This window comes from Accipiter gentilis, chromosome Z (genome assembly GCF_929443795.1).
Source record: "Accipiter gentilis chromosome Z, bAccGen1.1, whole genome shotgun sequence".
In the NCBI taxonomy this organism is placed as follows: Eukaryota; Metazoa; Chordata; class Aves; order Accipitriformes; family Accipitridae; genus Astur; species Astur gentilis.
This window is the reverse complement of record NC_064919.1, coordinates 53,158,465-53,366,853: the sequence shown is the minus strand read 5'-3', so window position 1 is coordinate 53,366,853 and position 208,389 is coordinate 53,158,465. Positions and strand designations below refer to the sequence as shown.

Sequence of the window (208,389 nt, the reverse complement as noted above, 5' to 3'; positions counted from 1 at the left end):
AGAGTCTATTTTTTAAAGCTTGTTTCTGAAAGGCCTTCATATAATAATGTAGTTCAACTCATCTATGCAACTTATAATTCTAAGGACATATTAGACAAATTGAATGAATCACTTCAATCACCTAGTCAGCCCCTCTGGGTGATAATAATCAAAACAAGTTATTTAGTTAAAAATACAGATTCTTACCTTCAAATGCCCATTGGCCTTTGTGAAATAACTACACAAAATGTATGGATAGAGACAGCATATCCTGCAGAGACCTCACTAAACTAGTAGACCTGCAGTTCCTGTCCTCACAAACTAATTTTCCAGTGCTTTTTTGCATCTATTTTACATGATAATAGAAATAAATGTTCTGCAATGATGCACTTTGTTCTTTCTTACATACTACAGGGAAGCGTACAAGAACCAACATCAGATTTTGGTCATATATTTGCCCCCAGTTGAAGTGTATAGTCAGAATTCTTGTTTCAAGCACCAAAATCAAAATGAGATGGCCAAGACACTTCACATTTTGAAATCTCTCTTTGGCAATTCTTAGGATTTAGGCAGGTAATTTCAAGCAATTCTGTTACAATGGATTGAACATTTACTACTTTCTTCCTGACCTGCTGCAGTGGACTGTGATCCTCCTAATCGAGCCGTTGTGTGACAAAATGACATTCCTGATTTTGGACATCTCAACATCTTTATGGTTATTCTTAATTTTAAATACACACTGATTTCCTCATACAAACACATTTCTTACCTGAATAGTATTATATTATCTCCCTTTCCATTTGACTGATTAGAGATAAAATGTTACTCCTTTCATAAATCAATGGATCATTTAAAAGGTTAGTGGATACTGATGCATTATTTTCAATTTCTTTCTTCCTTACAAATAACTGAGTGAATATGATTATTTTTCTTCACCAAAAAATGCTAGTACTTGAAAAGGAAGATTAGTGACAAAAAGATGACTGTTTTTACCTATGAATAGTTTCTACACATCAAGAATTTTTACAAATTTCATTGTGGCCTGCTGTTAACATGACAAGCCTATCCCATGGCAGTAATTATTGACTTTCATGTCCCATGCAATATCAGCACTAATAAACAGACAAGGAGCATTAGTGATAGTGAGGATAGAGGCTTACTGAAATTACACAAGCATGGTTGCAGTGCAGTTGAAAATAATTGATTTTGGCAACTTGAGGTCTGTGGGCTGCAAAAACGTCATTTCAGAACTGCTTTGCCAACAGCAGAACTGTGTGTCTAATGCGATTTCAAAAAATACTGAGCAGGAAGTCACTTGGAGTGAGAAAATGGAGTGAAATGTCATTGATTCAAAAATGTGAAAAGCATTGTGTTGAAAAATTCTTCAAACCCAAACATTTTCTGCAAAAAAAGTCCAAGGGTCACAGAGCCACACTGCCACTTACAGACTCCTCCGGAGCCCCGTCCCTGCCTGGTGTACTGTGGCCGACAGTGCTGTAACTTCCGCTACCTGAAAACAACACTGGGTTAAAAACCCCATGCTTTATGCCTCAGATGAGGCTCCTGACTCTTCAGGATGCAAAACAAAGAACACTTGGACTGGTGGAAAATGTATTGCATCTCCTTTCCCAGTCCATACGTGTTGCTGTGGCTTCTCCCTACCCAAGGATATGATGGTAGCACCTGTTGTATTTACCTCTGTAAGACTATTTTTCCAGAGTTATCAGGGTGCAAGATCATTTGGCTAGTCTAACCAAAAAAATTCTTGGCTATTGTATTCTGGGAGTGTTAAGGTAGGATGACAGGGAAACCATAAGCTGATTTTTCAGTGCCAGGAAGTAAAGCTTTACCTTGAAGTAAAGCTGAACAGCTGATCCTTAAAGGCTTGCCCAGAAGAATTCTTACTCTCTCTGTTTGCTGAAGATGTTGTACTACTGGTAAGTGAAGAGACAACTAAAATTTGCAGTCCTGGCTGTTAGCGAAGAATAACCAGAATTCTTCCCCACCCATACAAAGCTGCATGTATGGGTTTTTGTAGAAATATGCCCTGAATATGAAACTGTCTAGAGTAGCCAGATTGGATGCAGAAAGGTATTTTCAATTTCCCTACCAGTAGTTTCTATATTAAGGCTCTATAAATAAAACTCCAATATTTGAAAACAAAATAAACTTAAATCTCAACATGATCACCTCAGGCATGCTCATCTGTTATTCTTTTCTTATTTTAATCCAAATTCAGAGGCAGAAAATTAAATACAGTTTCCTATTGGTCCAGATGTGCATCCTTCTCCTAGGTCCAGATGTGTATCATCAGTGTATCCAAAAAGTTTATCAGCGTGAGGTGAAAAATACATCTACTTCAAATTCTAGTCGCTATGCACTTCTGGATGTTAGGAAGCCCAAATTCTTTATCTGACCTGTGGGATATGTCTGTTTCTTCTGAAGGGGATTATCCAGGCTTCTGTGAGCTGGATAGTACACTATAAGGGAAGAAACAGTATTTGAAAAGCATGCAGTAACTCAGTAAGATTAACCATAAAGAGTGCTCAAAGCAAATACCGCATATTGTCTGTCAGGGGCCTTGATGACAGAGTTTGCATCCATTTCTGAGACATGCTGGGACTGCACAGCCAATACAGGTGTTACCCTCAGCCAGAGGAGGAATGGGAGTGTAGAGGAGTGATGCCGGTATCTTAACATCTGTCATTTTAGGTGCTCTCACTACCCTGCCTCACTTTCAGCTGCTGATCCAGAAGAGGTGTGGTATCCCATAAATGCTGCATTGAACTTGCTGGCCCCATGCTGTTGTCCCAGCTACCCTAAGGCATCTGTAATAGCAAAAAGTACTGTCATCACTCTTCACTTTTCCCTGCTTCTAGGCAATCTGGTGCTGGGCCTCCAAAATCTGCTGTCCCTTGGGACTGACCCCAAGGACTGACCATCGGGATAAAGAGCAGAGGGTTTATCAGTAACTAAGATAAATGCTAATACCTAATGCTACCATGCTAAATAATTTTCAATCAAAAGTCTGCAGAAAGTTGCCTGATGATTTTGCTGGCCTGCTGATCCTCAGCAGCAACACAGAGCCAGGAAACCTGAAGAGTGACAGTATTAAAGAGCAATGGTAGAGTGATCCTGGGTGGTCACAGGCTGACTTTAATACCAAGAAAAATAAGAGGAAAAGGTGATTCAATTACGAATGAAAGGATTCACTATAGCACTTGTTCTAATCTAAATGGGAACATAAATACAAATATTTACAGACCTAATTTCACTCTCAGATGAGACTAAAAGATTTGTAACAAAGATTATTGCACAGTTCTAATCAGCTTGTATTTTGGGAGATAATCTGCATTGCCTTTGCCCAATAGTTTCTCAGCGTCAGTACTAGTTTAAAGCCAGGCTAACATCACAAAAAGTAGCTGTTCGTAAGGAATCATAACTGAATGGGGATTGTGCTAATGTGGCCGCATGAGAAGCAGGATTTGGATCCGTATCATCAAACACATGAACCAACGCACTCTAAAAAAAATAATTTCCTGGTAAAATTTGCTGAGCACAGTGATAAAGACAAGGCTGATACAGTTAATAAGCTGGACCTAATTCAAAAGAATTTGCCTTGTTAAAGCTAAATAGAAAAGTTGCACGTGGGAACAAAGCAGCAGCAAAGTCTGGGTAACCAGACCTTGAATTTAGAAATATAGTGAGCAAAATCCCAGAATGATGTTGCAGCAAAAAAAAGACTAAAACAATTGTTGAGTGAATAATTGGCACATCAAACTTAAGTAGGAAGAGGATTTTCCTTCTGTGGGTGGCACTGGCCACAAAGAGCTGATGAGTGCCTTCAGGTGATACTGTTTACTCCTCAGTGTTGTAGGCTGCTGCACTTGAGCACACACTCTACTGCCTCAGAGTTCCCTCCTTCCCAACAGTTTATCTTTCTGCCAGTGGGATGTGTGTACCTGCCCGCCAGACCCTTCCAAACCTACCAGTAAACTTCCCATTCGCTGCCCACACAAATTGTTATTTTCTCTTACACAGACTCTCCCTGCCTCCTTAGAACTAGTCTAGTCTAGTCTAGTCTAGTCTATTCTTTACCTATGGTAAGCATGAGAGTTGCCAGTAAGGCTGGGCATACAAGGCTTCCACTGTTGCGTGCTTTAGATAAAAGCTCTGCCTTTTTCTTCAAAGCAAGTTTTATCTCCCCTAACAGTCCTCTCCCCTTTTTACTTAGCAATCAGAACAGACATCAAATGTGTTTTACAGAACATTCTTTTTTAAATCACTCCAATAATTTCCAATTTTACTATCTGAGAACAATAATGACATTATATGAAGTGAATAAATTGGGAAAACTTACTCAAAATATCTTCTGCAATTACAACTTTTTCTAGGCTTCAAAAGTTTTGTTTTAATCACAGCAAAATATAAAAAGATTATTTAAAGATATCTGTACAGTTATTCAGGCATTTGTCAATTCTAAAAAGAAAACAAGACATGAATAATGAAGAATGACAGAAGTGTAGGAGCTGGAAGCTTGACAGCTATTATTTGCACATTAAAATAAATTTTCAGGAAATAAAATATAAAAAAAAAATATGTACCTGTCTTCATCAACATTTCCCTTTCTACAGTCACACCTCAAGAAGTGTGCCTCAGAAGATAAAGCCATTCCAGAAATACAGGAGATCTTTTTCTCTGGAGTAGGGTTATTTTTGTTTATTAGCAGCATTTCCAAAGTGACTTAAAAAAATGGTATTCCATCTTCCCAGAACATAATTTTGCAATTTTATGCTTCTGTACAGAAGCCCCAGATTAGGTAAAAAATATTTTTTTAAAAAAGCAAAGAGCCACAAGACAGAAATACTTCTGGGACTAGCTTAGTTGATGAAATCTGTCACATGTGGCTTCCCTTGTAGCTTACCAGAGGTAAGTAAAGGTACACTTGGGTTGCTATTGTCCTTCAGTTATGATACTTATAAAACTGTACACCTGGCTACTTATTTTCACAGATATTGTGGAAAATTATTCTCTAAGATATTTACACATCCTTCCGATTATTGCGTACCAACTCAGAGCCTGGAGAAATCCTGGTCTTTAGGGAGCCCAGCCAAAATGAGTGTTAAGACTTCCCAGTCAGACTCCTCAATCCTGAATTTTGTAGCAAAACAGTCTGATTTAGAGATGTGATCAACATCAGTATAGTAAGTTGAATCTACTTATCCACAGTATGTAGAAAGTTAACATATGTGCAATGGGACTTGCAGATATTACTTGCATTTAATATTTAACTCAAGGCAAAGAGCAAAATATTTGTATTTTTACTTAAAGTCCATGGCACCGAGGAGTACTTTTTTTTGATTGGTTCTCCCTTGTTCATTTAAATCAGATGCTGCTGCCAGAGAGCTACAGTGTAAAATTTTCTGAGAAGTGTACAACTCATTGTCTTGTTAAAAACACTCAAATCCACTTCCTCTTCATTACTTATTTAATAAAGTGGGAGAAAGGAGGAAATTTATGTTCTGATTTTCCTAACTTCCTTTTAGCAGTACGAGGGTAGAAAGTAAAATTATTTTATCATTAGCGGACACTTGGTGGCCTGTCTTTAACTGGAAATAACGTTAGAAAAAGAAAGTCAGTTAAACAGATCAGCTTCTTGAATTCTCTGCTTCTCCCTCTCTGGCCTCACTGCCGAAGCATTATTACATGACAAGGCCTCATCAACCATAAACATATGTGACAATACATCTCTTTTTCTTTTTTTCATCATGTCATTTCATTCACTCTAAAGCTGGAAAGTCTTTATTACACAGCTACATATTTCTCCTCCCACTGTAATGATGCCATTGCAGACCTTAAATTTCTTTTGTATTTATCACAATATTACAAACGATAGCAAGTATCAAGTTTGCAACCTTATACGACAAAGTTATCATCTTCAACACTTGTGATTTTCAGCACCATTCAAAAAACTTTGCATCTCGTTTGTCAGAATATTTTGTGGAAATAAAAAACCCGACAGCACAGAACCTCTCATCACCTTTAACGATGTTATCCTTAGCACAACTCTGAGGCAGAAAGCACTTGTAGTCCTACTCTGCATCACCCACGTAGGCAAAAAGAAATGGAGGCAGGGCGCGATAAAAACCTGCTACCTGGTCCCTAGAAAAGCATGTTACAGCAGTGAATTCTAGAGTTTCGACCTCCGGTGAAGACACCGGGGGGAGTCGGGGACTTTGTGAACAGCAATCGTGAGCACCCAAGATGTGCTGGAACTACTCAGAGCTGGCAGGAGCACTGAATACCGCGGGGCACTGCTCTAACTGCAATTCTCTGCTCAAAGATGTGCACCATCACTGGCTGTAGCCATAATCTAGCGATAGCTGCTGCTGTCGTTGGCGAATCCTGCCCACGCAGCCCAGATGTGTTTAGGCTGCATCCTTCGAAGGCTTCAGGGAAGGATCCCGGGTGTCCTGCAGGAGGGAAGGAAGGATGCAGCTCCTCAGGCAGAGGCAGCCTGGGGCAGCGGGAGCACATTGCCCTGGACGTCCTGGGAGCTCTGGGAACCCAAGATGGGCTTAGGGCCTCGGCTGCTGTGTCACAGGATGCAGCAGAAGGCACAGCAGCGCTCGCTCGAGCAGGGGATCGCGGCTTTCAGAGCAGGGGACCGTGGCTTCCACCTTCGGCACTGCAGCTCCACCCAGCTCCTACGTCGGGCACCCAGCCGTCTTCACCAAGACAACCGGAGGTCACGCAGAGAACCGAAGGCAGATCATCCGAGTCCCAGACTTGTGGTCTAACCCAGTGGGTTAGCATCCAGTAGCTATTTTAACAAACTGCCAAATTTCACCTTTGTAGGCCTCGAATTACTGCATTGTCTGCACTTACACCACCTGGGGAAAAAAAAAAAAAAAAAAAAAAGAGAAGCCTATTGCCCAAATGGCAGTCAGAAGACTGCGGAAGCAGGGATTTTGGCTGCAGCTACAGCAAAGCCCTAGCTTCATGGAATAAAAAAGTAAGGGTTGTGAAGCATATCCTAAACAGCAGGATCGTGTTATATTTGGGGATAAGTTATTACTTAGGCTTGAAAGAGTCGTTATTCCTCAGCAGCACCTGTGCAGTTCATTTTATGTTCAGCTCTGTGTGACTGAAATACAGCTTTTTGGCTTTCTGCATATAACGCCTATTGCTGCATGTGTCTGATCCTTCAGCAAAGGGACTGTTTTTGAGAGGGGAAGTCTAATGAGAAAAATATTGTGAAACTAGAGGACGTACAAAGAATGTGCTGTGACCAATACAAATTCTGGCCTGTTTTTCTTCAAATTACCTTAGCTGTATTTTATTCAGACTAACACATCCTCCATCCTTTCCCAAGCCTGTTTACTCAGCTGGATGTCCACAGGGTACAATTTTCCCTCCAATTGCCCTTGCACGCTAATATAACTGCAGCTCATATGGGTAATTGGTCAGCCTACAGCAGTGTTTGCACGCATTTGTTCATCTGCCCTACCTGGCAGCCTCTTAAATGAATTTATAGACTCAAAGTACTGTTGAATACTTTGTTTCATTCAGTTTATAAAGGACAAAACATGTCAATAAATACTTCCAGGAGCTTTAGGCATTAAAAATACTGCAGTGTACACAGTAAAATTATTTTATTTGGCAAGTGGGAATAGATCTGTTTCCACACATCAAAAAGAAGGCACACACTCACACAAGTCAGTTGTATCTAATTCGTAAATACTAAACTAAATAAATTTCAAAGTAGAGATCAACCAGGTTTGAAATTATTATGTGGGGGAAAGAGGCCCATTGAAATTTCAGACAAGAGAAACCGAAATTGTTGGCAGCAGGCAAGAACAGCTTTTTCTGGAATACACACAGAACACAGAATTTTACAGGTTGGTTTTACACTGTTGTGGGAGGATCAGTATGGAAGTGATTTTTATTACTGTTATTACCAGAATCCGGTTCTTGGGTTGAAACAGAAGATGCAAGTCCTGTGCCACAAGCTGTCATCATGTAGTTTGTGCTCCCTTATTCATGAAGTGCTACAATTCAGCTATTTTAATCATTTCCTTGCAGGCATAACCACTGGCTTTCTTCGTTGGCTCACTATTCTTGCAGTGGATCTTCCCAGGTGTCTAAAATCTTCCCTTTACTTCTACAGCTGAGACTACTGCTCACACCCATACCCAGCAGCTTCTGTTTTATTCCTCTACTACATTTTTCTGTGGTCACTAACACTTCTGCACTTCTTTTTACATGTCTAAATCCAGTATCTCATTTGAAAGAGACCAAAATCTGTGAAACCTCTCTGCATCGAAATCTGACATAAATTCACATGTACTCAAACCAGAAAAGTTGCTGATTCAGATCCATTTAACTCTCTCAAAAAGTGTTCAAAGAATGATTATGAGTGTCTCAATACATTGTATAAAAACATACCAGCCAAAGATTAAAAAAAAAAACACTCTATTTTTGCAATTTGAAAAATGGTGATTTATATAACTTATCAGAGACTCCCACTCTGGTATGGGTTACAGAGAACTGTGAACTCTATCTTGGCATAAATATGCTAGAAGATGCCTGGGTCTCCTGTGCTTGTACCCGCTGACCAGCACAGTTTAGAGATTTGATTGTTTTTACCTTACATAACAAGAGCAGAAAGGAAAAAAAAAAAAAAGGGGGGGGGGTGGTGGTGGTGGAGGGTGGCAGGGTTAATGTATCAGTATAGCTGCCTACACATAATTTAATTATTTAGGCAAGAAATTGAACTAATATTGTAACTAGTGTTGTTATACCAATAGATACTCCTAACAGAGAAACTTTTTACTGCTTCCACCAACACTCAATTGTTCTCTTAAAAACAAACAACAAAGCTCAGATAATAAGTACCTCACTAACTATTCAGTGATTTTTCACAGTTCAGTTTTCCAAAACAATAATTTAAGATTATAGTTTAGGCTTGTCACAATAAAAAAAAAATATTGAGTCATGAGAGTAATTTATAAAAGAACAAGGAAAATCTAAAAACAGATTTGGAAAACATTAGCAAAGTAATTACACAACTTTAAACCAATGTAAATGAAAACCAGAGGAGGAAAAGAAACTTTGATTATTTTTATTTAAAAATAAGATTTCTAAAATATATGGTACGTAAGAAATCTCAGTAAGAATGAAAAAATAATCTATAACTTAAATCAATCCGAAAAGAAAAACCAGAAATATTACATGAATAAAATAAAGAAAGAGAAATAAAAGACAATACGTTGTTTCTCAGCTGGACATACTCTTGCACTTTTAGATTTGATTAAAAGAATACCAGATTAAGTTTCCCTGTTTTGATATTATTCAGCCATTCACCATATACATTACTTATTCAGGCACAACCAGTGTTGGACTTCGTAATTTTCAAGAAGTCCAGTATAAACATTATTCAGCATCGTTTGAAAACAGTCAAGATCAAACAGAGAACAAATTAGTAAAACTCAATCACATGCCCATGTGTAAACTACAAAAATCAGAATGCTAATTTACAAAAAGCAGTATTATTTTGCTGCCTGGCACTTAAATTGAAGCTGTTAAGGAGACAGAGTGATCATTTCCTATCTATAACTACTATTGTGATCTATAGGGTATCAATCTTGGGAATGTGCATGGAAATACTTGTTCACCCAGAAACGGACATAAATTACAATTTAAGTTTGTATTTTCTAACTCAAAAAGCATGTGTTCTACTGCAAATCTGAATTATTCTTACAGTTATACAGCCAATACTTAGATGACCCTTTCTGCAACAACTGACCTCAATCACTCCACCATAGTTTGGCAAGACACAAGATGCTATTAAGCAATTTCAGCAGAACTGAAGCCCTAGGCCTAACACAGCTCACAGATAAGAGTACTTCTGTGAATCGAATTTCAAATGCTCGGCCACTGGTAAAGTAGTACAAAAATCTTTTGAAGAACAATGCTTTCTGAAGTATTCAGTCACGCAGTATGTTGTGTAAGTACAGATGCTTTATTTAGAAGTACTGATTCTTCCCAAAAGCAATCCGCAGCATCACTGAGACAGTTTTGAAGTCCTGATATTTTGACTAATTTAGAATTAGATTCAACTTATTAGTGTAAGAGAAATAATTAAATTTATCTTTGCTAATGCAGGAGACAACTCCCAGGGTATTTTCTGTACTTTTTAACTATTAAAACTATTAACCTTAAAAACCACATATATAAAACAGTCAACAAGAAAACTGAGTGCCTGACACACTGTGTAGTAGTAACAATGGTAATTATATTTTGATAGAAACAGCACACCATACCATAGACAAATATTTCTAGCACTATATTTTACATGTATCATTTCCTAATGACCCTAAAGCAAAAGACTGCATCTCTATCTCAATTGCCATGTCATATCATTAAGTTGTTTTATCCTGAACATGATAATGTGAATGTGAATCCCGGATTATCCTGAATGTGAATGACAATGTGATTTGTCATGACACTCCACTCGGTCTTTTATTAACCATGTGTTTAGAAAGTAATGAGTAAAATAAATTAACAGAAATATCTGAAGAAAAGCTCAGAACATACATATTAAAACAGTTATGTCTGTTAATAAAGACTGATCCATTGGATATTAGATTTATTCACAAAATTCCAAGTATGTGAGAATTCAAGTCTCAAAACTGGACCAATTTAAAAACTTATTTTTTGACACAAGAGCCGTGGACCTCCAGCTGCTAAACATACCTGTGGCAGCACCAGAACATTGCATGTACTGGCTTAGGTCAGGAGATACTGACTCAAGCAACAAGGTAAAACCAACTTGAATTATATAAAAAATAATGCTTAAGGTTACAAAAAGCTCCAGTTGTGCTTTAGTACAGAAAAAAAAGGCAGCACTTGTTCAAAACCCATAATGAGGTGTGACAACTTCTTTCCGCGTATTTCAGTGTACAGAATCCAAAGCAGATTTCAAATCTCTTAAGCAATTGACTGCTTGCTCTCAACTCAAACCCAAATGGAACCAGAGAATTTGCATATCGAAAAGTATTTTTTATTTTTTTTTAATCAAAACAATACTCTGTATCTCCACAGCTTTCCAGGCTAATCTACCACAGCGTCTATTCTGGCCAAGACGATATAAACATGACTGCAGGTAGGACTATGCTATGCTGCTGTGTGCTCAGTGAGAAGACAGGAAAAGAGCCATCAAAGCTGAAAGTAAACAGGAATGAACAGAACTCATTCAAGGTACTAACTTTGCCATGGTGGAGAATCCATGACAACGGAAGTAACTTTGTTTGGGTAAATGAGACTCAAGTACAGCCATGAAAAGTCTGATCTCTTACATAAATCACAATGGTAATTGCTCACAAGCAGAATTTCTTCCTATGTCAAGGAAATGCTTCTTGAAAACATTCTCATTTATACCCTGTATTGACCCTTCCTACTTGTCGTGGTTTAACTCCAGCCAGCAACTAAGTACCACGCAGTGGCTGCTCACTCACTTCCCCCATCCAGTGGGATGGGGGAGGAAATCGGGAAAAAAGGTAAAACTTCTGGGTTGAGATAAGAACGGTTTAATAGAGCAGAAAAGAAGAAACTATAATGATAATGGTAACACTAATAAAATGACAACAGTAGTAATAAAAGGATTGGAACGTACAAATGATGCACAGGGCAATAGCTCACCACCCGCCGACCGACACCCAGCCAGTCCCCGAGCAGCGATTCCCTGCCCCCCCCCCCCACTTCCCAGTTCCTAAACTAGATGGGACGTCACATGGTATGGAATACACCATTGGCCAGTTTGGGTCAGTGGCCCTGGTTGTGTCCTGTGCCAACTTCTTGTGCCCTGGCTGGGCATGAGAAGCTGAAAAATCCTTGACTATAGTCTAAACAATGCTGAGCAACAACTGAAAACATCAGTGTTATCAACATTCTTCGCGTGCTGAACTCAAAACATAGCACTGTATCAGCTACTAGGAAGACAGTTAACTCTATCCCAGCTGAAACCAGGACAGTATCCACCCCTTATTCTATACCATTGACGTCATGCTCAGTTCCCATACCTTTAGTTACATCCTGATTAATCATCACCACCTTTCCAGTCCTTTGAGACATATGAACAATGATATATATATATATACACACACAGAGATATTATTCCTTTAGTTCATGAGTTATGTTCATAAAACATTTGTTGAGTCCAATTAGTTTCCGACTCCGGGCTCCATCTGCCATACCAGTCTGTCTGGGCAGGAGGAATGGTGCAAAGTCCTCTCAGTAGGTAGAGCAGAATTGGGCTTCAGTGCGGTGTGACGAGCAGCTGACATTTGACGTAGCAGGAGGATGGTGTGCACCGTTGGATTGTTGCATGCTGGAGTCAGTTCTGGTTCCATCACTATTGCGTTTTGCTCAGTTTTATCGCAGTTCTTTCTTGCTTGATCCAAGTGATTCTTACTATAGTACTATGGATATAGCATATAACAATTATAATAATGATAACATACAGTAGCAGGGTTATATAGCAACTAATATCATACAGTTTAATTTTGGATATTGTCACCTAAAATCAAATCCCCTTGAGGCACACATCGGACTTCATCTTTTCACATCACCCACCAAGTGCACCCAGGCCCTTGAGCAAAAGCAATCCCACGAATGGGTTTACCATTGCCTGAGGCAGGAGTAACCCAGACTGTTTTCCCTAACATATTTTTCATGTGCACTACAGGGACTTTATCCCCTTCTACAGTATGTAAAAATTCTGATTGGGCAGGGGCACTCCGATTGGCAGATCCTCTGGTGTTGACTAACCAGGTGGCTTTTGCTAAATGTGTATCCCAATGTTTGAAAGTTCCACCCCCCATTGCTTTCAATGTAGTCTTTAACAGTCCATTGTATCGCTCGATTTTCCCAGAGGCTGGTGCATGACAGGGAATATGATACACCCACTCAATGCCATGCTCTTTGGCCCAGGTGTCTATGAGGTTGTTTCGGAAATGAGTCCCGTTGTCTGACTCGATTCTTTCTGGGGTGCCATGTCGCCACAAGACCTGCTTCTCAAGGCCCAGGATAGTGTTCCGGGCAGTGGCACGGGGCACAGAATATGTTTCCAGCCATCCGGTGGTTGCTTCCACCATTGTCAGCACATAGCGCTTGCCTTGGTGAGTTTGTGGGAGGGTGATATAGTCAATCTGCCAGGCTTCCCCAAATTTATATTTCAGCCATCGCCCTCCATACCACAGGGGCTTTAACCGCTTGGCTTGCTTAATTGCAGCACGTTTCACATTCATGGATAACCTGCACGATAGCGTCCATGGTCAAGTCCACCCCTCGATCTTGAGCCCATCTATATGTTGCATCTCTTCCCTGATGGCCTGAAGTATCATGGGCCCACCGAGCCATAAATAGCTCACCCTTATGTTGCCAGTCCAGGTCCACCTGAGCCACTTCAATCTTGGCAGTCTGATCCACCTGTTCGCTGTTTCGATGTTCCTCAGTGGCCCGACCCTTGGGTACGTGAGCATCTACATGACGTACTTTTACAACCAGATTCTCTAGCCGGGACGCAATATCTTGCCAGAGTGTGGCAGCCCAAATGGGTTTACCTCTGTGCTGCCAGTTGCCCTTCTTCCATTGCTGTAGCCACCCTCATAGGGCATTTGCCACCATCCATGAGTCAGTATAGAGATAGAGCACCGGCCACTTTTCTCTTTCAGCAATGTCTAATGCTAGCTGGATGGCTTTCACCTCTGCAAACTGACTCGATTCACCTTCTCCTTCAGCAGTTTCTGCGACTTGTCATGTAGGACTCCATACAGCAGCCTTCCACCTTCGATGCTTTCCCACAATGCGACAGGACCCATCAGTGAACAGGGCATATTGCCTCTCATTTTCTGACAGTTTATTATACAGCAGGGCTTCTTCAGCACGCGCCACCTCCTCCTCTGGTGACATTCTGAAATCTTTGCCTTCTGGCCAGTCCGTGATCACTTCCAAAATTCCTGGGCGACTGGGGTTTCCTATGCGAGCCCGTTGTGTGATCAGTGCGATCCACTTACTCCACGTGGCGTCAGTCGCGTGATGTGTAGAGGAGACCCTCCCTTTGAACATCCAGCCCAGCACTGGCAGTCGGGGTGCTAAGAGGAGCTGTGTCTCAGTACCAACCACTTCTGAGGCGGCTCAAACTCCTTCATACGCTGCCAGTATTTCTTTTTCAGTTGGAGTATAGCGAGCCTCGGATCCTCGATACCCTCAACTCCAAAACCCCAGGGGTCGGCCTCGGGTTTCCCCAGGTGCTTTCTGCCAGAGGCTCCAGGTAGGGCCATTCACCCCAGCTGCAGTGTAGAGCACATTTTTAACATCTTGTCCTGTCCGGACTGGTCCAAGAGCTACGGCATGAACAATCTCCCGTTTAATTTGTTCGAAGGCTTGTTGTTGTTCAGGGCCCCATTTAAAATCATTCTTCTTCCTGGTCACTTGATAGAGAGGGCTTACAATTGAACTGTAATTTGGAATATGCATTCTCCAAAACCCCACGACACCTAAGAAGGCCTATGTGTCCTTTTTATTAGCTGGGGGAGACAGAGCTGCTATTTTGTTAATTACGTCCATTGGGATCTGACGACGTCCATCTTGCCATTTTATTCCCAAAAACTGGATCTCCTGTGCAGGTCCCTTGACCTTGCTTTCCTTTATGGCAAAACCGGCTTTCAGAAGGATTTGGATTATTTTCTTCCCTTTCTCAAAGACTTCTTCTGCTGTGTTGCCCCATACAATGATGTCATCAATGTATTGCAGGTGTTCCGGAGCTTCACCTTTTTCCAGTGCAGTCTGGATTAGTCCATGGCAAATGGTGGGGCTGTGTTTCCACCCCTGGGGCAATCAATTCTAAGTGTACTAGACACCCCTCCAAGTAAAGGCAAATTGTGGACGACACTCTGCTGCCAGAGGGATTGAGAAAAATGCATTAGCAATGCCAATTGTGGCATACCAGTTGGCTGCCTTTGACTCTAGCTCGTATTGAAGTTCTAGCATATCTGGAACGGCAGCACTCAGCGGTGGGGTAACTTCATTCAGGCCACGATAGTCAACGGTTAATCTCCATTCCCCATTAGACTTCCGCACTGGCCATATGGGACTATTAAAGGGTGAGCGAGTTTTGCTGATCACTCCTTGGCTCTCCAGTTGGCGAATCAATTTGTGGATGGGAATCAGAGAGTCTCGGTTGGTGTGATATTGCCGCCGCTGCACCGTCGTGGTAGCAATTGGCACTTGTTGTTCTTCAACCTTCAGCAACCCCACAGTCGAAGGGTCTTGAGAAAGACCAGGCAGGGTAGACAACTGTTCAGTGCCCTCCGTCTCCAAGGCAGCTATACTGAAAGCCTATCGATACCCCTTCGGGTCCTTAAAATACCCCCTCCTGAGATAGTCTATGCCAAGGATACACGGAGCCTCTGGACCAGTCACAATGGCGTGTTTCTGCCCTTCATTTCCAGTCAAGCTTACTTCAGCTTCCAATACAGTTAACTCTTGAGATCCCCCTGTCACACCAGAAATACAGATGGGTTCTGTCCCTTTATAACTTGATGCCATTGGAGTGCACTGTGCACTGGTGTCTACTAGAGCCTTGTACTCCTGTGGGTCTGACGTACCAGGCCATCGAATCCACACAGTCCAATAGACCCAGTTATCCCTTTCCTCCACCTGGCTGGAGGCAGGGCCCCTCTAATTCTGGTTAGAGTATTCAGTATTCACTTCTTGTAGAATTGGCTCAGAAGTCCCTTCAAGAGGATCGGAAATAAAGTCAGCCCTTCTACTCTGTTTAGAAACTGGAGCGGCACTTTTCCTGGTAGAATCCCCTTTTGTGGTGGTTTTTCCTCGCAGTTCACGTACCCGTGCATTTAGGACCGAGGTAGGTTTTCCGTCCCATTTCCTCATGTCCTCTCCCTGATCACATAGGTAAAACCACAGGGCACCTCGCTGTGTGTACCTTCTATATTCTCTCTCTTGGGCAGAAGACCGCTCACTCCTAATAGCTGAGACATTAGTCCTTACAGGTGGGGAATAGGACATATCCTTTTTGAATTGCTGGAAATCCTCGGACAGCTTCTCCACAGCTGAAATGCAGGCTTGTAGGGAGGAGGAGAGATTTTCTTCGTATTGACGCAGCTGGCGAGCCACTTCCTCCACTGTTGGTGCTTCTTCATCCTTCCAGGACATTACTGCCAATGCATTGGCATAGGACGATGGTGCGCTCCGTACAAACTTCCGCCACATGGGTCGTGTGCATTGGACTTCGTCTGGGTCTTTAGGTAACTGTTGGTTGTCCGGGTCATGATGAATCGCCTCTAGCACGGCTAATTCCCTCAGATACTGAATACCTTTTTCCATGGTGGTCCACTTGCTTGATTGACATATAACATCTTCCTTAAAGGGGTACCTTTCCTTCACACTTGACAGGAGTCGCCTCCAGAGGCTGACGGCTTGTGTCCCCCTTCCAAGTGCCTTGTCAATGCCACCTTCCCTGGCAAGTGATCCCAGCTGCTTGGCTTCCCTACCTTCTAATTCCAAGCTATTGGCCCCATTGTCCCAGCATCGGAGGAGCCAGGTGATAATATGCTCACCTACACGGCGGCCAAAATCTTTTCGCAAATCCCGCAACTCACTCAAGGATAGGGACCGGGTTATTACCTCTGGTTCTGCCTCTTCCTCCGGTTCCCGTGATGACCCTGCTTCACCATTATCCTTTGCTAAGCGAACTGATTTTTTTGTATATTTCCTTTTCTGTACAGGGGCAACCGATACTGGTCCAGGTTGGTCCTCTGGTTCAGTTGCAGTATCGCTCGCCAGGTTCTGGATAACCGCAGTGTCTGTCGCTGAGGTTTGGGTAGCAGCAGTGCTCCTTGCTAGGCCTGGAGGGGCCGCAGCGCCCATTGTTGAGGTTTGGGTGGCCGCAGTGGTCATCGTTTCGTTGTTAGGTCTAGAGACTTTCTCTTCCCTTTGAGGGTACTGAGTGGTGTCGAACAGGGCTCGATAGGCATGGGCCAGGCCCCAGCATGTTGCAGTGATTTGTATCTCTCTGGAGCTGCCGGGGTGACAGCATACCTTTTCCAAATATTTTACTAGTTCTTCTGGATCCCGCACTTGTTCAGGGGTGAATTTCCAAAACATTGGAGGTGCCCACTTTTCTAGGTACTTGCCCATACTACCCCACACACCCTGCCACTCATAATTATCTAGCCTTGGAGCACATCTCTGGGTGATCTTCTTAAATAGCTGTTTAACCTTAAACGAGAGCTGAACCACATTCAGAAGTATGCTAATTCCTAGCAGTAGGGCTCGGACTGTGCTAGTCCCAACACCCCAGAAGTATTCAAATTTTCCAAAATTCTCCAACACCATTGTAACTGGACTAAAGGAGAAAGGAGAGGGGAAGAAAGATACCCCACCCATAGACTGGTTTTCCATGGAGGAAAGGTAAATGGTATAATTATCAGTAATTTCCCACAGGTGGCTCCTGCCGTATAAAGGTGACAATGCTAAGTGCAAATACCGGATTAATCCCACAGCCGATGACTTTATCATACCATAAACCAGTGTTATACCACACATCAAAGCAAAAATCCACCTCCCATGGATGATAAGCAGTAGAAGAGGAACTATATACAGCAAGGGAGGTGATACATAACAGAGCTTTAAAAGCCAGAGCAACAACTCTAAGAACTCATAAATCAACATAATGAACTCTTGGAACAAATTTGTTTTAACAAGCTCTGGTCAGGTTTGTCGTTATCTCAACCCCTCGAGCCCCACGTTGGGCGCCAAAATGGACTGTCGTGGTTTAACTCCAGCCAGCAACTAAGTACCACGCAGCCGCTCACTCACTTCCCCCATCCAGTGGGATGGGGGAGGAAATCGGGAAAAAAGGTAAAACTTCTGGGTTGAGATAAGAACGGTTTAATAGAGCAGAAAAGAAGAAACTATAATGATAATGATAACACTAATAAAATGACAACAGTAGTAATAAAAGGATTGGAATGTACAAATGATGCACAGGGCAATAGCTCACCACCCGCCGACCGACACCCCGCCAGTCCCTGAGCAGCGATTCCCTGCCCCCCCACTTCCCAGTTCCTAAACTAGATGGGACATCACATGGTATGGAATACACCATTGGCCAGTTTGGGTCAGTGGCCCTGGTTGTGTCCTGTGCCAACTTCTTGTGCCCTGGCTGGGCATGAGAAGCTGAAAAACTGAAAACATCAGTGTTATCAACATTCTTCGCATGCTGAACTCAAAACATAGCACTGTACCAGCTACTAGGAAGACAGTTAGCTCTATCCCAGCTGAAACCAGGACACTACTACACAGACATATAACTGAAATACTGAGTGTCAAACAGCAAATACTTTGGATAAAAGATCCAGAGCTGAATGAGAAGTCATTATCACCCCGATTTTATTGGCAACACTATCTGCGGCTTCAACCTCTGAGTCATCAACTGAGGTTATTTTTAAATCTAACTCCCTTTTTCAAACACAAAAAATCCATCATGTCATTCATGCCAAGAATCAACTACCCAGCAGAAAAACTAAGGTAGCCAAACATAAGCAAGTCACCTGCTTTAAAAAAAGTGCAAAGTAAGCTTCTAGGGATCTGGGACCTCTTGTTTCAAACATCCTTCAAGGATTCACACTAGGTAGCACACCACAAAATATAAGGGCCATCAATGGATAATCTCAAAGGGTGATAAAATGAGCCTCTACCTCCCACCTGACCACTAACCTGATGCAGTTGGAAGGTAAGTTGAGGCCTACCAGGACTTGAAAAAAAGCACACCATGTGTCCACTACTCATTCAACCTAGTGAAGATCTAACAGAGAGCTACAAAGTGGCTATCAGGTACGACTAGCAGCAACTTATACTGAGGACAGAAAAGAAAGATCCTTTCAGAGGGAAATGGTCTGAGTGAGAAGAGACAGGTCCTGAGAAGTGTACACATTGGACTTGTGCTGTGTATACAGAAACCTGCCTAAGATTATTTTTATTAGCGCTGCTGGACAGTTACAATGCTCAGTCAGATCACTTCATCAGATTCAAACCTTTGTCCACAGACTTTAACATCAGATATGAGATTTTGCAGCTAAACAAAAGCTAGTGTTTTCTTGAAGTGCAAAAACCAGAACAGCTTCATCTGTTCAGAAACCTTCATCTTCTGACAGTTAACTTTCAATTGGTTACAAGACTATGAATAAGAAGTCTATTTCTTATATGCAATGAGAAAAAAATCAATTTATTATGCTTCCACACATAACACAATTGTAGAAGTACAGGATTGAATGAGAAGTGTACACTTCGTTTTTATTTTAGGAATAGTTTAGAAGTGCTAATACAGTATTATTGATGGGAGTATATGTAAAATAAGCCACAATTTTTGTCCAGAAAGATCAAGACTCCACCATAAAAAGAAAACACTTCTAAGGAATGCAATGATATTTCAAGTTGGGATATTGACAAGAGCCAGGCAGTAGTATTTGTCTGTGTGATATGGTTGTAGCAACAAAGCTACATTGGCTTCTTATTTGTGAGCTGCATCAAAATTAAGTGCGTCGTGAAGATGAAGGGTGGAGATAGACAAGTTAAATAATACATCTAAGTGACAGCATCCTCAAATATGTGACAGACACTCTGCTGTAAGTGATGTGCTGCTGGCAGGAAGGCTGGCCAAATACAGTAAATAATGCATTACAAAAAAAAGTGGTTTATGTTAACTAACAAGTTCAGGTTACCAGAAAACTCATCTTATCAACATAAGTTTCATCTGAACTCAAAGTTGACTTGAAAAAGATTCTTTTTCGCAGTACTGCAGAAAGCCTGTCTTTGCCACCTACATTTCTTACATTGGCATATAATGACCTGTTATAGCACAAAACAAAGGATGAATTAATAATTTCTGAAAAGTATAATTTACTGAATAAAACTATACAACTGTAAAATGAACATTGAAAGACATCATATAATGACGGCATGTGTATTTAACTACGTAACTCCCACGCTTTGCAATCTCACTTCATTTTGTAAACTTTGGTAATGGATCAAAACAATTCTTTTGGCCCCACCTCCATTGTCTCTGTGCTTTTATGAAATCTTCCCTTCACGTTAGCCCACTTTAGATTCAAAACAAGGAGGAAGCTGCCATGTTCAAAATCTATCCTACCACTCCATTCTTAGACAGTTTGTTACTCACGAATCCTGCAGAAGACTGAAAATCATTGCGTATCTCAACTACTCTACCAGCTGTTCAATGGAACCTGTCCTTCAAACCAACAGACCAGAGGATAGGTTGGCAAACATTACTTAATGTAGAATCTTTTATTTTAGATGTCAAGATTTTTCAAATGAAATCTCAAATCTCTGATATTATGAGAAGATAGCAAGGTAGCAGTGTTTGGTCTTATCAGGAGCTACCCCATACTGCAAATAAACCAGTTATTTTCAAATGTTTTCAGGTTGCTTTTCATTAGTGCTTTGACTTCTTTTTGTACCCCTCGGGAAATCAAATATTGTTAAGTTCATAGCCAATATCCACTGTGCTCAATTAAGCATGTGTAGTTCTGATGTTATATTAAGATGAAATTCATTAATACCATCTATAAGATTTTTTTAAATGGATAACAATGACAGTACTAATTAGTCTTAAGAATGCAGTTTCTACTAAAATAAAAAATTGTGAAGGAGAGCTGGAGGGAAAATAGTGGGATTTCAAAGTAAAGGTTCAAAGGATTTCAGGGATTTCAAGGTTTAAAGGATTTCAAATTAGATCATAAAAGTCTACCTGATCTTTTCCTGCTGGAATAACTTTCCGAGGATCAGTTTCAGAAACATTAGTCTAATAAACTAGTAATGTGATAGGGTCCTTGGCTAAAATTTTAACAAATATTTTGATTACTTTTACACTTTTAGAGGCCTGTCATTCAAAGAAAAAAGCTCAGTGCCTCCTAAAAAAGAAGCCTCTCCAAATTCTCCCTTCTCTCCTCCACATACTCAGAAATGGGATAAAAAATAAAGTAGCTGCATTGATCATATTGTTGAAGATTAACCTAAAAATGTGAAATGATCTGTTTCATTCTATGTAAGATGTTCTTTGTATGTATATTAAGCTGACAGTCTAAGGACACTTAATTTGTAATCAGAAAAGAAAACAGCTAGCATTCTTTAACCAAGCACATCCTGGAATAATTGGGCCTTGAGGAACCTTGAAGAAGAATTAAAAGACCAATAAGAAGGGAACATCCTGCCCTAGAAGGCACTGAAAGTTGAGTAGTTAGTGATGGGCATGAAGTCAGTGCACATCTGTGGTAACTGGGGGAAAGGTCAAGGCAGCAGGGGGAGATCACAACCACCAACTCAATTCAAGACCTAAAAGACTTACACTCGCTGCCTTTGAGCATGCGCTGTAGAATAAAAGAACACTGTACGTTTAATTCAAAGCGGAGAAAACCTTTGCCCAATAGAAATGGTGGCAGATAATCGATCGACTGCCAATAATGATTTGGGGAAAGGACTTTGGAAACTAAGTGAGTGAATCTGAAATTGTATGAATTGCTTGCTTGTTTAACTGCAGGGTGTGCTAGCTTTGTGGACTCGCCGCCTAGCACCCATCTTAGCACAGACAACGAAAAAGTCTCTCCCGAGTGTGTGATTATTGGCTTGATGCACACCGGGTGATGAATCCGCTTTTTGGACAACACTACTACATCTTGATTCCTAATGTTAAGGATGAATGGGAGAGTTGAGAAAAAGTAAGTTTATCAAAAAAATCCAGCAATACAAAAACAGTCGCCAAATTGTGAATCTGTGCAATTGCCACTTTCGTTTGAGAATCAGGCAAGACTTTCACGTACATCACTTACTTAAATGCATACCAGGAGGCTGTGCTTTTGGTCCTTTAAGTAAGGGCCTTAGAATTTACATTTTTTTCAATTTTTCATTTATAATTGATGGCTTGAAAGGGAAGTCGAGTGGTTCTCAAGGTTTTCTAGGTAAGCTTGGCAAGCTGGACTCCCGCCGGCGGCAGGCCCAAGGCAGGCCCTGCTCACCCAAGGCGCTCTCCGGTCCCGAGCAGCAAGCCCCACCACCGGCCGGGCCGCACGCCCAACCCACGCCACCCTTGCTGCCGACACCCACGGCATCACAGCGATGCGGGCAGGCGGGCGCCGCCCCTGCTCCCGGCCGAACAGCCGGCTGCCGTTGCGCAAGATGGCCGACAGAGGGGGCGGGGAGAGCGAGGGAGGCTGGGAGGCCGCGTGGCACCCACGCTGCAGTGTCCCTCCGCACCGGGGACCCGCCAGCCCCACGAGTGACAAGACCCGCGGTCGCCAGTACATTCAGCCCGTGTTTAACCCCAATCTGTGCCCTACCGGCATTGGCTTCTTAGGTTCGGTACCTTCTTTTTTTTGAGAACGCTGCAATACAGCACATGATACCACGTTCGGGGTGCTTGTGGATTTTTACCCCCGCAAAGCAGGCAGAATTTAATGGTCCCGTGACTTCACCGAATATCATGTACAAACACTAAATACGCTGTTTGTAACTGAGGCTCCCGCTGTTGAGCAGGTTCTGTGTTACAGATCTGGTTCTCCATGCACGGTTAAACTAACTGAAACAATGATACTAGAAAACAGAAAGAATAATTATATGCCCCCACAGTGAATGTACCCAGAAGAGCTAGATTCTGGATCCTCTTTCTTAGTAAGCTTCAGAACTGTATGATCTGCCAACTGTGATAATCGATTAGCATGAAAAAAACCTTTTAAAAACTACTATGTTTTGCTCATAAAACTGATTTAAACATTGGCACGTAAAACAAAACTGCTATTATTCCCCTATGTGTTTCACAGAGACTATAGCAGTGGAATTCCTTAAAAAAAAAGAGACATTACTGCCATTACTTTATAATGTGTACGCACATTCTTTTTAACGTCAAGCACTGCTCCAGCCTTTCCATCCACTTTCCTCAAGCTCGCTTTTGTTTAAATATCCCTGCCAATACCATCTAAAAGTCTAAACTCGCATCTAAAGATCCCGTGAAAAAAACAGTTGAACATTCAAATGAAGAAAATATTGCATCTATTTTTAAAAGGAGAGGGAAAGTAAAGTTGGTTCAAATGTTAGAAGCTTACAAAAGTTTAAAATTCAAGCAATTTTTGAGATGCACCTTTTGGAGCTTTCAAGGTATCATCAAAATCTGTTAATTCAATAAAGGGACACCCAGCATTGGCAGAGACTGTTATAATTTTAAAAGAGCTGATCTAAAAACTAATTACGAATACCACTTATGACAACTCTGGCCATTCTTTTTGAATGAACTGTTCGCAAATGCACTACTAGTCTCCCTAAACACAACCTAAGTATATTATATCCTCCTTTTGTTCCTTTTATTACCCTGTTGCATGGCTGTCTTTTAAGGTGGATCCTAGTCCTGTTAGACTAGGCAACAAACACAGTAAGCAGCATAACTGAAAACATTGAAGCTATGAATTTCTCATAAATAATTCACTGCACTTTCAAAAATCATGTCATGCTGATCTTTGTATAGCTACAGAGGGCTACAATGAATTACGTGACTTTTCCAGATACAGCAAAGCTGAGCCAGTACTTTGGACATCATTGTCATTTTACCAGATGTAATCTTAAGGATGCTTTCTTTGGTTAACTACTTCCATACTTAAAGGACCCACAACAGGCTATCGTACATCAACATAGAACCCTATTAAATCGGTTAATATACTTCAGTATACTATGTTAGTACCAAATATGTTAGTAGCAAATATCTGTATTTATGTATAAATATTTTAAAATATTTTCACATATATTCCACATATATACAAACACTTAGATCAATTCCAGCTACTAAGCAAAAGTAAATATAAAATTTAAAACTTTATTGACAATATACTCTTCACTATGGTACATTATGCTAACTAATTCAGTCTGCTTTTTTAAAAAGTAATCATTCTAGTATTTGCACCATACAACTTCTTTGTTGAATTATTGCAAAGAAAGCTTGGGACATAGGGAAAACATGCTTTCTATCTGCATATTTTACCCTGGAATGTTTATTTTGTTGACATAAAGGCATGAATATTTTTCACTTGGATCATACCTATGCAGAAAGGTAACTGTAAGATGTAAGATTTCTCTATATAAACACATACATTTATGTGTATTTATAAAAACCTCTCTGAGAAAGGCTTAGGAAGAAGTCTGCCTCAGTTTTAAATGTTACCTTTTATGGTACAGTGCTGCAGGATTACTATTGCATTATCATAAATAAACGGCAGCATCAGGGAATTTTAAACAGATGTAGCAGAAAAAAGACATGAATATTATCTAGACAGACCTAGTGATAAAAACACACAAAAAAATTCAAGGCAGAATAAGACACTTAGTGCGAAAGCTGACATTCAACGCAAAATTCAGTGTTTCCTACCAAAAAAAAATAATTAAAACAGCCAGTATCAAACAAATAGAGTAAGACTGCATTCCAGTCACTTGGTTTTGGTATTAACAAAAGATGAAATAAATCCCTTTGGAAAGCTAATTTGAAAGTAAATATGCCTAAAATTAAACATACAACTTGTATTAATCTAAGAACAGAATCAAGACTACTATTATAATAAAGCCTGGGGCACATTGTGATGCCTACAATTGGTGGGTGTATTTTAATTGACTTGAAGACTGTCATAGTCCTATTATCATAAAACCTGTAACGCACTTCCAGCATGGAGGACCCATCTGTGCCCACCATCCATCTGTTTAGACGTGATTGGCAAAGTGGTAGGGAACTCGCAGTGGTTGCCTCTGCCTGAAAGGAATAAACCACAGGATCTTCCAGTGAGTGCCAAAAACTTCTGAGAAGGTCTGCTGCCATGGCTTTCGGGGCCTCGATCTACAGAAGACAGCATTATTAGTGAAAGACAGCACGCCCACGGTGCGCTTCAGTCAGCTAGAACAATGCAGGTTGGCTGGGGATCCATTACTGGACTCTGATGAATTGTGTCCCAGCATCACAAATACAGCTTTTCTTTCATTACAGCACGCAGCTGAGACTTAACTTTGGAGAACAGAAACTATCTGTGTCGTCAATCAACCAAAGGCAACTTTTGAAGCAGAGGAGAACCTCAGAATCAATGAATGTATGTCAAGACACAGCAGAAAGTGTCTTTTGATCTGTACTTTTGAAAGAAAATATAGTTCCACTGGCTTTGGGTAGAGAAGGAATGGGAATAACGTGAGGCTACTTTATGCACAACCAATACTAAAAGATTAGTGAGCTAGGAAGTACAGGGCACAGTACCATGCTAAATAATCTTAATAAAGTGCCTTCAGTTCCTTTTCTCTCTCACACAGTTAAAAACCCCAAGCTAGTCTTTCGGCTTTTCAGCAAAAAAATGTAGAAATTTTACAGCACTTACAGGTCTTCACAACAGTTTGACATTTTTTCTATACTTGTAGTATCCTGTTGAAAAAAACAAAACACAATAAAAAAGTATTTATTTACATTCCTAACCTAAAATGTCATTATGAAAGCAACTAAATGAAGTAGGGAATCAATTCTTAGGGTACACTGCTTTGGCATTAGTCCAGTAGGTTACATATTACTCACACACCATATTAGTTTCAAAGGGCTGTGAGATTATATGCACAAATTTACTCAGTCTGTTAAATGATTTTTACAAACATGATGTGAAACTATACTGTGTAGTTTTATTATGATAGCCCATACCACAGAACGTCAACAAAAATTTACAGCATTATTACCGCTAAAATTAATTCAGCTATTACAATTAATTCATGGGACATTTAGAAGTAATGTGTGCAGGGTTCACTCTTGCCATGCTTTTCACAAGCATCCATTCCAGACTTCGAGCTGTCCGCTGAGATAACCATATGAAAATTTAGTAAAATGCAACTATTAACAGATGTAGTATTTTGAAAAGCAGGAGCTATCAAGAAGTTTTAAAATAGTTATCTTCATGACTATCATAATGCACACGGCACCACTATCAGTTTCCGTAGTCTCTACAGGTAAATACAAACATAAAAATTATTCTCTTGAAATGTAACAAAAACTAAATGATGTGCAGAGTGAAACCACCCCGGCAGCTAACAGTAAATTAAATTCATACTTTATTTTTCTGAACACGATTAATTTAATGAGTCACAAAGTTTTATAATTAACAAATTGATTTAAGCTTAGATCATCCCCAAATAAAGTTTTTTAAAACTGCCTACAACAGCACTTTTTTCTCACTTTCACTCTCTATATTTAACAAAAAAAGCTTGCTTTGCAAGTATCATTTCAATTTTAACTCCAGCAGTATTAAGTGTTTTCAATGCACACTCATAGTTCGTTATGTCCCCGAATCACTCATGAGGTCCAAAATACAGTAACTGAAATATTTCTCATGGTTCCATCTCCTTTTCGTGGCAGCTTGGTATTTCCCTTTGCTGTTCATTGATTTAGGCACGCACATAATGCACCTGTCAGATTACACTAATGTTTGAATGAAACCGAGAGCTAGCCTTTATTGTCCCGGCCATACAGAGACGCAAGGGCTGTGGTTTAATTAGGCTGCGACTTCATTGTCATCTGGAAACACTACCTAGCAATAAAACCACACTGTGTTCCTTGATTGTTCCTGCCATCAGTGCATCCAATTCAGTGCAGGCACTGCTGGGATTCTGCCATCTATCTTTCATAAAGCTTTGAAGGGGAAGGGTGAAATGTGAGTGGGAAATAATGTACAGGAAGCTGCTTCCCGGCTTCAGCAGACATGGGTGGCCGCAACTCCCCTTGCCAAATTTTGTCCTCCTAAATCCGCCTCCCAGCTCTGACGACTTTTGGAACAGGACCCCTTACCGCACGCTGAACAGCAAAAATCTTAATTCTGCCCACGGCCTACCCAGCTGAATTCCAGACGCACTAATCAAAGGAGAGAAGTCCCCTCTTCTCCCGCCAGCCCACCGGGATGCACAAGTTGGTGCAGAAAAGGCATGCCCACAGCAGACTACATAAACCATTCTGGCCCCATCACGAGGTGGATTTGAACAACTGCTCAGTAGCGAGAGAGGACGGGACTGGAGGCAGCAGGCTGTAAATACCATCTGTTTCTTCCACGCCCCATAGGCACACTGCTTCTCCTCGCCACCTGAGGGGTCTGTCTAGCGTACTCCCCCTCACCTGCCACAGGTGGCCAGAAAGCATCACAAGACACAAGCCGTTCTCCCTGCTCCGGCAGGACCCGCCTGCACAGCCAAGGGATATTCGGCTTCCCTGGGCGGGCTGTTTGTCCAGCTCTTGTCAGAACAGTCACCACCTTTTCTGGCCACAGAAAATCACACACGGCTTTCTGAATAAAAAGGACTAAGTCAACACAGATATTCCTTCCACGACATTTCAGTGAGGTTGTAACAGTGTTTTCATGAGATGCTGTAGCTCCTTCTGTAACTGCAAAAATACCCTCAGCTCTACGAATTATCCTCTGGTCAACTCAAAGGTGTCTGCCTGATAGTACAAAATAATACTGGTATGTTTGAAAGCAATGATTGTTAATGACTTTTTGTACAACAGTAGCATGCTAGTCCAGACTATAATTGAGTTCTGGCTCTCCAAAGAGTTAAGCTATCATTTCACGAAAGGAGCCTCAAACCAGCTTTGGGTGCAGACATGACATAACAAAATAATACCTTAAATATGGCTTTTTGCTATGTTTCTCCACATTGTTTATTCATTAATACATTTCCACTGCTCCCTAAAATACTGCATTTGAGATTTTTAGAGGAATTCCCAGGTTGGGAACTGGGGGGTTTATTTCTTTTTAATTGTTATCATGGCATGTTATCAAGACCTGAAAGATGCTCAGTCAGGGTCTGCTCCCCTCAAAAATGTAACCCATTAAATTAAAGAACTAAGTGAAAACACCAAAACAGGAATTGCAGAAAATGACTGTAAGAGAAGACTATCGAGCTTCCACACCTTTAAAACACACTAAGAATTTCAGTTGGATAGGAAGTCAAAGGAAATCCTTCCTTACTTTCTTTCCTTCCTTCCTCTTTCACTAAAATGCCAACATCTACTTTAGAATACTTTTGCTTTACAGTAAAGGAATTGGGACTGAGCAGTGAATCCTTTGCTTCTGGGATACTTTTTCAGAATTAAAAAAACTTTATAGCCACATTTTAAAAGCTGTGAACTAGGGCTGGAGGGAATGGCAGAAAACATCTCTCTGAAGTTTAGCTGCTTAACAAGTGCTGGTGACTGAACTTAAAAAAACAAATTCCCCTCACAGCTTCCCTCCCCCAACACTGCTGCCAAACAGCTGGGCTCATTTGAAATGGACTTTCTTTTGAGAGTGAACCAATTTACCTTATCAAATGAAAGTGAAAATTCACAGCACCCCAGGAAACTCAGTAGCCCCTGTGAAGACAGGAGAGGAAGGAAAGGAAGAGGGCCATAGCTGAGTTTTGGCCTGTTATTTAAGGCTTTCTTAGACACATTAATTTCTCTTCTTTTGGAGATGGGAGGACCAGAATAACCACTATTCTTCTGAATGACAAGGTGTTCTGTTCATTAACACATCTCACAAATGGCTTTCAACCAGAGTATCATCTCTCTTAATTATGCATTTGATGTATACCAAGGTTTTGCTACAACATCAGTATTACTGTGTTCAGCCTAAGAGGCTTTGGCTGTCTGCATCTACTATCAGCTTGGATTACTATTAATACAAATAGAACTCTGCTAAGATTCCGCCCCCCACCCCCCTTCCCCGACTCACAGCTAATGCCGATGTTAAAATCTTTTGGAGAATTGGCACTCATCCAAAAGTTGAAAATAACTTGGTATGAGCAAACATGGCACAGCTATTGAGCCCTAGTAATCTCCGTCTCCAAAAATCCCATAAAATTTACAACTGCATACAAGACAAGGTTGACTAACCCACAACTGATTACCTGATGGGTCATCTGGACCCCCAAAGTCATCATCCAGATTGGAAACAACTGTTGTTCCTGCACCTGGTTATTCAGAGATACATACCCACTGATAAGTGTCTTAAAGCAACTAGGAAAAAAATTGTACCTTAGTGAGAAAGGCAAAAGAAATTCAACGATATAAACAGAGCATTCATTAACAATATATCACTTTAAATCAAGAGGAAAAGGGCAAAGGATTCAGATTCTGCTGAGGGGATAAGTAATGTTTTTTTGCTTTGAGGACTTACTACAAGTCTGTAAAGCAGCTTGTCTACTCTAAGTGAAGTAAGCTACTGCCACAGCTAAGACTGTTACGAGAGGAATGGAGAGACATATGTAAGAACACCAACCGAATTCTGCAGGCTAACTTAAGATTCATTTGCAAATGAATGCACCTGCATTAGCTACTAAGAGGAATATATCTTTCACATCTATATTTTTAATTAGCATAACCAACTGCCTGAAAAAAACAGTTTTTTTAAAAAGATCACACGCACTGTTTAAGAAACTGTGCTTTACGGATGGGATTCATCATGAACTAATTTACCACGGAAGAAGCACATGGAAAGAGCATTTTCCTCTTACTGATTCATGTTTTCCAAAGCAGAAGCTGTAATTTGTAACTCACAGGACTAACTCCAAAGCACGCAGCCACAATCTCTAGTTCAATTTTTCTTCTGTGTTTGCTTAAAGTGACATGTACTCAATACAGCTCTATTTAATACTTGCAATAGAAGAATGTAACCATTTTGCAATGCTATCTTAATATAGTATTTTCAAATATTTGGTATATAAAGATCATCAGGAAAGTATGCTAAAACAGAAAGAACAAAACCAAAACTTGTAAGGCTTCCCGGATTTGCAGCCGTTGCTTTTATCTGAAAGTGCAAGACAATGTTATCTTCTATCTGAACAATACATTTTTTCATTCCTTCTACCTAACGTGCTTTCATTGTGTGTAAATGACAGGTGAGCAACTGAGGAATATAGAATACTGAACACCTCATAGAAAGAATACTTCATATTTCAGAAATTTTCCTTTTTGGCATTAATTACATTTTGGGTTTACATTGGGCTACTTTTTAGCATTGTTTTCTTAATCTAGACTTCTCATATAACATAATATGATTAATTTTATCAATTACAATTAAGTTCAGCCTGAAAATTACTAGTTCAGTTTTAACTTTAAATCCCTAAATCAGAGAATTGCGTGCAAAATTAAAAATGAGCTACACTATGTTATATCTAGGGACTATTCCTACACTCCCCTATGCTCTGATGAATTTAGTTAAATAGATTTCCAATGAATTTGTCAGATATTAGAAAATGATTCAATGAAATGAAAACGTCTGATAACAAATTAGGAACACATCTACAAAGCAGATGATACAAACAGGTCTCTTCAGTCTATTTCAAATCCACGGTGTGTTAGGTGCAGACAGCTGCACGACAGCAAGACAGATAACAAAGCACATTATTTTTCTTGATACTTACAAATACCTTCTCAAGACAAAAATATTAAGAAAAAAATGCTTAGGAAACCTATCTATTGACTTTCCTCACACAGAAGCCATTTTAATGGTCTGATGCCTAAATGTGACAAGCAACATTTAAACACAAAGTACCCAGCTCCCAGAACACTTAAACATCATTATTATAGTTACTTATTTTCAATTGGTTAAAGGTACTCCATGTATTATTTAGAAAAATAACTGAGTTTTAAAAGGAATTCCTCCTTGAGTGATGAACAGGGGATATTTTTGGCATGATATTTTTGACTCCTTGCACAGTAAAAAATCTCTTTGATTGAATTTTTTAACTTATGCTCTTCCTTAATAATATTGTAAATAATTAATTTCAATAAAAGTATTCCCACTTTACTTAAAACCATGTGGTGACCTAAATAAAATAGATGAGATCTTTTGCTACTTAGTGTGTCTTGCGCTTGAATTTATTCTTACATTAAATAGCTCATGAAAGACAGTTTTTAAATAAAATTTTATTTTGATGGTAAATAGCTGTTTAAGACTGTCAGGATACATTCATTAAAAATGTTAAACAAATTGCTAGTCTATTCGAGAAAAATAAGGTAAAGATAAAAAAGACTTTACACAGTTAACAAAATCCCACTCAAAGACCAGGACATCACTTTCCTGACAATTTAATTTGTAGGACTTTATGCAGTCTTCTAATAGGAGATTTACCTATAGGTGGATTAAAGGTAGAGACAGGAAAAGGAGGGGGGGTAAGAATAACCGGGAAGATACAGACAGACAACTTTAACATGAACTTATTTTCTGTTACATCTCTAATTTCAAATTACTATTTGATAGTTTATAGTTTATATAGCTTTTGCTCTCCCTCTACAGATACTTTATATCTTACACTTCACTATAGCCAGGTAAAGAATATGTTTGCCTGGAAATCCTAATTTCCCCTTCCAATCCTAATTTCTTTTGCGCTAGACTTAATTATGAGGATTAATAGTTCCTTGATTACATTCCAGCCATGTTTGAAAAAACAGGAAAAGCCCCTAGTACTTCACTAATCAAAATAGTATTTAATAGATTATCTGATTAGAGATATTATTACAAATATTTTAAATGATAAGATACTTATTTTTGAAGACAAAAAGCATTTTAGCACTAGATCACTTGTGCGCTCTGTATATTAACACAGCAATAGATCAACACTATGAAATATGCCAAGAATTAAAATGTCTTTGGTTTTATTAATAGAATAACTGCAGTTACATTTTCATTATTTTGCACTTCAACCTTTGTAAAATTTTGTCTGACTTACTGATTACATGAAGGATTTTAAATTTTTCACTGGCATTTTTATTGTTTGCACTTCAGTTTTGCATTATACTATTAAATGAAATGATACTCCTAAAGAAAACTGCTTGAAAATAATCCTTCGGGGAAAAATATATCAGAAAATTAATTTGTAAAATTTCCACCTTTTTCAAATTTCCTTAAAAGGAAGTTTTTGTCCTTTCAACAAGAAAAGAAGCCCTGAGCAAAATGAATAATGTTCCTTACTGCATGCTCACTGTAAGTATCAGTCACAGTAAGCAAAATAGTTAAAATATATGAATTAGTAAATTCAAGACATTAACATGGAGGTGGATCTGTTTACAAGAACAACAAAAAATAGCTAGTGAAATATGTTTACTACTTGTAGGTGAAAAGGAGAAACACTGCAACAGTAATAAAACACAGCACTTAACAAATATCAATATTTTTAAAAGTTTCTAAGGGGAAAAAATGTATGTAGTAAGCATCATATTGTGCACCAGACAGACTGTTGAACACCGACTGTTAAACTATTTTCCCTTCCATCCTCCCCGAAGCAAATAAAGGGAAATTTCTCTCTACCACATCCACACAGTACTGATGCACAAGGATACTGAAATATCACTGTACACATTTGAACAGTTAATTAACAGGAAACCCTGGTAGCATTAATTAAATTAATAAAGTCACTGTCCACTTAGTTTATGATAATACATCCACTACCTTGCACAAATACCACATGGTATCTATTAAATTTATAAAAGCCCATCCATTACATGGTTCTGCCACTGAGACACAAGTTAATTACTAAATAATTTTAGTGAAAAGTTTTTCTCCGCAATATTAAGACATAAAAATCACATAAAGTCCTATTTGATGGACTATAGTGGAAAAATGAAGATAATTTCTTTAATTCCATATAAATACTTTGTTTGAACATATGGAAAAATGAAAACACAAACTGTTTAGTGTTTGAAATAAAAAACAATCAAAGGTAATCCTTTAAAATTAGGGTTCAGATTAATCTCTGCAAAGGATGCTGTTTAACTGAAACATCTGGTAGTGTTACGTTGAGAGACAGGCCTTTTTTAACTTTGAAAATGAGATTAGTAGATCAGTTATTTGTAAGTGTCCGAGTAATTTCTAATTATTTTATCTGGGTCACAGATAATCCGCTTTTACAGGGCTCCCACAATGACATCAGAGGATCACTGCTGAACTGATTATCCTGTTACCTTCCACCATCCATAGGAAGACAGGATTTTCTTTTTGTACAGAGGAAGAGAAAGAAGTGGCTGATTGCTTCAGACAGGTGGCAGCCAACAAAATAAAGAACAACACAGATATTGAGAGGAAGAAAACCTCACATATGCAAAAGGTACCAGCCTTAAAAAAGATCAGCAAATTGAATACTTCTTAGTAGTGTCTGGTGCAATTTAAAACCACACTAGACATAAATATCAAAATAGTTAGACAAGCCATTGTTTACAAAAAGCATTCCGTATTATTTATTACTTGTTCTACAGTAATGCCTTGTAGATCAAACATAACCGATGTCAGAATCTTACTGCATAAATAGAAAAACTGGGTTTTAACATCATTTAAGTGTTGAAGTGACATGAAAAGATATACAGAAGTACTTTCTTAAAGCAAAAATTGAACATGAGCAGGAGAAATGCAAATGCCAGGGCTAGTCTTGTACTAATATACACACAAGCATCCTGACAGTTCCACCTTTTTTAAAAGACCCTGAATTGCAGCTCTTTACCTCCTACAATCATAAATCAGAAGCAACCTGTAGTTGATAAAAAGAGACTTCTTTTTTTTTTTTAGGTAATTTATGCCTTTTCCTATGAATAAATGAATGAATAGGCTAGTTATGCATTTTTTAGGAAAACAAGTGTCTGTTACATATAAAAATATCAAATAAGAGAGGACTTCCGAAAAAAACCTGTGTCAAGAAAATATGTCTTGAGAAAGCAAGCAAGTTTCTGGATACCATTTGATTTAGCTTCCAGTTAAATTTTATTATTTCATATGAGGATAAACACAGAGAAAAAGTAATTGGAAATACAATTCCGTAACATAGGTATGTCCTTCTCAAGATTTTCTTCTAGGTTAAGTGCAAAATATTCTTTACTATATAAACTTTACATTCACCATTGTAGTATAGTGAACAGGTATAGGCAGTAGTTGCACAAGACAGTGGATGTCTGGGGGTTTTTTTTGTGGAAAATTTAAAAACTTTCTGAAATGGAACTATCTCAACCAAAATGATAATTCATCTATAAATAGTATTTTTACTATTTATGACAAATCACAAAATAAAAAAACACCTCTCTACCTTTATGGAGTTTGAAAGTGTCTATGCTAGAGCTATCTTGTTATCCTGTAGCAGTTGAGGCAAAAGAGGAGTAATTGCTTGCGGGAGTACAAGCAGCTAGAAGTAGTCTGAAGTAAGTGTATCAACAATATTTTTTAAAAAAAAGTTATTCTCAGTAGGAGAACATTTAGTTTTTCTAGGGTGTAACTGACAAATCTTTTTTTGTTGTTTTTTTTTTTACTTACTGCTTTGTGCTAAGCTTGCTTTTACTTCTCAAGCAGTCTCATTAAAAAATATCACACTGCCTGGGAATGTAAGAATACAGGGTCATTTCCAATTGAGGAATATAAAATTCAAATTTGTACTACAAGCAATGACAGGGAATAGAGGACTGCAAAGCAAGCACCATGCATGGAAGATAAGCAGACCTTCAATATAAATGCGTGGTCATTTTGGGAATTACATCAGACAGTGCTTTCTTCATGGGTGAAACTGATTTCTTCCACCCAGTCCTCTAGAAACACAAAAATTATAAGTAAGAAGAATAATTTTTATGCTGAGATTTTAAGAAGAGTATCTTCTTAGGATCCTAGAGTTCCTAAATTAGGATCTTAAATTTCTCCCTGTTTCAGAGACTTCTGAATTAGAGAGAACTTAGATACCTCTATCTCCAAAGTATCCAAATAAAAGTTCCCCAAGAGCAATCTCAGCTACCCACTGGAAGAAGTGTTAAAATTCAGGATGATGAGAGTAAAGGTAAATAGAGCTTGGGGAAAGCAATTGGAGAATGAGGATAAAAAGACCCATGTGCCCCGTCTGCTAGAAGTGTGTTTCACATATGCTAGTTTCTAGGGAGAAAGCACTAATCTTGTATACAGAGGCCACCTCAGCTGCTCCCCTCTTCATCAGAACAATTCATGTCAAAAGTTCCTCTAAGGACAGTTTTTGCCAACCAGCTGTTCTCCTCTCATTGTAAGAAGTCACCTCCCTTGCTCTCTGGCTTCCTGGACCTCCAGATGAGATATGAATAGCCTTGTGCTAATGATACCCTAACAGTGATACCACAATAAGAGAGGTGGTAAACATACTCAGAGAAACTCCTGTGTGTTAGTTAACTTGGTCTATTAATCACCATCTCACGCAGTACAGCCTTAAGAACATTCTCTGTGCAAGAGCCACATCTGACTACACACGTTACAAAGTTTTCATTTTTACCAAAGAGCACATTTTTTCCAAGCATCTTAGTATCTGTTGAACACGCATGAAACAGGGTAACAGCAGATTACATGCATGTTTTTCTTAAAGAACTGTTACATAATGGATCTACTGTTACAACCAATGAGAGTTATGCAATGATAGGCATAAAAGATCAGTCAACTGCGCAAAACTGAATTTTGGAAAGTGCCAGCACACACAGCAGAATATTTCACCTGCACTTCATAATGTGCTGCTTTGCTTTCCCATTTTAGCTACTGTCCTGTTCCAGAAAAACATGCTGGAGTATATCAGATATATTCTTTCCACTACATGTTCAGCTGGACAACTTTTTTGACTTCTGAAAAAATTTATCAAAGAGGAGAAAACGGCAGTATTTCCCCTTAAAATCCTAGGAAAAAATTCTGCTTGTTCTTTCAGCTTTTCAAGCTATCACTTAGCTCAATTGTAGTAAAGACCAACTCTGTTTATAAAAATGCCATATACAAAGGTCACTTAATGCAAATTAATTCTATACATTAAACTTTATCTGTCTTGCTGCAGTGGCAAAAGGATAGACTTCTGTAAATGTGAAGAATCAGCACAAGTGCTATGACCTGGGGTACATACCATGCTTCATAATGCATGCTACATTCCAATCATTTACATCTGAGCAGAGCAGTCAGACTGCGGAAATCAACCATAAACAATGAAGCATGAAGTTGCCATTTCAGGTGCTAGTTCCTTATTACTGATGGTGCTAAAGGAGGATGAACAAGTCTGCAGTTTCATTATCCCCAGCTGCTTCTGTAAGACGGACAGTAAGCAGACCACATTCTGTCTACGTAGAAGATACTGAAAGACTGAGAACTTGGGATTTTTTTAATAAGCACATCCAATATTCCTGGAAAAAGTTAGCCTTAGCTTTATATTACTTAGACAAAACAGAGACTATTGCCTTGGCTTCTGGAAAATTATATAGTGACAGTCAAGCAACTTTACCTTATGGAGAATCACGAAGTTTTGCTACAAAAGGGTCATAATTTGATAAATCTTGAGTTTATTTTTCTTTCCAAAAATAAAATTTTGGCAGCATTTGAAATATAGGTAAATAATGTTAAACCCCAACAAACCTGAACTTGCTGGACTTTAGATCACAGAGCTGCAATGCTGATTGTCCCTATTACTTAAAATAACTTTTATCCAGGAGCTGTGGAACTAATCTTGCCTTGATGTTAAAGTGCAAACACAGGCATGGAGCATGAACTAGGAAAATATTTATTATCTGTTTTCCTGTACAAGCACAAGTAAAAGCTGCTCTGCTTCACCTTTTTCAAAAGGCCTATGCTCTTGTCCACCTCTTTTGCACACATCTCTGGGCAGCTTCTGCAATCACTGAAATTAATGCTCTCAGGAACTGCTAGGGAGCAATTAATATAACATGAATGCTTTAACTGTGCATATCTATGCCTTCAAGTGTTTGAGCTTCTTTTAAATTAACCTCAAGTCTGCACTATTACACTTCAGTGATTGTGTTCTACTGTTAAATAAATTTTGATCTGTACCTTACACTAAGTTAAGCTTAATTTCATCACTAATTAATTATTTTAAATAGAGTTCATTTTAGATACAGTTTGCTTAGTTTATACAGGAAGGCTAGATGCTGAACAGCAACGGCAGCACACTACACGGTAGGAACATGGCTGTCTCTCAGTGATCACAGTTCATTGCTTCTACAGGACTTCAATTTCTTCCTGGTGTGCACTCAGCACTGTGGGTGGGTATACCCAGTTTCTTTGTTCCCTATTCTATGCATCACAGGCATGTCTCTGGGGAGCCTGCAGAGAAACTACTCGCTCACCTGCTGCCCTCTCCTCTGCCTTTGCCATTGGCTAGCCAAAGCTGTTAGTAAGTGCTTATGGAGGAAGCAAATTCCCACACTACAATGCTGACAATCAAACACCATTTGTACAGAAAGATTTTCTGACACAACTTGCAGACTAAGCACAACCTCACCAAACAGATTTGGCTTTGTTCGTTTGAAGTCTGACTAGTTGCTCCCAAGCAGATTTCCTCAAAATGACTGTATTGTTTATTCTTGCCAATTCTATACTCGTGAAGAAACGAATGAAAAGGAAGAATACAATTGTGCTGCTTGTATGGAAATTCTTTGCGCGGGGGATGGACTAGATGACCTACGTTAATGAGTCAATGCAACAGCATCCACAGGGTGTGAATGAATTAAGAGTCTGGAGATCTCAGTAATGGATTTCTACTTCCCCAGCAATCCTAACCCAATAATCCCAAACCTAAAAACTTGTCCATATGAGGCAAGCACAATAGCCCCTCTGCTATAGGTGCAGTGAGAGGCCCTAATGCAGAAGATCTGTACTTTCCAGCATCTGCCTCTCATAGTCCATCCATATCCGCAAGTACTGTGGTGCAATTGTTTCACAAAGTTTGGCAAAGAGGACAAAAGAGGGCATCTAGGCATACTGCAGCTCAGCGATCCACAGAATTATGATTTGAGCACATAAAAGGAGGTTGGACTTGAAAATGCTATTAGTATGCATCTGTTCCAGGGTAGTGGCCAGCTCAGTAAGTGCAATGGGATGTACTTCACAGTATATTATACAATTGACATAGGATAAAAGGGCTTTACAGCACTTCATAAGAGTTTGCAGTGGTGATAGCAGCCTGACAGTGTTAAGGCTCAGAACGGCAAAAGAACATACTGGGAATTCATGCCTGTTGCAGAGGCAGCACAGTTGATAATCCTGTGTCAGAACAGAAATGTCCCAAGTTTCAGGTGTATCTGACAGAATCAGGTTCAGTCTGAGAGTTTTTATTTCATGTATAGTAACAGTATCTGAATGGATGCTGATGGCCATTGCCAAAATTTAGTCCAGTTTCTGGCAACACACGGAACAGAACTGTAGACTTAGGTTTTGTTGCTTGTTTTCTTCTGTATCATTTCTGTCTTTTAGAGTAGTACCAATCACATGGCTTTTTGTTCCTTCTCAAATATCCATTTTAACAGAGACTAAAAAGACATCTGAACTCAAAGGCTCCCTGAGTTTCTGTCTGTCCCACTACTGGGAGTGAGGGTGAACAGAATTCAGATGTCTGCACCACTTCACCTAGATACCCAGCAAGGCATGGTATCAGATTAGAAAAAGACCCTAACTCAAGAGGATGCAGACACAAAGGTTGTGTGCCAGCATTTAAACAGGGAGGTGAGAGAACCTATCACCAAGACCCTGGAACAGAGATCAGGCACACAATAAAAGGGCACAAAGGTAAACCTGTAGACCTGAGGGGTTGACAGAAAGTGCAGAAAGCAGTCTGGTAGAGCAGCTGGAGGATGGCAAAACCAATATACAGCATAGCTACAAAGAACAGAAGGCAGTAAACTTATGTAAAGGTACTACAATAAAAACAATAAGCAATATTATTGTTTTATGTAACAGAAGGAAAAACTATACAGTCATTTTTGTCCTTTATTCTATACAAAGGAATTACATAACACAGTTAGGAGGGTTTCCATTATGCATCTACCTACAAAGGTTAATACTGTGTAAACCCTCATAATCCCAAAATGAAATCTCAGGCAGATCTCAGTCAGTTGTAGTCACAAAGATGCTGTCACCTTGTATGTTATTGCCTTTAAAAAAAAGTTTTGCAGGCCAGATCATACATCCTTTCAGACATGTACAGATCCAACTAATGTACTCTCTCTGTTCAACACTGCAGTACTGCAAACACTTCTATGGGTTCTCGAGATAACTTTAAAGAATTCACTGGCAGTGATTAAATTCTAATGTACAGAACAGGATATTATTGTTTCTTGTAGATATTTATTACATTACCAAATTCATTTACCTGGAAAATCTTTCAATGCAGAGGATTTTTTTCTGTACCTTTAAATACAGAATATGCATTTGAACTGTAAATTGTAAAATATTCCATTCCACAGTTTAGTAACTGGAGAAATATGAACATAAGCTTATTTATTAAAAAACTTAACAAAAAGTCTGTGTTCTCAGAATGTGTGATTTATCAGTGGGCCTCACTGTCACAAAGTATAATTGAGACCAGGGCACATACGAGTTTAAAATCAAAACAAAAATCAAACCCCACAAATATGTACATTGTACACTGCACAATTCCAGGAGAATGTATGGTTTTATTTCACTAATACAAATCAGGAAATTACCTCGATAGGTGAATTATTAGACACTTGTTTGTTAGAAGGCTTCTTAAGTCTTCCTTGGAGACAAGAGTCTTGACAAAGCATATACCAAATAGGTACCTCATAGCGCAAGTGTTTCTCTATTTTTCCCTTAAATGCAACTGCTTTTCTGCTTTTATTAATTTTTTTGAAAATAAAACTAATATATATACTTCTCAAATTAGATACTTACAGTGAAAATACCCATTAGCTGAGTGTAAAAGAGTCCACTTATTCCACCTAATATTATTAGACCCATGAAGGCAGATATTCTTAGGAGAGCAAGTTCATGTCTAAATACAAAAACATCCTAGAACAAGACAGAAAGAAGAGAGAGACTTTAGCACTTACAAATTTATTTAAGTCTTTGAACCGAATGAAAATATTAGACAAGAGCTCCTACCGAATACTTATACCTAAAGGCAAATATGGAATTTTTGAGCTACATTGCAAATCATTGATACATTTATGTGCTAAAATTATAAACCAGTAATCTTTTATTTATACATGTAAACAGTTGGAGCTTTTTTGCCAGACTGCTAAAAAACCTCATTCAGGTATTTAAGGTTTGGGAATAGATTGAGCTGAACGGGTTATTCTCGATTCTGTCACCTCGCGCTGTGCCAGATTGCTACACAGAAGCCCCAAAACATAAGAAAACCACTCCATTAAACAGTCTGATTTATGAGACTCCTCTATCTCAGCTCCCAGCCACAGTAAATTTCTTTGTAATAAAAGTAACAACATTCCTAGCTTGACTCTGGCAGATGGTACCTACAAAATCCAAGTATCTGTATTGGATTGGTCTCATTGTAATGCTGTCTGTTATCCAACATAAAGTTATCTTCATCTTTTAAATTTTGGCCTTAAGTGGATTATTGTAACTTTGGATATGGATGCACAACCAAGTTGCCTCAGGGTGCAGGAGAATATGAATTTACTGTATCAGCTGCTCTGGAAAGCCTGCTCTCACCCAGCAGAAAATATGAAAAGTGTAAGAGAGTTGTATAGATCTTTTTCAAAGGATAAAACACCTTATTTTTATCACAGGAAAACATTTGTACATGGCAGTTACTGTAGATGTACTGCAAGTTCACAACCCATCTTACCCTTTGATAATGATTTAACCCACCCCTTCTCTTATTTATAAGTTACGATTATGTTCTCAAGGCTGTCTTTTGAATGTACACATCTGTTTTTCCACTTAGAAAAGCCAGATCACAGCAGGAAACTATTAAAACCTTTCAAGTAAACTTTAAATTACAACCAGAACATAAAAGTGAACTGAATGGGGAAAAAAAAAAAAAAAAAAGAAAAACACTGCTTTTGAACTTTACTTCTTTACATTCAACCAGTAGGACTTAAGGAAAAGGAATTTTTAGATTCAGGAATACTGGGTTTTAATTAAACAGAGAATAGTTAGAGCAAATTATATTTAGTAAAGAGGTCTGGGTTTAGGTTTAAATTATTTCCATGAAGGTTCAAAATATAAACCCAGGAAAATAGTTTATACTGGCTACCGAAGCTGTGAAGAAAGTCAGTATTTAATGAACAAATAGAAACCACTAGTTAATCAGCTAAAACAAAAAGCAAACATCACCAGTCTTTTCTGAACTGGTAAGCCAGCTCTTCTTAGTATTGGCCTTTCTTGCTGCTGTAGAATATATATGCTTAATTTCTTCTTTTTTTTTTTAAAGTCTTCTTACTCAGTTAATGACTTAATTCAAAGTTAAATCAAATAAAAATAAAAGCATTCATACGAATCTTTATTCCCCTTTCCATGAGCCCACCAAAGCTTTAAAGAAAACCAAGGTAAGACACCAGTTCTAGCTGTAAAATAGCTTCCCTTCCTATCTTCATAGGTGTATTTAACAATATCAGAAATGTTTTAATGTATTCAAACTCAACTTGACAGAAGACAGTGAAATATAAGAGAAGAGTGCCAACAGTGAAGTCACATTCTGGATCTAGCATCACACTCCCCCATTAAAAAAGAGTTTGTGACACAGCTCTTAGCATTCCCCCAACATTCTAATTAGAAGAGTTCTCTTGAGCATCATCTTCAGCAGGAAAAACAGACCACTCAACACATGACAACAGAAAACCCTAGTGTAAAGATGGCAGTTTGCTTTTTGCATTTGGCCTTTCTAACCCACGTTAAAACTAGAGGTACAGAAAAGGAAAGACTTTTCATACTGAAGTGAAGAACAAGGAATACTACTCTGTGTTTCTTTTCTTCCTTCCTTAAGATGAAGCATCTACTGCAAAAGACTGGGGGTTGCTGAATTACTAGTGAGAAGAGGTGACATCACCAATGTTTGTTCCAGCCATTACAGAACGGTAGGGGAATCAAAGTCTCTGAGGCAACAGTGACCTGGAAATCAATACTGGGGGCTCACCTAGCCATCTGTAGACAGAACAGCATTTTTCTATAGAAAACCAAAGTATATGCAGGAATAGAGTCTTCTGGTAATCAGACCTTTAATAACAGAGCTACTTTCACAATTCTATATTCAAACAGAAACATGTGACTCCACAAAAATAGGAAAAAAAAGACCATTTTAAAAAATCCATTTAAATCACAGTAATAGTAATAATTATACATTTAGGATGTTGCTGCTTTACGTAACAGCTCAACTCAATTCATTTGTATTTTTCCTTCTCGGAACAGACAAAAACATTTTTCCCAGCTAAGAAAACCAATCAACTATAATAAATCAATCCCCAGGACTAGTCAATAATTAATCAATCCCTCCTTCAATGTATTTTGAACAGATCCTCTTTTTCAAACACCATTTAGGACTCACCAATCTCAGTGCAGTGCAAGGACTGAGACAGCCTGCCCCCCACCTCCAAAATCACACTATCTGTGCTAAGAGAAAGAACTACATAGACTGAGCCACAAAGCATAAGCACACATAAGCTAACATCACCAATGCATGAACCCTCTCTCATGGCACAATAGGGTTTTGTCCCATAGCAGCTTTTTTCCACATTGGGCCAGGCTGACGTATGTGGCCTTGGAACAGATATTAAATGCACAGTTTTAACAATGTGAAAGCTGCCCTTCAGGTAGCCCCTTTCTCCTCTCCTTTTTGTCAACATCACAACCTAACTGCTCTGTCAAAACTTCAGTTCACATGGGTTGCTGCCATCCTCTTTCTTCTTAGCATTTCCTAGGCAGCTCAGATGTGCCCTCCCCCAGGCTGTTGCGTGTTCTAAAGGTTTTTAAGGTCTCTTTAGCCACTACTTCATCCAGTCAAACTGCAAGGATTCTTGGCCACTTACAAAAATGGATAGAAATGTGCAAAATAGAAACTTGTCACGAAATAAGAAACAAAGTGTAGCTCTGTAGGATTATGTTGAGGAATGGATTACAAACCGTGAGATCTGGCATCTTTATCTTACCAGGCAATACCAAAACATTCCACAGAAAGCCAGTCTCCATGACACATTCACACGAGACTTCCTCAACGCTGTAGCAAACACATGCCATGTCTTCATTTGTGAGCATCAACTGTTACGGATGATCCCTACAATGAATGCTACGATTGACTAGGAAAACAGCTATTATAGCTTTATGCTATCATACAGGAGAGAGGTCAACAACAACGATGGGTCGAACTCAAGATCATAATCAATTATATGACCACTGCTTCCAAATTCAACTTTCTTTTTACCCTACTAACACCACCACACAAAAAAAAAAAAAAAAGGCATGAAAACATTTAACAGGTCTCTGTCATTTGCAGTACTGGGTCGTTATTTCTAAGGGTTTACAATATTCGTTTAAAAACAGCATACTCTGTACAGAAGACAGAGGTTTCAGCAGGACCAACACAGGACTATTGTATCTGTTCCAGAAGAGACAAAGTGAAAAACAACCTTCATAAATTCTCATTTACAGTGTAAGATTCATTTATTCAGTTTTGATTCTTTACTCAAATAGGATATACACAGAAATTTATATACTAACAAAATATACTAGGATACTCCATCTTTCTCTTGGGGAAGGGATACTTCATGTAACACATGCTAACGTGCTTGTCTGTTCTCAGTTGCAAATGCCCGGGATGTCTGTCCCAGTCTGGTAATTAAGTCAGTCTATCAACTCTGCTACCATAAAAACAGTGTAGAATACAGAACAAAGCCAGGATGTTGGATTCAAAAAAACAAAACAAAAAATACAGACTGTAGGTTTTGCAGGAAGAAAGAGGAAGGAGAGGTACAAGGGAGAAAATTTCCTTGTTAAGAAAAAAAAAAAAGAAGAAAATTAATTCACAGAACACGAGCTGCATTCTATTAAGCACTTTTGTAGAGATATTTATTATTAATAACAACTGATGTTTATGTAAAGCACTTTTTGATTGAGGACTATTTCAGGTTTGCTAAATGAGTAATTTTCCAGTCTGATTCATGACTGATTTGGTTTAAAGAGAAAATGGGAATAGCACTCTGATTCCGAAACCAGTTGCCTACACACAGTTCAATCCAAAGTGATAATTTTGAAATCATTTCAGACCAGAACAAACTTTAAGAAAAGGCCATACAATCTTTGCATAAAAATGACAATACCAGTATATTAAGTTATAACAAAATTTTATCCTCTCAGTTGCTCCTATCTTTTCTCTACAGACAATGTATTAACTTTCTAAGCCTAATTCAATATTCATATGATGTCCTTATAATTACACAGGAGGAGAGCAGAGTTAGGTTGGTTTTGTAGAACACTGAGAAGGAAAATTTTGATGTATTTTTATTTTTTTAAAAACTCACATCCTGTAGGTCATTTCATAACCCTAAAAGAAAGTTTCCTTTAGATTGTCTTTACAGTATAAATGGACTTTGCATGACACATATTTCCAGATTTTAATTAATGTTAATATATAATATTGAAATAAATATTACTGTAAAGAATCTTCTCACAAAGTCTAGTGAATATTTCCCAACACCTTTTATTTGGAATTGGGAAAGCTGAGTGTCAGACAGAGCAGGCTGATATTGCCACAATGCCTCTTCCATGATGCTTCCTTCCCCCTCTACCAATAGAGCTCAGAACAGTTTAAAAATTAGTTAAATAACAAAACTTTCATAATATACAATGGATAACTGCAGAACCAGGAACAAAATAAAACTAAACCAGACAAAGGTGGTTAGGTTTTTTTATGTCAGTGTTTTTTGCTATGACAATCATTCTAGCAATATTTCTAGCAAACAGAATGTATCACCAAAACTTCTTTCGCTGAAAAGATTAAAAGCCTTCTATGAATCAGGTAAAATGTACTGCCAAAGCATATATTTTTGCTTCTACTTGACCAGCTGTGTCTAGAATCTGTGCCAGCACAGCCATGTAGAGAGCAACTGTAGTCATGAGAAGACTAGTATTTATTCTTCTCATCTCGCTATCCACAGATTGAATACTTCCTAAAAGATGCAGACTTCCTGACCTTGATGTTTTTTAATGAAGATGCAAAATTAAGAACGTTCCAGTCTTAGCCTCTGAAAATCACCAAAGCTAGCAGAGGAACTCATATGCTGTTTTATTTGAATTATATATTTTTCTTCTGCTAAGATCTCACATAGACAATTTAATTACCATTTCCTTCATTTCCAGCAGTAATTGTACTCCTCCTGCTGGACAAACAGATGTAATAACCACAATCCATCTTTCTGACTGCATCAATTACACACACCAAGAATACTATGAAGCGATTTTCTGCTATAAGACCTGAAGCTGAAAGATGGTATCTTTATTGAAATGGCTTTCTCCATTAGCTACAAAGTTTTCACCCTTACTTTAGCATACTTAATTAAAAGTGTTTGGGTTTTTCTTCCCTAATCCTAAAATTAAAAGCACAAGCTTTCATTCAAAGGAAATACTAACATGCATACAGTGATCATATTTTCATAATGCATTAATCAGTATTGTGATAAATTTATTATTTCACAACAGCATTAAGAGCAATTTTAATTCTACAGCTTCTGTGTCATGTACTATTTTATATCCAAAGAATATAAATTAAGATGAAGGCACACTGCCAAAAAATTCACAAGTATTTTTAATCAGCAGAAATAAGGTAATTCCAGATGGCTGTTTAGAAAAAACTATCCATTTTTTTGATTGTGTGCTAAACACTAGCCCCTGTTGGTTCAGAAAATGCAAGCTCTTGGTTACAGCCAAAATTTCGACAAAGAATATCACTTCCATGAAAGGTAGAAGGTACTGTGGGCTCTGGAATGCTGTGGTACTTCAGCTTTAATTTATATACAAAGACTAAAAGAATGTTGCAGGATGTTTGCCTAAAAACCTAACTAATATTAGGCAAACCTTCTCAGTGGTCCTATTCATTTGATGTCAAAATTAGGTAATTCTGACAATTTATTCTGTGGCACAAAGTTATACAGTATCATATCCTTAGCAACACTTTTAAAAAAATCAGCTTAATGGGACTCTGATGTCATCTTCCAGGAAGATATATAGACTAGACAGCCAAACAAATTATTCTTATTTTCTGTTCTTCAGTGTGGGTCCCCCAATCCTGCAACTGAAAAAACGAGAAAGCTAAATACTATTCAGTGTAATACTAGACTTAATAAAGGTCTGAACAGACCAGATCTGCTATGTCTACTAAGTTTTGCTATACAGTGTAATCATAGTTATCTCTCTGGCGCGCAGAATGTTAGATACTGTAACACAGATCCAGTTTTTCAAAAGGAAGAGTGTCATTTGAAGTATCCATATATGCAGATTGATAAAGGCAAAAACCTCACAGCTAAAACTAAACAAAACTAAACAGAACAAAGTACTCCATTTTTTCCATGACTCTGTGTAAATTTAGGCAGCCAAGCATGGGAACCTGATCCACTCTTCAGGCAACTACATTAAACCGGGTTAAAATAATGATTGCGTTAGGCATCTTCTAAAGGGTAGATATTATAAGTAGGTGTCCCTCCAGAAGACTTGAAGTTAACCCAGTTAAACCATCAAGAACAAAGTTTCATAAGTATTAATTCTTTGAACTGTTGTTATTAATAACTATTTATTATTACCTCTTTAGAGGTTGTAAACTGTCTGAAGTAAACATGAATTCCCTTTTCCTCTCTTGCACAGACCATCTCCAAGCAAATAATTTGGTTCCCTTTCATCTCGCTTTTAAAAAGCAAGGCTAACAGAACTTGGGTTTGTTATCTAAACATGGTGTAGTTACTTAAAGTAAGTTAGAGCATTCAGGGGACTGCCACAATAAAAAGGAAATATTCTACCAGTAAATTACATTATTTGAGAAGCACTGCCAATTTCATACAAAGATTTTATCTTCGGAAAATAACACTCCTTCTAGATGCACTGCAGTACCCAATCCAGCATTCAGATCAGTATTATTGAGAAGCCTTTGTGCTTGAAACCTGCAAACCCTGTGCATGGGAAGCCTTCAGAATACAGAAAGTGTAAGATTAGTCTGACCAGAAACATAGTAAGCTAACTTAGTTTATAAATTAAATATAAGTTTACAAAGCTCCTGAAACTAGAAGCAAAGGCATTTACATTTAGTTACCTTTCAAAAACATTAACTTTCCAAAAACCCAAAACGTAACATATCCATACGAAATTTTATTTAGACAACAGACTTCTTCACTAATACAGAAAGACTGCAATTTCATATCCCTTTTAACTTGAATGCAGCTACGACAAATCAAAATAGCTCCCTCAAATCTCACAATGCCTGTTAAAACAAAGTGAATATGAAAAGCCCATCTGCAACAAACTGGAAAAAAAGTGAAAAATATGAGTACTCCATTTTAAGAGACACATTCTACAGGTCTGTCTCAGTTTACAGGGCAGTGTCTGTGGCAAGATGTTTCAAGCAGACAGCAAATTCTTCCCTCTTCTATATTTCTAGAGCCCCTTAAACCACTTAAATGGAAATATTCATATAGGTGAAAAAACTAAAAAATGAAATTCTTTTAGAATAGAAGTTATTTTAAGAGAGATTTGCAAAAATCCTCAACTTTGGTACATTCCACATAATAAAAAGCCAGTATCTATCAACTTGAATGTAACACTTTTATCAGTTCTAGATGATCCAAGGAGTCCAGTCTTCCTACATTTTCAGCTCTCCTTTGACACATCATCTTCACATACACTTTCTTGGGAATATCACATCCCCTGCAGACTGATATGGGAGCAAACAAGAGGCTTGGAAGGCTATGCCCCATTCTTTTCCAGAAGTAGATTTTTTCAGGAAGTTTAATATTCTTATTTTATGCCATTTAGGATACAAAATAATATAACAAACTTAAGTTGTTCATCAAAATGGAAAACAGGATTTGCCTCACCCACAACCAGTGGCCAGTCTCCAGCAGCCTTGAAAGACAGATATGACATCACCAGCAGAGAGTATACTGGGTTGTCACATCAATATGGAATAAACAAGTCTGCAGCACTTCAGTAACTGGAAAAAATCTCAACAAAATTTAGAGTACACTACCAATTTCAGAGATGGTCTTAGTCTCTTCACTTAGGACATCCTGAATGTTATCTAACTTTGAATATGTTTTAGACTTGTTTTCTAGGGTTTTCTCTTTTGTGCGCTTATATTTGTTATAGTCCAGTACAAATACAAAGTCCATTTTAAATTTGGGGTAGAAGTTTTTATGTTTCTTTATGAGCAAGATCTTGTAACATTTTCTTCAAAAGAAAGAATATCAGCTTTGCTGTTCTAACACTTTCAAGTATTCAGCAACTTTCAAGCAAACCTGTTGAATATTCTGAACAGAACAGATAATAGACATAAATGAGTACCAGACACAGAGACTTTACAACTTCAATACCATAATGGAAGAAATTCCATAATTTTTACTCTATTCAAATCTATTCCAATTGCGTTTTCTCTGTCTGTATGTTCAACTGTGTTTTGCTGATGACAAGATGCTGAAATAAGATAATGGCATAGAGTCCAAGTAAAATAAACCAAACTTAATTCTCCCTTAACCCACATGACCTTTTCAAAGCAACACAAAATATTGCTTCTCAACCAATGTAGATTTTTCTCCTTTCAGAATGATCATATGTTTTTCTCATTTTTCTGGCAATATCGGCATTTTTAAGTAGGGATTTAGGATAGATATATATGCTGCATAAATCTACTTTGGAGAGATTAAAAAGAAATTTAAATATACCTAAAGTAGTTACCTTGCTTCTTCCCAGTATTCACTAATCACTTCTAAAAGAACCTAACTGGTTCTGTCCTCCCTTCCTAGATTTCTAAGAAAACTAATGTTGTGTTTTTAACACACAGAAATCATATACCTTTTTAGAATATTGTGTTACTTACCATAAATCAGTTTTCTCACTTGACAACATACATCTAGTTGAACTCTCTTCACTGTCAACAACTGAGCCAGCATAAACATGTAGTAACTAGATACCAAAATAAATTACATTGCAGTACTAGCTATTTATTCACTTCATAGAGAAAACTAATTCTTACCCGGTTTCCCTTCTTCAGAGGCAAAAAGTAGTAGTAATGGCAGAAATCAAGTATCAGTGTATAAGAACTAAGGATCTGAGTGTAGAAACACAGCTGTAGAAACAGCCAATGATTGTCTTCACCAACACAATTATTAATCCTGTAGAGAAACAAAGAGTATATATAAAGACAGAAATATAAAGATGTTAACACTGCAGTTATGATATTGTGAATAAGATAAGTTATGATTATTTATGGAGCAAACATAAGAACTCCTGACTAATCACTCCATCCTTAATCAAAGTGATGATCTCTATGTTAGAGATGGCAGTTACTGTAAAGCATGGTTTCCTTATACTGCCACTTAAAGTGTAGGTTGCGTTACTGAGATCACTGCTTAGAACAGGAGACATATTTCTCTGTATCTTCATATAACAAAGATACTCCTACGATTTTAAGTAATACTCAAGTAACAATATTTTTTTTTCAAAGTCTGCAAAGTTTTGCAGTAATACCTATTATCTTCTGCAACTCAACACATTTCACTGGTTGTGAACTATGTTGAGTCTGAAAGCTGGAAATACAAATGAATGGCTTGAAATAAACGTGACCACAGCATACTCCAATGAGAAATAAGCATGGCTTAGGAAGGACCCTAAGACACAGAAGACAAAACAAGCATCTCTATTCAGAAACTCCTTCTGCATATAACATAAAGGAGTAAGAGAATCACAAGGATTCTAGAAATATTAAGCACGAGATTCAAAATCTTTGAAATCTACATTTAGTCTGCTTCACAGAAGTTATGCTGATGCAAAAAATGTGATTGGGTTGCAATTTCATATAAGCATTGGCACAGACAGCAGTACCAAGCTAAGCCATAATGACAAAAAGCACTATACTGGCACTATTTTCAGAAGGTAGTTTGAAAAAAAGGTACAAAAAAGGTAGTTTGAAAAATGGCTAAACCAACATAGGAGGATCCTGGTGTCAATTTTGTCCTCTGCAGTTCATCATTGCTGTCTTGCTGGAAATGATACCTCAGAACTACCGACAGAAATGTTTATGTTCATTTTAAGCTACAAACAATCAGTTTAAATAGACAATTTTAGCCAGATTACTTCATTTTGACTGAAACTAGTTAAAGAACACTAAAATAAGCAATTTCACTACAAAATCAGTGAGGCTATGACAAGTGGGGCATGGTATGAGTCAATAACATTTTCTACTTAGCATAGCAATTTGGTAAACTAAAAACCAAAAACTGTCTGAAACCACGATCTGTTTTTATTATTATAAAGAGCATCACCTCTTATGTTGAAATTGTAATCTTTTATTTCAATCCAAGAAACATAAATATTTGTCTATTTCCTACGAAAAAAAAAAATTTTTCCAGCATCAGAAACTAAATTGCAACAAATTAAATAAATATTCAATGTACAAATCAATTATTTTGATCAGTTTTAGGAGTGAAAATTCCAATTCTTTAAACAAAATATGTGAATTTTGCAAAACTATATGGCACATAACAATTTGACAATGCTAACAGGTTATACTGCAACAGTTCTTACTGTCAGTTTTACTTGTAGACATATGAAGTCTCAAAGCTGTTTTTTCCCTGCTCTAAATGCCTAAATGATTAAGCACTACTGAGAAAGAAATATGACAAATAGTCAAGACCATGAACTTTGAAATGATTCACTAAACCAGTAGATTGTTAGAACAAATGTCCTGGTCTTACCATGGACAGTGGTGATCCATCCTCCTCACGCAATGTCCACAACGACTGCAATGGTGTGAACGCTTTGGTCTCATCATATTGCATTTGTTACATAATTCCCAGTATTCTCGTTCTAGGTGAAAATGTAAAGAAAGACACTTTAGTATTGTCATTCTAGGTGAAAATGTAAAGAAAGACACTTTAGAAAGATTTAAACTCAGTACAGCATGCTCATGATGAATCTATACCCTAGTGATTCAAAGAGAATCTTTGTATTACGTTCTTATATGTAAGCAGCATACAAAAAACTTTTTTCCCACTGTCATCTTAATTAAACTGGAAGATATTACTGCCACTCTGTGCCAGTTTTCTTCTCCAAAATCATCTCTCCTCCTATGTCTTTCTAGGGAGTAATTATTACAGCACAAAAGCTGTCACTCAAACAAGGAAGACCGTAATTCAATTATTTTCTTACATGTCTACTGTGAAAAAACCTATCTGCTAGACAGAAGCATCGTACAATCTCCCTGCCATTCCAAAACCTCCTGAGGAAATACTGCTACTCAAATTTGTCAGAGCTAGCTAACAAAAATAAAATACACAATGAACACTTGAAGAGCATCTTCCATCTCAAAGCATTTTAAGACATGCATCTCACATCATGCAATTTTACACATAAGGCAACCAAAGACCAGATAGAGGATAGGCTTGTACTTAAAAAGATACAATATTTTTGGATGCCCAATGTGAGATTCTCTATGCTGATCTCCAGAGATACTGAGTAGCTGAAACTACCAGTACCTACTACTGCTCAGCTTAGCTATTATTTATCTCAAATTGCACCATCCAAATTAGAGGAAGCCTTTGAAAATAAGCATTCAAATTATATATTTAGAAAGTTCATCTTCACATGGGAAACAAATCACACTAACAGTGTAATACTTCCATTCACAAAAGCATATATTTTCTGTCTTTAAGGAAAATAGGTGCATGACTGAGAATCTTAAATATTTTGACTAGTTGTTTCTATGTAAATAGAGCTTTTCTGATGCAGAGAAATTTCTTAAATCCCAGGGGAAAAAAAATAAGCTTAGCTTTTACAGTAGGACATTCTGAAATTTTATATGGTAAAGCATTGTTCCTATGTAAACAAAATAAAGTTAAATTTAGCACTTCTGAGCCACCTGCAGGCAGCTCTAATGTTGTCTTTCTTGCTGCAAAACAACATTTGGACACTGGAAGTAACAAAGCCCAATATCTGAGATCATTAAACTAGTAATAATGCCAGATGGAAACTGATTTACAATCTGTTCCCATAAATACAGTGTCACAAAGGTGTCACTCCCTAATAGGGTAGCTACCAGCAGAGTTCAGAAACACCCCAACCTCATTTTTGAATACAATTTATACCACGCAAAAATGCATCCTCCTGTCAACCTAAAGAATTCCAGCGAACTGAAGGGCTACTTCAGAAGGTAGAAAACCCCTGACATAGCACACACCAAATCATATTAATCAATGTCATAGTCAAGCCTAAGTGTTCCATCTTCAGAAGTATCTATGAAGTATCATTGCCGTATGAAATGAATGGAGCATGAAGAGGTTGGAGAGCTATTCAAAGGGATCCCTTAAAAGAGAAAGAAACATTTGTGCTCAAAGGGAATTTGCACTGGTCCTGGTATTTTGCAAGTAAATGAACATTCAGTCATAAATGCAACTGTCTGTAACTGTACTGAGTATCTTCATTCTCCAGTTCAGGTTGCAGATTCCATGTTGTTCTTCCTGCAGCAAGAACTCTGACTGCAGAACCCAAAGTCTGACCCACCTTCCATTTTACTGAATCAAAGTATCAGTTACCAGGAGCAGAAAGAACACTGACATGAGATTTTCTGATATCAGTGTTTCACTTCTGAATCCCAGGGAGATAAATCTCTTCCAACTATCTGCTGCCTAGTTTGTCCACACCACTGTAACAACAGTGCTGATGCTAAACAAATCATGTTTCCAAACACATCATCCTAGATTCTCACTAACATCAGGAAGAGAGAGCAAAATGTTACTCCCGGCATCCACCACGCTGCAAGACAAGACTGAAGTATTTACACCTCACTGCATTTGATAAGCTTTCTACATTCAGAGTATTTTCTGTTTATGTGACAAAGCTCATACCGTTTAATAGCCTTACTCCATTCTAAACTGCTATGTAAAAGCTCTATGCTTTAGACAAGCACCTAATAGCATCAAACAGTTCACAAAAATATTGGCTTTCTCTGTGGAGAATTATTAAGGTTTTAAATTTCCTCCAGTTTCTGGAGCATCAGATACCATATGGGAATTGTGGGATAGATTCACAGAAAATGGAATTCAGAAACAGAAATGAATTGTCACATTAAGTTGCTACCCTATAGCAAGGCAATATAATTAGCATCACATTTGTTTAGTTAACAGCCCATACAAATATAAGTCACTGAAAAAATTTTTTAAAAAATGCACAAGTAAAATCCAGCATAAGAGTACCTTCTACCATCACTTTCAACGTCTTATAAATTTACTTAGAAAAAAGCTGTAGAATTATAATGACTAATCATCTCTAAACACTTTTCATTAAATATTATCAACTCAGAAGTATATGCAATATGTTTGAAAGCCCAGAATGCAAAAAAGTTCTTCCCATGGAAAAATTTCCTAGCAGAAGTTCCTACATAACTAAACTTCTGACAGAATAGAAGTTTTGAAAGGAAGTTTTGAGTCTACAGAAGGGGAAGTGCTAGAAATGTACAAGATAAAAACAGTAACATACCAATTTTTATTTCATTAACAATATAGGCTTCAGCAGATACAGCTCATGGTTTCCATCAAATCTCATAAAATCAAATTGATTCCTAATTATTTTGAGAACATCAAATTATATTGAAACAACCTTATGTACCTGTAATCGGTATCTTTGGGTTTTCAGGTAGCTTTCCTGGATCAGCTACCGAGGCTCTTAGTAATGAAGCTATACAAAATAATGAGCAGAAGTAATAACCTGAAAAAATAAATAAGCATTTGTTAGTCTTTTTCAGGTGTACAAAATATCTACTGTACACTGCATCAAAAATATAGATGCTCCAGCACCGAGTTGGAAATTACTCAGCCTTGCCATTCAATTCCAGATATATTTTTGGTACCATACAGTCTACAATATTAAGTACTCTCCAGTCTTAAAAAGGGAGAGGGAAAGGAAATGGTAGCAGTGAACACTGTTTTGATAGCACCACCAGGATGCCATTATGACCTTACTACTGTATTTAAGAAGTTCCTCCACTGTCTTATCAAATAAGCACCAGCCATTCTACACCTCGAAGCCTCTATGTGAAAAGACATTTTGAGTAGTCCATCTTTGCTTTAAAGTTGGTTTCAGTTATAATTCAAGCCTTCTCCCCAGCAAAACCTATTAGCATAACTCGTATTAGCTGACAAATTCAAGTTTGTGAACCATCAGAACTACCACCCCAAATTCTGACAAGCACTAAGAGTTGTGGGCCTGAAATTCTGTCAAGTTCTAGCTACAGGATGTGAAAGCCATATCAATGCTTTTCCCCAGTTTCCACACAAACAAGTTTTACCATAACACCTTTAAAATTAATGAAGTGTCTCAACTTCTCAGAGCATAATATCTAGGATGCATCCCAGTACTCTTATACTTTTATCTTTATCCTTCACACTATTCCTTATTTTCTGACCTTTCTCATACATGTTAACTACTGCCCAAAGATACTATTTTCACTAGTAGAGAAAAGGGCTAAATTGACTTACACAAAATTGCCACAACTGAAATATGTCCCTCTTCATAGTGAGGAAAAAGGATGACTTTTGGAATGAAGATTGTATTGTACAGCCAGACAAAGATAATCAGGCCCATGCAGCACCAACCCTGGGGGTCAACCACAAAGTGAATTCGTCGTCCCATTGAACACAAACAGTTAATAACCTCTCACGACCGAGGAAGAAAAGATTATCCTAGAGAGGATAAAAAAAAAAAAGTAAATCAACCAGTATCATGCAACCTACAGGGTTCCACATACATTCAAATAGGAAAAAAACCACCCTGTCAGCTATGGATTTAAGGAATTAAATGAAAACTTAGAGACATTTCACATACCCTGTTCAGGTACCAGGAAGAGAAACATTTTATGATTTCATTAATTAGTTACATCTCGCTAAAAAGTAACATTTATCATCAAGATGGAAGTAAAATAAGTACCTGGAAAAACTATTAAGTAATATGTAAAGCAAGCAACTGTGAGCCAGATGGCAGCAGCAAAGGATATAAACATTACAGAAAAGAAGTCTCCCATCAAAATAAAAAGTTTGCAAAGCAAACAAGAAATACAGGGAATCCTTTACGTTATACAAGGATTCATCCTACCTTCCTATCATAGTCTCCCAACTATATTTGAAGATTTTTTTTTTTAAAAGCTTGTATGCTAAAATAGTCACAGGCTTCCCTAGGAATCTGTAATTCTTCTCTGTTTAAAAAACCTTCTTCATGGCATTTATAGCAAAGCAATAGAGAAAGGAACCACACTACCCTAACATCTTTCATGTAGATCATTAAGACGTATCATACAATAGTAAGTTTTCTCACTATTAATCGCACTTAAAACATCAAGGTTTCCATTCTGATAGTGTGCTGGGCTCTTTTTTAGTTTAGGCTGAAGAAACCCCACCAAGTCCTACAGTATGAACTTCAGAGCTTCATAAACTGATCTTCATAAAAACACAGCATGAAGTCATAAGCACTATTCAGCAGAACCCTCGAGGGAAGGATTACTACTGCTAGTTTTTTTGCCAGGCTGCTTCCATATACGTATCTTAATACTGCAACACACACATAAACCCCAAGCTACTCTCCTACACATTAGTCTCCCTGATTTCTGGGCTTCAGGGAACTTGACAATTTCAGATGGATTTCCTTCCATTCCTTTCAGCTTCTACTTGTTGCATTGAAATTTCATCTTGTTTATCAGACATCTCTGTTTCCAGGGGTTTTGCTCTAATTGTTTCATGTTTGTCTATCCTCACTTGCATTCACCATTTCTCTGCTTAATATTACCCACAAGTTTCATTAGACTTGTTTCCTTCTTTTTCGAGATCTCTAGTTAAAATCAGACCCAAATAAGCTGACATTTTTCCACACTGCTCCTATGCAGTATTTATCATCACCCTTTGCTTGCTATCTTCTAGTAAAACAGCATTCCCATTTGAGTATAGCAGAGTATTAAGTGCTAATTTTTACCCTAAAAAGGCACCAAATTTGCTAACACTTGTTTTATAAACCCATGTTGCATACTGAACACAGCTACTGTGCCCTTAAAACTGTTTTTAAGTTCATAATAATCACAAAAAAACTATTTAGGCCTACATTTACTATTTTTTAAAATTTTATTATACATAGTATTTATGCATCATAGGCTGTTGTATACACGGTATTAATATACTACACACATATGTACAGTCTCTAGACATATAAATGATGTGGTATTATACTCCTGAATCTGCCAGTTCTTCATGTGCCTCTGTTGTAAGTTAGCTTTGGCAACCAGCAGGTTTAGAACTAAAAAACATTTCATATCTTTCTAAGTATGCACTGATGGAGGATGTGTCTCATCAAGCAAAGAAGCTGTGGGAGGCGAGCAGACTGTGTAACATCAGGGATGCTGAAAAGGAGATGGACCAGAACCCCTCCAAGACCCTGCAGCTACATGAAGCCCCACTGCACTGAGGGGAAGCAGGCAGAGCCTTAGCTTGTCAGGCTGGGCATGGACATGCTGCGTCTGGCAAAGCCTGGGAGCTTGTGAGGTCTGGCACCAGGACGATGGTTCCTGCTCTGCTTGCAGCTCTGATCTACACAGCAGGTTCTGAGCCTTGGCAGCTGGCAAAGACAAGGAGCTCTTTCCAGTGAAGCTTCCGAGCTGGCTGTGCCCGAGTCCTGTGGCAGCATGGGCAGGACAGAGCAAGAAACAGCAGCGAGAAACACCTTGCTGCAGGGACAGAGGCACCTCTGCCAGCCCAACCTGTCACCTGGCAAGGTTTGCTGCTTGCCAGGGGCTTGGGTCCTTGTTACCATGGACAGGCTGTTCCTGAGGCTGGTAGCAGTCTGGCCCTCAGACTGTTACCCTCAGCTACTCTTCCACAGGGGCACCACAGACGTAGCCAGGAGCGTATCAGGCATGACTACATGGCTTGGAGTATGAGGGCCAGAGCCCGGGGATGAGGTGGTGTCTCCTTCATCCTGCTGGTGAAGGGGAAGGACTTGAGGAGGAGCAGGCAGATCCCACAGACCAACAAGTGTTTGTGCAGCTTGTGTCAAAAGCTGGGACTCAGCTACTACATCGATAGGACTTTCTCTGAGGATCAAGAACTGGGGAAGAGGTGGAGGGCAGGATCCGCCTGACACTATGTGGACAGAGATCTTACCAACAAAACAGAGGTGAAGCAGGGCTGCATCAAGTGTGTGCGCACACTTGATACAGAAACACCACTTGGGTGTACTGGGATGGGGTTAGGAAAGCCAAAGCCCACCTGGAGTTGAGTCTGGTGAGGGATATGAAGGTCAAAAGGAAAGTTTTGTACAGGTACATGAGCAGCATAAGGAAGGCTGAGGGAAATGTGGGCCCGCTGCTGAATGGGGCAGGGTACCTGGTGAAAGGATACAAAAAAGTCAAAGTGCCTTAGTCACCTTGCTCTTTATGAGTAAGACCTGCTTTCTGGAATCCCAGGCCTCTGAGACCCATAGGAAAGTCTGGAGCAAGAAAGATTTACTCTGAGTGAGGGAGGATCAGATTAAGAAATTTTTAAACAAAACTGGACATAACACCTTCATGGGACCTGATGAGATGGCACCATGAGTGCTGAGAGAGCTGGCCCTGTTATCGTGAAGCTGCTGTCAAATACATTTGAAAGTTTTAGGCTGATGGGTGAGGTTCTGCAGGACTCAGGAAAGCAAGTGTCAACCCAGTTTTCAAAGGGCAAGAAGGAGGATCCAGGCAACTACAGGCCTGTTAGCCTCACCCTGATCCCTGGGAAGGTAGAGAAAATAATCCTGGAAACTTGTTTCCAAACTCGTGAAGGACACAAAGGTGATTGGGAGTAGTCAGCATGGATTTACAAAGGGGAAATCATGCAGACTGACAGAAACACAGAGGCCAAAAAAACCAGAGGCAGCTAGAAACACTGCTGACTGCTGAAGAATCCACCTGTTTTCCATCTTACCAGAGCAGTAGAGATTCCATGACTTCACAGCACTTCCTCAGAAGGGGAAATAACAGCTCGACAAACAAAACAGAGAGATAGAAGTACTGAAATACTTGTTTCCAAGTGACCTACTAAGTATAATGTGCGAGCAATAAGCAGTGAGAGAGATTCTGGAGAAAACAATGCCTATAATGGAAATGTATCCCAAATTTTTACAATTCGATGGCTAAATTTTGCCTGCATGACATTATTCACTTTTATAATCAGAAAAACAACTGCAAACAAAACAAAACCAAACACACACACACAAACCCATACCTTCGATGGCAAGTTCCACAATTAAGTTGGAACTATGCAAAAAAAGGCCCCATTCTCAAGATAGGGAGATTTTTCATCATCATCTTCTATATCGTTTCTGAAAGAGACAGAAAAGAGTGCGATACTCAAACAATCATCATCACTGGTTTGAAAGGCAGCATATAATAGATTACCTTCTGTTCCGTTCTCCACACCCCACCTCACTGAGTACAGCTTCCTCTCAAGCTATTCACAGAGATATCCAGATCTTTTGCCTCTCATGTCTGAACTGACATGCTGATTCTAGCTAGCATTCCTTGAATTTCAGTTCTAGGCCATTTCGCAATTTGAATATACATTCAAAAGGATGGGATTGTTCAGAGAAATATCTATATAAAACCGCACTACTGCCAGTGTATTTCAGTTAAATTATGATATACTTGCTTCCTGCATGCCTACTGTAACGATAAATTAAGTTTTATACTTTTCATTATACTTTTCTCGCAATACTGCATAAACAGTGTTAATATATTGACCTTCTCCAGCAAAGTGAGCTTTTTCCTCTCTCCCTCTTGGTTTATGTACCGTACATAAATAGGTAAGGAGGAAGGGGGTGGGGGGGGTGGGGGGGATAGATGGAATAAAGAAAACCTAACACGTGCACATTCTGATGATTAGGTAGAAAGTACTAGATTCCAAGTTAACTCACAAACCAGGTGAATTTATAATTTTCTCTTTTTAAACATACTTTTAAAATATATGTATTTACTCTTCCAAATACAATGTCAAAAGAAAGGAAGACAGATCTCAAATAATTCTGTTCTCTAGGATACATCATTTCTGATAAGAATAACTACAATATGTAGAGGGAAAAAGTCTATGAGCAGGTTTACAACAAATCAGTTGAAAAGAAGCAATTAAGTGATTTATATCTGTATACACTCAGTATTCACACATGCAATGCCTGAAAAATTTCCAGCGAAATAATTTAGGATAAAATACACAACAGTTGTGTTGGAGGTCTTGTGGTTTTCTTCCCTCTAACCCTAATTTATAGCCATTTTTTCTAAATAAACATCTCAAACACAAAGCATTTGAAAGCAAACAGTAGCTGTGGCTGTGAAAAGCTTCAGCTTTACCAAAACATGACTGAGCCTTTTCTACATAATCGAGAACTGCTCTTGCCTCTCCAAAAAATACTTCCACTGAGGGATGCCTGGACAGTATTTTTTCCTAATCCTTTTATTTCTGCCCAATTCAGTTGATAGTGTCATAAACTCAGTATTTGTTCACTACAATCACCTCCAATATGACTTCTGATGTGACATCCACTGAATAATGAGACCACAGAATGCGGCAGGCAGGCAGGCAGAAAGTCACTTCTGAGAAATAAGAAAGCTTTGCACTAACCATGAATGTTAACATGAAATAAAGACTGTTTTAATAGCCTCATTTGAAGGCAAACTTCAAAAATGTATACTATTTTGCATCAAGACTGTCCGAAAACATACTTAGAAAGTTCTGTTTCATAAATAAACCCAATACAAGCACTACTCCATTTCTTATCTTAGGAAGCATGACAACTAGCTCTGGTGACATCCTGTTTCTTGCACTTTTACGGCTGTTGCATTGATACATAACTAGAAACCAAGATCTTATATATTCTGCCTCATTTTAGCCCTGGATTTCTACTTCAGTAAGAAAAGCATGACTTTGTGAAATCTGAGTTCCAGAACGTTCTTCACAAATGCTTAAACAAGTCCTGAATGACACAGATCAATAATTCATAGTATTGTTCACTATGAAACACAACTTTAAGACCCCATGCAAACTCAACAATACTACTCTCTATAAAATTCACTTCTAGAGTGAGAAGAACACCACTTTCTAAAAAGGCTGTGTTCTAAGCCATTCAGACAGAAAAAGGAGCAGAGAGTACAAACATGAGAGATATACTTGCTGTAATATTTGATAGCCAAGACAAGGCCGTAACAACCAAGAACCTCTGTCAATTTGTGGATATGGCTGTGGTTTTAGATCTGCGACTTTCCTGAAAGTGTAAGAATGACTGACAAAAATTACTGAAGTACACTTCACCAGAAAAAAAAAAAAAAAAAAAAAGTCGACTTAGACCAAACAACTAAATTACTTTCAATAACATTTTAAAGTCACTTAAGTGATGTTATCAAGTGTCAGAATTACCACTATGCCTTTTGTAGCTCTTCCGTTTAACAAAACTAGTATCCAAATAACCAGTTAATACACACAGCAGCATATTTTTGCCATGACAAAACTCCATGTACCTGGCATTGCACATGTTTATACAATAGATGGTTGTTAGTAGAAACCTTGGCACTACACAGTTGTTACGTGGCTGTTGAAGGGCGGGTTAAGCTAGGCAAGACATTCCCACCCAATTCTTTTTTCTAGATGGGATCTTGCAAGGTGTACGTGTAAACACCTAATGCGTTCATGAAAGATGCCACGCAGGCTCGGACTGGGACGTGGCTTGACATTAACGTACGTGCACTATGTCCTCATTGATCACAAATCCATGAAAACTTATCTTCACCTACTGATGACCAAGCAGCCGCTTATAGACAGATAATACACGCTACTTAAGCACATCACTGTTTGAATCCTCAGTGCGATGGGAATGAAGACCTACAATTTCATTTTACTCACTAGTGGAGCTGGAATATGAAAGTGTGAAACTAAGAAAGGTCAGAGGGTGTTGCATTTCCTTGTGCTGCGCTGCTGGAGCCCATAGCTAACAGAGCGCACGCACCCCCTCCATCACCAACTCAAAAGCGGAAAATGCCCTCCTCATCATTTAGCAAAAAAAAAAAAAAAAAGCAGCATTGTGGAGCTTCGTGAAAATGACAACAGTATTTATTTCATAGGTAAGGAGATACTCATCAAGTCTGCTAAGGATTTCCCTCCCCCAGCTCCCTGTACAGAAAATAGCATTCCTGAAGTTAAAGTTAACTCAGGTAAGCAAGCATCCACGAGTGGTAACGCAGACTTAGTACAGGTAACGCTGACGTCCGAGGCCGGCGATGCGGAGACCCGCAACCCACCCTAAAGCAAGCCTCCTCCCAGTCAGAGGTCCGTCAGCCTCCCCCGGGCCCTGCCAAAGGCGCCCCGAGGGGCACCCGGCGCTTTCCATCCCATCGCCGCGGGAGGGGCGGCAGCGGCCTCTCTCTCCCCACCGAGCCCCCGACTCGACAGCCGCGCTCGGGCACGACACCCCCGGAGAGGCCTGGCCTCTCACGGCAGCGACGGAGGGGGGCCGCCCCCGGCGGGGCCTGCGGAGGGATGCCGCTCCCGCACTCCCCCCTCTCCCCCGCACCCCGGCTCGGCTCAGCGGCGCCCCCGACGGCCACCCAGCCCGTCCACCCCCCCCCGCCCCCTCGTCCTCCCTCCCCGGGGCACGAGGCGGAACCAACCGTTGGGCGAGGCCAGGAGGAGAAGGGAGGGGCCGCGGTCACGCGGCCCCCTCTCCCCCGCTCTCCATAGCAACCGCGGGCGCCACCGCGGCCGCTCGCAGCCCGCGCGCCCGCACGCCCCCAATCCCCGCCGCCGCCGCCGCCGCTTCGCCAGCTCGAGCCGCGCGTGCGCGGTTGGGAGCAGAGTGGCGGCGGCGGCGGCGGCGGCGGGGCGGGGCGGGGTGGGGTTCCTCCCTCAGGGCCGGTCGGCGGGCTGCGGCGGGGAGCCGGCGGCCGGGTGAGGGTCGTGCACCTTGGCTCCCCTGGCCGGCGGGAGTCGGTCGGAAGCCTGTGTGCCCGATCCGCCGGTGAGGGTTTCTGCGCGGTTGGAGCTCACTGGCGCAGGCCCGTTCCCGAGCGCAGGTGGTAGTCAGGTTGAGTCCTTCACTCTCTTTCCGTTCTGCGGTGTCCCCTTTGCAATTCCTGACAAAACGTAAGCGCGGCAGACAAGGCCTCTGCCTCGGTCTCCAGGCTCCTGTTAGGAGAATCTCATTCCCAAAGTATTGTACCAATTAGTCTTTACAGTCTGAAATTATATGAACTTTAGTTATAGTTTGAAATCGTATTAGCTTTCTTAAGAAATATATATTTTACCTGGTATACTGCATAATCATGGTTAAGTCGGCATAACCGAAGGGCCCCAGACCACTGCAAGGAGCAGGAGGACGGCCCCCACCTTGAACATAAGGACCTTTTGTTTCTTGGAATCTTAAAGCCACCCACAAAGGAGGAAGGATACTCCTGGACTGCCAAGGCAATGCCAGCATCCCAGCCTCTCCAAGACCTCTGTGAAACCCTCCCATTATCTGGCATCACAGATGAGTCACAAAACCAACTCCAGGGACACCTAGATCAAGAAGGAAGCAGGTGGACGATGGCACCACATTATTATAGTTGTTTTTCAAAATAACGATATGTGTGTGTGTTAAGTGGTGAGTGATCAAACTGTGTTGTATCTGAGCACTTGAAGGGTATAAGAACCATGTGTAAAACCGTTTTTGGTGTGCCCTGGTTTGAATGGGACACCTCATGTCTATGAATAAAGAATTCCTCTTGTAATTCTATACTTTGCATCCTAGCCTTTCTCCTTGGTCAGCACAGGCCAGTTGCAAAATTTCCTGATGCTGGGGTCCCCTGCTGTGCTGTGCCACTTGCTCACAGAGGGCTCTACATGGCCATGGAACCTAATCTTTGTTTTTAAAGGATAATTCTGACCCGCGAGGGATTAACAGCGGCAAAGAGCCGCAGACAGCTTGTAACAGACAGCATTTGCAGTGTTCCCAGCTGGGAATCATGCCTTGAGCACCCATTGCTGATGCATATACATGATCTTTTGGCTACCTAAAGGTATCCCCATCTGTCTGAGTGGCATGGTTCCCACAGTAAATTGATGGGCTCTTACCCTGGAGCATTTTCATGGATGAAATGGCTGAAGAGTAATACGGTGATCACCACCGACAGAGAAAACTCTTCATTATTACTGATAACATTCTTCCTAAAACTTAATCATAGTATGATCATTCTGAAAAGAGAGTACCCAAAAAGTCAGCTCAGTGCTTAAGTGGATTTCAAGCTTTTGTCAAGACTTTTGGACCTTGTCCCGATGTATTTTTCAGTGTCCACAGTCTTCTGTTATACAGGGCAATTGTTAACATTTCAAGCTAAAGTTGCTCTGACCTGTAAATGCATATTCTTAGCAGGAACTGGAGGTTGTCTAGAAAGAGAATGAAGCATGTTCCAGGTAAACCAGAAGACAGTGCTTCCTTAGGGACAACCTACATATGTCCCTAGGAACAGGCAATGCTGTAAATAATAGACATATTAATCAGACTATTACAAAATGTGGGGAAGAGAATCACTGGAAAGGATGTAATAAAAAAACAGGCCTCTGCCTCTTCCATGACAAATTTCACTTACGAATTTATGCCTGTGCGTGAAAGACATAATAAGCTGTGAAAACTTTTCACTGATTTGAAGAATAAATGTAGATGAGAAAAAAACCCCAACAACCAAGGAATGGAAAGGAAACCAAGGACTTGGGAAATAAAATGGAAAGAGGGATAATATAATCGATGAAGGTTTCTTGTAGAATGAAAAAGAATCAGTGAATAATGTCATCTTCCAGTCAAATACCAGGTATTTGCATTTCTGTAGTGGTACACTGGTAATGGCCAGTCATTAGATCTGTAGTCTTGTCAGACAGATTGTATTTTACTCTTTTTGACTCATGGATGTGCAGAGTAAACACAGGTTGTGGAACAAGGGCAGTAGTCTAGTCTGGCTCAGTCATCAGCACAGCAGTTTCCGTTTGTTAATATTTCTTTTGGGGAAGCACAGTGCAGGAAGAAAAGCAGGCAGTCGTGTGCTGGACTTCCCAATTGAACTTGCAATGGCTGGGACTATAGACGTTACCTGACACTTTTGCTAGAGTATCAAATGCAAGTAGATAGATAATGAGTCTTTGTGGTGACTCCATTCTGAAGGAAAAAACATACCTAGGGGAAATACTAACTTTGCGTGATATGGACTTCACGTAAAGTACAATATGGATGTATTACACAAAGATTATTAAAAGTCTGCAAAATCAGAAAAATACTCACATTCTTCAGTGCTGAATATTGCACAATAGCATAGAATTCCTCTTGGAGTTTCTGATGTCTGTGTTGTGTTGTTGTTGCTGTTTATAAATTACCACAGGAGCCACCAGCTGTCATCCTATAAATTTTATTGGCACTCTGTAAATACTAAATCAGCATGCTAAAATCAAGCCATGTGCAGTAACAGCTGATGCTCTGTTATGGAGAGCGCATGCAAGAGAGAGGCATGCACTGTGACTCCCGTGATTCTTACTGCTTACAAGCCCCTTGCGTCATGAAACTGTTTTCCAGGATTCATTCTGAGCCCAACTGTGCCCCTTGATCGATGTGCAGAAGGCGTGCTGTCTGTGCACAGATAGCTCCTGGGTTGAGAAATCGGCTTCCTCAACCGTACGCATCTTCCTGGGTCCTTCTAAATTGTGCAGTTTGTTACTGCCACTTCTTCTCTGCGGCACCATTGCATTGCTCACTTCCTTGTAAACCTCGCTGATGTATATGGGAGACACTTGTTAACTCTAGAATGGGAGCAAAATTCTTCATGTCATGAAGATCCGTGTCACGAAGATGGAGGTCTCTGTTAATGGCATGCTGTGCTGGAACAAAACCTGTCCTGGCCCAAAAGTTTTGTCAGTCACAATGTCACGTACTGAGGATGAGGCAATAGACGTTAAAGTAAAGGCAAATGTCTCTCAGGGTCCATTTTGTCTCCAGGAGTTGCTGTCTGAAGTCCAGGCAGGGCAGCAGACTGCTTGAATGCTTCTGTAGCTGTTCTGGTGTGAGGAGCTTGAACCAGCTTCAGCAGAGGGTTAAGCTGAGATACCGCCTTGTTCAGAAGGGCAGCTTAGGTACACGCCTGCTCTGTTTGAACACCTTGACTGCAGGCTGCAGCCACCAGCAGAACATCAGACTACGTGGCTGGTAATAGCGGTACCCTAAGCCAGCAAAACGGAAATGCCTCAGAAAAGGCCTTAGAGAAACACAAGGCTGGGCCTGACTTTTCTTATTCATTTTAATTTTTGGTCCATTTTTGTTTTTCAAGTTGAAGTGCATTTTGCTGGCGCCATGGAGCACAAGGCACTGCAAACAGTTCTCAGTGTGGACAATTAACAATTTTATCAATGTTCTTGCAGTGGGCCAACTACAGAGTTTTCTCATCCCCATTCCATCAGGGAGAGATTTCAGGGGAGCTGATGTTGGTGGCTGCATACCAGATATTCAAGGAGTTAGGTTTAGCAAAACAGCAAATGCAAAATACTTACAGTTCGCTATCAGTGCTTCCCGTTTCCACTGGCAAGCTGCTTGATGGAGGACCTGAGGTAGCCTCAATCCCACACCTCTTCACATGCGCCATCCCGTGCAGCACGTGCTCCTAGATACGATGTGATTATGCAGGTGTATGGACTGCCGGGGAGCTTCTTTCTGAGTAGGGAATCCCCTCATCTTGCTATTGCAGCAAGGAGCTAGTACATTTGGGAGAAAGTACCGCAAGAGATTTCACCACCTGTCAGTAAAACATGATAAAGCTTGTTAGCTGACAGCCATGAGGTCAGCTGTGAATATTTCATAAATGGTTAACAAAGTACCACACACATTATGAAGTACCGAGGGCAACTTCAGAGACCTTTCCCTGGACTATATGGTTGCACAGAATTTGATACGAATTTGATGTAGTTACAGGCATTAAAGCCGGTTGCATAAAATCCTTATTTAAGGGAATAGCCTGTACTGAAGATTTATTTTGCTTAAGCAATTAGAATAAACATCACTTCTTTTTGATTATTTTCAAGGTAAAGCATACCCATTTGGAAAAGAGGCAGTATGTCAAATAAAATGGCAGAAGGGATTGAGCTGAATTTTCAGAGAGCTCTGCAACTATGGCTTGATCTTGTTCTGTAAGAAAGGTTTACACGAGGAGTGCTCTGAAATAGAAGAGATCACATTAACGGCACTTCCATTGTAAGCATAGTTACACTGGAAAAGCTTTCATTACAGAAAGCATGCACCTCTGAATGGGCACAGCTAAACTGAAGTCATGCAGGTTTGCTGCTGTAACGGCATTACTACTGGAAGCATCCATATAGTGATACAGATAACACCCCTCACCTTTCTGACCCACATCATTACACTAGTAGAGGCCATCATAGTTGTGCCAAGGGAAAGCAAAACCCTGTTAGCCCCCAGGCACAACATTCCTAATACAGAATTTTTAAAGGCTGAGAGATCTGATCCAATTAACACATTCTTGATTTTGCAGAATACTGTGCTAATTACATGCAACCAGTCATTGCTGGGTTAATTAAACATTCATCCAAAAAACCTACAGCACTAATCTAATTAGCAATTACTACAGCTGTCATTACCTCTTTTCACCTACTTTTAAGCTGTGCAAATTCACACTAAGAATCTGGTGCTGCTAACTCCTTACATGAATAGCTTTCTTTGACTGCAATAATGCTTCAGCACACAGAAGGACCTTTAAAAATTAGGCTGAATACTTTACAGTCCACAATACAACTTCAGTTCAGCCATCCTTATGTGCAAAAGTCACAGTTTAGCAGTCAGTCATGTCAAAATCACAAGACTGGAAGATTTTTCTTCTTAATTGACTTGTGATCTTACTGGGAGTGTATGTAGGTCCTAACTTCAAGTGGTTGTCTGCAAGTATCAAACCTAAACCATACCTGCATTTCAGAAAAAAAGCAAATGCAGACAAACATTCTTATATATTCACACAGCTTTAAAACATCAGTGGTTAGAAGCCTCAGAAGATTTAGCTTTTTCAGATTAAAAAATAAAGTTGGAAATAAGGAGAAAAAAGTTGGGAACTTTGATGCTTTGTGTGCTTTTCTTCCTTAGGCTTGATTAAAAAAGAACACTACTCATCATCCACAATAACTCACAAAGGTTTGATAAGGTGCTGGTAAGGCAGCGAGTTGTTTCTTAGCTTTTCCGCTTGCATACAGCATGCTTTAACAAAACACCAATCATTAGGGCTGATTGTGCAATTGGACATGCCCCGTGAAGAGGAATCTCTACTGGAAAAAGCATGAGCCATAAAGAATTACTTTGTTCTCTGAAACTATACGGTTGCTAGCTGGTGCTACTTTGCCTGTTAGAAAACATTTTCTTTCTTTGTTCATAACCTGAGTCCATTCATGCTGAATGCAGCCTAACATGGTGAAGATAAATTTCTGAATCTGGATGCCAGTTCATTGCACTAGCATCCTGAGAATATCGATCAGCATTATAAAGCTAGAATAAATATTAAGTTAAAATAAGTATTTGCTTTATTGCATTCAATACAAGGATGATAAGACCTTGACAGCTTGTTACTTGGAATGACATCATATATCCTGCCATAACATCCAAACAGCCATACACATTTTGCGCATCAGTCCTTAGTGTAAAGGGATAGAGAGGAGGCTTTGTTCAGTTTCAGTAAACAATTTTTATTATTTAAAAACAGGTTCATATATAATGAAAGATAACTATATACTAATCTTCAGTTGGCTCACTGCAAGTGACCTGCAGAAGCACTCAGCTATTGCAGCAGTTCAGATCCAGTATCCGAATACCATTCAGATGCATTTTTCAGTAAATATTAAACATGGGCCTTGCACTCCAAAGCCATGCTGAACATATTTTTTGACAGGGTATTAAGACACTTGGGATCACAGTGCAGTTCAAATACAAGGAATCATTTACCCAACCCTGGAATTGACCAGCTATATCAATACTGATTTCCAATACCCCCCAAAACAGCAGTGGATAGTTTAACAACAAGGGCCCAGGTCTGAGACTTTGGCAATAGCAGCAGAGCAGATTCCTAGAGGACTAAGGAGCTGGGTTAGAAATAGGCTGAAGTCTAGTTGCTGGAAGCTGATGATTATCTGGTGTGCCAGGTCTGCAGAACAAATCCAGGGAGAAGCAGCTGGAGAGAGCAGAGAAGCCAGCAGTTCGGCTAATAGCCACTGGTGCTGTGCTGGCTAGCACTAGACTCAGACCTTTCCTAGCAGAGGGTTTTCTCGGCTGTTCCTATAAAGCTGTACAGGTATTGCCATGCTGATAAAATCCTTCTGCAGATTTTCTGTCATACAAATGCCTTTCTGCTTTAGTTTAGGTGTTGAGAACATTACTTAATCTTGGAGTCACTGACAACCTTAAAATTCATCAAACTGGAAAACATGCATTGTCTTTCCACAGTGAATTTAAATAATAATAATAATCATTCATTTATGATGTTTTTTTGTGGAAGTATGCAATTTTTTCTATTTTTTTTCTCCTTCTACTACGTAAGACTTTCAGTAAAAAAATGTGCAGAGCAAATGCAGGTGTGTAGAAGGAGAGTAAGTGGTTTCTATGGCAAAATATCCTTTGCAACCACAAAGTGTGTAAATTGTGAGGTATGTTAGTTTTCACTGGGAACCGAACTCCAGCTGGGAGCAATCAGAATGACCTTAACTAGTCATAGCTTTCTATCTGCCTTATGTCTATTTATATTTTACACTCTCCAGCTACTATCTTGATGTAAAAGTAGACCTGTTTTTGCAAGGAAGAGACTAAAGCCGCATCTGTGTTGCCAATACAGCTATATTGGCAGTCCCTGCAAGCCAAGGAAATGTAAACCAGCCAATATATTAGGGTTTTGCACAGGTAAATCACACTAGCTCTTCAGCTGTTGTTTACTAACATCCTAGAAACAATGATAGGAAAGGTGGAAAATTTTTTAAAGGTTTCCCTTGTTAAAGTAAGAACTCCACACATAAGTCCAGCATTTCTTTAGCAGTTGCAGGGAAACATCTGCTACATTTTAGGTAAAATTATTGTTGAAGCAGAGAAGCAGTTCAAGTAGAAAGTCTATATCTTTAATATTTTTGTGTACCAGTGTGATGAAAGCTTTACTTGAGTGGGGGTTTTTTCAGTGGCAAATCCTTATGATCAAGCAGTTAAGAGGTACTTTGCACAGGTTAATTGTGCTCATGTACATTTGCATGCAAGTCTGACAGTAGAGATCCAATCGCAGGATCTTTAATCTTCGGAGTCTCACATTTACACTCTTCTACAATCATGACTTCTTTGACCACTAGGACAGAACTGGTGCAGTTGAGATCCAGGCGCTTCATGGAGAACTTGCTGGGCAAGCAATGAGAACAAAAGGTATAAAGACGGTCTTCTGGACCAGGAACATGAAAGGAACTACATTTTCCAAAACACAGATTATTCTGTACCATCACCTTCTCACAGCTCTCATGAGTAACAACCTGAAACAGAAAGCAGTTTGAAGTTTCTGGTACATGAATGGCCCATGGACTTTGCTAGAAGGCATGAAGTCAAAAAAACCCAAACCACCAAAATACTGTATTTTTTCTTCTCAGAACATTGACTTTAAACAAGTTTATTTTTTATGTCAAGCAAGCGGTAAAACATAAGTGCTTTAAAAAGCAAACTTTAGCACTCCTATGGGCAATTCTTAGATTAACAATGAAGGCAAAACTGCTTCAGTCAGAGCCTTTGTGAGCTGAAAATCAAATAGGTGGGTTTGTCATGTTTACCTTTTAATTGCTCTTTCAGTTCTACATTTCTGACATGGTTAAGCAGTCTTACCGACTTAGCAGGACTTAAAAGATCATTTTGGCCTGACATTCTTTTATATAAACCACAAGCTAGGCTCAACTGTAATCTTGAAGATTTGTCTCCATGTGGAAGAGGCATAATGTTCCTTAGAAGGTTTTTTTAATGAAAATCTTAAAAGTACAACAGAAGTTCTGTAATCTCTTGGTTTACAGTTTACAAGAATAACAATTCCTTGTATCAGGAGCACCTGTGTGAACTCCCAAGCCATAAACAGCTAGACTGGACTTAGCACTTTTATATTGGCATAACTGCAGCCATCCTGGAGAAAGCTTGCCATATTACATGGCACAAAAAGTAAAATGATACAAGTTTCTAGGCCACACCTATATTTCCATATGTCTGCCAGTGAAATAAATTTAGTGAGAGGTGTGAAAACACACGGTCCTTGACAGACTGTGGTTACAGAAACACTGAGAATACATGTTACCTTACAAGGAATACAGCACTTTTATCTATACTATTTGCTTGTCTTGATGTTACAACATGACAGAAAGGCTTTATCTGTGCATGGGACAATTTAGCAGCTCTCCGGCATTCTTAGCACAGAATTAGATGTATGCATCAGTCTTCCAATTAGTACAGCAGAAAGGAATTCTTGCTTAGCTGTAAGAAAGCAAGCAGCTTCTCCTGTAAATACTTGCCCTGGGGCTCCTTGTATATGTGCATCTGTGTATATGTATATACATATATATATATATATAAAGGTAATTCATGTATACAAGCTGTTTACATGTATATTCATTGAATAGATGATTACTCACTACTGCCCTGCTTGATCAGGTTAGGTCAGAGCATCTTTACATAAAAAGAATAAATAACTCTCTCAAAATTGAATGTGTGGCTTTCCAGTGCTGCAGTTTAGCAGTTTGCCTCATCAGACTAAAGCTTTTTCAGCCTTTTTAGCTGTGTTTTTCAGCCACATATTGTGTGTGAGTGTTCTGAAGCAGCCCTATGACTTAGCAAATGAAATAACCCATGTGTCTTTAAGCTGCTGATTACAAGAGGCAGGGGAAAATATACATTTATTGATCTTGGGCACCTGTTCTTACCTGGGAAAAAGGCAGGGTTCTGCAGTTTTCCTGGTGCATTTCATTGGTCTTGATTGGCAGGACAACCTCTTCAGAAGCAGAATTTTTCTTTAACATGAAGTGGTCCCAAAATTTCTTGGCATCTTTTCTATAGGGAGGTTCAGCCTCCCTCTTGCTGGAATAGTGGGATGGAGAGAAGTTTTCCACAGGAGAGATCTCTCTGGATGCTGCCCAGGTTCTCAGGTCTTGGTCTGTGTGGAGATCTGCATTGGGAAGGATGAATCTGGACATCTTTTTCTTCTCTTGCTTCTCACTTTCGGATGCCGTCTGAGGAATTGCTACAAAAAAGCTTGGTTCTCCCAGGGTTTCCTCAACACCTACCGGGTTTTCCCCTACCAGCTCATGAAAACTCTGACTTCCAAGCAGATTTTTGTTCAGATAGAAAAGGTGCTGGAATGGCCTTCTGCTTTTTCTTTGCAGTGAATCTCCCTGTGGCTCTGTGGCTCCAAGACATGAGAGCACTAGCAGCTGAAGGAGAAGCAGTGGCATGATCCTGTAAAGTGCAACCCTGTAGACCTGCTGCTACTGCAGTGAACGTAGTGTGCTAGCTTTATATGAGAGCCTGGTGTCAATTTATGGCTGCTGTCCGTGTGCAGAGGAGACGGGGGCTCGGGGGAGACCCTGGTGTGCCTAATTGCATTCATTTACTGTAGATTACAATTATGATAGGGGAGTTTGTGCTAAGGAAACTCTGCTTTCAATCTGGATTATGTGTATTAGAAGTCCCTATCTAAAATCTAGTAACCAAGGATGGTGTGGGGGACAGAAGGAGTCAACAGGAAGAGATGTTTGGATAAGCTGTCTAGTTTAGGCCTAGGAATTAAGGAAACATTTGAGGTTGTGTATTAGCATGTTCGATGTGGTCTTCGTTGTTTATTTTGACTTACCATTCCACAAAGCCAGAGACTGTCAAAACAGGGAGTGTTATTTCATCACAACAGGAAAAGGCAAGCTGATTAAAGTTTGCTAAAACATGAAGCTGGATCTGGAGACATCAAATCAGACCATGTTTTCAAAAGCTGAGCTAATTTTGGTCTTTCAGATTTGGGATATGACCCAAGGTCTGCAGCAGCAACACTGCAAACTGGCAGACTGGTGCTCACACACCTGGAGTAATCTGGCAAGGAGCACTGGCCCTTGATTCACCTCCTTCACAGCAGGTTTGCAGCTGCTGGAGTGCAGACGTATCTCTAGCCCAGAATAAAAGGTCCCAGGGTGAAAAAACTCTGCACCCCATATTCTCAAAGATTAACTAACACTGCTACATCCTGTTCAGGCATCAAAGCTACTACAGACATCCTATAAAGTTGGTAAACAAAACGAGGATTTAAGCAAAACGTGTTAGAGCTGACGTAGTTTATGGTTCTAGACATCAATGTCTCAACAGAAATATCTAAAGACTGCTAGACCCTAAACTGCAGGCATCTTTCGTAAAATTATCACGCCATGCAACATGTGAGAAAAAAATAATCTGATAGAACATCATACAGAGGGAAGTGTTGGGAGAAGGAAAAGATATTTTCAGTAAACATTGCAAACATTGATCCTAATCTGAAAACACCATAAGGAAATTCTGCTTCAGGTAATTTGCCATTTAGGTACTCTAATCTCTAGACACTCCTGTTTCTACCAGAAAGCATGTATTAATAGGCTCTTAAATTTGTAGCTAATCTGTTCACTATTCTTGAAAACGTAGGTGGTCTGTACTAGATGTACAGAGTTATTTGACTTTCATTTCCAGGGAATTACTTTATTGCCTGATAATTGAAGTAAACTAATTGCCTAACAACAGCCTTGTGAGGCACTGACTTACAACTTTAGCACAAAGCTGGTGAAGATCTAGAGCTTTTCCATACTGCATAATTCACATAAGTTAAAATTTGTTGTGATCCTGAGACAGAAGAGGGGGAACTCTAGAAAGAATGGGGTTCACACACCAAAATTAGAGTGTATTTGTGCCTTGTCCTCAGTGGAATGATCTCATTGAGGGAAGCACAGCCATCAAGCACAAGCTTTATTGCTTTGTAATTTCAGCCAAAAGCAATTTAATTCTGCCACTGTTTTCGTGGCTTCCTGAAGTCTCAAGTGTGCCCTGGGAGGGCAGATTCTCCCACAATTACCATGAATGAAATCAGAAAATATTGGCATCTGCAACAAGATCTGCTGTGATGGATGTGTGCAAAAAGTCCTTGCATCATGTTTACACAAGCATGTGCAGCATTAAGGTGGAGCAATAATGAGTCAATTTGATGGTATATAATTAAGTAGCCTAGAAGTGCAGTTTGAATCCTCACATCCTATCTTTATTGGCCAACAAGTTGAACTGAAACAGTTGACCTTTGGAACTAAAACTCCTTGTATCTGGTTCGTGTTGGTAGCAGTCATTCAAAATTATTCAGCAAAGATAAGGGTATTACATTTTGAATTTTCCTTCTTTTTTTTCCTCTTCATTTTAGTTGCTTAGATTGTCATAAGACACGGGTGATACTCAGATCTATGTATTGTATTATACTGACACAGAAGGGTCTGAAAAACATTTGGCAATGTCTTTCAAACATAAGATTGATTGTTTGAAGCAACATACATTTTTGCAGCTCTTTGCTTCAGAATTTAAAAATATAAAGCTAACTAAAACAATGTAAAGATGATTCTGTCTGGATTATAACAACACAACAGAAGTGTTCTTTCTGTTTCCTTTTGTCTGTTTCAGCTATTTTTCAGTTCCTTTGTCAGGAAGTGCCTTTTCTCTAAGTCTAGACCAGTGGTATACCAGCTCTTTCTGTTTAAAAGTTCCAGCTGTGGTCTTGATCCTGTAATTTCTGTATTCAACTTTATCCATATAAGCAAAATAGCATTAAATTACTCAAAAGAATGTTTACAGAATTAAAAACTAAATGCCTGAAAGGCCCAATTTACCTCCCTTCAAAGCCTGCTTAAAAAATCCCACCACCTGCAAGGTAAAAGAAAAAAGGCTTTTAAGTCTCAGTGAAATTTTACCCCAATCTGCCCTGAAAGAAAAAAAAAAAGAAAGTATGTGTATGTGTACAGGTGTATTTTGCCCTTCTTATCTGATGTGGTGGAGGCATGGTTTGGTGCCCAGATAGCATGTGAGTTTCTGCTGGAGGGTTCCTTCCTTTGTAGCAAGAGTATGAGCAAAATCATTTTCTTACTGCTGTTTACAGAGGGTTCTTTCTGCAGTTCTTCATAAAGGATAAATCATGTTGCAAGCAGCAAATATGGTACAAATGATTTAAGGATGTCTCTGTCAATGCACAGATAAAAATGAAGTAAATGGTAGTACTGGAACGATTGGGCTGTCCAGACACTTTCGTCTAAACTAAACCATTCTGGGTTATTGGTGCAGTGCAAATATTAACAAGGAGCGTATAAAAACCTTAGTATTGGCATACATGTATAGATGTTAAGCTGCTAGTGTTACATTTGCAGTGCAGTGGCACTGGAAAAAGAACTGTTCAAGATCAGGATCCATTCATGGTACATACTGTTCTATCCAGCAACATGCAGCAGGACTGGCTTAGAGGGCTTCAGGTGTAAAAGCACAAACTATTATTTACAGAAGTGTAGGAAAGAAGACTGGAGCAAAGCCGTGTCAGCAAGTCACTCCGCAAGCCAATCTGCAACCCAAAGGCAGAAAACAGAGCTGTCTTCTCCTCTAGGTCAAGCCAGTTCTAGTTCATGGGGTTTTTTGGATGGTTTTACCCAAGATCTGCTGAGAGCCAAAAGCAGCATGCCAGCTCTGGTTCTGCGAGGCCAGTCTAATACTGTTCCTTCATGTCTATGACAGTAAGCTGTGGCAGCTTTCCAAGAGACAAAGTTGGTAAGATACAGGACCTGGTACATCGCAGTTCGTTCTGTATTTACATACTGTCTAAACCTGTTCTGGAGTCAGCTGCCTGTATAACCATGCACAGGTAGTAGATCCATCCTCAGCCCCTCAGCTCAGCCAGGAGCCTGCCTGCATTATGGGAAGGCATCCCAGCTCAGACAGCGAGTTTGGAGAATCATTCTGTAGTTAAAAATAGTAAGTATTTATAACTCTTTTTGCAGTGACATCAACTGCATAGGCTAATAATTGACAACAGAGATTGGACCGGGCCCATAATCATTATGTTCCAAATACAGCTAATCTCAGATATCTACAAAAAGCAAAGCTGTATCTTTTATAAAAACTTGTTTTCCTGCCTGATTACCCTTTCATATAAGCATAGCACATGTTTTCACTGTATTTTGGTTGTTAAATCTTGTGGCTAAATGTAGCAGTGTCTTTCAAGCAGGCTTTGATTTGCCTTCATAGTAGCAATTTATTCCGGACATTCTGTTTTCACTAGAAATAGTCACTGTGAATGTTTGCCCATCCTTTTAAAACTGTCAGGTCTATAGATGACAAGTGCTATGCAAATGCAAAGTATTATTCATTTGTTTCAGAGCCGGAGTTTATTCAGTCATTATGGACATAAACTGAGTAATTAGTTACACTGCCAGTTGATGCCTAAAAATAATTCTTAGGCAGTGCTTGAATTACTTGCCTTCTGTTGAGCTAAATAGTGTCATCATAGCATGATTGATGATTAAATCATTAAAATGAATTTTATATATTACAGCCCAATTCAACATCCTGTCATTTTCAAAACACATCCTATGTAGACAAACTTGTATCCAGATATATCTTCTACAGAACCCATATGAAGACCTCAGAACTAATGAAATAGCACTATGCAGTTTATTCTCCAATTATTGTACTTACCAAAGAAAGCCACCTGTGGTCTTTGTTTTACTGAGTTTCGAGGAAACAGATCACATACAGGCCTCATGGGAAAGTTATAATTACAAAGCCAGAAGGCTTTTTACAAGGTATGATAGGAAAGAACAGACAATAAATCTGTTTAGTTTTGTACCTTAAACCTTAGATACTGTACATCATTAATTCCTCCCTTTGCTATTCGGTTTCAAGTCCTCTGTTGCAGTTTTTTTCACTCATTTATTCCTTTCTGTTCACATTTCTCTGTTTCTTTTCTCTGTGTTGTAGCCACAGAACTGAGAACAGTCTTAAGTTTGAAACTGCTGCCAAAATGTAGATGCTCACACTTGAAAATGTTTGCGTGTCTGTCCAGCAGGACTAGGATAGGTGTCCTTTTATGTGTATTGGCAGATGTTCTCATGGCTGTAGGCATGTACACGTGATGCAATGGGTGGCTTTCTCTCTACTATAATTGTCAGGCTGGTAGATTTTGGACAGGTGTCCACCTCCTGAAGCATCTCCTGAATGGTACTGGCACGTATGTACTGCCTACTTGAGAATGTACTCAATTCCGAACCCAGCCTGAGGAGCTATGTTGGGTATGTGCTTGATTGCTGCAGGTTGTTAAGCTGTAGGACAGTGAGCCAGGGCAGAAAGATTCTGGGCAAAGAGACATTTTAGTCTTCAGCAAGACACATCTTTTTCAGATTGCTGTGAATAATTTCAGAGAACAGTGGTGATTCACTGAAGAGTTTGACAACACCAAGAAAATATTTGTAACGTAACCCAAGGAAGAAGATGCAGATAAGGTTTCTTTTATTAAAGTAAAAATATATTTAGACTTACCTGAAAATTTCATCTGCGTGAATAAAATTATATTCTTTCGCTTCTTTTCTTTATATCCAGTACTTCAGATACCAGATTCCTATTCATTAGGACTAATTCTGACTGAAAACAATACATTATCTCAATGCTATAAAAATAAACAAACACTATTGTGTTCTTGTCTTCTAACCTTATACTGCTTATGTACTGATGTAGAGGATAGTAGTTAAGCAATGGAATTAGAGTAGCAGAGTTCTCCATATTACAAGCAGCATATCTTCTTAAAGTGTAATAAGAGAGAACTGACATCTGTATCTTGTCTGTGGAGATGGCTGAGGTTACTGAGGGTCAATGACTGGTTTTTTCACATTCTCCTTTAAATCAAGAATCATATTAAAACTCAGTTTTATGGACTGACAGTCTTTCTTGAATTCATCTTTCCTCTTGTATATTTGCTTGCAGATCTCTAACTTTTCTTAAATTTATTTCTCAAAATAAATAGCATTTTCTCCTTTAAAAATGGTTTGTTCATGATACAGAGGTCCTTATAGTATTAATTCAGGAATAAGCTCATGCAGAAGAAGAAACAGAATTCAGAAACAGCAGGGAGTAAATAGTAGGTATATTATGCTTAACTGTAAGTGCGCTTCTATTATGCTCAACACTATTGTTTTTATCACTAGAAAAAAAAGCTTTTGTGAGATTATGAAACTGAAGAAATACATATTCACCAAAATAAGTTTCAGTTTTGTATTAACACACATTACAAAGTTAAACATAACAATATAGATAGCGTTCTGAATACAAGAATTACAATAGCACCAGTCTTGTGATGAAAATAATGTAGAATCACAGTATTCACTGAATTATATATATAATTATCTCAAAGCTATTTTTATAATTTTAGAATAGGTGAATAAAGACTTGAAGGCATTCAGTAAGTTTCAGTGTGTACAAAAGAGATCTGGAAAACCTTTCTGATTTTTTTCAGATTAAAAACTTGATCTCTGTGAAGTTAATAACAATACAAACATTTTAGAATATTTTGGTTTGGAAGAAGTAATCCTGTTGCCTATCCATTTTTTTCATAACCATTGTCTTTGAGTCTACTTGTCTGTCAAATTTGTTTGAAATTGGTCAACAGATTTAAAGGATACTTGACAAGGACAGAAGGTGGTTAAAAGCGACAGGTACACAACGAGCTCATGTTGCCCATTCCTTTATAGAAATCTAGGCTAACCACTGGGTTCTTTTAACTGAGCTGTTGTGTCTTGCTTCTGTTACTCTTAAAGGGTATATAGATCTGATGAAATAAATCCTTTGTTTATCCAGAAAGTGTGGTATCCATAGGTGAACACCAGAATTTACATGCTCCTTGTTCTTACTTTCAGTGTCTTGAAATTCCCCTGCTGATGCTGATCCTCTGAAGACTGATTTTCCCCTGAGTTTACTCAGAGTCTAATTCAAAAGTATTGAAGACTGAAGAAATTCCCAGGACTTTAGGCCCTTCCTTTACTAAATCTCTTAGAGACAACAACTTCTTATGGCAACAGAAAAACTGATTTATTTGTGTTTTCCCTGATTTGAGTGTGTCATATTTTAAACTCTAGTATTCTAATAAAAGCTGGAAAAATCTATGAAAAAATACTTCATTTTTAAGGACAGAAAAATTAAAATTGATGAATAAACTTTTGGTAGAGTTCATTGTATTGAAAAACAATTAATCAGCCTTTCAGTGCAGAAATATCCTTGCACTGCAATGTAAGAATTTTAGTTTCATTAGTATATTGTACTAGATCTAATGAAACCAGTAAACACATACAGTTTGGACAACAGCCTATTGTGTACTGAAATCCTCATACTCTTCAATCACTTTAAAGTAGTTCAAATGAAATACAGAAAAGGGAAATTCACCCTTCTTCTCACAAAAGCAAACCTCTGAATCACTGTTGTGTCAGACTAGGCATGAGTCATTGATTAGTTACTGATTAATTAACAAGCACCTTGGTCAAAATTCCCTCTCTGTTGATGTCATTAATTTATTAAATAATTAGGAGAGGTATTTAAATAATCTTGACAGGCTTTATCAAGATAGCACCAATAAACTCAGTAGTTTATATAAAAAGAAGGCCCTAAAGAAATAAAAGTTTATGTTTATGTCTAACCAAGCTCTCTGAGTCAATTTTCCCTGGAATTCCAGAACACAAGAGATCCCAAGACTGCTTTTTTAGATCCTAATTTTTTTGCAGTGAGAACTATCAGAAATAAAAACAGGTCTACATAGGTACTCAGGGGTACTAGGTTTGGGCAATTCTTGAAACAATTAGCCTATCTATGTTGCTCTAGTAAACTCCTTAAGCAAAAGTGTTAGCGTCTAGCAAAAGCGTCTAGAAGCTTGGCATAAGGATTACCATGACAAAAAAACAGAAATCCTGGAAATATTTTTGTCTGTATCTGTTGATACCAACAATAAGGGTGAGGAGGTTCTGTCCACAGTAATTTTTCCTCTAATTTTGTAATGTACTTGTGCTTGTTTGCAAAGTTCTTTCAGAAAGGTTCTCTCCTATATACAGACTGTCCAGCTACTCACATGCGTATTCATTTAACATGTCACAGGCAAGGAGGAAGGATAAGTAACCCATGCATGCCAAAGGCATAGAGGAGGTCCAAATAATCCCTGAAACAGTGTCCCTCAGTGCAGAGAGGAGAGGTGATTCTGCTGCATCTGTCCTTGGCAGGACTGCAAAACTGCTGTGAGGAACCCTAGAAGGAGTTTTTGCACCTCTGGTGCAAGTAGTGTACAGGTGCAATTCATCCAGAGGCTGCCTGAATAGACAAGCTGATAGGGGGCAAGGGGAGAATCAACTGCTGGCAGCAGGCAGGCAGATGGGAGGGATGAGAGTTCGTAAAGGTACAGGGCAAATTCACCCTACTCAGTGCTACACCAACTGTCACACACTCATCATGGGCAGAGGGAGGGCTTGAGAGGAGCTTTAATTTTTTTTTATATTTTTTTTAGGAAGCTTATGACTTGTTTCTTCTTTTAATTTTAAGGCAGGCAGTCAGAAGGTCCTAAAGGAAGTTTTTTGACAGGTCAAATATAAATTTGCTATAATGTTATGAAATGATAACACTGAAACTGCATATATTTAAACTAAGTTAAAACTAAGTTATGGGCAGCTGTTTTTCCCTATTAAATGCTGATTTTTAAGCCCTTCTCAGAACTAAATCTGGATTTCTAATTATTATTTTTAAAAACCTCAAATCCCTAATAAGGACTTAGATTAATACTTTTCAAAAGCCATAGCTGCTTTAGTACAAAATACATTTCACGATTACATTGGTTTATACACACATGTAAATCCTATTGATGTTCATGTATCACTGAATATCCCAAGATAATATTCTAGGATTAAGCTTCAGTATTAATTTTTTTGTGTAAATCATCCTTTGATATAGCATCAGATTTACAGAGGTCCCATTATTTAATTACACTAAAAATTACCGTACCATCCTCCAACTCCAAAAAACCATTGAACAATTTTGGTTAGGAATGTGAAACAATAGGCAGCTCTGTGTGATTAGGATCTGAAGCTGGCCTTGGGAGGTAGAAAAAGAAAGAAATACAAGGCTTTGCTCCTGTTGGTACTCTGTCACCAAATCCTGTCATTGGTATTTTTCTAAGATATTGTACTAGGGCATCCATGAAAGAAGCCACACTCTCCTGACATAATGTCCCATCCCTCCCCTCATCACCCAAGAGAACCTGTTTTGAGCCAGCAGAATCTGCCCTCATTGCCTCCCCAAACAGCCTTCCTCTTTTTGTGACTGCAGGGTAAAACTGCAGGTTTTATTGCAACAAATTAAAGCAACAGCCAATTCACAACCCTTCCTTAAGAGTGAAGCAAATCAACTGATGTGCTACTTTCTTTTTGTTAAAAAAAAAAAAAAAGGAAAGTATTTTTACACAGAAATGTGATGACAGCCTTCAGGCCTAGCTCTTTGATGTAAAAATACATATGAGTAAGTGACAGATCAAAGTCTTTGGGGAGAGTTCAAAACCTTGACCTGGACTTAATCTTTGCAACTGACCTGTATTCCTTGGTTAGAGTCCAATGCATCTGCATTTCTGGCAGCATATAAAATAAACATTGCTGATAATTAGGACACTTTTCACACCCTCACATGTCTGCAGATAAATAAAACTGAAACAACATGAATGTCCACATGCTTTCACAGGGATCCTCCATTCCTTACAGCTTTCTTGAACATATATAGCTGTTCCGTTTGACCTTCCTGCAATCAGTTGCTTGCCATTTTCCTCGCTTCTGCACCAATACACAGTTTCTTCCTCTCTTTGGAAAGTGGTAGGAGCCTCTTTTCCAATTCATGTAGGTTACAGGTTCTCCTCCATTCCACTCCCAATGTCCAGGATTGACTTGGTCATTCAAGCCTGTGTGAAATCAGTAAGACCAAATCAGTGATGTTTATCATCTCTGGAGTGTGATGCCAACAGAAGCATGTTGTTCTATACCTTTGTTAAAAAATGCACACAATATTGTGCTGAGAGAAAAAAACCCATCTGGAAGAATACAAGGAAAACACAATTTAATATTTCATAAGGCCATCTGAATCACAATTAGTGCCATCTGAATAAGGGAAAATACACTTTTCCACATTATCGCCTGTTTAAAATATTTTCTCTCTTTCCATCTACTGCACATCTATCACCTCCCAGGTTTCTTTTTTGATACCTAAGATGCCAAGCAGAATGTTGTATTCAAGTCTGGGCAGCCTCAGATGTCTTCAGATTCCTTCTGAAAATAAAATCCTGCAGATCTTTGTAGACCTTGTTTACACTGTTGAAATTAACAGTTGTAAAATTAGGTTGTGTTAATTAATACAGTCAAAAACATGTCTTTTCACTTAGCCTCTGACCAACATGGGTGGCATACTTTCAGATGTGATGTGTCTTCTTAGCTAGAAGAGACCAAGATCAGAAAATTGACACAATGGTCTTGTAGTCTTTATTCTTATCAGAGGAGTTTGTTTCTCTCAGGTTAACAGAAACATGATACCATATAACATGATCCCAAACTGACTGCAGTTTTTAAAGTTAATTTAGTATAGCTAGTAAATCCATCTCAGAAAATTACTAAGCACTGAAAATTGCACTTCGTAATTGGAAAAAAGAACCTAAAATGGGGACAGTATAGCAGAAACAAGAAGGGCTAAAAGAAAACAATAGCACTAGTCTCTGAGCTAAGGCAGTCATTCACATTAAAGGATCAGGAGGTACAGAGAAGGCTCATCTGAGTTCTTTCCATTTCTCATTAAATGAAAGGTGCATAATAAGAAATAGCTAAATCTAAAATGATATGATGAAATCTTTAGCTGATCATCTAATTAATTCATGAGATTTCTGATACAAGATGACACCATTAAATTAGAAGTAACATAAATAATTATTTAAAGTAAAGCTAAAAAAAAGAGACATTGGAGATAAATAAAGTAACAGTCAAAAGAAAGGTGAGATAAACAAAAGAGGAGGAGCTCCACCAGAACTTATCTTACCAGCTTGTATTAAAATGGAAAAGGGTTGAAGGCAAAAGCTATCCAGGAATAGGCAACATGATAAACTCTTCTTTTTGATAAAGACTTATAAAATTAGCCAGGTAAATTATGGCTTTCATTTTAGGCCTTGCTGTGAAATAATAAAGCCAGCAGAAAGTTGAGGACAATGCAATGTATGAAAACTGGGCTGGAACTGCTGCAGCAGTTTCTGCTTTCCAAGGTGCACAAGGACTGTAATCCTCAGAGGGGACAGAGAGCTGATGTACTTGCCTATCCAAAAGGGCTTCCTCCCACTGAAGTCCCACAGCCACTGCATGTGTTGTTCATTAGCCACGCTTGCTAGACTCCCCAGGTATCTAGACTCAAAGAGAGAGGACAGAGTAATTAGGATTCCACAGAGTGACAGACAGCTCCCATCGACTTATCAACGAGGGGCACTGATTCTAGTATAAAGCATATAAATAGCCTTTCACAGGAAAACCACTACTTCCTGGCATGAAGAAGTAATTACATGGAGATAAAGTCTTAAATTGCTGGATTACTTGGAGTGGAAGCAAAGTCTTAGTCTGATTTTTCTAACAGAAAGATTAAATCAGCTGGGCAACTGAAATAAATGTAAACAGGAAATGTGTACCTCATACTCACAGACTGTGTTTTAACCATTAACAAAATCATTGTTACAGTCTTTTCTTTAAAATAATAATCTGCCTGCACTAAAATCTAAGCCACTGAAAGGCACAGCTCACCCACTTAGTAGCAGAGCAGACTACATCTTTTAAAAATTGTGTTCTGACAAAGCTAAAGCTTTGAATAACACAGTTAAAATCTTGGCCATGTTTCAAAACAGATCCAAGTGCATGTAATTTAGGGGTCTGGCTTAAAGTGGTAGTGTGGTTCTGAGAGGTAATGTTGGGTTGTCTGCAATCATGAGGCATTTAGTTCAGATTGGAGAGCAGTTGTGGCGTATTAACCAGACTATTTCAGAATGAATCCAATGCATAAGCTCTGCTCTGTGTTTGTACTTAAAGCATACCAACCCCAAAGGAGGACTTGCAAACCCTAGCCACTGAGGGCCTTGCCACAGGCAAGTCTTCCAACTAGTACCAAGCATGCAAGCAGCAGCAGGCTGCTCTTAAGCCATTTAGAGCTCAGGCTAAATCCTGAAGCATTAAGAGTCAAATGGCATCCTTCACATTTGCCAGGAACTGTCAGCCATCAGTGGCTCCACTTTCTCGTTTATCCGTCTTTTTGCCTGCCTTGATATCCTGTCACCTTTTTACCTGTCACACCTGCTGTTGCCTTCCCTCCAATGCTGAGCCTCTGTCATTTCTCTTGTCCCGTATTTCTGACTGCCAGTCAGCCTAACAGTGATGCCAACCCTTTCAGCCTCCCAGAGGATCCCAGGTGATACTTGATAGGGCCTAAGCAAACAACACTGCTCTTCAAAACATGTTTTAGGAGAGCCAAAAACTTTTCTAGCAGCAGAATAAGTCAGTTTCATGACTGTTGCCAGATAACGGAGACGGGACATCAGTTCTGCTCCAGAGGAGTTAAAGACTGTCTTCCTTTAAAAGCTGGGACAACAACCAGACCTCAAGAGTGGCACAGCAGACTTGAATCCACTATGGAGACCATGAACAGATCCTTGGGTGTGAGCCCACTGCCAAGCCTGCTGCCCAGTTAGAGACCCATGCCTGGAGCTCCATTCCCGTTTGCTGCCTCTTCTAACAGTACTGATCCTGTGGATGCCATATAATGCCACACAAGATAGGGAGGCAGGCAAATTTTACATCAGGAGGAATTCAAAGTAGTAGCCCACGATATTCTGCACAGTCCCTACCGCACAAAATCTGGACCATTCCTTAATCAGGGCACGCAGGGGCATGGTGTGGAACAAATTCATTGTAATGCTGATGGGATGCTTCTGCTGCAAATGCCTCCTCCGTTATGCCTGCAGTCAACCAAAGCAGCAGGGGATTCACCCTCTGCTCGGCTTTGCACGGTGGGTCTGCCAAGGCCTGCAGGACAGCTGAGTGTTAGCCCTCACAGCCTGCGTAATCATGGCTGCCCTAGACCAAGCACCGCACAGTAACATAGGTCCCATCATGGGCCCCCCAGGTTCAGGGTCCGGCAGAGAACAAAGTGTAAAGGATCTCGTTGACACCTGTGTACACTCTCTTCAGGTGGAGGTGTGGCAGGTTGGCCTCAGAACCTTTGATCATGGCTTTAGAAATGGCAGACTCTCGCAGCACAAAGTGGTCGGCAGCTGTCTGGCAGGGGACAGGATTGTGCACCCGCCTATGGCAGAGGCTCCCAAAACTTCGCCCAGTGAAGCTCCCAACAGAGGCTTTGACTGTGCCTCTCATCATGGTAGAGTTTCATGCATGGTGTTGGTGCCTGTATGTCCCAAGGGTGACATGATTCCACACTTCTGGGCCCATCTACCAGGCATGAAATCTCCAGTGAAGTGGGAACAAAGCTGTTAACACTGACAAAAGCTCTTGGAAAATTTTGTACTCTGTCTTCTTCCTCAGACAAAAAGTCCAGGTGAGCAGGCTCAGTTAATTCAGGGTGTCCTTCCAGCGTAATTGATCCAGCAGCAGGATGCCATTCCCCCTCACTGACAGTGGTTGGCCACTGACCAAACTTGGGGCTAAGAAGAGATTTGGGCAGCAGTCTCTGTGGTGTCACTACTAGCTGATCAAGAACAGAAATAGGGTATTTTATCTGGCTTCTGCTCAAGGACAACCAAAGCCCTGGAACTAAGTCATTTACTTTAAGTAAGCATAGCTTACTGCTGTTGTTTCAATTGTTTTAGAAAATGTGAGAGTAAAAAGCATCAATGTGTACCAGTAAATGCTATATCGTTTATGACATACAAGGGTGGTCTGAGCAAGAACAGTTTCAGACAATACCAGGGAGAGGCTTCAGCACTGTGAAAGGAAAGCACTGCAATAATTATAATGTTATCTAATCTTTTCTCCATAGGAGTGCTTTTTAAATACAGCCTGAGAAACACAGGTGACTGAAGAGAGAACAACCATTCTAATTGTTACAACTAGTCAGGGGTTTTGATGTATTGTAGGGAAATGAGTCCTGGAGGAACATACCGCTTATGATAATATTACTAACTGTGCCTCTAGGCAGCAAATTACAAGATAATGTTATTTACAGAGTTATGTAAATCTAACACTCCCTAATTTAAATTACTTTAGAGAAGGGGTCATAATGCCTTATTGGAAGAAAAACAAAAACAAAAACAAAAAAACAATACAAACCACACAGCACTGATTTCTCTGCTAAATAAGTCCATTTGAAAGCATTCTTCTGTGCTTTAAAATTTTTGCTATCAAGTCAAAAGCATATGTCATCTTAGAGAAGCTGCCCAAATTAAGAAAATATTTTGAGTAGCCAGTATTCAATATTTTGAAGTCTTATATGCAAAACACTTAGCACAAAGACTTTGCTGATTTTACATTAAATTATCCAATACATTTAAAGGAGCTTTGTACCATTCTGATAAATTTAACTTCAGCAAAAGCACACTTGACTAGCTATGAAGGTCTCCGCAGCACAGGAGGACATTTAATTTGAACTGCTGTAGTAAATCCATGTCCTATATGGATAGTGAAGTCGGGGGATTGACTGAGACGCTCTGCTTATCCCAGGCTTTTGTTTGATCACCTAGAGAGTAATCCTGGTGCCTTGAAATAGGTGTCTAGTGTTGCTTACAACGCCTTGTGGTATTCAAAACATTCAGATGAAGCTGGCAGACATGATGCAGAGCTTACAGGAGCCCTGCATTTCCAGAGTGGCAGTTGAAAGTCAGACAAGGTACACTGAGCCTTTGAAATGACTGTAGCTAAATCCCTATGCTGGAGTCACTAGAAATAATGTAAGTTAACTCATTCTTTTACAGAACTAGCACAGCATTAGGAGAGGAGGGCAGCAGGGCCCATCCTGCTTTGCAGTACGCAACACTGAGCCATCATGAAGGGTCTAACCTATTACAGATGTGGTTCTGGCTGTGATTCCCAAGGACTGAGGCCACATGCTGCTAATACACAAACACCAAACAAAACAGCCACTGCCTTACAAAGCTGGCAGTAAAAGATCTGAAAGCGGACCATATTTAAGCTCTAACAAAATGTTCAACTTCAAGAAGATGAAGGTATAGTATGACTAACAAAGCAAAAGATGCAACTGTGGGTTTTGTCTATACACTGAAGAGTCCCTTCAACAAAAGCCATGAAACCATCTCACATGTGAGTGAGCCCTGCTGCACTGACCCTTGAGGAGAACATGTTCTTAAGGGATAAACAAGAACTGTAACATAAATCACCAAAATTGCTGCTAAATCAGGCTGCTGTGGGATCACTCAGCCGTAATATCCCCCAGATGCTTCTCTTCGTGTTGCCAAGGGCCTCTTCATGCATAAAAAACAAAGCTAGAGAAAGGAGTTCTTAAACTACCTTTCTCTCCAATGTGTTGGAGAAGGGTTAGATGTGGTGCAAGACTTTCACAGCAATTAGCTGAGATTTTTTGCACCCACATTATCACCGTGGCATACAGCAACTTACGTCAAGACAAGTACATTTTTGTGTCTGCTTCTACCCCTACACATGGAAACTGAAAAAAATGGTTGGTATGCCAACAAATGGATGCAATGTATTTCGAAGCTCATTAGAAGCCCAAATAGGTTTGCATAAGGCCACATGAATATAGTTATGTCCAGACAATAATTGCTTCCGAAGTAAATTGACATCATTGCTTTGATGGAAGAGAATCATAAAATCATAGAATACCAGGGTGGAAGGGACCTCAAAGATCATCTGCTTCAACCCTTCTTAGCAAAAGCACGGTCTAGACAAGATGCCCCAGCAGCCTGTCCAGCTGAATCTTAAAAGTGTCCAATGTTGGGGAATCCAACACTTCCCTGGGGAGATTATTCCAATGGCTGATTGTTCACATTGTGAAAAATTTTCCTCTTGTGCCCAGTCAGAATCTCCCCAGAAGTAACTTGTACCCATTAGACCTCATCTTTTTCATGTGACTCCTTGTAAAAAGGAAGTCTCCATCTTCTTTGTAGCCATCCTTTAAATGCTGGAACATGGTGATAGGGTTTCACCTAAGCCTTCTTTTCTCAAGGCTGAAGAAACCCAGTTCTCCCAGCCTTTCCTTGTATGGCAGGCTTCCCAGTACTTTGACCGTCTTTGTGGCCCTTCTCTGGACCCTCTCCAGCCTGTCCACATCTTTTTTGTACAGCTTGGTCTCAAGTCCATCATCTCAGAATAACAGTGTTTTCTCTAAGAAGCTAGGAGGTTGGTTAGTTGGAGGCTGTTACTGAAATAACTTTAACAATGCTTGTGCTTTTTTCCTGTTCTGTATAACAGAAGAAGTCTAGGAAGAAAATTGAATAGAAGTTTAAAATAATGCTATTTTTGTAGTAATGAAAATTATTCTTATTTTTCAGTGAAATTGGCTGATTTACTGAAAGTCAATTCTAATCTTTTCACTTAATGTCTCATGTTTGTTTGATTTATTAAAAAACTGAGGATTGAGGTCCATGCTAATTTTATCTGCTTGTTGGAAATGTCAGCTATATAAATGTCAACAGTAGGAGTACTAATAACAGAAATACCACAACTGGTGGTGGTGGTGATTGTTGGGGGGGCACCTGGGCAAAAGCACAAAATAAAATGTATTAAGCTATCTTCTTGTACCACTTTTAAGTGTGTGCTTGGGGTTGTACTTTTGTAAATCAGTTCCAGATGGAGGCCAGTAGCACTCCATTTACCAGGATAAAGCTTCTTTATTGTGTGGTAGGCTGACATTAACTGAATCATCACTGCCCTATGATTCATTTGCTTGCTGATTCAGTGATATGCCTTGACTTTTTGTGTAGGTGTTTAACTCTGTCATTAATTTACTGTTATTCAGTTTAACATCTACATTGCACACTATAACCTTCAGCAAGAAGTTACCACCCACAAGTAATATAGGTCACCAGGAGCACACTCTTTTAGGAAATGGGGAACACCTCCCAGCAGAGTGACATACGTTCCCAAGGGATCCGTTGAATGCTGAAGCCTTCAGAAAAAAAATATTAGAATACTCACAACTTACATATTTGTTTGGATAAGTAACAAAATAAAAGCAGGTGATAGAAAACCATTTCAGGAGCTGAAATTTTAAGTAAGGCAATTAACAATGTGAAATTTGTGGTAAGCTCACAAGAGCAGGTAGCATTTACATTCTAGTAAAAAATAACTTCCATCAGCTGGGAGGTATTAGAACCAAGACTTTCCTTTTGCATATTACCAAGACAACATAACCTCACGCAACTGAATGGAATTAATCAAGGTTTATTATGCATGCTTGCACACATTTCATGTTTCCTGCATGACCTTCAACCACTTACGGAATATATTCTCTTTCTTCCACCTCCAACTCTTCCCTGTTTCAATTTTCATTTCATGGAGTAATGGAGAGGTCTGTTAAAGCCCCTTCTATTGCTCAGCTTGGTCTTCAACCTAGTGCTCACATTCAACACAAGGTTCGGAACATGCATAATCCCAGGGCAAGCTCCATGTTACCATGGCTAGCTTTTCTTCCAGTCCTAAGCTATCACTCCTAAAACCAAAATCACAAAGCAGGGCTCCAAAGAGCAAGACTGGCAGTTATTCTATTTGTCTCCTACTTTGAGACAACTATTATTGTTTTTATTTATTAGTTTTTATTTATCCTTAAAACTCAGGAATTTACTGCTAAAGTTTTCAAGCAGTCACAGAATCTGGAGAGCTGCATCTTCAGAAGAATATGGTGAGGCACACAGGAGCTAGCAACAATATACTGCTGCTATATCAAGTGAAAGTGGACCCAAGGAAGTGGTGGGTCAGAGAGGATGAAAGACTGAGTCTTTGCTCTGTTTCTCTTCTCCCAAACTAACTCTCCTATTAGGAAAGCATCCTCACTGCACATGGACTGCTTCAGGAGTTCATGTTGTGAATAAGGTAGCATCACCACCTGAAATGTTATGGGACTAATAATATTTCTATCCTCCACTGGGTCTGAATCCAAGGGCTTGTTCTATTTTGGGGGGAGCTGCTCAGCACAATGAAAGTGGAGCTTATCCAAAGGAACTTGGCCTCGAGAGCAGCATTCAGCTCAGGGCAACAGCAGTGCACAGCAAACACTTTCACTTGGAGAAGTCTCTTACTGTTCTCTGCAAGCCCGAGCAGCAGTGTTCCAGGTGACCTTGTGATTCACTACCAGAAAGTAGCAGCTATCCTTGTGATGACTCCATCCAGAAGGACATTTCTTCCCGCTCACTTCCTAAAATAAAAGAGGAAAAGGCAAAATAGACTCTTGCCCACAGTGATCTAGGTCTGTGCGCTAATAATCAGTGTGACGGCTGGAGGTGCTGCTTATGGCTGCTCCAGAATTAAATTGAACATCAACCTTGGTGTGTATCAATAACGCTGCAGCATTGTTTAAAAGATGTAAAGAAATAAATGCCTACCAGAGGAGCCTACAATTTATGAGTAGCTTTAGAGGTGACATGAGGTTTCAGTTCCAAAAATCCTCTTAAGAGACCACATTAGTTTGGACACCGTTTTCTGTCTCCTGCAGTCTGGGTAGGGAATGCAGTGCAACAAAATTCAGCATGACATTTTACATGGTGGAGGGGATGTATGTTTACAGAATACCTAAGTGAGCTAATTTTACTAATTCCCACTCATTCTCTCACAGACTTCATTCACTGACTGTCTCATGCCCACATGCCCACAAGCACCAAGACATCAGTGCTCATGTGGTTTGTCCAGGAGCACCTGTGGGTGACAGAGAGGAAAGGCAACACCAGCAGTCAAGTCCTTATCATGTCTCTGGGAATCTTTTCTTCTGGTGACAGCAAACCTGACTTTGGACAACTCTTTTATGCCCCGTACAAGTCAGTAGCTGTTACAGGAAGGTCCTATGCTTCAGAGTCTCACTCATGGTAGACTCCATGCTCTGATTTAGGTGCATACTCATCGTGACATTTTTACCTTGCTCTGGGAATTCCAGGATTTCCATATTATTCCATCACACTGAAATAACTTTTGAATGCTTTCTTCATAATGCAAGAGCCCCTTTAAATCTGGTGTACAGGCCTTTGGAAAAGAGTAAAAGTCCTGGAAAAAGAAATGTCATTTGAACATTTTAAGGAAAATAATTACACGAAACAAACAAGCTACATGAAACAGATTAAATAGCTTTTATATTACAAATCTATGCTGTGAAAACTCTTCAAGGGCTGAATTGTTAATTTATCTGTGTATTGGTTAAACTCAGTTTTGGAGTAGGAAGGGTTAGGCTGCGGATCTCAGAGGTGTTAAATCATTTTGGAAACAGCGTGACTGAAAACAGATGGTGAAAATGCCTATGAAACAAAAGGTTTCATACCTGATGTCTTGAGCTTCGTTCAGATGCCAGTTCTGCCTTATCAGCTTGTGGGATTTCTGTCTTCCTAGAGGAGATGACATTTATCTGTGGTTGTGCCTGATTAATTACTGACACTCGAGCCTTCTTGTTTGCTTTAGCTGATGAGGTGTCATCCTCTATTTTAAGTGATACCATCCCGTGATACTTCATTTTACAGTATCACACACACAAGGAGAACAGGAGAGGGAAAAGAGGGTTAGCACATACAAGCAACTCTTAAATAAACTAAATAATAATAATAATAATTTTAAAAAAGAATTATAATACAAATTGTTGCAAATCAAGGGAAAGTGACAAAGAAAAAGAAAAATACATAGAAAAATAACGTATTGGTCATAATGAATTATTAAGACTGATAAAGGCAGGAAAGAACAGAATGAGAAAGAAATCATAGAGATATCTGAGCAATACTCATAATATTCTTACTCTGAAAACCACATCAGTTCCATTTCTAAATACAGATGAAGGATGAACCTGAAAAAGGTAGAATAGCAGAATGAAATGGGCATATTCATGCATTACAGAAACAAAAAATTCTTTCTTTTTCAGAATGGAAGCTGATCACCTCTGAAAACAGCCATTAAAAATCACACATTACAAGTGTGTTTACAAACATATTCCATTAATTTTTAAGATCACTATAGCAGAATTTTACTAAACCACCTAGCTAAACCAGTACAGCTTAAGCAGGAAAATCAATGGGCAAGTTTTAAGTGACAGTTCCCTGTTTAAGTTAACAGTATTTTCAGGTTTAAAATTCAGAACCAGATTCACAGCTTCTATAAATTTGCCTGGCTCCAGTGACTTCTTTCTTCTAACTGACCCATAATTTAGACAAGATTAGAAGCTGCATAGTTGCTGAAGGTGCTTGATGCATGTTTCCTTCCCCAACTTTGTTTTTCTTTTTCTCTTGCATACGTGGATCTTCAAAATCAGGATTATTTTTTTTTCCTTGCAGTATTTTTAAATAGCTCTCAGGTCTGACTCAGAGCAAGCTTAGGTAGTTTATGGTTATCGTATGGTCAATACTCCTACCTGAGCAGGATCACTAGAAGAATATGACAACTAAATGAAGGTATCACATCCCAATAAATTCATAAATCAGTCCATCACTGCACTACGGAAATGTCTTACTATTCTGCCATTTCCAGCCACTCTCAGCCTGGTCCTTGATCGATTCGCCAAGCTGTGTTCCTGCTGTGGGTCCCCTCCATGCTCTCTCATCCCTTCGGAAGGAGGCGGTGGGATCCCTTCCAAAGGAGCATTGCCAGGCCTGGAAGGTGATGAGGAGCCCGAGGAAACTGGAAACAGTGTGCCTCTCCCCCAGAAGTCATGCTTGCTTTGGCCAAAAGAATGGGAATAGCTGCACTGACCTGAAAGGATAAAAAATGGCAGATGGTCAGTTCTAACTGTATGAGCAGATAACTGGCCACGTTGACATGGGCACATAAACAGCTTGTCATTAAAAGTTGGATGATTTTTTCACTTGATGTGGTTGATTTGCTGTCTGCTCAGTCATCCTCATTTGCGAGGTTTGCTATGACTATGATAGCAACTACTACCTGTGTATGTATGTTTTAATATGTAATGCATCTGTCCACCCACAGATCAGAATTTCAGCCAGGCATCTTCTGAAAATACCTGTTTTCATGCATAGTTTGGGATTTGGAGTGTTGCTTTTTAGTCATGGATAGACAGGTATCTTTAACCAGTGTTGGTGATACTTCCATTATGCCCAGACAATTTTCTCTTCAGAAATCCAGGACACTATTGTTCCTACAAACTAATTGTGTCAATTAACTCCTGATTTACATTATGAATGTTAAAGAGAAAACAGATTTGAAATTTTAAACGGAATTTTTGTAAAATGAAACCTAATACATTGCAACACAAATATTTAAAAGACGGTTTCACTAAGCACCAGAAGATAAAACACTCTTCAGCTTTCAGAGGACTCAACTGCTTTGCTAATTATTTCTATTTTTTTACAATTGCTTCTTTATTGGTGTGATTTTAGGCACACCGCATTTGATCACTGAAAACCACAATAATAATGCAGACATAAAAGTCTAAACGCTGTAATGATCACTGCTGTGTGCTGTGATGTTGTGGACTGCATTTGTTAAGCATTAGAAGACGCATTGCTAAGAGCTGGGTTTAGTTATTAGGTTTCTTTTTTGAGATGAAAATAAATCTTTTTCAGAGGTATGCAACAACTGTTGAACAATAACTGGGAAAAAAAATTCTAATGGACATAAAAAACTTTTTTTTTCCACTTTCATAGATGAGAACTGAACTCGTGTTGTTATGAAAAGTGGTTTCTTTCCTTGCACTCTTCTCATTTTGTACTCGTTGCTTTCTCCATGCTGTGTTTCCTAAGAGGATGCTTATGATTGTGTGAGAGAATAAAGGCTCTGCAACTGTCAAACCTGTTTTCTCTAAAAAGAAATTAAGCATTTTGATCTGAAGGTGAGTGTTAGGAAGAACTTGTGCTTGAAAATAAGCAGCTATCCAGCCAAGATTGTCCCACCTTCTTAATGATGAAGATCAAAAGAGAATACCTCCTTTTGAGTCCAAAATTTTCACTACAGCTTTTGTCCGTGTGCCAAGAACAGCATTCACAGGGGAGTTCAAAACTACTTCAAAGACTTCATCATCTTCCTCTAATCCGTCATAGGTAATTGCTATATTCCACATCTTGGTTGACATTCCTAACAGAAATAAACATTTTAATTACTCTTTAACTGCTATTTCAATCAATCGGGATGTCAAAGAAATATATTAATTAACATGTCTGCAGCTAGAATGGAGTAGCTGGTGTATGCTATTGTGCTCCTACCAACTGACTGGACTCCTGCTGTTCTTCCAAATAACATTAAGTTCAAATTTGTTCCTGGGCAATTACGATTCAGTTCAAGTGCACACTCTGTAACAACAAGCTGCTGTAGATGTGCAAAATGACACAATACATAGATTTAGGACTTCCATTGCAGTTTTCAAGAGAAAATATATCATATGCTTTTTACCTTGAAAACTTAATTTTAGAGATGGAATTTAAATACCTGCAAATGGATCAAAGACTACGTTAGATTGAAGTACAACCAGATTTTATATTTGGTTACAAAATTTTTACTTGGTTGCTTTCGTTTACTGGGTAACTTCAGGCTTGCATTATGGGAATGAGAAAAGATCATTCCAAGACAATAAACTAAGCTGGTTATTACCTGAAAGGCTACAAAATTTGTTCAGAAAAAGTCAGAGGCAGCAGGACAGAAACAGATCTTAACATACATGTTGCTGTCAGCAGAACATCTTGGGAACTGCTTCTGCATCACAAAGTCAGTGCTAACATCCAAAATGAGTATCAAAGATACATGTGCAACATTGTCAAAAAAACCTCTACATCCTTATGACACTGCATAACCTCTATTTCCTTGCTCCTTTCCAGTATGAATCATCTAGCTAAGAGAAGCTGTCAGTACAAACAGACCCATAAACTTGGGTAGGGTCTTCTGCTCCTTTCCATGACAATTTATTAATTGCAGTCTAATGTGCCAACCAGTCCAGTCAATTAGCATAGTTGAGGTGTGTTTTTAAAACAAACCTGTCAGCCTTACTAAATAATTAATAAATACTTCTAATTAGTGAATATCAAACATCCTGAATTTAGAACTAAGAAACTGATGCCTTGAATGTAATAGTCTGGAGGGTCCTTCCCTAAAGTTAAGCTTAAGCAAAGGACTTTTGAAGACAGCCACAGAAAAAAGATTGTGTGAGGGAGCACAGCTGGCTTAACTGAGAAACTGGCCAGAAAAGGGGAACAGTGTGCATCTCTCCTGTCCGCATTCACACTTAATTTTCATGTGGCTTACCACCATATGCAGAAGGACAATAACGATAGCTGCAAACTGTCCCATGCTTGGAGAATCTGCATGGACCAGCAGAAAAGGAAAATTCTAGTAAAGGGCCTTGCACTAAGAATCTCTTTGCAACAATCTTGAGCCATTTCAGTCCACAGGCTCGTAAGCTTGACTGTATAGTACATTAGAGGAAAGAGCTGAAATCCTGGGTCAGCACAGTATGAAGGACTTTTTAGACTGATCGCTCAGATCATTTTTCCATCTTCTAATTTAAAACTAAAAAAAAAAAAAAAAAGTAATGCTAGATAAAGGGTCTCAGAGAGTGGCTCTGGTTTCAGAGGTTTCATGTGTGTTCCAGAAACACTGGAAACTAGGACAGATTTCCACCTTTCCACCCAGTTTTGGTTTTCAGCTGTCTGCTGGGTGTCCTCCCTTATCCACCTCTGAAAACTAACAAGCAGTTGCTCATTTTACACCTTTATATAAAATTTGCCTTTCTCAAGACTGGCTGTAGTGGCAGATTTCCAAAGCAATCAGATTTGTGACTACAAGTTTTCCTATGTGATAGGCAAGCAAAGCTGGAATTTATCCATGGGATGCAATGCTACATAATCTCTGTAGCATGCAATGCCTTTTTTTTTTTTTTTTCAAAATAAAAATCTTAAGTCCTAAAGTAAAAATCCCCAGGCTTTGGCTGGAACTGACTTATTGTATTCCCCGTATCTGTTTTTCAAATGCAGGTGAGTACTTAGACTAATTTTTACCATCAAATACATGCCATTTATTTCAGCTTTTCACAGTTGATATACTTTGTCTCCTCTGTAGTCAGGCTTGTGATTTTCTGCTATTGAAATCTTACTGCTGGCAGTCTTGGGATAACCTCTGCTGGCATTGTAGACAACATCATGGCAGGCCTGTGTGGACCCCATTTTCTAAACTCATATAAATCCTGGACTATGCCAACAGGATGTGTTCCAAAAAACCTCAGACTTGCATATGCAAAGGAAGTGATTATGATAGCAAATAGGTTTTCATTCCCAGGTAATCTATTTATATGGGCAAACCCAAGTTTTTCAGGTGAAGCTGAATTTCTGTATGGTAAATTGTGAAACTTGCACCTGGACTGTTTTTTCCCTAGACTCAAGGAGATAACCAAAGCATAATAATAATAAATTGTGCAGAACAGAGGAAGTTTTTTTTCAGTATTTTCACATTCATATTAATTTTTACTATTGATTGTCTCCCAGCCAAAAAAATCAAGCTCATTTTGATAATACAGTTACTATCATTTCTTGCTATTTACAGCCTCAGTCAAGGTCAGACTGCCGTTACGGTTACAGTGCAAGCAGAGATGAGGTCTGACAATTTTCAGGTTCTTTTGCACTTTGCTGGTCTTGGATACCTTGCATAAATTAAGTTTTACTCAGTTTTGTCTAAATTTGACGAGCATCCTGGGCTTTACCTATTATGTCTTAAATCTTTAAAGCATCTCACAGCTCAGCTCAGGTTGAGTCCTCCCCAGCCTAGCTGTAGGGAGATTAGGAGACATAATTTCAGCACTTCTGATACTTTAAGAACTAATGTAAAGGGACTGTATGTCATCTCACCCTAAGTAATAAGGATACTGATTCACAAAGGAAGCCCACCGTACTTCCAGAAAATGAGCCCAAGTGTCTTTAATTCTATTCAGCTGCTCTAGCTACAGATACGTAATAGGTTTCACTCTCCAAAATGAGGTTGCACACTTTCAAAACCAGTGAATTAATTTTATAATTATTCAGTGCAATGGTTCATACCTGGATCAAACTGAACAAGCTTGGAGGGAGTCACTGTAAAGTCCTTTCCCAGCACAGCAGAAATTTCATTGACCTGAGAAGAAATCAAACAGTAAATGCCATGCTGTGACCTTTTTCACCAAACCACTGCATCCTGCTGTGTGCTGAAGCTATCGTGTGCCTCTCCATGGGGTCTCCAAAAGACATGCCTACCCTTACATGTGCTTAGGCTGAAAAAAAAAGATAAGGGCCTAGAGAATAAACCTTGTGATGTGCAACTGTCATTCTGTCCTTGCTCATGGTTTAAAACTCATAATCAAAAAAATTTGCTCATCTTAAAAATTTGCCTCACCCTCTGTCAAACTGCTACTTGGCAGCATCAGATAACACTGCTCTTCACCATGCCAGGCGACCCAGCCATACCTGGGTCCTGGACAGGCACATCCTGGCATCCTGGAAGAGCAGCAGCAGCCTGGCCACGTTTGCCTATTTAGCTGTTTGTGAGGTCTTGGAGGAAGCCTTTGCATGCAGAGCTGTCTGTCAACTCCAAAGACTTTTTGGGATAGGCATGAACACCTACATACATAGGTATGGGGACTCCAGTGATTTTTCATAGGAGACCAGCAAAGGACACCAGCTTCCATACTGCATTCTTGATGCTGGGATCAATTTCACTGGTCTTTTTTAGCTGAGTGACAACCAGAGCAGAGCCACGGAAGTCTGTGAAGGATAGGGCAGGATGGCCCCTGATCAAGTCAGTAGCAAAATTCCCACTGACTTCTGTGGAAGAAAAATCAAAACTATGTTTCCAATTAGGGCTATAATCCTGAGAAACTGTGAGGGAAACTTTTAGTATTTTTCTAGCAAGGGGAGCTGGTAAAATCCTGGAATTTCTGTTTTATGAGCAAAGATAAAATTCGTGAAGGCAAGTTGCACAAACCCTGCTTTACAAAATTATAACCTGCAGCTTTCAGTCTAATTTTTTTGACATAAGACAGAGACTGTTACTGAAGATATGGGGGGTTCCTTGGGCTTTTTCCTAGGCTGATGGCAGTGGGGGGAGAAATGGGGGAGGCTGCCATGATTGTGGAGTTAAAGGTCCCATAGCTCCTGGGTTCTTCCAGCCTAAGCAGGGACATGAGAAGTCCCACGACCCCGGGTTGCCCAAAGCCTGGGTTTTAAAGTGGCAAATCCTGGAAACCCAGCTTCTGAACATAGTCACAGAGGAAACAGCCTGCTCTGTCACAGAAGGTCATCAAAACTGAAATACTGCTCAAAACCTTTGGTTAATCAGCATTTTTACTTAAAGCTCAGAAAGTTGTTTCAGAAACTTTTCAATTATCTGTGCTAGGCACAGGACAATGGTTGAAGGGCAATGCCCTGGTAAGTTTGGTTTGAATTGCATGGCCTCTTTGCCGATTACTGAAATACCTTTTAAATCTGAGGAGGAAATTAACAGGGCCCACTATTTATTTATTATTAAGTTTCCAGTTAGGAGCTTGGCTTTTAGCTTTACCTTCAGAGCAATAAAGGCAGACTCTGCAGAGTGTCCTGCCCTGGTGATTTTCAGAGACACTACTCCCACGCTCTCACACACTTCATATTCAGTCTGTTGCATTTCAATCCGAGACCACCGTAGCTCCAGCCTGTGGGAGAGGAGGGAAAGCCCATGTGAAGCAAAGCCGCCTCCCCTGCTGTCCCCATCCCCTGCTGCTCCAAGCTGCAGTGAGGAGCCATTTCTCTCCGGACTGCTGATTTAGCCAATACACAGACTGAGCCTTTGTTTCCCAATCAACACATTTGTGTGATTTGACTGATTAGAAAGAGGGAGAGGCAGTTAATAAATATTCCGGTCGAGCCCTGGTCTACCCCAAACCAAGCCTGAACCTTGTTTCAGAACCAGAGGGGTTCTGCAGCAACTTTGAGAAGAGCAGAGATTGTCCATAACACTAAATAGGCCAAGGCAAGCTATCACTGTTTCTTCCTGGTTCCCTTTAATCCTGTAGTTTTATTTTACTCTCACTCCCTGGTCTTTTCTCTGCAATACCCTTCTTTCTTCCCACCTTCCTTCACCTATCCTCTAACTGTCCTCTAGTGTACAGGGCACGTTCTAGGATTTCACTGCCTCTGTGTGAGTGGTGTCCCCAAGCCCGTTACTTCAGTACTCTGTGCTTCACTCTTCAGCCATAGAAGTGGCTGAGTCCAGGTGTCTCATACACTGAATTTCAGCAGTGTTTATAGGGGATGTGACTGAACCTCGGGTGATTGCATGCTGCACAGAGTAGCAAACAAAGATCTCACCTTTTTAAAAGATGTGATAAAAATTAGTGAGAGTCAGAGGAATGAAAGAGAGCAGAAAGAAGGAAAATGAGCTGTGCTACTTACAAAACAATTTGAACTTTTCCAAAACTTCTAAACCTTTCAAGGTTGGCTAGCTCTAACACCAGTGAAAGTTTCCTCCTGTCCTCTTATATCCTCCAATACTCATTTTGTGGGCAACCCATTTAGAAGCCAATTTGCTTTATTTTTGCTAAAGAGGATGCATGTACCAGATGTAGTCCAGCAGCATTCAGATAAAAGCTGAGATTCAATTTTAATAATATCAACATGCAAATCAAACTTGTATGTTGAACCAGTGACCATTAGGTGATAAATTGTTTTGTAAAAAAAACCTCTCACAAGCTTTTAAATCCAATATTAAAAATAATATTTTTTCCTTAAAAGCTAAATTCCCCTTTGTTCTGAGATCCAGTGAAGCTAACAGATAAATTCTACTTCTCTGAAACTCCTATTTTCCATACAGAAAGTACTTTCTCTTTGCGTTCTTCATAAAGCTGTGTTATGCATTGCTATTTATATACAAGAAGCCGCACTTCCCCATTAGGAGTGGCAGCATTTTAATGGTAGTTTTAATATCAGTGCATCTGTGAGCCAGCACAGTGCAGCTGGGAAGTGCTCAGGCTGGCTGTGTTCAGATCTGTTTGCGTATGGGGACATCTTTAGGCACAGCATGTAACGGCCAAAACATTGTCCCCAGCTCTGCTCAGTCCCTGTCCTTCCTCTAGCGTGCAGGGAAGTGCTCCGCAGAGGAGCCTGGCCCTTGGAGCCAGCTCTCTGCTCCTTTTCCTGGTTTGTGAGTAGCCAGTTTAGCCCAGGAAAATAGCATTAGTTAATTTTCTCAGTTACTTCTGCTTAAGTAAATTGGTTGAACATTCAGCCCTCTTCTCAGAAATGAAGAGAAACGTTGACCCTGCTGTAGAGCTACTTCTACTTTTGGCCTTTATCATCAAAGCACATTTCAGTCGATACCCCAGTCTCTTAATTTTTGTACATGAGGCTTATATGTCACAAGGAAATTTTGACAATGTGTGTCGTGGTTTAACCCAGGACAATATGCCTAATATAAATTTAGGCAGTGGATGACAAAGAAGGTGCTGTGTGCCCTCCACCTTCTTTCAGAGCTCTTTTGCAGAAGTGTGGCTCTCATAGCTTTTACTGCTTGAGAGCATCCCCTCCACTGTGCTCTCAAGCTTGTGAAAAAAAAATGTTGCCATCAGCACAGGGCAAGAGTGACCTCCAGCTGCAGGAGCATGTACATGAAGCATCAGTCCCGTCCCTCAGCATGCATTATCTCAGATCTCCAAATGGCCAACTGCCACTTAGAGTAAACTCCATTATGTTTTTCTGTGAGGCCCCAAAGGCCCTTGAGAACTGTGCCTCAGTCTAACCTAGAGCTAGCCCTTTGTATTTCACCTCCCTGAGGAGAAGAAAACTTCTTTACTATTCAGCAAAACAAGTGGCAGTTTGAGTCATAGCTATGTTCATCTCTGCATGGCTTCAAGCCCAGCATGGATTCCTTAGCCCAGGGGGGTGGCACACACAGCGTGCCACAGCACACACCACTGAGGGTCGGAGCTACCTTTGGGGCACTGCAGAGTTTCCACTGGCATCTGTGACCTGAAACTCCAAGTTGTCTGAATTCACTTCCTGTGACGGATTGATGACATAAAGTATGGTTTTGCTGTTTAAATCCTTTTGGCTGAACCTTTCCTGAATAAATCCACCTGGGAAAGAAAAGAAACATTCAGGTGAATCAAAAGCCTGTTAATAAGAACCACATAGCTCATATAGACTGCTTTCAACTTTTCTTTTTGTTGAACACTTAGAAAATATGAAATTACAGAAATGTGGTTTTATAGCTAAACAGCAACATCCTAGCTCGTTATAAACCCCAGCCAGTTTCTTCCCATGTGACATGTTTACCAGATGGCCAAGTTCAATATTCCTCTTTTTTTTTTTTTCTTGACACAAACAAAAAATAATTTCTCAGTGGCAGGTATCAAAAATCATCTCTAACTCCTTGAGGATTCATGATGAGCATGAGACTTGGGTTTTCATGCAGAAGCTTTCTTACTACATTCAAACCTTGCCCAAAGTTAGCTAAGAAACTTTGTTTTCTTCTATCAAGCAAACATTAACAGGGTAGATTTTGGAATCTGGTCTGGTATGTCCTAAAATACAGAGTTTATAGAAGACAGCACCTGTTGTTACATTTTCCAGGTAGCCATAATGAGGACCTCGTAAAATCTTAAAAATTATTTTGTCATCTTCTGTATTAGGGTCAGATGCCTTCAGGGACCTGGAAGTAATATAGATCCCGTAATTGCCATTCTTCAGCAGTTCCACTTCAGAAAAGCAATGGAGATGAATAATTTTTGGTGCCATTTTGTCCAAATGATCCACCTAAATCAAAGTTAGACAAATGTTTATTCATTTTACAGCATCAGATTATTCTCTGTCCTACTTTTGCTAAAAGCACAGTAGCCCGCTCAGGGTGGCAATAGCCACTTTGACTTGCAGTCTGCTCCAAAAGAAATCTGATCTCCAGTTACTACTTTCCATGAGAGGTTTCCAAGCCCAGATTACCCAGTAGCTTGCTGCATGCAGCAAGATACAGCACACACTGGGGAGGGCAACACAAATTGTGTACCTCTGCCCTGATGTCCCACACTCCCCATAGTCCTTCTCCTTTTTAATGTAATTTTCTTCATAGCAAATGAAAACTCCAGCAAAGGTTTCTCACCTCTGTTTTACAATAACAAGCATGGAAACCTAAGGATTATGTCATAGTCATAGACCTGGCCAATATGTCTCCTCAAATCTGTGCCACCCTTCACAACTGATGAATCCTCTAGCACTCTGCAATGGTTGTTGCTGTTTCTAGATCTCATCTTCTGCTGAAACGGCACACCTCACTCATCCTATAACTTCAAAATTTGTCATCAGGAAAAGCTACGAGGCTCTTCGTTAGTATCAGTGTTTTGAAACGCACAGAATTTTGACATACAATGCAACCAGGCCTGCTTTGCATACTGAAACATGCCAGATAGATATATACAAGAAGTCATAGCAAAGGTATGTAAGCCTATGAGACAGTGGGAAAAACTTGAAAATGAAGGAAATGGGAACAGTAAGATCCTAGCAAAAGAAGGAAGAATCAGAGCAGGCATCTTACAAAGACTCCCAGAAGCAAGACAGGCTGTTCAGTTGTGGGAGCAAAGTGGCTGTAATTCAAGATTCCTCACATGAAGATCAACAGTCATCCTAGTATCCCTCACATGCAAATCAGGGGGTCAGGGTACCAAGTGGGAAAGCAGAGCAAGAGGAAGTTCATTCCTTGCCATAGCTGGGCTCAACTTTAGGGTTGAGATTTCTGTGTAAAATATTTTAGCAAGTATAAGTATGTACTTGCTTATATCTCTATAAGCAAGATGTCTTTATTCTCTTAAATACAGTCTCTCTCTTTGCACTCTATAAAATTCTTTGCCCGAGTAATGCGTTGTGGCAAGCAGTTAATTCTCCAGGTCAATTATTCATGGAACACAGAAAGCAAACATTTTAGCTGATAAATACCTCATTTAAATCATAGCCTGCAGCAAGTACCAGTTCTCATCAAAATTACTACATTTTTCAACTTATCATGCTATATATCTCTTTTAAGTAGGCCTGTGGCCACACTTGCCTGAATGGTGAATGCCACTGGCTCGATCTGCACCCTCCCATTCACGATGAAGCCTTGATTAGTCCTATCTGTTGCAACAAATGTAAATTTGTCAATGTGGGAATCCCCACCTCGGTGCTTGTATGCAACATCCCTGTTGTCCACATCTTGCTGGGTGAAATTGTACTGCAGTAGCACAGCCCCTCGATAATAAAGATGACCATATTCAGGGAGCTGAGCCAAGAGGAAGGTAAGGTTTTCTTTGGCAGTGTCTGGATCTGAAAGCTGCAGGACATCAGGAGAAAGGAGTGCCATAGCGCCTTCCACTAATCTTAACACCATGTTCCTAGATAGCATGGGCAAAGCTTGGTCGACTGCTTCCAAAGAGATCATGAATGTCCCATGCTTAGTCTTCAATCCATTGCTGATGATGAATCTGGCAAAGAGAGGCAAGGTAGTCTTCAGCATGTGTTCTTGATTCACCAAGTACTGAAATGAAATGATAATACACACCTTTACTACAGGACTTGCCTGTGTTGGTACTGCAGAAGCAGCAGAGCTGGTCTGAGCTCAAACCCAGATTGTGAGTGGGGTGAATATATAACTTAAAAAACATGAAAGCAGATGGCCAGGTATATGGCAAGAGTTACAATGCATCTGCAGAAATCTGAGTAGATGCCAGAGGAATGGCTTTGAGGATGTGCACATCAGTCTCAGCAGTCATAACAGAGCTGATCTAATCTTCTAGCTCAGATACAGATGGAGCAGATCTAAAATGGCGGGCAGGCTGGGGGTCTTATTGTACCCTCTGGCATACCTACTTGTTTGAACATATCCTCAAGTATATCTTCACTTGGCTACCTGGCAGTGGCAACTGCCAGTGGAAGTGCTGGCTTTGTCTACAACTTACAGAAAGAGGTGTGTGAAGTGCATGGTCTGCCTGGACAATGTTGGGTTTTTTTTCACTGTTACAAGCCTTTTGTACCCAATAGCCCCAAAACTACCTAAAAAAGCAAGCTGGAAAAAGATCCATCTTTATCATACTTCACGGGTTTGTTTAGACACTAAATGTATCTGTAAATTTCTGTACATTCAGAGGAACTGATTTATGTTTCTTTACAAAACTCAAATAAGGTTTTGCTGAAATATTAAAATTCTGTGGGAGATACTGGGCAGAACTATACAAGTTGCTAGGATAATTTTAAAAATGTAGATGTCTGTACCATGTGTTTATCAAAGGGTCAGATCTGTAAAGTTCTTATTCCATGCTGGGAATTTCTATTAATAGCAGCATAGTTTCTTACAATTCTCCCTCAAGCAGTAATATTTTTTAGATATACTAAAGATTTGATTATGCTCTACAGTTGAATTTTCTTTCCTAAACATGAGAAAGATAAAGGTGCCCAAGGCTGGAGAGAAAATCTGTTGGAAGCCTACCAGCCGGGTATGGGCTTTTGCCATACAAGTGCAGCATGTTCTGCAGAAAAGTATTATCAAATTTAGTTGTGGATAAAAATAAAGAGAAAACCAATCTTTTAGTCTTCAAAATTCATCCTAGCTTTCATTGTCAAGATTATTACTTAAGTATTTTTTTCTGAAAGCAATTACATCGCACATTGTCATGCCTGTAACAAAAACTTGTATATGAAACTAAAAATTGCTTTGAAAATGTCTCCTGATCCTTTGTGCCCCACCATCATATAGCATGTAAGAGTTACCTTACTACAGAAGTTTCTGTGGTTATGCTGTATAGTACATGCAAAGCATCTTGGAGAGTGGTTTTCACCAAGGTGAGTTCTGACTGAGCCAGAGCAGAGTCTGTTCTGCAAACAAATTTGCTTGTGGTAGACTATTCACATTCCCTGACCTTCCTTTTTCTCCCACCCTCCAATACCCAGTGCTTCAAATGCATATACAATTACATTTATGCAGTTATTGTGTATGGGACAGTGTCATGGGATGGTTGTTTCAGACAATATGAGAGTCAGCCTAGCTGGCAGCTTTCCACCTAGCGTGCTTCCACTATACATAAGTGAAATGGGGACTGGTTGACATTTAGATTATCTGCCTCCTATTGCTTTCTTGACTGCAGACCTCAAAGAAGTATTTAAATAACTACAGGGTCAGAACCTGGCCTATTGTCGTGTGCCTTGAAAGTAAGTGACCTTCAGTAGGTCATGGAGTAGCTTACTGTGTCACACAGACTGTCCATCTAAAACTCCTCACTGACTTCACCAATTCTGGATGATTAGGGCTTGATCAACTTGTAAGCTGGCAGGATGCCATGAAACAGATGGGAATGAGCATAGGCAGACCAGGGACTATATAGCAGTTAGAAATATGTTTACTGAGGATGGTATTCCCAGCTGGGAACCTAGAGACATCTGTCTGCACTGACCTAATGCTGTTGTGCCAATGGTAAAAGTGTTGTGCTATTAGTAATCTAGCTGAAATCAAATACAGAACTGGAACAATCACAATAAATACTATGCTAAGGAAAAAAAAAAAAAAGCAAAACACATTCAGTCAAGACCTTAACCATCTCTCAAAAAGTCTGGAAGACTGCAGCAGAAGTGAGTTCTTTTGATGGCTGTAAAATCATTTGGATGATGTCTCAAACAATATTTAAGGGAAAGACTTAGATAATTAAGTTCATGAAACTGAAAATTTGTCCAGTCTTCTACAGAATACCAAATACAAGCAAACCTCCTGGTTACATACATCAGACTGAAATTTACGATGCAAATGTTGTACACCACTTGATTTCACAGGTGATGAAGCTGCCTGTGTCCAAGATGTCCTTTTTTCTGCACTTTGGGAGATTTTGGTTGTTTATTTCTGGTTTACGGCTGCTTAATCTTTTCCTTAGGAATGGAGAGCAGCCAATATTCTCACTCTGATGAAATTTAGAGGACAACTCTCAGGCACAGTTAGGAGGACATGTTGCATGGTTTGATTTCACCATTACCAACATTTCCTGCTTTCTGCAGTTTGATGGCAACAGAGTTGGCTGTAGGACCTACCATCTGTCATGGCATTTAAAAGATAAAAATGGAATCATAAATAGTGCCAGCTCATTACAAAATCGAGCCAGCGTGTCAAAATGGAGGACATTAACATGTTCTTTTAGTATCCTGCTGCCAGCATCTGATGTCAGGTTGCTAATTACTTGAAGTCATCTGTCCAAACAAGCACTGCCAAATCTTTCTTCCAGGCCAGCAGCACCAAACAATACAGGCAAATTTATGTCTGAAGGAAGTACTTCAGTGGAAAGTAAAAATCTGATCAGTTAATCCCCCCCCCCCCTCAATTACCCATATAATTAATGTAACCATTTCTTGTTTAAATAATAATAATAATATTCTGCCACAATATTTATATGTCTACACAAAGCCAAATTCTTTTCCAAATGATAACATCAAGCAACATCAATTATTGTGATTAAAATAGTTATTGAATATCAATATTTATTAAAGCATCATAACCTTACTTTTATAAGGCTGACTTTCTGGTTTGGTTCTTAGACATTGGCCTAAACAGAAGACATTCGGTTTATCCACATGCACAGTTTCCCTAGAATTGTTTGGTCTGCTTTCATTAGTGTGGTACAGAAGTCATAGTGATGCAAGCCACTCCTATGCTGCCCAACCTAGGGTTGGCATGACTGCAACATTACTGTCTAAGTTAATTCTAATTTTGGTCATAGTGTTTCACAGTTGAGAAACATAAAGCCAGAGAATATCTGTTCACTTTTTCTGTTATGACTACAAGTGGATCAGACAAATCTCCTAACTAGAACTTCCACCACACTGAATTTAGTGGAAGGAATAGTTTAAAATATTTCAACTGAGGAAAGCCCCCAAATTACTTTTGGCTTAACTCTAGATAATGTCTCCTAAGCTGCCTCGGTGTCATAGGGAGGCTTATTTGATGTATCTATGCCCCACTTGCTTGACTTCCCTGCAAAAAAGCTCTCAAACTGGATGATGCAACATGTTCTTGAATCTTTATCATGCATCATGGAAAATACCATTCAGATCAGGAATCTATTCATGAGAGAGTGTAAAAAGGGTTCTCTTCTGAATTGCAGATCTTAGGTGCTAAGTCCTTTGTTTTTCTTAGTCACAAATTGAAAAACAATGAGCTTTTATTTTTGTGGGGAAAAATGGAATTTTACAGAAAGTCCATTTTCTGTCAAAAGCTGTTTTCAGGGGAAATTGCCAATGCTAGCAAGAAGTTAGCATTCTTCCTTTAGAAACATTTTCCTTATTTCTGAGCTTTTTTTTTCCCTGACTTTTCTCTCTTTTACAAAACTGTCCCTGAGACTTTGAGCAACAATACATCTACTCTGTCTTCATCTGATGATAACTCATTACATCATTCCACTCTATAACCAAGAGAGGTTCATTTAAGAACAAAATAAGGAAATATTAACTTCAGGAGTACACGTCTAAGCTGTCTAAGCTGGTCTACGGAGAAGGTTCAGAACCAGGTGAAAGTAAACTTAAATATCACTAGGCTGCTGTACTGGGCCTATAGGTAACCAGGTTTACCCCCAAAATCCAATTGTCTACGTGAATTTTGGAGCTATTGTGGTGTCAGAATGGGTAAGTGGACTGGTTTTCAGTGTGTTCAAGAACGACTTATGGATTCAAAAGGCCTGGAACTGAATGAATATGATAAATAAGAATAGACAAGAAAGCAGTTACTTAATACCTGGATGGACCAGTTTTACTACATCCAGCTATAGCAAGAAACCAAAGGAAAATTCCACAAAGTATGTTCTTAGTCCTTCCTCCCTTCTTAAATCTTAACAGCTGTGCATGTTTGAGTGCTATAATAATATTGAAGCTAGTATCACTGAGTGAATGTGTCTCTGGCTACGGTTTCAGCATCAATTAGAAAATGCATTTATTACCAAAGCAGTCACAACTATGTGTATTATAGTAGAAATATCTTTGCTATATAAATATTGAGAATTCCCACAGAGATACCACCTCTTTTTAATAATTTGTTTAGGGTTTTTGTTTGTTTGTTTTGTGTTGTATGTTTTTTTAAAAAATCCAAGGCAAAAAGTTTGGGGTGTGGGATGTTATGCCTTACCTGAATATATCTTCAGGGACAACTGCATTTGTGTTATGAACATAGCAGACTATCTGTCTTGCTATATCCATTTGACTGAAGCTTGTAATGGGGATGCCAGGGTAGCTGACATACTCTATTTGTCCGTACTGGGGTGGAGAGGTTATCACATAGAGGAGTTCCTCTGGTTTGTCAGTACCGTCCAGTGCAAGGAGGACATCGGTTGTAATGTAGCCCCGATCTCCTTTTGGCACGCGAAGAGGTTTTATGGAAACAGCAATGTCTCCTGCAAGATAGACAAAAAAACACTAAAATAGTTGAATTGTAAGTTGATCTCTTATGCATTATTTAGCCACATACAAGCCATCATCAGTAGAAAAATCATAGAACTGTAGTATTATAGGAAATTTAGGCTGGAAAGGACTTCAGGATATCTCCAGTCCAGCCTTCTGCTCAAAGCAGGATCAGCCACGAGATAAGACATAAACAGGCTGCTCAGGGCTTTATCCCATCAGAGCTTGAAAACTGCCAAGGATGGTGACAGCACAACTTCTCTGAACACTTGTTCCAATCTTGTCAGGTTAACTTGGTCTAATTTAGGTTTCTAATAGGGATGCAATAAAGGAAGAGAGACCATAAGACTAGAGTGCAAACCTGGGAGACAGAGTGGTTTCTGAACAGTGTTTTGCCTACATTATTGCATTCTTGCCATTTTTCTATACTTTGATTTACTCAGGCATAAAGCTAGCTTCAGAAGTATATTTTCAATTCTATTTGAAAAGTAGCTGGGAGTCCTGGGAGGCAAGGTATAACACATTGCCTTAGGCAGAGCCTTTGCAAATCCCAGGATCACTTCTTCACCAGCAGGAACATCAGGGCTCTGGCCAGCAGTGAAATCCAAGCAGGCAGACTTTCAGGATCTGCAGGGAGATTTGCCAAGGGCCTATATAGTGCTCAGGGAAGGATTAGGACATATACTCAGATCATTTTTCTTTCAGAAACAGGTACTGTAAAATGCCAAGTGTGGTAGAGCTTTACCCTTTTCCATGTCCTTTATATTTATGTAGAAGTCCACAGCTGGGGATCTGTTGTACCCATCCCACAGATAAAATGTGAAGCTGTCTTGGTTCTTGGACCCTATGGCTCCTGTATGGACATATCTCACATGGTTCATATCCAGTTCTTCCTGAGTGCACTTCATTCCAGTTTGGAGAGTCATCCAGCCATGGCCTACCTAGAAAAAATAAACATCCTTCATTAAACAGATAGTGTCCCATGCATCCTCCCCAGTTAATTGTATCTCTTTGCAGACTGTTAGTGGCAGCTACCTGGCTTCCCTTCTAAGCAATTGAGTCTTCTGTCATAGTAAGTTTGGAAGAGCATTAAATAGCTGGAGCAGCTATAAGGCTGGAGAAGATACAGTGATCATGAATAAAATGGAGTAAATGGAGTTTAGCCACTTTTACTCCAGGAAATACATTTCTGCACACACCTCAATGAGACACCAACAAGATGAAAATGAAATGGTTCCTGACCCAGCTTGTGTTTTCTATTTCTTAACTTCACAAAACTGCTCTTGGTTCTATCCCAAACCATACCTCAAGGAGTATCAGAAATGAACCTATGGGGAACTTCAGGGAAGCATAGCAATTTAGAGCCCCAGAGGTCCTCTGACAGAAAAATGTGAATTGCCCAATAAAATTTCCTGGTTTTCTGAAGATAGCATAGTACCCTATATGGGACTGACCTGTATATTTGACATTCAGACTAGTAACAGTGTCACTAGCTTTGGAGCAAAGGCTATCAAGGACAGAGAGCTCAAATACATGTTAGTACCCTATCTGTTCAAACTGTCAGACTCCAGCCAGTAGCTGTCTCTCACCCTAGTCTGTGGGACCCCTTTCATTCAAAAGTCTCATGTGATCCACAGGGGTCTTGCAGGCATCCAGCATCAAAATATTTTGCAGGCTCACAGGTCTTAAACACTGATATTTTTTTTCTATTTTCTATTATTTTTCTATTATATAACCATGCAATTAAAAACAGGCATTTTTTCTATCTTTGTTCCTGTGGCTTATCTTTGGTCAAGAGATGGTCATCTCTTTCCTTCCATTTCTAATCTTATTTTCTGCCTTTCCTTTTGCTATATCCTTTCCATCTTCTTCCTTTTTTCCCTTTCTTCCTCCCATACTTTTCTTCTAACTCATGATTTATTACTCAGTCTTTCACACAGATCTCTCTCCATTATTTATGAACCCTGAAGTAACTGAAGTAATGCCTTACTTGTCACTTTTCTTTGATCAAAGACTTCCCCCCTCACCCCCCCACCCCATCCCAGCTTTGATGCTTGGTTTTCCCCCTCCATGGGCTGATTCTCCCAGCTTCTGTCTCCATTGTCACCTCAGATGATCTGCCATGCTTTTCACCCTCCCTCTCCTTCTTTTGAGGATCTGGCCTTTAGTGTCAAAGCCTCTGGGACAGCATCATTTTTTAGTTCAACCACTCTTTCAACAATCAAACTGGACACAGCCATCTACTTCAAAACATGACAGACATTTGGGAGAAAAGGAAGGTGAACTTCATTCTACCCTAAAAAGGGAGAGTTCTTTGCATGCCTGCTTTTTTGTTGAAGTACAAAGACTAACCTTGAGCTGAAGCTGACCGTTTTCTGGAAGTCTTTCAAATAAGTAGTAAATTCTCTCCCTGGGGGTATCTTTATCTTCCGCTGACAGAACAGCACTAGAAATTATTCGAGTTTCACCCATGTTCACCTCTATATCATTTTTCCTGCAAAAATTGAAAGTCATGTATTGATGCAATAAAAGAAAAGTAACCTTTCCAACACATAATTTGTCTGCCAGGAATATGGATTACCAGATACTGACAGAAATGACAACTGCAGAAAGAATGGAAGGAGGGTGCCTATTTCAGTTCAAAATAGAAAAAAAATCAAACAGGGTAGACCGGCTTCTCCTTACACTGGCAAAAAAACAACAAAACAGATACCTACAACAACCTGGGATTTACCATGTCTGTCTTCTTCCCTTGGGCCCTATTCTGCTTACCTTCATACAATTTATAAGAAGAGGACAATGTAAACCAATAGGCTGTATTATACGTTACTGCTACTACAGACCATAGCAATACGGGCTGTAATGAACTGATTGTTCATTAGAGAAAAGACTGTCTTTCAAATGACTAGTCTGTCACTGCTCACCTTAATCTTTAAAGACACTACAGAGACATAACTGACTTCTTCTCTATGCTACCCATTGCAGATTTTTTCCTTGGTTCTTGATTCAGAAAGGTAGGTTAAGGCCACCTGTTCCTTGGCAGAAATGGCTATCACTAGCCACAAATAAAATTTGAGGCATCTCTGGGAAAAAAAAAAAAATCCCACATAGTTTGAAATTCAAGCAGACTCTTGCTCCAGGATGATTCTCAGATCGTGTCTCCTCTGTTTCCATTCTCAGCTAGTAACCATCCTCCAGTTTGCTTCTGCACAGCCTGCTTTATCATTTTGCTGTTAGCTGTCTTATATTTTTGCAGTGTAGCAGTCGAACAGTATTATTAGACTGTATAAAAGTTTCAAGGAGGTTGGAGGGGATTCAGCATATTCACTCACCCCAGGGATGGGATCTGCTTAAGCTAATCTGCCCAGGGGCCATGGAGCAGGTTGGAAAAGGACAGACTCCTTCGGCATTTGGGCAGCTAAGCTCTGGCTGGACACAACTGAGCATGTGCAAGCCATGCTATTTCAAAGGCCAAATACAGACAGATTTTTACAAGAATTGCTAAAGACACAGTCTTCATATGACAGCCCTTGCCTTTGCCAAGCTGCAAGTGCCTGCTCCAAAGCAGAGTGACAGCTGAGATTTCCAAAGAAGAAGTTGTCACAATTATTTACTAATTTTGGAAAACACATTTATTATTCTCAGAAAGAGTGGAAATTTTTTTCCTGAAGTTTCATATTCAAACTGATACAGATATGAGACATAGAAATCTCATGTTTGGCAAAATGAGAAGCAAAGAAAATGGAGTCATATGACAAAGGATAGCAAGTCATAGTAATGACAGATCAAGCAACCTTAATGATTTGCTCATACCAGCAATAAACATGCTGGGACTCTGCAAACAGAAGGACCAGGTGTCTGACCCAAACATTGTATGAGCCAGGAAGAGAAGATTCAAACAAAAAAATAAGTGAAGATAAACACATTTAGCTACACCCTGAATGCTGTCTAATCCCAACTAATTTTTCTGCATAGCAGTTAGTTGTTTAAGTCCTTCTAGCACCCACATGTCTCATCTTGAGAAGAAGCTTCAAGGCAAATGTGTGAGGGCCTTACATTCCCCAAGGGCACTCCTTACTATAGGACAAATCCAAGAGGTGACAGATTGAGTTTTTGGCAATCACTGTGAATAAGACCCGCTGTTTGCCAGCCAAAAACATCCCATCCCAGATTCTTCAGTCTGTTGACCATAGCTAATGGAGATGAGAGCTGAAAATCCCTGGGGGGGGAAAGGTGCCCACAGATCAAAAGGTGAGAAAAAGCTTACAGGTGTTGCCAAATGTTCACCTGTAAAACACTGCAGTGGCATAAGGGAGCCCTTACCCCACAGGAAAGAAGTGTTGGCTGAATGTGGCAGCTAAACCACTTCAATGCCAAACTGAACATGTTTCGTTAAAGCACTACTGCTTAACCGCTGGCAGCATACTACATCTCAGTGGAAGAGTAACAGGCAAGAAGCAGTAATTCATTACAGTGAAATAGCTGTTTTGCAAGTGGATGGCTCACTATGGCTACTGTTCAGCAGAGGAATGGCAAATTATGAGATCTAACATCGCCAGACAAGGCAGCAACAGTTTCTGGATCTAGGTGGGCAAAGCTAAAACCACTTGTCTTCTTGCACTCCATCACCTTCCTTCAGAGAGAAAGGGTAGAAAATGCCATATCAATCTTTATCATGTGATGAACAAATAGGCAATTATCAGTAATTATCACTACATGATGTGAATACATAAACTATACGCTTTATTCTAACTAGAAATGGACTTTCTCTCTTAGCATTATGTGGTGCTTGATAATCTTTCAACTATAAAACCAGCATTTGTTAATGCAGAAAGCTCTACATGGTAAACAAAACATTCAAAATTCACTGCAATGGGAAATTTAGGTCAGATCTGAAGGTAGGCCAAATATCCTGAGGAATCAGAAGTTCCCACTTTTGTGGCAGGCTGCCTAACAGGCTGTGACTCATTTCCAAAATGCAAACTTCAGAGGTTCAGAGCTATACCCCCCAAAGTCTTTGGGCCCCCAGTTCCTCATCTGCCTGCCTGGGGCTGGAAAGCAGCCAGGAGGACAGAGGCCCTGGTACTCTGTGGCAGGTCATCAGCTACAAAATGGGGATCCCAAGGGACAAGTTCCTTGTTAAAATGTCCAGGTTCAGCTCTCTCACAGCCAGCTGCCTATCTGCAAATGGTCTGCCAATTTCTGACCACATCTAATTCATTTATGACTCCTAGTTTTGAACTGTAAGGGAAGTTAGTGTGCACCTTTTCAGAAATTAAATTATGGGTGAGCAATAGTTTTATAATGGAAAAGAAGAGAATCATTAAGCTGAAAATCTTTCCCCCTTGAGGCAAGGAGGCATCAGCTTTGTGGAGTCTCCCATGCCAAAACCCAGAGATGCTTTCAGAGAGGTGTTTCAGACAGGCGGTTGCCTACGGAAAGGGGAAAGCAAAGTAACTGCAGTCAATACCATAGTTGTCAGTGGCCAGCAGAGGTGTGCAAAGATCAGGGCTCTGTGGCAAACATCTTGAAGTAGGTTGTGAAAGACAAAACAAACATGTTCCCCCTACTTTTCTTTTCTCTGTTCTTTTAATATTGAGCAACATTAAAGCATGCCCTTCTTTCACTAAAAATGTTTTTGTTAAACAGGCTGATAGAGACCCACATGGAAACATCTGTATTGACATTTGTCTGTGACTAGTTATGGCATGCTCTCCCCATCAGTCACCAATTTGCTGTTTTGATCACTTTTGGATCATTTTGTCTGAACTTGTCCCTCTGTTAAAGACAGGAACATGTGGCTTACTTGCTCAGCACTGGTTTTTCATCATTAACTGGAATGACCTTTACTGAAATGGTTCTGAGGACTTTATGTTTCCCATCTGATAGCTGGATTTTAAAGCTGTCAGTGAGGTTTTCCGAATTGTCATGCATGTACATCAGCTTCATTCCTATGCAGGGGGCAGGGGAGAGAAAAAAAAAAAGGAGGGGGGGAGGAGAAATGAAAAGAACAAATACATCTGACTCCTGCAAAATCTCTCACATCATTTCACTCTGCTTCCATCACCCATCTTCCATCTCCCCTCCCCACACACCCTGGTCACAGCAAGCTTGTTTCAGCTACCAAAAGATGAGCTTGGGAGCCACTGCTGCTCATTAATCTAACAACTTACTATTGAAACAACCTACTATTGACTCAAAGACACCAACCTGACCTGAGTAAGGAGTGACTCCCTTCACAAAAGAGTGTCTGTCAGTCTGAAAAAGGCACATTTCTTCTCCTCTCCTCATTCCAATTCATTTTAAGAGGGACCACAGAGAGAGTGAGACTATAAGGCAGCACTTTTCCGTGCCTTAAATAATCCTCAGGGAGCTTTAAAGAAGTATTGGGGAGGACAGCTGGCCTTGTGGCTGTGACCATGGACAACCAGAAGAACTCGGCTGGAGGTGGCTTGGCCACCATTGTGGACAGGAAAAAAGAAAAGGCAAGAAATTGGAAGAAAGTAAAGAGGAGGATTTGGGAGAGCTGATGAATATGGGGTGGGGACATGATATTTCTGAAGATTCATATTAGATAGGTAGAGAGAAGGAAAAATCTTTCCTCAGGTTTTGAGGGCTGAACTGCAACCTGCGTGGCAGGATTGAATCCATGTCCCTCTTTATATTGATAGATCCCATATTTCACTGAATGGCCACAGTCTGGAAGAATCCACTATGTTCCTGGCAGCATTAAATACACTTTTTGATTACATGTACTTGAGAGAGCTTTGCTGCTTCAAACCAGGTTAACTGATCATGCTAAGCTATAAAGCCCCAGTTCATACCTTTATAGTTAGGTATATGAAGGTATGATGAAGGTATATATTGCAGCCTTTCAATGTATAAAGGAGGTTTATAGGAAAGATGGAGAGACACTTTTTACGAATACCTGTAGTGACAGTACAAATGGCAAGGGTTTTAAACTGAAAGAGAGTAGGTTTAGATTGGACATAAAGAAAAAATGTTTTACAATAACAATGGTGAGACACCAGAAGAGGTTGCCCAGAGAAGTTGGGGATGCCTCATCACTGGAAGTGTTCAAGGTCATGTTGGATGGGGCTTTGAGCAACCTCGTCTAGTGGAAGGTGTCCCTGCCCATGGCAGGAGGGTTGGACTAGGTGATCCTTGAAGGTCCCTTTCCAAACCAAACCCTTCTGTGATTCTATGATTCTGTGCTCATTTAGAGCAATATTTAACCCCATGATCAGTTAATATGTTTTTAAATTGGTGTCCCTGTCTCTGTTCCAGGTGCTGTCAAACATTTTGAAATCTGTTTGCTGATGTGTTACAATATTCCCCTTATTTTTTTCAGATGGTCTCCCTAGTCATATTACTACCCTTTCTGACATGTAGGCCTCTCAGGGTGATTTTATTGACAGTTCCTAAAATCAGTAGACAATATTAGCATTAAATAGTTTAACTTATATTTCTAAACATTGTCTTGGAAATACACATAAGGCAAGTGAATAAATAAGTGGTGAAGGCACCTTACTGTGCCACCCTGCCTCATTAAAGGAATGAATGACCAATGTCAGAAGAATGCTGCACCTACCATTCCTCAGTAGCTCCATGGAAAAGTCATGAACAAGCAACTCATGCCTGTGGTGGTCATGGTTAATTAGCTGTTTATAGTGTAGAATATCATTGCCATGAACTCCATTAATAAGGAACCCATACCACGGCCTCTGCACAACCCCAAATACCAAACAGTCTTGAGGCACATCCAGATCAACTGCATTGATAACAGAGAGATCCAGCTCTTTCATGTCCCCCTCTTGAACCTGAACATGAAAGAAAAAAATATCCAATTCTTTTACATGAAAAGAAATTATAGGACTTAACATTGTTTCCTAAGTAGGGTATTTGTCGTGGTTTAATCCCAGCCAGCAACTAAGCACCACGCAGCCACTCACTCACTCCCCTCCCCACCCAGTGGGATGTGAGAAGAAATTGGGGAAAGTAAAACTCGTGGCTTGAAATAAGAACTGTTTAATAGAACAGAAAAGAAGAAACTAATAATGATAATGATAACACTAATAAAATGACAACAGTAGTAATAAAAGGATTGGAATGTACAAATGATGCGCAGGGCAATCGCTCACCACCCGCCGACCGACACCCAGCCAGTCCCCGAGCGGCGATTCCCTGCCCCCACTTCCCAGTTCCTGTACTAGATGTGACGTCCCATGGTATGGAATACCCCGTTGGCCAGTTTGGGTCAGGTGCCCTGGCTGTGTCCTGTGCCAACTTCTTGTGCCCCTCCAGCTTTCTCGCAGGCTGGGCATGAGAAGCTGAAAAATCCTTGACTTTAGTCTAAACACTACTGAGCAACAACTGAAAACATCGGTGTGTGATCAGCATTCTTCTCATACTGAACTAAAAAACATAGCACTGTACCAGCTACTAGGAAGACAATTAACTCTATCCCAGCTGAAACCAGGCCAGTATTTTTGCGTATAAGTGTATCTCTTTGTTTCCTCCACCCCTTTCCCAGTAGCCTTTGAACCAGCTACTGATTTCAACCAGTTTAAGAGACATAGAGTAGTAAGTGGTTACAGTGATGAAAGGAGAAGGTGACATAAGGATTTGGTATCAGCCCCAATTAACAAAAAAGTTGTTAGGTAAGTATACTTCATATTCAGTGCTAGGGAATGCACAGAGGAGAAAGCCTTTAAATACATAAATATAGATAAAAATATGGATGCATATAAATTTATGCACATACATGCACTTCCTACTTTACAGTAAGATAAGCTTACACTGCCCTAGCATGGTGGTCACAGAATTATTATTTATATTAAAAGCAGACTTCAGAGAGTGGAGAGTCTATGCCAGGAACATAAAAATCTCTACAAAAAAGTTTATAAAAGCTCCTGAGAAAACAGAAGAAGCATAAAGATATTTCTGCTTTCTAGATGACTTATTTGTTTAAAGAGTTGAGCTTTTTTTTTCACTTAACTGCAAGTTACCAAACAGAGCTGTGCACTGCTCCAATCCCACTGAAGCTCTGTCTTACAGATTTACACGGGATTTATCTGAGCTGTTTCCTGAACTAGGCTGAATTACACAAAGTAAGGGAAAGATGCAGAGGAACAGGTGTCAGAACAATGTTATTATTTATATTAAAGAGTGTTTTCTGGTATAAAATAATTCTATGACAGGCATTTTGATTCTTTCCTTACGGTAATATTCCTTGCTATGAATTCTGGGACTTCATCATTGGTTGGGTTGATCAGCACGAAAAATGGCATCTCTGCTGAGCGATGAAGCCCATCAGTGACATAAAGAACAAAGTGGTCTGCTGTTGGCTCCATTTGCATGTGCCTGGCTTGTACATAGTTTATGTTCAGGGCTTTCAGGTGCTTCAGCTGAAATGAAGCTAGAGATTTCAAAAAGATGATGAGTTAGCACAATCTTTTCTTGCCTTCTGGTCTTACGTATCATTAAAAAATCTGAAACTTTGTCCTTCTTCAAAGGACAAATAACTTCAATTTTGTAAGTTCTTGGTCATTTTGGGGGTGAAAAAGTTACACTGCACATGTTACAGCAGGACACAAGCCCTTCCCCTGAAACACAAATGCATTTTTCTGCTTCTTGTGGGACTGTGCAACTTCATACTCCTCAGTTCAGTCTGCAGAACTGAGCCCAAATAACAGGTGGGAAAAGATCTGAGGTCTAAGCAATTACATTGATTATTATTTGACTGACAGACCAGGAAAATGGGGACCAAAAGGCTCAGCAATTCTGGGTGTCCATCTGGAGACATTGGTAAAAGCTGATTAACGTTACAGAGCATGCCACAATCTGCTCTGCTGAGGATGGAACTGCCTTACAATGTTTGAACGTGGACAAGGGGAAAGACCCAAGTCAACTACCATCTCTACCACTTCTGTAACTTTGCCTTGGAAACTAACATGGGGCCCAGGCTTTTCAAATTCTCAGCTACAGCATTTAATTGACAGAAGTGTAGGTGAAGGGAAGTGCTGGAGCCTTGCCTGGGAGTGTAAAGGGGGAGGCAGAGAGAGCAGATTAATGTCTCATATCGCCACTTCTAATAGACTGCAGCTGGAATGCATAAAACAGGGATTGGCTTGTTTACTTCCAGTGCCAATTCTTCACATTTGCAGAGCTGAGCTGTCCCTTTGAACTCCTCCCATGCAGTCCCACTGCTCTTCATTTGCCAGCACCTGCTTTCCTCAATAAGCCCGTATTAATGCACACACCTGCAGCTACTTCATCGGGGCCCACCACACAGCCTTCCACAAGCCCTCTGTATTTCATCTGATGATTACCCTATGTCGTTAAGACTTACCTATACTTATACCAATGTTACTCTTCTCAAAACCAGGAGAAGGCAGTATATTTTCAATATAACCAAACTGGGGAGGAGAAACCAAGACAAACTCTAAGTCATCTGCAGTGGTGTCAGGGTCAGTAGCAAACAAATGGTTGGTGGTAAGGGCTGCTGAGGAGCCCTCCTCCACCACAAACCTTGCACCTGCACACAAACAATATGATAATCATTATTGCTTATTTATCTCATTTGACTGTTGTTTTTGTTAACAAGAACGGAAATAATAACTAAGGGGGAAAAGACAACAAATAGTGAGTTATTGAGGGGTTTGGGTTTAGGGTTTTTTTCTGCTTACACCATCAACTCTCCTTTTGCCATCATGTAAGTAAAGAGGAAGAGGATCATGAAATTATTTTACTGAAAAGTGAATAGGTATGGTTTATGGGCTGCTCAAAATCAGTTGTTACCTCTGTTTGTCAGAGCATTAATTACATGAAAGCTGTTATGAATTGCTCATAATGAACAATTTTTCATGCATCACTGCTTAATTTGCCTGCTGGGACAATGCTTCATTTCCATAACATTACTTGGGTGAGAGCCTGCAAATTACAAACTACTCATACATATGCTTAAATATTCTCTGAGATACATAACATATATGTGATGCTTACAAACAAATGACATTGAAAAAGACAAGCATACGGAAAGCATACCTTTAATATGTATATTACAGACCTCATCCAAAGCCCAGGAAATCAGTGGAAATTGCTCACAATGTGCTGTTGTTGGACTAAAAGTACACTACCACTATTTCCATTTTAACTGAGAATTTTTGATCCTGAAGAGTAGTGAAAATGTGTCTTCACATCTATTAATTTGATCCACTACATATCTAGCCTAGATTTGTCTTTATTCACCAATAGAGTTAAATACAGGTCATAAAAGATTCTCTCCCTTCATATAAGGGCCAGAGCCTAAATTTCTGTTGTATACCTTACATGCAAAGGTAGATAGATATTTATGTTTTTGCATTGTGTAAACCTGACAATTGTCTGGACCTAAGTGCAGTTCAGGGACAAGATATTGCATACTTTTACTCAGACATAGCTTACATATGCAGCAATGGACATGTATAGATGGAGGGGAGCAGATCTGAGCACTCTCATCTCTAGCCACATGATTTAAACATGCAGCTGAAGAGCCACAAGTAGTTACTCATACTTGCACCTACAGCTGAATTTGGTGGTTGCACTGTACCAGCAAAAGAAAAAAAACATTGATGGAAATTCTGATCCAAAACCTTTGTATGCTGATCTCAGCTGATTCTTTCAGATGCTAAAAATCAAACAAACAAAAACCCTGAGTCTTTAGCCATTATAGTACTGTGTAGCACACATTATAATGCTATAGTGAGAGAAAGCTTTCACCAGTTTCAATCGACGGAGGCTGGTTGTCCACCGGAAGTACAGTGATGTTAAGGTCATATACTGGATAGGGATCGTGAAGCGGAGCTGGAGGAGGAAGAGGTCCATCATAACAGCAGTCTTTCACATCTAGGCCAGCTTCACTGTCAGAGACAATGAAGGTTAAGATCTCAATGGAAGGAGTCAGGCCAATCTCCCCACCTGGAAAAAATGTTGCAGTTCAGAAGAAATATTTTACCAAAGCTTCATGAAGAATAATTTTGTATCCTGCAAGGACAGCCTGCAGTATTTGAAGTCAGAAGAAAACAGCAAAATTACTAGAATTCTTAATTCTGGCTGGTGGGGGTGCTGTTTAGTTAGGGATTTGGTTTGTTGTTTGCAATTAATTTTAACCAGCTTACTTCTATTCTAGAATAAAAGGGTGTAGAAAAGTATATGACTGTTAGTATTACTAATAGTTATAATATTATTATTGCAATGTTATATTATTATATTCTAATAAAATTGCTAATAGCCCTTATGATTCTGTTCTTTGTGCACTAAGGCATACGCAGAATGTATATTTGTGCACAAAGAGAGGGTTTTTCTGCATTCCTTCTCGAAGAATGTAGGAAAAGATCTTTATTTTATACTGTCTCTATGACAAGTGGTAATATCTATGCTTTTCCAGAAGAAAATATTTTTGCATACCAAGAAGTGCATGTATCCCTATATGCCTCTTATCCCTACGAAATGGACTATAACACGGGCTATGCTTTATTACTGTGCTGTATATTATGCCTATATGTAATCACCTTCAAAATGTGGACTGATACAGCATAGAACTGGGAACTGCCACCCCTTGCAAGAAGCATCTGTGGTTGAGTCTACTCCAGTTCTCAGCACTTCTGACAGCCTGTCTCTTGCATTGCTACAAGATATTACTGAAAGGGAAGGCAGTAACTCCCACCCTCTCTTGCAGTATCTACTGGCAGCTCATTTAACATGTAGAAATTTGGGGATGCAAAACACAGGCACTGCACCCTTGAAGGTCCGCTTCTGCCCTTCATTGCCTCTGCAAAACAGTGCCATTGAAATAAAGTTCCTGTTATCTTTAGGATGCTGAAGAAAAGTTTGTTACGGGTGGCCATAATAAAGTATCTCCTCTTCTCCAATACCAGCTGTTCCTTTTAGGCAGTGCCAAGCCTGAAAATATCCCATGTATTCTCCATGCTAGCATAAAATTACAGACTAATTACACAGAAAAACCAGAGCCTTTGAAAAAAAAAGACTGAAGCTGTCATCAGAGGTGTAGAAAAGACAACCCCTTTAATGCTAATGAAAGGATGAAATTAAGTAGGAAAGGGGGTTAAATGGCCCTTGATTTCTGTAACTAAAAAAAAGAAGTATTTTTGGATTTTAAAGATAAAACCACAAAAATAACATATTTTTAGCTCTGTGGTTCTCTTGAAGAAAACCTGAACATCATTTATCTTCTGGTACAGAAATACTATAAACTGTCCAAAGGTGGGTATACATCTAGACTGGAGAGGGAACCAAGAAGTACCTCAGGTTGTTAGCATTTCTCTATTAAAACTTGCCATGGTATTCTTATTTACAGCATTTCATTATTTTATCTAAACATGACTACGGAAAAATGTTAAAGTTGTTTTTAATGTCATGAAACAAATAAAAAGACTATTTGGTATCTAATTGAATAGTAATTTTGCAAAAAAAAAAGCCCAAGATATTTTATCAGCAGCAGTGAAAGAGATCCTCCAGGATTATGATGCATTCATGTACTTGTTCTAATATAATTTTCAGTTCGAACAGGGATTTGGAGAACACATTAATACATTTTGTAGTTGTATAACATTAGCCCTCTTTCAAAGCCAGCTTTTTTTCCCCAGTCAAAACACACGTGGTTTCTGAGCTGTTCCTGCTGAGCTTCTGCAAAGATTATATGGATTCAGGTTTAGATTTTCTGCCAAAAACTCTCTGACCACCTTCCAGTCTAATTCTGTCCTTAACTCACTTACTAGTGTGCTTATATGTGACTAAACCAGAGATGACATCAGCTTGGGAGAAACGATCCACAGCAACGCCAGCTTTCCTCACTATCCCATGGTAGGGCGGGCGAGCCAGCATAAACATCAGTTTCATGTCATCACTGTCTGCGTCTGTGGCATAAATGTACTCCGAGGAGAGGACTACTTCTTCACCCTCCAGACAGTGGAGCACAGGAACAAGGCCTGTGTGCATAACAGGTGGCTCATCATTCACAGGCAACACCTAATCAGAAAAATAATTTAAGATCTTTTATTTTTCATTTCAGTGGAAACATGTTGTTTTAATACATTGCTTTCCAGCCCAAACCAGCAGTATGGTATCAGTGTCAGAGTACATTGAGGTCTCTCTATGAACAAAATGAAAACAGTTGAATTAGGGTCACTCTTCAAAGACAAAAGTAAACTGAGATAGATAATTATAGCTTGAGAAAGAAAACTCACTCCCCATATTTAAGTAGAGAGAATAATTCCAGACAGAAGAACCCAAGCTAGAGCAAGCACGAATGCTTTTCAGCTAGTACAAGCCAAATCTCCTCTCAGATTTGCCATATAAACCTGAAAGCTAGGGTTGAAATGGAAGCCTAACAAATCCATTATCTTCCAGTTTCCAAGGGAATGCAAAGACTTTCAGAAGGCAAGCTTTGCACTGTTCAACACAGGCAATTGCCTTCAGCAATACGCAACACACTGACCTTGACCTGTAGGATGAAGTCTACAAAGTGGATGCCATCTGTGGCTGCAAAGAGGATATCATCAGTGAGAGACTCAGAGCCATCATGCCGATACCTGTGAAAAAAAGAAGGACTACATAGGATTCATACAAAGAAGCTACGCTTTCTGGTCATGCCAGACAATGTGGATCCCTCCCAATATAAAAAGCTGATCCCTGTGCAAGGCTGTCCATCTAAGACTGCTGATTCTGAATCAGAGTGTCTTCAGAGGGCTTGTAGGGTCTCCCAGAAGAAAACCCCCAAGATAAACCAAACATCAACTGGGAAAAAGGTTTCACCTGAGGCTTTGTCATCTGTGTTCTCGCTGCTTGTGAGGTGTCTAGCAAATATGTATGTCCTCACTGCAGTAGGTGCCATTTTCAACGAGCAGATGGTAACAGAGTCAGGGAGCTCTAATTCTGCGTGTGTGTGGAAAGTTGAGTCTTGTTCTTGGCACAAATACAGCAGCAAAATTTTCATCTCTAGGTTAATTAGTGTTAATGCAAATTTTCTTGTAAAGTAACCAAAGTTCAATAAACACACAACTTCCTTAAAAGAAAACAGGTGACAACTATTGCCTTCTTCACAGGAACTACATGGCTGAGTACAGAATTCGCCTCCTCATCTGCATGGGGGAGTGCTTTATAGAGAAACCTACCTACATCAGATATGGTCACTAGCTCCTGCTTCCTGGCCACACAACAGCTCGGTTTCCACAGTGACCATTGTGGTCCCAAGGCTCAGCCAGCAATCTTGGCCTGGAGCAGCTCTGCCAGAGCCATGCAATGGTGAGTATGCCTAGCTGTAGCCTCTGCACCTCACACCACTTCACTGCAGGGCTTTCACTCATCCAACTGAGAGACTCAGCCACCACAAGAGGAAAAGACAGCCACTGTTCTAACCTGACTGCCAGGGTACGCAGGTCCCCGCAGGAAAGACTGTCGCCTTCATTCATGATAGTGCCATCCATCTCCACTGCCCCATGCTGAGGCTGTCTCTGCAGGAGGAGGAGGAGATGCTCCCGTTTTGTGTCCACATCAGAGATGAGAATGTGTCCCTCTGTGACAGGGCTCAGGCCACCCTCTTCCACTCTCAAATGGCTTGTAAAAACCTGCATGGAGGAGAAACGCTGAACTCGCTTTTCTGCTGCACTTCCAAACGTACACCAAACAGGGCAGTTTCATTTGCTCTGGTATGAGGACGTGTGATACCTTAAACGCCAAAAGCTGAACTCTTTTCTGCTGTGCTAGGAAAACCTAAGGAATTTACTAATAGTAGGCCCTCATACATGCAGCCCAGTCCTAATCCCATTCACAGAGGCTCCTGGCCCTCATATGCAATAGGCAACACAAAGAGGAGGGATGCATTTTTGCTAACCAGGGTGTGACAACCGTATTTTTGTACAGCCACTCAGACACTGAAGGTAGCCCTCAGCTTATTTAGCACAAAAAATCACCTTGCACGCTCAACAGACTTCACCTTCCACTTCAGTCTAAATGCAGGCTACATTTAAGACTGAAACCCTGATCCCATGGAAGATTTGTTTTTTAATTAAGTCAGATCAGGACATCTCTCTGCATTTCTGTTTCTACCCAAAGCCATTTCCAAGTCCTTCCTTCTCACCTTCACCACCACCCTACCTCTGGGGCTTGATTGTCCACAGGAAGAATTGTAATATTGAAGCAGATCCCATACAAAGTGCCACCATGCTGATTGCTGACAGAAAAAATAAACTGTACTTGCTGCAGTTCAGGCCCAATGTCCTGCAGTGGTGGCATGTAGGCAACTTTCATATAGTTCACAGCATGCTGCAAAAAAAGAGGGGTGCAAGTAAGAAGAGATAATGGGAGTAGCTGTAATTCAGGACATTAGGGACTTTTCTCATCCCCTGATTAGATGTTATCTGAACTGTCAAAATTAATTCCAGAAAATTTGCATGTACTCTTTAGCTACTGGCAATACCTTCATTAAATCAATCTTTAGGTACAAATCGCGTGAGTACAGGTGCAAATACTCAAACCTGTAGCAAAAAATACACACACGGTTTAAAAGTGATAACAGATGCAATGGCCTTACCTTCTGCAGCCCTTTAAGAATGCTGGTCCCAGAGCCTTTTCTAACTGTGACTTTAAAATAAACAATTCATCAAAGCATAGCTTTTAAAGCAATGTCTCTCATAGCAGCTGAATTTGCCCTCATCATTATTAATAAAATGCACATCCTGCCTGCCCACATGAGGGCAGACCAGTGAAAGAGGCTAAACTAATCATCAAAATCTTGCATCCAGACACTCATATTAGGCATGTGATTAAGGATTTGAAGGCTCAAAGCTCTCATTATGGTACTGCAATGATCACCATTATGCAACCTTAACCATACAGCAGGATATAAACCAGGGCACTTTACTAATATTCGTAAGACATCTGTCCAACTACAGAAGCATGAAAACTGAACAACAAAATCCTGAAAAAGGCCTGTTCCAGCCTGTACCATATCTATTGGTGGAGACACTGAGAAAACACAGCGAACTGTCAAGGGCTCATTTCCACATACTTTTTTTTTCTTTCCTCTTAACAGCATTCTGGAGCCAAATTCAGCCTACCCTAAGCAACTGCAGCCCCTGCTGGTTTCAGGAGAGTTGTGTTTAGATATTGCAGAACTGAAGCATGATGGAAATCTGTTTTAAAAGGTGGAATTCAATTAGCAAAGTTTTGAGCTTCTTAAGCAGAGCACTTGATAGTACCACTCCTCATTTTTCACCTCGTTTTCCTGTCAAAAAGAAGCTGTATGCTTGTAACTTTTCAAAATTGTTTAGAACTAGTTATAGTATCAGGTAACATAACAAACCTGGGTAAATGACCGCAGTGCAAGAGCAGCAGGATCTTTGACCAGCTTGGGGATGGTGTCCACCATAAACAGCTTCCCTGCGTCTGAGTGGCTGTACAAAAACACGTATGTCACATCCTGGTTAGCAATACTGAGGAACAGGGGAAAAACCAGTCACATAGCTCAATCTTGCATTTCAAATTAACTTCCCACTCCCAACTGCACTGAAAGGAAAAATGTTTTTCTTTCTTCTATCCTTTATATTCATTTAAACATTATCACAGAAAACTGACCACAAGAAATATTTTTCAGGCTGGCCATGAAATATCACTGCATACCTTACAAGCAAGCTCTGGGTTTGCTACAAAGATATCTCTGCACACCCCAGATACTATTTTACTATTAACACCACCTGTGAGTCTAGTCCATCGCATTGTTATTACTTACACACCTGCATTTATCTTTATGTAGAAAAATTAATTACTTCTGGATTTTGTGCATCTTATAAACTTCTGAAATGAACCAGTTTCCAGCAAACCAGCTTTCCAACAGCAGTAACCAGCAAACTGGATAACCATGCGGCTATTTGACTGAATAGGGAAACAGCCCAAACGTCCTTCTGCCCCAGCTGCATACTGATCCTCTCTTGCTTAAGGTCAAAATTGAAACTGTTGGTCTTCAGCTTAAACCACACATTGGCTGGATTTTACACTTTTTTATTTAGCAAATTGTTGCTGATGTTATCATGAATTTACCATCATCAGTGACATGTAAATGGCTACTACACCCATTTATGCCATACCCCTATTGCCCCGATAACCTGTTCTGCCTGCATTCTGCTCCACAGCTTCCTGGTCCAGGACCAGGAGTCCTTCACAGTGCCATGTTAATAATACCTATCCCAGAAAAAGCTGTAGCACCTCATCTTCTCAGTCTGGAGCAGGCCCAGGTCAGCCCCACTCTATCAGTTAGGAGAGGTGCTGTGACTTGTGCTCATGGCTGTACAGGATCCCACAGGCCAGTATAAAATGCAAGTCCAGCAAAAGGAAATAAAAGATTTCAGGTGCTTTCATCCTTCTTATTTCTTGCTGGGCTATGCAATTTTTTTTATTACTCTGTGTATTATTTTGTTGCTTTCAGCGACAGGAGATCTGCACCCAGCTATTGTCACCTGCACTTTAAGCAAACAGATGAAGAACCTGAGAGACAAGCATGCCACTGCCCTTGAAGCTGCTCCTCTTACATGGGTCATTGCCCTGTCCCACCTGAAAGGTATGGCAGGTCACACCTACCCATGCGTGCAAGAGAAAAATGGGGAAGTGGTTATGGTGTATATGAGTTCCCTGCCTTGCTCTTCCACATCTATGAAGTGGAGATGTTTCTTAGTTAGGTAAGCAATCTCAGTCTCCTTAACAACCAGGTGACGAGTCACTCCTGAAGCTTCCCTGGGTGGCTGATCGTCCACAGGGATAATGTGCACCATCATCACCTGAAATCAGGAAGACAGTAAAATCAGCAGCCATTCCTCTCAATAAGAGTGTTCAAGCAGCTGTTTATAAACATGCACACACAGAAGTTAAGTGGACCACTGGAATATGAGTTAAAGGATGTGGCTGTCTTGCCATATCATGACCACATGAGTAATGGAGATACACAACAGTTAAATGCAAAGCCTATGAATCTTAACTGTTTCCCTTTAAATTAAAAGTAAAGTTAATGTCAGTATGTTGGACTCCTGAGTGAAATAAATAGTCTTTTCTCAGCTGACTTTAGGAGGGCTGTTTAGTTTGTTTGTGCCATCTCCAAATCTAATCTGTTTTCAACATTTCTTTTTACACTGTAGGAAAAAGTCTTTGCAATGGACTTGTCTCTCTGCAGCCAGGCAGAGAGAATTACCCCATGAAAAGCAAGAACAAGGGCTAGCTCTGAAGAACATTGTTTGTGGTGATAACCGTGGTGATGGCAAACAGAAAAGATCTGTATCAGTTTGACTTGAAAGTCTGTTAGAAGCTGTAAAAGCATCAGGCATTTGAGGGGAAAACGCAAGACTCTGCCAAAGATGCTTCAGTTTCATACCTGTGGCTCTGAGAGATTGGGGGGGTCATGGCTATCACACAGCACAAACTCAAAGGAATCTTCAAACACTTCGCCTCCCAAATGATGATAATAAATTATTCCATTAAATAGATCCCTCTGAAGAAAACTGCTGACAGAATACCCTGTTGAATTGAAGAATATATCTTCTGTTGAGCAGTGCATGATTTTAATAATTCATTAAAATTATCCATTAGCTGTGCAAGTAACTGGTGAAGCATAATGTTGTCTTTCTCACCCTAAGGCAAGCCCTTTGAAATGTTTTCTCATTGTGTTCCATGTTTCCTGAAGATCATCAACTTCTTTTCTATGTCACTTAAAGATCATCCAAAAAATGAAGCAACACAGCAAATGGGCCTAAATCCCAGTTCAGAGGACAAAAGAGAACTTGCAGGACTAGCAGCCTCTGCAGTCTAGCACAGGAATTTCTGAGTTCAGTTAAACGGAAGGAGAGCTTTAGAGTCATCTAAAAGCTTTGAACTTGTCAGGGATCCTTGCAGATAAAATAAGTCCTGAGTAGCCCAACATTTCTGGAGGATAAAAGTACGGTAGGGAAATAGATTCAGAATGGCAGACTTATAGGATAAGTCATGTTCACAGGTATAGTTACTCTGGTGCAGAGGCCAACATTAATTAATGATGCCGATTTATGCTACAATAAAGGAAGTCCAAATTTGCCATGATTTGTCCTGAGACAAAATAAGTTGTCTAATTGTAACATTTAATGTAGTTTAAAAAGGAGGGAACAAAGAAAAGCGTGCTATTGTGGATGTGTTTCATTACCTATCAAGTTTGGTCCTGGATTCTTCATGATTTCTCCAGCCTGTGGTGGCTTGGTAATATTGAATAGTATGTAATCATCACTGGAATCCATGTCAGAAGCATGAAGCATGGACCCCTGAATCAGGATCATCTGTCCCTCATGAACTTCAATGACCACATTGCTGATAAGAAATGGAGGGCTGTCGTCTTTAGGGAGGATATTGATTGGAAACTTATGGCGAATACTGTGGGGGCCATCGAAAATCCTAAATACCACAAAGTCCTTAGTAGAATCACTGTCATCATGATGGTAGTGAACAGCTCCAGCCTGAATGTCAGAGACTGTGAATATGAATCCTTTCCCCCCTGTCAAAACAGAGGAAGAAAATGCATCAAAAAGGTGCAGTTCACCCCAGAAGAGAATCCTTCCACCGATGAGAATGTTGTTAAGGGAGAGAGAAGGAGAATGCATTTCTAACTAGAAAACTCAAATGTAACTTCACGTACTGGAAACAAGTTTGTGGAATTTGGAATAGTTAATTAGAATGCAGAATTTGCAGCTGTTGGTAGCAGACAAAATCCTCCAAATGCCCATTGCACTAAAGATAACTGGAGATATCAAGGATTTTTGGCTGCAACTGTTTCCTCTTTAATTTCAATCTCTATTTTCTTCTCAGAACATTTTACATGTATTTTAAGCATCAAAGAGAATATCCTTTGTAATTTCGGCTCAGCATTTCATTGCAAGTAAATAGTAACATTTGTAGGTCTTGTTTTTTCTGTGTTGTCGTGGCTTAACCCCAGCCAGCAACCAGGCACCACGCAGCTGCTCACTCACTCCCCCACTCCCAGTGGCATGGGGAGGACAATCAGAAAGGAAGTAAAACTCATGGGTTGAAATAAGAACGAATTAATAACTAAAGTAAAATAAAATGTAATACTAACAATAATAATAAAAATATTGTAATAACAATAACACAATAATAATAATTAAAATGAATATAATAAAATATTTTTAAAACAAAAGCAAAACCCAAGAAAATACAAGTCATGTACAATGCAATTGCTTGCCACCAGCTGACCAATGCCTGTGCGGCAATCTGCCCCTCCCAGCCAACTCACCCCAGTTTATATAACTAAGCATGACGTTCTATGATATGGAATATCCCCTTGGCTAGTTAGGGTCAGTTGTCCTGGCCATGTACACCTGCTTGCTTGAGAAATCCTTAACTTAGGAGAAGCACTACTTAGCAACAACTAAAACATCAGTGTGTTATCAACATTATTCTCACACTAAATCCAAAACACACTGTACAAGCTACTAAGAAAAAAAAAATTAACTATCCCAGCTGAAACCAGGAAATGCATATTGAGGTTACTGTCTATAATAAGACAATTTTACATCTCTGCTTCACTAGACACGTTATGCACACACACAAATATTCAGGCAGGTTAAAGGTTTCAAGAACTGCAAGCTGGTGCTGGAAGAGATGGTCTCCCCAGGGCCTCCAAGGAAAATATTTTTTAGCCCTCCATGCTGTGCAACAGCAGAGACACGCACCCACTCCCTTTGCTCCTTACTTGAAGAGAATTATGGGCAAACTTTAGGATGGAAGAATAACTGCCTCACCACCAAATAAAAAACTGTTAAAGGTGACAGAAGGCAGGGAACACCACCATACATACCTCTTTCTTTCAGGGCTTTCCTTTAGCTCTAGGACTGGCATTACCAAACCCAACAAAAGAGCATTCAAAACATTGGGTTGATTTACTGTTCCCTGCAACTAATGGGAATCCCCCCACTGAATCATTGGGCAGTGGCTCAGACCACTTGCCAGCAGCATTGGGATTATGGTGCAGTGGAGGGCTAAACCTGAGCTTTCCTTTAAAGTTTGAATATCATTTGGTGCTTGCTAGACAAAAAAGGCAATTGCCAGAAATTGTGTTGACGTTTTCCTTTGTGTGTGTCTACGCAGACACATAAAAGAGAATAAGGCACAGTCACTGGAGAAGAAATATCTACCTCTGGCTGGCCCACAGGAGGCTGAGAAACCCTGGGGGGGCTGTGTGCAAGGATGGGACGGCCACCACGAGACGGGCCCTGGGCTCTGAGACGGGCCCTGGGCTCTGCGTGCTCCTGCAGGCGCAGCTGGTCTGCTGCTTTATGGCCTGCAGCCTGCAGCCTGCGCCCTGGCTGGCTGCACAGCCGGCCCCTAACACAGCCTCTGGGCCTGAGCCGGTCTAACACTGCTGACACCACAGAGGTCCTGTTTGTAGGGTTACAAGAGGATGATTGTGCAGACGCTGAACTCCTTGGCAGTAGTTTCCCGAGATGAAACATACTTCTGAACAGTTTCTCTTTCCACTGAATTCCAAATACCCTCTTGCCCTTTTCTTTAAATACTTGCTTTATGTCTCTAGGCTGTGCTTTTTACAAGAATACATTAACTATCAAAAAATCCAGCTTCTTTTCCCAATGCTAACAGCGGAGTACCTTTGTTTACCTAACCGTTTTCCCAAAGAGAGCAGCACTCTGCTGACTGACGAGATCGCAGAGCGAAATTAGTAATATTGACAATGCAGAAGGCTAACGAATTAGAAGTCTAATTTAATTACCACTTTTTGAAATAAACTTTGACACTGCCAGTAAATAACAACCATATCCAAATGTTGCCTGTATTTGCCAACAAATCAAAATCACTTGGCATTCCTTAGCATCTTCAAGCAAAAATGTAAGAAGTGAAAATACAGTGACTGTGTTTCACCCAGGTTGTGCCTGCTCAATGAAAGCATACCTGATTTCTTTAAAACTTCAGCTTTGGGGCGTAAACATACACTAAGAAAGTAAAAATTTCAATACTGTGTTTTTTCAGTACTGGGCGGGGAAGCCGGGACAGGCGGCCAGAGCCTGGCTGGCTGGTGGCCCAGCCAGCTTCCCTCGGTGCAGGGCTTGCTCTTCACTCCAGAGGGGAAAGCTGCAGAAGATGCATTCCCATGCCCTGGGTTTTCTTGTTTCCTTTGAGCAACGCAGAGCAATATAAGGCTATGCTGGTGTTTCTCTTTGGTTTTGCAGTGGCGTTGCAGCACTGTCTCTTGGGGAGTTACCCACCCTCACTCAGCCTTGGTGAGACAGGGCAGCATCAGGCCCGCTGCATGCTGTTACAAGCTGCATTAGCTCTCTTGGGCTGAATTCACCTCCAGTGAAGAAGCTAAGAACCAATTTCATTTTCAAATGAAAGTGGTGTCTAGGCAAAATGCCAGACTTACAAGTATCTCCCATTTAAGGATGTGGACAGCATAAATACATGATTTGCAGATGTATCTAAGCTATGCATCTGTCTTTATGAGCTTGCGAATTTTTTAATTTCTTACTGTGCGTCCAGGTATTTCCTTCCACACCTTCATTCCCTTGTAAATCTGGCTCTTATGCTGGCAGACCTCAGCAGGGAGTGACATACAACAGACTCCATGTCTTACTGACTGTTGTCTTATCAGAGCCTGTTGTTACTAGATAACATGTTTCCAGACCCTCAAGTCAAAGTGGTTTACCTCTCACTGTGAGCCGCCCATGCTGTAAGCCATCGACTGTGACCAAGCGAACATTTTGGATGTCATCGTTGTCTACAATTTGGAAGTGTTGCCATGTGATCGGTCGGGATTGCCCTTCCAGGAGATTAAGGCCTGCAAAGAGCCAAGTGTTATTTCACTGAAGCACCTGCAACATTCAAGGCTGTCAGCATCTAACCTTTCTAAAGGTTTTTGCAGTCAGGAAGAAAAGCATGTTTAATTCCACCTACATACCGACCTGTGACAGACATTTCAAGGCCAGCTTAAAAGCTTGATAGCAGCTTTTATTCTGACATATGTTGCCTTAGTCAACTGTCTCTAAGGAACTTTTTTCAGTGAAATAACATATTCTGATTCCCAATGATCTGATAAACAAGCTAGGCCCATTTCTGGACATTTGCACAAACCGGAGCATTGCACTTGCAATCTCACAACTGAAACTGGACACTGAGCTTCCCTAGTGAGTCTGCATTTAAAAACATATATTGATCTTCATGACGGAGGACAGTATCTCTTCTTTCTATGCAGACAGTCATTCCAGATGGGGCTTCTCTGGGACACATGAGGCCTCTCCTTCTCAGCTCCTTCCTTCTTCTACTGTGAGGAGACTGCTCTTTCTCTGGTGTTAACTTCAAGACTTATTTGATCTTATAACTTTGCCTTTTGATGATTAAATATCAATGTACATTTCACTCTAGATGGGAGAGCCTGTCTGCTCTCCAGTGCAGGCATTATAAATCTATTTGAATTACCCTTAAACCTGTAAAGGTTTCCAGCCTTCAAATGGCTGATTGCGTATCATACCCTTTTTTTATAGTTGTTGATTTTTGCAGACTTCCACTTTAAACAATACCAACAAGCCTTGGTCTTTCCCACACACTACCCTACTACTCCTATTCCATCACCTATTTGTCTTTACTATTTATACTTTTTTATGCCCAGTTCGTTCTTGAAGAAAATGCTATACACAGAAATCCCGATTTTCCTGTGCCTCCCTTTTTTCTTTATTTTTCATTCCAGTTAAAACGCAATATTTTTTCAAGTTGTTGTAACATGTTCCCCCCCCAAAATGGATAAAGGGAAAAAAAAGATTCACACTCTCTCACTTTAATGATCCTTAAACTCCAGGTATAAATCTGAATTTTAGAGCTTTGTCAAATGCTTGTGTCAAAGCATTATAAATTCTGTAACAAAATAAACTGAGGAAAAGAGATCTCACCTGTATTCCATGAAACCCGAGGAGCGTTTGTATCTGTTGTTCTAATAGAAAGATGCACGGTGATTGGTGAACTCCTGTCAAAGTAGAAGTCATGAACCTCAAACTCCACCTGGTATGAAAACAGACAAACTCTTTATTTAAAAAAAAAGAGGCTGAAGACAAGTTGTACCTCAAAACACATATAGTGTGTCCTTACCTGAGAGATCTTAAAGTCTTCTGATAATATATCGACAAATGAAACTTGATTTAGCTTCTAAAAAGAGCCTTTGAGGTTCTGCACTAAATTAAGTATCTGCCTTCTGTGCTCTTCACAGTGAATGCTGGGAAAGTTAGTTTGCAATGCATGGAAATTAATATGAAAGATAAGCATTTTCACAGTTGTTTGGGGTACAATTAACTCAGTGATTAACAAAATAATTTTTATAGTAATAGTACCTGGGGTAAGGGGCACTTCCCACTCTTTTAATATATGTAGGGCCAAAAAAATATGAAAGAAAAGATACAGACTAACACAGGAAAAATAAATAAAAATAAAAATAAAAAAAAATAAAAGAAATTCTTGAACTGTCAAATTCTTGAACCTATGATCAAACAATGCTGAAAGCAGAATACAGAAGAGGCACTTAAGGAGCAGCTGGTTTGATAAGATGACTGATCCTCATGCTAAGGAAACAGAAAGAAAAGAGGTTCCTGTGATAGCCAAGGTTAAAAAAAGACAAGCCTTGTCAGCATCAGGTGCTGAATTTACTGTTACTGTTCCTCTGCTTTCCAGTCCACCCTTTCCCCAGCTTACCTGGCTCTGATTTTCTGTCTCTTTGGTTTCATTACTTTAGTACCAACCATTTTATTTTGTTTTGTGTTATTGTTTAACAATCTTATTAGTTATTTTATAACCAATAACTATCAGCATATTTATATACTCCTTTAACTCGTTTGTCTTCCTTTTATATCTCCTTTTTAAGACTGTTTCTCAGAGTGCTGGCACACTGCTGGCACACTACTGAATTACGCAAAATATCTAGCAGTGCTGATTACTGAAAAAATAAAGTAACACTGTACCCAAAGTAGGACACATTCACTGTCAGGATTCTGTTGCAGACCTGGAAGGAGAAACATCACTAGGAGCCAACATGGAAAAGGTAGAAGTGGAGCTTTCTTTGGTCCCATAAAACATAAATGTATTCCTGCAGCCTTGGTCTCATAGATCTGTACTGTTTATTTACTCACTTACTCCAGACCCTGCAGATAGAAGCCTGTTCTCATTATTTGCATTATGTTCTCTATGTTAGTGATGTGCTTTTACTCCTCCCAGTGGGAACTGTTTGGAGTTCCTTTTTGTTATCCCTATACCTCCATTGCAGCAGTAGGGAGGGTGCAAGATCAAATGGCAATCCTGACATAGTTGGTCCATCTTTCATAGCTTTATATATGTCACCTGTCCACAGGTCACAGGGATCAGTACTATTGCACAGGGATAAGAGCTGTGTGGAAAAGGTACCGCTGATCCTTCCAAAGGCTCTTAGTTAGATCTACAAGTAGTGTTATTCCCCTGCTCCCTTCATAAAATAATAAAAAAATAAAAATAAAAACTCCTCTTTAGATACTCTTAGTCAGAGAGGATAAAAATCTTTCAGTGCAAAGAAATTCTTAAGTAGTGAGCAACAAATACCTGATTTGTGTTAAGACAGTTAAGCTGATGAGCCATAGGAGAAAGTGGTACAAGATTTTACCTCTGCTCCTGCATTGCATATGATTAAAGAAACTTTTCTTTTTTTTTTTTCTGAAAAGTATCCATTACAAATGAATGCATTTATCTACAGCTTACTGAATCTTAAGGAGATGAAAAACAAGAAATAGTTATGCATTACACTGTTACCTCATAATTCTTCCTCTCTGTGTGGCTGTTATTTGGAGGCTGATAAGCAATGAGCATGTCACTGAGATCTTTCCATGTGAAGGAGCCAACAGCCTTTGTATGGTCAGATAGGTGAGTGATGAAGCCCCGTGGAGGTGGCTTGGTAATGTTGAATACAAGCAGGGACTTTGGAGTTTCGTTGTCTTCAGCATCAACGGTTGTGGTTGTAATGGGGGTTAAAATAAATTGATCTACTTCCAGGATGAACTTTGCCATTGGGGCTGCTTTGGGTATTTGGTTGGGAAGAGCACCTTTAATCTGAACAGGGAGCCATGCATACTCAGTCTACAACAGGAAAAAAAATAAGACAACTGAAAGGGCAAAGTGAAGCAAACAAAACAAATTCCACTACCTTCACATAGCTAATTGGGGTACATGTTAAAGCAATAATTATTTTGAAAAGAAAAATTGAAACATGTTAATGAGAAATAAAGTAAATATTTAGACCTCATGAAAAGTTCTTCCAGGTTCACTAGTCTTATTTGTGTCCTTAATTTTGGGCTGAAACAAATTGCTTAATTTTATGTGAGTTTAATGAATAACTTTACCTGACAGAAACATGCACAAGCCATTAATTATTATTAACTGAATATGTTCGAACAGCTCTTAACTTATTAATTACTATTTATGTTGAAGTCAGTGCAGCTCATGCTCTATAAAAGAGGTGGAATTATGCTAGAATTAATTTTGCCCTCAGGCTAAACTACTTATGCATGCCAGTAAACAACCAAAGGTGTTTCTATGTAGCCGTAATGGTCTAAGCATAGAAGCACGGAGATAATGTGTTTCATTTGCCCAGCTGGCAACGTTGTTCAGAACTGAAAAACATTTCAGGATCACTATCTCTTTTCAAATGTAAAAAGAAGCAATTAATTTAAATTTTTTGGAAACCAGGAAGACAATCAGACATTGTAAGGTTGTGTAAAAGTCTACCTTGTGCAGGGTTTTGCTTCTGCTGTCTGTGAGATCCAACCTCACAGGAATATAATCAGTGTCAGGTGAAGGAGGGTCAAGGTGCTGATATCGAATCCCCAGCCTTAGAAATTCCTCACAGCTCATTTTCGTGTTGTGAACGACTCCCAGTCCCAGCATGCAGCTCCTCTCTCTGCACTGCTGGCCCAGGCTGTGCTCTGTAACCCAATAGAAGGAATATTAAACAGTTACCAGAGCAGAAATCAACATAGGAAGCCTGTCCATATAGCTGAACTAACCCTGATAAAAAGCCAGTGTCATGAGAATTAGGTAGGACTCCTTTCCTGACTTAACTTTTCCTACAGGAGTTTGTTTTCAGCTGACATCTTCCAACTCCAACCTCCCTTGGTCACCTGGGTAGGTGCTGCCTCCAACAACTCCCTGTGCTGTTTCTCCTGAGTCTTGGCACTCCCAAAGCTGTCACATTGGCCCACATATCTAGGAGCCAAAACCAGACTCCAGCTGGGGGATTACTGACGCTGATCCATGATCTGCATTGTGCCCCACACAAACTTCATGTCCCTTTCAGTTTTCATAATAGCTCAAGCTGTTCATTAAACTTCAAATGACCCACTCTTACCCAGCATGTCTGAAGCAACCCACTGCTGCAGACTTAATCTGCTGGATCTCTTTGAAACTGCTAATACAAACAACTAAAGCACATCGTACTAGGGCCAGGGAAGAAGCTCTGTGGCTGATCTCCACGAAGCTGCTCTCGCTGCACTTCCCCAGTGATGAGCTGGCCGTGAGCAGGCAGGTGGGTTTCCAAAGAGGCTATGGAAATGGTGCAATCCAGATTTATCTTCCTGTCATAGTCAAAAGCGAGGACATTCTTGTCAATCACCCTGGACAGACCATAGTACTCAGGGACCTCCAGGGCATGGGTGCGCATTTTGATGATGTTACAGTCTGGCTCAAGTAACTGCACATGGAGGGTGAATGTTTCTACAAATGTTTCGGTTTCTGTAAACCTGCAGGTGATAGAAGGAAATTTTAATTATGCCTCATCCCATGTGCTGTTGCTCTGTGAGTTTGGCATTGGCCTCACCTTCTAAATTGAATTACTTGAAACCCTTCCTCTCATGTGGTCTCAAACCCCAGATCGCCAGAGACCGTGAGGTACAAGACACTGCTGCCCACCTCCTCATACTTGTACAAAGGGTGTTCGTGTGAAAGAAGGGGCTACTCTCTGTGTATATGCAAGTATCTGTGTCCCTATCAGCAGGACAGCACAAAGCATACAGTGCTCTGAAAGTACTGTTGTCACTTTCAGTAATAAAAAGAAAATCACTCATTTTCTGTAATAAACAAGCAATATATAACACTTACTGATACAAACAAACGCATTATTTGAGCATATCTGACATACATAGTAAAAAATGTTTCTGTAAACAGATGGTCACTTGTTGACTAATGATGCTGCTACTGGATCTAAGTAGTTACTATATGTACAACAGAACATACTTTTACCATGGAAAATGGACTGCTTGCTCTTCCTGATGGCTGCTGTTCTCCTGGTAACAATGAAGTGTGATCTCCCACCACTGCTTACCTGTACAGCCTAAGCATTACCGTGTCTTCATCTAAAATTGGACAGCCATTGTGGGTATATTTGACTTCATTAGGAAGGAAGTGACAGTCAAAAACCTATGAAGAAGAAAGAATAGACAAGTACAACACTGTCAAGAATGTTAACTTCATGGCTTCTGTTCCACTTCTCCCTGACTGTCAGGCATGCATCAGACTAAGGAAATTTTTAATCTGTAGTTTATTGCTATGAACAGGTATTCACCTGTTCTGTGGTCTCCCAGTGAAAGCCAGAGCAACCACTTCAATGTGGGGCTGCTGGCACTCCGCAAGCATATAAATGTGATTGTTTCAGGGTGCCAAGTCCCTCCTCCAGTGCAACAAATAGTTTGAGCCCACACTTCTTTACCAACGCAGCCTGTGGACTTATGGATGCAGTTGTATTCAGGTAAGAACTGCAGTGTATCTGAAAAGCCAGCAGTTCCTGCAGTATAATGTTAGATTTATTAGCTTTTAAAGTTGCTTGTGGCAATAGCTTAATTATACAGTAAATCCTGCTTTATGGCCACTATTATTGGACTACAAAAGTATGATCCTGTGAAATTTTGCTGTTGGAAACTTTGCTAGCTCAGATTTGTTACATGGTTTTGGAACACCGACTTCATACCAGTAGCTTTTTACCAGATGTGCCATACCAACACCCAGCCCCAATGTCAGTGTAATCCCACAGCATAAAAGCAAGCAGAATTCCTATATTGTGCCCACCAGCTAATTCAAAAGAGACTAATTCTTATGACACACCTGATACAGGTCAAATTTGCAGAGATGGCTGGCCACAGTATAACCATCTAAGACAGACACTCATTTCAGGCTGATTGTTCTATTTAATGATTTGTTGACTTGCGAAAGTAAGGCAATGAGAAAAAATGCCTGACCCAAATGGAAAAAAGATTGCTTTGGAGAGTTGTGACACACCCATTCTTTGGAGCAGAAATTTGGATTCTGAGGCATAGGATCTTCATGTCCTCACATATGCCAGTTTCCAAGTCTGGCCAATTACAATTCCCATGTAGCTATATTTCTTCATGGAGTTTTAACAGCTGAAAGCTCCTAGCATTGATAAGACCATGCCTGTGTTATCCTTGTGACAACAGGGAACCCCTACACTGCCCGTGCATAGATGGAGGATACTCATGTTTCATACCTACAGAGAGACAGGGCACATTGTTGTCAGCAAGAAGCCAAAAGCTAATCATTGCATTTCCTGAGTGTCACTGTGAAACTAAATGTGGGTTTGATTCAGTTTTTATGGGCAGTATTCATACATGACTAGTTCTTCTACGTACTAAAGTAAAATCTGTTCAGTATTCACTAATACATCTGATGAGGCCATAACTAATAAGGTTTAATGTACACATGTGGCTGACTGAAACACCACATCTTTTTGCAGAAAGAAGAGGTCATTTCTTACTACCAGCCATTTCTTAAAATACAGCAAAAGAATCATGAAAATGAAATGTCTTGCCCAAATTACCTACATGTCCCCAACCACTTTGGAGGAAAGTGAAATGGAAGGGGGATTTTGGTGAGGTTCTGAAATGTTGACTGGAAGTGCAGTGCGTAGAGAAAGTCTCTGGATGCTCTGACTTTCATTGTAAAAATAAAGTAATACTTTAATTCCTAAATTAGTTCTTAATGCATAGTTAACTGAAGCGCATCATGACCACTTCATGAATTTACACTAAAGGATATAAGAACCAGTGACATTTGCTTCTTTCTAGCCATTACACAGAATTAGAACTTGCATCTTTCTATAATGGAAAAATAATTAGCTTTTATCAGCTGTCATTATTACTGGCAGTGTCCACTTCCACAGAAGTTATTCTCAGATGCTCAAGCTAGGTGGTAATTGTTCTATATTTGTAGTGATTTTAAAATGTATTGCCTGCTTTTAACTGTCATCAAGAAGCACATTGTACAAAGTCTTTTTTTCTTCTTTTTTTTTTTTTTTTTTTTTAAGTAATGAGTTAGTTGATTATCAGCTACACATACATGGACTTAGCACTCTTCCTATTGGCTAAAAATAATCTTGGAATAATCCATAATATATGGTGTTTTGGAAAGTATGATTGATTTTATTTGTTGGACTGCTTAAAAAGGAAGGACAAGAACCATTTGTGAAAAACAAAATTGCTCTCCTATGATGAAGGTTTTGACTATGTTGTGGCTGTTCTGTTGTGTATTGTTTTCAAATGTCACAGAAATATGTGTTTCATTATTTTTCAATATTTAACAAACAACAAATATGTCTTTTTCTTCCTTAATGCCTTTTCTTTCTTAGTACAAACTAATGCAAAGGAAGTTGATTAATTAATCAGATAGTCCTAAGTGATATCCTACAAAAAAGAAAAAAAAATTAAGAGTAGTTGGGTGGTGTGTTACCTTAAAGAAAAAAAAAAAAAAAAGTACAAAAGCCACTCATATTACAGCTTCCAGCAGTTTAATGTTGTACACTGAAGGTGAGATTCTTCACTGATGTAAATCAGTGTACGGTCCTCAAAGTCAGTACAGTTTTTGGTGACATGTAGGTCTGATGTACACCTGACAAGGAGGTACTGCCCAGATGATGCAACCCTGTTCATATCAGAGGGAACTGCCGACAGCAGAGGAGATGGTTTATCATATCAAAGAATTAATTCCTTTCTTTCTAAGACATCATTAGTTCCATCTGTTAATTGATAACAAGGGGATGGAAAATGAAGGACCTTTCCACAAAGGTCTTTACCACTGACTGACAGTCACTTTATATACGTGTAAGACACAATCTGCTTTGCAAAAAGAAACATCTGTTTTATGTTTCCTAATATGTTTTCCTTTTATATGAACAGGCAACTCTAATTGTCTATAAATTCACTGGGTAAGACAAAGGAGATCTAAATCTTTTCCTAATTACTGTCGAGCTTTGCTTTTTTCTACTTCAACTGCTTTTCAATTACAATTTATAATTAAATTGTCATACATTCCTAGGACATTACTCACTTTAATGGCAGCAAAACAGATCAGACCCAGAGACATTTTCTGGCTGCAGAATTTCCTGGTAGAAAGAGCATGAGTGGCAGCGGGAGGACCGGTCTCTGGCACCTTTTTTCAGGAATGGTGAGACCTCAGGCAGCACTTTTCAGCGTCTGGATCAGGATTTTGTCATTTAGAACAGAAGCCCCCAACTTACAAATGCCATCTTGCTCTTTCCCGGCAAGGAAGCATGACTTGAGATAGCCCGACTGCCTATCTTGCCGGCCGTCTCCCGGGGGGACCCCACGTGGTGGTGTGTCTCTGGCACTCCCCCCCCCGCCCCCCGTGTCTGCGGGGTGGAGGAGAAGGCTCCTTTCCCAGCAGGATGGCACTCAGGCCAGGAGCTGTCCACGGGAGGTATCCCGGCCACTGCCAGCGGCCGCAGCCCCTTTCCAGCCTGGTACGCCAGGGCCACCTGGCCAGCAGAGCTCACCCCTCCAGACGAGGTGTGCCCGTGGTCTCCGAGAGCCACCCTTGGCCGCCCGGGCTCACGTCGGGGCCGTGAAAGGACAGGCACTTAACGGAGGCGGGGTCGGGAGTGGGGAAAGTCAAGGACCCTAGACGTTTTGGAAAATAGAGTACGGCGAGTACACATCTTCTGGGGTCTCTGGAAAATTGCCTCTGACCCTGTGCTTGAAGCGTGTCAGGTTACAAAGGATAAAGTGGCTTTCTCAAAATAGCCAGGTCCTACTGCATGTAGAGGCTGAGGCAGGTAATCGAAAGCAAAGTCGTTCCCTCAGCCGGCCAGCTTGCCTACAGGTTTGCCAGCAACAAGACATGTTAAGACATCTCTCTTTTTCTCCTCATGGGCCAAACTAAGCTGGGGAAGCAGAGAGGGGGGACTACAGTCAGGACCCCTGCGCTGACAGAGAGCAAGCCCTGGGGAAGTCTCAGCAGAGCCACTACACCTCTTGGGGCCAGTCTCTGCAGAAGACCACACAGTGCCCTGCTCATCGCCTCAGGTTTGCCCCGGCATACCACTGCTTCTTCTGAGCGCTGGTTCAGCTGAAGTACTTGTCAGTGGTCTGTGAAAATAATGATGATGACCAAGCCAGAAGCTTTGAAAAATCTATTGAGACTGGTGCTCCTGCATCCGCCTTCTCAGAGACCACCAGAAGCCTCAGAGAAGATGTTTAAAACAATATACATAAACAAATATATAGAAGCGCATGCAATGTGGTACAATAAACAAAACTTTTCAAAACAGACAAAACCTGTTTGGTTATGGTTCATTAAAACCATTCTTCTTCTATCTCTACCACTACACCTTCACGTCAGTTTCTTCCAACTCCTTCCTGCTATGACTAAGGTGTGGGGAGATTTGTAAGGCAAATGCGTAGCAGAATGGTGATATGTGAAACACATTTGATTATTCCTACAAGCTTGAAATTTTAACAGAAAACATTTTTTTTTAATGTATTTGCCATCTGCTAGCAATTTAGCTATTGCAGAGCAGAGCAAACAATGGTGTACACAATGTGCTTATTGTATGTGATGATTTTCTTTCTTAATTGCTCCCTAAGTAGTGGCTGCGTGACTAAAATGCAAAATGGTCTAGCAGGCTATGCATTACCCAAGGGACGCTGGTTACCCTCATAGTAGAAAAACAAGCAGCTGAGAGGCTGGAGGATATCTCCTAACTGAAAGTTTTGAAACACCCATTCTCCACTTGTGAAAGGAGACTCTGACAGAACTCACTTTTACTCACTTGTGTTACTGAGCTCAGCTTTTGGATTTCAGGGGTGCACTTCTCTGTCAGCTGGCTACTTTTAGCAAAAGGCTGAATCTCACAGAACATTCAGTTTCATGCCTCTTAGTCAGTACCCAAAGAAAAAAATAAAATCAGTAAAGCAGCTCTTTCTAATTTCTCCCACACCTGCGCATACGTGGACACTCAAAGCAGCACAACAGAGCCCAAATACCTGTGGAGTTAGTTTCCCAACCCTCTGTGTTATTGGCTCATTAGTCACCACTTCTACTTTGCAGACATCCTTCTCTCTGGGGATGGAAAACTTGAGGTCATCTTCTGACAGGAAGACAGACTGTCCCTTCATCACTTTCACCCCAAGGTTGACACTAATATAGGAGGAGTATACAACTCTTAGTGCGGCAGGCAGCAGTAGAAATAACCAGCTTTTCTCAAAGGGCTTCATATTATGAGGGGGTGCCAGCTCTTTTCCACCAGTGAAAATGTTCTCAACAAAAGAAGTCTTCTCTGTCTTTGCCAGCAGATTTTCACCATATAATGAAGGACCAAAATGTTAGTCGCAGGTAACAATGTACCACATGTTTTCTATTAAGATGGGTGCCTTGACTGAAATTTGGACAGAGGCCTTTCAAAATATCCTTGGGTTTTTACAAAATTCATTGGTCAAGCCTGACAAAATGATGAATATGTTCTCGGAGTATTTTTAAGATTCGTCAATCCTGAAAAAAAAGAAAGAAAATTGATATAAGGCATTGAGCAACTACTGGGAAAAAAAAAATAACCACACAAAAAACTTCCCCCATTTCTTACAATTGCAGTTCATTTCAAGCAGCAGCTTAACTTCACCTTTGAATACTATTAAGTGCACACATGCTCAGAAAATTAGCTATGTACCAGCGAGACTTCTCCCTTAACGGATCACCTCTCAATATGAATTCCAGGCACCTTTAATCCGTATGCACATGCAAATACTTGCTGTGTAGGATCCTTTGTTACTGGCTTTTTCTACTGCTGGACCAAGTAGATATTAATAAAAGGATATGAGCATCCAAGTAATTTGAAAGTGCAGGAGTAGGCATTCGTCCAGATCAAATATATCTGAAAGTGGGATAAAGGGAGAGTGGCATTTTGTTAAATCTTTTTTTTGCTTTGCCATTGCATGTGGGGGAAAAAAATTCAACCTTTAGTTGAAAACACCTTGCCAGTGACTCTCTACTCTTCCTGCTCTAGCAAGTAACTATGCCAGGACTTCAACATAGAAACGTGATGTGGCATGATAAAGCTAAGCTGGATTTTTTTGTTTTTCACACATAAAAGAGTAATTATTCTGAGGCAAATTCAGTGGGAACAAAAGGTAATATGGAAAAAAAAATTACACAATCTTCTCATGTCCCCAGAGTTACTCTTCATCTTTCATGTTTATAAACTCATAAGAAAAGCATAGTTCTTCTGACATTGAACAAGCACTATTGGAATCCTTGTAAGACCCTAGTATCTACAGCCCTTCAAAGTAATTGAATCTATGGCCCAAAGAATAGGCAATGATAATGATTTAATTAAATTTGATAAGATAAGGATTTCAAGCTAGTAAAGCACCCACATTCCTTCAAGTTCTTGTAGATTTTTAGTGCCCTGACTACATATTTGCACAGTCTAATATAACCAAAACCCTACCACCAACAGTCAGCTTTCCTGAAAGTGAACAAAAACCCCAGAATCCATGTATCTCTTTATTTTCTCTATTAACAGGTAAGTGTTCACTCTACTGTTTCCAGCAGGTTGACCTTCTAAACAGCCTACAGTTTTATGCACATATCCACCCAGTTTTACATTTCACTGAAAAATGATCAGCAGTTAAGAATTTCTTTAAAATTAATCACTTCCTAAAGTAATACAAGGCATATCCACTCCCTTCAGCTCAGATTCAAACTGAAGACATTGGGACTAACGTATGTTTAAAGTTAGATGAATGTTGACTGTGTAATCTGGGCTGCAAACCTTAACTCTGGTTTTCTAGCTTTTTATCTAAAAACCTTTCCATTTTGGTCTAAAATTATGCAGCCACATCAGTCTGAACAACATCTGAGAGAAAATGTAGAATTCTAGCCAGAGGAAAGGGAATGAAATTGATGGTTGAAAATTTTTTAATGTGTTCCAGAAACAAATAAAAATCTCAATTAATTTCAAAAAAATTTACTTACACAGAGACCTTTTACTAAAACCCACGTATGTAAACATGCCCAAAGTACTTGCAAATTTTTGTTTCTTCCTAGTGGGATAGATATGCATAGCACTTCATTGAAATGAGCACATCTGAGACAGCACTCCACTTCCTAAAATTTACATTTTTGAAACACAGTCTGCAATCCTATAAAGGACAACTTGGAAAGAGAGGGAGGAAAACAGATTACACTTCAGCCTCCAATTGAGAAAGTATGGTTTGCAGCAAGTCCACCCTTTTAACCTGGATATCTGACTGGTATTTATCGCATAATGCATGGACTGCTAGAATTTATCAAATATAATCTGTGTTTCCTTAAAATACCAGCTGCAAAGCATGGAAAGATGTTCCGAGTGAAAGCTTTCTCTATTGCTGTGCCCTCTTCCTACTTCCTGCATCAAACAAAGTGAAGATAGGGCTGAGGGAAGTGAAATAACTTCCTTAGCATATGTCTCAAGAAGATGCTCTGCCTAATGTCTCCTCTGACTTCAGGCATGCCAGGATCCTTGGCCAGCGGGAAGCTGGATTTTAAAATGGATTTTAAGTCCTTGGACTCCAGCCTCTGATGAAGAAATGCATGAGTAGGTCTCAGCTGGTTTCAGAGAAGACCCAGTTTCTTAAGCCATAGAGGGGCTCACATAAGAATAATTAGGAATTTTAGACTCTGACTCAGACCTGGCAAAGTGCTAAGAGGCAGTCAATGACTCTCAAGCTTAGACCAAGCTGCTTACAGCTCATGACAATGCCGATAACTTTGTGGCAAGGGCACTGATTTACAGTGCAAAATACCTTTAGTCACAGGGCACTAGGTACCTTATGAGAAATGATAAAGTTAAAGCCCGGACAGTTTTGACTTTCTCCACTCCCACCTGGATAGCTACCACAAAATCACTTTATAGTTCAGAGGCCACCTAATTACCAGTTCAGGAATGGCACTGGTTGGGAAATGTATTGTTCTCTTTACACCTTTCTTATGTTCTTTCAAGAAGGGAAAGCCAGCTGTGTCTCTCCAACAGGCACTGCCAGAGTAGTTCATGCAGAGACATTTGCACCTTGACTCTGACGAAGCCCACATCAATCTGTTTCTGGTGCCTGCCCCATAAACCCCAGCACTGGGTGCATGTATAAACACCAGGCGCAGGCGGTAGTATCTTTGCTGCTTTTTCTTACCCTGCATTAAACACTAAGAGCAGAAAGGCTCCAAGAGGAGTCAGGAGCATTTTGGCCACTTCCATGATGGATGAGTGAGCCGCTCGCTGCTACAAAATTGGTCCCATGTTGTCACTGTGTATTACAGTCATGCTCTGACTGCTTTTGCTTGCAGGCACTGCTCTTCTATCACTATACGCATTTGCCCCATACGTTCCAGCAATTGGCCTCTACTTGTCAGCTGCAGGGCTGTCTCCTTTTGTGGCCAAGTGAAGAACTTGAGAAGCATAACTTCACTTTCTCAATCACTTAGCAAAATGAAATTACAAGAGATCCTTTCAGTATATAAGGGCAATAAAATGAGAAGGTTTTGGAGTGAATCCCGTGAGAGTCTCCCCTCTGTATGAAGAAGGCCATTGCTCCAGCAAAGCCATGTGTGTGCTGCACAGTACTTGTGCTGATCCACTGTGACAGCGTGTTGCTCTCTGGCATCTCTACAACTGCTGGTGATGCCACTGCCATATTTTGTGGCTGCTTTGGACTTCCTTACAGTCTCCTTACTATTCTGCCCTTAGTATCACAGCTGAGCCTGATTGATCCATGCCATTTCCTTGGCTTGTTACCTGTGTGTGCAGAATGAACAAATGACTGAGGCACTATGTAATTCCGAATGCACCTCAATATTTCATGATATGCTTAGAGGCTTAATGAAATAATGGTGTTCATGAACAACACATTAGGAGAATCAGTATTTTTAAACTAAGCTGTTTCCTCATTGACTTTCTAAGGGTCTGTCTATATGGCAAAACACCTGAACTAGCTCCAGGTGTGCTGCGTGCCTACTAGCTCACAGAAGGCTACCTGCTTCAGTCCCAGAAGTAAAATAGCCATGTCAGTTCAGTGATATATCATGTATCAGTTGTTATTCCTCAGTGGGGATGGAGCACATGTTTTATGAAGAGAGGCCAAGACAGCTGGGTTTGTTCAGCCTGAAGAAGAGTGGGCTAATTGTTGGTTTTAGACATCTAACATAAGAGTGCAGAGAGCCTTAAGGTGCATAGCGGAGGGACAAGATGGAACCCACAAAATTCACAAGGGAAATTCACATTAGATATTAGGAAAAAAAAAGCCACAGTGAGCACGGTCAGCAGAACAGGTTTCCCTGAGGGGTTGTGTAGTCTTCATCCTCAGAGATACTAAGAAAAAAATTAATCAGTGCCTGAGTAGCCTGACATAACTTTGAAGCTGGACTTGCCATAAAAGCTGGCTGTGCTGAGAGCAATGGGCGGGAGCAGTTACCTACAGAAGTCTTTTACACCCTAAATCATGTGATGACTCTAATCTGAAATGACAGACCTGCCTGATTCTCAGGACCCAATTTAATTACCTGGCGTATTTTTCCAAAACACTGTATTGTACCCCTCAAACTGTCCAGTAATTCCCATGAGATCCAATATAAAACCATACTGGTATAAAAAAATGTGGCAACAAAGAAAGAGATCTCCTTTCCTATAATTAGAGTTACAGTGGCCAAGCTGACCCTGAGATAAGGGAGCCTGGAAAAGGAGTCCTGAAGATGTGTCCAAGACATTGTGTGAGACACAGTCAGCAAGGGGAATTCTGAAGATCTCCTCATCTGCTGGCAGACCCCTGTCCTGCTCTGCAGAAGAGCCCAGGGGAGAAAGCACAGGGAGAAGTGACCTCTGAAGAGGTGGTGGATATGACTCTTTAGAGTTAACAGACAGACCAGACTGTGGACAATGTAGGGGAGGATTACTGAGAACTTCAGATGTGGTTTGTTAAAAATTTCCTCCAAATGCCAGAAGAACTAGTTTTCCCTCAGGGCTGCTGGAGCACATGTGAGAAATGATGCAATAGCTAATTACAAACATTAGCATTCTCACCAAATACAACTGGTTTTCAAGATTCTTAAAGAGAAGAAGAAGAAAAAAAAAAAAGACTACTAAAGAAACACTGCAAAAAAGGCACTCAAAGACTGCTGTAGACTTATCATCACACAATATCTGAAAAACACTTCCCAATTTGTCAAGTGTTCATTGGCTTCAGGAAACTGGAGAACTGTGTTAAGTCCCTAAGAGCATCCATGTGTTACTGAAAGCTAGATGTCCCTCCAACAGCAGACTCTGGAGAAAACACATATCTGTGCAGGACCCATCCAGAGGTACACATAGAAACACTCAGCTGTGTGTCTCTAGATCCATGTCAAGTAGATCTGCTATTTTAGATAATTTTTGAAAAAATGTTTGGGTCATTACTACTCCAGCATAAACGAAACTTACTTCAAAGAATGCAAATATGAATACATTGGTGGGAAGGTTTCCAGCACTTCTTCTTTATTTAGAAATTATAAAGGTATAGATTCCTGAGTTTGATTCTGATGAGGGCTAATGTGATGTAAGTAAAGACTAATCCCAAGGATTTAGATAGCTATCCACCAGTGCAAAACAACTGAAAATAAGATCAGAAACAGCACCAATACTTCTCAGTTGTAATACCTGAAAACTGACTGCAAAATCTGTAACTAGTGACTCTGAGCCAAGTCTCAGTGACACCCAAAGTCTTCAATGGGACTTGGATGAGACTTTAAGAGTTTCTCTGTTTGTGATGAAACCTCTGGTTGCCAGGGAGATTTCACTGAACAATTGGATCCAAAATTGCCCTCTTGCAAAGCTTGAAGGGGATTATGGTGTATGATTGTTGTGGGCTGGGAGCTGGACTGATTTATTTTAATGAACACCAGAAAAAGTTTACAGGAAACAGAAAGAACATAGGATTTTTTTTTTTTTTTTTTTTTTTTTTTTGAGGATGGGATTAAAGAAAACAAATAGCAGCCTTCCACTATTTCTAGGAAACAAGATGAATATTAGTACAGCAATTAAAACTTAGCCCAGGGCAATGAAAGGATCCTGAGCTATTAAATTAGGGGGTTGTCACTTCAGAATGTGTAATTAACACATGTGCCCCTTGGACTGTTTGCTTTTTAATGTTTTTGTTCCATGCACTAAAAACAGGGATTATAGGTCACATAGAAACCAAGTATTCAGCAAGGTATTTGCTGAGCTAAGGAATGGTAGATAACAGTTCCCTTCTTTTTTTCCCTCCCTCAGTTTTGGTCTGCAAAAGGAAGTCCTGTGCACTTTTTGACAAATCCTATACACTTTTTAGCAAAGTAAGGAAACAAGAAGTGTTTCATGGCATGGTCAATGAATAGACCTTTCTTCATCAGGGAAAACAGCTGAAGGATGTGAAGCACATCAGATATACCCAGGTTCTTGACATTTCTTTTTTTCATTGTTTCTTGGTTGTATTAAAGCAGAATACTATATGGTAGGGAAAAAACCCCACCTGTTTTTCTTCGGTTTACCCTCTTTCACATTACAGATATTTTAACAGTGATTGTCAGATTAAAACCTAATACAGTTTCAATTTACAGACATTATTTCTGACTTCATACTCAGTGTGATATTGTCACTGCTGTACACCAAGTTACAACTCACCCAAGCTTAGGATATTAGATGGTGGAAACTGAGTGCAGAAGTATCTACATATGCTGATGGGCCAATATAAGACTGAAAGCATATTTGACATTACACAAAGGCAGACAGGTAGTAGAGGAGAAAAAATTGAATATAACACCATAAACATTATTGCACTGTAATGCCAAGTATTGCAGCTTAAGGCAAGGCTGAAAACTGAATTATTCTTTTCCACAGGGTTCCTCTGTAGCCTTTGCTAAATCCTTTTAATTTCCACTCCTCATGAGACCCCCTTCTCCATCAACCAGTAGTTGCAAGGTCAGAGGATTTTCTGTCTAAGGAGCAGTGCTCTTCTCGTTCCCCTTAAACAGAGCTAAGCCGCAGGGGGGCAGGTGCTCAGACAGTGTTGGACAAGAAAATAAAGCGAAAGAGAAACATTGAGAGGAAGACTTTCAATCAATCAAGAGCGGGGATACTTAACAGCTTGGCCTTCAACCATTACACAACATACTTTTAAAAGGGCAGAGCAGGTCAGAGTCCCAGACTGAGACTAACAAAAAGGAGCTATTGATCGTGGTTGCCCCTTAAAGACCATCTTGAAGACAATGCATTGTTCCCTTTTAAGTGTTAAATACATCTGGTTATATTGTTAGAACTACTTTAAAATTTGAGATAGAAATCGAGATCGCATTGTTAGCAGATGCCTATTATAATGAAGACAACCGCAAAAGCAAATAAAATCAGGTCTTGGGCTCTTGTTTTAAGATAAGGGACTAACAGCTAACTGCATTTTCTGAACAGGTAAATATTTTCTCCGCAAAAGGCCAGTGAAAACGTCTTTGCCCTCTACTCTTTTAAGCCCAGAACACTCTCTCGCATAACAGAAGTTCAGAACATAAAGACAAAGTGATTTTGATTTTCTTACTTGCCCCTTATGGGTTTTTAAGATAGTTACACAAATAGGAACTGCCACTTTCTGACAACCCATTCTCTATCAGGCATGAACGTGTATTTGGAACTTGTCATTGTTTTGTAGTTTAATGTTATGCCGGTACTCTCCTAAGACCATGACACAATTGTAAAGATCAGGACCATATTTAATCTCTTCTTTTCTCCTTTTCCTGTACAAGAAGGGAGAAAGGGATCCTGGAGATTCCTAGTTATGGGGGATGGACAGATATAAACTAGGGGGAAACTAGTGAAAACAGTAAAGTAAAAGGCTAGGTTAGCATCCTTTTTATTTCATGTATAATCATACGCACTGCAGAAGGAATAAGACCTACTCTTCATAAGACAAGAGCAGGCTATAATGACATGTGGGTAGTGGAATGGCTTCCCCTAATCCACCCAGATTCCACCAAAAATAAAAATTAAAACTACCCCTAGTAATGGAAAGTGTGGGTGGGTGAAGGGACTGTAGTGGATAGAGAAAATCTCCCACAACCATTGACTTTGAAAAGGCATTTCATTTTAGCAAGTAACCAGCAATGGATAGAAAAGAAAATAGTGAAACACGGCAAACAGCCTAGGATTAGTCAGTGACCATCGTGCTTGTGTTATAAGGACACAATCGTTAACGTCACTGTGATCCGTAACTTTGGTGAGTGAAGACAGAAATGACAGCATTGCATTTGGTACCTAACATGGCAACAAAAGGCTTCTAGCTCTGGAGCCCCATGCTTACCCATGACCTTTGCAAGCTATGGTCAGATCTCATGAGTGAGGTGCTAGATGAGCTTGACTTACTTCAGAGCAGCTCCACCAGAGATTGAACGCGTCTCTGACCCACAATTGTGAGGGTGTCAAAACCCATAGAAAAGGAGCAGAAAAAGCCTCCTGCACAACAAATAGCAAGGTGAGGAAGCAGGGACAAGGAACCTGTGACCAGCTGTCCAACAATGGCACTGTTTCATTACACCATGAACTGCAAGGTCTGATACTTCTGCAAGACAACCATCGGGCAGTGGTGGTGAAATGCAGTAGCACTAACATTGCACCTCTCCATGATGTTATGCATCTGCTCATGCACTAAGTTGTATGTGATAACACCCAACTCTGTTCTACATGGTAGTACAGAGCAATGAAATAGCAGTGGACTTCCATCTCTGGCAGACTTCCTCTTGCAAGTAGAAATCTACCTGAAGCACAGCATGTGGTTTTGGTGTTTTTAGAAAACTTTCTTTATGCACTGCTATTGGTTAGCGGGCTAGCTGAGTGTGGGCTTAACTGAGCTTTCAGCTGATGAGCCTTAAGGGTAATGGCAAAGGTTTTGAATTTTTGAGAAGGAAGACTTTGCAGACTGTTCTTCACAAAAACAAGATCACTGGAGGGTATGCTGCATCTCACAGTGCTAAACAAAAGAAGACTTACAATCTGCTGCACATGCTACACAGAGGACTTTTTTTTCTTATTTTTGAATGCTTACATTTTAACAGCTTGTAGATGGTGTCGTTTACACTTTCCCACAAACACAGTGGCTTGTTTCATCTCTTTGCACCTTAGATATGTGAAACTTAGGTGCTCGTTAGAGCTTTTTTTCCAGGATTACTGCTATATTCTGGGAGCAAAAGATGTGCTTCCAAAGAGCAATTCCCTCCTGTTTATGTAGCTATCTAAGGTAAAGAGGATAGATTTAGCCCAGTCACAAATTTAGGTTTCCAAAGGTATATGAGGGGACTCCACTGGGAATTTGATGTTCCCTACATACAAATCAAAAATTATTTGAGGTTCTTCTGTGAAATCTGTAAGTTACTTAGATGTGGTATGATTTCTTTCAAATTATTTTTTATAAACAAGGAGTATGCACCAGATGAAACAGTTACACAGCACATAAAAATTAATCTAGATCCACTAAAAAAATCAACCCAAACCATAGTTCCTCTTTTGTTAACAATTTTCATTGCTAAAGGTATATCCTTATGCATTCAGGATACCAGCACAGCACAGCTACAACAGGTCAGCTCATGTAGTCCCATAATGGTTTTAGACAACATTTGTCAGAAAATCAAATACAATCCAGCTACAGTTTATCTTCACAGCCAGTTATCAGAGTTCTTTGAAATACTGTTGCAAGCTTCACAATGATAGCAACTAGACACGGAAGTAACACATTCCATTAGAGAATGTTTAACAGCTTCCCAAATGTAGTCTATTCAGGTTTTTTTACCCAACTGCACAAAAGGCAGCTGAATTATCCTGAGGATCTGGTGTTGCAAGCTGTGAAGACATGAAGTGGTGCATGGACACCCTAGCTAGAGTAATTTTAACCCACACAGCCATTAGCATGAGATAAATTAATCTCGCTTCACAAACGACTGCCACAGAATCTCAAAAAAACAAAAGAATCAAAGTTAAAGTGTTGGTGACAAATGATCTGCTCAGTCTCCCTTTACGCTCAACAGGTACAGTCAAGCAGATTGCACTTTTAATATAACATTATTTGACTAGCATGTGCTATTGTACTGATGTTTTTACTACACATACTATTGTTGCCATCAAAATTCACTGTTAGATTGATGAAGTCAGTGATCATTTATTTTCCTCATGAATTAATTAATTCCTCTTGTACTATAACTAATATTATCATAGACACGTATTATCAAGACCAGTTGTAATGTAACCAATATTATCATAGACTAATATTATCAAGACTACTTCAAGGACTGCAGAAAATAACTGTAGTGAATGAACAGGCATGAAGTACTTTAATTTAAAAAATCAAGTCATTGTCCAGGCACTCATTTAATCACTTGTCCTTATACTTGCCTAATTCTTCTCAGAGCAGGGATCTATGCTGGGGAAAATGTTCAAAATCTAAAGGTGCCCAGACCCAAACCAACTCATTCTCTAGGTCAAAACGATCTGCATGCAGTCATGTTGTATGCAAAATAAACCCTAGGGAAGAATCATGAAGAAAGTGCAGGCCCACAGCAGTAACATCCAAGTAAGAGAAAAGAGATGGGACAGCTTCTACTGATATGTGTGCTCTTTTACTGTGAAAGCAACTGGTCATTTACAGTACCAAAGCTTCCCACAGACACCTTGGACACATGTCAACAGCAGAGATGCATTTTGCCTAAGGCAATGTGTAGTCCTGAGTTAGCTAAGATGATGAACTAGTAGAATTCTCTAACTAGCAAAAACGTAACTTGCAAAATCCCCTTTTAATAACCGTTTCAAGAAACTATGTCTTATTATCTACAGGATTTGTTGAAGTGTCTCACCATAACATAAAGTGACAGCATCTGTAAAAGGTGATGGTTTAGAGTTTGGTTCTAGATAAATGCATAGAAATCAGCAGGAAATGTGTAAGCATGAATGTGTCTGTTCAGAAACACACATAAACATTTACACGTACATATGACCAATGAACATCTATCCAATGCAGATGAATTAAGTCAGCTGTCTGAATGTACATGAAAATGTGAAAACTCTCACAGATCCCTACTGCAAAATAAAAGTCTACAATTTTAAAGCGTGCAGTTAAGAAACAAGTTCTCCCAGCTAAATGAAATGTATCTTTTGGAAAGACTTACTAATATTGAAAGTTTTCATGATGTTTTTCAGTGCTTTTTATCACATTTCTCTCTGCCAGTGTGTGTTACTAAAGACAATTTTAAGAAAAGAAATCTTGCTTAGTGCTTCCAAACTTTTATAAAAGATAAAACCAGAAAGTTTTATTAGAGCTGATGGAAGAAAGCCAGCATGATTGAGAAATCTGTTATCAACTTGAACATTAGGATAAACTAAAGTTGCTTGGAATGCTTTACTTCCAAGTTAACTTCTACTAAACTACTGGCAAGACCCAGTGAGTATTTTCCTCCAAAGTTAGAACTGAGCTTTCATCCATCCTGAGTATAAAACTTACTGCTTTGCTGCAACATTCAGCAACAAACTGAGTGTTGCAAGTTATTAAACACTGTTACAGCCACAAACACACAGCATTCGGTGTACACGACAAACTCGAAGCAGATACTTACAGGTAGCAGTGTTTCTCCAGGAGGCTGAACGGGAGATCACACTAGAATAAAAGGAATAATGAATGTCACTGCCCCAGTAATCTCTGGTTTAAAAGGCTGGCAGAAAAAGAAATCCAATGAGTGAGCGACAGAGAGAAAGGGGGGGGGGGGGGGGGGGGGGTAGGGGGTGGGGGAGAGATAGATGAAATTTCAGTCTTTCTGGTCAGCTTGGCTGTAGTTTTCTCCGTGCTAAAAATCCACAATAAACACTCTCTGCTTGCAGGACTGCTCCTGACTGCAGTGTCCCAGAGCACGAACACTTTGGGGCTCCCTATGATAAGGGCATTCTGAGATGCCTTGGAGTGTTTACACTCAGCAATGCTTCTCTGGCAGCCAGCCCCAGATCTTCCTTTCCCCTTCTGCTAGTTAAGTCTGTTGGGACTAAAAACTGAGCTCCTGTTAATAAGGTTTGCTCATTTTTTTCTCCCCACTTCTGCTAGTTTATCTCTTTCAACGCGTGCGTGTGCACACACACACTCATTTATGTATTAAAGATTCATAGACAAAGAGGTGACCTAAAATCAGTTTTCCCCCACAAGAAGGGAGAGTCTTTATTGAAATACAGACATGATTAATTTCCTCCATAAGATAATAGCAAAGCACATTTGATGAAATTAAGATCAAGTGAGTTATCGATTTACCAGTAATGCGTATTGCCTATTTATAAATGTGATATATTTTACAAGATGAAATGTTCTGTTGACTGCTGTTCAAAATCCTGTTGCATGTTAAAGTATTAAGTATTCAAATTAACATATTTCCATTCACTGACTAACTGCGGTTGCAATGAAGGAAAATCCAGGAGTATTCCAATTTTGGGTTGTTTTTTTTGTTGTTTGTTTGGTTTTTTTTGTTTGTTTGGGTTTTTGTTTGTTTGGTTTTCTTTATTCAGGACAGGAGGAGAGAGGAATACTATAGGCCAAATCCCACCAATTATTTAAAAACTTGTAGAATTCAAGATATCTCTCCAGCCTTCTGTCACAAGATTCACATCAGATTTGCGGATTTGTCTGGCTAGTGGGAGTCTAAGTAAAATTTGCTACCCCACAGTGACTTGTTGGTGCATCCTAAGGAGTAAACTTGACAGCTCACATTTTCAGAGCACAGAGGCTGTACTACAAAGTTGTAATACAGGGAGAGAATTACCAGGGACAGACCACCCTACCCCTGTCTCAGCACAAGGACCAAAAGCACTTCTAAGCATAAGGCACAAACAGAATTTCAGCCCGGCCACAGGGCTTTGTTATGAGTGGAAGAGGGACAGCATGGGGAAAAGCTACTGACTCTCAGATTCCCTGTATAAAGAGGGGCCAAATCCAGCATGACTGTAACTCTGTAGCATGTTGTCTCCCCTTGCCCCTTTTTGAAAAAGCAAGCTGATTTTGACCCTCATATGGAAACAAAACTGCACTATAAAAATGCAAAACTGAAGTCAATAGTATGAAAGAAAAGAACCAGCAGATGTTCCTGTGGCATGACTTAAAGGCAGATGAAGAAAACAGATGGCTGTTAAAAATTAAAATGAACTCAAAGCTACACCATGTGTAATATGATACAATCTAGGCTATATTTGTTTATGAAAAAACACCGGGGGGGGGGGGGGGGGGGGGGGGGGGGATTTCCTTGACGTACAATACTAACATCAGAGTGCTATACTGTCCTGAGTTTCAGATCTGTAGTAATCCTCAGATTTTTTCAAGTTTCAGAAAAACTTTGAAAGAGTATTTATCTCCTCTGAGTCATGTAGATGGCTGTGGGTTAGCTTGTGTGTTTGTGTTTGTGCTTGCTGGAACATAGCTTCTAATTCACCATGATGAATGACCTGTTTGTATTGTACAGTGGTCTGGTTAGGATCATCAACATAACTGTACTTACACACTGATTAAAAAGGTGGCGGCTTATTTTAAAGTATAATTTCTCTGACCCATTAATCCATAACATAATTGCAGAAACTCTTTTCAAACCAGTTTGATTACTCCAGCAATGAACTTGGCATCTTATTTCTTATTGTACTCCTTAACTGCAATTAATTTTTGCCATCTATCAAGGTCACATTGTCTGAAGGATAGCCTAAAATTACCAAAGCTTTTCTTGAGAAATGCCAGAGCATTGAAGACAAGACATATCTTTGGTACACATACTCACTCTTCTTATTTCAACATTTGTCCACACAGGAAAGAGAATAGTTCCATTTCCTGTGAATGAAACTTATGCACAGTATATATTCCTTCTTAATTACTAGCTAAAATTGTGCAGCCCAGACTGTTGATATGAAGGTAATGTCAAACTGTTTTCTGTGAGCTTTCTTTAACAAGGTATAGATGTAATCAGTCCCTTTCCTTCCAGACTTTATCTGGAAAAGAAAAAAAAATGTAACTGAGGCACAAAACACACAAGAACACAACCCCTCCCATACACACACACATCCCGCACCCCCTGCACCCCCCTCCCCATCTCTTCTCTTTCATTTTGACTTGCATTGGTAAGCAATGGCCTAAACCACACATTGTCTGTCATCTGCACATTCAGTCAACAGTCTTGTAAGAAGGATGAGGTTCTCAAAGTAAGAAAAGTCCATGTTCATCCCAAACCTGAGCGCTGTACACAGGAACATCTGCTGAACTGTGGGGGGAAAAGGATAAAATTATTTCCCAGGTATTTACTACATGGCAGAAATTTTAATCTGTGAGCTGCAGTACCTGGCTGCAGCAGTCCACTCTTCAGTCTCTAACGCAGGCTGAGGAGAACAGGGTGAAATTTCATGTTTAAAAGGGGAAGCATTAAACCTATTTTCTTCTCCTTCCCCAGCCTATATATATACTCTGTCCATAAAGATTCACTGTTCTCCTGGCTATCGCAAATGTGGGAGGGCCCCTGAGTGCACTAAGTTATGTTCTGCCTAAACATCAAAATGCCAGATCAGCCATGCAAGGACAGATGGTGAACAGGAAAATAAGGGTAGATATGTTGACAGAGAGCTGATCCTGCAAGGTGCTGTCAATCTGCTAGGCTTGCATGGAGACTTGCCTAGTGGCTCCCATGATCAAGTTCATAAGTACAATGATAATCATGTTCATGACGTTAAAGAAACAACACACTTCCTGTAGAAGAAACAAGGATCATCTGGGACTCCTGCATGCTTGTGGCTGGAGTCACTGGCCGGGGTTTCTTTGCAGCACTGTGCACCACCACCACAACTAGGAGGGTAACGCTGCTGCTCCAGCCTGTCGCCTTCATCCACAATAACCCAGAGATTACAAACAAGAATTTAATATTGAAATTCACAATGAAAAGGTCTGCTGGTTATTTCCCCTCTTTATCCAAAGATATTTGCTGGAGCATTACCAAGCAAGTACTATACAAGATATTCCTTTGAGCTCTCCCATAGGAGACTGAGGATCTGTTGGTTATCAGGTACAGCCAAGCAAGAAACATGGTTAGTTTTCATAGTATAAAGCAATTAACATATATAACACAACAGAGGAGATGGTCTTTGCTGCAGGGAGTACATTCATTTCCTCTTCCACTTCTGAGGCACTGAAAAGCCTCATCCAAGACCAAGACACTAGAAAAAGCTTCTCTGTTTGGTTAAACCCTCACTTACCCACAGTCACTGAGTGACAGTGATGCACTGTCAACTGGAAAGGTTGCTGCAGTAGCGAACTGAATAGAGAGAGATGCCTGTGCAGAGACATTACGGTCTGCAGGCTCCTTGTAACACAGGTCCTACATATCTTCGTAGTTTGGAACATAGTCCTGAGCAGTTTTAGTGGCTTTCATAAAGAACCCAATGGTTTGTGGCCTGGCAGTCAGGAGATCTGGATTCAGATGACACTTACCCCCTTACAAGCATGGACATGCAACAAAGCAGCCCTTGAGATTTGGTAGTACAGCTGTGTGAGTGAAGAGCATTGGTTTTGGCTGTATTCCACAAAACCATTCTTGTCCTTGGGAAAGAAAAAGACTGGAAATTACATTTTATCAGTGCTACTGAGTTTTACGTGACACAGATTTAACTCTCCCTTTAATCAACAATAAGAATGTCAAGTGACACTGCGAACAGTGTGGCAAAGGTTTCTATGTTGTGGAGTCCAAAATGATAAAGCATCATACTGTTGACATTTCTTTCCTGATAAGTATCAGAAAACATTCTTTTCAAAGAACCATTGTCACAGAAACTTGCCAGCACTTTAAAAAATCTCTCAGAGGCCTAACATTTAGGGAGATATTTTCAGCTCCAGTGACAAACAATTGACCTCTTAATTTATGAAGCATGACTTTGTGTGTTGTCTGAAAAAAAAGAAGCTGTGACCTAAAGGGAGTTTTAACCTGCATACACTTCCACTAAAGTGATAGAAAGGCAAGCTGTTAATCTTCAGGGAATGAGGGACATTACCCAGATCCCATCCACTGACAACAACCACTTACTGAATACAAGGAAGCCTGTATTTACACTACTGCAAAACTTCAAACCAGCAGAAAAATTACTGTTATTTACTTCAGATTGCATTTAGAGGTTTAGTTTGGGTTAAGTAGCAGGGAGAATCTCTCTGCAAGCACAGCTGCCCTTCAACTTACTTCTAACAGGTAATGAACAGGGCAGAGACATATCAGCACGTCAAAATGCTCACCAGATTGAGCATAACATCTAAAGTTAGAAATTCTGGATACTGGTTTCAGCGCAAAAGCTTCAGTCCCACTTCCTGGAAAGCATTTTGTGTCTCAGTTTTCCTATCAAATGAAAACTCCACTCACCTCAGTCATGTTAAATGACCTGATCCATTGATGCCCAAGTTGTATCAAAGCTATTTGAAGGCATGATTGCTCTTAAGGAGTCAAGGTGTATGCTTGTAAAACACTGAGATTCTCAACTGGAACATATTATAGAGAACAACAATGTTATTTATGTCACATATTACTAAGATTGCTCTCTAAAATAGTGTAGTCTTTTGATTAAAATTGTGTAGTCTTTTGGCAAAGAACAAAAGAGAGAGAGTGAAGGTGCTGTTTTCATTTATGTTACAGCAAATAAAAGGTGGGTTTTTTTATAAGGCTGGAAATATACATGAATGACTCTTTGGGTAAAGCCAGCATTTCTACAAAATCTTATACCTGCAAAGACTTCCTCTCCCAAAATGTCTATAGCTGTGTCCTCAATACCTGAGATTATTACAGGAATTCTGGTACAATTCATCTTTACAGTAAGCCCTGCATGATCAAGTGAGGACACATCGCTTACTTTTGCAGAGTTTATTCTAAAATTATATGCCGTATATTCTGGCACAATTAACATTTCTCATCATTTGGTGTGGATAGGCTCATAGGAGCTCTTTCTGTATTTGTTTAAAATCACAGAATCACAGAACAGCTTGGGGTGGAGGGGAACTTCAAAGATTATCTAGTCCAAACCAATATTCACTGAAATAATGTAATGCTCATCAAGAGTGTTAATTCTCACAGGCAGTCACTGTGTGGTTCCCTTTGCTTCTCCATAAGAAAAATGGAGCACAGCTCTATAATGGTGCCCTGCAGGCAAGAGGGCTGGGAATTGTGATCACTCATTATGTATTCAGATACAAAAGGAAAGGGCATGAGGAATAAAAATCGAATGCATACTGAATCCATAGTCAGTAATTGACATAATTGTTTGAAATCTTCTCTATTTTTAATAATGGCAACTCAATATATGCACTATGTGTTTGTGAAAAAAGGTCATCTGATATTTCAATTAAAAGCAAACAAAGCATTGTGTCACAGATGATAAAGAAAGGAAATAACTATTAATTGAGCCTCATGTAATGTCAAGAAATTAGTCTAAAAATAATCCACTTCAAGTTTGGATAAAGATCCAGGGAGTAAAGACGTGTATTGCAATGCAACAAGTGTTAGCATTATAGTCTTTATTAATCTCACACAACTTTTAAAGAAATTAATGCATTAATGTCTTACATGGAGCACAGCTGACAGGAGATCAAATGCTCTGTGTCACTTTCAACTGCTTCACTGGAAAATACATGCAGAGTTTGTATAATAGCAAAGCCCTTGATCACAAAGACAAAAAATTCAAGTTTTTGACTACAGAAGAGGCACTAAACATAAAGTTATGAATGGCATTCTGGAAAATCAGACAAATAACAAGCCCTACCCAAAGGCAACACACAGACATTTGCTTTGCACCAAGCAGATCCCAAAATCAGAACATTGTCTGAAATGGAAGTTTGAGACAAAGGTGAGTAGCATTTTCAGTAAAATGAGGAGCTTCATTGAAAAATCCATATTTGATGCTATTCTCTCTATTTTTAAACAGTTTTATTTTTCTCAAAATTCTTCATATCTTGGGCTAGACCCTCAGTTGTTGCAGAGGAACAGTGAATGGAGATCTTTAAAGACTTGAACATCTTGGCAGTCCCTGCAGTCCTTGGCCTGGATACACCTAGAGCACATCACCACTTCTAAGGTTTCTTCAAATTATACAGCCATAAGGATCAGCATACATACTGCAAATCAGCAAAACACCACTTCATAGCCATGGCTTTCTTTTCAGAGATGTGAGAGGGATGAGGCACAGCAGGCCACACAGCAGCAGAACCTTCTCTCCATTGCATCCAGGGCAGCCTCACCACGGGGTCCATTCCCAAGGGGGTTATGGGACTATGTGACCATCAGAGGTGGCCTGTCTCTCATTGGATCAGGACAGTAGAGATACATAACAATGCAGTAGGAAGAGAAACTCAGGCTACCACTGTTCTTGCAGAGCATTTTCTGCAGCATTAAAAAGCATGCTTGCATGTTTAAGCTTCACCACAGAATTTCAGTTCTAGAAATTGTAGTTACAAATATTTGTACTTGGGCTTCCAGCATCTATAAAGGTATTGACTCTTCCCATTTCCCTTCCAGGCTGCTGCCATACACTGCTTATCTAGGGTAAAAAGATAGAATTTTGATTTTTCAAATCTTAGGTAGCATAGTATGAAATGGTTGGCAGCAGCTAAGATGACAACCAGCATTTCTAAGTTTTAAGGGTGGGAATGGTCTGGTCTGTCACACAGGTGTCACATACAATGCTCAGGATGAACCCTTTTCCATCCCTTCCTGAGACAACCAGTATGCTCACAGAGGGCACAGAGAGGTCTCGAGGAACACAAAAGTAATGAATTTGGCACGGTTGGAGACAGTAACTTAATGAAGGCACTGGAGGAGCAGTGATGTCCCCATAATTGAGGAAATAATTAGATTCCAGCTTGTGAAGAGTTGCCCTATTCTTTAATATACCTAACAAGGGATAGAAAAAGCAAATTTTTTTCACATCAAGAAGCACAGGAGAGAAAGGGTAAAGACTAAAAGTTCTAAAATGTGGTCAGACACCACAGGCTAAAAACACCCAAACGACATGAAGGACTGTTGCATGCTGGCAGTCTGCCCACTGCTTGTAACAATGCTCACAACTAGGCTTCAAAATGCATGTTCAAAATGCCCATGGTTTTTGTCCTTTTCTTTAAAGTCTGTTGTTCCTGCTGCAATCATTCTACCAAACCCTTGTGGACCACATGGCCCTGTTAATGCAGATGGGGAATTGTTCTCATAGCTAAACTAAAATCCAATTTACTACAAACCAAAAGGCTTTTAGGAATATTACTTTATAGCCATCAAAATAATAACAGTGCACTCAGAAAAGGTTCCTTAGTTGTTTTAATTGAGGTCAAACAAAGTGAACTTAATGAGGCTCTGAACATTTTTACCCAGAGACTTTGAAAACTGAACTTTTGGGGGGGGCAGGGCCTTTATTTTTGCTTGCATGGATTTAGACCACAGCTGGTACAACTGGATTTTCATCTCAGTTAATGCTTCTGAAGTTTCACTGACTTTCCTTGTTTAGCTCACACTGCCACTGACTATCAAATATCTGCAAAGAAAGTTTTCCAAACAATATAATCCATTTTATTTCATTTTCTGCAGAAAGTTGCAAGTTCTGCAAAGGCAGAATGCTCCTTGAAAGCATAATCAGGTAGGACTAACACATAACTAATACCACTTCTGACCTCAACCAGTAGCTCCAGTAAACCCATACATTTTAGAATATTGAAATTATCCTGTGCTTATCCTTACACATGCTACACACAGAATCCAGACTGAAAAACAACAATGCTAATCTTCACAAAGAACTTCCCTTCCCTCTAAAGTCAACATTTTTTTTACTTACAGCAATGCTTTAACAAATGTGACAACAATATTCTGAAACTATCACAACCCTTAACTGTTTGGAAGGTATGCTGAAGTCTTTAAGCACAGGATGGTGCTTTAATCTTATATAATCCTCTAAAAAGATTATTTTCTGAAGAATTTTCATATCTTGGCATTCAGCCAAGGTATTATTAAGATGAGAGTTTAATTAGAGAAAATTGAAGGAGCCTTCTGAGATACAGGAAGAAAAGAAACCCCACTTGTACGCACCTGGAGAGGGCTTGGAGAAATCTAGGAAGGTGTATTACTTTAATTATAGCAGTCCCAGGGCTGATCCTTGCTTGCAATGAATGAAATTATCAACTGGAAAAGTGAGGTTCAGATTTCTCTGGAAAATTCCCACTGCACATGTGGGTATTCCTGTGATCTTTCTACTTTAACACCAAAGCCCAGCTGTGGCCCAAGCAGTATCCACTGTTGTCTGGGCAGATACAGACCTAGGGATGGGAAGTACACAGGAAGGTAGGAGAGAATGGGCTAACTGGGAGGTTTGAAAGATAAAGCCAAAAAGAAAAGGAGTGCAGAACAAAGACTACATTAGAAAAGGAGAGGCTGAAACCCAGGCACCAGGTATGGCCTACAGCTCCATCTCATACAGCCCAAGGCACACCTTTGTTTTGGTATTCTTACTGAATAACATGTTAGTGTTAAGCTATGATCTGCTGAGGCCAAAGAAATACTTCCCTGATACAGATGTACAGATAGATAAAACCCAGCAAGAATTTGATAAGAAATTATGCAAGTAATGCAATTAAGTCAGGTCAGTGGAAGCAAGGAATGATTTTTTCCTCTTTTTTTAATTTTAGAGCAGCACTTAGGGTGACAGTAGATAATATAAGGAAAAAGAGAAAGTTCTCAAGCAAGAACTTCTGAATGCCTGAGAAAGGGTCTTGGGTCTTGAGTAAGTGTTCTGTGTAGCTGGTATCCTTTTTTTTTTTTTTTTTTTTTTTAAATAAAGCTGTCTCATCCTTCTCTTCCCTTTTCAGTGCTTTTTTCAAGTCTTTTTCTAAGTCTTTAAATGACCAGATGTAGCTCCATTTCAGTTTCTCCTGGAAGTGCCTAGTTTTTATTCTTAGTGTCTCTTTCTCACTTGAGCCACTCCTGGGTTTTTACTTTGTAAACTGGTTAGCTAATATCTTGGTTTCCTAAACCTCTGTGCTAAGATTTGGATGCTCACATGCTTTCTTCTTGAATTGGATCAACTTCTACTGCTAGTTCTCATTTCTTTCTTAGTTCCTCTTTTTCAAAATTTCAACTAGAGAAGGAGTCAAAACTCATTCAGCTTTCTCCCTGCACTGGGCAGAGGGTGAGCCCAGTAAAAAAAAATTAAAGGAAATAAATCTACTTCATTTAAAACCTCTTTCCAGCTAAGGTTATTTACAGACTACCAGTGAATGATAGCATGAGATGTCTTTTCACCTGGAAGTTTGTCCAAACAGAATTTGAAATTAGCCAGACTAGGTGTGAATGAAAAAGCACAAAGGAAGTCTCTTGAGGACTGCACAGTGTGTTGGCCAGAAACACTGGTGTTTCCAGAGAGAGCTGGGTGTTGTGGACGAACAGAAATATGAATGAGTGACAAAGAAAATTCTCCCATTTTCTGACCTTCCTCTCCCAAAAAATCAAAGTTAGATCCAAATGGCGAGAGCGCTAGATCACAGAAATTGAGCCAGCTGTGAAATTTCAAGATCACCAACAAACGTCATGGAATCATAGAACCACAGAATGGTTTGGTTTGGAAGGGACCTTTAAAGATCATCTAGCCCAACCCCTATGCCATGGGCAGGGACATCTTTTACTAGATCAGGTTGCTCAAAGTCTCATCCAACCTTGTCTTGGTATGGATTTCACAGGATGGGTTGCAGGCATATCTCAAGTGTCAGTGTTAGACTGAAATATCCAATTACTTTATTCATGCATCCATATAGAAAGAGAGAAGAGGAAGCATCTCCCCCAGAGTCTGGGCAGAGTGATTAGAAACCTATTCAGCCTTCACAGTAGTACAGTGTGCAGGGATGCAGCTATGAAAGTGAAGGATGTATGCACCTAAGTTAATTGCCCATCTCAGTCCTTCACAGCTTTTGCAAATGGCACTTTCCAGACTGAGTTCAGAGTCAAACTGAATGATCTTGTTACAATACAAAAATCAGGTTTGTACTTACGGGTTAAAATTATAAGTATAGGGAACTGGAATTGTGTTAGGTACAATGAATCAGGATGGGTATAACCATAGAAACCTCGTATATTTTCTGCCAAAATTTTGTGTTTAAGAGCTAACATTATGATTGAAACAATAGACAAAAGTGTAGCCAGGGGACTAGCTAATAGAGATAATTACAAGAGTGTAGTTAAGTGATTAACTAGTATTTACTCATAAGTTTTGCAGTTCTTTGCTCTTATGGCTAGATGTTCCTGTACACTAGAGGAGAACAAGGTTGAAATTGATCACATGTGACTGAAATTGCGCTAAGCTTCAAGATCAAAGAACAAGGACAAGAATGAGGACTTCAAGGACAGCCAACAAGAACTTCAAATGGGTCAGTGGTCACAAAAGCAGCCCTTCAACTCAAATGGATCCTTCGTTGTGCATGATTGGATGTAGGCATTACTAGGATAATCAGTTGCAATCATTTTCTGTATATGTATACTAATCTGATTAATATGCAATTAGTCATTCTATATAACATGTTAGTGCTAAAGCTGTGGTATGCACGCTAGGTGGAACTTTGCCCCGTGCATCCAGCACTGCAATAAATGAAGTGCCTGCTTCTTAACTTCACATTGCTCTTAGGGAGTTTTATTCCAGCTTTCGGCAACAATCTCAAAAAAATAACCTACCTAAAGGTCGAGACTGCACAGTTACTTGGAGACATCTGTGTCCACAAGCCCAAAGGAAGCTTTACCTGTGGGGCACCACCGTGCTGAGCAAATACTCCCTGTCTGGTGCTGAATGAGCTCACTGGGCACCCACTGATGAGCAGCCATGTCAACGTGGAGCTTTGCCCTGGAGTATATACACTGCTTTAAGCAGAAATGAGCTGAGGCATTATGCTAACACTCACTGAGAGCTGCAGTGGTATCCAGTTGTCCCCACCTCCCTGTTGCTTCTGACTACCCTTGTCCAGAAGTCACTGGCCCTGAAGCAGGATCAGCAGAAGGAGATGGCCTCAGTACTCCCCAGCAACTTCAGCATAAGAACCAAGATAGCCACCAGGCTATATTCAGGATGCAGATAAAAACAGCTGAGAGTTTAGAACTGAAAACCAGTATGAATTGAGCTTTTATTAAAAGTAGGCAGTTCTACATCAATCCACAAACATCTGACATGATTAAAATCTTTACCAAAAAAACCAAACCAAAACAAGACAAAACAAGTTGTATTGTGAGCATATACAGAGTGTTCCAATGGTAGATTATTGGTTCATTTCCAGAAATATTTGGTCTTTAGACATCCAGACCAAAGACAGTGCCCAGTGAGATGGAAGTTCTGCAAAACTGAGCTTTTTATATGTTTCGAGGAGGGAGAATCCTTTCCTCTCCAGGCATTAGAACTGACAAGTCTTACTTCCTAACAGTTTAGCCTGTCATCACCCATAACAGCATCATGGGATATTTAAGGAGACTTCAAAACCCAAAAAAGACATTTTGTTAAATACCATTTTGATTAAAAAAAAAAAAAAAAAAAAGTTTTAATATCACAGAGGTGTAGGCTGCACTTGAAATTGTTTGGAAAGAGCAGAAATTTATATGTGCACCATAGGATCACCTTTATAAAGTGTACCAAAGTACTCTTTACTAATGTTCCAAGTTTGAACCAAGAAAAGCCAAAAGCCTCACCAGTGGAATTTACTGAACTATTCAGTCTTGCAAGTCTTGCAGCCAGTAGGTTTATTAAAACCAGCCAATGCAGACAACAACAAAAACCCTATTAAGAGCCTAGTCAAAACCTGTAGTTTGATCTTTTTAAATCACAGACTCAGGTCACATATGTAATTACACGGAAGGGAATTACACAGCCAGTATCAAAGGCCTCTTACCTGTGGTGATGGATATGATCTTGGCTCATGGTCTTTACAACATAGCAAATTTCACTACTTCGAGAATTTTGTATTCTGCTAATTGCTCTTTCATCCTAAGAAAAGGTAGAAAGAATGGTTTCTAAAAAAGTAATTGAAGTAAATGAGATTGAAAGCATAACCCAAGAGAAGTTTGCTCTTTCTTCCTTTTTTTTTTTAAATTAAAAAGCACCCTCTTTTCTGTATTTCCATGCATGGAACATGAGAGATTTGAGCCTAGCTACTGTGCTGGGGAGCGGGAGATATGGTCGTAAGTGAGGAGATTCCCCAGTCAGAGCCATTTAAAGAGGAACCATAAGAAAAGCCATCCAAACGTTGCTCAAGCATCCTTTTCTTATTGGCTGTTTAGACCAAATGCATGCGTTTGTAGTGTACATCCCCCTAACATTGACTTCAGATGGAAGTAGCACTGTTGGGTGCTACTGTTGGAAGATACTTTTTGCACTGTGTATATCCTGGGAAGGGCCAGCACTCTGGTCATGCAAACCAGGGTCAGGCAGACCTACTCTCCCAACGTGTGCTGCCTTGGGCCCAGACCGTATGGCCATACAACACCCCAGTGGGAGACTCCATCCGGACCTCGACTTGGGTGTACCAGCTTGGGTGCACAAGGAGCTGAAGCCCTGTGGTTATATATGAGCATGGTAGGACGTCAGGGAGCTCGAGGCTGAGGAGCAGGATGCCAGCAGGAATCCCAGCCTAAGCAGACCTGGCCCCTGCCAGTGCAAACAGCACTCCTTCCTCAGGCACAGCCTGGGCTGGTCTGGCTTCCCAGTATGAGAGGAAACTGGTCTCCTGTGAACTGGTAGGTCTGACTGGGGCAGCGGTGGAGGATGAGGAAACAGCTGACAGTGCATGTTTCTTTGCTTTTAGCAAGCCTGCTCCCTTCATTCACAACCCTGCCATAGCACTTTTACAGAGAATTAAGGTGTCAGCTAAACCTCATCCTTCAAACACTTAGCTCAGACATACAAGCAAGCATATGGCCTTTTGCCTGTGGCTAAAGAAGGCAATGACTTGCATATGGTGTTAGCTTGCTTGTGCATCTGGTCTGAAAAAAAAAATGCAAAGTTTTGTGGCATTTAGAACAGCAAAAAAGCTATCTGAGGCAGAGGAGGGTCATTAGTACACATGAGGGAAGCAGTAATAATCTGGTAATTACTGTACATTAGCAAATTTTGGAGGGGTTCAGTATTTTTAACAAAAATGCATCCTTTACACCCTTGATCTCTCTCCACTGCATCTCCTCAACATAGCTGACTTCCTCCTCAAAAGGGGGCTTGCAGAAGCAGCAAATTGCTTAGCCTTCAGGGAAGTACAGCCAACTACATTTATAAGCCTCATCAAAAGTTTAAGGGCAAGTTCTTAACCAGACCGTGGTGTTCAATGTAAACTAAATGTCAACTTTAGTATTCAAAATAAGCTAGAGTTGGCCAGAAAATCCCCCTCACTTCCCCCCACCTGCTTTTCCCTTTTTTCTCCAGCACTATGAAGGATACTGACCAACCAGATACCAGAAAAAAAGAAATTGTCTACCTGAGTGAAAATGCTTTTTTTTTTTTTTTTCCTCAATACTCTGGCTTTATTTGCAAAGCTGACCTGGACTACACACAGGACAGCTGAGACACTTACCAGGAATGTTATTTATAAACAGGGGTGCAGGCAAGCTACAAAACCACAGACTTCTGGTCAGGTTTGGGGTGGAATACCATCTCCACTAAAGCCAGCAAGAAGCTATGACAATGATATTAGTGACCTTTAGGACACCTTAGGACTTGGATTTACCCCTTAGGATTCATAGATTTTGATAGAATACAGAGGAAACAATCATAGCAAATAGATGAAAGACCCTTTAGCTTAACCACTGTTTTTTAAAAATCTATGTATAAACCAACAGCCTCAGCCAAAACACATTTTAGACTTCTATTTCCAGAGTTTTTATTTTGAGTAGCCCAAACAGGTTGCACAGATAACAGAAAGTTAGTGTGTTTCAAGCAAAAAGGAGAGGGGGGAGGTCTTACTGAAGTTATAATAAAAAAAATTCTTAACACAAACTGATGTCCTGTCTCTTCTGTATTACTGTGTGTCATGAAAGGAAGTGGTTTAGATCACTTAAAGAATCGCCTTCAAAGATATTAGCAAAAGTGATCTTTTAATGTGAATTTGTAGAAGTGCGACTTAACAAAGCTCAATGACAAGGTTCACTCTGTTACAACATGGAAGAAACATACAAAGGAAAATGGAGTTAGAATCAATTTAGAATAATTTACACAGAGAGCGGAGATGCAAAAGGCTAAGGGAGACCCTCCCATTGAGTCAAAAGGTTCAGAGTGGATCCCCTTGCTTTCTAAACTCCTGATGGAGCCTAGGTGCAGCTAGATCCAATCTTAGTTCCAGACTTGGTCTATGGTTTATGTCTAATGGAATTAGTACATGGGTAAGGAAAATGTCCCATTGAGTCACAAGGTTCAGAATGGATCCCTTTGCTTTCTAAACTCCTTCTCGGAGGGAAGTCTAGGTGTGGATGGATGCAAACTTAATCTCAAACTTGTACAACCATTTATGCCTAATGGAAAGGATATAAAGCGTAAGGAAAATCTCCCATTGAATTACTATGCCAATTTGTCAGTGAATGTGTGATTATGGATCCTACATGACTTTGAGGTAGCAGCGATTTAAGATTTATTAGCACTGTTATAGTAAATCACAAAATTAGGTTATATGATTTTTAACAATCATCAGTCAATTATCAGTGTGATTTAATAAAGTTTCCTATCAGCACTACAAAGTTTCATAAATCAAATCACACATACAAACACACACACAGAGATATAGAGGTTAACCTGTGATCAAGATGTTTCTCTCTTTACCAATTGTAACAAGTTATTGGTACCAAATGATGTTTAAAACCTTGCAAAATCTGATTGTAGTGAATTACTCACTTTTCTCCTTTGTCAGTCTTTGACCCCTTCTTCTTTGTCAGCATCTATCAGCCGACAATCTTGGAAATCCTCACAAAATCTATTCTTTGAAATCCTCATGACATCTGCTACTTAAAATCCTCACAAAATCTACCCTGAGAGGTGTTCCAACTCAGGGGAAGATACTGGGTCACAGCCTGCTGTGATTCTGTAGAGCTCAAAGGATCTCACTTAGGATCACTATTTACAGGATCATGAGATGATTGACTTGGGTCACTATATTTCCATTCTGGCCATAATTCTTGTCAGGTGATTCTGGCACCCTCCAAGGTGGGCCATGATCCAGGCAACAGGAGTTTCAGGTATGGTTAGGAAGTGCCTAATCATCCTGACTCACTGTACCATAGCCAGGATAAGAAAGTACCAGATTGTCCCAACTCACTGCACTTGTATCCAAAACAGGAGCACAATGTTGGCTGGTCCTAATATTGCAATGTGGCCCGGGGCATCTGCACCGTGTTCAGCCCACGTTTTCTCTTTCCCAATCTTCATACAAGTCATAGATGTAATCCTCTGCAGTCTCGTTGTTATCAATTCTGAAGCCATCTCCTAACAATTTTTAGCACCTTCCTCTTTGCAGTGGTCTCACACAGTGCATCTCCCTCAGTCTCATCAGTACCAGACAGGGCCATGAAACTCCCATGTATATGGCCATTTGCAGTCCTGCATTTGGATGTCATCATAAGATACTCTGATTTGCAGAGGTGCTGAGCATCTGGCATCTCCAAAGTGTTGGCACAAGGTGTTAAGGGTTCCGGGTGACAATGTTGCACCAACAGAGACTTGACAACAAGATCAGAATCCTGCAATGAATTATCATTGTTTAGGTGGCTCTTTGCACTCACATGGAGCCTCACTGAAATATACCTAGTTCTGCCCACTCAGAGTTTATCAGGGGATCCAAGCCTTGCCATTTATCGACAAGTCAGTAGGAATATTATTAGCAGTACGTTGTTTTGCAAGCAAAGCAGAAATCTACCAGTACCACAAACCCTGCCAAGTGGCTTGTTAATTGCATTTAAAAATTAGGTGCAAATGCACGGTACAGAAATGCCTACTTTCATTTTGCACTGTGTGTTGAGGGATCCTCCCTGTGCTATCTAGCATTCAGCCAGGACCCAGCAACACAACTCTCATTTTGCTAGGCTGAGCTTGGGCAGGCGAGAACTAGAAACCAGAAAGGTCATCCCTTTTTGAGTCTGTTTTACGACAGATGGTTACAATCAGCTTTTACCGGTAAGCACAAATGAACAGTGATGTTTAAATTCTTAGCATCCTCTAGATAATATCTCAAGTAAACAGAAGTAAATTGCATGTAAGAAATGACCACCTCTATTTCAACATTCCTCTCTGAAACTGAGAGCATGACTTCTTGAATATCCACAGTTCAAGGGGCCCCGAGTTTGCATCCTGCTGGATTAACCAAACCAGTTCTTGCTAAGAGCACTGCCAAATACTGGAGATGACAGGATATGGAGCATGTATATCACCCTCCATAAACAAAGTAATTGCCAGAGTAACTATTCATGCTGGCTTTGCACAATATATTTTGATTCTATAATGAGAACAACCTCTCTTCATTCCCTGTAGCAAATATATTTGTAAGGTTAGGAGGCCTGTGTTACCATGCATATGACTAATTAGCATGCCTTTCTCAGCCTTGCTAAAATGAGATACTAGATACTGAAAAGTGTATTTCTGAAAGATGGGGGGGAGGGGGGGGGAGAAGGACAGAAAAGCTCCCTAAAAAAACAAACTGCAAGTGTTAACAGAGTTGACACCTGTTGCATCATTTACAGTTTAACAGCAAAAGAAATTGATTGTTTAGGAAATTAAACTTAACACTACTTATTACAAAGAAACACACTTCTTTTGTTCATGCTGCTTCATAACCCTTTGCTGGTTACACTGCTGAAGCATTTGCTTACTTTGGAAGAGATTTACCTCTTCCCCATGAAAAAAGTGTTTCCCATAATTTTTGCCATGAGCAGAGGGAATTCAGGGGTCAGGTGCCATCCCTGAATATTTTTTGTAGGAATGCCAAAGTAGTGTTTTGTTTGTTAGCTTGCAGTCTTATTTTCCCTGCTTCTTTTTTCTAATCTTTCCCCTCCCATTTCCTTTAGGAGGATGTGGGGAAAAAAAGAAAAAGAATAGGAAGTTCAAATTTTTTAATTTCCTTCAAAGAATTCTGCAAAGATGCAAGTGTACAAGAGAGAGAAACTGGGGGTGAAAGAGGTCTATTGCAGCAGAAACTCTTTTCCTCTTTGGTCAGAACATCAGGTCTTAGCTGCTACAAATTGCTTTATGGTATATAGGGAACTAGCAAAATTATTTTCTCACTAGAGTCAACAAACTGAAAATCCAAGCAAAAGGGATATTAAAACCAGACTTTTGGGAAAATTTCAGCTTTTTTTTAGTCTTTTGTTAACAGCTTTTTATCCTGATTTGTAATAATGGTTTGGCTAACACTTTGCAATGTCTTCCTGTCAATCAAAGAATACATGCTGACAACACACATGTGAGCCCTCTCCTGGGCCAGGAAATCCTTCACCAAAGCAAGCACAGAGCAGAGCAGAGCAGCTACTCTTGATGCTTCTTAGGAAAGAGAACAACCAAAGAGGCTCTTCTTAAAAACAGAGAGGTAGGTTGAGAAGAAGAGGTCAGCTCTTTTTAAAAGCCAGAAAAGCTGAAAAATAGATTAAAAAACCTGATTTGAAAGCTCTTTTATGGGTTATATTTCAGTCCACCACAAAATACTGTAGTAATAATAATAGTATCAAAGCTTTTGTTTCCTATGCAAAACAATTAAATGTTTACTACTCGAATTTCACTGCATAAACTCCTTTCAGCACATGGCTGCTCATGAACATACAAAAATTCATTTGACTGGAAGATGTTTGGTTTGGAGCAAGTAGAACGTATGTTAATAAAGTGACATGTTGATAATGTGGCATGATAAAGTAAACGTGTTTATAGTCCTCCTTCATATTCATGAGCAGTGGATGGATCTCTTCTCCCACAGAATAGGAAGGACAGTTCTGCTAATTCAACACAGAGGCATAGTATTCTCTTGAAGACAAAGCACTTGTTAATAAGATATCCAGTTTAAGTTTCACACAAACTAATCATCCCAACCATATTCTGCCTTTAAAAAACATTCATCAAAGTACTTTCATAGTTTTGTCTCTTTTTTCAAAATCACTAGTAGATTTTTTTTCCAGAGTTGAAGATTCAGTTCATCATTTCTACGGTAGCCCTGGAAGTTAGAGCAAAATAAGCAGGGGGGGCAAACCTAAATGGAGGCAGAAAAACACATACCTTTCTCTTGCAGCAATGTTATCAATCTTTGCATTTTTCTGAATCAATTTCCTGTGACTGGAACATTAGGTTCCTGTTGCACAAAAAAAGTTCTCCCATTTTTTCAATCACACCCAGTTGGTATGATGGCCATAGCTAGTCCTTTCCAGGACTGTGGTCTTCACACATTGTACTGGTTGCAATACCCACCTCTTGTGAGATGTCTTCTTAGAAATGAAGTCTAAACATGTTACATGACTTACCTTGCCAGAAGATCAAACCATGGAAAAGTCACGTTATGTAGCCTGAGCTAATAAAACTACTCTGATTAGTATAGCCAGAGACAGGTAGATTTACACAAACTGCTGAGAGTCCTCGTCTCACCACAGACAGCTAGTAGAGTATAATTACAGTGTGTCCCAGACTATTCTGAAATCACAGATAACCATGAAACACCAGGCACATTTCCCTCAGATCATAACTTAACATACTTTAATTGTTTTAGTGAAAACTAGCAGTTTTCTCAGGATGACCAGCTGTGCAGGTTCTCAAAGCATCTGACTTCCCTCCATCATTTTTACCATGCTGCTCATTCACCATTTTCTGCAGAGGTAGATGCAAAGGCATGTGTTTGGTAACGGTGACAAAGAAGCAGTGTTAGGACCTCTGGTCTAACTCTCAGCATACAGAGGCTTAGGAGAATTAAAAAAAAAAAAAATCCTGTATTTCTTCTGACAGATGCTTAAGACCCCAAGATAGCCAGAAAACATATCAAGTAAAGGCTTCATTAATCATTTCCAGTGCATTACACTTCATTAATTAAAGTTTTGCCTTGGACAAGCATTTAAGTGCTGCAAAAAAAGTCCATGTTCTATAAGGCTTAACAGTATTTACTCTGAGCTTTGTGCACAGAATAAAGTTAAAATAAGGCCCAACAGGTACTAAAGTAAGCCACACTCTGTGCTCTCAGCTAGACATTAAGCAGGCAGCATTAGCTTGGTCTTTAATCCTACATTAATGAAATACTGAAAGGAAGGACAAGCCAACAGTGATTAAAATAACTACAAGTAAATATTTGGCAGACTTACAGAATACAATTAGGGATATGTGTATGTTAATATAGAACTCATACCTGTGTAAACAGTTATTTATTAAAAGTAAGCCACAGGTAACAGACAAAGCTGCAACCTTAGAGTTGCCAGAAGATGCTGTTCAATAGGTACTGAATGCCAATACACATGTTCTTCAATACATGTTGCAATCATATCAGTGCTTAGACACTCTCAGGAAGAGGATCCTTAGACTCCATCAGCCTACATGGATGATTATGTCCCTTCTCAAACCTCTCTCGCATATGGTATATATACCTCTCTGGTACAATGGCTAGTGGGTTTTCTACTAAATTCACTGCTCTCACTTCTGAAATGTTAACATTTTTAGCGTACAGACATAAGGATTATTTTCTTAGTCTTAGGACTTTGCTCCTATGGATATACCAGAAGCTCCTGGCAGTGACAGGTCCAAGTCATGGAGTTTGGATCTGAGTCTGGGCTTGGAGAAATGCACAGTTCCTGGGATGCTCCCCCCCAGCAGTCTCTGACTTACAGGGCACATCTTCAGAAAGGCAGCAAAACAGGGAATTAATTGTCTGGTCTTGTCTCCTTGGGAGCTTCATATCAATTCTAGGGGTGACAGTTGTTTTCCATGCCAATGGAGAAATCCATTCACATGGAAAGATTTGCACTTTACCTCCATGCATCACATTTTCAGCCCACTAAAGCTTTAAAGGGGGAGAAAAGAAATGCAACAGAAGCTTTTCACTCATCACTGGGAAATGTATTGAAGAGACTTCAAAATTTGTAAAATCAGAGTATATCAATACCAGAGATGTGTTTTTAAGTACCTGATATGTTCCTGCCCTGAGGAGGCTGCCATTCAGGAGCAAGCACAAAGGCCATGCTTTTCCATCAAAATCTGCTAAGCTATTTTGCTCATGTGGGGTCTCACTGTACTTAGTGGGTCTCCTGCCCAAGGGTTTTATGTAGTACTACATATAGTCTTTGTCAAATGGTTAGAGAAAGTTTCTGCTTCTACAGAAATGCAATTTTTCTTGAAAAAAAAAATAGGTGGGATGTTGCCAGAGAATTTTAGTAGTCCAGTTCATTCTGACCCAGAATTACCTTCTTCTAAAATGGACAATAACAAATACTATCCATTCTAATACGAAAATTCATCACCATTCAAAAAAAAAATCTGACACGGGCTTCTCATTAATAACAAAAAATCCTGAGTAAGCACCCTACTATATTCTGTGTTTAATGATTCTGAAGGTTGTTAAATAAATCCTGTGAACTGATGCATTTCATTCCTCTTTTTACCGAACTTAGACTAAAGAAAACATTAAGAACACCACAGAGCGAACCCAACCTAGTAGTACTGAACTGTCTTAAAGGGTTGTCTTTTCTTCCCCATTCAGATGAATCTATATATACATACTCAAGAGATTTCAAGCATGGACTGTGCAAGGGCATATCATGTTCACATTGCTGCCCACATCTTGTCTGGTGCAGTGGTAAAGCAATTTGTTCTGTGTCAGTAACACCATTTATGGCATTGTGCTGATAAGGGGGCCTAGGATGAGATTTATTCCTAGAGCAGCTGAAGAAGAAATTCCAGCTGTGTTACATTCTCTTCATTAAACAGCTGTAAGTTACAGCCAGATCCCTGCAAAAGGCAGGGAGATACTGAGAGGATGAAAAAGAAAAACATCTCCGGAGACATGGCACCTCACAGTCTCCAGGGCACTTGGCAGTCAGCTTGGCTTTACTAATGGTCTTCTGTGTGACAAGGAACATATGGCTTTCACAGTTAAAAAAGTTCTTGAAAAAGCGTACCAGAGAAGGGAATATTAAACCTCAGGCAGCTTCATTCAGTGAAGGGCAAAGGGATGCAAAGGCAATATCTTACCTGGCAAGAGCTAAACCAACCCCAAAATGTCTTACTGGATCTGGAAACTGAAAATTACAGCTTATAGGAAAAAATGTTATTGCAGTGAGTCATACGCTCCCATCAGTGGAGAAATTGTTCCAGAGTCACCCAGCTGACAGAAAGAACCCACCTGTGCACCCACCCCCAAATACCCTTTGGTAGGTTTCCACACCTCCCCAACCTGTTGTATCTGGGAAAAAAGGACTCAAGGGCATACAATGATTGTTTAGAAGCAGTACCTAGTCGCATTGTCTTTGGGAGCTGCTAGATATTAGCCTCGAATTCATAGTCATTAATTGTCCACGTACAGCCTGTAAACATCTGGTAGGAACCAGTCTTCACCTCCTATCTGATGTTAAAGAGAGAAGCAGCATAGGCAATAAGAGAGTTTTAGTTTAAATCAACTCTAAGAAAACACACCACTGCGATATAACTCCATAACCAGCATTTAAGCATACTGACAATTGTCCTTTTTAGTGTTTTTTCTCAAAGAAACAGATCAACCAGAGCTCCTAAAAGCAAGAAGCCTTGCTAAAACAATGCACTTGACGTAAACTCATAACAAGAAATGGCTAAGACACAGTGGATGGAGCTCACCACCCTAACAAAACTTTAGTCCAGCTTAGGTAACATTTATCGAAATTTCAAATTCAGTGGCTAAAATCTTTCAAAGTTTTCAGCAAAAGATAACAGGTCCTTTTTTAGGTTTTCCATTCAGTAAATATTGCTAGCAGGTATGTCTATCATATACATATACCCTTTCACAGAAACACAAAATTCAGTTTGATCAATAGTGTTTTACAAGGTGAAATAATGATTCACAAACTGATGCAGATCCTAATAAACCCAGTTTGTTTGAGATGTACATCTGAGAAGAAAGGTCAGTCCCTACCACCTTCAGAAAGAACCAGGAATCAGCAAGTAAAGCTGGCAGGTGGGGGGTTGTGGCAAATCCAGGTAGTTACGCTGCAGAACTCCTCATGGCAGGGCAATATGGACCGTAACATTTCATATGCATTGAAGGGAAGTCCATGCAGGTTAATGGACAAGAAATCCACTGAGCTACAAAGTACACAGAAACCACTTCTGGCTCAGCAAGATGTGACCAAAGGTTTGGACAGCACAGAGGGCAGGAAGGGGAACAAAATGCTGAAATGTTGTGTAGTCATCTCTCTGTTTCCACCTGCTTTCCTCAGCATCCACTTTTGGCACTGTGGGAGGCGGAGCCTGGGATGGAGACCCTGCACAGATTCAATGTAGATTCATTATATTTTTGCAATCTTTTGAAAAATATGGTTTTAAGATGAAAATGAGAAGAAAAAGTAGCTCCCCGTAAAGTCATTAATAACAAGGGTTTAGTTCCTTTTTTTATTAGTGCCAGTGTTTACTCTTTTGTAGAAAGAGCAGCTTTAGCCAGTGCCTTTTCTAAATAAATCTTTTCATTTTTATGTGGACATTTTACATCTGGAGATAGTAAAAAAAAAAAAAAAAAAAAAAAAAAAAAAAAAAGGCAAAGTAACATAAACATATCATTATCCAGTTGCAGTAAATTTCCATCACAGCACTTAGGAACCTTCTCTACTCTCTGAAATTAAAACAACTCAAATAAATTGCAGCTGGATTACTTAAAATAGAAAATATAGCTGTTCTTGCCAGTGTTCATATGATCACCCCCATTTTCAAGTTGCTTTTAGAAAGAAACAACAGTTTCTTCTCTATTTCTTGTTAATCTGCTTGCCTTCATTCTCCAGGTCCTGTTTAGTTTCAAAAGTTATGCACTAAAGGTAATCATAAGCAAAAACAGTTAGACAAAAATCACAGATGAAAAATAACAGGAGAAAATTACGCTTTTGCATACCAACCAGAGAACCATGTCTTTTCTCTGCCCATCATGTAATCTCTCTGAGGGCATGTACATCTGCCAGAGCCATGGACATTGGACTGATGCTTCTTTGAAACAAGAAGGATGCAGGAAGCAAGTGGAAGAGAAGATTCCTGGAATGTCAATGCCACCCCACTCTTGTTGAATGTTTTGTAGGCAGGTCCAGATCTGGCTGTAAATAGAGCTCAGTACTAGTTATGGGTGATATTTTTCCTACAATAGATTCAACAAACCCCTATATTTGTAATAAGTAGAAATGTTATTGCCTTAAATATTTCTGAACTTTTCCAGATGGGTATCACAGGCCAGGCTGTGAATAACAATTAGTGCAAAAATACCTCCAAAAGTCCAATCTCAGCCTTGCTCAGAGACAATGAAGAAATTACCACTGGAAATCTCGTTGTTCTGCATGAAAACTCCAGTTGTCACGTTATCTTCTTAAGTCATTAATGCACAGTGAAAGTATCTGCCATAAAAAGAGCACCCATTTGTGACAGACCTTGACATGTTTTACTTGGGTTATAGATGCTGTGAATTTTGATAGGCCCAGTAACAATTTCTGCAGAAGTATCTCCATTGGAAGGCTAAACTGCACTATACAGCATGGACTTCATCAGCTCAGGATCAAATCCCAACAAGATTACAGTGCAATTGCAGCACTTGCTAGAGGCATGCAATGAACAAAGCTAGAACTCCCACAGAGAGGGCAGCAATTCCCGCCTAACACTGGAATTGGGAAAATGTGTGAAAGAATAACATCTACATGCTCTAATGAAAGAACAATACCAACGAGACCGCCTCCTCCACTCTGCAGAGTAAAAGGTATTTTACTAGCTAACCAGCAAGAACTCCAGACAGTGGGAGCTGAGGGAGTGAAAGCTGCAAGGTGATGTTGCCAGTCTTCCTGGATGACTGAGCTTTGACTGCTTAATAGAAAATGCAATTCTGACAAGAAGAAACCAAGGACTGATGGGTGAACAGGACAAACCCTGGCTAAATACAGGGCTTGTAGGCTGTAAATTTTCTCTTTCATATCAGATCCCAGGAAGCATTAAGGCAACACAATGGCAGGAGGTCAGAAAACTATAAGCAGTCAAACCTTACAAAGTTGTTACCCTGCATTTTAACTGTGGCAACCGGGTGCATGTTTTTTCTCCTTGGCAAATTTAGAGTAAAGTACACTGGCCAAAATCAGGAAGATGAATAATACCAAAACATTTTATGTCACCAGGGTGTGCATGTTAAAAGCTCCAAAAAAGACCTCATATATCAAGTGTTAATTTGTGAAACTGCAATTGTGAAGTTGCTTCTTGCAATAACTTATCAGAACTGAGTGAAGCAAGGTCAGTCAAACAAATACCATAAGGCATCAATACAAGTTTTGTAGTTTGTCCCAGAAAAGGATCTGTACAAGTTTGCCTTTCCAGTAGTGAACCCTAATCTACCTCTAATTATAAAAGTAACATTGACTCTGTTCCTTGGGTGTTTCAATGAATAACTATATATTTTGAAGAATTACTAATTATAAAATAATTATTTCAAATGGTCTAAATAATCCTAAGAAAGGACACAACAACTGATGAAGAGTACTCCCACAAAGGTGAACACCAAAGAATGCCACTCAGCAGTGTAAAGCTGAGGGTTTTTTACAGAATTTGTGTTGAACAAAGCTATTCCAGCGAAATTAAAAACAGTTGCTAGAACACCTCTTCCTGATAGAGAAATTACTGGCATTCATGGGAATATAAACCTATTCAGTGACATTCCTTCCAGACCTATATAGGATTCCTGATTCCTCTACAGATTTTCTGCAAAGCTTCTTTTTCTGGTCTTTGGAGGAGAGAATTCAATAATCAAATCCCTCAGGCAGCTAAAAATGTTGTTTGCTAGTCTTCCAGCTTATAAATGACTGGCCAGGTGCCTTGTGAACAGTTTCATTACCTGAAAGATGCATTTCTGTTACTAATGGATGAAGAGCAGCCAATTGAGCCATGAATAATAACTACAAAGCACAAGAGAAATTACAACCAGACTAGCAATAAGTTGCTTGCAATTGTGCTTTCATTCTTTAAATTCCAACAACATAGCCAGATCAGATATCCAAGTGAGAGAGGGAACAGTATCGTGAAATCCCAGGAATGTCACAGCAAAGGACAGGAGGCGTACTAAATTTTCACAAGGGAAATTGGCAATCAGTTAATTGCTACTCTGAATTTGCAGAGATTGCACAGCTAATAGATAAACTGAAGGATGAGCATTATCCACTAAAAAAAAAAGCACAACAAGCCAAACAAAACATATCAGAGCTTCTGAAAGACATCTAAAATAAGAATGTTACTTTGCCATATATTCAAATGAACAGCACAGCTGGTGAAAGGCAGTCACAGGTGAAGGCTTATGAGAGTACTAACCTCAATTCTCTCTGACAGTAACACATACTGTGGAACAGGAGACTCAAATACCTGGGATATCACTAAGACACATGAAAATACTCAGTATTTGCATCACAGTCAACACTCAGGTAACAGATGGGCCACACCAGAGCAGCTCATTGCAAGTGGCCACTGTCCACCCCCTCCACCCTGACTGTGGGTTTCTAATCCTGCTGCTGCCGCAGGCCTGTCCTCGATGCTGAGACACACTTGGAGCCACACTTGGGTTGCTGATGCAAAAAGTTGACAGCACAGCAGCAAGATGATCTCACTTAGTTTCAAATTTTACATCTGCAAGCAGATGGGGAATTAGGCCCAAGCTGATATCTCTGCCAATTAAGGGCTATCAAGATCTTTTTCTAGCCAGCTTTCATTTCTGAGGCCTCACTGGCTTTTAGGGGGCCCTGATCGCTAAGGGCTTGCCCTTTAAATTGCATTGCTCAGCTCTCTGTGTGGTCTTCTGCTAGAAGCTTGATTAAAAAAATATGGCCAGAATTAACTTTTAAAGAATATGCCTTTGTAAAGTGGTTTTGGTTCATGAAAGCTGTGGAACGTATGAGGGACTCACAGAATAAGACTTTGCAACTTTTTCAGTAAGATTTAAAGTGATAAAGGCCAGATTTTTTCATATTTTTTAATGAATTTGCACTTACATCATGCTGAAAAAAAACAACTTGCAGGCAGTGGAGAAGCTTTGCTAAGGATTTTAGCCAAATACATAGGCTGACTCTCCAGTTTATGGTAGGTACTCCATTCCTCTCACTACAGCTGTGAGACATTACAGCAGTGGTTGAGCTCTGACTGAAGCTGGAAAGCTGTGCTTTTTCTTGGGCATGAATCCAAAAGGTTACAGAGCATGAAAATATGACATTGCATGAAGAAGCTAAAAACCCAAGAGCAGCCTAGCTTTGCTAAGCTGGCTTTGTTCAGTCTGGGCTCCTGAGCTGTCTTTCTTTTCACTGTGACTGCCCTGTACTCTGCTGTGTGGTGCAGGCATGACTAGAAAGCAATCATGTCAGTCCTAACCAGCTTACCTCATTCCTTCTTATACCTGTTTCTCTACCTGTGAAATGAGAAGACTAGTATTTGTCACTGCAGTGCTTCACCAGCTACAGAAGAAAGAGCAAGCTGTGAAAACTAGGACCTTGTATCAGCACGGGTTGTAAAGTTCAGTGGTTATCTTTGTCAATAGTTGTGTATTTTCATTCAAAACTAACCAGAAAATATTTATTGAAACTGAGAACGTGGGAGAAAGGACACCAGATGAGTCAGCAACTCGTTCTTACTTTGCAAGCAAATACATTTGCTTACAACGCTAAAGCTGTTATTTGCCACATTTTCAGCTTATACACAGTTGGCCAGGTGCCTTGCAAATAGTGTCTGCAATTTAGTGAGACACAGTAACTCTTAAGGTGGTCACTTTTTAGAAAACAAGATTGTAGCTCATTGCACATATCCTTTCATATGGCACATTCCTGTCCTTATTGTCTTCCCTTTTAGCCTAAAATATTTATTGGGGAAATAAAAAAGTAAAGTTATCCTCCTTGGACTTCTATGCCAGGCTTTGTACAGCTGTGTTATCACACCTCAGGACACCAAAGACAAAGTTTACAGGTTTTTAGCACTCAGGAGTGGCAGCAGAATCAGTCCCGTGAAAGGCAACCGAAAATGTGTTTCAATACAGCAGCATTTGGGTTCATTTTTGCAGACCCTTACATATTTCCTTGAAAGGTTTGGAGACAAGAAGGTGTTAGAGAGATTTCCTAGATGAAGGGGAAATATCCAGGTCTGAGAGTGGGTGGTGCACATCTCGGATAACCATACAGAAGCAAATGTCAAAACCACAAGAATGTGAAACTGGGGGTTAAAAGCCCATGAAATGGTCACACTGACTGGGGCACCAACCTGAAAGCTGTTCCATGGCCATAACTATCCCTGAAGTGAGGATGAAATTAAAGGCTTTTTCAGGGTCAAGCCCTTAAACACACTCTGGGTACATTAGAGCATTTAGTTCACATGGTTAATTCCACTGAAAGAATGCCAACAGTTTGATGCATGCAAGTACAGAAGTCTTTCTTCTACTGCACTAACATAAAGAATTTAAGACACACTAAAAGTCAGGAAAGAAGATATTGCATATAAATCCACATATTACAAAAATAAAGGAACATAATCTGTTTTTATTAATAAAAAGCCATTAATTTCATGTATGTGCCAAATGAGAAGGATTTAAAGAGTAATGTAGTGATGTAACTCGTTAGTAGTGAAAAGAAAAAGCCATACTCAAGCAGCAAGAAAATATATTTTGAAGAGAAGTCAGAATAATCAGTACCTTGTGGGACTGAAGCCCAAGGAATTATACAAAGTTAAAATCACAGTGATGAACCAAAGAATACAGCAATAGATTTAAAAATGTCTGGAGCCAGACATTCCAGACAAAACGCTCCACAAAAAGGCATCAGACAGTTTTTTATGAGCTCTGCAAAGAGGATATTTGAGCTTTTTTCTACTCCTGAGACTAGGATCCTCTTACAGAGCAGACACATCACTGCTGTTATCAAATATTTTAGCGTCCCCAAAAGCTGAAACAGAATGGTCAGGGGGAAAGGATTAGAAGAGGGCCAAGCAAAAGCTGAAAAAGCCCATAGCAATTCAGTAGTCAAAGCAGAGAAAGACAATCGGGGTTCCCTTAATGTTTTTTACCACATTTCAGTTTGTTAACTAAGGAAGGCAATGATTTGTGATAGTATTCATCAATGAGCTTTTGGAGAATGAAGGGATAATTAAAAATTAAAGTAGGAAGGTGTTCTGTGCATAAGATTGGCATTATTAAGCATGCAGACAAAATTGTGCAAAAAAACATATAAAAGAGGTACTCAGGCAAGCCTGTAGGCTCTGCTCAGGAGCTGATGGCATTAAAAGAAAGCCGATAGCACTGCTGGAGATCCTTAAAATTGAGGGACATGGTTGAATTCAATGCAGTGAAGAGGAAAACTAGTGAAGACGAGGGATAAAAAGTACAGCAATGTAGTTAGGGCGAGAGGGGATAAGAAGGCAACATTTGCAGATGCCAGCATGGCCAAAGACAGCGCTAGAGTGATCATGATGGTGGTGAAGGAGTTATGAATGATGTTTGAGATCCAGTCAGTACTTTGAGATGCCTTGGAGCAAAAAAGAATGTAAAGGACAAAAGAGGATGAAGTCAGAAGCCCTCCCTAGTCTAGCAAGACAAAAGGTCGTAGATCTTGCATTTCTGGAAGCAAAACTGATCTGACAGAGGAAGTAGAGCCCACAATACAATGGCGTATTTACAAGTCTCACTTCACTGACCAACAAGCCACAGGCATGTTGAGCATCATGGCACTGGAAAAGATAGTACTGGTGGCTGCTTTTTCTGCCTTTGAGCCACCAGCTCTTTTACATAGCTACCAGCTTCAGGGGGAGCAAGATAGAGCTATGATTTGCACATACTAGTTCAATTTTAGGGTCAGAAATAGATACCAGAAGATCAAACAGAGCAGACAATAGCTGCAAGGTAAGTTGTCAAAAGGAGCAATTAGATAGGAAGTGTGGGCGGTTTTTCAAAGTACAGTTCAGCAGTTTAGAGAGGAGTTTTCAGCAAAGCAGAGTGAACATGTGCTTTCTGTCTTACCGATGCTGAGAGGTAGAGATGTGATCAGAAGGGGTAAAAGACCCACTTGTTACCACAAGGACAGGAGATTTTTGTGGAGAAAAGACTGATACAATCAAGAATAATTTCAGGAACCTGAGGAGGCATCTGAGTACATAAACAAACCAGGCCATTTTCTACAGATTCCCTTTCTAGTGCACTGAAGTAAGAAAGAAATTATCAGAAAAAAAGATTAATTCTGGAGGTACAACAGGAGAAAAGGTGATGAGTTAAAGGGTGGGAGCCCAAGTTCCTAGAGGTATCTTCTTAAGGCAATCAGGCAATCATTCTGCTTATACTCTTTTACCATTCCAGAAATTGGAATCTGGTCCATCCTAAGACAATTACTTCACAGCACAAGGGCTTTTCTGCATTCTATATTGGGCAACTTTTAATGAAGGATTTATACCATGAAAAGAAGGAGCAGGTTATGTTTCTTTGAAGGGAATCAGTGGCTTCAAATAATATAGTAGTTCACTCTGATTTTACTGATGAGAGCTTAGGACGGGAGTAGATCTCTAGATGTGGGTGTGGTTGACCTAAACCAAGAAAATATCTCTTTAGTTTGTGTAAAATATTTCAACAAGTAACACCACAGATGGATTACATATCTCCCCATTTAGAGACACACGGGAATAGAAAGGTGAGCTCTGACTTGTCCAAGTTCAAACAGGGCATATAGAGAGGTGGAAGACTTCTGTCTCCGATTATCTGTTTTTGAATTTCCAGAATCTTTTATATCTAGGGGTTTTATTCCAGTCCCTAGAATATCTGCACTTTACTGAGCGTTAACCTTTGTTCCTGTAAAACAGCAAGATGGAAAAAATAGTACGCAAGATCTATGGATTGGATGGACAGTATCTAAAAACATCAGTGCACCACTTTTGATCCCTGGAAAAAGATTCTGTGGCTCTTGAGAGAAGCTGCCTTTCACTGTAGAAATGAGATTGTATGTACCAGCATCCTCTGCCTCACTTCCTAGGGACTGACATAAAAATATGCAGATTATCCAGGGAAAGAGCTAGCACAGCTGCTGTTCTACTGATGCACCAGAACAACCAAGGGAAATAGTTCCAAACAGTCATGACAGGCTGAATCCACTCAAGGTGTAACTCCATGGGGCAGAGAAGGTGCAATTATGAAACCAGTCCTCATAGGAATGCCTTAGTGATGCAATAAGCCAAACTGGGCTGTATATCTTCTCATTTTAATCTTCTCTGCATTTCAGACAAATCAGAACAAAGCTCTTTTTCTGTCTTCTCACTTGTTTTCATGCAGGATTTGCTGGTCCTGCCATACCTGCATGTACTGACTGGTGCAACTGAGCGAAACATCACAAGAAGTTATTGAGAGCTTGCCTTCATCTCACAGATAGGCACTCACTAACAGTAAAATTCCCTGCATGACATTGGGATTTCAGTTGTTCAGAACAAAACTTTATGCAACTTCCACTGCACTTTGCACAGCAATGTGAGAGGTGCTTCCTCATGGACAATGCAAACTCAGAATTTGTCCAGACTTCAAATGCATTTGTCAAATACAGCTCCTGGAAATGTCATGATTCTGCACAGAAAAGCAATAAAATGTTTCAGCTTCAGCTAAATTTTGGTCTCAGCTGTGCTGTGCAAAAGAACTGCAGGGACCTGATCCATCTGCCTAGCAGGACAGGTTGCTTTTGTGAAAAGAAGGCTTAGCAAGAGTGACCTTAGCAAGCTGAGTTTTCTTCCTCATTTCTTTGTAAGACTGCAGGAGGAACTAATGTTTTGCCTTCTATTTTCATCTTTTCCATTTAATTCCCCTTATGCTGCACATCAGGAAGAAGGTGAGGGGATAGCTGGACTACTAGGCTATCAACTGCCTCCAAACCAATGCTTTCAAAAAGCCAACAATCAAGTTTCCCTGACAGAACACTAGAAATGTGAAATGCACTCTCCTTGGCTAAGCTACCTTCATTATTTCTGTTCTTAGCTTGACTCTGTTCTTACTTATTTTATCTCGTTTGTTGGTGTTGTGACACCTTAATTGCTCCAAAATTACAGTTTGTATTAGACCTTAATGTTTGGGTTTTTTACATTGCCATGATTAACAATGAATAATCCTGGTATGATAACTGCTACATTTCCACCCACCATCACTCAACTTCAACTCACACGTAATGTCCCCCACAGCACAGCAATCACTATCGGCTGGCCATCCCAAGAAAAGGCAATAGCTGAAGGCAGGGGCTGGAGGCCAGGGAGATTTCACACATACTATCAGGAGAGACTCTTGTCAATCTTGCTTAACTGTTGTATCCTGCAAAGATCCCAGTCCGTAGGGAATTCATACAGCCATTCTGGCAGCAAAGTAAGGTCTTTTTGCAGATGTTGTTTTAATTCACATGGATTGCTGATTCCCAGGAGGAACTGCAAATCCTAGATGTTTTTGAACAATTTGAAGCCAAAGTGACTGGATATGTAAATAAAAAATTACAGAAAATGACAGTTAAAAGAAAAGACAAAGTCTGTTTTCCTATTGCATCTGCTTAAGGTCCTTTTTCTTCTGCAAAGCTATACTGATAAAACAGTGTAGCAGATGCAAGCATGAGGCCAAGCGGCTAGTGAAATGAGGGAAGAATTATTACAGGTTTTACAAATGGTTTCCCTTTTTGTGCCAAAAGATGAATTTGTAAACAATTTGAGTCTTCATAATTCCACTGAAAAGCACTTTAACAGTTTTTTTAACATAAAAGGTTTTAACAGGTTCTTTAACAAAATTCCCTTTAACAGGTTTTGTTTCTAACATTTCTAAGCATACAGGCCAGAAAAGGTGGTCATGGTAGGACTGTAAAGAGTTACAGGTAATGAAAATCACAAATAGCAATTTGGTATGTAGCTTCAGGAAAGGCACAAAGCAGAGTGGTTTTTGCTGGACTTCATGTTTTCTGCACACAGGCTGAGCCACATGTGTCAAACACAACATGTGCTTTTAACCTGACCACCTGTTCTGAAAAAAACGTGTGTGCCAAAATCCAGAAAGATCACAAAGCCTCAATGCGTATTAGAGTATTTTTCAACTGTGTGTGACGTTACATACTGCAAACCACATGTCCACAAAAAGGCAGAGAAAGTCTCCACTGCACTGCTAGTTGCAATTTTTGTCTTCAGCCCCCATGGAGCCCAGGATAAGCTTTTCCTTTCTCCAGCAGGGAGCCTGTCAGGTTGCACAGGACATGGGTAAACACACATCTGTTTCTCCCAAACTTTCTTGCATTTGGTAAACAAGCTGGTTTAGCCAGGGCAGGATGCAAAGGAAGGAGATCCTGACCTATGAGGGCAGTGTGGATTGCTTCAATTTGTTCCACCAACAGGCACAGGCTGTGAAAGTGGAGTAACCACACTACTGATGTTAGCTGTAAAAGTCAACCCAAAGCCTGTGCAACAGGGGATGGGAAGCCCAGCCAAGCCATCCCCTTGTGAAGTTCTTGGTTGTCTTGGCCAGCAGAGCAGATCACGGTCTTTCTTCTTTTCCTTTTCATTGGTACCGTATATCCCTGAGGAATGTACCTCAGTGGGACTTTGCACTTTCCTTAAAAATTCGCCCATGTTGGGTTTTTCTAAACATTTCGTCGTGCAGTTAAAATGAAGCAGGGGGAAAAGTAATCCTTTTGCTCCTGAGATGTTTTTGACACCATGTTGGCCCTTTAGGACTATTTAAAAGCCCCTTTTCTGCAGAAGCACTCATTAATCAGCTACTTCTTAAAAGCACAGGGTATGTGTGCTGCTAGAGATCACAGGTGTCCAGGCTGTGTAACCATGCAAAGACATTTGACCTGCACTGACACCAGCCGTTTGCCTGGTCTCAGGGTAGCAGGTGGAGAAAAATCCATCCTCTCTATAGCAAAGGCAAGAAGAAACTACAACACTTCTAATAAAAATCACCTTCCAAGAGGATTTTTACTTCCTCTCCCCTTTTTCAGACTTCTGAGGTTTCTCCAGCAGCTTTAATGGGAGAGGAGGAGGCAGACCTAAACCCTTGGAGCCTGATGATACTCCGCTATGGCAGGGGGTGAGGAACTCCAGCGCTGGGCCAGCCTGGGAGGGCTGACGCCTCCGGCAGCTTCGGCGCTACGCCATGAGGAGCCGAGGCTGCAGCCTCTGCCCTGCGCACCTCCCCTCGCTCCCGCCCACCGCCCAGCAATAACTGCCTGCCCAGCGCGGGGCAGGCACAGGCGGGGATGGCGGCTACGCTGGGGTAGGCCTCTGTGCGGTAGCCGGTCAGCGTGGCCCTCGGCTCAGCCCTCTCAGAGGGACCCGGGGCCAGGCCTCGGGTGGTGCCAGCAAGGAGCCGAGAGGGAAAGAAACCAAGCACTTTTGGCCGGACATAAATGGACAGGCAAGTCTACATCACCTAAACCCTCAGGAAAGTATTCTGAGCTATGTTCAGTCTCCCTCCCTCCCACTGTCCCCACCATCCCCTTCCACCCTGTAAACCATCCTCTGTTTCCCAAGACACTCACTGCTTGGCTTCCCGAGACACACGCTTCTCCTCAGCACGAGCTACACAATGGATGTGCCTCCTTCCCGGCTTCTTTCCCTGCATTCAGCTCGGCACATGCACCTCAGTCTGCTTCCACCCTTCCCTGCATTTCATCCCCAATATTTCAGCAACTCTCTGGCTTTGATGTCCATTTTCCTCATGCCTTTAAGTATCTGCTTCATTTTGCCTGACAACCTGACTGCATTAGCCAGGTCAGAGCAAGATGGCTGCCCTTCTTCCTTCTTCTTCCACAGCTGGCTGCAAGGGATCACCCTGGAAGGACACAGTCTCCCTTCTGGCTTGTTGTCCCAGATCCTTGCAACAGTTTCAACTGAACTGTCCTCCCAGCTACTGAAGCTGTCCGGTTCTTTTCAAATCTTATATTAAAATTTCTCTCTTGCTCCTTATATTTGTTTCTCCATTTTTCTTCACTTTCTCTTCCTACTGTGAGAAACACTACAGAACAAGCACCTATAAAAAATAATATGCAAATCAAGTGCAAAATGTCTTATACTGTAAATGTGATAACAAATACTTCTAGAGACTCTGATAAGAGTCAGGCCAACCTGCAACAGCCCCTTATTCTTAATGCCCTTGTGCATCAGACATCCATTTTGTTTCCTTCCAAATGCCTCCTGAGACATCAGTTCCTCTGCAAAGCCCACTGATGCTTAGTAGAAATGCCACCGGTCCATGAGTGGAAAGAAAACATTCTGGGATCCAAAGGCAGATCCTGCTCTCTGTACCACTCAGCTACTTACTCAGTGTAACTACTTGAAATTACATTATACGGTTGCAGAAACACAGGACTCACTTTAGTTATATGCTGAAGAGACGTCTTAAGTTTCTTGAAGGTCACCCTTGTTGCTATGGTATGAAGAATACTAAGTGCTCTCCCTGCACTTAATAATGATACTAAACAAAAGGTAGCACCAGAGGATATTTATTATACAGAAATAAATGGCAGTGCTTTTTCTTATTTTAACTAACGATTGTTCTATGGTATCAACAAACCAGGCCTGTGTTCCATAGATGGAATTGATGTGAGGTGCTTCTTTTTTAAATAGCAAAAAAAGGGCATTTTCTCTGTTGTTTACTCAACACTCTCAAAGAACACTACACACAGAAAGTAAATACTCCATTGCAGCAAGTATAGGCTTTTCACAGATCAGCCCAGAAAATAAAATGATTGAATTAGGAGCAATAATGTCTCCTTTTTTGCAAGTGAAAGAAAGCAAATATTATTTGGATGAGGTCCAAGCAAAGCTTTCCCAGCACACGCTATTTTATTTGAGGTATAAAGGCCTGCAAAAAAAATACAGCCAGCTACAGCTTGTGAAGTTTGCCACCTACTGAGGAAAGCACAGCACAGCAAGGCCAGAAAAGGGAAGAAAGAAAAACGATTGTGCTGAAGCTGTTACAGGATAAAGCCATATTCGCTACTGGAGACTATGGCCATAAAGGCTTCTGGAAACCTCTGGACAGCCAACAACGGATCGATTAAACAACAGAAATACTGCTCCTCCTCCTCCTTTATACACAAAGCCTTAGAGACAGTGTTTTATCCTGAATCAGTTCTAGATTTTGTCTTACAAACCTAGAAATGACTGGAAAAAAAAGACTCCCAGCTTCTGCAGGGAACATATAATTTCATAAAGATCCAAGGTGTTGAGATGTCCCAAGTCAGAAACTGCTAGGTTGTAAAAAGTCACACTGTAGCCATTTCTAAAACTATATTGGTCATTTTTATTCACCTCCAAGGCCTATAATAAGTATTATTAAAAAAACTAAAACTCTGTCTTTACAACAGGAGACATATGAGAAATAATACCTGTTAAAGTTTAGAAATATCTGTTATGGTTTAGAAAACCTCTCAGTATGCTTTCATGTGAAATGCGTGGCATTTACACAGCCTCAGAGCAAGGCATACAGTCCTTACACAGGTCATGGAGACATCACTGAACATGAGAGGGTTGCCCTCATTTCAAATTCACATAGGTAAAATACGTATAAAACTGAAAATGCTATTAAAACCTTTAACAGAGCCATGAATAATAAAAATAAATCAGAGTGTAAAACCTTCAGATGACTTAGAGCCCAGCCTGGTGTTACCTCACATCTAGTCATCAGGGTATAAATAAAGCGTCATCAAAATCATACTCCCCTTCTGCAGATGACATTGCTGCCTGCAGCAGCAGAGACCAACAGCTCCACTGCAGAGCTCATCTCCCTCTCTTCAGAGCAGAAATCATCAGCCCTGGCTGCTCCCAGGTGGGTTCCCATTTGAATTTGGAAAGCCTAAAGACCATCAGAGCTACCACATCTTGCACCAAAAGCAATTGCACTACATCTGTAGCAGATGAGTACCTCTGCCCAAGCATACAGCAGTGACCCTGTGGTCATCTGAGGGAAGGGACGCTCAGACTCCAGAGTCAGCTGTACTCCCTTACTGCAATAAATCTCTCTGTGTTAGTGCCTGCACTGCAACTACAGAGCAAGCACTAATGGGGGAGAAGTGTTCTTCAAGCAGCCAGAAATCCACTGTTCTAAGGTTGACATTGTTATATGAAATCATGCCTAAGTGGAAAAATTATTACTTTATTTTAAATAGATGTTTAAATAGCATATATACATACATACATACATGCATATGTATTTATATGTATGTATGTTTCTGCATGAATGTATACATATATACACCACAGCAACTAATACCATATAAATAAATGTTAATAGAGATGTATATGAAATACTTGTACAACAAAGATGCTGAACAACGACCCAAATTCTGCTAACTGGGTAGTGTCATTCAAAAACATCATCTCTGACAGAAGTGGTTCTGCAGTCTATCACCCACATGGATATATATGCCACTCACATGGACATATATGCCACTCACATGGACATATATGCATATATATTGCATCTTGCACAGACATAAGATTGGGGTTTGACTGGCACAACCTAAAACACAGAAATACTTCTTGGCAATAAATCATCATTATCATTGCAAGGCACTGAGAATGGCATACACTACCCAAATTACTGCATGCACAGTATACTTTCAGCTTCACACAAAAGCATAATTCACTACACACTGAACTGGTGTCCACTGCTGTGAACTGCCGTGTCAGTGCTTTCAGATCCCCACAGCAGCACTTATGGAGGCTGTGCAGAAGCTGTGAGGCCAGCAGTGCAAGGTGCCAGGCAGCTCCGACACACAAAGCAAGTGTGCTCCACTTCCCAGAGCAGCAGTGGAAAAGGGCAGTCACTGCTCTTCCAATGTATAGGTTGAGAGAGTGACTGCCTGAGTGAGTACCTTCCTTTTTCAGGAGGTAAACTAAATGCCCTGCTGAGGTACTCCTGGTCAATCAAACTGTAATGCTGCAGCAAAGCTCGTATACTCACTGTGATTAAGAGAGCAGTGGTTTCTAGCAAACTTGTCCTGAGAAAATCCTATAATGTTGGCCCCTAATCTAATAGCAATGACTTTTAAAATTATTGTAGTCAATGCAAGATAATGAAATAGATTTGTACACTCTGCATTTCTTTGGCTTTCTTCCTGGTGGGCTCAATTAAGTTAGGGGAAAACATTTTGTTTCTTGAGTGCATTAACAAACTTCATTTACAATAGGAAGTAATTTGTCTCAGAATGTCCCATAAAATCAGCTGCATACCCATCTGCTCATGGTGCTTTATTATCTAATATTTCGTGAAGGTCTTCTTTATCTCTTCCACATCACATGGCTCTGTTAACTCTCTTGGCTCTCGTGCACAGCAGCAAGCACTGTAAGGCACTGGCAGTCAAGATGTAGCATCTCTGGGTTCTGCTATGCTGCCCTCTGTGATGATAGCATGCAAAGCTATTTTCTCAGTAGCCCCAGTTTTAAATTCCTTTCACATTTTGAGCACATACCTGGAAGCCCCTGGTAGGAAAAAGACAGATTTTCAAAGTTTTCTCTCCTGTGGGTGGACTGGGACGTCAGTGCATCAGGACCCTAAGCCCAGTCCCAGCATCTCGCCCAGCCTCTACATGCCTGCCTCAGTTCTGCTCCTGCTCTGCTCCAAAATGGGCACAGACCCCAAGCATGATTTGCGTTAGCTTCAAATAAGCAATGCACAAGACAGTCTGAGAAGTTTGAAAACAATCTCCATCTGTCTCAACAACCCCCTCTGATGTAATTTCAGATATGTCATTACTTTCACACCCTAGATGTCTGAAGAAGTTTGTCCAGCCCTATATGGCAGCTCTGTGCTTTGGATGTGCCAGATATCATGTCTACAGGGCTACAGACCTCCATGTCAAAGTGCTCTCTCAGCTAGTATTTTGGCTGTCCCCCCTGTCATGCCCTCGTGCATCTGCAGCTAACACAGCCAACAAGGCAATGACCGGTTTACAGCTGTGCAAACACGAACCCATGACACCAATTTTTAAAGATGTTTTATCTTGGTAATAGTGATAGGATTTTTATTATGCCTTTAGTCTCCAGATCTTGCTTTCTGCTTTTGAGACTGCTGTTTCCTCTGTGAATAGCATTTCCCTACAACCTGCAGCTGTCTGCATTCAGTCCTCCAACTGTTTCTCCAACAATCAGAACATTGTCCTCAATAACATTGCACACATTTCTCAACTTCCACTAATCTTGTTAGGACTACAACCATTTCTTTCATATCCAGAGAAATAACTCCCATAGCATCTTGTATTCCCAATTCCAATTAGCTCCTGTAAAGGGCAACCCCCTTTTTCCCTGCAGTTTCAGAGTCCCTTCTTTGTTGTTTGTGTTGATCAGGGCGAGAATAGCTCCTGGCAGCTGTCGCTCTCCCTGTGGAGCAGAGTCTTTCCCTTCTGGGAAGTGCTTACCTGGTCCTTTAGGTTATTTACTCAGGATGAGATAAGGATAGTAGAGGGAATGACCTTAGAAGGGGGAAAGAAAAAGCAAACGTGAGAGGTTGCAAGTCATGTGGTTGGTGTTGTTTCAGGGTCACTACTCAGGAGCTGCTCCCCAACCACTGCAGTTTGGGGCAGCGCAATAAGACTGCACTTTCTGCTGTACTCATGTCAACCTTGCCTCTGCCAGTGTCAGGGAGACTGGGGTGTTTTCCCTGGTATTGGTGAGGGAGCCCAGGCAGCACCCTCCCAGCCCCTGCAGGGGACCAGCTGGTGGGTACCATGTGTCACGGCCTCTCCCCCAGCATCCTGCAGCAGGAGCATCGCTGGTGGCTCTTCCAGGAGCTTGCTCAGATTTTGTCTGACTGGTCGTAAAACTGTCCTAAAGCCCCTCTGGATCAAAATGCTTTTCTTTTAGAAACATATTGTTCATGTGTTTTCTTCTCTCTGACCAATAATGATAGACCACTTTTATAAAGCTTAAAATAAATGATTTAACTGGTTTTGAAGTTGCCTTCCCATGCAAGGCCTAACCTTTGGTAAAGATGCAACCATCCACACCCCCATGTAGGAGACAAATCAGCCTCCCTCACCTCTGATTTCTTTTTGGTGACCGACTGGAAGACAGAGCAGTTTCAAGACTAAGATCAAGCCTAATTACTAATGAGTGCAATTTCAACACTTGCATCTGTCACTGGAAAAGTGACACATCACCCACAAGCCCTACCAGGAATACCCTCTCACATATTAGAAATAGTACTTGCTGTGCAAGTATTTTAAGTAGGAAAGTTTAAAGCTGTCATTTCCTTTAGATCATCTACTGTGTTTAATTTCCCTTTTCAGGAAGGGTAGGCTGGCATCCATACCACCTGCATGAAGAATGCCTGCAGCATGTTGAGAGGTCTGGAAATTTACGGAAGAGAGTCAAGGCCCTGTTTTTACACACATGGTGGGTATGCTTGTTAATTTCACATGAAGGGCAGTAAACATCCTGATCACAACCAGCTCCACCTGCAAAGCTTGATCAGGGAACAGCGGGAAGGAACATCATGTCTTTGCTGGCCCTGGCCACTCTCTGGGACTGGGACAGCCCCGGGCTCTGCTGCTGGGTTTCCCTAGCCTGGACACAGAGGTGGGGGACTGTGACTAGGTTATTCTCACTGGTGGTGGCTTAGCCCACATTTAACAGAAAAGGTGGCTTTCTCTGCTGCACGTGTGGCTGATTCTGGCCATCCTCTCTCTTGCTCTGCAGCTGGGCAGGCTCACAATCTCATTTTTGCTACTGCTGTCTCAGCTCAAATGCTCTGAGTGCATGAGAGATGACTAACGTGATGCCTGCTGGCAGAACACCTCATGTCCAGCCAGGTGCCAACGCTGCATGCAGTTCAAGCCTAGAAATACTGGGGTGCTCTGCTTAGAGGAAAGCCTCAACAGGGAAACCCCTTGGGTAGTTCCTCCACTTCCCCAGTTCCCAGTGTGAGCTCCCTGGCCAGCAGACGTGATCGCGACTGGCCAGCTGTGAGAAGGCTCACTCCATACTACCTGTGTGCAGCAACCTACCTGACAGACCAAGTCCAAGGTCTCATGAGCCAGAGGTCTACTGCAAATGTGTTGCTGCTAAAAGCAGGTCTGGAATAGAGAACATAGGGTTCTTCAGGTTTTTTTCTTTAACAGGGATATCTTCCAGTGTTTGGCATATTCTTTGTTTTGTCACCTGTCCCTGCTCATGCTCACAATGTATCCCTGCGATTAACCAGGGCCACTTCAACACACAGTGGCCCTGGAGGGAATGTGAACCTACAGCAGGCAAAGCTGGGTGCCCAGGACATAGGCTGCTCCCCTTGCTGTACACAGTACCCCTGGTGCTTCTGTCTTCAACGCAGAGTGCTCTTTCCCTGCATTAAGAGTTGCTGGACTGTAGGTACACCATCTGCTCCCTCCACTACACCTAGCAGAGGAGGAGGGCTCGAGTCTTCATGGAGTTGGGAGAAAAGAAAGGCTACCTTGGTCTTGCTGAGGGTGGGCAAAGTATGTAGAGGAGGGGGGCAGGAAATTATCATTCAGCAAGACCACACCTCACCACCACTTCTCCCAGCTTCTTTCTTCCAGATATGAACCGCAGGATGGTCCAGAGCCACAGAAGACATCGGTCCAAGAAGAAGGGTGAAGTCTACTAGTGATGAAGGGCCTCTTGTCTGCTACAGAGGTTGGGGAAGGTGCCTACAGAATAAGACTGAGGAAACAAAACTTTGTTCTGCAACTATTATTTTACTGCCAGATACTTCTGTTCCCTGAGCTTTCTGCTTGGATTGAATTGCATAGCGCTCAAAGCCCTACCTCCAAGCCTCAAAACAAGTGGCACATGTCCAGGGACAGCTGTCACTAGGGTATATTCACTTTGTAATTAAATAAGAAGCAGTGAACACTCTTCCCCACTGCTGGGTGTTTTATCCTACTTTGTTGAAGGAACTAAAATGCATATATCCGAGACTGGAATTTGGCAACTAAAAGGCTCAGACACAGTATTGTGATTGTTAGCAAACAGCTGCTTTCATAACTGTTCTTAAAAAAAAGTCATATGATATAAAATAGAGAAAACAGAAACATTAAAGAGCAAAAGAGGTATACAGAAAAAGCAAGAAAAAGTTAAACGCTCTGGAATCCTAGCTGACCAACAGGTGCAATCTTAAACAAAACAGAAATTAAACACAGGCTAATAGAGTTGGAAATCTTGGTTAAAAAAACTAAAAGCCAAATCTGAGGTGACATGAAAGGCTGCACTGTAAGGCTCAATCAGTAGAAGACTGGACCAGTGAGATCATTAACAGGAAATGCTTTTTATAGCAATGCTAGGTATCATTACAGGCTTAAAATCATATGCGGAATATCTTAGGTGCTTAAAGGACAAACACTTCCCTAAGCAAGTCTGTTATAGACTGAAGTTAAAGTCCACTAAAAAATGCATTTCAATAAATTTTCTTAAATCAAAATCTTATGAATATCCACAGGAATAGGAAGGAAAGAAGAAATGCATCAGGAGAGAGCAGGATTTTTTTTTTTCCTAACTCAAAAAAAAACATTTAAAGCTCCATTTTGTGTTACATTTCTTTTAATTTTGCAGATTCACTAATATGCTGCTCATACTCCTAGCAGTTCTTCCTACTGTTTTGAACTGCTGTGATGAGACAAAGCAGCAAGCAGCCTTGTGTAGGCCAAGCACATGTCAGCTTTTGTCATGGGAACAGGGCCCAGCCTGTTTGTTCTCAGGTGTCCAGCCTCTGGGTTTTGTAATCATGTTCTCCTCATCTAATACTCTCTAATGACATTGCAATTTAATAATATGTAGCTTGTGCAAGCTACTAACAACACGAACTGAAAGGAAGTAATATAGATTAAAATGTCTGAATTTCCAGAACATCAGCAACAAAAAAAACCTCATGCTGCAACAAAACAATCCATTTTCTTTCAAAAATAAGGAGTTCAACGCCCTTCCATCTGGCTTTCTTCAAAGCTTATCCTTTGACAAATCAGCTACTTAGTGAGTTAAGAGATTGAACAGACCTTTCAAAAAGCCTGAAGTACAAACAAATGGGCTCAGGTAATCGGTTTCTGTTTTATTGTCAGCTGGTTTTGTACCATAAAACATTTTCCTGATTATTCTCCAACACCCAGAAACTGGTATTCTGGGGTGACTGTGGCTTCATATTTGTTAACTAGAATTGTCCCACAAGGCCTCCTGAACTTCTGAGAAGACAGCTTCATCTCGGCTCTTTAACAAAAAATGTTCACAGCCCCTTCATGGGCACATTACATGAAGTGGAGACTTTGATAAGAAAATACTTGAAAACATTAAAAAATAATTCACAGTCTTGAACGACCACTAGCTTTTTATGCCTCATAAATTTCAGTCTTTTCTGTGTGAAACTGCCTCTGTTGTCTCTGGTTGCCAGCTCCCCTGGAAGCCCAGGTCACCAGAAAGATTTGAGAGATGTTGGGTTTTTTGTTTTGTTTTTAAAAACAATATTGTTTGAGCTGATCTAAACAAGCTTTTACTGATGGTATATTGTTTTCTAGTGCCTCAGGTACATGGTAGTAGCCAACACCAGGTCCCTCAAAAATGTCAGCACGGTGCTAGTGGGGCTAAGAATAAACTATCCCAAGAAACCCTGCTAATGGCAAGCAGCATGGTGTGAAACTCCAGATGGTGCCACTGCAGCACTGGAAACTCCTAGTTTCTTCACAAGATGTTGCAAGAGACATTTAAAGGCTCTTCAGTAATGTAAACCACAGAAGTGTTTTACAGTGCTACAGTAGCAGCTGGCCATAGGGGGACCAATTAGTACAATCAGTCACATCACACCAAGCACGCTGGAATCTATATGGATGCGCTGGGTGGGTAATGCTGGATTATTTGGCATTTGAATTAGGAGTTACAATGCAAAGTCTTTCTTGTGAGATCCAGCAGGGCTACTGCCCCAGTCTGCTGCTATGCAATTTGGGTGGCAGCTGCCATTATTTAGGCAGAACAGTTTAAAAGTTACTTGAGTGTTCACCCAGAAATACATAGGAGACCAAGCCTACAGCTACATTTATCTAAGCAACTTATTTTCTAAGAAACAATGTTTTTAATCATAATAATTAACAACACATTGGATTCATGTCCAGGAAACTCCTGCATTTGCCTACTGTAAACTATCTAGACATACCAGAAGAGTCCTTGCGCTTTTGCAGTCAGCCCGTTACAACTTTTACCTTGCCTAGCTGTATTGCAGCAGTAAACAGGATTAACAAAGGCTAATACTAATCTCATTAACTTCTCACTCAAAAGTGTATTGGAACATCATCTGTTTTTTTCTTTTTTGTAGCTGTGAAAACTTATTGAACATACTCCTACATATAAACATAGAAAGACACGTTAATCGACCTGTCCCTAGCTAAAAAACTATTTAAGTACTCCATTCATCCAAGATGCCTTAACTGCATGTTTATGACAACCTTAGGCCAGTATGCAAGTTAGTAAATGCAGAATGTGCGTGTGCTGGTGGTAGATCAGGTCTTCCACCTGTCTCTCAGCATTGCTTCTGGTTCTGCAGATACATGGCAGACTCCCTGGCAGAAAGACTACTGGACTAGAAATAGCATAGTCCAACCCCACTCAGTCTTTTAACAGGAATCATCAGCTCCTTCAGTGGTGTCACAGCAACACATGCCAGCTAAATATTTGCCCCCAAGCTGTTATTTCAGTGTTTTAATGGCATGCTTTAAATTGGTCAAAACAATGTTTTTCTATTCCAAATGAAATCCAACTTTAGACTTAAGATTTTGCTCAAAGGTTGTACTGTCTCTCCCTGGAAATAATTCTCTGTTAATGTAACGTACTTATTCAGATCTTGTGACTGAAAGTTGATAAGTCTGAGAGTTAAAAACTGTGCATGTAAACAGACAGTTCATGAAAGTCTAATGGATTTAATCATTGCTAAAAATGTTCACCTATTGGCAGAGCTGGCAGAGCTGTCAGATCCATGCTACAAAAACAATCTTGTAATTTAAGAAGTTTCAGATGAAAGAGCTAGATTCCTTCTGAATATACCACAAGCTACAATTAAAGCTTAGAACAGAATGAGATGAATTTGCATACAACATGTTCTTCATGAAAACCTTCAAACTCACAAGGCAGTATCTTACCACAAGACATCCAGATTTCTTCTTGCCAAGATTACTAGTCAATACTAAGGTTCTCTCACGGGGTACCTCTTCAGGGATACTTTTTTTTACAAACACATTGCATTTTAAAACACTTCTTGAAAGGGCAGGGATTAGGCTCCAAACAATTAAAAGAATTGCACAGAAAAAAATTTTAGTAAGAATATAATTTTTCACATTGCTTCTCAACTGGCAAATACTTCCACTAGCATTTCTCATTCTGCTCCTTATCAGTGTTCTATTTATGGTTTTATTTGAAGAGATCTTGCAACCTAAGACTTTCACATGACCATTGCACTACTACACCTCATTTTTACAGTGACTGTTGTTACATAAATTGATCCATTGAATTGATGCAAGAGGATCTCTTCCTTGAATGATGTACTTTACTATGGAGCTAATTATTTACTGGATTAGAAAATGTATTTCTGAAGTTGAAATTCAGTTAAATTATTCCATACCACAAATTGACTAAAGATAGATGAGCTTTCATTAAATGAATAGCAATGAAGAATGGGGCTTTCCCAGTTATTTCCGAAATTGCATAACATCCCTGCTCATTCTAGGGTCCCTAGTGCAAAGCTACCACTGTGTTTGGTTGGGGGTGGTGGTGGTGGTTTTTTTAAATGTACACCTAGAATAGGTAACAGAGATGATACCTTTCCATCCATCATAACTGTATTACCCAACCCCCCCCCCCCCCCCCCCCAAGAACAAATTACTTAATGGAAAGGAATACACCCAACTCCCCACTCTCCCAGCACACACATGCTGGTCAAACAGAGATTTATCAGGCAAAGTAGAAAGAAAAAATTGTGGTCTGCCTTCCTCTCCATCTCCTTATGCCCCATCTAGAGAAACTAAGCAGGTCCCCCATGGACATACTCATCCCTGCCAGGTGCTGTCTTGGCACAGCAGCATAAGGTATTTGGGGAATTTGAATGCTGAAGAATCCAGTTAGCTTTATGTAGTAGTTCGACATGTAATGTAACCATTATGCTATTTATATTTGTATGATTTTGTCAGAAGTGTTCAGAGATGTTGTTCCCACTCAAAGTTTCACTGATGGTTTAAAATCAAAGAATCTAGTTTGAAAATCATCCAGGTCACAGTAAGCATGTTAGCATAAGCAGCGCACATGAATTCAACTGCTAAAATATAAACATCTTCATAAAAAGAGTTTGAGCTCTTTCTCAGTGGCTTACGGACAGCATCCTAGTGTCCCAAAATTTTGACTTCCTACCCAAGACAGGAAACAAGAGATTAAATCTCCTTCATAGCCTGTAAAACAGACAGTCTCTTTGGTTGGATTGTGTTGGTAAACTACCCCCCCTCAAACTGCCAGACAATCACCTCCGAATAGATAGCACACACTTTTGGACAGAAACAGTTTATTAGGTAGTAAAAAATACATTTGTTGTGGTTGTATTAGCTTGTGTGTCAAAAACCCCCACAAGCCACAGGAGAACTGCTTCAAAATTAGGTGTAAAGGTCCATAAACATTACCAGTTTCACAGGAAATTCAACAACAGCTTGTAGGACCATCAACAACACATTAACTAAAACAGCTGTTCAAAAATTTGGAAAAGACTGTTTTATTAGCACTCTGAAGAAATCTGTAACATCAACTCATTTCAACTTTTTCTACTAGGATGATAGGCTCTATCCTCTACATCCTCTACTCAATTTGTTGCTGCTATTAGTTCACTAAGTGATTTCTTTCTTTTATCCCCTTAAAATGAGTGCAGGTATTAAACTGTGCTATAGTGGAGAACAGACAGTCGCTATGAAGTCTATAGAAACCCTGTTTTAAGAACAGTGCTCCTGGGAAGGCCGCTTATCCTAGGAAAACTTGCATGCTGGCCCTGGCTACAGCTGTCATCTATAACACAACTAGACTAGGCTGAGGAGTGTTCCAGACCGTTAACAACACCCATAGCTGCCAGCAACTCACTGATACTAGGATCCTTACTACAGCTAATGTCAGTGAAGCTGAAGCACCTTAAAAGGGGGGTGGACAGGTGCCCACTGCAACCTCTAATTTTACACTGAAGACAACACAAGTAACAATTCAAGACCAACTATTTTCATATTAGTAGATTTAATTTAATCTAATTTAGCCTTTAAGTCCGATCAGTATTGATCCTCATTTGAGACACCCACCCTAAACTTTTCTCTCTGGAGGTCCCCTGAGGAAACCTACAATAGACGCCCAAAGTTACAATGGATATATTAATCCCAGTTCACACCTGTGTGTGGACAACCAACTAGTTCTAACCCAGAATGAACACAATTAATTTTAAATAAAGTCTTGCCAAGTCAGTCAGCAATTCGTAAGGATAAAAGAAAACTTTCTCAACTTAATTTGGAAAAAAACCTAAACTGATTAAATGTTTAAGATCTGGCATTGCAAAACTCCCATTTTTTTTCCACAGATTAGTATGGGTTTTTTGGATATCTGTCATCCTCAGAAACAGCCATTAGTCATAGCTCTGCAAGGCTTTTACACAGGCACAGAATCCCATTCAGGCTGTACTGATGACACAGAGAGAAAACCTTCATACGGCAACTTGAAACCCCCTTTCTCAGCAGTTGCCAACAGGGAACTTCAACCACATGTAATCAGCAACCACCCAGATTTCAGGAGCTGGAAGGATTTAAGGACTTCAAAGTAACTACTTTGTGTCAACTTGGTTTGCAGTTCGTACCTTGTTTCTTTGAATACAGTCCCTGTAAGAGCAGAATTCACTCTCGGCAGCCCCCTCAGGAGCATAGCTCCTTCTCCCTAAATTGGCCTGATGGGAGGTCTACCCTCATCAGCTCGTCTCTTATGCAGAAAAAACGGTTCTGTTCTGCATTACCTCTGGATCATATTGCCTCCTTTTAGCCAGCAAGTGATTACTCTGCACTATAATTTTTCTTACTTGACACTTTTCCATCACAATCACATTGCTTTACCCATTCACATTATTATTCTGTTTGGTCCCACAGTCTAATGTGACATCAATGGTTTGGGTGCTACGGAAATCCCTAGCCAATATATCCCTACTTCTACCCCACTCCTATCCTTCACACCCAAATTTCCCTTCCATTTTCTCCCTTGACCCTTTCCTAAGGACTGTCCTCTTTGCCATCTGAATGGGGGCAACTGCTACAGCTAGCAAAGACAAGCAGGTATCTTGGTTCTGCACCATTCCAGGGAAGCAGAGAGCACAGGTACTAGTGACAGACAAAACATTTTTATTTGAAGGCTCTGCTACCCATTTCAGACAGGCAGACAGGTAAGAACAGGATTCCAATGCAGCTGTCCTAGGCAAGTAATGAAAAATTCAAGGAAGAAAAAATAAAAGCAAAGTGATGGCTACATTTTTCCTTTTTACCTTCAGAAGTGTCCAGAAGGAAAAGAGCTGCCAACAAACAAACTACACTGTTCCAACAGGGTTTCACACACCAGAAACACTGGGCATACAACAGTACTCAAAGTCCACGTGGACAAAATTTCCAGACAACACAATGGAGGTCGTTCAGACTGGTAGACCTAATCTCATTTAGGTGCATAGGTAAGATTCCTGAAGTTAAAGAAACTTGCTTGTATTAGAAAGCATGAGTGAACTTTCCATTTTTGTCCTGTCAATGTCAGTCAGTAAAATTTAAATTCAGTTTTGCAGTGGACCCAAACCCAATTGTTATCTCTATTGCAACATACTATTTGAGGAGCATATAAAACAAAAAACACAGCAGTTTTAATTCAGTTAACTGAAAAAGATAGAAAACGGAACATTCATAATAAGGTCCACCAATTTACCAAGCAGCACTGCAGACTATCCACTAGAACTGTTTGGATGAGAAAAGATATAATTTGATTTTAATTAGATTGCATAACTCCAGAAATCACACATGTATCAATGCAGTGACTTTTCACTTACAACATGCAACCAGAATGTGAAGCTAGTTTATTTGGCTCTTCTTCAGATTTCCTTAAAAGAGGGTGAATTGTTCAATAAGCAGAACAGTTACTATTGAACAGCATACAGTATTTCAATTGCAGATTCTAGTTTTGAGGCAAGGTTTATTTTCTTCTGCTTAAACTATTAAAATCTTAGTCTGAGGAAAGCCAGCCACAGCATATTCTGTAAGTTGTTTCATATTCACTAGATGCTAAAACTTATGGATTGTCATTGGCCTCCAGAGTATACTGCATTTTACAAAGCATCCTATTTAACTGTTCACCTTCTGTTAATCTTGAACTCCCCACAATGCATTCCACTTTCAGCCCTCTTCCTTTTAAGCTCACAAGAACCTGATTTAAAGCAGCCTCCACTTCAAAGATTCATTATGAAATAGACACAATGATTATCATATTATTTGTATTATTGACTGGAATAAATTAAATAAATTGCTTCCACAGAATATGGACACTAGAGTAAAATTCATGTAAAATACAGGAGGAGCACTTCCCATTTGGGTTGTGAAAAGAAATCAATCTTGAACTTTATTTGTATTACACACAAAACAAGCATAAACTTTTCTTTCAATTCATCTTCTTTCCAAGTGTATAAAACAATGAATAGCAGGTGAAAAACCATCTAACGTTTTCTCATTGTCAACAATGATGGGAAGTTTTGAATGTTCCTATGTAAAAAATAATGCAAATTGATTTGAAGCAATTGTATTAATGTAACTGTAGAGTTTGTAAAGAGATTTAAGGCAAGCATCTTGTCAAAGTAAAGCTTGAGCATGCATATCCTAAACCACATATAAAATTTTGAACTACAGCTGTATTCCTTTTTAGAATATTGTTTAAGTAGGTTCATCAATGCATGCAATACAGAACCTGTCTTAGAAGACAGAGAAATAATCTAATTAAGATGGGTTGGGTGTTTTGGATGGAAGCTTTATACCTATACCTCAGCATATTTAGATGTTTTGTTTTGCCTGGACATAAGCTCTATCCCCTTGAGTAAAACTGTATTAAAAATAAAACCATACTTAAATTCATACTGCCCTCTTTTCTACATCAAGTTTAATTCTGAAGATCTCCTAATGCTCTGAAACAAGTTAAGCCTAACATAAGCTATATAAGTAGCATTAACCTAATTTTACATATCCCTCCACCTGATTTTAGATACTGAAATAAGAGCAGATCATTTAAGCATCTCGAAAAAAGTTACCTTAATATAGTCTTACACCCATTTCATGGTAAGAAAATTAAGCTTTGAGATCCACATTTACATGCTCAAATATATAAGGATTTAACCTCTCAAATGGGATTTCAGTAAAACCTTAACAGTTTTCCCACACAGTGGCATGTCATCAACGCTCAGTATTCTTCATCCTATGGCTTCAGATAAGGTAGGTATTGAATCTGGCCCACTCAGCCTGGATGCTCTAACTACAGTTTTTATTGTACAAAAGCATGGCACAGACAACAGACAGCTCCTACTGCTAAAGCCTTTGAAGAAGTTACCTCTTTAAATGAGTGACTACATTTAAGAAGGTATTTCTTGGTGCGATTACTGGCTGACATGTGCTTCCCCATAGACTGGAACTGCATGCTTATGTTTCTAGAAAAAGCAGAATATTTAATTTTGCATTCATTAAACATTGATTTGCTATGCTAACCACAGGCTCCGATTTTTTTCCAGAGGCTACTCTTCTACAAACTGCAAAGTTCAGAGCCACAATACTTAAATTTCTTTATGAAGCTGTCCTACAGAATTTATTCAAAAATGAGGAAGTGACAAGACCAGATTTAAAAACAACAAACCCCCCCACAACCAACCAAACCGAGCTAAGGTCCCAGCACTGCTGATATCCTTCCCCTGACTGGAATACAGGAAGTCCAAGTGTTGAGCTGATGAGGTAACTATAGCTTAGCCTCAGAAATGTAACACAACTTCTGCCAAATACTTTCAAGAATGCAGATGTAGTTCCTATTTTTGTGCCTGTCTCTTTCTTCAGTGTGTCCTCCTTTTCCTTCTTCTATTCAAAGTACTTCCTTTATTCAATGCTCTGCAAGCCCTCTAATCTAGCTACAAAGGTTTTATTCTGGACTATGGTATGTCTAATGTTGTAATTAGTGTCTTACAGAGCAACAAGCATACAGAGACTACTCCATTCTTTGGCCTTTGTGAGCTACGCTTCCTACCGTCTGTTCTTATGATAACTGTATCATTCAAACCATGGTAATTACGTTGACCTATTTGCTGCGAAGTTATCAGGTAAAATTACATGCAGCTATGAAAACATTTAACCATGCCACATTAAAAAATAACTTTTAGAAAAGTAGGTGTTCAATGTTACTAAAACCAAGCCCTGCACATATGTGAAGAAATAATTTTCTCCCTGTTTTTAATGTTGGGATTTTAAAACAATCTTAGGAGTATATTATGTTTGGTTCTCACTGAATTCAGTGACATACTGAATGAGTTAATGAGTTAATTATTAATCACTCTGGTATTTTATACCATTTAAAGTTATTGTTTGATCTCTGGTGAGACACAAAGACTAAAGTAGTTTATTTTATATTTGCTCTCTGCATTTCCAAAGACCTTTTATTCTCTCCTTGATAGCTTTGTACAACCTCTCAGCCTAGATAGGTTGCACAGAAAGAGCTATATGCCCAAGCTAGTGTGTTTAAACTTGAGACCAGGCCCTTTTTTAAAAATATTTTTTGATAAATCTCAGGTGAAGGTTCTTTATGCATAACTAGAATACAGTGCCAAATTCAGCACTGGGTAGCACAAACATAAAGTGTGATTTATTCCTCTGAAGTAAGAATCATTCCAATGTATCACAATGAACAGTTCTACATGCTCTTAAATCAGAATGTACTTCATCATCCCTCAGTCTTCATTATTCTGACCTTGCTTTTACTCAAGTACCAGATATGAACATGTGCAAACCTCAATAGTTTAGAAGCAAATAATCCGTACCACCAGTGCAAATATAAACATTCTTTGTTGAACTAAGCAGTGTAAGAATATACAGAAACAAAAGGACATTAAACATTAAGATTAGTAATAAAATAATTGCAAAGTATAAGTTGGATTTGTTACAAGAAACTCCTTCTTTTAAATGTTAGTTGGCAAGGTGTTTTGGAAACGTAACAGGATCCGATTATTGTACATTTTTCTGGCCATAAGGTGCTAACTACAGCTCCTACCCATGCATATTAGAACAGACATAAACCAAACTTTAATCAGCTTTCTTTTAACATGTATTTTCTTTCAATTTTTGTTAAAAAGTGGTGAGAGGTAGGACTTAAAAATGATAACACAACAGTCTTTCACCAAAACACTAAACATCTGAATGATATGCACAGACAAGAAGGTTTTTGCAATATTTTCTAAGTAGACAATTCTTAATCAAAGAGAAAGTTTGTCTTATAACCAGGCTACTTTATTATTCCTCACCTTAAAAAAAAATATACATCTATTATCGGAAAGATCAGAATGACCTTTTGTCATAACATAACTCTGTAAGTTTAGCCTTGCTTACTTAAACTAAGGACTTAGCTTTGCTCTTATATATATTATAATTGCTAATATTATCAATGGAGGTTACAGCATTATAGGTAAATGCTCAGCTTAGCTCACAGTTTCAGCACATTATTCGAAACTCCCATGGGACATGAACAAGTGAGGTGAAGATTATAAACAGCAGTAAGACTAAACCAAAGCTGTAATTAAGGCCCAGTACAGTATACAGCAGGTTAAAAAAAAAAGCCATGGACTTTTCATGTGAACTCTCAGCCACAAATCACTTAACTTAGACATAATACTGCAGTACTAAATAATACTGCATCAGTGACATATTGTATCGGGGAGACATGCGCTTCTTCTGCAGCACTGGGAAAACAAAGCATCTCTACAGCTCTACTGAGACCTACAAATCACTCTCACACATTTATATTTCGACCCTTAATAAGCTGGAAAAAAAATTCAGAACAGACCTAAGAAACTTGATCAATTGGGCATTCTGACAAACAAATTTGGAACAGCAGCATAGAAAAGGAGACAAGCTGTAAACAGTACTTACGCTGGGGACCTCAGGGCATCAAAACACTACAGAGGGTATTGCAAGTTTGTGTTGATATGCCTGTTCTCTGCATGAGTGCAAAAAGGCTGATCCCCAAAAGAGACAAAGTGTAACATACACAGGGTATTGACTTTGGAAGGCTGAACTGAAGAAAACAAAGTTCTCTTTTTCCTCTCTGCAGTCAATATCATTATCCATGAAAAAAGTACACTGCTACATGACACTTTGTACTAAACTTTCAAAAAATCAGCTTCTAAGGAAGCTCATTGTTTACTTTCTGTTAGTTTTTATTTGTATCCCAAATCACTCAAAATACTAACTGCAAGACACTCCCCAACAGGAACAAGAGACTACTTCATGCTCCATCCTGAGTCTGTAGTCCCAGTTCTAACTCTTCTGTAGAGTGAATTACTATTTGAAACACAATTTATAGAAGTTTTACTGGCAACTGTTTCCACAATCTTTCATGAGAAAATGAAATAGTCCCATTTAATAGCTACAATACAATAATCAGATTAAACCAAAATAATCCTAAACTGAACATGTAAATACCCACAGAGGTATTGAAAGCATTGTCTGAAAATATAATGTACAGAATTTTATTTTTGCTGCCTACAGCTTATAATCAGATGTGTATAAACAGGCAAGTAATTAGAGAAGTCAGTTGGTGGTATATGCTAATGTCTGTTGACAAAGAGACAAATATCTTTTGTACTTTACAGGAACAGTCAACAATATATTTTCAAATAAGCATCTTGGGTATCGAAGCTTCAAACCTGTATGTGTATAATTTTACAGGATAATTTAGTTATGCATTTACAATAGGCACAAATACAAACTGGTAAAGACAGACTTTAGATCAGGCTTCCACTTTGAAAGACCAGTTATGTTTATTTAGCTAATACTTTTAAACTCTTACTTCACCTGTAAGTATGCCACTGTATTACAGATTTATATGCAATTAAATGACTTAGTTATTTATAAAGTCATAGAAGAAAGCTGCACTCTCAGTCACCTGAGAAGAATAACTATAGCACTTGCATCATATTGACTGTTTAATTAGAAACTTTCAGTAACTCATTTACTGAAGACACATTTTTAGCCTATTTCTTTTGTTCTGTTTTTTTCTTGGATGGGAGTTAAAGGCAGAGAATCACATACAGGAGCATAGTTACTATGAATTTACTATGCAGAAGTAAATATACTGGCATTAATAAAATATGGAAATGGGCAAGTTTTGCAGCAATTAGTGAAAGAACAGTTAAATAAACAGTTTAAATAAAAATATTCTTATTTTTAAGAATAGACAGCTAGCAGAATCTGTATGTATAATGAATTGGGAAACTTACTTGGATACTGCTGCTCACATATTAACATGAAAAGAAAAATACATGCACTTATAAATGTATCAATTTTACTACACATTTTTGGTAGAAAGTTATAATTAGAATATGCACATTTTCTTAACTCGAAGTTTAAAAGTGGATTAATTTTTTGATGCACAATCAACTTGCATTAATGAGTTATTCCAATTATTAGGAAAATAAATAAATCCTGCAATTTTTTATTTACTTTGGTTGGAATCCATGAACACAGAATACCAACAAGGGGGTTAGTCTTAAATATTAGAAGACTGCTTCAAAAAAGGAAAAAGAACAATCCTTTCTCCAGATCCATGACAGGAAAGATGGGAAGCAATCAGTTTCAGTTGTGCCAAGAATTATTTGGAGTAGACATCAGGAAAAATTTCCCAGTCTTCTCCCACAGGGAAAGACATCCTGTGTAAGTTACAAAATTTCTCTCAGTGCAAGTTTTTTTTAAAAAACCAACAGGTTAAACAAGTCT

General features: G+C 39.9%; 3 protein-coding genes across 3 annotated transcripts; all 3 read right to left on the bottom strand.

The window, feature by feature from the left end:
* Positions 1 to 23,975: 23,975 nt before the first annotated feature.
* On the bottom strand, positions 23,976 to 61,870 carry ZDHHC21 (zinc finger DHHC-type palmitoyltransferase 21). Its single transcript, XM_049794739.1, has 9 exons — positions 61,756 to 61,870; positions 58,328 to 58,424; positions 54,569 to 54,772; positions 53,700 to 53,798; positions 50,792 to 50,903; positions 49,072 to 49,210; positions 39,777 to 39,893; positions 25,476 to 25,519; positions 23,976 to 24,949 (listed from the first exon to the last, which is right to left on the bottom strand). The coding sequence occupies exons 3-9, from the start codon at positions 54,720 to 54,722 to the stop codon at positions 24,817 to 24,819; spliced, it is 798 nt and encodes a 265-aa protein (XP_049650696.1). The 5' UTR covers positions 54,723 to 54,772; positions 58,328 to 58,424; positions 61,756 to 61,870; the 3' UTR covers positions 23,976 to 24,816.
* A 7,488-nt stretch (positions 61,871 to 69,358) lies between these two features.
* On the bottom strand, positions 69,359 to 71,602 carry CER1 (cerberus 1, DAN family BMP antagonist). Its single transcript, XM_049794738.1, has 2 exons — positions 71,075 to 71,602; positions 69,359 to 69,652 (listed from the first exon to the last, which is right to left on the bottom strand). Exons 1-2 carry the CDS (start codon positions 71,600 to 71,602, stop codon positions 69,359 to 69,361), a joined length of 822 nt encoding a protein of 273 aa, XP_049650695.1.
* Positions 71,603 to 80,253: 8,651 nt separating this feature from the next.
* On the bottom strand, positions 80,254 to 142,388 carry FREM1 (FRAS1 related extracellular matrix 1). The gene is made up of 36 exons (XM_049794691.1): positions 142,158 to 142,388; positions 137,189 to 137,283; positions 136,306 to 136,607; positions 135,598 to 135,794; positions 134,626 to 134,949; positions 132,750 to 132,858; positions 131,513 to 131,644; positions 127,985 to 128,329; positions 127,184 to 127,326; positions 126,400 to 126,596; positions 125,129 to 125,219; positions 123,922 to 124,089; positions 123,184 to 123,392; positions 122,264 to 122,357; positions 121,542 to 121,794; positions 119,527 to 119,724; positions 118,118 to 118,303; positions 116,988 to 117,184; positions 115,358 to 115,586; positions 113,573 to 113,717; positions 110,119 to 110,260; positions 108,512 to 108,707; positions 107,495 to 107,759; positions 102,413 to 102,827; positions 100,932 to 101,133; positions 100,310 to 100,454; positions 97,907 to 98,036; positions 96,412 to 96,484; positions 93,317 to 93,466; positions 91,890 to 92,128; positions 91,182 to 91,229; positions 90,717 to 90,899; positions 90,320 to 90,445; positions 89,491 to 89,606; positions 82,542 to 82,627; positions 80,254 to 81,150 (listed from the first exon to the last, which is right to left on the bottom strand). Exons 1-36 carry the CDS (start codon positions 142,386 to 142,388, stop codon positions 80,951 to 80,953), a joined length of 6,561 nt encoding a protein of 2,186 aa, XP_049650648.1. The 3' UTR covers positions 80,254 to 80,950.
* Between the last annotated feature and the right edge of the window lie 66,001 nt (positions 142,389 to 208,389).

What these genes read in the sequence shown, in the direction of transcription:
- ZDHHC21 (XM_049794739.1), bottom strand. Translation starts at nt 54,722, where the DNA reads ATGGGACGACGAATTCACTTTGTGGTTGACCCCCAGGGTTGGTGCTGC. An exon ending in CTCTGAAGAAGGGAAACCGG is followed by an intron (nt 39,894 to 49,071) that starts GTAAGAATTAGT and finishes GTCTTGTTCTAG; the next exon opens with GATGTTTTTGTATTTAGACA. An exon ending in TCAAACTGTTGTGAAGACCT is followed by an intron (nt 24,950 to 25,475) that starts GTAAGTGCTGTA and finishes TGTCTTCTGTAG; the next exon opens with ATCGAGGCCCCGAAAGCCAT.
- CER1 (XM_049794738.1), bottom strand. Translation starts at nt 71,602, where the DNA reads ATGCCACTGCTTCTCCTTCAGCTGCTAGTGCTCTCATGTCTTGGAGCC. An exon ending in GAACCCTGCCTTTTTCCCAG is followed by an intron (nt 69,653 to 71,074) that starts GTAAGAACAGGT and finishes TTTCTGTTTCAG; the next exon opens with GTTGTTACTCATGAGAGCTG.
- FREM1 (XM_049794691.1), bottom strand. Translation starts at nt 142,388, where the DNA reads ATGAAGCCCTTTGAGAAAAGCTGGTTATTTCTACTGCTGCCTGCCGCA. An exon ending in CTGCGTACCCTGGCAGTCAG is followed by an intron (nt 122,358 to 123,183) that starts GTTAGAACAGTG and finishes TTTTTTTCACAG; the next exon opens with GTATCGGCATGATGGCTCTG. An exon ending in TAACATTGGTATAAGTATAG is followed by an intron (nt 117,185 to 118,117) that starts GTAAGTCTTAAC and finishes TGAAATCTCTAG; the next exon opens with CTTCATTTCAGCTGAAGCAC.